At 49.1% G+C, this 222,359-nt stretch overlaps 1 protein-coding gene across 1 annotated transcript; it reads left to right on the top strand.

Annotated features, from left to right (window-relative positions):
• The first annotated feature begins 42,743 nt into the window (after positions 1-42,743).
• CDH10 (cadherin 10) lies at positions 42,744-149,455 on the top strand. The gene is given in 14 exon segments (XM_068160979.1): positions 42,744-42,842; positions 43,320-43,440; positions 93,330-93,702; positions 112,260-112,554; positions 119,957-120,076; positions 122,470-122,637; positions 130,298-130,485; positions 133,525-133,778; positions 137,798-137,843; positions 137,845-137,935; positions 139,881-140,002; positions 144,923-145,031; positions 145,789-146,040; positions 147,200-149,455. Coding segments are annotated over 12 exon segments (2,370 nt in total). The 5' UTR covers positions 42,744-42,842; positions 43,320-43,440; positions 93,330-93,471; the 3' UTR covers positions 147,694-149,455.
• Positions 149,456-222,359: the final 72,904 nt, after the last annotated feature.

The raw sequence follows: 222,359 nt of genomic DNA, 5'->3' as shown, positions 1-222,359 counted from the left end.
TTGGTCTAATTTCACCTCCAACTTTTTGCTTCCAATCTGTTTTGAACTGTTCTTGCAACAGTTTGTGTTCTGGCTTGTGTAGTTGATAACTGGGAGTTTGAATGCTTTGGTAAGATCTCACCTGGAGTATTGCATCCACCTCTGGAGCCCTCAACACAGGAAGGACCTGGAGCTGATGGAGAGGGTCCAGAGGAGGAACATGAAAATGCTCAGGGGGTTGGAGCAGCTCTGCTATGAGGAGAGGCTAAGGGAGCTGGGGGTGTTCAGTCTGGAGAAGAGAAGGATCCAGAGAGACCTAAGAGCAACTTTCTGTACCTGAAGGGGACCTACAAGAAGGATGGAGAGAGTGTTTGCAAAGGCCTGCAGTGACAGTATGAGGGGCAATGGCTTCACATTAGAGAAGGCAGATTTAGATTGGATGTGAGGAACAAGTTCTGCACCAGGAGGGTGGTGGAACACTGGAACAGGTTGCCCAGGGAGGTGGTTGGGGCTCCATCCCTGGAGATATTCAAGGTGAGGCTGGAGAGGGCTCTGGGCAATCTGCTCCAGTTGAGGATGTCCCTGCTAAGTGCAGAGGGGTTTGGACTGGATTAGCTTTGGAGGTCCCTTCCAACTCAGCCCATTCTCTGATTCTCTGACTTTACCTAGTGCTTTTATAAACTTCATTAATACAGAGGGAACAAAACCAAATCTGATTCCACTTCTTGATTTGAGAGGTCACATGAGGATACTCATGCCAATGCTTGAGGTCTATTTATTTAGCACTAACAATGCTCTGTAGATTTGCAATTATTGCAAGGCATCTTTTGGAGGTTACTGAGCATGAATGTTTCTGTATATTAAAGGAACAATAGGTAGATGCATTACTCACTGGAGAATATTTTATGCAATTCTGCAAGAGAACTCTCTTTTATCTCTTTCCCACTCATTTAGTGTAACATATATGTATTTATGTTACAGCTGAAAAAAATAATCAGCTGAATCACTCATTTTTTAACCTGAGATTCCTGCCTTTCAAATTATGGAAAGAAAAAACTTTTACTATTATGCTGCGAATCACAGAGTCATAGAGTCATTGAATCATAGAGTCATAGAGCCATAGAGTCACAGAGTCATAGAGTCACAGAGCCATAGAATCACAGGGTCACAGAATCACAGAATCACAAAATCATAGAGTCACAGAGTCACAGAGTCACAGAATCAGAGTCAGATTCATAGAATCACAGAGTCATAGAGGCACAGAATCACAGTCATAGAATCACAGAGTCGCAGAAATCATAGTCACAGTCAGAGAATAATAGTCGCAGAGTCATAGAATCACAGTCATAGAATCACAGTCACAGAGTCATAGAATCACAGTCACAGAGTCATAGAATCACAGTCACAGAGTCACAGTCAGAATCAGTCACAGAATCACAGTCACAGAATCACAGAGTCATAGAATCACAGTCACAGAGTCACAGTCATAGAATCACAGAGTCACAGAGTCATAGAATCACAGAATCAGAATCACAGAATCATAGAATGATCTGGGTTGAAAGGAACCTCCAAAGGTCATCCAGTCCAACCCCCTCTGCAGTCAGCAGGAACATCCTCAACTAGATCAGGTTGTCCAGGGGCCTGTCCAGCCTCAACTTGAATATCTTCAGGGATGGTGCAGAACTTGGTCCTAACATCCAATCTAAATCTGCTCTTCTCTAGTTTGAAGCCATTGCTCCTCATCCTATCTCTGATGACATTTGTAAACACTCTCTCCATCTTTATTGCAGGTCCCCTTCAGGTACTGGAAAGTTGCTCTCAGGTTTCCCAGGAGCCTTCTCTTCTCCAGGCTGAACAACCTCCCTGGGCTACCAATCCAGTGTTCAACCACCCTCATAATAAAGAACTTGTGAAGTTATTTTGGCTTAGCAACCAAATAATGATGGTGTGTCCACATCATGACATATAGAGCAGATTTACTGTTAAATTGTTTTATTGTGTATTTGCTGTGTGCTGTAGTGCTCCTCATTCCCTCCCACATCCAAAACCCTCAGTTTAGTACAGACTAGTAGCATGCTGCATGTTGACAATGTAGGTAAGTTAAACTCATATTAGCTAACTCTCCTGATCCTCTATGTCTAAACTTAACAGGCTACATAACATGGAATCATAGAATGGTTAGGATTGGAAAGGATCTTAAAGTTCATCCAGTTCTAATCCACTGCCATAGGCAGGGATCCCTCCCACCAGCCCTGGTTTGCTCAAGGTCTCATCCAACCTGGCCTTGCACACCTCCAGGGATGAGGTTTCCACAACCTCCCTGGGCAACTTGTTCCAGTGACTCCCCACCCTCATTGGAAAGATTTCCTTCTTAATCTCCAGTGCAGTCCAGGTGTTTAAGACCAGGCTGGACGAGGCTCTGGCCAGCCTGATCTAGTGTGGGGTGTCCCCTGCTCATGGCAGGGGGGTTGGAACTAGATGATCCTTGTGGTCCCTTCCAACCCTGACTGATACTATGATACTATGATATTAAATCCACCCTGTCCCAGCTTCAATCCATCCACCCTTGTCCTATCACTGCAAACCCTTGTAAACAGTCATGGAATCATAGAACTGTCAAGGTTGGAAGGGACCTCAAGGCTCATCCACTTCCAATCCCCCTGCCATGGGCAGGGACCCCTCACCCTACAGCAGGTTGTTCAGAGTGAGCATTGACAGGAAATCCTCCAGACACAGCCCAAGAAGATAACATAACAGCTTGTAAATATCCTTCCACGTTTACCTTGTTGGGGTTTTGTTTCTCTTATTATTACAAATGTTGCAAACCCTCCACCCCCTTTGAATATGAAATATGTGCTGTAGCTAAAACTAAATTGCTTGCACTCACAAATAGTTTTCCAGACCAAATAATAAATCTTCATAATAAGAGTGAAAAGTAAAAATGAATAAATATTAATGCAGAGTCGTTCCTGATGTTGAAAAAACAACAACAAAACATATTATAAGAAAGAAATAAAAAGCCTTTTTTCCACCCCCCCTGGCATGAGCAGCTGCCATCTTCCCTTTCCTAGCCATGAGCAGCCACAAGTGTGTCAGGACAGCTCAGAAGCTCAGAGACACATCCAGGAGATGTCTAGGAGAGCTCTACTAGCTGTTGGTTCTTCCTTTCAGCTGCAGCACCATACTGTCACTGCCAAGCTATGAGTAAGCACAGAATCAACCAGGTTGGAAAAGACCTTCAAGAACATTGAGTCCAACCTATTAACTAACACCTAACACTTCCTGACAACTAAACCATGGTCCAAGTGCCACATCCAAGTCTTTCTTGAACCCCTCCAGGGATGGTGACTCCACCACCTCCCTGGGCAGCACATTCACAGAATCACAGAATCACCAAGGTTGGAAGAGACCTCAAAGATCATCAAGTCCAACCTGTCACCACAGACCTCATGACTAAACCATGGCACCAAGTGCCACGTCCAATCCCCTCTTGAACACCTCCAGGGGTGGGGACTCCACCACCTCCCTGGGCAGCACATTCCAATAGTGAACAACTCTCTCACTCCTTCTGGAAAGAATTTCTTTCTAACACCCAGCCTAAACCTCCCCTGGCACAGCTTGAGACTGTGTCCACTTGTTCTGGTGCTGGGTGCCTGGGAGAAGAGACCAAACCCCAGCTGACTACAACCTCCCTTCAGGGAGTTGGAGAGAGCAAGAAGGTCTCCCCTGAGCCTCCTCTTCTCCAGGCTAAGCAACCCCAGATCCCTCAGCCTCTCCTCACAGGGCTGTGCTCCAGACCCCTCCCCAGCTTTCTTGCCCTTCTCTGGACACCTTCCAGCATCTCAACATCTTTCCTAACCTGAAGGAGCCCAGAACTGGACACAGGACTCAAGGTATGGCCTAACCAGTGCTGAATAGAGGGCAGAATGACTTCCCTGCTCCTGCTGGCCACACTGTTCCTGATGCAGGCCAGGATGCCTTTGGCCTTCTTGGCCACCTGGGCACACTGCTGGCTCATGTTCAGCCTACTATCAACCAGTATCCCCAAGTCCCTTTCTGCCTGGCTGCTCTCAGCCACTCTGCCCCCAGCCTGTAGCACTGCATGGGGTTGCTGTGGCCAAAGTGCAGCACCTGGCACTTGGACTTATCAAACAGGCATTCCTCATCTCTTACAGGGGAAAAAGCAGCAGGGCAGGTTGTAACTGCTCTCCAGGGTGTCATTTGAACTGTGCAGGGCTAAACTGCATCTTATTAATCAGGCTGATAGTTTTTTTCCTCCTTATCAGAACGCATTCATCTCCCACAGAGCACTTCAGCCTCGAGACCACCGGATTTACGTGTTCTCTGCTATGCTAACACCAGATATTGTTTAAGCTGCACAGTTAGAAACTCAGGAGCCAAGGAAATTCTTCTGGCACTCAATTCAGCTAAGCACCAAGTGCCTTTTATTTGCCAAAGGAGCTGTAGGATGCAGAGGGAGCAAGACAAGATGGTGATGACACATGAATGCGGCCCTCAAGAATTGGTCCCTTCCTCCTTTTCCGCTGCAGACGAAGCACTGCAGACACTCAGTTAAGAGGAAATAAAACCCAAACAATTAGAAGATACTTTTTATGGAGGGCCTGAAGGAGCAGTGCTGAAGAAGGAGATCATTCAAATTTCATATCTCCTTCCTCCTCAGTGCTTTATCTGTCCACTGAGAGATGCAGGAATAGCTGCAGCGCTTAAAAAGGGTTCCAAGGTTTGGCAGCCTGTGAGAAGCTGAACGGAATGGGGTTGGTGTGTGGGCATCTAGCATCTCCAGGCTTTGTTTGGCACGCTGTGATAGTCTCTTGGTGTGGAAATGGAAGGGTTTGGTTATTGACTCAGCTTTCAGCTTTGCCTATTTGAATGACTGCCTTGCAACACAGAAGGATTTAGGACGGTAAAGACCACACCTGGCAAACATTTTTAAGTGCATAGAGCATACAGACATGGAAGTTGAGAGGAAATATCTGAACCAAGCAGGTATAATGCAGTATTATAGATATAATAGAGTAAAATATAATATAATATCAAGTTTTATTTAATTTTTATTTAATTTTTTTATTTCTCTGTATTTTATTTCTTTTCTCTTTCTTTTTTTTCCCTTTTCTCTTCTTTTCTCTTTTCTTTTTACCTTTCCTTCCCCACCTTCAATTCCCTTCCCTTCCCCAATCTTCTCTTCCCCCAACCTTCCCTTCCCTTCTCTTTCCTTTCCCAATTTTCCCTTCCCTTCTCTTTCCTTTCCCAATTTTCCCTTCCCTTCCCTTCCCTTCCCTTCCCTTCCCTTCCCTTCCCTTCCCTTCCCTTCCCTTCCCTTCCCTTCCCTTCCCTTCCCTTCCCTTCCCTTCCCTTCCCTTCCCTTCCCTTCCCTTCCCTTCCCTCCCCTTCCCTTCCCTTCCCTCCCCTTCCCTCCCCTTCCCTCCCCTTCCCTCCCCTTCCCTCCCCTTCCCTCCCCTTCCCTCCCCTTCCCTCCCCTTCCCTTCCCTTCCCTTCCCTTCCCTTCCCTTCCCTTCCCTTCCCTTCCCTTCCCTTCCCTTCCCTTCCCTTCCCTTCCCTTCCCTTCCCTTCCCTTCCCTTCCCTTCCCTTCCCTTCCCTTCCCTTCCCTTCCCTTCCCTTCCCTTCCCTTCCCTTCCCTTCCCTTCCCTTCCCATCCCATCCCATCCCCACAGGCTTTTGTAAACAATCTCTCTCCATCCTTCTTGTAGCCTTGCTCACTGCAGAGGGGGTTGAAGTAGATGACCTTTGGAGGTCCCTTCCAACCCAGACCATTCTGTGTGACTGGTCACTGAGAGTCAGCACTCAATACTTACAGAAGTTCCTAGCCAAAGTAGGTAGAAGCATAGGAATTGTTTCCATGTGCCTTGCCTCTTTCTGAAAAGTATTAATACACAGTGGTCTGTGACCCTTACAGGAAAGAAGTTCCACCTCAACGCCAAGGGGGGACTTCTTTACTGTAAGGGTGACTGTCATGGTCCGGAGACATTAAATGCCTCGGTCCGGAGACACAGTTCTTTTAAATATTCCCGTGTTGTGAAATTAGAGGCACAAACGAGGCCAAAGTATCAACAGCTAGACTATTTATTACATAAATAAAGTGGACATAAGAAGGGGAGAGGGAGAAAAGAGAGAGGGAGAGAGAGAAGAGAGAGAGGAGAGAGAGAGAAGAGGAAAGGAATTATATTACCACACCCCTCATCCTCCCCAAGACAGTTAAAGTCCGTGGAGGAAAGGTGCTGCAGGAGATGTTGGGTTTGTAGAGAAATGGTGGTGAGGCTTTTGCTGGAGAACAGCTGTGGTCCTCTGGGGAGATGTTGGGTTGATACAGGAACGGTGCTGAGGCTCCTCTGGGCAGCCTGGGTCTGTAGAGAAAGGGTGCTGAGGCTTGGTCCTCCGGGCAGCTTCTTTTCTCCGGAGCAGCATTGTCCCGGCTTTCTCTTCTCAGCGGCCTGGCCCGTCTCTTGTGTTTTCCTTCATCTCTGTTTTTCTCCCCGTTTTTTCTCCTCTGTTTCTCTCTACCAACCAGTAGTTGCTCCAGTCTTTTTATACAGTTTTTAGTCCTTAGGTATGTATTCAAATATTGTCCCTCAGGAATTCCAGTGGCAGGAAATAATCCTTAGGTTCTGTGTATTGCTGTGTGTTTGGGCAAGATCCTGGCTGGAGGGGGGGGAATCTCCGTCTACCCAGTCTCCATCCAGACAAGGCTCAGGAAACAGGTGGAGATTATCTTGCCCTAAAGGTGTGATGGCTGGGTCCTTGGGTCCATTGTTGTAGTCCTGTGTTATCGCGATGCAATCACAAGCTGATTTGCATCCAAGATTGGTGGACAGGATTCTTTCCACCTTCTTTCCAGTGGCTCTGCTATCACTTTATCTTTGTTGACTCACATAGAAAGAGACAAACTTATTAGACTCTCACAGTGACAGAGCCCTGGAGCAGGCTGCCCAGAGAGGTTGTGGAGTCTCCCTCTATTGGGGACTTTCAAGGCCCATCTGGATGTGTTCCTGTGTGACCTGAGCTGGATTGTATGCTCCTGCTCTGGCAGGGGAGGTTGGACTCCATGCTCTCTCTGGGTCCCTTCCAACCCCTAACATCTTGTGATTAATAATTTCAGAGATTCCCTAATAAAAACTGACATTTCTTTAATTAAAGGACCTCGAGGTGACTAAAACCCCAATCTGTTTTGCATGGGAGGTCATCACCATAGTGCTGGGAAAACAGCTGCAGCTCCAAACCACTTTTACCTTCACCTCCTGAAGTGTGGAGAAAGAGGCAAGGCTACTGAGAATTGAACTTTCTGGGCTGTTAAGAAGGAAACATGGCCTGAAATCAAGAGCAACCTAATCAGATAGGACAGAAAGATGACAAGAGAGAATTGCGAGTATCTGTGAGGTGAGCCAAGAGGAAAATGGGGTTGGTTGCTTTTGGAGCTGGGGAAACTTAAAATAGACAAAGACACAGAAGTGTGAAACATTTTTGCTTTCACTGGATGAGATGAGGAAGGTTTTGTGAGTTAAAAGAAAAGGGAAGGGAAAAGGAGTAATAAGAAAGAAATAATGAGGGAAATATTGAGAGAGAATGGAGTCAGCAGTGGTTTAGAGGATGGAAAGCATTTTAAGAAGGAGAAGGAAGTTCATTTCTTCATGCTGGCAGCAGAAATCTGAGTTAGAAATAAAGATATTTAATCTCTTGGTGGAGGGGCTGAGGGCTGATAAGGCTTTGGAAGACAGAAAATAGACTTTGCAGCTCTCCACAAGTAAAACGGCACCAGAATAATTCATGGCCGTTAGAACCTGCTGTCCATAAGTTCCCTCAGTGTTCAAGTAATTCCCTTTCACAGGATGACAGGATGTTGGGGATGGAAGGGACCCCTGGAGATCTTTCAGTCCAACCCCCTTGCCAGAGCAGGAGCATAGAATCCAGCACAGGGCACACAGGAACACATCCAGATGGGCCTTGAAAGTCCCCAGTAGAGGGAGACTCCACAACCTCTCTCAGGAGCCTGTTCCAGTAACATGAAATTCCTTCTTGTGTTGAGGTGGAACCTCCTGTGCTGGAGTTTCCAACCATTGCCCTTTCTCCTATCACAGGGCGTAAGTGAGGAGAGCCTGTCTCCTCCCTCTTGACCCCCATCCCTCAGATATTGATAGACATTGATCAGATCCCCTCTCAGTCTTCTCCAGACTGAACACCCCCAGGGCTCTCAGCCTCTCCTCACCAGGCAGTGCTGCAGTCCCTTCAGCATCCTTGGAGCCCTCCCTTGGACTCTTTCCGGCAGATCCCTGTCCCTCCTGAGCTGGGCAGCCCAGAGCTGGATGCAATATTCCAGGTGAGGTCTGAGCAGGGCAGAGCAGAGGGGAAGGAGAACCTCCCTGGCTCTGCTTCCCACACTCCTCTGCAAGCCCCCCAGAACCCCCTTGGCCTTCTTGGCCCCCAGGGCACATTGCTGTCCCATGCAGACCTTGCTGCCCCCCAGCACTCCCAGCTCCTTCTCCACATACTTTCAAATGTTTGACCTCTGAACTTCTCCTTTCAAAACTACCATTCAGAAATGTCTTTGGGCAGCAAGACCAATATTGGCAATGTCACTGTGACATTCGATGAAGTGAAATCTCACCTGGCTTATCCTCAGGAAATTTTGGGGCTCTCATTCCCAGAGCCTGATTAATTCCTATCTTGCTAATTTGATTACCTTTGCAAATTCCACAGCATTTGAATTGTGAGTGGTGTTTCATGAGCTAAATACTGTGGAGATCATCAAATCTGTATAGTTTAGTCTCCTTGTTTTCCATATGTTTCTCTGTGGGCTGGCTCTTCCCTCCCTTCAAAAGTGGGAGATACATTGTGAAGTAAAAGCTGATTTCTATTGGGCATTGGAGGCTAAACAAAATAGAATCATAGAATTGTCAGGGTTGGAAGGTACCTCAAGGATGAGACAGTTCCAACCCCCTGCCATGGGCAGGGACACCTCACACCACAGCAGGTTGCTCACAGCCACATCCAGCCTGGCTGCAAACACCTCCAGGCAGGAGGCTTCCACCACCTCCCTGGGCAGCCTGTGCCAGGCTCTCACCACCCTCATGGGCAACAACTTCTTCCTAACAGCCAATCTCTATCTACCCACTTCTAGCTTTGCTCCATTTCCCACTGGTCCTATCCCTCCCAGACAACCTATAAGGTCCTTCCCAGCTTTCTTGGAACCCTCTTCAGATCCTGGAAGGCCACATGAAGGTCTTCTGGGAGCCTTCTCCTCTCCAGCCTGCACAACCCCAACTCCCTCAGTCTGTCCTCACAGCAGAGCAGCTCCAGCCCTCTGCTCCCCCTCCTGGCCCTTCTCTGGACACCTTCCAGCACCTCCAGATCCTTCCTGGAACAGAGGCTCTAGAACTGGACCCAGAGCTGCAGCTGTGGTCTCAGCAGAGTGGAGCAGAGGGGCAGAATCCCCTCCCTGGCCCTGCTGGCCACACTTCTCTTGCTGCAGCCCAGGCTCTGCTTGGCTCTCTGGGCTGCAAGTGCTCACTGCTGGCTCCTGCTGAGCTTCTCATAGATCTTCCAGAAGTCAATCTTAGTTTGGAAAGAAGTGCTTAAACAGAACATTTGCATGGAAAGGGCTTTGTCAGTGGGGACGCTATATCTGAAGCCATAGGATGAATTAACAGCCATGACCACCACCACCAATTTTTGGCTTTACTACTACTACTACTACTATTGTTGTTGTTGTTGTTGTTGTTGTTGTTGTTATTATTATTATTATTATTATTATTATTATTATTATTATTATTATTATCATCATTATCATTAAGAAGTCTAGCTTTCCATGGCTAGCTGCTCCTGAAGCTCACTAAGACTTTGCAACCTGCATATTGCAGCACCACAGCTATTACAATCCACACAGCTCCCACACAGGAGGTCCAGCTGCACATTTTGTTTGCCTGATGGCAATTCGCAGTCCACCTTTGTGCTGTGCAGGAATTCAAAGCTGTAATCCATCTGTATAATTCAGGCTGCTCTTACCAACAAATTTCACTGGTGATTATTGGAGGAGGGAGGTTATTACTTCAAAAGGCAGCTTGTGGTTTGAAAGCAGTGTCACTTGCAGCTGCTGTTGGGAAGAGAGCATTAAACCATTTTACCTGCCTTATTTCTTCTTTTTACTGACTGCTGAAGGTTTCATTTGGTTCAAAGTGTGGCTGGATAAGCACTGCTAACAGTGAGAGTTTCCTGCAGGGCATGGCTAACCTAGACAAAGAAGGTGATAGACTCCAGCTCTTCTTCTGGAAATTCACTTAGTTGCACAGCCCAAAGAACCCAAAATAGGTGGGGGTTAGTCTCTTCTCCCAGGCAAGCAGCATCAGAACAAGAGGACACAGCCTCAAGCTGTGCCAGGGGACGTTTAGGCTGGAGGTGAGGAGAAAGTTGTTCCCAGAAAGAGTAATTGGCCATTGGAATGTGCTGCCCAGGCAGGTGGTAGAGTCACCATCCCTGAAGGTGTTCAAGAAAGGCTTGGATGTGGCCCTTGGAGCCATGGTTTAGTTGTTAGGTATTAGGCCATAGTTTGGATTTGATGATCTCTGAGGTCTTTTCCAACCTGGTTGATTCTGTGATTCTATCCTCAAACTGATGGTATCAGCAAGTTGCAAAGGTATGGATTTGCTCGGTGGACTGTTCAGTGGATAAGGAACTGGCTGGCTGGCTTCATCCAGAGGGTGGTGCCCAATGGCTTGAAGTGCAGAGGGAGAGGTGGTGCCCAGGTGAACCTCATGAGGTTCAACAGGAACAAGTGCAGGGTCCTGCACCTGGGCTGGAACAATCCTCAGTATCAATACAGGCTGGGGGAGGAGGGGATAGAAAGCAGCCTACTACTGGCAGCTTTGCTTCCTTCCTTCTTCTCCTTTCAAACTGGAAACACTTGGGCTTCTCAGAGCCACGCTACTTTGCTCCAAGTAAGGAGAAAAGGAAAATATCTCAGCATGGGAAGCTGATACCAACCAAACCTAAGCTCCTCAGTTGTCAGGGAGTAAATAGACCTACTGGGAAATGATATTTTCACTTCTTGTCCTGCTTTGACTCTTGGCCTTGTTAGGCTTTCTGTTAGTCTCAGCCAGCTATCTAAGTAGCTGGATGTCACCTCCATTTTTATCCCAATCTGGCAACAAGAGACTCAAAGAAAAAGACTTAGCAACCCAGGGTTGATGGACAGCTCCTTCAAAGGGGTTTCTCAACGTTAACTGTGCTGCTCTGCATTGAAGGTGGTGCAGCAGTTTTCTGCCTAACTCAGGGCTTGGGAACAATGTGAAGCAGTGCTGAGGCTTTTGAGGCACTCCAAAATCCTTCTCTTGTTTGTAGATGCAAAAAAAAAACCCCAATAAACCCACACACTGAAGGAGCAGCAGGAAATAGATGTGAGAGATCGTACATCAGTAAGTTTATTTTGGTGGAAGATAATGAAAGAATAATAAATGCACTACTGGTCTCAAGATCAGTGACATTTCAAGAAACCCAAAAGCATAGCAGCCCTGCAGGAGAGAGCTTGAGCTTCTTCTTCCTAGTTTGTTTTCCTCATACATTTGAGGTTCCTCATGAACTTTTGACTCCATTTTCTTCAGCTCATCTTTTGATTTTTCCACAGCAGCTTAAGTTCACTGCCAATGTTTCCCATTACAAGAGACTGAACTTAGAAGTGCACTTCTAACAGGGACCTACTTGAGAGAGTCCAGGGAAGGGCTACAAGGATGCTGAAGGGACTGGAACACTGCCTGATGAGAAATGGCTGAGAGCCCTGGGGCTGTTCAGTCTGGAGAGGAGAAGGCTGAGAGGGATCTGATCAATGGCTATCAGTAGCTGAGGGCTGGGGTTCAGGAAGGAAGGGACAGGGACAGGCTCTGATCAGCTGCACCCTGGGATAGGACAAGAGGCAATGGATGGAAAGTGCAGCCCAGGAGGTTCCAGCTCAGTAGGAGGAGGAACTTCTGCCCTGGGAGGCTCCCAGAATCCTGGAGCAGGCTGCCCAGAGAGGTTGTGGAGTCTCCTTGTGTGGAGCCTTTGCAGCCCTGTCTGGATGTGTTCTGTGTGCCCTGTGCTGGGTTCTCTGCTCCTACTCTGGCAGGGGGTTGGCACTGGAAGATCTCCAGAAGTCCCTTTCAACCCTTAACATCCTGTGATCATATTTTCCCGTGGTAGATCTTTAACTGGGGGTATGACATTCAGAGACATCTTAAGACTATGACCAAAATGAACAACAAGTCATAGAATCAGCCAGGTTGGAAAAGACCTCAGAGATCATCAAGTCCAACCTATGACCTAATACCTAACACCTCCTGACAACTAAACCATGGCTCCAAGGGTCAAATCCAAGTCTTTTTTGAACATCTTTTTTGAGCCAGCAGTGTGCCCAGGTGGCCAAGAAAGCCAAGGGCATCCTGGTCTGCATCAGGAATACTGTGGCCAGCAGGAGCAGGGAAGTCATTCTGCCCTGTGCTCAGCACTGCTTAGGCCACACCTTGAGTCCTGTGTCCAGTTCTGGGCTCCTCAATTTAAGAAGGACATTGAGAGACTTGAAGGTGTCCAGAGAAGGGGAAGGAGGCTGGGGAGGGGTCTGGAGCACAGCCCTGTGAGGAGAGGCTGAGGGAGTAGTTGTAGAGAGCAATAAGGTGTCTTCTGGGCAGCCAAATCATTGATTATTTATCTATTGATTTATTTCACTGTATATCTACCCTAATAATGCCTCCTGTCAAAGGGGGGTTGCAAATGCATTTGATTTTCCAGACAAAGTGCCCTGTTTCTTTCTGGAGTGAGTGTTCTTTGAAATGAGGAGCCCAAATTGACAAATGATGCAGGTGCTGCCTCCCTGCTTCCCCTCTGCTCTAACAGCATTAAGGCTTTTCCTAACTAATGGCTCAGGCTCCTGAAGCAGACTGAGATAAATATTCAAGATGTCTGGATTTGCTAATGCTCCTTAAGTAAAGCTGTGCAGCTGTCAAGGGGGGGGATAGAGTCCTTCCTTTTGGTCATCCATTCTGTTTGAAACTTAACCCCAGAGCTGAATAAAAAGGAGGGGAAAACAACCCAACCAAACAAAAAGCTAAGATGTTCAAGGGCTAAGGATGATAGATGAGTAGTGGGAGAAGTTGCTATCAGAAAGTCAATAAACTTAAAACCTTCTGGAGGCTGCACTGCCACAAAGAGGAGAAAATAGATTCTCTTGATGAGGCTCAAGCACACAGGAACAACCCTCCCAAAGTAATTGAAATCTATTTTTCTTGTTCTAAAAATAGATATTTTTGGTGCTCAGAAAGGGATTGGAGGTGGCACTTGGAGCCATGGTTTAGTCAGTCAGGAGGTGTTGGGTGACAGGTTGGACTTGATGATCTCTGAGGTCTTAGGAACTGGCTGGAGGGCCTAGCCCAGAGAGTGGTGGCAAATGGTGCCACAGCCAGGGACCAGTGGTGTCCCCCAGGGATCACTGCTGGACCCCATCTTCTTTAATATCTTCATTGATGATCTAGAGGAGGGGGTTGAGTCATTCATCAGCAAATTTGCAGGTGACGCCAAGTTAGGAGCAGATGTTGGCCAGTTAGAGGGCAGAAGGGCTCTGCAGAGGGACCTCAACCGACTGGACATCTGGGCAGAGTCCAATGGGATGACATTCAACAAGTCCAAGAGCCGAGTGCTGCACTTCGGCTACGGTAACCCCATGCAGAGCTACAGGCTGGGGTCGGAGTGGCTGAGAGCTGCCAAACAGAGAGGGACCTGGGGGTGCTGATTGACAGTTGCCTGAACATGAACCATCAGTGTGCCCAGGTGGCCAAGAGGGCCAATGGCATCCAGCCTGCATAAGGAATAGCGTGGCCAGCAGGAGCAGGGAGGTCATTGTGCCCCTGTGCTCAGCACTGGTTAGGCCACACCTTGAGTCCTGTGCCCAGTTCTGGGAACCACAGTTTAAGAAGGACATCAAAACACTTGAGCGTGTCCAGAGAAGGGCAACAAGGCTGGGGAGAGGCCTTGAACACAGGCCTTATGAGGAGAGGCTGAGGGAGCTGGGGTTGCTTAGCCTGGAGAAGAGGAGGCTCAGGGGAGACCTCATTGCTCTCTACAACTACCTGAAGGGAGGTTGTAGCCAGGTGGGGGTTGGTCTCTTCTCCCAGGCAACCAGCACCAGAACAAGAGGACACAGTCTAGAGCTGTGCCAGGGGAGGATTAGGCTGGAGGTGAGGAAGAAATTCTTCCCAGCAAGAGAGATTGGCCATTGGGATGTGCTGCCCAGAGAGGTGGTGGAGTCCCCACCCCTGGAGGTGTTCAAGAGGGGATTGGACGTGGCACTTGGTGCCATGGTCTAGTCATGAGGTCTGTGGTGACAGGTTGGACTTGATGATCTTTGAGGTCTCTTCCAACCTTAGTGATACTGTGATACTGTGATTGATTCTGTGATTTTTTCTTTACAGAAATGCTTTCCTGAGCTGGTGGAAGTTGGTAGGAGGCTAATTTCCAGTGCACTTCTTTCTTCTTATTCTCCTTCCTCTTGGTTGACTTTTTAAGCTAAATTATCCTAAAGATTTGGTGTGCACTCACCCTTCATTACAGACAAGGAAATGCTCGTTCAGGAGAGATGATCCAAATGTCAGAACCCCAGGAGATCTTTCAGACTGAATCTCTTGTGGCTCAACCAGAGGTACATGCTCCAGGGGCCATTGGCTGCTGGGTGCCTCACTCTCCCCTGCAGCTTTGATGCATGGGATAAGATTCCTTGTTTCCTGGGATAAGAATGATTCAGTATTCACCACCTTGAGCATCTCCCCTAGGAAGAGAGACTGAGATCTCTGGGGCTGTTTAGACTTGAGAAGGTTGAGAGGGGATCTGATCAATGTCTATCAATAGCTGAGGGGTGGGGGCAAGTGGAGGGGGCCAAGCTCTTTTCAGTGGTGCACAGCAATAAGACAAGGACCAATGGATACAAACTTGAACAGAGAAGGTTTCAGCTCAACGTGAGGAGAAACTTCTTTACAGTGATGATGACAGAGCCCTGGAGCAGGCTGCCCAGGGAGGTTGTGGCATCTCCTCTGGAGTCTTTCCAACCCCAACTGGATGCGTTCCTGTGCAGACTCCCCTGGGTGATGCTGCTTGGGCAAGGGGGGTTGGACTGGATGATTTCTGGAGGTCTCTTCTATCTTCTTATATACTGTGATCATTTTTTGGGATAAACCCAGTGTATCTTTAATCCGTACAGGTCTGTGTTTGTGTTCATAGAATCATAGACTGGTCCAGGCTGGAAGGGACCTCCAAAGCTCACCCAGTCCAACCCCCCCTGCACTCAGCAGCGACATCCTCAGCTAGATCAGGTTGCCCAGAGCCCTGTCCAGCCTCACCTTGAATATATCCACAGATGCAGCCACAAACACCTCCCTGGGCAACCTGTTCCAGTGTTCTACCACCCTCATAGTAAGGAACTTCTTCCTGATATCCATCTAGATCTGCTCTTTTCAAGTTTGAAGCCATTGCCTCTTGTCCAGTCACCCTAGCCCTTTGTAAAGAGTCTCTCTCCATCCTTCTTGTAGCTCCCTTCGGTTACTGGACAGCTGCTATTAGGTCTCCCTGGAGCCTTCTCTTCTCCAGGCTGAGCGCCCCCAGCTCCCTCAGCCTGTCCTCACAGCAGAGATGCTCCAACTCCTGAGCATTTTCATGTTTCCACTCTGGCCCCTCTCCATCAGGTCCATCCTATATTGAGGGCCCCAGACCTGTACACAGTACTCCAGGGATGGTCTCAAAAGAGCAGAGCAAAGTGGCAAAATCACCTCTCTGGATGTGCTGGCAACACATCTTTTAATGCAACCCAGGATGTGATTGGCCTTCTGTGCTGCAAGCTCACACTGCCTGCTCAATGTCCATGTGTTAATGAGTTGGATGCTAGGAAAAGTCTCTTCACAGAAAGGGTTCTTAGGCACTGAAACAGGATGCTCAGGGAGGTAATGGAATCACCATGCCTAGAGGGATTTAGATGACCCAAGGATGTGGTGCTGAGGGATGTGGCTCAGTGGTAGTGACGGGACTGTGAGCTCTAGGTGAACAGTTGGACTTAGTGATCTCAAAGCTCTCTTCCAGCCTCCATAGCTCTCTCATCCCCTGACATGCATTTCATAGAGCTTCTCCTGCCTCCATTCCAAAACCTGCTGGCATTAACAAGGAGGTTTGGTTAGATGCACAATAAGAGAACAGTTCTCTACATGAAACTTCATCTGTGCATGTAGAAAACTATCACACTGTGTGCACAGAGTGGTTTTGGTTTGTTTCTAATGTATCATGAGAGCTGGAGCACCTCTCCTATCAGGACAGACTGAGAGAGTTAGGGCTGTTGAGTCCAGAGAAGAGAAGGCTCTGAGGAAACTTAATGGTGGCCTTCCAGGATCTGAAGGGGACTACAAGAAAGCTGGGGAGGGACTTTTGAGGGTGTCAGGGAGGGATAGGACTGGGGGGAAATGAAGCAAAACTAGAAATGGGGAGACTGAATGTTAGGAAGTTGTTGCCCATGAGGGTGGTGAGAGCCTGGCACAGGTTGCCCAGGGAGGTGGTGGAAGCCTCACCCCTGGAGGTGTTTGCAGCCAGGCTGGATGTGGCTGTGAGCAACCTGCTGTGGTGTGAGGTGTCCCTGCCTGATCCTTGAGGTCCTTTCCCACCCTGACAATTCTGTGATTGTATGAACTGAAACCTTCATAAGGGCTCAAGCAAATATTGTGTTTTCTTCTCTCCCTTGGCAAAACAAGACACTGCACCAAACAGGATGAGTACACATGTACCTAAATGAAAAGAGGAGAGAGAAACCTTGAAAAAAATATGACAAATCTCCTCTGAACAGTTTGAGACAAATAGTTAGATGCAGCTAGCTGTGTGTTGTGTGATTAAAAACCAAACTAGAGCTTCATTGGAAACTTTAGTTAATCTTTGGGGTGGGTTGAATTCCCTCCCCCTGCCCCAACATCAATTTTGCCAGACAAACTCAGCTGGAAGCAAATGGAAGCTGTATTTACAGATAAAATTACACTCTCCAATGCAATATGTACAAAATACAAAGGATTTACAATATTTTACAGATATTTACAATTAAACAAGATGAGAACCTCCCCCCCCAGTCAAGACCAGGGAAGCTGTCCCTCTGCCCCCCACCCCCTGTCCCAAAGGGTGAAAGGAGCAGAGAAAAAGTAGCAGTTAGACTTCACCAAAACAATGCAGCCAAGGCCAAGCAGAAGCAAAATAATCTCCCTTCAGAGCAGGCAATGAACACAGAAGAGAAGCCCCCCACAATGTTTTGATGCAGCCAATCTTGTAACAGCTATTGCTCCAGGCTGGGCAGAGTCCAAGGGCGGGAGATTGAACACATCCAAGTGCCAGGTTCCACACATTGGCCACAACAACCCCAGGCAGAGCTACAGGTTGAGGGAAGAGTGGCTGGAGAGTGGCCAGGCAGTAAAGAACCTGGGGGTAGTGGTGGACAGCAGCTGAAGATGAGCCTGCAGTGTGCCCAGGTGGCCAAGAAGGCCAATGGCATCCTGGCCTTCATCAGGAACAGTGTGGCCAGCAGGAGCAGGGAGGTCATTCTGCCCTGTGCTCAGCATTGGTTAGGCCACACCTTGAGTCCTGTGTCCAGTTCAAGGCTCCTCAGGTTAGGAAAGATGTTGAGATGCTGGAAGGTGTCCAGAGAAGGGCAACAAAGTTGGGGAGGGGTCTGGAGCACAGCCCTGTGAGAAGAGGCTGAGGGAGCTGGGGTTGCTTAGCCTGGAGAAGAGGAGGCTCAGGGGAGACCTTCTTGCTCTCTCCAACTCCCTGAAGGGAGGTTGTAGCCAGGTGGGGGTTGGGCTCTTCTCCCAGGCAACCTGTGACCGAACAAGAGGACACAGTCTCAAGCTGTGCCAGGGGACATTTAGGCTGAAGGTGAGGAAGAAATTCTTCCCAGCAGGAGAGATTGGCCATTGGAATGTGCTGCCCAGAGAGGTGGTGGAGTCCCCATCCCTGGAGGTGTTCAAGAAGAGCCTGGATGAGGCACTTGGTGCCATGGTTGAGTTGATTAGATGGTGCTGAGTTGGACTCAATCTCAAAGGTCTTTTCCAACCTGATTAATTCTGTTCAGTGAAATTGTCACTAAAATCACTACTGGGTATAAAAAGGAAAACCAAAGCTAATTCTAAACATTCTTCTACATTTCTGCTTGAAATCTGCAAGAAAACTTTAGAGGCATGGCCTAAACCAGTTAACAATTCTATGAAATGAAACCTGTGAGGGCTTGAGCTAACGTTGTGTTGTGTTCTGCAAAGTGACAAAATACTACACTGCACCAAACAGGAGGAGTGAATCTATAACTAAATTACTTGAAATGAGGAGAGAGAAACCTTGGGGGGAAAAAAAAGTTATGACAAATCTCCTCTGCACAGTTTAAGGCAAATTGTTGCATGCAGCTGGCTGTGTTTTGGGTGGTTAAAAGCCAAAACAGAGCTTATTTGGAAACTTTATTTTGCCTTCCACCTTGTCACTCACCTGAAAGGTTTACTTTAATCCTAATTATGTCTTTTTGATGTTCACAGTCTCACAGGATGTTAAGGGTTGGAAGGGACCTCTGAAGAGCTTCCAGTCCAACCCCCCTGCCAGAGCAGGAGCACAGAACCCAGCACAGGTCACACAGGAACACATCCAGACAGGGCTGCAAAGGCTCCAGACAAGGAGACTCCACAATCTCTCTGGGCAGCCTGCTCCAGGCCTCTGGGAGCCTCTTAGTAAAGAGGTTGAAATGAAGGTGAGAGTGCCCTTATCAAATAATCCAGCATCACAGAATGGAAAGGGCTGGCAAAGACCTCTGGAGATCGAATCCAACCACGCTGCCAAGGCAGGGTCACCTAGAGAACATCCCATAGGAACACATCCAGGTGGGTTTTGAATGTCTCCAGAGATGGAGACTCCACAGAAAGCATAATTGGCCACTGGAATGTGCTGCCCAGGGAGGTGTTGGAGTCACCATCCCTAGAGGTATTCAAGACAGGCTTGGATGTGGCACTTGGAGCCATGGCTTAGTTGTCAGGAGATGTTAGGTAATAGGTTAGGCTTGATCAGGTTAGGCTGAGGTCTTTTCCAGCCTGGTTGATTCTATGACTTCCCAAAGCAGCTCTTGCTCCCCTACCTTCATCTTCCCACTGTAGCTCTTGCTCCACTCCCTCCCACCCCCTTCATCTTCTCAAAGGAGTCTCTAGTCCCTTTCTCCCCTGCCTCAACAGCTCTTGCTCCACCACCCCCATTCCTGCAGCCATCCTAGAGCAGGGGACAAGACCCTCAACCAGCCAAGACACCACCCAGAGGAGCCTAGCCCCAGTGAGGAGGCCCACCAAGCACCCAGGAAGGAGATTGGAGTAGTCAGCAACATTGGCCCTAACAGCCGGGGGGCCAGCAGGCCCCCCAGCCTTTGTTATCACCACCACCAACACCCAGTGTGCACCATGGGCACTCACCAGGGATGAGAGGAGGATCCTCAGCCCAGATGGGCTCAGTTTAGGGCTGCTGCCTCTCCTGAGTGGGATTAAATAGGGGAGTGGGTGGGGAGGGCAAAGTGACCACAGCTGGGGTGGGAGGAGACTGCAACAGAGCCTAGGTGCTCTGGGTTTTCACAGTATCACAGTATCACTTAGGTTGGAAAGGACCTCGGGGATCATCGAGTCCAACCTATCAACACAGACCCCATGACTAGACCATGGCACCAAGTGCCACGTCCAATCTCCTCTTGAACGCCTCCAGGGTCGATGACTCCACCACCTCCCTGGGCAACCCGTTCCAATGCCGAATGACTCGCTCGGTGAAGAACTTCCTCCTCACCTCGAGTCTGAACCTCCCCTGGCGCAGCTTGAGACTGTGTCCCCTTGTTCTGGTGCTGGTTGCCTGGGAGAAGAGGCCAACCCCTTCCTGGCTACAACCACCTCTCAGGTAGTTGTAGAGGGCAATAAGGTCACCCCTGAGCCTCCTCTTCTCCAGGCTAAACAATCCCAGCTCCCTCAGCCTCTCCTCATAGGGCTTGTGCTCAAGGCCTCTCCCCAGCCTTGTTGCCCTTCTCTGGACACGTTCAAGTGTTTTGATGTCCTTCTTAAACTGAGGGGCCCAGGAGGGGAAACAGGGGGAAATGGGGCAGGTGAGGGACTTTAAAGTATCAGGCAATGACAGGACCAGGGGGAATGGAAAATAAACTAGAAATGGGGAGATTCAGATTGGATGTTAGGAAGAAATTTGTTCCCATGAGGGTGAACTTCTTGTCTACCAGGACTCTGAGGTCCTTCTCTACAGGGCTGCTCTCCAGCAGATCACCTCCCAATCTCTACTGCTGCAGTTTGTTCTTCCTTCCCAGGTGCAGGACTCTGCACTTATCCTTCTTGAACCTCATTAGGTTCTTCTCTGCCCAGCTCTCAGTCTGTCCAAGCCCTGCTGAATGGCTGCACAGCCTTCAGGTGTCTCAGCCAAGCCTCCCAGGGGTGGAATGTGTAACTAGAGGGTCTGGTTCTGACAGTGGCTGTAGTTAAAAGCAGAGGTTACTAGAATTTCATAGAATCATAGAACCAACCAAGACCTCAGAGATCATCAAGTCTAACCCATGACCTAATCCCTAACACCTCCTGACAACCAAACCATGGCTCCAAGTGTCACATCCAATTATTTTTGCACACCTCCAGGGACAAGGAGTCCACCACCTCCCTGGGCAGCACATTCCAATGGCCAATCTCACTTGATGGGAAGAACTTTCTCCTTACTCCAGCCTAAGCTTCCCCTGGCACAGCTTGGGACTGTGTCCTCTTGTTCTGGTGCTGGGTGCCTGGGTGAAGAGACCACTTCTGGCATTGTGAGGAGCAACTGAGGGAGCTGGGGATGGATACTTTGGAAAAGAGGAGGCTGAGAGGAGGCCTCATTGCTCTCTACAACTACCTGCAAGGAGGCTGTGAAGAGGTTGCTGCTGGTCTCTGCTCACAGGCCATCGGTGACAGAACAAGAGGGAATGGCCTCAAGCTGCCACTGGGGAGGTTTGGACTGGACAGTAAGAAGAATTTTTTCCCCATGCAGAGTGGTCAGGGCTTGGAATGTGCTGCCCAGGGAGGTGGTGGAGTCCCCAAGCCTGGCCGTGTTGCTTGGGGCTGTGGTTTAGGGCTGAGCCTTACAGAGTAGGCTTCTGGGTTGGACTTGGTGATCCTGAGGCTCTGTTCATACCTGAAAGTGTCCTATATGGTTTAGGGGTGAGCCTTGCAGAGTAGGGTTCTGGGTTGGCCTTGGGGATGCTGAGGCTCTGCTCCAAGCTGAATGTTTCAGTGATTGTGTGAATGTTTTGTGGCAAGCAATTAGGGATTTGTGGAAACCTGTGGCTGGTAACAGAAGTTGAATTGGTTAAAAACCCAGACTCACCCAATTAGAGGGGCAAAAAAAAACAACCAACCAGACAGACTATCATGCATGTTTTGAGATGAAATTAGCCAGCATTGCATGAGTTTCAGTGGACAAGAACCTAACTGTCAGCTGAGGAATCCAATGATTAATTATGCAGAAGAGAGGCAAGGAAACTGGAAGCTTTTGTGTGAGCAATGTGCAAATTGAAGATGAAATCCATTCCTTTTGGTAATTAATATCTCTGTCCTAGTGATGAACACAGCCCAGTGTGGATATTGGCCAAAACTCACTCAGGATGTTAATGATGGAGGTGGAGCAGAGCTGATTATCTCTACAGCTTGCCATGTGTAATTGCTGTTAGGCTGACCAGCCTTGAAAGCTGACAAGCTGGTGTAAAACAGCTACAAAAGGAACTTCCTTTTCTCATCAGCTTCTTACAACTCCTATTTTGCTTCTCCCTGTAGCAAACTCGTTATTAGTGGGTGATGTTCCAGGCATCACCTTTCAGCATTCACAGCTTAGTGATAAATTCTACTTTTCCCCTACTTATTTTATCTTTTTTTATAGAATCACAGAGCTGTCAGGGTTGGAAGGGACCTCAAAGATCATTCAAGTTCCAACCCCCCTGCCATGGGCAGGGGCACCTCACACCACAGCAGGTTGCTCACAGCCACATCCAGCCTGGCTGCAAACACCTCCAGGCAGGAGGCTTCCACCACCTCCCTGGACAACCCATGTCAGGCTCTCACCACCCTCATGGGGAACAACTTCTTCCTAACATCCAGTCTCAATCTACTCACTTCTAGTTTTGCTCCATTCCCCCTAGTCATATCATTTAGGATGTGTTGGGGCTGGGGAGGGTTTTTTTGTGAGTGTCTCATGTTTTTCTTCATCTGGCTTGCTCCCTGCTAATGCCAATCCCTGTGAGGAAGGTTCATTGAAACAATAACATCTTCTCAAGTGTGCTGCTTTGCATGTTGGAAGCTTGACTCAGAGCAGAAAGAGCATAAAACCAAATCAAGTTCTTTCTTTATTTCACTTCTGCCATCCTAACTTTAAGATCTATCTCCTGATAAATAAGAAGGTAGCACCAGAGTAGCACTTCTCATTATCTGTTAGAGCTGCAAAGTGAGTCAGTGTGCAATCCTGCTAATTGCATATGAACACTTCAATGAATAAGGAGCTTAAAATATCCCTAAATGTCTCTGAATCCAAATGCTGCAGAGCTGCAATGTTATATACACTTTGAAATGGGTTTGCTGGGTGCACTGTTCAGTGGAGAAGGAATTGGCTGGATGGTTACAACCAGAGAATGGTGAGCAATGGCTCGGAGAGCAGTGGCAGTGGTGTCCCTCAGGGGTCCATACTGGGACCTGTGCTCATTAATATTTGTGTTAATGACACAGTGATATTGGATGCACCAGCAGCAAGTGTGCAGATGACACCAAGCTGTGTGGTGCTGTCCATACACCAGAGGGACAGGATGGCATCCAGAGGGACCTGGGCAAGCTGGCGAGGTGGTGCCCAGGTGAATCTCATGAGGTTCAACAACAGCAAGTGCAGGGTCCTGAACCTGGGCCACAGCAATCCTCACTATCAGTACAGACTGGGGGATGAGGTGGTAGAAAGCAGCCCTGAGGAAAAGGACTTGGGGGTGCTGGTGGATGAGAAGCTGGACAGAAGCAGGCAGTGTGAGCTTGCAGCACAGAAGGCAATAGAATAGAATAGAATAAACCAGGTTGGAAGAGACCTTCAAGATCATCACGTCCAACCTATCACCCAACACCACCTAATCAACTAACCCATGTAACCAAGCACCCTGTCAAGTCTCCTCCTGAACACCTCCAGTGATGGCGACTCCACCACCTCCCCGGGCAGCCCATTCCAATGGGCAATCACTCTCTCTGTGTAAAACTTCCTCCTGATCTCCAGCCTGAACTTCCCCTGGCACAGCCTGAGACTGTGTCCTCTTGTTCTGGTACTGGCTGCCTGGGAGAAGAGACCAACCTCTGCCTGTTTACAACCCCCCTTCAGGTAGTTGTAGAGAGCAATAAGGTCACCCCTGAGTCTCCTCCTCTCCAGGCTAAGCAGCCCCAGCTCCCTCAGCCTCTCCTCACAGGGCTGTGTTCCAAACCCCTCACCAACTTCGTTGCCCTTCTCTGGACTCGTTCCAGCAAGTCAACCTCCTTCCTAAACTGAGGAGCCCAGAATTGGACACAGTACTTGAGGTGTGGCCTAACCAGTGCAGTGTACAGGGGCAGAATGACCTCCCTGCTCCTGCTGGCCACGCTGTTCTTAATGCAGGCCAGGATGCCATTGGCCCTCCTGGCCACCTGGGCACACTGCAGGCTCATGTTCATCCTACCATCAACCAGCACCCCCAGGTCCCTTTCTGCCTGGCTGCTCTCCAGCCACTCTGACCCCAGCCTGTAGTTCTGCATGGGGTTGTTGTGGCCGATGTGCAGAACTCGGCACTTGGATGCGTTAAATCTCATGCCGTTGGACTCTGCCCATCTGTCCAGCCTGTCGAGGTCTCTCTGCAAAGCCTCTCTACCCTCCAGCAGATCAAGTCCTGTCCCCAGCTTGCTGTCATCAGCAAATTTACTGATGATAGACTCAATGCCCTCATCCAGGTCATCAATAAAGATGTTAAAGAGTATGGGGCCCAGCACTGGTCCCTGGGGGACTCCACTACTGACTGGCCGCCAGCTGGATGTGGCACCATTCACCACCACTCTCTGGGCTCGGCCATCCAGCCAGTTCCTAACCCAGCTCAGAGAGCTGCTGTCCAAGCCAGGGGCTGACAGCTTGGCCAGGAGTTTGCTATGGGGGGCGGTGTCAAAGGCCTTGCTGAAGTCCAGGTAGACTGCATCCACAGGCCTCCCCATGTCCACCAGGCGGGTCACCTGATCATAGAAGGAGATCAGGTTGGTCAGGCAGGACCTGCCCTTCCTAAATCCATGCTGGCTGAGCCTGATCCCTTGGCCATCCTGTAAGTGCTGTGTGATTGCACTCAGGATGACCTGTTCCATGATCTTGCCTGGCACTAAGGTCAGGCTGACAGGCCTATAATTCCCTGGCTCATCCAACCAGCCCTTCTTGTGGATGGGCACCACATTGGCATCTTCCAGTCCTCTGGGACATCTCCAGTGAGCCAGGACTGCTGGAAAATGATGGAGAGCGGCTTGGCCAGCTCCTCTGCCAGCTCTCTCAGCACCCTAGTGTGACCGGTTGACGCTGTCCCCTTAAGAAAGGGAATATGGTGGACGGAAGTTGATAAACTAAAAGAAGGATCTAAACTAATTTCATTGGTAAAGTGGGAGGAAGCACCTTCTGAACTGGGAGTGCAGGAGGGTATACTGGGCATTCCAGCACTTTATCTTTAGTCTTGCTTCCGCTTCTCCTTCGGGCAGCAGCTTGCAGCTCCTGGGCTTTCGGCCAAGGCTTTGGCCTTGAAAACTGATAAAGGCCTGTATTAACTGCTTTCCAATTAACACAAAACTGCTTCTAACCTTTTTTCTCTTTCTCTCTCTCTCCTCTAACCTGCTCTGGGGAAAAGGGGGAGAGCAGGGGAGAGCGGAGGTGGGGAACCCCTCAGCAGAGGGGGGAACTCTCATTTCTGTGCTACTTTGTTGTATATCTTTGTATATATTGCACATATTGTAAATTTGTATATATTCCCCTGCATATCCTACATTGCTTTGTAAATATACAGCTCCACTGCTTTGCTAATTCAGCTGTGAGGTTTTTTTTTTCCTTTCCCTTCAATTTTCTTTCCCTTTACTTTACAGGGGGTAGGGAGGAGGCTTTTGGGCCTTACCCTTCCAACCCTACGACACCTAGGATGGATCCCATCTGGTCCCATGGACTTGTGGTGATCCAGGCGGCTGAGCAGATCACCAACTACCCCATTTTGGAACAGTGGAAAACTATGCTGCTCCCTGGTTCCTTCTGCCAGCTCTGGAGGCCAGCTGTCTGGAAGACATTCTGTCCTGCTAGTAAAAATTGAGGCAAAGAAGGTGTTAAGTATCTCTGCCTTTTCCTCATCCTTTGTTACAATGTTCCCCTCCATATCCACCAAGGAGTGGAGGTTGTCTCTGCCCTTCCTCTTGCTATTAATGTATTTATAGAAGGACTTTTTGTTGTCCTTCACAGCAGAGGCCAGACTAAGCTCCAAATGTGCTTTTGCCTCCCTAATTTTCTTCCTGCAAGACCTAGCAACATCCTTAAACATTCTGTGGGTTGCCTCCCCTCTCTTCCAAAGGTGATACACCCTCTTTTTTTCCCTTAGTTCCATTAAAAGTTCTTTAACCATCCAGGCTGGCCGTCTGCCCCGGCAGCTCATCTTCCGGCACATTGGCACAGCCTGTCCCTGAGCCTTCAACAATTCTTCCTTGAAGTAGGACCAGCTCTCCTGGACCCCTTTGTTTTTAAGGGCTTTATCCCAAGGAACCCTCTGAATTAGTTCCTTGAGTAGCCTGAAGTCTGCCCTCCGGAAGTCCAGAGTGGAGGTCTTCTTGCCGCCCCTCTTGGCTTGACCAAATAATGAGAATTCAATTATCTCGTGGTCACTGGACCCCAAACACCCTCCAACCACCACATCATCCACCAACCCTTCCCTGTTGGTGAAGAGGAGGTCAAGCATAGCCTTGCCCCTGGTAGGCTCACGCAGCACCTGGGATAAGAAGCTGTCCTCCATGCATTCTAAGAACCTCCTAGATTGCCACTTCTCTGCTATGTTAAGATCCCAGCAGATATCAGGCAAGTTGAAGTCGCCCATGAGAACAAGGTCAGGCAATCTTGAGACAGCCTTAAGCTGCCTATAGAATGACTCATCAACATCCTCCTCCTGGTTGGGTGGTCTATAACAGGCTCCAACCAGGATGTCAGCCCTGTTGGCCTTCCCTCTAATTCTTACCCACAGGCACTCAACCTGATCGTCCCTGATCTCCAGCTCAATGGCATCTAGTGCCTTCCCGATGTAAAGGGCCACCCCTTCACCCCTTCTCCCTTGCCTGTCTCTCCTGAAGAGCCTGTAGCCATCAATTGCAGCTCTCCAGTCATGTGCTGCATCCAAAGTAGCATTGCCAGCAGAGCGAGAGAGGGGATTCTGACACTGCTCTGCTCTGGTGAGACCTCACCTGGAGTGCTGTGTGCAGGTCTGGAGCCCTCAGTATAGGAAGGACATGGAGGTGGTGGAGAGGCTCCAGAGGAGAGCCATGAAAATGATCAGGGGGTCGGAGCATCTTTGCTATGAGGAGAGGCTGAGGGAGCTGGAGGTGTTCAGCCTGGAGAACAGAAGGCTCCAGGGAGACCTCAGAGCAGCCTGCCAGTACCTGAAGAGGGCTACAAGAAGGATGGAGAGAGAGAGACTGTTTGCAAAATCCTACAGGACAAAAGGCAATGGCTTCAAACTAGAGCAGAGCAGATTGAGATTGGATGTGAGGAACAGGTTATGCTTTACTGTCTGTTTCTCTCTACAAATGCAATTCTGGTATTATTTAGGGTGAAAGAAAAAATCATCTGCTTAATTTGATTTTGTTTTCTGCAAAAGCAGAGCGGCTTGGAAGTGTGAGCAATTGAGCTGAAGCTGTTTAGCTGAGAGAACTGGACTTGTTCAGCCTGGAGAGGAGAAGGCTTAGGATAGACATTACTGATAGGTTGGACTCTATGATCCCAAAGGTCTCTTCCAACCTGGTTTATTTTCCTCTCCCTCTCCCTCTCCCTCTCCCTCTCACTCTCCCTCTTCCTCTCCTCTCCCTCTTACCGTGAACAGGTTGTCCAGGGAGGTGGTGGAAGCCTCACCCCTGGAGGTTTTGAAGGCCAGGCTGGATGTGGCTGTGAGCAACCTGCTGTGGTGTGAGGTGTCCCTGCCCATGGCAGGGGGCTTGGAACTGTCTCATCCTTGAGGTACCTTCCAACCCTGACCATTCTGTGATTCAATCATTGCTGAGGCTGGATGGAGAATAGGAGGAAGTGGTGCTCCTGTTAGAGCAGGAGCTGCAGCTGGTGTGAATGTTCCTGAATGGAAAGGAGTGGGGATAGTGTTTTTGGAACAGTAACATTTTTGACTGGGTAGTGCTCAGTTAAATTTACCTCGGTTTTTTTTTCTTTCTTCCTTTCTTAATGCATGTGATGTGAAATATTTTGCTCTTCCTGTCTTCATGAACAGCCTTTTGTTCTTAGTCCTATCTATGTGCTCCTCCACAGCACTTAGGCTGTCATGGCAGCTTCTGATTCTCTATTACCACCACATCTCTCTACTCTTTGACACTTTTCCTTCTCTCTTGGGTGTTGGTGGGTTGGTGTAGGATAGGATAGGATAGGATAGGATAGGATAGGATAGGATAGGATAGGATAGGATAGGATAGGATAGGATAGGATAGGATAGGATAGGATAGGATAGGATAGGATGGGATGGGATGGGACGGGACGGGACGGGACGGAACGGAACAGAATAGAATAGAATAGAATAGAATAGAATAGAATAGAATAGAATAGAATAGAATAGAATAGAATAGAATAAGCCAGGTTGGATGAGACCTTCTAGATCAAGTCCAACCTATCATCCAACACCACCTAATCAACTAAACCATGCAACCAAGCACCCCATCAAGTCTCCTCCTAAACACCTCCAGTGATGGTGACTCCACCACCTCCCCAGGCAGCACATTCCAATGGGCAATCACTCTCTCTGTGAAGAATTTCTTCCTAACATCCAGTCTGAACCTCCCCTGATGCAGCTTGAGACTGTGTCCTCTTGTTCTGGTTGTCTGGGAGAAGAGATCAAGCCCCACCTGGCTACAACCTCCCTTCAGGTAGCTGTAGAGAGCAAGAAGATTGTGGTTGAGGCACTTGGAGCCATGGTTTAGTTAGTCATGAGGTGTTGAATGATAGGTTGGACTTGATGATCTCTGAGGACTTTTCTAGCCTTATTGATTCTATGATTCTATAATTCAAAGGTTGTCAGAGATGTCTGGAAGTCATTTTGTTCAACCCACCCCTGTGAAGCAGGGCCATCTAGAGCCAATTGTCCAGAACCATGTCTAGAGAGCTTTTAAATGTCTCCAAGGATGGATGCTTCATCCCTGAGATATCACAGAATCAACCAGGTTGGAAAAGACCTCAGAGATCCTCAAGTCCAACCTATTACTCACTAGATAGTGGCCTCCAACTAGACTCTATTCCAAAGTTCCTACTACATTCCTTTAATGAATAGATAAGAACAAAATTGCAATACTGATGTGCACACACTCATTGGGCCAGTGGGATCCTGGGGGGCATAAGAAAAGTGTGACCAGCAAGGCTGGGGAGGTTCTCCTCTAGTCTGCCCTGCTGAGACCACAGCTGCAATCCTGTGTCCAGTTTGGGGCTCCCCAGTTGAAGAGAGACAGAGACCTGCTGGAGAGACTCCAAGGCAGAGCCAGGAGGATGATCTGGGGACTTGAGCATCTCCCACTTGAAGAGAGACTGAGAGCCCTGGGGTTGTTGAGTCTGGAGAGGAGAAGGCTGAGAGGGATTTGATCAATGTCTATCAATAGCTGAGGGCTGTGGGGCAAGGGGAGGGAGCCAAGCTCTTTTTGGTGGTGTGCAGTGATAAGAGAAGGACCACCAGGTTCAAGCTTGACCATTGAAGATTTCAGCTCAACATGAGGAGAAACTTCTTTAGAGTGAGGCTGCTGGAGGCCTGGAGCAGGCTGCCCAGAGAGGTTGTGGATTTTCCTTCTCTGTTGGCTTTCCAGCCCCACCTGGATGCATTCCTGTGCAGATTGCCCTGGGTGATGCTGCTCTGGCAGGGGGGCTGGACTGGCTGATCTCTGGAGGCCCCTTCCAACCTTTAACTTTCTGTGATTGCAAAAGCACACTCCCAAGGTTTCAGATTCAAGCTTGCAGACCTTTAGAAAATGCTAAATTCATTTGCTTCTCCTGCAGCTAACATCTTGCAGTGCATAAGAACCCTGGCATTTTGCTCACTGACTGTATTGAGGACATATTTTGTTAGGGATACGTTTTCTCTAGGACACATTTTCTCATTAACAGAAAATTCTGACCCAGGGTCGTTTATGGCTTTGTTAGAGGCACACAAATCCTGCTTTGGAAAACTTCCCTGAAGATTTCTGTGGTGCTTTACATTATGGTGGCTCAGAACAAGAGGACACAGCCTCAAGCAGCGCCAGGGGAGGTTTAGGCTGGAGGTGAGGAAGAAATTCTTCCCAGCAAGAGAGATTGACCATTGGAATGTGCTGCCCAGGGAGGTGGTGGAGTCACCATCCCTGGAGGTGTTTAAAAAGAGCCCGGATGAGGCACCTGGTGCCATGGTTGAGTTGATTAGATGGTGTTGGGTGATAGGTTGGACTTGATGATCTCAAAGGTCTCTTGAACCTGCTTAATTCTGTATTCTGAATGTTTTCCAGACATTAGTTTTTCCTCTCAGCAAGTGTCTAATGTGGGGTCATGATATTTACCCTTGCCCCCCAAAAAAACAGAGGCATAGAGAGACAGCATGGTCAGGAGTAGAAGCTTGTCTTAGTGGCAAGAAACAGAGCACCAGATTGTTTTTTTTCACCATTTTTTTTCTGTCTCTTATTATAGCACAGTGTGTGCTGAAGCCCTGAGTGCTCAGCACCTCTAAAGCAGCCCCCAGCTCTTCAGTCAGAAACTTAGATCTAATAGGACATAATAGAACTAATAGGACGTAACAGGAAAACACCCATGAAAGGCATCCAGCTCAAGTGACATCCTCAGCTTAGTACAGGCACAGGTGACAGAGGAATAGAGAGGCTCTAGTTCAAAGCTGAAGGCTTTCATTGTGAAAAGTTCTATTTTCCCCTCGGTTCAGTTTCATTCATTGCAAATTTTCTGCCTTCTGCATCACCCAAGACATTTTTATCCACACAACTGCTGCTGGGCTGTGACTTACCCACAGACCACTTCATTTGGAGCAATGGATAAAGCACACAAGTCCTGCTTTGTAAAAACTTCCTTTGAGACTTCTGCAATGCTTTACATGGTGATGGCCTGAAAGTTTTGCAGACATTAGCTCTTCCTCTCAGCAAGTGTCTAATGTGGGGTCATGATATTTACCTTTGCCCCCAAAAGAAAGAGAGTTAGAGGCATAGAGAGACAGCATGGTCAGGAGTAGAAGCTTGACTTAGTGCAAGACACTTCTCTTCTCCAGGCTAAGCAACCCCAGCTCCCTCAGCCTCTCTTCATAGGGCTTGTGCTCCAAACCCCTCCCCAGCTTTGTTGCCCTTCTCTGGACACCTTCCAGCAACTCAACATCTTTCTTAAACTGTGGGGCCCAGAACTGGACACAAGCTGTGCTAGGGGAAGTTTAGGCTGGATGTGAGGAGAAAGTTCTTCCCAGAAAGAGTGGTTGGCCATTGGAGTGTGCTGCCCAGGGAGGTGGTGGAGTCACCATCCCTGGAGGTGTTTAAAAAAGGCTTGGATGTGGCACTTGGAGCCATGGTTTAGTTGTCAGGAGGTGTTAGGTATTAGGTGAGAGGTTGGACTTGATGATCTCTGAGGTCTTTTCCAACCTGGCTGATTCTGTGACACAGAGCACCAGACTTGGGTTTTTACCATATTTTTCTGTCTCTTATTATAGCACAGTGTGTGCTGAAGCCCTGAGTGCTCAGCACCTCTAAAGCAGCCCCCAGCTCTTCAGTCAGAAACTTAGATCTAATAGGACATAATAGAACTAATAGGACATAACAGGAAAACACCCATGAAAGGCATCCAGCTCAAGTGACATCCTCAGCTTCGTACAGGCACAGGTGACAGAGGAATAGAGAGGCTCTAGTTCAAAGCTGAAGGCTTTCATTGTGAAAAGTTTCATTTTCCCCTCAGTTCAGTTTCACTCATTACAAATTTTCTGCCTTCTGCACAATCAGAGACAATTTTAGCTACACAATTGCTGCTGGGCTGTGACTTACCCACAGACCACTTCATGGAGAAGAGGAGGCTCAGGGGAGACCTTCTTGCTCTCTCCAACTCCCTGAAGGGAGGTTGTAGCCAGGTGGAGGTTGGTCTCTTCTCCCAGGCAACCAGCACCAGAACAAGAGGACACAGTCTCCAGCTGTGCCAGGGGAAGTTTAGCCTCAAGGTGAGGAGAAAGTTCTTCCCAGCAGGAGAGATTGGCCTTTGGGATGTGCTGCCCAGGGAGGTGGTGGAGTCACCATCCCTGAAGGTGTTCAAGAAAGGCTTGGATGTGGCACTTGGAGCCATGGTTTAGTTGTCAGGAAGTGTTAGGTATTAGTTAATAGGTTGGACTCAATGTTCTTGAAGGTCTTTTCCAACCTGGTTGATTCTATGGTTCTATGATTTTAAGCAATGGACAAGGAGAATGTTGGGAGCCTGTGGAGGGAGGTGGAAAGGAATTCTAAGACATGGAATAAATTGACTTTGCATATATGCACTACATGTATATTTGGTTTACTTTGGGTTATACATAGATGAACAACTCTGGCCTTGCTTGATTTTGAAGCATTGGGGCTTGGCTGTTAGGGTTGTTGTGGGCAGTTTCACAGAGATGAAATAAAACCCAAGGAGAAATCAGATCAGCTGGCTCTGTGCAGCTCATTGCTAGGTCTCAAGGCTTCATAAACACCATATTCATAGTTTCAATCAATGGTTTAGGTTGGAAGAGACCTTGAAGATCATCTAATTCCAACCCCCCTGCAAAGCAGGGACACCTCCCATCAGCCCAGGTTGCTCAAGGTCTCATCCTACCTGGCCTTGAACACTTCCAGGGAGGAGATATTCAATCATGTTTGATATGGATTCATACTAACATGATAGAGGGGAAGGGACCTTAAATATTGCAGAATCATTGAATGGTTTGGGTTGGAAGGGACCTTCAAGATCATCCAGTTCCAACCCCATGGGCAGGGACACCTCCCACCAGCCCAGGCTGCTCAAGGTCTCATCCAGCCTGGCCTTGAACACCTCCAGGGAGGAAGCATCCATGACCACCCTGAGCAACCTGTTCCAGTGTCTCCCTGTAATGGGTTGGGGCAGACCCCCTCCCCACCACGCGCAGAAATAATGACTCAAACAAACGGATTGCAAAGGTGATGGAAAGTTTAAATAGAACAGTGAGTGCGTGCAGGAAAAAAAAAAAAAAACTAAAAATACAGTGACGAGAGAGAGAGACCCAAAAACAGACCCAGAGAAATCCCATCCCCACCTGGGGGTGCACCCAAACCCCCAGGGCTCCTCCTTCCCCCCCCCCCCCACTGCTAGGCTAGTCTCAGCTGGCCAGATCTGAGACTGCCCATCCCCCCGTGGCCTTGGGCCTAACCAGGCCCATGGCCGGGAGATCTCCACCCCAATTACCCAGTGGCAAGGAGGAAGGAAAGAGGAAGTGCCAGACCCCGCCGCGAAACTTATAGTGGTGCAAGGGATCATGGTAGGAAATAACCTAATTTCCTGTGTCCACCCACTGGGCTGGACTTCTGGACACAGGAAGCACCCCTGTAGCAGAGGACACCCAGCCCAAACTACGACACTCCCCACCCTCACTATAAATGACTTCTTCCTCATCTCCAGTCTAAATCTCCCCTCTTCCAGCTTCAATTCATTCTCTCTCACCCTGTCGCTAGAAGCCATTGTGAAAAGTCCCTTCCCAGCATTCCTGAGCCCCACTTCAGGGGCTGGATCATTCTTTATCACTGTTTCATGAGCCCATGAAGCAACTGATGTGCTCTCCTGCTCCATGTGGTCCAACAGTGAGTGGGGAGAATTCCAGTAGCTTTGACCTTTGCTGACAGTGATACTTAGGAAAATGGGCTCTCATTTCAGAGACCTTTTGCTTTATTTCCCCCCCTTTCTCATCCTTCTTACACCTCATCATCTTCCTACAAGCACAACAGTTGGCTTCTGGGATCTCTGCCAAGTTTGTAACTAGAAATGAAAAGCAAGGAAAGCATCTCCACTGCAGTCCAAGGATGTATCATGCTAGACTTATCATTTCAGGGCATGAAGCTGCCTGGCTTGAAGAGATGGCCCAAAAGAAACTCCACAATCCCTGATAAGGTTTGTATTCAGCAGGAGCAGGGAGGGGATTGTGCCCTGGCACTCAGCTCTGGGGAGGCCACACCTCGAGGGCTGTGTTTAGCTTTGGACACCTGCAGTAGTTTTAGTTTTCAACCCACCACAGCACCTCACCACAAGAGAGCTGTGGAGGTGCTGGAGCCAGGGCAGAGGAGGGCAAGGAAGATGGGAAGGGCCTCGAGAAGAAATCTGATGGAGAGAGGCTGAAGAAGCTGGGGATGGTTAGTGGGAAAGAGAGGAGGCTGAGGGGAGACCTCTTGGCTGTCTACAGCTCCCTGCAAGGAGGTTGTGGAGAGGCTGCTTCTGGTCTCTTCTCACAGGAAATTAGTGACAGAACAAGAGGCAATGGCCTCAAGCTGCCACTGGGGAGGTTTAGACTAGATATTAGGAATAATTTTGTCAGGGAAGGAGTGGTCAGGGGTTGGAATGTGCTGCCCAGGGAGGTGGTGGAGTGCCCAAGCCTGGCTGTGTTGGAAGGTGGTTTGGCTGTGGTGCTTGGGGCTGTGGTTTAGGGTTGAGCCTTGCAGAGCAGGGTTCTGGGTTGGCCTTGGTGATGCTGAAGCTCTGCTCCAACCTGAATATTTCTGTGATTCTGTGATCTCTTTCTGACTTTGTATTTTTCCACACCCCTGCTTTCCTCAATCAGACTTTATAAATGTACCTCTTCACCCCTACCCTGCCACTGTTTCTTCCTTATTGCCTTTTTATCAGATATAGGGCTTTATCTATCTTTTTCCTTTGCTAACCAAGAAGAATGCATCCTCCACCCCCCACTCCTTCTGCTGTCACCACTCTTTCTTTGTTTTAATGCTCCTTGACCTAATCTGTCCCCCTTGGTAAGCATCCCTAACTCAAAGGCCAGCTGTACCCTGTGGAGTTTTGCCTTCTGCCTTCAAAGCACGGAGGTTGCTTTAGTCCTGTGAGAAAATTCCAGCTGCATGATTTTCCTCTCCTTCTTTGAAATCTCACTCTCACTGGGGCTGAAATGGTTTGGGCTGTTTTGTTTGGGGGGTTGGTGTTTTTATGGTGTGTTTTAGTTTTAATCATTTCTTGCCTGAGGCAGACCAGCAGCCTAGAAAATTTAATCCCAAATAATTTGTTTGGTAAATTTATGAGCAACTGTTAAAGGGATTGGCCTAATGGGGAAGTATTAGGCAGTGTTAAAAATAGGTTATGATGCCATCTCCTTTTAAAGTTACTGTCATGTGTGTGAATAAGGATATGGTTGAATAACTGGTTTGCCTTAGATACCCATATGCTGCCAGTACACTTAAGTGATGATTTTTAAGTAGGTTTCAGTCTGGAGAAGAGAAGACTGAGAGGGGATCTGATCAATGCCTATCAATATCTGAGGGCTGAGGGGAAGGAAGGAAGGGACAGGGAAAGGCTCTGCCCGTTTGCACCCTGGGATAGGACAAGGGGCAATGGATGGAAACTCCAGCACAGGAACATGAGGAAGAGCTTCTTTAATGTAAGGGTCACAGAGCACTCCCCAGAGAGGCTGTGGAAGCTCCTTCTGACCTGTGCTAGATTCTATGCTCCTGCTCTGGCAGAGAGTTGAACTGGAAGATCTCTGGAGGTCCCTTCCAACCCCTGACATCCTGTGATCTGTGATGACAGAAATATTAATCCAGGTTGGAAAAGACTCTCAGCACCACCAAGTCTCTATTATATTTCAAAAGTCCTGGCAGTCTGGTGAAGTCCCCACAGACTGGAAAAGGGGAAACATTGCCCCCATCTTCAAAAAGGGCAAGAAGGAGGAACCAGGGAACTACAGGCCAGTCAGTCTCACCTCTGTGCCTGGAAAGATCATGGAACAGATCCTCCTGGAGTCACTACTTGCTCAAAAGAATAGTGAAGAGGTGATTGGGAACAGTCAGCATGGCTTTGCCAAGGGCAAATCCTGCCTGACCAACCTGGTGGCCTTCTATGAGCAGGTGACAAAATTAATAGATGAGGGGTGAGCAACTGATGTCATTTACCTGGACCTGAGCAAAGCCTTCGACACTGTCCCACACCACATCCTGGTCTCCAAACTGGTGACACATGGGTTTGATTGGTGGACCACTAGATGGATAAGGAACTGGCTTGATGGCCGCACCCAAAGAGTGGCTGTCAATGGCTCCATGTCCCAGTGGAGGCCAGTGACAAGTGGAGTCCCTCAGGGATCAGTCCTGGGACCTGTCTTATTCAACATCTTTGTGGGGGACATGGACAGTGGCATTGAGTGCACCCTCAGCAAGTTTGCTGATGACACCAAGCTGTGTGGTGCAGCAGACATGCTGGAGGGAAGGGAGGCCATCCAGAGGGACCTTGACAGGCTGGAGAGGTGGGCACAAGCCAACCTCATGAAGTTCAATAAGAGCAAGTGCAGGGTCCTGCATCTGGGTCAAGGCAATCCCAGGCACAAATACAGGCTGGGCAGTGACTGGCTGGAGGGTAGCCCTGAGGAGAGAGACTTGGGGGTGCTGGTGGACAAAAAGCTCAACATGAGCTCTCAGTGTGCACTTGCAGCCCGCAAAGCCAATCAGATCCTGGGCTGCATCAGGAGAAGTGTGGCTAGCAGGTCAAGGGAGGTGATCCTCCCCCTCTACTCAGCCCTGGTGAGACCCCACCTGGAGTACTGTGTCCAGTTCTGGAGCCCCTATTACAAGAGGGATGTGGAGGTGCTGGAACGTGTCCAGAGAAGGGCCACGAGGATGATCAGAGGGCTGGAGCACCTCTCCTATGAGGACAGACTGAAGGAGTTGGGGCTGTTCAGTCTGCAGAAGAGAAGGCTCCGAGGAGACCTAATTGTCGCCTTCCAGTATCTGAAGGGGGCCTACAGGAAGGCTGGGGAAGGACTTCTCAGGATCTCAGGTAGTGATAGGACTAGGGGGAATGGAATGAAGCTGGAGGTGGGGAGATTCAGGCTAGATGTGAGGAGGAGGTTCTTCACCATGAGAGTGGTGAAACCCTGGAATGGGTTGTCCAGGGAGGTGGTCGAGGCCCCGTCCCCGGTGGTGTTTAAGAGCAGGCTGGATGAGGCTCTGTCCAGCCTGATCTAGTGTGGGGTGTCCCTGCCCATGGCAGGGGTGTTGGAACTAGATGATCCTTGTGGTCCCTTCCAACCCTGAATGAAACTATGAAACTATGAAACTAAGTCCAACTGATAACCCCACTCTACAAGGTTCACCCCTAAACCACATCCCCAAGCACCATGTCCAAATGACCTTTAAAGTCATTTTAAAACATACAGAATACAGAATTAACCAGGTTGGAAAAGACCTTTGAGATCATTGAGTCCAACCTATCACCCAGCACCATGTAATCAACTCAGCCATGGCACCAAGTGCCTCATCCAGGCTCTTCCAGTGATGGTGACTCCACCATCTCCCTGGGCAGCACATTCCATTGCCTGTGACCACTGTGATCAGACCAACAGAAAAAGGAGTCAGTGACCAATGTGGCTTTTCTGGAGTCAAACCTTAACTCCCACAGTTAGGCCAAGTCTCAGTGACTCACAGTCACTCTGCCTGAATAAAATCATCTATCTCTAGGAAAAGGTTGGTTCATTCCAGCTGAAAAAGAACCCAATAAAAAATAAACTAAACTACTCAGTAAATAAAAGGGAGCAAGCCCATACTCAGCCACTCTGAAGCTCTTGTGCCTGAATGGGGAGGTGGTGGAGTCACCATCATTGGAGGTGTTCAGGAGAAGACTTGATGGGGTGCTTGGTGCCATGGGTTAGTTGATTAGATGGTGTTGCGTGATAGGTTGGACTTGATGATCTTGAAGGTCTCTTCCAACCTATTCTATTCCATTCCATTCCATTCTATTCTATTCTATTCTATTCTATTCTATTCTATTCTATTCCATTCCATTCCATTCCATTCCATTCCATTCCATTCCACTCCACTCCACTCCATTCCATTCCATTCCACCAGATTCAATCATCCCTTTTACCTCAGAATTTGGCTTAGCTCTGTGTGTGCAGGAGGAGAAGAATCTTTTGGGTGTCTACACAAAGCTTGATTCATTTCCCACTTCGTGGCTGCAACTTAAATGACAGAAGACAAACTGCTGAAGGGAATTGAAGCTTTTCACTTAATTTTCAACCCTCAATATTTTGTTCATCATCCAACCCCCCCCCCAAAAAAAAAAAAACAAAAAACACACACAAAAAAAAAGCAGTCCAGATTTAAAGAGCTCAGTCCCAGACAGATACCAACATTTCCACATAGTTTGTGTCTCCTTTCATTGCAATTTAATGTCTCTGTAGTAGCAAATTGAGACTGCAACTTCTATTTTAAGCCAATATTTGGCTTTCTACTGTAGGGTCCAAGCCTAGATCTGATATTTCAGGAGGCAGGATACACAGCCAGCAAAGGAAACTTCACCTTCAGCTCAATGTGAGAGGATTTACCCAGAATAAAGAGATTTTATGCTTCCAATTTGTGCACGAATATGTGGGTCAGCTTGGAGGACAGTGCAGATGTCCCTGTATTGACAGCTCCATGCAGCTCCCTGGGAACTGTGAATGTGTCTCTGCACAGTGTTGCATCGAATGGTGGCAGAGATTGGGAAGCCTGAGTTCAGTGCTGCAGTCTCCTCCTTTCCTGCATAAGAATCATAGAATTGTCAGGGTTGGCAGGGAGCTCAAGGCTCAGCCAGTCCCCAACCCCCCTGCCATGGGCAGGGACACCTCACACCACAGCAGGTTGCTCACAGCCACATCCAGCCTGGCTGCAAACACCTCCAGGCAGGAGGCTTCCACCACCTCCCTGGGCAACCTGCGCCAGGCTCTCACCACCCTCATGGGGAATAACTTCTTCCTCACAGCCAATCTCAAGCTACCCATGTCTAGTTTTTCTCCACTCCCCCTGGTCCTATCTGTGACACCCTAAAATGTCCCTCCCCCGCTTTCTTGTAGCCCCTTTCAGATCCTGGAAGGCCACAATTAGGTCTCCTGGGAGCCTTCTCTTCTCCAGGCTGAACAACCCCAACTCTCTCAGCCTGTCTCCATAGGAGGATGAAGGGCTTTGGAAACCTGGAGCACATGGACACATGGCAATTCTAATCTGTGTATTGCTGTAACAATAGGAAAGGAAGAAGGAAATCAATGGAAATCATACTTTTGGCTTTTTTTTTACAGGTATGTTACTCATGTGCACAAACACGGTCAAAGTCCCATCCCTGGAGGTTTTGAAGGCCAGGCTGGATGTGGCTGTGAGCATCCTGCTGCAGTGTGAGGTGTCCCTGCCCATGGCAGGGGGGTTGGGACTGGCTGATCCTTGAGCTCCCTTCCAGCCCTGACAGTTCTGTGATTCTGTGAACTTCATTGTTTATCCTTGAAAAATTAAACATCTGTCATGCTAGATAATTCTTTTCAAGCCCAAACCATTTCCTGTGTGGTGATAGAAAGAGATTTCACACCCTGGCCCTCACTTCTCCCCCTGGCATTTTGCTGCTCTGCCTCTTTCTATCTCCAGATGATGTTTTGTGTGCTAGTAGAGCAGGTTACTGAAATGCTGGTTGTGCTTAGGTGGTTGGCTATTTTCCTACTAATGCTTATAGATCTGGGGGAAGGAGAGCAGTTGGTTACTTTAGGAAGTGGCACCAGGCACGATAAGGATCTTGCTTCTCTTTTTCTATTGCCCTTTAGACTGAGAGGAGATGAAAACAAAGCCAAGAAGGGAGGTTGTAAACAGGTGGGGGTTGGTCTCTTCTCCCAGGCAAGAAGCACCATAACACAAGGGGGGACAGTCTCAAGCTGCACCAGGGGAGTTTAGGCTGGATGTTAGGAAGAAATTCTTCCCAGCAAGAGAGATTGGCCATTGGGATGTGCTGCCCAGGGAGGTGGTGGAGTCACCATCCCTGGAGGTGTTTAGGAAGAGCCTGGATGAGGCACTTGGTGCCATGGTTGAGTTGATTAGATGGTGTCGGGTGATAGACTGGACTCCATGATCTCTGAGGTCTTTTCCATCCTGGTTAATTCAATTCAATTCAATTCAATTCAATTCAATTCAATTCAATTCAATTCAATTCAATTCAATTCAATTCAATCCAATCCAATCCAATCCAATGCTATGCTATGCTATGCTATGCTATTCTATCCACCAAGTGGTTAGCACTGAGCAGCCTAACAACAGGGGGGTTGTGGAGTCTCCTTTCCTTCACATATCCAAAACCCGCCTGGATGCATTCCTGTGAGGACTACCCTGGGTGATGCTGCTTTGGCAGTGGGTTGGAGTGGATGATTTGGGGAAGTTCCTTCCACTCTCTAATGCTCTGTTTGATTTCTGTGATCTCTTTTCTCCTGCCTTAGATTTTTTCCAATCAAAAAATACTATTCATTGTTACTTTCTTCTTCACTACCAACCAAAACAGGTTTTTTTAGCTCCTGTTTTAAGAGAATTTGGTGCATTTTTCTTTAATTTTCTTTTCTTTTTCCATCCTTAGTTTTCTTTATTTTTTCTTAAGTTTCTTTATTTCCTTATTTTTTTTCTATTTTTTTTCTTTTCTTTGTTTATTAACTTTTTTCTTATTTTTCCTTTTTTCTGTATTTTTTTCTTTAATTTTCCTTTTTCCTATAATTTTTTCTTTAATTTTCTTCTTTTTTTTTTTCTTTTCCTTCATTTTCTTTTTTTTTATTTTCTTTTCTTTTTCTTTCCTTTTCTTTTTCTTTCATTTTCTTTTCTTTTTATTTCATTTTCTTTTCTTTATCTTTCTTTTTTTTTTCTTTTCCTTCATTTTCTTTTCTTTCATTTCTTTTCTTTTTCTTTCATTTTCTTTTTCTTTCATTTTCTTTTTCTTTCATTTTCTTTTCTTTTTCTTTCATTTTCTTTTCTTTATCTTTCTTTTTTTTTTCTTTTCCTTCATTTTCTTTTCTTTCATTTTCTTTTCTTTTTCTTTCATTTTCTTTTTCTTTCATTTTCTTTTCTTTTTCTTTCATTTTCTTTTCTTTATCTTTCTTTTTTTTTTTCTTTCCTTTTCTTTTTCTTTCCTTTTCCTTTCTTTTTCTTTCATTTTCTTTCCTTTTTCTTTCATTTTCTTTTCTTTATCTTTCTTTATCTTTTCTTTTCTTTCATTTTCTTTCCTTTTTCTTCCATTTTCTTGCCTTTTTCTTTCATTTTCTTTCATTTTTCTTTCATTTTTCTTTCATTTTCTTTTATTTATCTTTCTTTTCCTTTTCTTTTTCTTTCGTTTTCTTTTTATTTCTATTTCTTTTCTTTTTCATTCTTTTTCTTTTTCTGTCATTTTCTTTCATTTTCTTTTTCTTTCATTTTCTTTTCTTTTTTTTTTCCCCATGAAGATTTTTTTTGCAACCAAAGAAAGCCCCCTGTGACACTTTTCAGATAGAGCAATAGTGACATCCATTGGCTTAATCCTCTTTGACTGTTAGCTAAATCTCTCCCTTCTAACTAACGTCCACGGCACCCCCCGACAGTAGCCACAGAGAAAGGATTGGACTTGCTCTGATCCAAGGAGGATTGTGCTAAGTCCAATTTACTGCATTAGAAACGTGAAACCCGCTCAGATTAACTTGCTGAGGAGTGCAAGAAAACCAAACCTGAAGTCGAAGTGCAGTGGCTGAAAGTAACATTTCAAACGCCATCTCCAGCATTAAGAGGGAGGGGGAGGAGGAAAAATAGAGCTCAGTGGGGGATTAGGAGTGATGGGGTTTTAATATGCATCTATTCACCCAGCTAAAATAGATAAATAGGGCGAAAAAAACATACATATGAATATGTAAACACAAACCCAAATGATTTTTAACAGATAGATATGGATTTATAACATATAAAAATAGATATAAATAATATGTTTAAGTAGCAATAAATGGGGGTTAGAATAGATATTAAGATCTAGAAAAATAGACTAGATCTTAAGCTATAGAAAAATAAGTGCTGCCAAATAGAAGTGGTTTAATTATATATATATATATATAAAATGTATAAACAAATAGAATAGAATAGAATGGAATAAAATAGGATAGGATAGGATAGGATAGGATAGGATAGGATAGGATAGGATAGGATAGGATAGGACAGGACAGGACAGACCAGGTTGGAAGAAATGGTTTTTAACAGGAATAAATGGGTTTGTAATATATATAAAAATATGTATAAATAAATTATTTTATATATATATAATGGTTTAATAATATATATATAAAAATAAGTGCTGTCTAATATATATAAAAATGAGTTTATGATATATAAAAATATATAAATAAATGTGGGGGTTAATATAAATGGTTTGAAAATATGTCAAATGTATCCAAAGAAATGACTTTTAATGTGTCTGAATGGTTTGATAACAGATTAAAATAGATATAAATGAATGCTTTATGAATCTATATAGAAATGGGTTTTGTGATCTAGATAAAAATCCATCAATAAATGCTGCTTAATATATATAAATGGGGTTATAATAGATATAAAATAAATAAAGAAATGTTTTTTTGATCTATGTAAAAATGGGGTTATAATATAATATATAAATATATATATAAATATATATATAATATATAGATAAATTTATATACTGTTTAATATACATAAATGGGTTTATTATATATATAAACATATATGAATGCTTTTTAATCTATATTAAAATGGGTTTACAATGTATATAAAATATATTAATAAATGCTTTTTAATCTATGAAATTATGTTCTAATATATCCAATTATATAGTTGCTTATAGTATATATATATTTAATATATATATAAATAAATGCTGCTTTACAAATATATATCTGTATTTAATATAGATCTCAAATACCTGAAAATATGAAATTATATGGACCTGTCGTGGCTTATGTTACTAGAGCTGGTGGAGTATGATTGAAAAACATTTCTTGTCTAATGGCAGAAGCAGTTCAGCAAGGAAAAAGAGTTGCTCCCAGTGGTTTCATCTGAGTCCTCTGAGGTTGCCATTGAACTCAATTGTATTAAAAAATAATAATGTGTATATATATATATATATATAAAATCAAATTATGGCAATTAAGGTTAGTAGTGGTACCAAAAATTAAAGTGATTCTATTTAATCAAGAATAATACACCCCCTCCCCCCCCAAAATAATGAAATGATACCCAAAGTGGTGATGCTTTCGGTGTTCTAACGCCAAGCTAAGCAGAGCAGGCTGATTACCTTCGACTTCAAAACCCAGAGAACCATTCTGGCAGCGCTGGGAGGGCGAGAGGCTTTTTTAAAAAGGAATTAGAGAGAGAGAGAGAGAGAGAGAGAGAGAGAGAGAGAGAGAGAGAGAAAGAGAGAGAGAGAGAGGGAGAGAGAGAAAGGGAAGGGAAGCTGTGGCTTTGCTGTACCCTCCCACCGCATTCACTTGCAAATCATCGCTGTGCGCTTGGCAAATCCTGCGCTTCCCCACTCTCCAAGCCTTCCCAGGGTAAGTGTTGCTCTCTCCCCGAGTGTGTGTGTGCGTGGTGTGTGTGTGTCCGTGCATGTTGCGTGTGCGTGGCGGTGATGATGATGGTTTGTGCCTTTGATAAGGTTTTTCACTCCCCTCTTTTTTTTTCGGTTTTTTTTTTCCCTTTTTTTTCCCCCCTATTTTTTTTCCCTTTTTTCCCCCCATTTCTCCCCCCCTTTTTCTTTTATCCTCCCTCCTTTTTTTTCTATCCCCCCTCCTTTTTTTTTTTTCAATCAGGAGCTCTGAATGAAAGCCAGTCAGAGTGAGAGCTCCCCCCCCCCCCCCCGCCTCCCTTTAGCTTTACTTCCCAGCTGTCCAGAGTGAAGTGATGCTGGGAGGGGAGGAAAAAAAAAAAGAAGCCTGAGTTAGATCCAAGTAAGGATCAGTCTTAGGAAATAACAGCAGGAAAAAAAAAAAAAAAACAACCAACAACCAACCCAACAACCTAAAACACAGGAAAAAGAAGAAGAAAACCAGCACCACCAGCACCAAAAAAAAAAAAAAGGACTCTACCAGCTCGTGTCACAGTTTGCTCTGGGTGGACTCTAATTCCCATTCTCAGAAGCAGGATAAAAAGGTAGGAGCCTTTCTCTGGTTTTTATTCCCTCTTAAGCTCTTTGTAGTTGTCGCCGTTGTGATGACAGCGCGGACAGAGCGGTGCTTAGGGCATGGAATCGTTCACCTGGAGACAACTTTATGTGTCTATAGATTTATATATATTTCTCTAAAGATGCTTCGAGAGGGATGAGACGAGGGATGGAAAGGCAACAACAAAACACCCCCAAACTGCCGCCGTGTTTTCTCTCCTCAGAGTAAACCAACAGCATCTTTGCTGCCAGCGTTTCGCGATGCCATGATTTTCGCCCCCCCCCCCCCCCCCCCCCCCCGGGAGCAGGCTGCCCTTTTTAGCAGCTCTCCCTGTCTTCTAATCAGCTTTTTCTTTGAAGAGAACAACACTCATTAAAGTGGGATAACCAAACCAACACGCGACACATTGTTTCACAGCGCGACTGCTATGAAGGTTGCATGAAACGCGGCACATATGTGCCCCCTCCACACACGCACACACGCACACGCACACACACTTTCTGTGCACCGCTGCGAGTCTGCTACAGCTTTCGCTGCCTGTTTGCGCTGCCCTGAATTGAACGGCAGAGTAATTATCGATGCTCGGACTAAATGTTTCCCGGAGAAGGCAAAGAAATATCCCTGTGGGAAAGGGGGGTAGCAAGGGTGGGTACAGGCAGGGTCGCTGATAGCTGAGCAGGGCTATTTACACGTAGATGGGGGGTGGGAATATTGCCAGGTCTGACATTTCAGGGGAAAGGGGGAGGAGGGGAAAAAGGTGGAGGGAAGAAAAATTTCGCCTGCACCTGTGCGAGCATTTATTGCCGCTGCTGCTGCAATAAAATCCATATTTGATGTGGTGCTAAATGAATGCAGCACGATGCAAAGCCGAAACCCGCGTCCCCAACAGCCCAACTATTGATGGGGGCATCGTCACCTGCGCTGGGAAATCTGCGGGTGGTTAACGCTCGGCACGGGGCTACAGCTGTAAAAAAAAACCACCCCGACAACCCCCAAACCAAGCAAAAACCCCCTCAAAACCCAGGAGTCCTTCAGCTGAAGAGAATGCATCCCCACGTGCAATCGGGGGACAAACAGCGAGCAGCCCCTCTTAAGCCTGACCTATCATCTCTGCTGCTTCCACACACAAATGGAGCTGTTGTTGCCTGTAGTCTTCGGCTCTCATTTCGGTAACAGCCTCTGTCCTACCCCAGCCGCCGGGCGCCCCTCGCTTCCTAAAGGTATTTCTGTTTTCTCTTATGGAATTATGCAACTTGTTGTGCATCGATGGATCCTGGTGCACAGCCTGAGAGTGTGAGGGAGCTGATTTGGAGAAAATTGTGTGGCTTTGTTTGGTTTTTCGGTTGTTCCACCCCCCCACCCCCCCCCCCACCCCCCCCCCTTTTCTTTCCCCCTATTTCTTTTAAGCCAGTAGGCTCAAAATCGGTGATATTTCTGGAGGGGGAAAGCAGGGAGTGGGAGGCTGGAAGATAGTTCTGAAGCTCTAAATGCTTTTCCAATATGCCCTCTCCCAGGGAAATTCTGAGTCTGGTGCAAGCATTTACTGAGCTTTTGATGTATTACATTTTTTTCTGCCAGTTACTCAAACTTCTCTATTCATTTATTGCTACTTCTTCTTATTATATTAATGCAAGAGATGTCTGTGCTACTTTAGAGGAGGAGATGAAAGATTGAACTTAGGGGAGTGGGAAAGGCAAGCTATCCATCTCCCTCTGTCTATCTCCCAATCCATCCATCCCTCCATCCCTCCTATCCACCCATCCATCCATCCATCCATCCATCCATCCATGCCTCTCTCTCCCCTATCCATCCCTCTATCTCTCCATCCATCCATTCATCCATCCCTCTCTCTCTCCATCCATCCCTCTCTCTCACTCCATCCATCCCTCTCTCACTCCATCCATCCCTCTCTCTCACTCCATCCATCCTTCCCTCTCTCTCCATCCATCCCTCTCTCTCCATCCATCCCTCTCTCTCACTCCATCCATCCCTCTCTCTCTCTCTCCATCCATGCCTCTCTCTGTCCATCCATCCATCCCTCTCTCTCCATCCATCCCTTTCTGTCTCTCCATTCCTCTATCTCTCTCCAGAGTTGACAACCAGCTGTTTGGAGCCAGTATGAGCTTAAATGAAGGGAGGAATACTTCTTGGATTCTAAATGGGTAGTCTGGTTTGTGCCTGAGGGAGCCTTCTCAGGCTTGGCTTTTCCCCTCTGCTGTGTGAAATATCAGGATGAATTAAGAATCCAGAGGTCGTCTCCCTGGAGTTCAGCTCTGTGTCTGTGCTTCCTTTGTGTGGTGTCAAGATGGGGTTTGTATACTTGAACAGGAACTTTGTCATGTCTGAGGAATGTTGATTCCAAGGCAGATCCTCAAACCTGAAACTGGTGATGATTGTATTAGGTTGGACTTGATGATCTCTGAGGTCTTTTCCAACTGGTTGATTCTGTGATTATTTTTCTCTCCTTGCTTTGAGTAACATCAGGAAATACATCCCAGGTGCTAGTTTTGCCACCAGTTCATATTGCTGCTGCTTTCTAACAGTTCAGGGGAGAGAAGGGAGCAAAGCAGATCACAAAGGGGGCTGCATGTAGGGCACTCAGTGTGTTTTAAAGCCTTCTCGCCGGGTTTGCATTAGGGTAAAGAGCGTGGATACATTCAAACTTTGTACTTGCATCTCCTCAATAGACAAAGGATCTGTGAAGAAACTGATGAAATACTGAGCTGTGCTGCCAGCAGACACTGTGGGTACTGTTCTCTGTGCCTAGCTGTCGTGGAAAAATGCATCAAGCCCATGTTACATGTCAAAGCAAATGAGCTCATCATTAATTAGATGTCGAGAGCCATAAGACACACATCTATAGCTGCATGCTGGTGTACATATTTCAGCTGAGCCAGAGCATTTATGTTTCATTTGGAAATGATATCCTCCCTCTGATTCAGGGAAACTAATTTCTTGAGCTCATCATTGTGATTTCCCAAGGAAACAAGGGGATGAGACAGCTCCCTGTCTCCTCTGGCTAATCCTGTGCAGGTTTCTCTGCCTGCTGAGCACATTCGCAGCCAGGCTGTGGGGCAAAGGAGAACAATTTTAGCCTTCCTTCCACCACCAGGTTGCAGCAACGGTGCAGGGGGGTTCAGCTTGAGACTGGAATGTTCTTGAATGGCAACAATGGGGTGAAGTTTGGCTTCCATTTTAAAACCATTTGTTATGGTTTGTGGAGATTACAGAGTCTCCTTCTGTGGAGAATTTCCACTCCCATCTGGATGTGTTCCTGTGTGACCTGTGCTGGACTCTGTGCTCCTGCTCTGGCATGGGGGTTGGAGTGGAAGATCTCCAGAGGTCTCTTCCAACCCCTGATATCCTGTCCCTATGATCCTGCCACTTGAAACCAAGCTCACAAGCAGCAAGCTGTCTCAGCTGGATATCACACTACACCCTTGTTCATACATGAGGAAGGAAAAACATATCTGCTGTGCAGTCAATTCTTTGATATGACGTGACAGGCAGACATGGCAGGAAAATACTGGTTGTTGGGGAAGAACACAAGTGTTTAAGGAACATCTGGGGAGTGCTTCAATGAAGCACAGAAATGTCCTGGGTTTCTGCTGCCTTTCCTGTGGACTTCTTCAATTCGTCATGGCAGGAGGAAAGTCGATGTTCAGAAAGAAACCTTCCATGCTTATGAGCAGCTTGAGCATGCTCAAGTAAAGCATGATAATCGAATCATGGCATCATAGAATGCTCTGGGATGAAAGGAACCTCCGAAGGTCATCTAGTCCAACCCCCCCTGCAGTAAGCAGGGGTATCCTCTACTCAACCAGGCTGCCCTGTTGAGCCTTACTTTGAATATCTCCAGGGATGGGGAACCAACCATCTCCCCAAGCAGCTTGTTCAAGTATTCCACTACCCTCATAGTGAAGAACCTGCTCCTAACATCCAATCTAAACCTGCTCTTCTCTCGTTTGAAGCCATTGCCCCTTGTACTATCTCTACAGTCTCTCTCCATCCTTCTTGTAGCCCCCTTCAAGTCCTGGCAGGCTGCTATTAAGTCTCCCTGGAGGCTCCTCTTCTCCAGCTCCCCAGCTCCCTCAGCCTGTCCTCATAGCAGAAGGGCTTCAACCCCCTGATCTTTTTCATGGCCATCCTCTACCTGCTCCATGAGCTCCACATCTTTCCTCTAGTGAGGGTTCCAGACCTGGATGCAGTATTCCAAGTGATAAGTCACCACCCCTGGAAGTGTTCAAGAGGGGTTGGACGTGGCACTTGGTGCCATGGTCTAGTCATGAGGTCTGTGGTGACAGGTTGGACTCGATGATCCTCGAGGTCTCTTCCAACCTTAGTGATACTGTGAGACTGTGACTTACCAGAGCAAAGTGTCAGGATTGTCTCTCTGGATCTGCTGGCAACACATCTTTTGATGCAGCCCAGGATGTGATTTGCTTTCTGGGCTGCAAGCACACACTGTCTGCGTAAGTCCTGCTTCTTGTTCATCAGCACCTCCAGTCCTTTTCCACAGGGCTGCTTTCTATCACCCTATCCCCCAGTCTGTACTGATAGAGAGGATTGTTCTGGTCCAGGTGCAGAGCCCTGCACTTGCTCATGTTGAACCTCAGGAGGTTCACCTGGGACCACCTCTCCAGCTTGTCCAGGTCCCTCAGTAGTAGTGGGTTTTACTTGCTGCACAAGGCAACATACTTCTCCTTCCCTTTACAACACGCTAACACTAAGAAGACCATAGCCCTAGGATTTCCAAAGCATGATCAAGGGTGGCTTAAGGGCAGAAGGGGAGTTTTAGATTAGATGTTAGGAAGTCCTAAACCATAAGGGTGGTGAGAGCCTGGCACAGGTTGCCCAGGGAGGTGGCGGAAGCCTCCTGCCTGGAGGTGTTTGCAGCCAGGCTGGATGTGGCTGTGAGCAACCTGCTGTGGTGTGAGGTGTCCCTGCCCATGGCAGGGGGTTGGGAGTGGCTGAGCCTTGAGGTCCCTTCCAACCCTGACAATTCTATGACTCTATGCCAGACCATAGCTTTCAGTTGCTTTGAATAGTTAGAACTATTAATGCAAGCTGAAGGTAGAGTTCACTGCATCCCTGGTTGATTGTTCAAGAGACAGACTTCACATCCTCTGCCCTCAAATCAACTGCTGTGAACACTTGCTTTTTGGACAAAAAAACTCCAAACCAAATCCCTCTTCTTCCTTCACTGCAGGAAGAACTTGAAAGGAGCAAACAATGAACAAAAAATGGTATTCTGAATTCTGCCTTCAACTAAACCTTCCACAAATCTCTCTTCAGGCCAGGAGGAACTCCTGTGTTGAATGTTGCTTGCTCTGCCCTCTCTGCTTTTGCATCTCTCTACCTCTAAGTCCTTGGGGTGCCTGTTTCTGTGGGTTAGGAGCTCTACAAGAGAGCAGCAACAAGAAGAGAATCCAGAACACTGGAACAGGTTGCCTGGGGAGGTGGTTGTGGCCCCATCCCTGGAGATAGTCAAGGTGAAGCTCAACAGGGCTCTGGGCAACCAGAGGTCATCTGGTCCAACCCCCTCTGCAGTGAGAAGGATGGAGAGACACAGTTTACAAGGGCCTGTGGGGAGTGGACAAGGGGCAGTGAAATCAAGCTAGAGCAGAGCAGATTGAGATTGGATGTGAGGAACAAGTTCTGCACCATGAAAGTAGTGGGACACTGGAGGTGGCCGGGGCCTCATCCCTGGAGCTATTCAAGGTGAGGCTGGACAGGGCTCTGGGCAACCTGATCTAGGTGAGGATGTCCCTGCTGAGTGCAGAGGGGTTGGACTGGATGAGCTTTGGAGATCCCTTCCCACCCAGACCATTCTGTGATTCTCTGATTCTATATGTCTATGATTCAGTCTCATCTCAGGGGACCTGAGTGTGCTGTAGTCATCAGGCAGTATTATTCCATCCATCAAGAATCAGCTAGACCTGAGCACTGTGGTTTTGTTTTCTTTTTCTTCTTTAATTCTGTTTTCACCTGGTGGGAAGCCAAAGCACCACCCAACCAAAGAGCTATAGACTTTGCATGTTCTGTTCAGTGCCTTATCAGCCTCATTCTCACCATGTGGAGACTCTGCCAAAACAGAATATCTGCCATTGGAAGCTTTCTGCCCCTTTCTGTGTGTCTGCAGTCATCCTGATTATTCAGCATCAGAGCCTTGAGAGTGTGCAGGAGAGGCAAACCAGGGGAATCCTTTGTCTTGCACAGGGATTACATGGCAGCAGCTGCACAGTGCACAAATGGATCTCTTTAATTTAGTGGAGCTTTCTGTTCCTTCATATTTTCTCTCTGTTCCCACTCTTGCTTCTTGCCTCTTTTAACTTCTATCTATTAAAATAAAAGAATTTATCACTTTCTTGGTCAAGAAGTGTGTCCAGGAGGAGGGATAAAGGCCTGGTAGTATCTCAGAGGTACTGCCCAACTTATACTCTGGGGAACGCCTCAACATGCGCTCTCAGAGGGCAGAGTCAAGGCTTCTAGTTGGAAGTGTGTAGTGCTGTGTCTGATTCAACAGGCTTCACCAAGGCCATACAAAGACTTAGGAATCATAGAATACATTGGGTTGGAAGGGACACTCAAAGGTTATCTTATCCAACCCTGCTGAAGTGAGCAGGGACATCTCCAACTAGGTCACAATGCTCAGGGCCCCATCAAGGCTGATCTTGAATCATGGAATCACAGAACTGTCAGGGTTGGAAGGGACTTCAGAAGGAACCTCAGGGATCATCCAGCTCCAACCTCTCTGCCATGGCCAGGGACACCTCACACTACAGCAGGTTGCTCACAGCCACATCCAGCCTGGACTTCAACACCTCCAGGGATGAGGCTTCCACCACCTCCCTGGGCAACCTGTGCCAGGCTCTCACCACCCTCATGGGCAACAACTTCTTCCTCACATTCAATCTCAATCTCCCCACTTCTAGTTTTGCTCCATTGCCCCTGCTCCTATCAATAGCCAACACCCTCAAAAGTCCCTCCCCAGCTTCCTTGTAGCCCCCTTCAGATATTGGAAGGCTCCAATAAGGTCTCCTCAGCACCTTCTCTTCTCCAGAATGTCTCCAGGGACGGAGCCAAGCAGCATGCGCAGGTGGCCTTTGTGCTATTGTCTCCATGTGCCCACAACTCTTCACACAATGGTTGGAGGCTGGGGAGGTATTTGCCCCCCCCCCCAAAAGAAGTGAATTTCAAATCACATTTCAAACAGTGGCAAACCAGATTAAGATTGAGGGAGCTGTTAATGTGATCCCAAAGGAAAACATTAATTGAAACTGGAGGTTTCCAGGGTGCTGTTGCTCAGAAGTCAGAACTGTCTGCTTCTTTCTTCCCAGCAGGAGAGATTGGCCATTGGAATGTGCTGCCCAGGGAGGTGGTGGAGTCCCCATCCCTGGAGGTGGTCAAAACGAGATTGGATGTGGCACTTGGAGCCATGGTTTAGTTGTCAGGAGGTGTTAGGGAATAGGTTGGACTTGATGATCTCTGAGGTCTTTTCCAAGCTGCTTGATGCTGTGATTCTGACTCTCCAAACCATTTTCCTCCTGAGGAGCTGTGCCTCATGTGCTTGGTGATTTTTTTCCCACTGTTGGTATTCCATCACCTGTCACCCCCCAGACTGCATTTGTTGTGTTATCCCAGTGCAGTGCTTTGCATGGCAGCATCAAGAACTTGATGGCATCTCATCACTCAGCCCTTCCAGCTCACAACCCTTAAAGAAAACAAAGGCAGACCTCAGCAGCACTGCAATGCTCAAATATCCAGAGGGTGTAAGACTTTGTTACAGTTTGAAGGGGGAACTTTAGCCCAGATCCTGGCTAAAAAAACTGAGAGTAAAACACATTGGATAGAACAGAAAAATACTGCTATAGATCTCTAATAATGCTATATGTGCTATGAACATAAATCCCTGGCTTGCTAATGGGAATACAGAGCAGAGGCATACACTGTTTGACTCTCTTTTCTTCTCCTGTCACTCCTGCTTGCAACCATCCAGCCTCTCTCTCCTGTGGCCTTGCCAAGGGTATCTCTGTTTTGACTAATGTGGGAGGGAATGGGAAGGAGGGAGGGAGTGGGGGAAGAGGTGAGCAGGTCCCCTGGATCCATCCAGGGGATTTTGAGGAGTTTCTGTGTTGTCAATAAGTTGTCAATATATAAGTATATATTGTCTGTGTCACAGCAACATTCAGGCTGGAGCAGAGCTTCAGCATCACCAAGGCCAACCCAGAACACTACTCTGCAAGGCTCAACCCTGAACCACAGCCCCAAGCACCACAGCCAAACCACCTGCAAACACAGCCAGGCTTGGGCACTCCACCACCTCCCTGGGCAGCACATTCCAAGCCCTGACCACTCTGCAGGGGGAAAAACTCTTCCTGATCTCCAGGCTGAACCTCCCCAGGGGCACCTTGAGGCCATTGCCTCTTGTTCTGTCACTACTGACCTGGGAGCAGAGACCAGCAGCAGCCTCTACACAACCTCCTTACAGGGAGCTGAAGGCAGCCAGGAGGTCTCCCCTCAGTCTCCTCTCTTTCCCACTAACCATCCCCAGCTCCTTCAGTCTCCCTCCATCAGATTTCTTCTCCAGGCCCTTCCCAGCCTCCTTGCCCTCCTCTGCCCTGGCTCCAGCACCTCCACAGCTCTCTTGCCTTGAGGTGCCCCAAACTGGACACAGCACTCGAGGTGTGGGCTGCCCAGAGCTGAGCACCAGGGGCCAATCCCCTCCCTGCTGCTGCTGGAGCATAGTGTCTTTTGTACAGGTCCACTGCATTTTGTATTTCCAGGTTGCAGTTTGCTTGTCAGTAGAGCTTCATTTGCTCCCTCAGCCTGTCCTCATAGCAGAGGTTGCCCCAGCCCTTGGATCATCTTTGTGACCTCCTCTGGACTCTTTCCAGCAACTCTGTGTCCTCCTTCTGCTGGGGACAGCAGAGGTGGAGGCAGTTCTTGAGGTGAGGTCTGGCAATTTTAGTTTTGGGGGTTAGTTCTCCAAATGAGCTGGGGGTGGGGGAGGGTAACTTCAACCCACCTCATACACACTGGTATCTCCCAGTGCCAGTTACAACACTGAGCAAGCCTGCAAGGAGGCTGCTAATTCTTTTTTCCCCTCCCAGGTTAGCATAAAGCCAAAACCTGCCTGCCTGAACTGTTACTGTGTCCCACCACACTTCAGCAGTTCACAGAATATTGACACTTAATGAAAAATATCTTCTTGGGTTTGTTTTTCTGTGGTGGTTTTGGTTCTGTTTTGTTTTGTTTGGGGTTGGGTTTTTTTGCTACCTTGATGGTAAGCAGAAATGAAGGGGAAATAATGCCTGGGGCTAGGAAACTTAGATGATCTGCATTCTGGTGTTGGTTCCTCTGTGTACTACAAATGTAAAGCTGGGAGGGTTGAGGGGTTTCTTTTGTCTGTTTCCACTGGAAGCAAGAGAGGTTTGTATCTACATGGTCTGGAATATGTTTCATATAGAAGAGAATGGAATGGAATGGAATGGAGTGGAGTGGAGTGGAATGGAATGGAATGGAATGGAATGGAATAGAATAGAATAGAATAGAATAGAATAGAATAGAATAGAATAGAATAGAATAGAATAGAATAGAATAGAATAGAATAGAATAGAATAGAATAGAATAGAATAATAGAATAAACCAGGTTGGAAGAGACCTTCAAGATCATCGCATCCAACCTATCATCCAACACCACCTAAACAACTAACCCATGTAACCAAGCACCCTGTCAAGTCTCCTCCTGAACACCTCCAGTGACAGCGACTCCACCACCTCCCCGGGCAGTCCATTCCAATGGGCAATCACTCTCTCCGTGTAAAACTTCCTCCTCACCTCCAGCCTGAACTTCCCCTGGCGCAGCCTGAGACTGTGTCCTCTTGTTCTGGTGCTGGCTGCCTGGGAGAAGAGATCAACCTCTGCCTGTTTACAAGCCCCCTTCAGGTAGTTGTAGAGAGCAAGAAGGTCACCCCTGAGTCTCCTCCTCTCCAGGCTAAGCAGCCCCAGCTCCCTCAGCCTCTCCTCACAGGGCTGTGTTCCAAACCCCTCACCAACTTCCTTGCCCTTCTCTGGACTCGTTCCAGCAAGTCAACCTCCTTCCTAAACTGAGTAGAATGGAATAGAGTGGAATGGAATGGAATGGAATGGAATGGAATGGAATGGAATGGAATGGAATGGAATAGAATAGAATAGAATAGAATAGAATAGAATAGAATAGAATAGAATAGAATAGAATAGAATTAACCAAGTTGGAAGAGACTTTTGAGGTCATCAAGTCCAACCTAGAACCCACCACCATTTAATCAACTTAGCCATGGCACCAAGTGCCTCATCCAGGCTCTTCCTAAACACCTCCAGGGATGGTGGCCCCACCACCTCCCTGGGCAGCACATCCCAATGGTCAATTACTCATCTTATAGATCAGATGAAACACATGGACAAAATCTTTATGAGAGGGAGATAAAGGGATAAAAACCCAGGGTGTAGCAATATCTGAGGGGCACCTACAGCTGAAGGCTGGGAAAGGGCTGTGTAGAAGGGCTTGGAGTGAGAGGGTGAGGGGAAGTGGTATGAAACTGGAGCAGGAGAGATTTAGGTTAGAAATTTAGGGTGTGAGGTAGGCATAGAAGCAGGGGGAATGGAGCAAAACTAGAAAGGGGTAGAATGAGATTGGATGTTAGGAGGACGTTCCTCCCCATGAGGGTGGTGAGAGCCTGGTTGCCCAGGGAGGTGGTGGAAGCCTCCTGCCTGGAGGTGTTTGCAGCCAGGCTGGATGTGGCTGTGAGCAACCTGCTGTAGTGTGAGGTGTCCCTGCCCATGGCAGTGGGGTTGGAACTGGCTGAGCCTTGAGGTCCCTTCCAACCCTGACAATTCTGTGACTCTATGATGATCTTGAAGGTCTTTTCCAACCTGCTTGATTCTGTATTCAGGTTTCATTCTTTGTGAGAGAAATATGTGAGCTTAAATATACCAGCCATGGTGTGAATCTAAATGTTTCCCTTCGGGTCCCATCTGTTCTATGGTATATAAGAAGATTCCCTGAGGGCCTATAGATCCATTTTATCTCTGTGTCTCCAGGAAATCAGCTAAAAAGGAGTTAAGTGTCCTTGATTTCTTCCCATCAGGATGATTCTAAGTAACATTTTCACTACAGAAGTGTGCATCTGCTAATTAGATGGGTAAGATTTTGCCTCTTAAATCATGTGGGCTCTTTGGTTTGCTTAAGGTTGAGGCTACACTCAGAAGGTGACCTGGATTTTGGTAGCAGAGTGCCAGAAATAACTGCAAAGCACAACCAAAGAAACACAAAGGACTACAAAACCCAGAAATGAAAGGGGGGGGGGAAAAAAGGGCAGGATGTGTTTAAAACAAAGCAAAAAGAATACATCACAAGCCATGAGGAACTGAAGCAGGGGAATGGCACTATTTTAGCACTCCTTTTCTTCCCACCTAGAAGCATCCATTTAAATAATGAATTAGACAAAGAAATGGAACCAAATCCTGCTGCAGATGATATTTTTTGTTGTTGTTTTCAGTGCAGATGTCTTCTGATTATTTGCTTTGTCTCATTTTGGTGAGTAGGAAGATCTTTTCCATGCCAAGTAAGCCATGTTTCACTGCAGGGTGAGCTATGGAGAGCTACTAGCCTGGCCTCCTGCCTTTCTGCTAAGAAGCCAAACCTAGATAACCATGTTAACTGACCCTAGGTAGTCAGATCTGTTAGCCCATCTATCACTGAATTCAATTAAACACACAATTATAAACACACACACAAAGGTTAGGCCACACCTTGAGTCCTGTGTCCAGTTCTGGGCTCCTCAGGTTAGGAAAGATGTTGAGATGCTGGAAGGTGTCCAGAGAAGGGCAACAAAGCTGGGGAGGTGTCTGGAGCACAGCCCTGTGAGGAGAGGCTGAAGGGAGGTTGTAGCCAGTTGGGGCTTGGTCTCTTCTCCCAGGCACCCAGCACCAGACTAAGAGGACACAGTCTCAAGCTGCACCAGGGGAGGTTTAGGCTGGAGGTGAGGAAGTTCTTCATAGAAAGAGAGATTGGCCATTGGGATGTGCTGCCCAGGGAGGTGGTGGAGTCACCATCCCTGGAGGTGTTTAGGAAGAGCCTGAATGAGGCACTTGGTGCCATGGTTGAGTTGATTAGATGGTGCTGGTTGATATGTTGGACTTGATGATCTCAAAGGTATTTTCCCACCTGGTGAATTCTATTCTATTCTATTCTATTCTATTCTATTCTATTCTATTCTATTCTATTCTATTCTATTCTACTCTACTCTACTCTACTCTAAAATCAGAATCTATACTTCATCAGTGTCTACAATAAAGAAGACTTTTAGCAGAGACCCAGAGCATTCACTAATTTATTCAGCAGCCTTCAATTAAACCAGAAAGCAAACCTAGTTAACCATGCTAAGTGACCCTGGGCAGTCAGATCTCCTAACCCATCCAGCACTGAGTTACAATTAAATGCACAGTTTTAAACACACACACATACACAATATCAGAATCTATAACCCGTCAGTGCCTCTAATAAAGAAGACTTTTAGCAGCGACCCAGAGCATTCATTAATTTAATCAGCAGCCTTCAATTAAAGCAGTTCATAGATTAAATAGTCATAATGTAGATCTCAAGGCCCAAAATGTGTTACTTGGGCAGACCAAATCATTTTGCAGCTGCATGAAAGCATCTGGTAATTTCTGAGTGAAGCAAGATGTTTCCTGGTGACATGAAATGTCATGGAGGTGTTCAAGGCCAGGTTGAATGAGGCCTTTAGAAGATTGGACTAGTGGAAGGTGTTCCTACCCATGGCAGGGGGGTTGGAACTAGATGAGCTTGAAGGTCCCTTCTTACCCAAACCATTCAATGATTCTGTGAAAGATAAGCTGTTAAGATCTGCTTAAGCACAGAATCAAAGGATTGTCAGGGTTGGAAGGGGCCTCAAGGAACAGCCAGTTCCAACCCCTCTGCCATGGGCAGGGACACCTCACACTGAATCAAGTTGCCCCAAGACACATCCAGCCTGGCCTTCAATACCTCCAGCCATGAGGCTTCCAGCACCTCCCTGGGCAACCTGTGTCAGTCTCTCAACACCCTCATGGGCAACAACTTTTTCCTCACAGCCAAGCTCAATCTACCCCTTTCTAGTCTTATTTTATTCCCCCTTGTAATGGGTTGGGGCAGACCCCCTCCCCACCACGCGCAGAAATGATGACTCAGACAAACGGATTGCAAAAGTGATGGAAAGTTTAAATAGAACAGTGAATGTGTGCAGAGAGCTAGAAACACAGTGACAAGAGGAAACCCCAAAACAGACCCAGAGAGATCCCATCTCCACCTGAGGGTGCACCCAAACCCCCAGGGCTCCTCCTTCCCCCCGCCACTGCTAGGCTAGTCTCAGCTGGCCAGATCTGAGACTGCCCATCCCCCCGTGGCCTTGGGGAAACACCCTTGTAGCAGAAGGCACCCAGCCCAAACTACGACACCCCTGCTCCTATCCCTCCCTGACACCCTCAAAAGTCCCTCCCCAGCATTCTTGGAGCCCCCTGCAGATTCTGGAAGGCCACAAGAAGGTCTCCTCAGAGCCTTCTCCTCTCCACACTGCACAACCCCAACTCTCTCAGTCTGTCCTCACAGCAGAGCAGCTCCAGCCCTCTGCTCCTCCTCATGGCCCTTCTCTGGACACCTTCCAGCACCTCCAGATCCTTCCTGGCACAGAGGCTCCAGAACTGGCCCCAGCACTCCAGCTGTAGTCTCAGCAGAGGGGCAGAATCCCCTCCCTGGCCCTGCTGGCCACACTTCTCTTGCTGCAGCCCAGCCTCTGCTTGGCTTGTCTAAATTTACTCTCCTCTAACGACTCTCCTAATTGTGGCTTGGTTTCCGCTAGCATTTTATTTGGGGTCAGAATAATAGAAGCTGAAAATGTGAGCTAAAAAACAGTGTGCTGCAGTAAACATCTCATTAAAGTTTGGATGAGCATACCTCTTCAAGTGAATTCAGGACTCTCCAAACATGAGCCCCTGGTCCTGTCCCTGCAGGCCTCAGCAAACAGACTCTCTCCACCCTTCTTGCAGCCTCCTTTGGGTACTGGCAGGCTGCTGTTAGCTCTCCCTGGAGCCTTCTCTTTTCTAGATACGTAGTTTGTTAGTTTTGTTTAGAGTGTTTAGTATTTGTTTCTGTTTAGTTTCATTTAGAGTGTTTAGTTTTGTTTACAGCAGCCTTCACAAGGAGAGGAAATAGCTGGAAATATCATTGTGGAAAACAAAAGAAGCAAACAACCTAAATATATATACATATATATAAAGACCAGAAAATGTTACTTTACTCATGGAATAACATCAAATAGCAATTCCTAAGCTTCAAGCATCAATGAAAGCAGTTCACACCATCAGAATACTTTGGCAAGCTGCAAAAAGAACCACTTCCATTTCTTTTGCTTATGTCTGAAAGTGTCCTATATGGTTTAGGATATGGCTTAGGAGTGAGTCTTGCAGAGTAGGGTTCTGGGTTGTACTTGGTGATCCTGAATGTCTTTTCCAACCTGAAAGTGTCCAATATGTTTGAGGGGTGAACCTTGTAGAGTAGGGTTCTGGGTTGGATTTGGTGATCCTGAGGGTCTTTTCCAACCTGAACTTTTCTGTGATCTCCAGGGATGGGACCTCAACCACCTCCCTGGGCAACCTGTTCCAGTGTTCCACCACCCTCATGGTAAAATGGTGGGGAAAAAAAAGAAAGAAAGAAAGAAAGGAGATCAAGTATTTTATAGAGGCTTAAATTAATTTCTATTTAAGTAAACAAAGTTCATCTCAGTGATTCTAATGTGTTATTAAGCACTGAACTCTCCAGGGTAATCCATTAGTGCTTGAAAATATATGTCTTAAAGTGCTTTAAAATGCATGAGCTAAAGTGCTTCAAAACACATGAGCTGAAGTGATGTATGGGGGGGTGGGGGGGGAAAGGAGTTGGAAGGTAGCTTAAAAGGATTCTGTACCATCATAAAGGCTGGCTGGCATAAAGATAATTGTTTCATAGCCCTGATACTGTTGAGGGACTTTTTTTTTTTTCTATTATTTTTAGCTTTAAAGGAAAGAACGAGGAATATGAGCCAGCAGTGTGCCCAGGGGGCCAAGAAGGTCAATGGCATCCTGGCCTGCATCAGGAAGAGTGTGGCCAGCAGGAGCAGAGAGGTCATTATGCCTGGTGCTCAGCACTACTTAGGCCACATCTTGAGTCCTGTGTCCAGTTCTGGGCTCCTCAGGTTAGGAAAGATGTTGAGCTGCTGGAAGGTGTCCAGAGAAGGGCAACAGAGCTGGAGGGGGTCTGGAGCACAGCCCTGTGAGGAGAGGCTGAGGGAGCTGGGGCTGCTTAGGCTGGAGGAGAGGAGGCTCAGGGGAGACCTTCTTGCTCTCTCCAACTCCCTGAAGGGAGGTTGTAGGCAGGTGGCGGTTGGTCTCTTCTCCCAGGCAAGCAGCACCAGAACAAGAGGACACAGTCTCAAGCTGTGCCAGGGGAGGTTTAGGCTGGAGGTGAGGAAGAAATTCTTCCCAGCAGGAGAGATTGGCCATTGGGATGTGCTGCCCAGGGAGGTGGTGGAGTCCCCATCCCTGGAGGTGTTTAGGAAGAGCCTGGATGAGGCACTTGGTGTCATGGTTGAGTTGATTAGATGGTGTTGGGTGATAGTTTGGACTCGATGATCTTTTCCAACCTTGTCTGGTCTATTCTATTCTATTCTATTCTATTCTATTCTATTCTATTCTATTCTATTCTAATGAGTGGAAATGTGCTGGTGTGCTGCTCTGCTTTATGTTCTGGGGTGCTTGGTTTCTTTCTGGCTGAAGGCTGTGTGCACTTCTCTAGCAGTTGTCTTATTGTATATGAGGTTTTATCTAATAGGTAAATTAAATGTACTGCACAAATTAATTGCCTCTCAAATAGTTATCCTCTGAGATTTGTATTTTATCCTCCACAAAGCTTTGGGGTTTTGGTTTGGTTTGAGGAAGTTAGTGCACTCTGACCTGATTCTCTCCTATAATGCTCTTCATTGTCAAGGATGAGGTTTTGCTGTGGGAATAGAAAAGCAGCCTGGGCTGCATCAAAAGCAGCATTGCCAGCAGAGGCAGAGAGGGGTTTCTGGCACTTTGCACTGCTCTGGGGAGACCTCACCTGGAGTATGATGTGCAGCTCTGGAGCCCTCAACATAGGAAGGACATGGACCTGATGGAGCAGGCCACGAAGATGATCAGCGGGGTTGGAGCAGCTCTGCTATGAGGACAGGCTGAGGGAGCTGGGGGTGTTCAGCCTGGGGAGGAGGAGGAGGCTCCGGGGAGACCTAATAGCAGCCTGCCAGGACCTGAAGTGATCTCCAAGAAGCATGCAGAGAGACTGTTTGAAAAGGCCTGCAGGGACAGGACCAGGAGCAATGGCTTCAAAGTAGAGCAGAGCAGATTTAGAATGGATGTGAGGAACAAGTTCTGCACCAGCAGGGTGGAGGAAGTCTGGCACAGGTTGCCCAGGGAGGTGGTGGCAGCCCTATCCCTGGAAGGTTTTAAGGCCAGGCTGGATGTGGCTCTGGGCAACCTGATCTAGTGGAGGGTGTCTCTGCCGATGGGAACTCGACGATCCTCGAGGTCCCTTCCAACCCTGACAATTCCGTGTGACATTTTTGTGCAATTCCCTGAAACGTTTGCCCTTTTTTTTCCAGAGAAGAGCTTTAGGAATGCAGCTATTTTCCATCCTTTGGTGCCATCTTGTGGCTAGAGGAGAAAGAGAGGAAAGCAGCAAGCCGCATCCTCTCTAGCCCCCAGTTTCTATGCCTACCAGCAAGCTTATTTTGCCTTAGTTGGAGCTAGGCAGGTCCGAATGTTTACAGTGACTGTGAAACAGCCATCCACAAAGTTCCCTTAGGTTGCTTCTTTCTTTCTTTCCCCCCCCCCCCCCCCCCCCCCCATCACCCTCCCACTCCTCCACCTCTTGTTTCTTTCTTTCTTTCTGTTTCCACTTGCTTCTTTTTTTCTGTTTCTATTTACTTCTCTTTTTGTTTCCATTTGTCTCTTTTTTTGTGTGTTCATTTGCTTCTCTTTTTGTTTCCATTTGCTTCTTTCTTGTTGTTTCCACTTGCTTCTCTTTCTGTTTCCATTTGCTTCTCTTTCTGTTTCCACTTGTTTCTTTCTTTCTGTTTCCACTTGGTTCTTTCTTTCTGTTTCCATTTGCTTCTCTTTCTGTTTCCATTTCCTTCTTTCTTTTTGTTTCCACTTGCTTCTTTCTTTCTGTTTCCATTTCCTGATTACTTTTTGTTTCCACTTGCTTCTTTCTTTTTGTTTCTGTTTCCTTATTACTTTTGGTTTCCATTTGGTTCTTTAGTTTCCATTTGCTTCTTTCTTTTTGTGTCCACTCACTTCTTTCTGTTTCCCTTTGTTTCTCTTTCTGTTTCCATTTGATTCTCTTTCTGCTTCCACTTGGTTCTTTCTTTCTGTTTCCATTTGATTCCCTTTCTGTTTCCATTTGATTCTCTTTCTGTTTCCATTTGCTTCTCTTTCTGTTTCCATTTCCTTCTTTCTTTTTGTTTCCATTTCCTTCTTTCTTTTTGTTTCCATTTGCTTCTCTTTCTGTTTCCACTTGCTTCTTTCTTTTTGCTTCCATTTGCTTCTTTCTTTTTGTTTCTATTTGCTTCTCTTTCTGTTTCCACTTGCTTCTGTCTTTTTGTTTCCATTTGCTTCTCTTTGTTTCCACTTGCTTCTTTCTTTTTGTTTCCATTTGCTTCTCTCTTTATTTCCACTTGCTTCTTTCTTTCTTTTTGTTTCCACTTGCTTCTCTTTCTGTTTCCATTTGCTTATTTCTTTTTGTGTCCATTTGCTTCTTTCTTTTTGTGTCCATTTGCTTCTTTCTTTCTGGTTCCACTTGCTTCGCTTTCTGCTTCCATTTGCTTCTCTCTCTGTTTCCACTTGCTCCTTTCTCTCTATCTGTTTCCACTTGTTCCTTTCTCTCTCCCTGCTGCCACTTGCTCCTTTCATTTCCTCTTCTCTCCTCCTTTTTGTTTCTTTCCTCATGTTTTGCTCTTTTCCTTCCCCAGTGCATTACTGTAAATATTGATTTGTCAAATCTCAGCCAATTGACTACCATTACCACATAGAAATAGATTTTCAGGCTGTAATGCAGTAGATCTCTGCAGAGTCTTTAAATACCCAGCTGGTTCAAAGGCAATTGTCAATAGATTTAGTTATTGTAGCAGTGCATTAGATCTCTGTAGAATACTTTAATACTTAGCTAGCTCAAGGCAATATTCACTTCAGCATCCAGTGATGTTGCAGAGAAAGCCAAGGTCTGTGCTAGCATCCTTGCTTTTCATTTTACTTTCTGGTTCTGGCTTGGGAAAATTCTTACCAGCCTACATCTGGGGGGGAAAGCAATAACAGCAGAGGATTGCTGTTTATTTTCCTGATATGTTCACTGGGATTCTGCAACAGGCTTGGATTTGGTTCTGTGCTAAATGAATACTGGTTTCACATCTGGTTTGTCTTCCTTTTTGGTTTGGCTTTGGCTTTTGGGCTTTGGGTTTGGCTTTGGGGCTTTGGTTGGCTTTTGGGTTTCAGTTTTGGCTTTTGGGGTTTTGTTTGGCTTTTGGGTTTCAGTTTTGGATTTTGGGTTTTGGTTTGGCTTTTGGGTTTGTTTTGGCTTTGGCTTGGTTTTTGGGTTTCAGTTTTGTCTTTTGGGTTTTGGTTTGGCTTTGGCTTTTGCATTTGGTTTTGGCTTTTGGGCTTCGGTTTGGCTTTTGGGTTTCGGTTTGGCTTTGCATTTTGCATTTGGTTTTGGCTTTGGGGCTTTGGTTTGGCTTTTGGGTTTCAGTTTTGGCTTTTGGCTTGGTTTTTGGGTTTCAGTTTTGGCTTTTGGTTTGGCATTTGGGTTGGGTTTTAGATTTGGGGTTTCATTTGGTTTTGGTGGTTTGGTTTTTGGCTTGGGCTTGGTTTTCAGTTTTGGTTTGCTTGTTGAGTTTTGGGTTTGGGTGTTTTGGTTTGCCTTTGGGTGTTTTGGTTTTGCTTTGGTTTGGGGTGTTTTGGTGTTGGTTTGGATTTGGGTGTTTTGGTTTGGGTTTTGGTTTGGCTTTTGGTTTGGGCTTTGGTTTTGGTTTGGGTTTTGGTGTGTGGTGGTTTTTCTTTTTTTCCGAGTGGTGGATTTTTGGTTTTGTTTTGTTTTTCAGACAGCAATGAGTGTGCCAGCAGTGTGCCCAGGTGACCAAGAAAACCAAAGGCCTCCTGGCTGGGATCAGCAATGCTGTGTCCAGCAGCAGCAGGCAGGGGATTGTCCCCTGGCACTCAGCTCTGGGCAGCCCACACCTCGAGGCTGGTGTCCAGTGCTGGGCAGCTCAAGGCAAGAGAGCTGTGGAGGTGCTGGAGGCAGGGCAGAGGAGGGCAAGGAAGCTGGGAAGGGCCTGAAGGAGATATCTGATGGAGAGAGGCTGAAGGAGCTGGGCATGGTTATTGGGAAAGAGAGGAGGCTGAGGGGAGACCTCCTGGCTGCCTCCAGCTCCCTGCAAGGAGCTTGTGGAGAGGCTGCTGCTGGTCTCTGCTCACAGGTCATTAGTGATAGAACAAGAGGGAGTGGCCTCAAGGCATGACTGAGTAGGTTTAGACTGGGCATTAGGAGAAATTTTCCCCCTGCAGAGTGGTCAGGGCTTGGAATGTGCTGCCCAGGGAGGTGGTGGAGTGCCCAAGGCTGGCTGTGTTGGAAGGTGGTTTGGCTGTGGTGCTTGGGGCTGTGGTTTAGGGCTGAGCCTTGCAGAGCAGGGTTGGACTTGGTGATGCTGAAGCTCTGCTCCAGCCTGAATGTTTCTGTGATTCTGTGTGAATGAGAGGTGCTTGTGTGTCTGCAGAGCAAAAAGCAGAGAGGTAACAGTGATAGGGGAATGGATATTGGTGAGGAAGAGACAGGTAGTTTCTTGGGTTGATTAATATTCATACCTAAAGCTCTTCAGGAAATTAATTGAAGGATTATTTGAACAGAAGACTTTTGCAATCTGGGCAGAAAGTGTTTGTAGATGTTACATTTCTCAATGCACATGAGAACATACTGCACCAGCCTTCAAGCAATGGAGGAAGAGGCCACATGATATTCAGTGATAGGAGAAAGGATGGTTTGGGCAAAGATTTGGGCAGAGATAAGGTTGACATGAGATTAGGAGAATTTGCAGTGGGTTTTGCATGGATAAAAGGGATGCACAAGAAATTTAAGGGATTAGAAAAATAATAATGAATGTAAATAGTTGAGGAAGTGTCTTGGAAAGATGAAGTAATCCAAGGCATCAATGACTCCAATGAAGATAGAGAGAGAAGAGGAAATTTGGTCAATTAAAGGGATTCATCTCACTTGTGGAGCTTCTGGAAGTGAAAAGAAAGCAGAAGTTGTTCCTGAATGCATGATCATAGTCAGGAGTATCACAGGACCACAGCACATTAGAGGTTGGAAGGGACCTCCAAAGATCAGCCAGTCCAAGCCCCCTGCCAGAGCAGCATCACCCAGGGCAGGCTGCACAGGAAGGCATTCAGGTGGGGTTGGAAAGGCTCCAGAGCAGGAGACTCCACAACCTCTCTGGGCAGCCTGCTCCAGGGCTCTGTCATCCTCACTCTAAAGAACTTTCTCCTCATGGTTAGCTGAAACCTTTTGTGTTCAAGTTTGTCTCCATTGTTCCTTGGCTTATTGCTGTGCAACACCCAAAAAAGCTTGACCCCCTCCATTTGCCCCCCACTCCTCTCAGCTATTGATAGACATTGATCAGATCCCTCTCAGCCTTCTCCTCCCCAGACTCAACAGCCGCAGGGCTCTCAGTCTCTCTTCACAGGGGAGATGCTCAAGTCCCCAACTCATCCTCCTGGCTCTGCCTTGGACTCTCTCCAGCAGGTCTGTCTCTCTGCAACTGGGGAGCCCCAAACTGGACACAGGTTTGCAGCTGTGGTCTCAGCAGGACAGAGTAGAAGGGGAGAATAACTTCCCCAGCCCTGCTGACCACACTTTTCTTGCTGCCCCTCAGGATCCCCTTGTCTCTCTTGGCCCCCAGGGCACATTGCTGTACCATGCAGAACTTGCTGCCCACCAGAACTCCAAAGTCTTTCTCCATGGAGCTGCTTTCCTGCAAGGCAGCTCATAACTTGTCCTGGTGCCTGACTATAGTAGACCTTGTAATTCCCTCTGCAGAGACCTTACAGCAGCATTTCAATAGCTGAAATGGGACCTACAGGAAAGCTGGGTAAGGACTGTTAAGAAAGGCTTCTAGTGATAGGATGAGAGGCAATGGTTTGAAGCTGGAACAAGGCAGGTTTAGGTTGGACATCAGGAGAAAGTTCAGCAGAATGGGGCTGGTGAGATGGTGGAACAGGTTGCCTAGGGATGTGGTTGAGGCCCCATCCCTAGAGACTTTGAAGGTCAGCCTTGATGTGGCCTTGAGCAGCCTGATCTAGTTGGAGGTGTCCCTGATGACTGCAGGGGGGTTGGACAAAATGACCTTTGAGGGTCCCTTCTCACCTGCTTGTCTGGAAATCAGGATTCCTGTTTGTACCCTTTCAGAAGATGTTTTTGAAAGCAGTGGAATTGCTTGAATTTCTTCCTCTCAGTTGCCAGATTCCTTCTGTGCCCTCACTGCAAATTTACACCTGGTGAATGGTAGATATTTTTTCCTCCCTTCTTCCAGTCCCAATGTGCTTCATTTGGTTAGAATGTTAGGCAGGCAAGTAGAATACATTATGCATGCTGGAAGCTGTTAGATCCTGTATATAAAGGGGGAGAGAGTGAAAAGTGTCTGTCACAGAGCTGGAGGTGATCAAAAGGAAGAAGTGATTTTTAAAGCTGTTCCTGGGGTTGGTCCCTCAGCTAAGATTGATTGCTGATCTCTGGGACTTGTATATTTAGTGTCTTCTCCTGACTGCCAGCATTATTTATGTCTGCTGTGGCTACCTGCTAGTCTAAGCAACATGCACCTTAGCTGTGCCAGTGAGAGAAGGAAATTCATCCTGCTGCACAACTGCAGTAATACATAACTGACACCTTGCAGGGCCTGAATGCCAAGAGAAACTCTAAGCAAGACAGAAAGGTCACAAAAATACAAGATCCCAACAATCCCAGCAGGGACAGGGAGGGGATTCTCCCCCTCTGCTCCACTCTGCTGCAATGTGAACCTGGAGCACTGTGTCCAGTTGTGGAGCCTCTATTCCTGGAAGGATCTGGAGGTGCTGGAAGGTGTCCAGAGAAGAGCCACGAGGATGAGCAGAGGGCTGGAGCTGCTCTACTGTGAGGACAGACTGAGGGAGCTGAGGATGTTCAATCTGGAGAAGAGAAGGCTCTGAGGAGATTTTCTTGTGGCCTTCCAGTATCTGAAGGGGGCTCCAAGAAAGCTGGGGAGGGACTCTTGAGGGTGTCAGGGAGGGATAGGAGCAGGGGGAATGGAGCAAAACTAGAAATGGGTAGATTGAGATTGGCTGTGAGGAAGAAGTTGTTGCCCATGAGGGTGGTGAGAGCCTGGCACAGGCTGCCCAGGGAGGTGGTGGAAGCCTCCTGCCTGGAGGTGTTTGCAGCCAGGCTGGATGTGGCTGTGAGCAACCTGCTGTAGTGTGAGGTGTCCCTGCCCATGGCAGGGGCTTGGGACTGGCTGAGCCTTGAGGTCCCTTCCAACCCTGACAGTTCTATGATTCTATGAAGCACACTGCACCAGCCTTCAAATAATCAAGGTAGAGGCCACATGTAAGAGAAGAATGGTAGTCAGTGACAGAAGAAAGAATGTTTTGGCCAAGGACTGGAGCAGGAAGAAGACCTCAGCATTTGGCAAACCTGTTGAGGTTGTGCTCAATTTCCATTTCTGCTGACAGGATTTGATCAGACATCGAGATGTTAGCAAACTGTAATTGTCTCCAATGCTGTGCAAATATGCAAACATTCACTCAGCCAACTCAGTCAGAGCTCTGTCTGCTTCTGGGACTTCAATTTCCTAGCAGAGAACAGCAAGGAAATGGTTCTAAATCTCTGGGATTCATTGGATGTTAACCATCAGACTTTGCTGCCTTTGGCTCAGATTCTGCTTAGCACAACTGTGGTCAGGACTTACACATTTATCAGGCATTATATTAGTTTCCAGATTTTAATCTTGTGTGGAAAGAGAATTAATTTCTTTTTCACTGTTTTCCCCTTTTTTCCCATTTTTTTTTCATTTTCCCTTTTCCCCTTTTTCTCCTTTTTTCCTTATTTCCTTTTTACCCTTTTCCCTTTTCACCTTTTCCTCTTTTTATCTTTTTTCCTTTTCTTCTTTTTCCTTTTCTCTTCTTTTTCTTTTTTTCCCTTTTCCCCCTTTTCTCTTTTTATCTTTTTTCCTTATTTCCTTTTTCCCTTGTCCCCTTTTTATCTTTTTTCATTTTACCGTTTTCCCCCTTTTTCCCTTTTCTCCTTTTTCCTTTTTTTCCTTTTTTCCTTTTCCCCTTTTTCCCTTTTTATTTTTTTTTTCCTTACTTCCTTTTTTCCCTTTTCCCCTTTTTCCCTTTTATTCCTCTTCCCTTTTTCCCCTTTTCCCCTTTTCCCCTTTTCCCCTTTTTCCCTTTTTGCCCTTTTCCCCTTTTTCCATTTTTGCCCTTTTCCCCTTTTTCCATTTTTATCTTTTTTCCTTATTCCCTTTCCCCCTTTCCCCCCTTTCCCCTCTTTCCCTTTTTATCTTTTTTCCTTATTTCCTTTTCCCCTTTTTCCCTTTTCCCCTTTTTCATTTTTTCCCTTTCCCCCTTTTCCCTTTTCCCCTTTTCCCCTTTTTTCCCTTTCCTGTTTTTCCTTTTTTTTTTTCTTTTGTTTTCCCATTTTTCCTCATTTTTTCTTTTTTTCCTTTCCTCTTACTATTCTTTTTGTCATTTCCTGTTTTCTTTTCTTTTTTCTTTCCTTTTTTTCCTTTTTTTCTTCTCCCCAGAAGGTACTGAGTTAGATTTTTTTTATTATTATTATTATTTTCATAGGGTTTTAATGATGTCTAGTCAATATTTCACAGAATCACAGAATGGGCTGGGTTGGAAAGGACCTCCAAAGCTCATCCAGCCCGACCCCTGCTGCACTCAGTAGGGACATCCTCAACTAGGTCAGGTTGCCCAGAGCCCTGTCCAGCCTCACCTTGAATAAGCTCCAGGGATGGAGCCTCAACCACCTCCCTGGGCAACCTGCTGCAGTGTTCCACCACCCTCATGGTGCAGAACCTTTTCCTAACATCCAATCTCAATCTGCTCTGCTCTAGTTTGATGTCATTTTCCCTCATTCTGTCCCTGCAGGCCTTTGCAAACAGTCTCTCTCCATCCTTCTTCTAGATCCCTCCAGGTCCTGGCAGGCTGCTCTGAGGTCTCCCTGGAGCCTTCTCTTCTCCAGGCTGAACACCCCCAGCTCCCTCACCCTGTCCTCATAGCAGAGGTGCTCCAAGTCCCTGATCATTTTCCTGGCACTTCTATAGAGCAACTCCGGCAGGTCCATGTCTGGCTTGTGTTGAGGGCTCCAGAGCTGGACACAGCACTCCAGGTGAGCTCTTCCCAGAGCAGAGGGGGAGGATCCCTCTTTTCATCTCTGGCAATGCTGCTTTGGGTGCAGCCCAGGCTGCCCTTGGCCTTCTGTGCTGCAGTCTCACACTGCCTGTTCCTGCCCAGCTTCTCATCCACCAGCATCTCCAAGTCCTTTTCCTCAGAGCTGCTTTCTATCCCCTCCTCCCCCAGCCTGTACTGATAGTGATGATTATTCTGGCCCGGTTGTCAAACCCTGTGCTTTCTCTTGTTCAAGCTCATGACGTTCACCTGGACACCACCTCTCCAGCCTGCCCTGGTCCCTCTGGATGCCATCCTTTTCCTCTGGCCTCAGGCAGTTGATTTAATGATAGGACCAGGGGGAATGGGAAAAAAAAACCAAACAAACAAACAACTAGAAATGGGGAGATTGAGATTGGCTGTTAGGAAGAAATTCTTCCCCATGAGGGTGGTGAGAGCCTGGCACAGGTTGCCCAGGGAGGTGGTGGAAGCCTCATCCCTGGAGGTGTCTGCAGCCAGGCTGGATGTGGCTGTGAGCAACCTGCTGTGGTGTGAGGTGTCCCTGCCCATGGCAGGGGCTTGGGACTGGCTGAGCCTTGAGCTCCCTTCCAACCCTGACAATTCTGTGATTCTAATTGTGCTAAAGACCAAGATGAACATTCTGTTTCAGCAATGAAATGCAGGAGACAGTTGGAATGGATGAATTATGCATAGAGTGCATGCGATCAGAGCTTGTCCTGGAAGGGAAATGCAAAATGAGGACCTGCTCTGAGCTGATCATTCTTATTACCTGGGAAGCTCTTAATTGCCCTGGTGCCTCAAGGTGCATTAAGCAGCAATGTTCATGTCCAAAGCAATACCTAGAATTAAGGATTTAATAAAACATCATCATGCTGCCTCACAAAGAAGGAGGCTTCACTTTTGTGAGCCCACTGCTGCCATATATTTCACAGTCATTAAATCCTCGACACAAAGCCTTACACCATAACACTGCAAGGGGAAATCAAGTTGCAAACTTTCATTTCACTCTGAACATTGTAATGCTTGTTGTGTTATTCCTTCATCTGTTTCCTCTTCAGAAACTTCCTGAAATGAAAAGCAATGCTTCATTCTAATGTTGCTTAACTCTGTCTCAGAATTTGATCACAACAAACTGGCTGCAAACACCTCCAGGGATGAGGCTTCCACCACCTCCCTGGGCAACCTGTGCCAGGCTCTCACCACCCTCATGGGGAAGAATTTCTTCCTGACATCCAATCTCAATCTACAAACTTCTAGTTTTCACAGTATCACAGTGTCACCAAGGTTGGAAGAGGCCTCTTGTTCCATTCCCCCTGGTCCTATCCCTCTCTGACAGCCTGAGAAGTCCCTCCCCAGCTTTCTTGTAGCCCCCTTCAGATACTGGAAGGCCACAATTAGGCTGCACTTTCTGTGTCATGATGCATGCCAGGTCACATCAGGGACAAGTGTGATTCCAAAGGGCTGGAATATCAAAAGGGATTGAACCTGGTGAGGGAGAAAGCAACATGGCTACAGTTTGCATCCTGCTTTTCCTCTTTCAGACAGCACTTTTTCTGCATCCCTGGAATCATTCCATCATGCCTTTCCTTGAAGACACAGCTGGTGTGTAAGCATTATCCATTGTGTATTCAGGCCCTTGGGCTGTGTTTCCTCTTTCCAGTGATGTTTTAAAAGGTACTGCTGGGAAACCCAGCAGTCTGCAAGTGACAGCTCTGCAGCAGCAAATGTAGGCTGAGCTAACACCAAACAAAATCTGAGGAGACATTTAGTGTTTCAAATCACCCTCAGTGCCTGGAGGGCTGTGGAAGGCAGCCTGCAAATCATGGAATCACAGAATTGTCAGTGTGGGAAGGGACCACAAGGATCACCCACTTCCAACCCCCCTGCCATGGGCAGGGGCACCTCACACTAGATCAGCCTGGCCAGAGCCTCATCCAGCCTGGCCTTAAACACCTCCAGGGACAGGGCCCCAACCACCTCCCTGGACAACCCATTCCAGGGCTTCACCACTCTCATGGGGAAGAACTTCCTCCCCACCTCCAGCTTCATTCCATTCCCCCTACTCCTATCACTACCTGAGATCCTGAGCAGTCCCTCCCCAGTCTTCCTGTAGCCCCCTTCAGATACTGGAAGGCCACAATGAGGTCACCTCAGAGCCTTCCCTTCTCCAGACTGAACAGCCCCAACTCCTTCAGTCTGTCCTCACAGGAGAGGTGCTCCAGCCCTCTGCTCATCCTCGTGGCCCTTCTCTGGACACCTTCCAGCACCTCCAGATCCCTCTTGCAATAGGGGCCCCAGAGCTGGAGGCAGTACTCCAGGTGGGGTCTCAGCAGAGCTGAGCAGAGGGGGAGAATCACCTCGCTTGCCCTGCTGGCCATACTTCTCCTGATGCAGCCCAGGATCTGATTGGCTTTGTGGGCTGCAAGTGCACACTGAGAGCTCCTGTTGAGCTTCTCCTCCCCCAGCACACCCAAGTCTCTCTCTTCAGGACTGCTTTCCAGCCAGTCTCTGCCCAGCCTGGATATAGAATAGAATAGAACAGAATAGAATAGAATAGACCATACCATTTGTGCCTGGGATGGTCTCCACCCAGCTGCAGGACCCTGCCCTTGGTCTTGTTGAAGCTCATGAGGTTGGCTTATTTCAGAAACCAGGGTTTGGATAATTCAGCTTGGCTCAGAACAATTGAGTTCTACTTTTGTTCCAGGTTAACAGACCTGTTTAATTTTCAGATAGGTGCATTTTCATTGAACAAAGTAGGGACTGGATAATAAGAATCGTAGAATCAACCAAGGTTGGAAAAGACCTCAGACGTCATCAAGTCCAACCTATTACCTAATCCCTAACACCTTCTGACAACTAAACCATGGCTCCAAGTGCCACATCCAAGCGTTTCTTCAACACCTCCAGGGATGGTGACCCCACCACCTCCCTGGGCAGTACATCCCAATGGCCAATCTCTCTTGCTGGGAAGAACTTTCTCCTCACCTCCAGGCTAAACCTCCCCTGGCACAGCTTGAGACTGTGTCCTCTTGTTCTGCTGCTGCTTGCCTGGGAGAAGAGACCAACCCCCACCTACAGGGAGGCTACAACCTCCCTTCAGGGAGTTGGAGAGAGCAAGAAGGTCTCCCCTGAGCCTCCTCTTCTCCAGGCTAAGCAACCCCAGCTCCCTCAGCCTCTCCTCACAGGGCTGTGCTCCAGACCCCTCCCCAGCTTTGTTGCCCTTCTCTGGACACCTTCCAGCAGCTCAACATCTTTCCTAACCTGAGGAGCCCAGAACTGGACACAGGATTCCAGGTGTGGCCTAACCAGTCCTGGGCACAGGGCAGATGCTGTTGTTAAACCATGTTCAGTGATCTCTTTGCCACACTCACATCAACATGGTTGACATTTACTGAGGTTTTATTTTCCTTTGTCCAAAAGGGATGATAATTATTCAATCATCTAAAGCATTTTGAGTGGAATTAGAGTGGAAAATATATTTGTAACTAAGAGAAAGCCTAATTATGCTGCAACTGCTTCAGCCAGTGCCTGTTGTATTCCAGCAGACCATTCATTAAGGGCAGTGCTTTGAACTAAACTGTGATTTGCAAGGAACAGTGTATGGCCCTTGAGCATGCCTGGCTGGCATGCTGAGGTGGTTTGATTTTGTCAATACAGGAGCATGCTGCTGCTGATTTGCACATAGGAGTCACCAAAATAAAGACCATAAACCACCCAAGAAAAGTCCCAGAACTTAACATAACTGAGTTGCCTTTCACAGTCTCAAGCTGTGCCAGGGGAGGTTTAGGCCACAGGTGAGGAAGAAATTCTTCCCAGCAAGAGAGATTGGCCACTGGAATGTGCTGCCCAGGGAGGTGGTGGAGTCCCCATCCCTGGAGGTGTTTAGGAAGAGCCTGGCTGAGGCACTTGGTGCCATGGTTGAGTTGATGGTGTTGGGTGATAGGTTGGACTCCATGATCTCTGAGGTCTCTTCCAACCTGGTTAATTCCATTCCATTCCATTCCATTCCATTCCATTCCATTCCATTCCATTCCATTCCATTCCATTCCATTCCATTCCATTCCATTCCATTCCATTCCATTCCATAACTGGTTGCTGCTGGTCTCTTCTCACAAGTGATTAGTGACAGAACAAGAGGCAGTGGGAAGAATCTTTCCCCATGCAGAGTGGTCAGGGCTTGGAATGTGCTGCCCGGGGGGTAGTGGAGTCCCCAAGCCTGGCTGTGTTTGAAGGTGGTTTGGCTGTGGTGCTTGGGGCTGTGGTTTAGGGCTGAGCCTTGCAGAGCAGGGTTCTGGGTTGGCCTTGGTGATGCTGAAGCTCTGCTCCAGCCTGAATGTTTCTGTGATTCTGTGCTCTGGTTGAGGCCTGGTTGTGTGGCTTAGCTGGGGGAAGAGAGGGAGGACTAAGACAGGGCTGATTCTGAGGGTGTTTAACTATCCTTTTGGACATATAGAAACAACCAGGTTGGAAAAGACCTCAGACATCATCAAGTCCTACCTATTACCTAATACCTAACACCTCCTGACAACTCAACCATGGCTCCAAGTGCCACATCCAAGCCTTTCTTGAATACCTCCAGGGACTCCATCACCTCCCTGGGCAGCTCATTCCAGTGGCCTCTTTCTGTGAAGAACTTTATCCTCACCTTTTGTACCTCCATTGCTGTGTGAGTGTGGTCATTTGCTCCTTTTTTGGGGTAGGTTCATTCTGTCCTCAGCCCACAGCTGTTTTCAGCTCCAACCAAGAACATTTTGCAATCCAAGAGTGGTAAGGAGAGTGCAGTACAAGTGGTTCTGTGATCTTCTGCAGTGCTTCCCTCTGCAAGTAGTTTGAAGGAATGTCTTGATGGAAATATCCAGGTCATCTGGGCCTGGTTAGCCTGAGATATTACCTTTGTTTGAGAGAGTTTTCTGTGAGGATTAGACAAAAGTAAAGACTGAATGTCTGGAAGGCAGTTAAGCACCACACAGCTGCTCCCTCACTCTCTTTTCAGTGGGATAAGGGAGAGAAAGTGAAGGATCAAAGTGGGAAAACTCACCCACAAAAAAGAGCTTAATTGAGAAATCAAAAGCTGCACTCAAAAGCTGAGTAAAATAAGGACTTCATTCACACTTCATGCTGGCAGGCAACTGCTCAGCTGTTTCCAGGGCAGCAGGGCTCCTTCGCGTTAGCAGTTCCTTTGGAAGACAAATGCCATGACTTCAAATGTCCCAATTCCTCCTCCTCCTTTCCCCAGATCCTATTGCTGAGCACTGCTGAGCCCTGGGGAGGCCACACCTGGAGTATTAAGGCCAGTCCTGGGCTCTCCAGTTCAAGAATACAGGATACAGAATTAAGCAGGCTGGAAAAGACCTTCGAGATCACCAAGTCCAACCTCTCACCCAACACCATCTGATCAACTCAACCATGGCACCAAGTGCCTCAGCCAGGCTCTTCCTAAACACCTCCAGGGATGGGGACGCCAACACCTCCCTGGGCAGCACATCCCAATGGCCAATCTCTCTTGCTGGGAAGAACTTTCTCCTCACCTCCAGCCTGAACCTCCCCTGGCTTCCAGCACCTCCCTGGGCAACCTGTGCCAGGCTCTCACCACTCTCATGGGAAACAACTTCTTCCTAACAGACACTCTATCTACCCACTTCTAGTTTTGCTCCATTCCCACTCCTCCTATCCCTCCCTGACAGCCTCAAAAGTCCCTCCCCAGCTTTCTTGGAGCCCCCTCCAGATACTGGAAGGCCACCAGAAGGTCTCCTGTTAGCCTTCTCCACTCCAGACTGCACAACCCCAACTCCCTCAGTCTGTCCTCACAGCAGAGCAGCTCCAGCCCTCTGCTCCTCCTCATGGCCCTGCTCTGGACACCTTCCAGCACCTCCAGACCCTCCCTGGCACAGAGGCTCCAGCACTGGCCCCAGAGCTGCAGCTGTGGTCTCAGCAGAGTGGATCAGAGGGGCAGAATCCCCTCCCTGGCCCTGCTGGCCACACTTCTCTTGCTGCAGCCCAGGCTCTGCTTGGCTCTCTGGGCTGCAAGTGCTCACTGCTGGCTCCTGTGGAGTTTATCCTCCCCCAGCACTCCCAGGTCCTTTTCTTCAGGGCTGCTCTCCAGCCAGTCACTGCCCAGCCTCTATCAGTGCTTGGGGTTGCCCTGAGCCAGCTGCAGGACCTTGCCCTTGGTCTTGTTGAACCTCCTGAGGTTGTCCTGGGCTCAGCTCTGCAGCCTGTCCAGGTCCCTCTGGATGGATCCCTTCCCTCCAGCCTGTGTCTGCTGCACCACACAGCTTGGTGTCATCAGCAAACCTGCTGAGGGTGCACTCAGTGCCTCTGTTCATGGTACCAACAAAGATGGTGACCAAGACTGCTCCCAGTACTGATCCCTGAGGGACTCCACTTATCCCTGGCCTCCACTCAGCCATGGAGCCATTGACTGCCACTCAATGGATACAGACCTCAGACCAGTTCTGTACCCACTGAATGTTCCATCCATGGAAGCCATCCTGCACCAGCCTGGGGGCCAGGATGTGGTGTGGGGCAGCATTGAAGGCTTTGCTCAGCTCCAGGTATATTTGAAATGGGAAGGTGTTTGCCTTTTAATACAGCAGAGCTATGGAATTCTTGTTGTCCTGAGAATAAGACCTTTGCTCAAGGCAGACTTCTCAGGGAATTGGTGGTATTTACATCATGTTTTTTTCCCCCTCAGGAGGCTAGGACTGGGTGGAAGTCTGTTTATCACTGAGCAGAGACTTTGTTTGAGCACGCTGTTGACTCTTGGAGCTAGAGATTATTTCTCTGCACTCTCCTTGTGGTTGCTTATTTGTGATCTTTACAAGAGAGATTTCTTTTCACTTCTTTGTTTTTTTTTTTATTTGGTCTAGACCTCTGCTAAGTTCAGACAAAACTATTCTGTAGAGGAAAATGTGCACAGAATTGCCTGAGATAGCATCACTCAGTCTGAAGTGAGATTTAAATGCTGTACATAATACAGTACAAGGTGGAAGAAGAAACCCCTGTGAAAAACACATTTTGTGCCGGAAAACAAGAATGCTTTGTACTAGAATCAGAGTGGTTTGGGTTGAAAGGGGCCTCCAAAGGCCATTTAGCTCATCCCCCTCTGTAGTCATCAAGGACATCCTCAACTAGATCAGGTTGCCCAGAGCTCTGTCCATCCTCACCTTGCATATCTCCAGGGATGGAGCCTCAGCCACCTCCCTGGGCAACCTGTTTCAACCACCTCCCTGGGCAACCTGTGCCAGTCTTCCACCACCCTCCTGGTGCAGAACTTGTTCCTCATGTCCAATCTCAATCTCCTCTGCTCTAGTTTGAAGTCATTGTCCCTCATCCTGTCACTGCAGGCCTTTGCAAACAGTCTCTCTCCATCCTTCCTGTAGCCCACTTCAGGTCCTGGCAGGCTGCTATTCGGTCTCCCCAGAGCCTTCTCTTCTCCAGACTGATCACCCCCAGCTCCCTCAGCCTGTCTTTGTAGCAGAGCTGCTCCAACCCCCTGATCTGTTCTGTGGTCCTCCTCTGGACCCTCTCCATCAGCTCCAGGTCCTTCCTGCAATGAGGGCTCCAGAGCTGGACACAGTACTCCAGGTGAGGTCTTACCAGAGTGGTGTGAAGAGGCAGAATCACCTCTACATTCTGTAAGCTTCAAAGGCATCATGAGAATGTCTTTCCACTTCGGAAAACAATGCTGTTGTTCAATTAAATCTCTTTATTTCCTGTGCACTTTGTGATGATACATTCTCTAATTCTGAAGAGAAACAGAGTCCAGAGGCTAGGTAGTAGTTGACAGACACAAAAAATTCCAGCAAGATAATTGTCCTGTGTTTCTCTGAAGAATTTCTTCCCAGCAAGAGATATTGGCCATTGGGATGTGCTGCCCAGGGAGGTGGTGGGGTCACCATCCCTGGAGGTGTTCAGGAAGAGCCTGGATGAGGCACTTGGTGCCATGGTTGAGCTGATCAGATGGTGCTGGGTGATAGGTTGGACTCAATGATCCAAAGGTCTCTTTCAACCTGGTTAATTCTGTATTCTGTAAGTAAAGGACAGGAAAATTTAACAGCTCAGCTGGAGCTATTTATTCTCCAGGCACTCTGAACCATGCTTAGGCCTTCAGGATGCATCTACTCATGCACTAATTACAGAGGCCTTTCTATATTTGCCTTCTACTTCACATCTTTTAGAGGGAAGGACTGCTCAAGCCCACACAACTGCACTCAATAATTCATCTGGCACACAGCTTTCTGGATGAAGCACTCAGTGCCATGGTTGAGTTGATCAGATGGTGCTGGGTGATAGGTTGGACTTGATGACCTCAAAGGTCTTTTCCAACCTGGTTAATTCTGTATTTGGGGAAGTAAAGCAGATGAGATTTTGGTCACCTGTATTATTCCAGGGAGTTCAGCAATCTCTGTCTGAGGAACAATCACAGGATGTCAGGGGCTGGAAGGGACTTCCAAAGATCATTGAGTCCAACCCCCCTGCCAGAGCAGGAGCATAGAATCCAGCACAGGTCACACAGGAACACATCCAGATGGGTCTTGACAGTCTCCAGAGAAGGAGACTCCACAACCTCTCTGGGCAGCCTGCTTCAGGCCTCTGGCAGCCTCCCAGGGCAGAAGTTCCTCCTCCTGCTGAGGTGGAACCTCCTGGGCTGCAGTTTCCATCCATTGCTCCTTGTCCTATCCCAGGGTGCAGCTGAGCGGAGCCTGGCCCTGTCCCTTCCTTCCTGACCCCCAGCCCTCAGATATTGATAGACATTAATCAGTTACCTCACATTCTTCTCCTCTCCAGACTAAACAGCCTCAGGGATCCAGCCTGGCCTTTAAAACCTCCAGGGATGAAGCTTCCACCACCTCCCTGGGCACCCTGTGCCAGGCTCTCACCACCCTCATGGGGAGCAACTTCTTCCTAACAGCCAATCTGAATCTACCCAGTTCTAATTTGGTTCCACTGAGATATTCAAGGTGAGCCTGGACAGGGCTCTGGACAACCTGATCCAGTTGAGGTTGTCCCTGCTAGCTGCAGAGGGGGTTGGGCTGGATGACCTTTAGATATCCCTTGCATCCCAAAGCACTGCATGATTCTTGGTCTGCACATCCTCCCTCATAGAATACACAGATAACTTGTTTGAAAGAGTTGGACAGGAGATGCTGCTTGTTGCTCCATTCCCTAGCTGCTCAGCAGTGCACTCTCCATTGTGTCACTGCTCCATGACTGGAGTTACACAGCCAGAAGAACTGCAGTGCATTTATAGCTCTTCAGAGCACAGTTCTAGCCTACAGGTAGGAACTTTGGGTTTTTTTTTCCCCTTCTTGTCTACCACACACCTCCCTTCCCCTCTCCTCATCACTGCACAGATGATTAATATGATTAATAGGAAGTCCATTACTACTCATAAACTTGATGGCTTCACTTAACTAACAGAAAGTCCATGAGTATTCATGAACTTGATGACCTTTACCAAATAGGCTTGAAACAGGGCACATAAAAGCAGGATACAGAAGAGAAGCATCCACTTGCAGCCCAGAGAGCAAATCACATCCTGGCCTGCAGTGAGAGAAGCATAACCAGCAGGGCCAGGGAGGGGATTCTGCCCCTCAACTCTGCTCTGCTGAGACCACAGCTGCAGCTCTGGGGCCAGTTCTGGAGCCTCTGTTGCAGGAAAGATCTGGAGGTGCTGGAAGGTGTCCAGAGAAGGGCCATGAGGAGGAGCAGAGGGCTGGAGCTGCTCTGCTGTGAGGACAGACTGAGTGAGTTGGGGTTGTGCAGGCTGGAGAGGAGAAGGCTCCCAGGAGACATTCTTGTGGCCTTCCAGGATCTGAAGGGGGTACCAAGAATGCTGGGGAGGGACTTTTGAGGGTGTCAGGGAGGAATAGGAGCCGGGGGAATGAAGCAAAACTAGAAATGGATAGATTGAGATCGGGTGTCAGGAAGAAGTTGTTTCCCATGAGAGTGGTGAGAGCCTGGCACAGGCTGCCCAGGGAGGTGGTGGAAGCCTCCTGCCTGGAGGTGTTTGCAGCCAGGCTGGATGTGGCTGTGAGCAACCTGCTGTGGTGTGAGGTGTCCCTGCTCCGGGCAGGGGGGCTGGAACAGGGTGATCTTTGAGGTCCCCTTCAATCCTAACAATCCTAAGATTCTATGATTCTACATATGTGCAAACAGAGTTTCCATTTTGATTTGCAATCCAGTGTGGAGCATTTTTGTTTCACTCCTGGGGAAGGGGTAAAATAGCTTTTTTCCTGGGCAGGTTGTGGCTCAAAACTTGGACAAGTTCTCCCTGCAGGGACAGCCTTTTGCTTTCTGCAACCCCAACCAAGTACAGAACATTTAGCTGTGACCTTGTTCTCCATAGGTTCAAGCATGAACAAGAGGCTTTGTGCGTGCCAGCCCCCAGCAGGAACTCTACCTCTCAAGCACTCTGACTGCTAGAAGCAGACACTGTCTGCACGTATTTGCTGCTCTCTGCAGAAGGTGCAGCTTACTTAAAAGAGAAGCAGCTGAAAAGTAAAATGCTGGTGGAATTTTACATCACCCAGAAGCACTGAGAGTTTTTCCTTACCTCCATCTCCATCAGCAGTTTATCAGACACATTTGTGGTCCCCTATCTGAAGGGAGATCATAGTATCATAGTATCAGCCAGGGTTGGAAGGGACCACAAGGATCATCTAGTTCCAACCCCCCTGCCATGGGCAGGGACACCCCACACTAGATCAGCCTGGCCAGAGCCTCATCCAGCCTGGGCTTAAACACCTCCAGGGATGGGGCCTCAACCATCTCCCTGAACAACCCATTCCAGGGATGTGCTACCTAAGAGCAGATGTCTGTTTTCACAGCTAGCCAAGCCACAACCTTTTCATGACTGAGATAGGCAGAACAAAAAGAAGATTTTTCATGGAATCACAGAACTGTCAGGGTTGGAAGGGACCTAAAGGCTCAGCCAGTCCCAACCCCCTGCCTTGGGCAGGGACACCTCACACCACAACAGGTTGCTCACAGCCACATCCAGCCTGGCTGCAAACACCTCCAGGCAGGAGGCTTCCACCACCTCCCTGGGCAGCCTGTGCCAGGCTCTCACCACCCTCATGGGGAACAACTTCTTCCTCACAGCCAATCTCAATCTACCCCTTTCTAGTTTTGCTCCATTCCCCCTGCTCCTATCCCTCCCTGACACCCTCAAAAGTCCCTCCCCAGCTTTCTTGGAGCTCCCTTCAGATACTGGAGGCCATAAGAAGGTCTTCCTAAGAGCCTTTCTCCTCTCCAGACTGCACAGCTCCAACTCCCTCAGTCTGTCCTCACAGCAGAGCAGCTCCAGCCCTCTGCTCCTCCTCCTGGCCCTTCTCTGGACACCTTCCAGCACCTCTCGATCCTTCCTGGCACAGAGGCTCCAGAACTGGTTCCAGAGCTGCAGCTGTGGTCTCAGCAGAGTGGAGCAGATGGGGAGAATCACTCCCTCATCCTGTTGGCTATGCTTCTCTTGCTGCAGCCCAGGATGTGATTTGCTTTCTGGGCTTTCCTTGTTCTCACCTTACACAGCAAAGCAAAAGCTGCAGTCTGCTGGACCTGAAGTTATGAGCAGCAGTTAAAAACGTAGGAAGTGGCACTACCATTTCCTTGACTGGTTTGCTATGGTTGGATAAACTGATCATCCTTTCTTCACATTCAGTGAGATGCTTGGATGAACTGATCATCATTTCTTCACCTTTAGTGAGTCAGAGTTACAGAACAGCCTCCACAACTTGTCTGCAAGTTGCTTTAAATATTAACTCATGATGAGAAACCGCTTCAGAACACACCAGATACATGCATGCTGTTTAACAATCTGTAGTCTTTTGCACCTAACATTATCCTCTCTGCAGTGCATTGCAACTAGATGACAGAATCACAGAATGTGAGGGGCTGGAAGGGACCCTGAAAGCTCATCCAGTCCAACCCCTCTGCCAGAGCAGGGTCACCCAGAGCAGATCACACAGAACACATCCAGGTGGGTTCAGAATATCTCCAGAGAGGGAGACTCCACAACCCCCCTGGGCAGCCTGCTCCAGCCCTCTGTCATCCTCAGAGGGAAATAATTCTTCCTCCTGTTTCCATGGCACCTCCCCTGGCTCAGCTTCCACCACTGCCCCTTGGGCTGGCATTGGGCAGTCCCCAGCAGAGCCTGGCTCCAGCCTCTGGGCACTGCCCCTGCACAGCTTTAGCCCCAGCAAGGAGCTCACCTCTCAGGCTCCTCCTCTCCAAGCTCCAGAGCCCTCAGCTCCCTCAGACTCTCCTCCTGAGGAAGATCTTCCACTGCCTGCAGCATCTCTGTGGCTCTGTGGTGGTGGAAGCCTCCTGCCTGGAGGTGTTTGCAGCCAGGCTGGATGTGGCTGTGAGCAACCTGCTGTAGTGTGAGGTGTCCCTGCCCATGGCAGGGGGCCTCGGATTGGCTGAGCCTTGAGCTCCCTTCCAACCCTGACATTTCTATGAAAGAGTTCCAAATGCAGTGCAGTTCTCCCTTCTTGCCATTCAAGAGGTTTTATTTATGTCAAATGCAACAAGAAAGCTTTTCAAACATTGTGCCTTTTTCTTTCCCTCCCCTCATACTTGTTAGACTGAAAGTGCAACCACTGAAAAGTGCACTTGATTGTTGACAAGCTTTCCTAAGAGAAGGATCCTCTCTCACACTTCAGCTGTGACATTTCCCCCCCAACATCAAATTGCCAGAGCAGCTCAGCTGGAAAGCAAATGAAGCTGCATTCACAAGCAAGGCTACAATGTGAGATGTGGTGAATATGTCCAAAGTACACAACATGTACATAGAAATGTCATTTATAAACAACACAAGAACCCCCCTGGGAAAAACCAGGAGGCTACTTGTAGCTTCCCCTGCCCTGCTAGCTCTCTCCTCCCTCATCTAGCCTCCCTGTACATGGGACAAGAGGAAGAGCAGAGAGTGGCTTGTTAGTACTTTATTGATGATCTGGATGAGGGCATTGAGTCCATCAGCAGTAAGTTTGCAGGTGACACCATGCTGAGGGCAGGAGTTGATCTGTTAGAAGGTAAGAGGGCTCTGCAGAGGGACCTTGCCAGGCTGGACAGATGGGCAGAGTCCAAGGGCAGGAGATTGAACACATCCAAGTGCCAGGTTCTGCACATGGCCACAACAACCCCAGGCAGAGCTACAGGCTGGGGTCAGAGTGGCTGAGAGCAGCCAGGCAGAGAGGGACCTGGGGGTACTGGTTGAGAGTAGGCTGAAGATGAGCCTGCAGTGTGCCCAGGTGGCCAAGAAGGCCAATGGCATCCTGGCCTGCAGCAGGAACAGTGTGGCCAGCAGGAGCAGGGAGGTCATTCTGCCCTGTGCTCAGCACTTGTTTTAATTTTGGGGATCCATAAAAGAACCATGCCTTCTGTAAAAAGAGGATTGAGACAATAGCTGCCCACTGGATTCCACTGACTACACCTCTTTGGGCCTGACTAGCCAGCCAGTTTTTCCTCCAGGACAGCCTGCCCTCGCCAAAGCCAGGAGCAGCCAATTTCTCCAGGATTTCAGCACAAAGGCAGCTGTAGATTCGCTGTTCTGGGCTGAAAGCAACTTAAATTCTCTGGCTTGCCAGCCAACATAGCATGCTTTTCCACATCAGTGATGCAAATGATGCAGTCTTAGCCACACAGTTAATAGAATAGAATTTAGTAGAATAAACCATGTTGGAAGAGACCTTCAAGATCATCGTGTCCAACCCATCAACCAATCCAACACCACCTAAATAACTAAATCATGACACCAAGCACCCCATCAAGTCTCCTCCTGGACACCTCCAGTGATGCTGACTCCACCACCTCCCCAGGCAGCCCATTCCAATGGGCAATCACTCCCTCTGTGTAGAACTTCCTCCTCACCTCCAGCCTAAACCTCCCCTGGTGCAGCCTGAGACTGTGTCCTCTTGTTCTGGTGTTGGCTGCCTGGGAGAAGAGACCAACCTCTGCCTGTCTACAACCTCCCTTCATGTAGTTGTAGAGAGCAATAAGGTCACCCCTGAGTCTCCTCCTCTCCAGGCTATGCAACCCCAGCTCCCTCAGCCTCTCTTCATAGGGCTGTGTTCCAAACCCCTCACCAACTTTGTTGCCGTTCTCTCTCCCATTTGGGTAAGGTCTGTCCTCCTCATTTGAGTTAACCCCTCCCCCATCAGGTTTTGGAGCTTTATTTACTCCATAGTTCATCTGATCTGTTCTCCCAGATGGAGTAAATGTAGCTCTTTCCTTGCTCTGCCTTGAATTACTCCAGTGTGCTCCTTCCTAAGTGATTATCTGCTTTGTGCATAGCCCATGGCCATGCTGCCTTCTAAAACACCCAGATTCCATTATTAGCAGGTTATTTTTCTCTTTGATATGAAAGGCAGCCCTCTGCATCATCTACTACAAAGAAAACCACAACCAAACCCAAAACCAATTGCAGCTTTTAATATTTGATTGGATTTCCCTTTCCTTTCCTCTATTAAAACCAAACAAACAAACCCCCAAAAAAACCCAAAAGGTCAGAACAAGATTCCAGACCCACACAATCCACCTCTCACAGCTAAAACCTCCTCCTTTTCTGATGTTTAATGTGCATGAGAGAGAAAGGAGGGAGAGTGACCTGATGGAGAGGGTCCAGAGGAGGGTCATGAAAGTGATCAGGGGATCGGAGCAGCTCTACTATGAGGACAGGCTGAGGGAGCTGGGGGTATTCAGCCTGGAGAGGACAAGGCTCCAGGCAGACCTAATAGCAGCCTGCCAGGACCTGAAGGGAGCTACAAGAAGGCTGCAGAGAGAGACTGTTCCCAAAGGCCTGCAGGGAAAGGATGAGAGGCAATTGCTTAAAACTAGAGCAGAGCAGATTGAGATTGGATGCACCAGGAGGGTGATGGAACACTGGAACAGGTTGCCCAGGGAGGTGGTTGAGGCTCCATCCCTGGAGCTGTTCAAGGTGAGGCTGGAGAGAGCTCTGGGCAACCTGATCTAGTTGAGGATGTCCCTGGAGTACAGAGGGGGTTGGACTGGATGAGCTTTGGAGGTCCCTTCCAACCCAGAGCATTCTGTGATTCTAAGAGAGCAGTGGTGTAGAGGAGGACAAAGCTGCATCCTGATGGGAAGCAGCAACCAGAAAGTTCCAGAATGATTTTACTTCCCTGAAAAGCTGTCGAGTGGGAGGAAAACAGTGACTCATGAGGGCAAGGAAATCCATTTACTTCACCATCATGTTGTAGATTAGAGAGAGGAGCATATGCTGGAGAGATTTTAACACCTGATTTGCTTTCTCTAATTGACTGCATTGCATCTTTGACAGAGGAGGATTCTTCTGGAAATGAAAGGGTTCAGAGCATTCCATCTGGGTGTTGCCAAGAGCTAAAGCCGAGAGATCATTGAAAATCTAGACCTGGGGACTTTAAAATGCTTTCTTTCTGCTCAGAAGGGTTTCCCTGAGCAGGCTGAACTGTAATGAACCATGCTGAATGGTTGGGGAAAAAGCCATGCTCCTGCTGCAGGGCAGGTGGAGTCTCAAATCCCTTCTTGAATGGGAAAAAAACCAACATTAATAGATGAGGGGCAAGCAACTGATGTCGTTTACCTGGACCTGAGCAAAGCCTTCGACACTGTCCTGCACCACATCCTGGTCTCCAAGCTGGTGACACATGGGTTTGATGGGTGGACCGCTAGATGGCTTGATGGCTGCACCCAAAGAGTGGCTGTCAATGGCTCCATGTCCCAGTGGAGGCCAGGGACAAGCGGAGTCCCTCAGGGATCAGTCCTGGGAGCAGCCTTGTTCAACATCTTTGTGGGTGGCATGGGCAGTGGCATTGAGTGCACCCTCAGCAAGTTTGCTGATGGCACCAAGCTGTGTGGTGCAGCAGACACAGGCTGGAGGGAAGGGAGGCCATCCAGAGGGACCTGGACAGGCTGGAGAGGTGGGCACAAGCCAACCTCATGAGGTTCAATAAGACCAAGTGCAGGGTCCTGCATCTGGGTCGAGGCAATCCCAGGCACAAATCCAGGCTGGGCAGGGACTGGCTGGAGATCAGCCCTGAGGAGAGAGCCTTGGGGGTGCTGGGGGAGGAGAAGCTCAACAGGAGCTCTCAGTGTGCACTTGCAGCCCCAAAAGCCAATCAGATCCTGGGCTGCATCAGGAGAAGTGTGGCCAGCAGGGCAAGGGAGGTGATTCTCCCCCTCTGCTCAGCTCTGCTGAGACCCCACCTGGAGTACTGCCTCCAGTTCTGGAGCCCCTATGACAAGAGGGATCTGGAGGTGCTGGTGTCCAGAGAAGGGCCACGAGGAGGAGCAGAGGGCTGGAGCATCTCTCCTGTGAGGACAGACTGAAGGAGTTGGGGCTGTTCAGTCTGGAGAAGAGAAGGCTCTGAGGTGACCTCATTGTGGCCTTCCAGTATCTGAAGGGGGCTACAAGAAGGCTGGGGAGGGACTGCTCAGGATCTCAGGGAGTGATAGGACTAGGGGGAATGGAATGAAGCTGGAGGTGGAGAGATTCAGGCTGGAGGTGAGGAGGAAGTTCTTCCCCATGAGAGTGGTGAAGCCCTGGAATGGGTTGTCCAGGGAGGTGGTTGGGGCCCTGTCCCTGGAGGGGTTTAAGGCCAGGCTGGATGAGGCTCTGGTCAGGCTGATCTAGTGTGGGGTGTCCCTGCCCATGGCAGGGGGGTTGGAACTAGATGATCCTTGTGGTCCCTTCCAACCCTGACTGATAATATGATACTATGATACTATGCTTCTGCTGCAGGGAGGTGGAATCTCAAATCCCTTCTTGAATGGCTGGGGAAAAGCCATGCTGCTGCTCCAGGGCAGGTGGAATCTCAAATCCCTTATCGAATGGCTGGGAAAAAGCCATGCTGCTGCTCCAGGACAGGTGGAATCTCAAATCCCTTCTTGAATGGCTGGGAAAAAGCCATGCTGCTGCTCCAGGGCAGGTGGAATCTCAAATCCCTTCTTGAATGGCTGGGAAAAAGCCATGCTGCTGCTCCAGGGCAGGTGGAATCTCAAATCCCTTCTTGAATGGCTGGGAAAAAGCCATGCTTGTGCTCCAGGACAGGTGGAATCTCAAATCCCTTCTTGAATGGCTGAGAAAAAGCCATGCTGCTGCTCCAGGGCAGGTGGAATCTCAAATCTCTTCTTTGCTACCCAATGCTTTCACCTGCCAGCCAACTCTAAGCCTTATTAGAGCAGCAGCAGAAGCAGAGGAGTGTGCCAACTATCTCCAAAACTCCCCCCAATCTCATCAGGAGTTTATATCTTCAGCTGAGGCTGAAACCTTGCAGCTTCAGAGAGCAGAGGCAGTTCACTAAACCATGAATAATTGGGGCACTGAGAGCCCGTGCCTGCTTAGAGAGCTGTGTGATTTAATAACCTGTTCATTGATGTCTGCACAGTGGCTCCTGAAACTTGTGCTAGTGCCTGTGCCTGCAGCATGGATCGCCCCATTCCTGCTAATTAGATGGCAGCAGGAGGGCTGCATCCTTAGCAGACAGGGAACAACCATTTCTCCTGGAAGGCTGGGCTGGTTTGAGGCTGTGCCTAGGAAACTTTCCACAGATCTTGGAGAGAAAGGGGCAGAATGTAAAGAAATCAGCCTGGGATGGAAAAGGGACAAGAATGATAAGCTCTAAATAATCCCCTTGGGTAGATATCCAACCAAGTTAGTCATTATGAGCTAACTTTTTGTCTTGTTTATTAGCAACCTTGCTCTGGTAGATACTGGCTTCTGGCTTCTGCTGCCTTTTCTTACCTTAGCTGCATTTCTTGGTTGTGGCTAAGTATCACACAATCAGCCAGGTTGGAAGAGACCTCAGAGACCATCAAGTCCAATCTATCACCCAGCCCTATCTAATGAACTAAACCATGGCACTAAGTGCCTCATTCAGGCTCTTCCAAAACACCTCCAGGGATGGTGACTCCACCACCTCCCTGGGCAGCACATCCCAATGGCCAAGCTCTCTTGCTCCAGCCTAAACCTCCCCTGGTACAGCTTGAGACTGTGTCCTCTTGTTCTGGTGCTGGATGCCTGGGAGAAGAGACCAACCCCCACCTGGCTACAACCTCCCTTCAGGGAGTTGCAGACAGCAAGAAGGTCTCCCCTGAGCCTCCTCTTCTCCAGGCTAAGCAACCCCAGCTCCCTCAGCCTCTCCTCACAGGGCTGTGCTCCAGACCCCTCCCCAGCTTTCTTGCCCTTCTCCGGACACCTTCCAGCAACTCAACATCTTTCTTAACCTGAGGAGCCCAGAACTGGACACAGGACTCAAGGTGTGACCTAAGCAGTGCTGAGCACAGGGCAGAATGACTTCCCTGCTCCTGCTGGCCACACTGTTCCTGCTGCAGGCCAGGATGCCTTTGGCCTTCTTGGCCTGCAGCAGACATACCTAAATATCAGCAAGCTGTTTGCTTGTTTTAAAGAACATATATATTTGCCTATGGTTTTTTGTTTGTCTTGTTGGTTTGTTTGAGAGGTTTGGGTAGTTGGTTTTGTTTTGGGGGTGAGTATTTTTGTCTTGCTTTTGTGCATTTCTTTGCTTTCTGGCTGCCATCAGTGCATACATTCCATTATTATTTGATGTAGAAGTGGTGTTAAATTCCTCTTGGGAAATAATGCTTCAGATATTAGGAGCTGTTATTGAATTTCCTTCGTGTTGAATTAGGTCAGCAGAAGGAAAGAAAGCTCAGATGGAATTTGGTGGAGTTACAAAAGTAAGCTAATGCACAGGGGCTTGGGTAAGCAGGGCTGCCTAATGGATGTATGCACCAGCAAGGTCTTTTCATAGATTCACAGAATTGGCAGGGCTGGAAGGGACCTCAAGGCTCAGCCAGTTCCAAACCCCCTGCCATGGGCAGGGACACCTCACACTACAGCAGGTTGCTCACAGCCACATCCAGCCTGGCTGCAAACACCTCCAGGCAGGAGGCTTCCACCACCTCCCTGGGCAACCTGGGACACTTAAGAGAGAATAGAATTAACCATGATGGAAAAAAACCTCAGAGATCATCAAGTCCAACCTGTCACTCAACTCCATCTGATCAACTCAACCATGGCACCAAGTGCTTCATCCAGGCTCTTCCTAAATACCTCCAGGGATGGTGACTCCACCACCTCCCTGGGCAGCACATCCCAGTGGCCAATCTCTCTTGCTGGGAAGAATTTGTTCCTCACCTCCAGCCTAAGCTCCCCTGGTGCAGCTTGAGTCAGGCAATGAACCTTTTTATCAGCAATATGGCACACAGTAAATTATCATAGATCATAGAATCACAGAATCAACCAGGGTGGAAAAGACCTCAGAGATCATCAAGTCCAACCTATTACCTAATACCTAACACCTCCTGACAACTAAACCATGGCTCCAAGTGCCACATCCAGGCCTTTCTTGAACACCTTCAGGGATGGTGACTCCACCACCTCCCTGGGCAGCACATCCCAATGGCCAATCTCTCTTGCTGGGAAGAACTTTTTCCTCCCCTCCAGCCTAAACCTCCGCTGGCACAGCTTGAGACTGTGTCCTCTTGTTCTGGTGCTGGCTGCCTGGGAGAAGAGACCAACCCTCACCTGACTACAACCTCCCTTCAGGGAGTTGGAGAGAGCAAGAAGGTCTCCCCTGAGCCTCCTCATAAAGCAGACTGAGTCCTGAAGTTCCAAGGTGTGGGTGGTTGTTCCTGTTATAACTTACTAACTGGAAGTGTGTAAATGTTTTTGGTGGAGGCTATGAAATCAGCAGGTTTTTGACAATCCAGCAATTATCTCCTTGGTTCAGAAGTAGACAATTGCATTATGAACAGCTCCAGGCAGCTTCATTTGGAGCTAATTGATAAAGAGAGAAATACATAGATCTATAATGCAAGGAGTGATGCAATTAGTGGCCATTAAGAGCTGCTCATTTGAAAGAGCTCATTTGCTGCCTTCAATTACACCTAAAAACCTTCATACAATAAAGTATTGTCTCCTTTTGTTTACTTTTTCCTTAAGGGATAACTTAGACCTGATAGTTATTCATTCAGGAGGAAACAATTTGTTGTCTTTTGAGTGAGAGGCTCTTGCAAAGGTGTCTGAAGTGCTTGCTGGGGTGGTGTGCTGCTAGCCAGTGAGATCTGGACAGGCTAGAGAGCAGGACAAAGGTGAACCTCATGAAGTAGAGGACAAAGAGCAAAAGATAACCTTGTAGTTGAGGACAAGTGTAGAGCCCTGAACCTGGGGAGAAATGACACCAGGCAGCAATACAGATTAGAGGACACCCTGCTGGAAAGCACAGAATTGCACAGAATCAACCAGGTTGGAAGAGAACTCCAAGATCATCAAGTCCAGCCAATCACCCAACCCTAACTAGTCAACTAGACCATGGCACAAAGGAACAGTTTGGCCAGCCGGAGCAGGGAAGTCATTCTGCCCTGTGCTCAGCACTGCTTAGGCCAAACCTTGAGTCCTGTGTCCAGTTCTGGGCTCCTCAGATTAGGAAAGATGTTGAGATGCTGGAAGGTGTCCAGAGAAGGGCAACAAAGCTGGGGAGGGGTCTGGAGCACAGCCCTGTGAGGAGAGGCTGAGGGAGCTGGGGTTGCTTAGTCTGCAGAAGAGGAGGCTCAGGGGAGACCTTCTTGCTCTCTCCAACTCCCTGAAGGAAGGTTGTAGGCAGGTGGGGGTTGGTCTCTTCTCCCAGGCACCCAACACCAGAACAAGAGGACACAGTCTCCAGCTGTGCCAGGGGAGGTTTAGGCTGGGTGTAAGGAAGCAGTTCTTCCCAGCAAGAGAGATTGGCCATTGCGATGTGCTGCCCAGGCAGGTGGTGGAGTCACCATCCCTGGAGGTGTTCAAGAGGGGGTTGGATGTGGCACTTGTAGCTATAGTTTAGTTCTCCAGAGGTGTTGGGTATTAGGTAATAGGTTGGACTTGATGATCTCTGAGGTCTTTTCCAGCCTGCTTGATTCTCTGATTCCAATAATATCCTGAATAATAAATTTTAAGTTTTAAATTCCCATTGCTTTTTGAAAAGCAAAGTGTCAAAGGATCTGAGAATGAAACTTAGTCATAGAATCATAGAATGGTCTGGGCTGGAAGGGACCTCCAAAGCTCATCCAGTCCAACGTCCCTGCACTCAGAAGGGACATCCAAAGCTAGATCAGGTTGCCCAGGGTCTCACTGAGCTTCACCTTGAATATCTCCAGGGAAGGAGCCGCAGCCACCTCCCTGGATAACTTGTTCCAGTTTTCCATTTCCCTGATAGTTAAGAACTTGTTCCTAACACCCAATCTAAATCTGCTCTTCTCCAGCTTAAAGCCATTGTCCTCTATCCTTTCCCTGCAAGCCTTTGCATACAGTCTCTCTCCATCCTTCTTGTAGCCCCCTTCAGCTACTGGAAGTCTTCCTCTTTGATTCATTAGGCCTTTGCCTCAACATAACAGAAATGTGAGTTGTGATTAATAACTCCCTAGCTTGAGAACTATGTAGCATCACAGAGTTATAGAATGGTCTGGGTTGGAAGGGACCCCCAAAGGTCATCCAGTCCAACCCACTCCGACTACTGTGCACAGTACTCAGGAGGAGGCCTCACCAGTGCCATGTGGAGGGGCAGGATCCCATCCCTAGTCCTGCTGGTCACACTATTCCTGACAGAAGCCAAGATGCCATCAGCCTTCTCTTTCAATATCATTTTCCATATGATGCTTTCACAGGCTCACAGGATGTTAGGGGTTGGAAGGGACCTCTGGAGATCTTCCAGTGCCAGCCCCCTGACAGAGCAGGAGCACAGAACCCAGCACAGGGCACACAGGAACACATCCAGACAGGGCTGCAAAGGCTCCAGACAAGGAGACTCCACAACCTCTCTGGGCAGCCTGCTCCAGGGCTTTGGGAGCCTCACAGGGCAGAAGTTCCTCCTCATGCTCAGGAAGAACCTCCTGTGCTGCAGTTCCCATCCATCGCCTATTGTCCTATCCCAGGGTGCAGCTGAGCAGAGCCTGCCCCTGTCCCTTCCTTCCTGACCCCCAGCCCTCAGCTATTGATAGACATTGAACAGATTCATTCTCAATCTTCTCCTCTCCAGACTGAACACCCCCAGGGCTCTCATCCTCTCCTCCCCAGGCAGTGCTGCAGTCCCTTCAGCATCCTTGTAGCCCTCCCTTGGATTCTCTCCAGCAGATCCCTGTCCCTCCTGAACTGAGGAGCCCAGAGCTGGATGCAAAATCCTACATGTGGCCTCACCACAGCAGAGTAAAGGGGGAGGAGAACCTCCTTTGATCTAGTGAGAGATATGGGCTAAAAAGTGACTTTTCTGCATCATTCAATTCAATTTTCCTACCTAATATCTGCTATCTACCGAAAACTAGCCAGAAGCTCCAACTGTCCTGCAGCTGAGCCCCCTTTCCATTGCCTTCTCTTGCAGTATTGTTTTCCATAAGGAGACTTCACTTCAGGGCTTGCCAAAATCAGTCTGCCAGGGTGCTTGCAGAGCAGGCCCTCAGTTCTTTAAACACTTCCTACACTTTATGGCTAAATTTGCATCACTCCATGCTGCAAGACCACCTCAAGAACTTTGTGTGCTTGCAAGGTTTGCTTCCTTGTCATGTTGCATTTCTTCTGATGCATGTGATGCTCTCTGCTGCCATTTGGAGCACGCTGGAGAGCTGCTGCTTTTACCATTTCCTCCTCATTTCTGACACTACTTTCTGTAGGCTTTTCAGCTCTCTTGATAGTAGGATTAATAAAACACTGGGATCCTTGTAAATCAATCCAGGTGGAAAACATGTGAGGCAAAGGCAGCAATATTTAATGTGGAAGCTGCAGCAGTGTGAATCCCCTAGTCTATAGGAGAGAACACTCTCAGAAGTTTCTAAATTGAAAGGTTTTCATGGGCAAAGAGTTGAGGATCTCAGGCTGCTCTTGCTCTTTGGTTTTGACAGCAGCTACCTAACATATCAGTTATCTGTATATAGAGATAGAGAAAATATTTAAATAGATGCAAATAATATATATATCTCAATACAGTCTTTATTGATGATCTAGATGAGGGGATGGAGTCCCTCATCTGTAAGTGTGAAGATGACAGCAGGCTGGGGGCAGGAGTTGATCTGTTAGAGGGTAGGAGAGCTCTGCAGAGGGACCTTGCCAGGCTGGGCAGATGGGCAGAGACCAGCAGGACAGCACTGAACAAGTCCAAGTGTTGGGTGCTGCACTTTGGTCACAACAACCCCAGGCAGTGCCACAGGCTGGGGTCAGAGTGGCTGGAGAGCAGCCAGGCAGAGAGGGACCTGGGGGTACTGGTTGACAGCAGCTGAACATGAGGCAGCAGTGTGCCCAGGAGGCCAAGAAGGCCAAATACATCCTGGCCTGCAGCAGGAACAGTGTGGCCAGAAGGAGCAGGGAGGTCATTGTGCCTTGTGCTCAGCATTGCTTAGGCCACATCTTGAGTCCTGTGTCCAGTTCTGGGCCCACTTGAATGTGTCCAGAGAAGGGCAAGAAAGCTGGGGAGGGGTCTGGAGCACAGCCCTGTGAGGAGAGGCTGAGGGAGCTGGGGTTGCTTAGCCTGGAGAAGAGGAGGCTCAGGGGAGACCTTCTTGCTCTCTACAACTCCCTGAAGGGAGGTTGTAGCCATGTGGGGGTTGGTCTCTTCTCCCAGGCACCCAGCAGCAGAACAAGAGGACACAGTCTCAAGTTGTGCCAGGGGAGTTTAGGCTGGAGGTGAGGAAAAAGTTCTTCCCAGACAGAGAGATTTGCCATTGGGATGTGCTGCCCAGGGAGGTGGTGGAGTCTCCATCCCTGGAGGTGTTCAAGACAGGCTTGGATGTGGCACTTGTAGCTATAGTTTAGTTCTCCAGAGGTGTTGAATATTAGGTGACAGGTTGGACTTGATGATCTCTGAGGTCTTTTCCAACCTGTTTGATTCTATGATAGAAATATATAAAGAAATATCTTCACATAAGCATAGTAATTTGTATATAATCATATCCCCAGCATCCTCCCCACCTGGCTAACCTTTACATGCCTAACCAGATGGATTTCTATTCACAGATTGCTTCAGGTCAAAAGGGACCCTCAAAGGTCATCTTGTCCAACCCCCTCTGCAGATAGCAGAGACACCTCCAGCTAGATTGGTTGGCTCATGGATTCACAGGTTACACTGGACTGGAAGGGACCCTCAAAGGTCATCTTGTCTAATCCCCTCTGCAGATAGCAGAGACACCTCCAGCTAGATTGGGCGGCTCATGGATTCACAGGTTACACTGGACTGGAAGGGACCCTCAAAGGTCATCTTGTCCAACATCCCTGCAGTCAGCAGGCACACCTCCAAATAGGTCAGGCTGCCCAGGCCCATTCTGATCTTGAATGCCTCTAGGGATGGGGCCAGAACCAAATCCCTGGGCAACCTGTGCCAGTATTTTCCCACTCATCCTTGTGTCCAATCTAACCCTACCCCGGTCCAATTTCAAACCATTACCCCAAGTCCTATCACTCCCTGCCCTTCTAAACAGTTCTTCCCCAGCCTTCCTGCAGGTCCCCTTCAGATATTAACATGCAGTTAAAAGCTCTCCTTGGAGTCTTCTTCAGGGCAAAGAGCCTCAACTCTCCCAGCCTGTTTTCATAGGAGAGGTTATCAGGCCCTCTGGTCATTGCTGTGCTCTTTCTGTGGACCTTCTGCAGCAGATCTATCTCCCTCTTGTGTTGGGGGTGCTATAACTGGACACAATACATGCCTCAATGTTTTGTATCTTCAGGGTACAGAATCAGAGAATCACAGAATGCTCTGGGTTGGAAGGGAGCTCCAAAGCTCATCCAGCCCAACCCCTCTGCACTCAGCAGAGACATCCTCAACTAGGTCAGGTTGCCCAGAGCCCTGTCCAGCCTCACCTTGAAGATCTTCAGGGATGGAGCCTCAACCACCTCCCTGGGCAACCTGTTCCAGTGTTCCATTTCCCTTATGAACCTGAACCTTTTCCTAACATCCAGTCTCAATCTGCTCTGCTCTAGTTTGAATCCATTGTCCCTCATCCTGTCCCTGCAGGCCTTTGTAAACAGTCTCTCTCCATCCTTCTTGTAGATCCCTTCAGGTCCTGGCAGGCTGCTATTAGGTCTCCCTGGAGCCTTCTCTTCTCCAGGCTGAACACCCCCAGCTCCCTCAGCCTCTCCTCATGGCAAAGCTGCTCCAACCCCCTGATCATTTTCACGGTCCTCCTCTGGACCTTCTCCATCAGCTCCAGGTCCTTCCTATGTTGAGGGCTCCAGAGCTGGCCACAGCACTGCAGGTGATGTCTCTGGGGCCTCAGCCACCAGAAGCAGGGATGTTGGACACTAGGGGGTGAGTGCAAGTCAACTAACAGCGTCTCTTCTCTGCTTGCTTTCAGGATTTGGCTATTATGCACAGAGATGAGTTGCTGGAAGCTGCTGTGCTGCATCAGCAACTAGAGGCATAAAGAGCAAGTCGGGAAAAACAAAGCTGTAAGCTCCACCACCGACCAGCTTGGAGAGGATCAGCAGTGGAGAACTATGACAATACAGCAAGTCCTGTTACTCCTGCTGCTCTGGATGTGGCTGCCACAGCCTTGCCATACAGAAATGCTGTTCAGAAGGACTCCTGATCTCAGACCCAAGAGCTCTGGGGGACGCTTAGCAGGGAGTGATGGGAAGACAATTCACCGGCAGAAGCGAGGCTGGATGTGGAACCAGTTCTTCCTGTTAGAGGAATACACAGGATCTGACTATCAGTATGTGGGCAAGGTAAGGTTCTAATGAGGGGCTTTGTACTGTCACCAACCTGACTCACAGGATCACAGGGTGTAAAGCGATGGAAGGGGTCTCCAAAGTTCATTGAGTCCAACCCCCCTGCCAGATCAGGAGCATAGAATCCAGCACAGGTCACACAGGAATTCACCCAGGTGGGTCTTGAAAGGTTCCAGAGAAGACTCCACAACATCTCTGGGCAGCCTGCTCCAGTGTTCTGTGACCCCCACAGTGAAGAAGTTCTTCCTCATGTTGAAGTGGAACCTCCTGGGCTGCAGTTTCCATCCATTGCTCCTTGTCCTATCCCAGGGTGCAGCTGAGCAGACCCTGTCCCTGTTCCCTCCCTCTTGACCCCCTACCCACAGCTATTGATAGGCATTGATCAGATCCCTCTCAGCCTTCTCTACAGACTAAACAGTCCCAGGGCTCTCAGCCTCTCCTCATCAGGCAGAGCTTCAATCTCTTCAGCATCCTTGTAGCCCTCCCTTGGACTCTCTCCTGCAGATCCCTGTCCCTCCTGGACTGGGGAGCACAGAGCTGGATACAATAATCCAGGTGAGGACTCCCCAGGGCAGAGTAGAGGGGCAGGAGAACCTCCCTGGATCTGCTGTAGACACTTTTCCTAATGCCCCCCCAAGACCCCCTTGGCCTTCTTGGCCCCCAGGGCACATTGCTGTCCCATGCAGACCTTGCTGCCCACCAGCACTCCCAGCTCCTTCTCCCCAGGGCTACACTTCAGCAGATCACTTCCCAGCCTGTCCTGATGTAGTTTATTCTTCTTTTCCATGTGCAGGACTTTGCACTGCTCCTTCTTGAACCTCCTCAGCTCCCTCTCTGCCCAGCTCTTAGTCTGTCCAAGTCTCACTGAATGGCTGCCCAGCCTTCAGCTGTCTCAGCCAAGCCTCCCATCCAGTTCCAACCCCTCTGTCATTGGCAGGGACACCTCCCACTAGACTAGGTTTCCCCAAGCCTCATCCAAACTACCTTTTATCATGAAAAAAAAGAAAAAGATATTCCAAAAAGGAAATAACTGCTAAGCACATTTGTGCATTATTTTTATCTGGAAGGTGTCCAGAGAAGGGCCAGGAGGAGGAGCAGAGGGCTGGAGCTGCTCTGCTGTGAGGACAGACTGAGGGAGTTGGGGCTGTGCAGTCTGGAGAGGAGAAGGTTCCCAGGAGACCTCATTGTGGCCTTCCAGTATCTGAAGGGGGCTCCAAGAAAGCTGGGGAGGGACTTTTGAGGGTGTCAGGGAGGGACTTCTGAGGGTGTCAGGGAGGGATAGGAGCAGGGGGAATGGAGCAAATCAAGGAGATTGGATGTTAGAAAGAAGTTGTTCCCCAGGAGGGTGGTGAGAGACTGGCACAGGTTGCCCAGGGAGGTGGTGGAAGCCTCCTGCCTGGAGGTGTTTGCAGCCAGGCTGGAGGTGGCTGTGAGCAACCTGCTGTAGTGTGAGGTGTCCCTGCCCATGGCAGGGGGTTGGGACTGGCTGAGCCTTGAGGTCCCTTCCAACTCTGACAGTTCTGTGATTCTATATTCAAAGCCTTACCTCAGGAAGTAAAAAGCAAAACCCAACTAGATTCCAGTCCCTTAGAGTAGACTTGTTCACTCAAGGAATTAAACAACCATAATAGAAAAGGGAGCTGCAGAAATGTTTGACCATCCCCTCCTTTGAAATGATAAGTGTAGAAGCAGCCCACAGCTCCAACAGCAATTCAAAGGCTGAGGCTTCAGGGGCTTTGGTGGGGTTTCTTTTATTTTTCCCTCCTCTCTTAATTTCTGATTTGTCAAATCAGATGCAGATGACCTTTAAAATCTCCTGTAGACACAGAGAGCAAGGAAGAGCCAGGGGTAAGGCTGAGGAATTTTTTGTGTCCTTGTAAAAAGAGGGGGAAAATATCTAATAATACCCATGAGGGAGAGCTCTAAGAAGTTTAAAGTGGCTGTTTACCCTTTGAAAATGTCTTCCTGATGGGTGATTTTTCTCTTGTTTGTAAGAGTGAGGTTTTTGTCTTTGATGATAATTATGAAATGAGATGAAATACAATGGCTGAAATGGCAAATTCTTGCAGAGCCTTCAGTTTTGGGTCACTCTGTAGCTGATGTATCTCAAGAAGCTGGCAGGCAGAGAGCAGGGCCAGAGGAGGGCCACAAAAATGCTCAGGGGGTTGGAGCACCTCTGCTACAGGCACAGGCTGAGGAAGCAGGGGGTGCTCACCCCGGAGAGGAGAAGTCTCCAGGGAGAACAAATAGCAGCCTTCCAGTACCTGAAGGAGGCTACAAGGATGGAGAGAGACTGTTTGCAAAGGCCTGCACGGACAGGAGGAGGAGCAATGGCCTCAAACTAGAGCAGAGCAGATTTATAAGGGATGTTAGGAACAAGTTCTGCACCATGAGGGTGGAGGAACACTGGAAGAGTTTGCCCAGGGAGGTGGTTGAGGCCTCATCCCTGGAGATCATGGAATCATAGAATCAATAAGGTTGGAAAAGACCTCAGAGATCATCAAGCCTAACCTGTCACCCAACACCTCATGGCTAACTAAACCATGGCTCCAAGTTCCACATCCAATACCCTCTTGAAGACATCCAGGGATGGTGACTCCACCACCACCCTGGGCAGCACATTCCAATGGCTAACAACTCTGTGAAAAACTTTCTCCTATCCTCAAGCCCAAATTCCATAGAATCACAGAACTGTCAGGGTAGGAAGGGAACTCAAGGCTCAGCCAGTCCCAACCCCCTGCCATGGGCAGGGACACCTCACACCACAGCAGGTTGCTCACAGCCACATCCAGCCTGGCTGCAAACACCTCCAGGCAGGAGGCTTCCACCACCTCCCTGGGCAACCTGTGCCAGGCTCTCACCACCCTCATGGGCAACAACTTCTTTCTAACATCCAATCTCAATCTACTCACTTGTAGTTCTGCTCCATTCCCCCTGCTCCTATCCCTCCCTCACACCCTATAAAGTCCATCCCCAGATTTCTTGGAGCCCCCTGCAGATCCTGGAAGGCCACGAGAAGGTCTCCTGGGAGCCTTCTCCTCTCCAGAATGAACAACCCCAACTCCCTCAGTCTGTCCTCACAGCAGAGCAGCTCCAGCCCTCTGCTCATCCTCCTGGCCCTTCTCTGGACACCTTCCAGCACCTCCAGATCCTTCCTGGCACAGAGGCTCCAGAGCTGGCCCCAGAGCTGCAGCTGTGGTCTCAGCAGAGTGGAGCAGAGGGGCAGAATCACCTCCCTTGACCTGCTGGCCACACTTCTCTTGCTGCAGCCCAGGCTTCTCAAGAGAGAAATTGTTATGACTGTCCCACATCTCTACAGATGAAGTGCAATTTATTCTACGCATTGCTATATTGTAGCAAGTCTGCCAGGCTGGGCAGGGACTGGCTGGAAAGCAGCCCTGAAGAAAAGGACCTGGGGGTGCTGGGGGAGGAGAACCTCAAGAGGAGCCAGCAGTGAGCACTTGCAGCCCAGACAGCCAAGCTGAGATTCTACTCAGCTCTTGGGAGACCCCACCTGGAGTACTGCCTCCAGTTCTGGAGCCCCTATGACAAGAGGGATCTGGAGGTGCTTGAAGGTGTCTAAAGAATGACCAGGAGGATGAGCAGAGGGATGGAGCTGCTCTGCTATGAAGACAGACTGAAGGAGTTGGGGCTGTTCAGTCTGGAGAAGAAAAGGCTCCCAGGTGACCTCATTGTGGCCTTCCAGTATCTGAAGGGGGCTACAGGAAGGCTGTGGAGGGACTGCTCAGGATCTCAGGTAGTGATAGGACTAGGGGGAATGGAATGAAGCTGGAGGTGGAGAGATTCAGGCTGGAGGTGAGGAGGAAGTTCTTCCCCATGAGAGTGGTGAAGCCCTGGAATGGGTTGTCCAGGGAGGTGGTTGGGGCCCTGTCCCTGGAGGTGTTTAAGGCCAGGCTGGATGAGGCTCTGGCCAGGCTGATCTAGTGTGGGGTGTCCCTGCCCATGGCATGGGGGTTGGAACTAGATGATCCTTGTGGTCCCTTCCCACCCTGACTGATACTATGATACTATGGTACTATGAGCCCAACTTCCAACAGGAACTTTCACATATCCTTTCTCTGAGGTGTGGCATTTGATGGAAAACAGGCAGGACTTGCAGTTTCTGCACCTCCCTGCTTGTGATTGCTGATTCCACTCCAGTTGTGCTCCTTAGGAGGCAGAAATATTGGAGAAATACTATTTTGGAAGCCAGGTAATCATTAGCAGCTATTACTACCTTGGCAATCATGGCTCTAAATTAGACAGCTTAGGACTAAATGATCACTGAGGTTGGAAATTTTGACAGGGAGGGGAAAAAAAGGGTAAATAAATATGTGGCTGCTGCAAATGTGTGAGGAGAAGTGAACAGGGAGGGGGAAAAAACAAAGCAGAGAGGTTTATAGAAATGTTATGGTTTAAAGGGTAGGGATTTAAAATAATTGGATGAAATAATCCATCCTGAGGAATCAACAGAAAAGATAAAGGGTAGCGTAGGGTAGGGTAGGGTAGGATAGGATAGGATGGGATGGGATGGGATGGGATGGGATAGAATAGAATAGAATAGAATAGAATAGAATAGAATAGAATAGAGCAGAGCAGAGCAGAGCAGGCTGGAAGAGACCTCTGAGATCATCAAATCCAACCTGTCATCCAACACCATCTAATCAACTCAACCATGGCACCAAACAACCCATCCAGTCTCCTCCTAAACACCTCTAGTGATGGTGACTCCACCACCTCCCTGGGCAGCACATCCCAATGGCCAATCTCTCTTGCTGGGAAGAATTTCTTCACATCCAGCCTAAAATCCCCCTGGTACACCTTGAGACTGTGTCCTCTTGTTCTGGTGCTGGCTGCCTGGGAGAAGAGACCAACCCCCACCTGGCTACAACCTCCCTTCAGGGAGTTGGAGAGAGCAAGAAGGTCTCCCCTGAGCCTCCTCTTCTCCAGGCTAAGCAACCCCAGCTCCCTCAGCCTCTCCTCACAGGGCTGTGCTCCAGACCCCTCCCCAGCTTTGTTACCCTTCTCTGGACCCCTTCAAGTCTCTCAATGTCCTTCCTAAACTGAGGAGCCCAGAACTGGACACAGGACTCAAGGTTTGGCCTAAGCAGTGCTGAGCACAGGGCAGAATGACTTCCCTGCTCCTGCTGGCCACACTGTTCATGATGCAGGCCAGGATGCCATTGACATTCCTGGCTGCCTGGGCACACTGCTGCCTCATGTTCAGCTGCTGTCAACCTGTGCCTTTCTGCCTGGCTGCTCTCAGCCACCCTGTCCCCAGCCTGTAGCACTGCATGAAGCTGTTATGACCAATGTGCAGGGCTTGTGCTCGAGACCTCTCCCCAGCCTCATTGTCAGACCTCAGCCCCGCCTCATTGTGAGACCTCTCCCCAGCCATGTTACAGTGATTTCAGCTGCAAACAAAGGCAATCCTGTCTAATGTGTTTTGAAATGGCCTGCAGCTGTAGGCAGAACAAAGCACCCCTGCTCTCAATGTTGCTGTGCATCTTTTTCCCCAGTAAATGAAATGCTTTTTATGCAGAAGGCAGTTGTAAATTAGGATATCTGCAAACTAATGCTGCCTTAATGGTTCTTTTGTTCATAACTTGGCTGCTTTAAGAAAACATAGCTGAGATGTAACAACAAAAAGCAACCCACACCCAATTCTTGTTAAGAACATCACAACACCCAGTATGGCTTCTTAATTACCTCTTTGTTCTCATTAATGCAGAGAGCATTAAGAGTTGGTGGTGACTTTTCCTTTTAACTTCCCCCCACCATCCAAAAGTAAACAATCCTGTGGTGGATGCACCCTCCCTGGAGGTATTCATTGCCAGGGATGGAGAAGGCCTTGACCCCCCTGCTTTAGAGGAAGGTGTCCCTGCCCATGGCAAGGGTGCTGGGACTTGACCTCTAAGGTCTCTCTCACTCCAAACCATTCTCTGACTCTCTTGCCTGTTTTTTGTTGTCCCCTGCTGTACAGACTGTGTTTATGACACTAAAATTAGAAAGCAAACTTTCATACTGGCTCCTGCAAAAGCTCTTTGGTGTATAAAATTCAATTAGTCCCTAGCTCATGTCAGCTCAGTGCCTCTGTGTGTCCTCTGGAGTGGAAGCTGCCACAGCCTAATGAAGCCGAAACTTTCTTGCTCGAGCTGTCTGAGCATCAGCTAAAGATCTTGGCTTGAGGAGGGAGTTTGGATGTTGGCACATGGATTCAGTGCATCTGTGTGAGGATTTTCTCCTCCTTGTATCGTAGAATCATAGAATCAATAAGGTTGGAAGAGACCTCAAAGATCATCAAGTCCAACCTGTCACCCAAGACCCCATGACCCCTAAACCATGGCACCAAACGCCACGTCCAATCCCCTCTTGACCACCTCCAGGGCCGGTGACTCCATGGGCCATAAAACAAGAATCTGCCTTCCTCTCCTGAAATCTGAGGGGATTTTGTCAATGGCAGGACCATGAACCTCCTCCAGGCTGTGAATTCTCCCTTTGAAGGAAGGAGGGAGCTAACTGAGAGAAGAAACTGGAGGGCTCCAAGGATGCTGAAGGGACTAAAACTTTGCCTGGTGAGGAGAGGCTGAGAGCACTGGGGGTGGCTAGTGTTGAGAGAAAAAAAAGGATAGGATAGGATAGGATAGGATAGGATTAGAACAGAACAGAACAGGACAGGACAGGACAGGATAGAATAGAATAGAATAGAATAGAATAGAATAGAATAGAATAGAATAGAATAGAATAGAATAGAATAGAATAGAATAGAATAGAATAGAATTAAGCAGGTTGGAAAAGACCTTTGAGATCATCAAGTCCAACCTATCACCCTACACCACCTAATCAACTCAACCATGGCACCAAGTGCCTCAGCCAGGCTCTTCCTAAACACTTCCAGTGATGGTGACTCCACCACCTCCCTGGGCAGCATATTCCAATGGCCAATCTCTCTGTCTGGGAAGAACTTTTTCCTTACATCCAGCCTAAACCTCCCCTGGCACAGCTTGAGACTGTGTCCTCTTGTTCTGGTGCTGGATGCCTGACTGGGAGAAGAGACCAACCCCCACCTGGCTACAACCTCCCCTCAGGGAGTTGGAGAGAGCAAGAAGGTCTCCCTTGAGCCTCCTCTTCTCCAGGCTAAGCAACACCAGCTCCCTCAGCCTCTCCTCCCAGGGCTGTGCTCCAGACCCCTCCCCAGCTTTCTTACCCTTCTTTTGACATATTCCAGAGAATACTGAGGAGAAGGCTGAGAGGGATCTGATCAGTGTCTATCAAGAGCTGAGGGCTGGGGGGCAGGAAGGAAGGGACAGGGCCAGGCTCTGCTCAGCTGCACCCTGGGATAGGACAAGAGGCAATGGATGGAAAGTGCAGCCCAGGAGGTTGCAGCTCAGCAGGAGGAGGAACTTCTGCCCTGGGAGGCTGCCAGAGGCCTGGAGCAGGCTGCCCAGAGAGGTTGTGGAGTCTCCTTGTCTGGAGCCTTTGCAGCCCTGTCTGGATGTGTCCTGTGTGCCCTGTGCTGGGTTCTCTGCTCCTGCTCTGGCAGGGGGCTTGGACTGGACAGTCTCCAAAGTTCCCTTTCCAACCCCTAATATCCTGTGATCTTGTTATTACTTATTAATAGGTATGTGGAGTGCTGGGGTTGTAGCTATTTTTGCTTAGGCAAAATCCTCATCTATTTTTGCCCAGCCTACAGGACAGTAAGGGCTTGAGCATCACTGAAGAGCTTTAGGTCTTCCTTTTGTCCATTAATACATTATAACTAACATAACCCCTCCCCACAAATGGCCCTGCTCTGGCACAGGGTTTGGACCTGAAGATCTCCAGAGGTCCCTTCCAACCCCTAACAGCCTGCACCAGCTCCAATCATGGGGAAAAGATGCAAGCCTAGGGCTGAAAAAAAGCCTTTGCTGTAGGATTAGCTTATGGAAATTGAGACTCTTGCAGATGATATCACTTGGGGGTGAAGATTGCAGGGAGCTGGAAAAAGAGTATTTCTGATCCTGTGGCAGTCATTGCTTCACCAGGGATGTGTGAAGGAACCATAAGCATATTACTCATTCCCCTTTGCCTCTTATCAGTTTAAAACCTTCCACCTTGAGTCCTCTGTCCAGTTCTGGGATACTCAATATAAGAAGGATTTTGAGCTGCTGGAAGGTGTCCAGAGAAGGGCAACAAAGCTGGGGAGGGCTCTGGAGCACAGCCCTGTGAGGAGAGGCTGAGGGAGCTGGGGTGGCTTAGCCTGGAGAAGAGGAGGCTAAGGGGAGACCTTCTTGCTCTCTCCAACTCCCTGAAGGGAGGTTGTAGCCAGGTGGGGGTTGGTCTCTTCTCCCAGGCAAGCGAGGCTGCACCAGGGGAGGTTTAGGCTGGAGGTGAGGAGAAAGTTCTTCACAGAGAGAGTTGTTAGCTGTTGGAATGTGCTGCCCAGGGAGGTGGTGGAGTCACCATCCCTGGAGGTGTTCAAGAGGGAATTGGATGTCACACTTGGAGCGATGGTTTAGCAGTCATGAGGTGTTGGGTGACAGGCTGAAATTGAAGATCTTTGAGGTCTTTTCCAACCTTTTTGATTCTATGATAACATTTGGAGGAACAAACGAAAGTCTGGAGCAGCAAGGACTGGCTGCAATCTTTCTCAATAGAAACAGAAATACTAATAATGATTATTGTCTTTCATTTGGATAATGAATCAGTTTGAAGCAACCTCATTTAATCTGAAAGTGCACTGCAAAGCAGAGCTTTTATTTTTTCTGCTCTGCTGAGACCACAGCTGGAGCTCTGGGGCCAGTTCTGGAGCCTCTCTAGCAGGAAGGCTCTGGAGGTGCTGGAAGGTGTCCAGAGAAGGGCCAGGAGGAGGAGCAGAGGGCTGGAGCTGCTCTGCTGTGAGGACAGACTGAGAGAGTTGGGGTTGTGCAGTGTGGAGAAGAGAAGGCTCCCAGGAGACCTAATTGTGGCCTTCCAGTATGTGAAGGGGGCTCCAAAAAAGCTGGGGAGGGACTTTTGAGGGTGTGAGGGAGGGATAGGAGCAGGGGGAATGGAGCAAAACTAGAGATTGGCTGTTAGGAAGAAGTTGTTGCCCATGAAGGTGGTGAGAGCCTGGCACATGCTGCCCAGGGAGGTGGTGGAAGCCTCCTGCCTGGAGGTGTTTGCAGCCAGGCTGGATGTGGCTGTGAGCAACCTGCTGTGGTGTGAGGTGTCCCTGCCCATGGCAGGGGGTTGGGACTGGCTGAGCCTTGAGCTCCCTTCCAAGCCTAATGATTCCATGATTCTATGTTTGTTGCTTCTCCTCAGCCAGCAAAAGGATTTGAGAGCAGTCCTCATCTTGCTTTCCTTGCTCTGCCTTCCTTTTAGGTTGCTCCTCCTTTATCTTCCCATTTTCTTTTTGAAGTGTGTCTCTTCCCTTTCCACCTTGTCTCCTCTGTGAAGCAATGCACAACAGCACAGGACTGGGGAGGTGGCAATGCAGCTGAGTGAGAAAATTAAATGCCTGCCATGTCTCATTAAAACTCCCTGCTTATTCTTGCATCACTGGAGAGAGCTGCTTTAAATCTTACCTTAAGGATAAAGTGAAACAAGTTAATCTCTTTGGTGAGCCAACCTGGCTCAAAGCCATGATAATCAATCTGGCAACTAAGAGAGAACACTGCACAGGACATGAGCTAAAATAGAAACCCCACCACAGCTATTTAGGGTAGGTGCAGCCTGATGTTGAACAACTGCAGCATTCAATAATTCAGTTTATGAGCCTTAAAATAATGTCTCCAGAGTGGGAATCTGATATCAATGATCCTCTGCTGGTTTCAGGTCCAATCTGCCCACTCTGGGGGGAAATTGCAGACAGGCTGGACAGATGGGCAGAGCCCAAAGGCAGGAGATTGAACACATCCCAGTGTCAGGTTCTGCACATTGGCTACAACAACCCCAGGCAGTGCTACAGGCTGGGGTCAGAGTGGCTGAGAGCAGCCAGGCAGAGAGGGACCTGGGTGTGCTGGTTGAGAGTAGGCTGAGCATGAGGCAGCAGTGTGCCCAGGCAGCCAGGGGGGGCAATGGCATCCTGGCCTGCATGAGGAACAGTGTGGCCAGCAGGAGCAGGGAGGTCATTCTGCCCCTGTACACTGCACTGGTTAGGCCACACCTCGAGTACTGTGTCCAGTTCTGGGCTCCTCAGTTTAGGAAGGAGGTTGACTTGCTGGAACGAGTCCAGAGAAGAGCAACAAAGTTGGTGAGGGGTTTGGAACACAGCCCTGTGAGGAGAGGCTGAGGGAGCTGGGGTTGCTTAGCCTGGAGAAGAGGAGACTCGGGGTGACCTTATCACTCTCTACAACTACCTGAAGGGAGGTTGTAGACAGGCAGAGGTTGGTCTCTTCTCCCAGGCAGCCAGCACCTGAACAAGAGGACACAGTCTCAAGCTGCACCATGGGAGGTTTAGGCTGGAGGTGAGGAGGAAGTTCTACACAGAGAGAGTGATTGGCCATTGGAATGGGCTGCCTGGGGAGGTGGTGGAGTCACCATCATTGGAGGTGTTCAGGAGGAGACTTGATGGGGTGCTTGGTGCCATGGGTTAGTTGATTAGGTGGTGTTGGATGATAGGTTGGACACGATGATCTTGAAGGTTTCTTCCAACCTGGTCTATTCCATTCCATTCCATTCCATTCCATTCCATTCCATTCCATTCCATTCCATTCCATTCCATTCCATTCCATTCCATTCCATTCCATTCCATCCCACCCCATCCCATCCCATCACATTCTGGTCATTATTTCTCTACAAAGTAGCCAGCTCAGGGGCCAATGTTATTCTTTTGATCTGCTAATAAGCATGGAGACAAAAGGAACTGTTTTGCATGCCAGGTGCAGAAAGTGCTGGAGTTTACTACCAAGGCTTTTGAAACAAGCAGGAGGAGGATTTGTCAAGGATGTGGTGCATTGGTATGCAAACACTACTCCCAGCAAGCATCCCTGAGATTTATCAGTCTCTGTCACTCATTTATTTTTAACCTGCTAGAATTCTCTCCTGCTTTGTTCAATTCAGACCATTACATGAAGGCATAAGTGAATTCCTGTGTGCTAGCACTTATTAAGTCGTGTCACTGTGAGCCCAGGGATGCAGCACTACTGTCTCTAGTTCTTGGATCTTCAATGTAAGAAGGATATTGAGAGGCTTGAAGGTGTCCAGAGAAGGGCAATGAGGCTGGGGAGGGGTCTGGAGCACAGCCCTGTGAGGAGAGGCTGAGGAAGCTGGGGCTGCTTAGCCTACAGAAGAGGAGGCTCAGGGGAGACCTAATAGCAGCCTGCCGGTACCTGAAGGGGGTTGTAAGAAGGATGGAGAGAGACTGTTTGCAAAGGCCTGCAGGGACAGGATGAGGGACAATGGCTTCACACTAGAGCAGAGCAGATTTAGATTGGATGCTGGGAACTGGCTTTTTGCTATGAGGGTGGTGGAACACTGGAACAGGTTGCTCAAGGAAGTGTTTGAGGTCCCATCTCGGGAGATATTCCAGGTGAGGCTGGAGAGGGCTCTGGGCAACCTGATCTAGTTAAGGATGTCCCTGCTTGCTGCAGGGAGGTTGGACTGAATGACCTTTGGAGGTCCCTTCTGGCCTGGACCATTCTTTGCTGCTATTCTATGAATATTGCATTGGAATGTTGTCAAATATATTGTGGAATAAAGTAGGAATGGGGAGACCTTCTTGTTCTCTACAACTCCCTGAAGGGAGGTTGTAGCCAGGTGGGGGTTGGGCTCTTCTGCCAGGCAAGCAGCAGCAGAACAAGAGGACACAGTCTCAAGCTGTGTCAGGGGAGGTTTAGCCTAGAGGTAAGGAGAAAGTTCTTCCCAGCAAGAGAGATTGGCCATTGGGATGTGCTGCCTGGGGAGGTGGTGGAGTCCCCATCATTGGAGAGGTGCAACAAGGATTAGATGTTGAACATGGAGCCATGGTTTAGTTGTCAGGAGGTGTTAGGTATTGGGTGGCAGGTTGGACTTGAAGATCTTTGAGGTCTTTTCCAACCTTATTGATTCAGTGATGATTCTATGATTATGCAAACACCAAATGAAGTAGGAAGGCAAAAATGTGTTTCAAGAGGCACTATTGGAATCATTTTTTCCTTTGGTACAGATCACAAAAAGCTGAAAGTCCTACTGGAAACTCTGCTGTGGGGCACAGAATATTAAACTGAGACCAAAAAATGACCCCAGCTTGAGCTGGCTGGATGCCTGCTGTAAGAACTCAAAGGCTGGTTGGTAAATAAAGTCACGTCCTTGTCCTCAGGTGTCTGAATACCAATCACTGAGACTTCAGGGAGGGCTCTCTAAATCTGAAATTCAAATAGAAAGAGGTGTGACAAATCCTAAAGTCTTTATCTGGCATGGCCATAAATCAGTTCAAATGCCAGGAGTTTGCATGAGGAATGGGTCTGGCTCACCTAATCTGCTCTGTTTTGCACAGGAGCATCTCATTGCCTTTTTTGGGGGGTGAAGAAAGGATTAACACTTTGTGTGCTGTGAGGGAAAAGTTCATGACCTTTATATTAGATTAAGAAATGTCAGAGTAGAGTGCAGTTCCTGTGGGAGAGGAGAAGGGGATGTGTTAGAAGCCACAGCCATGGAGGATGGGCAGGGACACCTCACACTACAGCAGGTTGCTCACAGCCACATCCAGCCTGGCTGCAAACATCTCCAGGCAGGAGGCTTCCACCACCTCCCTGGGCAGCCTGTGCCAGGCTCTCACCACCCTCATGGGCAACAACTTCTTCCTCACAGCCAATCTCAATCTACCCATTTCTAGTTTTACTGCATTCCTCCTACTCCTATCACTCCTTGACACCCTCAAAAGTCCCTCCCCAGCTTACTTGGAGCCCCCTTCAGATCCTGGAAGGCCACAATTAGGTCTCCTCAGAGCCTTCTCCTCTCCATGCTGCACAACCCCGACTCCCTCAGTCTGTCCTCACAGCAGAGCAGCTCCAGCCCTCTGCTCCTCCTCCTGGCCCTTCTCTGGACACCTTCCAGCACCTCCAGATGCTGCCTGGCACAGAGGCTCCAGAACTGGCCCCAGAGCTGCAGCTGTGGTCTCAGCAGAGTGGAGCAGAGGGGCAGAATCCCCTCCCTGGCCCTGCTGGCCACACTTCTCTTGCTGCAGCCCAGGCTCTGCTTGGCTCTCTGGGCTGCAAGTGCTCACTGCTGGCTCCTGTGGAGCTTCTCATAATACCAGTGGCAGATACAAAACCAAAACCACATCTTCACAGCTGCTCCTTGGGTGCAGTTAAAAGTGCTAAATGAAACAGATGTCTGCTGGTTTCCCAGCTTGGCTGGCAGCAATCACAGATGTCCATTAGCCAAAACCAACCAACCAATAACAAAAGAACAACTGTAGGAAAGACTTTTGAGTATAAAGTGGCAGAGTTTTTGATTCCATCCTATTTTATTTTTAATGCTAAAGTAAAATGGTAAAACTTTGCAGTGCTGGTTGAAAGGAGGCCCTGCAGAAGCATCTTGGCAGTCTTGAGGAGCAGGCCAGTGCAAACCACTGCATGAGGTTCAACAAGTCCCAGTGCAAGGTCTTGCCTCTGGATCAGACCAACCCCAAGCACCAATCCAGTCTGGGTGCAGCATGGGTGGAAAGTAGCCCTGAAGAACAAACCTTGGGGCTGTTGGTTGCTGAGAAAATCCTCATGAGTGGCCTGGTGCAGCCCTCAGGCAGCTGTGTGCTGGGCTGCAGCCAGAGGAGTGTGGGCAGAAGGCAAAACAGGAGATTCTGCCCTTTGGCTCTGCTCTGCTGAGACCACACCTCAAATAATGCCTCTGGTTCTGGTGTCCCCAGCAGAAGAAGGAGACAGAGCTGCTGGAGTGAGCCCAGAGGAGGGCCATGAGCATGATCCAGGGCCTGGAGCAGCTCTGCTATGAGGACAGGCTGAGGGAGCTGGGGGTGTTCAGCCTGGAGAAGACTCTGGGGGGACCTTAGAACTGCCTCTCAATACTTGAAGGGATCCTTGAGGATTATGCAGGGGCACTCTTCATGAGGGTGTCTAGAGGCAGGACAGGGGAGAGTGGTTTTAAACTGAGGGAGAGAAACTGGATCTTAGGAAGAATTCTTCAGTACAGGGGTGGTGAGAATCTAGAAAAGGTGGCAGGGGGGTTGGAAGGAGAGGATCTTCAAGGTCCTTTCTTACCCAAACCATTGCAAGAATCTATGAATTCCACATAAAAGCTGAAGAGAGAGATGATCACAGAATCAAGCAGGTTGGAAAAGACCTCAGAGATCATCAAGTCCAACCTATTCCCTAATACCTAACACCTCCTGACAGCTACACCATGGCTCCAAGTGCCACATCCAAGCCTTTCTTAAACACCTCCAGGGACGCCTGCCTGGGCAGCACATCCCAATGGCCAATCTCTCTTGCTGGGAAGAACTTTCTCCTCACCCCCAGCCTAAACCTCCCCTGGCACAGCTTGAGACTGTGTCCTCTTGTTCTGCTGCTGCTTGCCTGGGAGAAGAGACCAACCCCCACCTGGCTACAACTTCCCTTCAGGGAGTTGTAGAGAGCAAGAAGGTCTCCCCTGAGCCTCCTCTTCTCCAGGCTAAGCAATCCCAGCTCCCTCAGCCTCTCCTCACAGTGCTTGTGCTCAAGGCCTCTCACCAGCCTTGTTGCCCTTCTCTGGACACCTTCCAGCATCTCAACATCTTTCCTAACCTGAGGAGCCCAGAACTGAACACAGGTCTCAAGGTGTGGCCTGAACAGTACTGAGCACAGGGCAGAATGGCTTCCTTGCTCCTGCTGGCCACACTCTTCCTAATTCTCTTGTTCTGGGGCTGGTTGCCTGGGAGAAGAGACCAAGCCCCACCTGGCTACAACCTCCCTTCAGGTTGGAAGCATACCTCAAAACCCAAGGATTCAACAGCTGTGCTGTCCTCAACAGAGCAACACAACTGTAGCTATTTATTATTCTCTGTTGTGGATGTGCTGAATCCAGTCAGAGGTACAGGTCATTAAGAGATGAAGCTGAGCTCCATATTAGTGACATAATGGATATTAAATCATTGCTGAATACTTAATAGATTGAGTTTCTTTCCTTGAGGCTATTTACATTAGCTGGTGGAGAGCAAAATGCTAATGGGCTTCAGCTGAAAAAGGGAAGAAATAGAAATAATATCAAAGGAAATCCGGCAAAATCCAGGGTGACATGGAACCAGTTGTTCCATTCCCCTTAATTGTCATGTATTCTGTCATCTCCTTTAGCTGCTTAAGGAATTTACAACCAGCACAGCAGGTGGTGAATTTTAAATGGGAGCTCTTCAAGGAAAGGAAAGGTCAATATTAACATAAATATCTTCTTTAAGGATTGGGAGGCAGAGGTTTCTCAAACAGAGAGCAGGTGCTGCTGCAGAGCTAAAAAGTTGCCCCAGCAGCCAAGTGAAAGGGTTCGTGGAGATGAAGTTAGGCAACAAATCATAGTTTCATAGAATCATAGCATCAGTCAGGGCTGGAAGGGACCACAAGGATCATCCAGTTCCAACCCCCCTGCCATGGGCAGGGACACCCCACACTAGATCAGCCTGGCCAGAGCCTCATCCAGCCTGGCCTTAAACCCCTCCAGGGACAGGGCCCCAACCACCTCCCTGGACAACCCATTCCAGGGCTTCACCACTCTCATGGGGAAGAACTTCCTCCTCACCTCCAGCCTGAATCTCCCCACCTCCAGCTTCATTCCATTCCCCCTAGTCCTATCACTGCTTGAGATCCTGAGCAGTCCCTCCCCAGCCTTCTTGTAGCCTCCTTCAGATACTGGAAGGCCACAATGGGGTCACCTGGGAGCCTTCTCTTCTCCAGACTGCACAACCCCAACTCCCTCAGTCTGTCCTCACAGCAGAGCAGCTCCAGCCCTCTGCTCCTCCTCCTGGCCCTTCTCTGGACACCTTCCAGCACCTCCAGATCCTTCTTGCAATAGGGGCTCCAGAACTGGAGGCAGTAGTCCAGGTGGGGTCTCACCAGAGGTGAGTAGAGGGGGAGAATCAGTATGACACCAGGGAAGCTGTGGAGGTTTCATGCTTGCAAGTGTTGAAAGCCAAGGGGGATGGGACCCTGAGAATATCCAGTCGGCTACAAGAGGTAGCTGGCTCAGGGCAATCCCAAGCACTGATACAGGCTGGGCAGGGACTGGCTGGAGAGCAGCCCTCAAGAAAAGGACCTGGAGGTGCTGGGGGAGGAGAAGCTCAGCAGGAGCCAGCAGTGAGCACTTGCAGCCTAGAGAGCCAAGCAGAGGCTGGGCTGCAGCAAGGGAAGTGTGGCCAGCAGGGCCAGGGAGGGGATTCTGCCCCTCTGCTCCACTCTGCTGAGACCACAGCTGCAGCTCTGGGGCCAGTTCTGGAGCCTCTGTGCCAGGAAGGATCTGGAGGTGCTGGAAGGTGTCCAGAGCAGGGCCACAAGGAGGAGCAGAGGGCTGGAGCTGCTCTGCTGTGAGGACAGAGTGAGGGAGTTGGGTTGTGCAGGCTGGAGAGGAGAAGGCTCCCAGGAGACCTAATTGTGGTCTTCCAGGATCTGAAGGGAACTCCAAGAAAGCTGGGGAGGGACTTTATAGGTTGTCACGGAGGAATAGGACTTGGGGGGGGGGGGGTGTGGATCAAAAATAGCATTGGAGAGATTGAGATTGGATGTGAGGAAGAAGTTGTTGCCCATGAGGGTGGTGAGAGCCTGGCACAGGCTGCCCAGGGAGGTGATGGAAGCCTCCTGCCTGGAGGTGTTTGCACCCAGGCTGGCTGTGGCTGTGAACAACCTGCTGTGGTGTGAGGTGTCCCTGCCCATGGCAGGGGGTTGGGACTGGCTGAGCCTTGAGTTCCCTTCCAACCCTGACAATTCTGTGATTTCTGATGTGTTAGTGCAAGCTACCAGAAAATAAGGGCACATAGATTTCATTAGGAGTTCTCATTGCAGCAGCTTACAGTACTAGGTGAGGGGCAATGGCTTTAAGCTGGAGAAGGGAGATTTGCACTGGAGATTAGGAAGAATATCTTTACAATGAGGATGGTGAGGCAGTGCAAGAGGTTGCCCAGGGAGGTGGTCGATGCTTCCTTCCTGGAGGTGTTCAGGGCCAGGGTTGGACAGGGCCAAGCCCAGAGAGTGGTGGTGAATGGTGCCACATCCAGCTGGCAGCCAGTCACTAGTGGTGTGCCCCAAGGATCAGTGCTGGGCCCTGTGCTCTTTAACATCTTTATTGATGATCTGGAGGAGGGCATTGAGTCCATCATCAGTAAATTTGCTGATGACACCAAGCTGGGGGCAAGAGTTGATCTGCTGGAGGGTAGAGAGGCTCTGCAGAGAGACCTCGACAGGCTGGACAGATGGGCAGAGGCCAAGGGCAGGAGATTGAACACATCCAAGTGCCAGGTTCTGCACATTGGCCACAACAACCCCAGGCAGTGCTACAGGCTGGGGTCAGAGTGGCTGAGAGCAGCCAGGCAGAGAGGGACCTGGGGGTGCTGGTTGATGGTAGGCTGAACATGAGCCTGCAGTGTGCCCAGGCAGCCAAGAGGGCCAATGGCATCCTGGCCTGCATCAAGAACAGTGTGGCCAGCAGGAGCAGGGAGGTCATTCTGCCCCTGTACACTGCACTGGTTAGGCCACACCTCGAGTCCTGTGTCCAGTTCTGGGCCCCTCAGTTTAGGAAGGAGGTTGACTTGCTGGAACGAGGCCAGAGAAGAGCAACAAAGTTGGTGAGGGATTTGGAACACAAGCCCTATGAGGAGAGGCTGAGGGAGCTGGGGCTGCTTAGCCTGGAGAAGAGGAGACTCAGGGGTGACCTTATCACTCTCTACAACTACCTGAAGGGAGGTTGTAGACAGGCTGATGATGGTCTCTTCTCCCAGGCACTCAGTACTAGAACAAGAGGACACAGTCTCAGGCTGCACCAGGGGAGGTTCAGGTTGGATGTTAGGAAGAAGTTCTATACAGAAAGAGTGATTGCCCATTGGAATGGGCTGCCCAAGGAGGTGGTGGAGTCGCCGTCATTGAAGGTGTTCAGAAGGAGACTTGATGGGGTGCTTGGTGCCATGGGTTAGCTGTTTGGGTGGGTTGGATTGGTTGATGGGTTGGACACGATGATCTTGAAGGTCTCTTCCAACCTGGTTTGGTTTATTCTAATAAAGGTTTATTCTAATTATTCTAACTTGATTTATGGGAAGGTGTCCCTGCCCATGGCAGGTGGGTTGGAACTAGATGATCTTTAAGGTCCCTTCTAACCCAAACCACTCTATGACTCTATGAAAAACTAAACCAAAAACCCCAAACAAACAAAACCAAACCCAAAGCAATCACAATCCAAAACCCTAAACAGCCAAGGGGTATTTTATTACTTCTAAGTAATCTTTTCCTTCCTCCCTTCCTTCCTCCTTTCATCTCTCCCTCCCTTCCTTCTTTCCTCTCTCCCTCCCTTCCTTCATACCTCCCTTCCTTCCTTCCTTCATCCCTCCCTTCCTCCCTTCCTTCCTCCCTCCCTCCCTTCCTTCCTCCCTCTCTCCCTTCCTTCCTCCCTCTCTCCCTTCCTCTCTCCTCCTCCTTTTTCCCTCTCAGCTCCACTCTGACCAGGACAAGGGGGATGGCTCACTGAAGTACATCTTGTCAGGCGATGGGGCTGGCACTCTGTTCATAATCGATGAGAAGACAGGGGACATCCACGCCACCCGCAGGATCGACAGGGAGGAGAAAGCCTTTTACACCCTGCGTGCCCAGGCCATTAACAGGAGAACTCTGAGACCCGTGGAACCCGAGTCCGAGTTTGTCATCAAGATCCACGACATCAACGACAACGAGCCAACCTTCCCAGAGAAGATTTACACTGCCAGTGTTCCTGAAATGTCAGTAGTGGGTGAGTGCTTCCTGCCAGGGCTGCTGCCTCGTACCTGGTGAGCCATTGCCCCAGCCTCTGCAAGCTCACTCGGGTTTGGAACGCTGCTCTCCTGGCTGAACTGCTTTTCATTGTGATTCATGGATTGAAAGAGTGGAATTGCATCCACACATGGGGTGGTGCTGTTGTTCATTGCTCCTCTCCTCTCCTCTCCTCTCCTCTCCTCTCCTCTCCTCTCCTCTCCTCTCCTCTCCTCTCCTCTCCTCTCCTCTCCTCTCCTCTCCTCTCCTCTCCTCGAGTCTCCTCTCCTCTCCTCTCCTCTCCTCGAGTCTCCTCGAGTCTCCTCGAGTCTCCTCTCCTCTCCTCGAGTCTCCTCTCCTCTCCTCTCCTCTCCTCTCCTCGAGTCTCCTCTCCTCTCCTCGAGTCTCCTCTCCTCTCCTCTCCTCTCCAAACCTCTCCAAACCTCTCCTCTCCTCTCCAAACCTCTCCTCTCCTCTCCAAACCTCTCCTCTCCTCTCCTCTCCTCTCCAAACCTCTCCTCTCCAAACCTCTCCTCTCCAAACCTCTCCTCTCCTCTCCAAACCTCTCCTCTCCAAACCTCTCCTCTCCAAACCTCTCCTCTCCTCTCCAAACCTCTCCTCTCCAAACCTCTCCTCTCCCCTCCCCTCCCAACCTATCCAAACCTCTCCTCTCTGAACCTCTCCTCTCTTCTGGCATCAGATCTATTTCTGCTTAGGATATTCAAGTTATTAATCCACAGTGCTTTAGAGTATAAATATTTGTGGCAGTTTTGGCTGTGTGCCTTTAAGAAATGCCACAGAATTAAGACCTCCAGGAGCTAGAGTGTCCTGGAGGTGTACCAGGAGCTGGGGTTGCTTAGCCTGGAGAAGAGGAGGCTCAGGGGAGACCTTCTTGCTCTCTCCAACTCCCTGAAGGGAGGTTGTAGTCAGCTGGGGGTTGGTCTCTTCTCCCAGGCAACCAGCAGCAGAACAAGAGGACACAGCTTCAAGCTGTGCCAGGGGAGGTTTAGGTGTGATCTTGGAAAGAAGTTCTTCCCAGCAAGAGTAATTGGCCTTTGGAATGTGCTGCCCAGGGAGGTGCTGGGGTCGATGTCCCTGGAGGTGTCTAAGGCAAGTCTGGATGAGGCACTTAGTGCCACTGTCTAGTTGATTGGTTAGGGTTGGGTGATCGGTTGGACTTGATGATCTCTGAGGTCTCTTCCACCCTGGTTGATCAGCTCATTAAAAGAAGCCTTTGGAAAGCTGAGTGAATTTTGCCTTCCCCTCTCCCTGGAGGTCACCGGAGGAGATAAGCGCAAAATGGAACTGCTGTCTGCACTGTCACTCTGCTCTGTGGCTAAGGAGAGCTCTGTGTTTACTCCTGTGCTGGTGATGCACTGCCTGAAGCCAGACAAGCTCTTTATTCTCTTTTCTTTCAGTTGTGTTTTATTTTCAGTGCATGGACAAATCCTCTCCTATGTTCAGTTCCTCCCTTACCTCACTCATGAATGGCAGCATCATAAATTTTAAACAGCTGTCTGAGATCATCTCTCTTCCCTTTGCAGTGCAGTTTCCCTTCCCCTCCTAACTACAAAGTTGCAGCCTGCACAATGGCAGCTGAACTGATTCACACACAAGAGTATCTGGGAATAGAAGCAACACCTCTTTTGCTAGTATTCCTATTTTAATCACTACCACAGCCTGAACTACCTCCAGCAGTGGTTTAAGGTATTATTGATATGTTTGCAGGTCTGGAGTCCCTGTTATAAGAAGGCTCTGGAGGTGCTGGAAGGTGTCCAGAGCAGGGCCATGAGGAGGAGCAGAGGGCTGGAGCTGCTCTGCTGTGAGGACAGACTGAGGGAGTTGGGGTTGTGCAGGCTGGAGAGGAGAAGGCTCCCAGAAGACCTTCTTGTGGTCTTCCAGGATCTGAAGGGGGCTCCAAAAAAGCTGGGGAGGGACTTTTGAGGGTGTCAGGGAGGGATAGGAGCAGGGGGAATGGAGCAAAAGTAGCAATGGGTAGATTGAGATTGGCTGTTAGGAAGAAGTTGTTGCCCATGAGGGTGGTGAGAGCCTGGCACAGTTTGCCCTGGGAGGTGGTGGAAGCCTCCTGCCTGGAGGTGTTTGCAGCCAGGCTGGATGTGGCTGTGAGCAACCTGCTGTGGTGTGAGGTGTCCCTGCCCATGGCAGGGGGTTGGGACTGGCTGAGCCTTGAAGTCCCTTCCAACCCTGACAATTCTATCATTCCATGATTCTATTTTCCTGGGCTTCAGATAAAAATGTTAGAAGAGCGAGAAAATTCACAATTACTGACAGAGAATGGCCTCAGCAATGCTCTGCAGCAAGGTGTGGAAGCAAAATTATAGCAATGTTTTATTCCTAGTATTTTCAGTTTGCTTTGAATTTATGATTGAATATTTCTTTTTCCATGTCCCAAGCATATTTTAGCATAAAGGTAAAGAAATATCTACAGTGAGCAATTGGCACCTGAAAAAGAACTGGAAATATCCACTGGTCACAAGGGCCTGCCCTGCTGAAAAGCATCTCCTATGGAGAATGATCTTGGAGTGCTGGGGGCAGCAAGTCCTGCATGGGACAGCAATGTGCCCTGGGGGCCAATAGAGCCAAGATGATCCTGGGGGGCAGCAGGAAAAGTGTGGCCAGCAGGGCTGGGGAGGTTCTGCTGCCCCTCTGCTCTGCCCTGCTCAGACCACAGCTGCAATCCTGTGTCCAGTTTGGGGCTCCCCAGTTGAAGAGAGACAGAGACCTGCTGGAGAGAGTCCAAGGCAGAGCCAGGAGGATGAGTTGGGGACTTGAGCATCTCCCCTGTGAAGAGAGACTGAGAGCCCTGGGGCTGTTGAGTCTGGAGAGGAGAAGGCTGAGAGGGATCTGATCAATGTCTATCAATAGCTGAGGGCTGGGGGGCAAGTGGGGGAGGTGGTTGGGGCGCCATCCCTGGAAGTGTTTAAGGCCAGGCTGGATGAGGCTCTGGGCAGCCTGATCTAGTGTGGGGTGTCCCTGCCCATGGCAGGGGGGTTGGAACTGGATGATCCTTGTGGTCCCTTCCAACCCTGACTGATACTAAGTGCAGGGGACCAAGCTCTTTTGGGTGGTGCACAGTAATGAGACAAGGACCAAAGGTTACAAACTTGAACAGAGAAGGTTTCAGCTCAACATGACGAGAAACTTCTTCCCAGTGAAGGTGAGAGAGCCTTGGAGCAGGCTGCCCAGAGAGGTTGTGGAGTTTTCTTCTCTGGAGCCTTTCCAAGCCCACCTGGATGCCTTTCTGTGCAGCTTACCCTGGGTGATGCTGCTTTTGGCAGGGCCTTGGACTGGCTGATCTCTGCAGCTCCCTTCCAATCTCTCATGCTCTATGATTCTAATGTGTTCATGTCCAGGTTACTATTTTCAAAGCTACAGAAGAAACCCCAGGACCTTTTTGGTGATCTTCTCCCTCTCCCCAGCCCTTTCCTCTTCCTCTCCCTTCCTCTGCTGTGTTGCACAGATGATTTCAGGGCAGAACATGTGTCATTGTTTCCTGCCTTTTTGTGGATTGTTTTTTGTTCCTTTTCTGCTAGAAAGAGCAGAAAATGTCTATTAATCTGGCTGGTTATTTGTATGGATAATTTACTACAGAAGGTACTTGCTCTGGGTAAATATCACACAGCTCGGCTGGGAGTAAGGGAAGGGGAACATAAATTTCAGCTTCAGCTTTGAAATGGATATTCTGTGGATTCTTTCTCCTAGTTAATTACCTCAGTGATTCTTACCTGATACCTCTACATCATTGTGAGGTTGAAGCCATCACTGTTGGCATAGTGTTTGAAGAGGCTTGCAAGGGGGGGAAAAAGGGCCATACGTATGAATTGTTATCACTGTAGCAGGCTCAAACATTGTTAATTTAAAGTGATGTGAAAATCTGCCCCCTTAGAGCTGCACTAACCTGACAGATTAGAGTTCATTTCTGGGCCTAGCTCATGACCACCTCCTTCCTCCTTATACTAGAACAAAATATTCAAGCATGCAAGGAGAAAATTGGAGAACAGAATCATAGAATTAACCAGGTTGGAAATGAGCTCAGAGATCATCAAGTCCAACCTGTGACCTAATATCTAACAACTCCTGACAACTAAACCATGGCTCCAAGTGCCACATCCAAGACTTTCTTGAACACCTCCAGGGATGGGGACTCCACCACCTCCCTAGGCAGCACATTCCAATGGCCAATCTCTCTTGCTGGGAAGAATTTCTTCCTCACCTCCAGGCTGAACCTCTCCTGGCACAGCTTGAGACTGTGTCCTCTTGTTCTGGTGCTGCTTGCCTGGGAGAAGAGACCAACCCCCACCTGGCTAAGGTGCCCTGCTGCCCAGGGAGGTGGTGGAGTCACCATCCCTGGAGGTGTTTAGGAAGAGCCTGGCTGAGGCACTTGGTGCCATGGTTCAGTTGATTAGACTGTGTTGGGTGAAGGGTTGGACTCGATGATCTCTGAGGTCCTTTCCAACTTGGTTAATTCTGTATTCATGATTCTGTGAATCTATGACTACAAAAAAACTCACTCTTCCCACAGAGACCTTAAAGGGAGCAGGATCAAATCTGCAGGTTATAGAAGAAGTCTCTGAGAGACTTTCTTTGGTCTCACAGTGTCACAGTATCACTAAGGTTGGAAGAGACCTGAAAGATCATCGAGTCCAACCTGTCACCACAGACCTCATGACTAGACCATGGCTCCAAGTGCCACGTCCAATTCCCCCTTGAACATCTCCAGGGATGGTGACTCCAGCACCTCCCTGGGCAGCACATTCCAATGACAAACGACTCTCCCGGTGAAGAACTTGCTCCTCACCTCCAGCCTAAACCTCCCCTGGCACAGTTTGAGACTGTGTCCTCTTGTTCTGGTGCTGTTTGCCTGGGAGAAGAGACCAACCCCTTCCTGGCTACAACTACCCTTCAGGTAGTTGTAGAGGGCAATGCAGCCATGCTCATTGCAGCAAGGGAGAAGGATGGCTGCTAAGATCTCTCCTGTTTCATCTCTATGTGTATTAAAATAGCATCAATTCCTATTCTATTTGTGCACTGTGGCCCTCATCTGATGCAGCTATAACTATCACTCACATACAATTACACTGCAAATGGAGCTGGTTTTCATTTCTTTTAAAGCTACTACACCTGTGCTTCACTTCACACCCCTCACCCTCCCCAAAATGATCTGATTTTGGATGCTTCTTTAAAATGAAGTGAAAGCCTCATGCAATTGGCCCATTAATAAGTACTGCTGATAGGAACACACAGAGGGAAGGTGCAAATTAGAAACAAGAAATAACTGGACTAGGGAATGCAGACCCAGTGTCACCTTGCAGGGGTTGCTAAAGAGATTTTTTTCCCCCCCTGGAAAATACACTGTGTTGTTGTGACAGATTCCTTCATCGTGACTGTTCTCTGGTTCTCTGGGTAGGAAATGGAGGATTTGTGAATTTTAGGGTCAGAGAATTGTCAGGGGTGGAAGGGACCTCAAGGCTCAGCTAGTCCCAAACCCCTTGCACGGGGCAGGGACACCTCACACCACAGCAGGTTGCTCACAGCCACATCCAGCCTGGCTGCAAACACCTCCAGGCAGGAGGCTTCCACCACCTCCCTGGGCAACCTGTGCCAGGTTCTCACCACCCTCATGGGGAAGTATGAGGCAGCAATGGTCACTGGCAGCCCTGCAGCCAGCTGTGTGCTGGGCTGCATCCAAAGCAAGGACAGCAGCAGGACAAGGAAAGGATTCTGCCCCTCTGCTCTGCTCTGCCCTGCTGAGACCCTGCCTGCTGCATCCAGGTTTGGTGCACTCAGCATAAGAGGGGCATGGAGCTGCTGGAGCAGGTTTAGAAGAGGCCATGAAATTGCTGAGAGGGCTAGAGACCCTCCCCTGTGGCGATAGGCTGAGAGAGTTGGGGCTGCTCAGCCTGGAGAAGAGAAGGCTCCAGGGACATCTTACAGCAGACTTCCAGTACCTGAAGTGGGCTTGCAAGAAAGCTGGGGAGGGATTTCCTATAGGAGCTTGAAGTGATAGGATGAGGGGCAAGGGCTCTGAGCTGCAAGACAGAAGATTTAGACTTTAGATTACTCGCTGGAGATGTTCAAGGCCAGGTTGGATGAGGCCTTGATCAGCTTGGGTTAGTGGGAGGTGTCCCTGCCCATGGCAGCATGGTTGGAACTAGATGATCTTTAAGGTCCCTTCCTATCTAAACCATTCTAGGAAGCTGTGAATAAGAGAGGGATGAATGTTTTAGGACACCTCTAACACCCTTAGATCTTCTGTTTTAAACAAGTTCAGCTTTTCAGTTTCAATCCTCATCTAGATGACCACCAAAGCAATCACTGGTACAGGGGAAAGGATTTGTGATTTCACCTTATTTTATGTTGCCCTTGAGTAACAATTTTTCTTTTAATCCCTTATTAATTTTGTTTCATGTCTGAGGCTTTGCTCTGCTTAATCCATGATCCATCCTGGTGCAATATCAGGAATTTGCCTCTTGTGCCTGTTGTGACCAGTGCCAGGCACCAGTGGTGTGCCCCAGGGATCAGTGCTAGGCCCCAGCCTGTTCAATATCTTTATTGATGATCTGGAGGAGGGCATTCAGTCCATCAGCAGTAAGTTTGCAGATGACAGCAAGCTGGGGGCAGGAGTTGATCTGTCAGAGGGTAGGAGAGCTCTGCAGAGGGACCTTGCCAGGCTGGGCAGATGGGCAGAGGCCAAGGGCAAGAGATTGAACACATCTAAGTGCCAGGTTCTGCACATTGGCCGCAGCAACCCCAGGCAGTGCTACAGGCTGGGGTCAGAGTGGTTGGAGAGCAACCAGGCAGAAAGGGATCTGAAGGTACTGGTTGATGGTAGGCTGAACATGAGCCAGCAGTGTGTCCAGGTGGCCAAGAGGACCAATAGCATCCTGGCCTGCATCAGGATCATTGTGGCCAGCAGGAGCAGGGAAGTCATTGTGCCCTGTGCTCAGCACTGGTTAGGCCACACCTTGAGTCCTGTGTCCAGTTCTGGGCTTCTCAGTTTAGGAAAGAGGTTCAGCTGCTTGGCCATTGAAGCCCCCAGGCCCCTTTCTGCCAGCAGCTTTCCAGCCACACTATGCCAAGCCTGGAGCCTTGCTTGGGGTTCTTGTTGAAGCTCATTCCCTTAATGTTTGCCATGGATCCAATCCATCCAAACCTCTCTGTAGAGTCTCTCTACCCTGGAGCAGATCAACACCAGATTTATGTCATGTGAGATCCTGAAATAGGGAAGAATGTACCCAAGGTTGACTATAAGGGATAAATGTATTTGAGAAGGTCAGTCCACCTCATTTGACATTTGCTTTGGGGTCTGCTTGAATGGGAGCTGATGTTCTTGAGCCTCCTTCTAGTACCACGTCAAACTAAGTTGACTTTGGATGTTTCAGGTACTTCTGTGGTGCAAGTTACAGCTACTGATGCTGATGACCCTTCCTATGGGAACAGTGCTAGAATCATTTACAGCATCCTTCAAGGACAGCCTTACTTCTCTGTGGAACCAGAAACAGGTGAGGAAAGACATCATTCTTCTCCATGCATTATGAATTTTGAGCTTCTTCTTTCCTTTCTCATTATCTGATTTGATTGGTAATAAATTAAAGCAACTTTTCCCCAAGTTCAGTCTGCTTTGCCCAATTGGTAGTAAATTAAACCAACTTTCCCCCTAGTTGAGTCTGTTTTGACCAATGGAAGCCAACTTTTCCCCAGGTTGAGGCTGTTTAGCCCCAACTGATAGTAAATTAAACCATCTCTTTCCCAAGTTCAGTCTGTTTCACCCAATTGGTAGTAAATTAAACCAACTTTTCCCCAAGCTGAGTCTGTTTTGCTCAATGGTAGTAAATTAAGCCAACTTTTCCCTTAGTTGAGTCTATTTTGACCAATGGTAATAAATTAAACCAACTTTCCCCCAGGTTGAGTCTGGTTTGCCCAATGGTAGTAAATGAAACCAACTTTCCCCAAGATCACTCTGTTTTACCCAGTTGGTAGCAAATTAAACCAACTTTTCCCCCAAGTTCAGTCTGTATTGCCCAATTGGTAGTAGTTAAACCAACTTTCCCCCAAGTTGAGTTTCTTTTGCCCAGTTGGTAGTAAATTAAACCAACTTTCCCCCAGGTTGAGTCTGTTTTGCCCAATTGGTAGTAAATTAAACCAACCCATTCCCAAGTTGAGTCTTTTTTGCCCAGTTGGTAGTAAATTAAATCAACTTTTCCCCTTGTTGAGTCTATTTTGGCCAATGGTAGTAAATTAAACCAACTTTCCCCCAAGTTCAGTCTGTTTTGCCCAGTTGGCAGTAAATGAAACCAACTTTTCCCCAAGTTGAGTTTGTTTTGCCCAATGGTAGTAAATTAAACCAACTTTCCCCCAAGCTGAGTCTATTTTGCCCCTACTGATAATTGCTGAGTGAGCTCTCCCTGTCCTTGCCCTGGCCAGCAAGACCTCTGATATAGTTTCTGTATCAGAAGTTTCTATATAGTTTCTATGTCCAACTGAGGAGGGAAGTGGCTTTGGTGGGCACCTGGAGTGAAGCCAGACCCAACTTACCACAGCTGGCAAGGGAGCTGGGATGTGGAACTAAGGTTTATGCTACCAACAGGCAACTCACACTGAAGACTATTTAGAAAGTTTATGAGCATGAATTTCTACTTGACAGCATTAAATTCATAGCATCAGAGAGGTGTCAGGGTTGGAAGGGACCTCAAGGCTCAGCCAGTCCCAATCGCCCTGCCATGGGCAGGGACACCTCACACTACAGCAGGTTGCTCACAGCCACATCCAACCTGGCTGCAAACACCTCCAGGCAGGAGGATTCCGCCACCTCCCTGGGCAACCTGTGCCAGGCTCTCACCACCCTCATGGGCAACAACTTCTTCCTCACAGCCAATCTCAATCTACCCATTGCTATTTTTGATCTACCCCCCCAGTGCTATCACTAGTTTTGCTCCATTCCCCCTGCTCCTATCCCTCCCTGACAGCCTCAAAAGTCCCTCCCCAGCTTTTTTTGGAGCCCCCTTCAGATACTGGAAGGCCACAAGAAGGTCTCCTCTGAGACTTCTCTTCTCCAGCCTGCACAGCCCCAACTCCCTCACTCTGTCCTCACAGCAGAGCAGCTCCAGCCCTCTGCTCCTCCTCCTGGCCCTTCTCTGGACACCTTTCAGCACCTCCAGATGCTGCCTGGCACAGAGGCTCCAGAACTGGCCTCAGAGCTGCAGCTGTGGTCTCAGCAGAGTGGAGCAGAGGGGCAGAATCCCCTCCCTGGCCCTGCTGGCCACACTTCTCTTGCTGCAGCCCAGGCTCTGCTTGGCTCTCTGGGCTGCAAGTGCTCACTGCTGGCTCCTGTGGAGCTTCTCCATCCCCAGCGCCCCCAGGTCCTTTTCTTGAGGGCTGCTCTCCAGCCAGTCCCTGCCCAGCCTGTATTGGTCCTTGGGATTTCCCTGACCCAGCTGCAGGACCTTACCCTTGGTCTTGTTGAACCTCATGAGGTTGCCATAGGCTCAGCTATGCAGCCTGTCCAGGTCCTTCTGGATGGATCCCTTCCCTCCAGCCTGTCCAGGTCCCTCTGGATGGATCCCTTCCCTCCAGCCTGTGTCTGCTGCACCACACAGCTTGGTGTCATCAGCGAACCTGCTGAGGCTGCACTCGGTGCCCCTGTCCATGGTACCAACAAAGGAGTTGAACAAGACTGCTCCGAGTTTCATTAATATTTTAGAAACCCATTTCACAGGCTAGTAAAAAAAACTAAACAAATCTAAACAAGACAAACCAAAACAAGACAAAACAAAACAAGACAAAACAAGAGAAGAAAAGATGCAGCAAACTGCAGGACACTGAAAATAGCCTGTTAATAATCTTGGTGCTGTTGTTCTCTTTCTTTCCCCCCTCCCACCCCCTTTCTTTCTTTCAGGCGTCATCAGGACTGCTCTGCCAAACATGAATAGAGAAAACAGGGAGCAGTATCAAGTGGTCATCCAGGCAAAGGACATGGGAGGCCAGATGGGTGGATTATCAGGGACCACCACTGTGAACATCACATTAACTGATGTCAACGACAATCCACCGCGATTCCCCCAGAGTAAGCTGCATTTAATAGTTGCCTTGTACTGCAAGAGCTCCAAGCTCAGGAGTCCAGCAATTACCAGCTGGTTTAATTTAGAGTAAATCTAGATTATGAGGCACACATGAACAAAAGGCTTAGGCACTGATTTATTCCCTGTTATTAAAGCAGAATATTAAATGCCAGAGCATTTGTTGGGTAGGGGAAGAGTTACAGGCTCAGAACAGATCTGCAGCAAGCCCTGGAGGTCTTTGCCAGGTCTGTGGGAGGCGGGGTGGGAGGTGGACTCAGCAGAGCATTAGAAGAATGATGTTTGTTTTTCCCTGACCTGCTCCTTAAAGCCTCCATCCTCCCCCCCTGGAAAACAAAACATGTGGCAGTTCTGGAGAGGCAGAAAGGTTGGGGTTGTAGTCTCTACTTACAGGTGTAATCGTGGAGAATGTGCAGAGGAAATTACATGAAGGGAATCAAGGAGATTTGGGCTCTGCCAGTTGCAGTGCTGCAAAACCTAACAGAGGATTTCCAAAGAGCAAAAAATGAAGAGCATTTGGAATGGAATGGAATGGAATGGAATGGAATGGAATAGAATAGAATAGAATAGAATAGAATAGAATAGAATAGAATAGAATAGAATAGAATAGAATAGAATAGAATAGAGGAGGCTCAGGGGAGACCTTCTTGCTCTCTCCAACTCCCTGAAGGGAGGTTGTAGCCAGGTGGGGGTTGGTCTCTTCCCCCAGGCAAGCAGCACCAAAACAAGAGGACACAGTCTCAAGCTGTGCCAGGGGAGGTTTAGGCTGGAGGTGAGGAGAAAGTTCTTCCCAGCAAGAGAGATTGGCCACTGGGATGTGCTGCCCAGGGAGGTGGTGGAGTGCCCATCCCTGTCTGTGGAGGTGTTCAAGCAAGGCTTGGATGTGGCACTTGGAGCCATGATTTAGTTGTCAGGAGGTGTGAGGTATTAGGTGAGAGGTTGGACTTGATAATCTCTGAGGTATCTTCCAACCTGGTTGATTCTGTGATTCTTTTTCTCCTTTTGATGTCAGTGTGAATCAGAAGTGACCTTTGCTTTAAAGGAACTTTTCTGTTTTATTCTGGTGGGTTGAGGATTTGTGTTGTTGTTGTTGTTATTTCCTTTCTTCTCTCTCCTTCCTGTCAGTAGATGAAAGTGTGTGGTTACCTGAAAATGAAACCTCTTCTACAGCTGTCTGACTTTACTGGATAGATACAAATAAAAATAGCTACTAACTCTGCTAACATCTTAAAAAAACCCAAACCCAAACCTGGATGTTTAATCTCAAAATGCAAATAGGCTTTAGAATGATTCTCATTTAATAGAATCATAGAATATAAAGTCATAGACTCATAGAATCATAGAACATAGAAGCATAGAAGCATAGAATCACAGAATGGGCTGGGTTGGAAGGGAGCTCCAAAGCTCATCCAGTCCAACCCCTCTGCACTCAGCAGGGACATCCTCCACTAGATCAGGTTGCCCAGAGCCCTGTCCAGCCTCACCTTGAAGATCTCCAGGGATGGAGCCTCAACCACCTCCCTGGGCAACCTATTCCAGTGTTCCACCACCCTCATGGAAAGAACTTGTTCCTCACATCCCATCTAAATCTGCTCTGCTCTCATTCCAAACCATTCCAAACCATTTCAAATCATTTCAAACCATAGCCCCTTGTCCTGTCACTGCAGACCTTTGTATCAGGCCCGCTGAAGCCTTCTTGCAGCCCCCTTCAGGTCCTGGCAGGTTGCTGTAAGGCCTCCCCTAACAGAGATCAATGAGACTGCTGGAATTGCTCCTCGTTAAGTTAAAACATTGTTATTCTGTGCCATCAATAAAAAACAGATGTGCATTGGAATTGAATAGAATGGAATTGCATGGAATGGAATGGAATGGAATAGAAATAGGATAGGATAGGATAGGATAGGATAGGATAGGATAGGATAGGATAGGATAGGATAGGATAGGATAGGATAGGATAGGATGGAATGGAATGGAATGGAATAGAATGGAATAGAATAGAATAGAATAGAATAGAATAGAATAGAATAGAATAGAATAGAATAGAATAGAATAGAATAGAATAGAATAGAATAGAATAGAATAGAATAGAATAGAATAGAATAGAACAGAACAGAACCAGGTTGGAAGAGACCTTTGAGATCATCGAGTCCAACCTATCACTCCTCTCCTCTCCTCTCCTCTCCTCTCCTCTCCTCTCCTCTCCTCTCCTCTCCTCTCCTCTCCTCTCCTCTCCTCTCCTCTCCTCTCCTCTCCTCTCCTCTCCTCTCCTCTCCTCTCCTCTCCTCTCCTCTCCTCTCCTCTCCTCTCCTCTCCTCTCCTCTCCTTGAGTCTCCTCTCCTTGAGTCTCCTCTCCTTGAGTCTCCTCTCCTTGAGTCTCCTCTCCTTGAGTCTCCTCTCCTCTCCTCTCCTTGAGTCTCCTCTCCTCTCCTTGAGTCTCCTCTCCTCTCCTTGAGTCTCCTTTCCTCTCCTCTCCTCTCCTCTCCTCTCCTCTCCTCTCCTCTCCTCTCCTCTCCTCTCCTCTCCTCTCCTCTCCTCTCCTCTCCTCTCCTCTCCTCTCCTCTCCTCTCCTCTCCTCTCCTCTCCTCTCCTCTCCTCTCCTCTCCTCTCCTCTCCTCTCCTCTCCTCTCCTCTCCTCTCCTCTCCTCTCCCCTCCCCTCCCCTCCCCTCCCCTCCCCTCCCCTCCCCTTCCCTCCCGTCCCCTCCCCTCCCCTCCCCTCCCCTCCCCTCCCCTTCCCTTCCCTTCCCTTCCCTTCCCTTCCCTTCCCTTCCCTTCCCTTCCCTTCCCTTCCCTTCCCTTCCCTTCCCTTCCCTTCCCTTCCCTTCCCTTCCCTTCCCTTCCCTTCCCTTCCCTTCCCTTCCCTTCCCTTCCCTTCCCTTCCCTTCCCTTCTCAATAGAGAGATTAGGCATAAAATTACCTTTCAGCTGATAGGTTTCAAGTTAAGAAAGATGTTGAGTTGCTTGAATGTGTCCAGAGAAGGGCAGTGAGGCTGGGGAGGAGTCTGGAGCACAGCCCTGTGAGGAGAGGCTGAGGGAGCTGGGGTTGCTCAGCCTGGAGAAGAGGAGGCTCAGGGGAGACCTTCTTGCCCTCTACAACTCCCTTAAGGTATAGAGGTGTTGTCAGGTGGGGGTTGGTCTCTTCTTCCAGGCACCCAGCACCAGAACAAGAGGACACAGTTTCAAGCTGTGCCAGGGGAGGTTTAGGCTTGATCTTAGAAAGAATTTCTTCCCAGAATGGGAATGGAAATGGGGGTGGTAGAATCAGCATCCCTGGAGGTGTGTAAGAACAGCCTGGATGAGGCACTTAGTGCCATGGTTTAGTTGATTAGATGGTGTTGGGTGATCGGTTGGACTCGATGATCTCGGAGGTCTCTTCCAGCCTGGCAGATTCTGTGATTCTATGATTTCCACACTCTGTTTCCACTACCTTGTTAGCTATTCAGGAGGTGAGCTCTTCCCACTTCACAGCCTGAATTAATGAGCTGGCTACTGCAGTGGAAGCCAAAGCAGCAGCCGCAAGGCATAGCTTGGGGCTGTAGTTTTAAACACTCTAGGGAAAAGTAATAATAATGTGGAGAATAGTTGGCACATTGTAAAACTAATTACATAAATATTAATAGGGGGAAAAAACGTGGTTTTTCACCAGTGTCTCATGTAGCCCTGAATAAATACTAAATAGGAGCAGAGGTTAGTTTTAATTCATCTTTTTAACCATTAGGAGATTACAGAGATATTATAAACTGCCACAGCCAAGCACAGAGATTCCATGGTAGGGAAAGGGAATGAAAATGTCCTTGATACATCACCTGATTGAAACAGCAGAAACCAACTGAGCAAGAATTAATGGACAGAAGCAGAATGCAGAGTGTGTACAGCCATTAAAAACATTAATTGTGCTGGTGTCTGTCAGCTTCCTGTCAAAAGCTACCTAAAAAAAAACCCCAAACAATTATGGAGAAATTAATTTTCAACACATTTCATTCAATGCTTAATTAATCTTAATCACCTCCCTCAAAGGAGGGGATTCTCCCCCTCTACTTCTCTCTGCTGAGACCACAGCTGGAGCTCTGGGGCCAGTTCTGGAGCCTCTGTGCCAGGAAGGATCTGGAGGTGCTGGAAGGTGTCCAGAGAAGGGCCACGAGGAGGAGCAGAGGGCTGGAGCTGCTCTGCTGTGAGGACAGACTGAGAGAGTTGGAGTTGTGCAGGCTGGAGAGGAGAAGGCTCTGAGGAGACCTAATTGTGGCCTTCCAAGATCTGAAGAGGGCTCCAAGAAAGCTGGGGAGGGACTTTTGAGGGTGTGAGGGAGGGATAGGAGCAGGGGGAATGGAGCAAAACTGGAAATGGGTAGATTGAGATTGGCTGTGAGGAAGAAGTTGCTGCCCATGAGGGTGATGAGAGCCTGGCACAGGTTGCCCAGGGAGGTGGTGGAAGCCTCCTGCCTGGAGATGTTTGCAGCCAGGCTGGATGTGGCTGTGAGCAACCTGCTGTGGTGTGAGGTGTCCCTGCCCATGGCGGGGGTTGGGACTGGAGAGGGGTGGGACTGGATGAGCCTTGAGGTCCCTTCCAACCCTGACAGTCTTGTGATTCTATGATTAATTGCAAACTCTATGTGAATGTGTTTTGGTTTTCTTTTTGATTATTATCATTATTATTATTATTATTATTATTATTATTATTATTAATTTCCTTATTTCTTTATGTGGCAAACTTTTCCTTCAATATTTAATTGCAAATAACATCTGAATGTGTGTGCGGGGGGTTGTTTGTTTGATTACATTTCTTTTACTCTAATTATTTTTTCCTATTTATTTTTAGTTTGGGCAAACTTTTCGTTCAATATTTAATTTCAAATGATTTCTGAATGTGGCATTTTTGTTTGATCATAGTTTTTTTACTATTATTTTTTTTCCTGATTGATTGATTTCACAAACTATAACATGATGGAACTTAAAAATATTACTTATAGAATCATCAAATCACAGTATCAGTCAGGGTTGGAAGTGACCACAAGGATCATCCAGTTCCAACCCCCCTGCAGGGGGTGGGGCAGGGACACCCCACACTAGATCAGGCTGGCCAGAGCCTCATCCAGCCTGGGCTTATATTTTTTCACTATTGTTAGTTTTTCTGATGTTTAGGTTTGGCAAACACATTCAGAAGAGTTTTGAATGTCTCCAGAGAAGGAGACTCCACAACATCTCTGGGCAGCCTGCTCCAGGGCTCTCTCACTCTTGAAGTACAAAAGCTTTTCCTTATGTTCCCATGGAGCCTCCTCTGCTGCAGCTTTCACCCATTGTCCCTTGTGCTGTACTTGGACATCCCTGAGCAGAGCCTGGTTCCAGCCCTCCACATCTTTATCCCCAGCAATGAGGGTCCCCATCAGGCTCTTTTCTCCAAGCTCCAAGCCCCAGCTCCCTCAGCCTGTCCTCAGCAGGGAGATGTTCCACTGCCTTCAGCATCATTCTGGCTCTGTGCTGGACTCTTTCAAGCAGTTCGCTGAGGTCCTTCTTGAACTGAGGGGACCTGAACTTTAGGGACTTCTTTCTACTTCTTCCCTGCAAAGAGGAATGTTCATGCTGCCTGTTGGGCAAACCTGCTCACCCTTTTCCTGCTGTGCCTGCTGGCCTTTACCTCGTCCCCTTGGGGGTTAGTTTTGGCTGAAATGTTTGTGTTTTTTTTTTCCCAACTCACTTGATTTACCTTTAAGTGAAGCAGCAAATCTTGGGACAACTTAACTGAGGCCTGAGAAGAAAATGTGTTTTTTTTTCAGTGCAGCTTTGATGCCTTAACTTTCATCTTTGGAATGACAGCTGGATCTGAATTGATTATCAACTCCTCCTTTTTCCTGAGCATTCTTCCTAGTGCTTTATGTGCCCCACATGCATTTTTTTTCCCTGCCATATGTTCTGACAGATGGGATCAAAGATCTCAACCTTTCTTTACAGTTTTCACAGAGAGGCTGGGACATAAAGTACTGAAATATATGGTGAGATATTTACTTCACTTTATTACAGTGTGGCTGAGGGCTGACAATTTTCTTCCTATGTTTCTGTACCAGCTGTATGACACAGAAAGACAAGTGAAAAAGGGATAGAGCTGAGCCAGGGAATGTAGAAAGCACCAAACTGCAAAGTTCATAGGCCAGGCTTGAGTCCAGAGAAGGGCCACCAGGATGAGCAGAGGGCTGGAGCTGCTCTGCTCTGAGGACAGATTGAGGGAGTTGGGGTTGTGCAGGCTGGAGAGGAGAAGACTCCCAGGAGACCTAATTGTGGCCTTCCAGGATCTGAAGGGGGCTACAAGAAAGCTGGGGAGAATTGTCAGGGTTGGAAGGGACCTCAAGGTTCACCCACTCCCAACCCCCTGCCATGGGCAGGGACACCTCACACCACAGCAGGTTGCTCACAGCCACATCCAGCCTGGCTGCAAACACCTCCAGGCAGGAGGCTTCCACCACCTCCCTGGGCAGCCTGTGCCAGGCTCTCACCACCCTCATGGGGAAAAGCTTCTTCCTAATATCCAATCTCAATCTACCCATTTCTAGTTTTGCTCCATTCCCCCTGCTCCTATCCCTCCCTGACACCCGCGAAAGTCCCTCCCCAGCTTTCTTGGAGCCCCCTGCAGATACTGGAAGGCCACAATTAAGTCTCCTCAGAGACTTCCCTTCTCCAGCCTGCACAACCCCAACTCCCTCAATCTGTCCTCACAGCAGAGCAGCTCCAGCCCTCTGCTCCTCCTCGTGGCACACATTATCTGTGAAATAGAGGGAGAAAACTGGTTGTCACGTTCAGTAACCATCAGCTGATTTGACAAGGTGGAATAAAAGACTTTCTGAGAGTAGAGGATGAGGAAAAGTGCAAGAGAAGAATCTGGAAGAGCAAAACTAATGTGAACAGAGATTTAGAAAGAAGTGTGCCCAGGAGGCCAGGAAGGCCAAGGGCATCCTGGCCTGCATCAGGAACAGTGTGGCCAGCAGGAGCAGGGAGGTCATTCTGCCCTGTGCTCAGCACTGCTTAGGCCACACCTTGAGTCCTGTGTCCAGTTCTGGGCCCCTCAATTTAAGAAGGACATTGAGACACTTGATACTGGCCACACTTCTCTTGCTGCAGCCTAGGCTCTGCTTGGCTCTCTGGGCTGCAAGTGCTCACTGCTGGCTCCTCTTGAGCTTCTCCTCCACCAGCACCCCCAAGGTCTTTTCTCCAGGGCTGCTCTCCAGCCAGTCCCTGCCCAGCCTCTATCAGTGATTGGGATTGCCCTGATCCTGCTGCAGAACCTTGCCCTTGGTCTTGTTGAACCTCCTGAGGTTGCCATAGGCTCAGCTCTGCAGCCTGTCCAGCTCCCTCTGGATGGATCCTTCCCTCCAGCCTGTGTCTGCTGCACCACCCAGCTTGGTGTCATCAGCAAACCTGCTGAGGCTGCACTCAGTGCCCCTGTCCATGGCACCAACAAAGATGTTGAACGAGACTGCTCCCAGTTTCATTAATATTTTAGAAATCCATTTCACAAGCTAGTACAATCCCTTCCCTCCAGCCTGTGTCTACTGCACCACACATCTTGGTGTCATCAGCAAACTTGTGATCAGCTGTTGTGTGCCACCATGGTGCTTGGATGGGTTCTGTGACTGATGAGCTTCTCTTTCTTGTCTCTGGCAGGCACTGTCCACCTCCGGGTTCCCGAGTCCTCCCCAGTGGGGACAGCGATTGGCAGCGTCAAAGCCACAGATGCAGACACTGGGGAAAATGCAGAAGTGGAGTACAGGATTGTGGATGGAGATGGGACAGATATGTTTGATATCCTGACACAGAAGGACACCCAGGAAGGCATCATCACTGTGAGGAAGGTAGCCACACAACAGCTTTCACTGAGTGGTGTTTGGTGTCCCTGCTGTGTCACAAATGCTCCTGGGAGAATAAAAAAGGCAGGAGCACTTCAGGGTAGCTGGCTCACTGGAGAGGTCCCAGAGGACTGGAAGCTGCCAACGTGGTGCCCATCCACAAGAAGGGCCGGTTGGATGAGCCAGGGAATTATAGGCCTGTCAGCCTGACCTCAGTGCCAGGCAAGATCATGGAACAGGTCATCCTGAGTGCAATCACACAGCACTTACAGGATGGCCAAGGGATCAGGCCTAGCCAGCATGGATGTAGGAAGGGCAGGTCCTGCCTGACCAACCTGATCTCCTTCTATGATCAGGTGACCCACCTGGTGGATGTGGGGCAGGCTGTGGATGGAGTTTGCCTGGAGTGCAGCAAGGCCTTTGACACTGTCCCCCATAGCAAACTCCTGGCCAAGCTGTCAGTCCCTGGCTGGGACAGCAGCACTCTGAGCTGGGTTAGGAACTGGCTGGAGGCTAAGCCCAGAGAGTGGTGGTGAATGGTGCCACAGCCAGCTGACAGCCAGGCACCAGTGGTGTGCCCCAGGGATCAATGCTGGCCCCCAGCCTGTTCAATATCTTTATTGATGATCTGGATGAGGGCATTGAGTCCATCAGCAGTAAGGTTGCAGATGACAGCAAGCTGGGGGCAGGAGTTGATCTGCTGGAGGGTAGAGAGGCTCTGCAGAGAAACCTCGACAGGCTGGGCAGAAGGGCAGAGTCCAAGGGCAGGAGATTGAACACATCCAAGTGCCAGATCCTGCACATTGGCCACAGCAACCCCAGGCAGTGCTACAGGCTGGGGTCAGAGTGGCTGGAGAGCAGCCAGGCAGAGAGGGACCTGGGGATACTGGGTGAGAGTAGGCTGAAGATGAGGCAGCAGTGTGCCCACGTGGCCAAGAAGGCCAAGGCATCCTGGCCTGCATCAGGATCATTGTGGCCAGCAGCAGGGAAGTCATTCTGCCCTGTGCTCAGACTGCTTAGGACAAACCTTGAGTCCTGTGTCCAGTTCTGGGCGTCTCAGTTTAAGAAGGACATTGAATTGCTGGAAGGTGTCCAGAGAAGGGCAAGAAAGCTGGGGAGGGGTCTGGAGCACAGCCCTGTGAGGAGAGGCTGTGGAAGCCGGGGGGGTTTAGCCTGGAGAATTCACAAGGTGGTCTTGCTTGTAAATGCAGCTATAATTTGCTTCCAGCTTAGCTGGTCTGGCAAATTAAATATTGGAGGGGGAATTTCAACCTACCACAGATGGCATTTTGGTGGAATGCTCTAACTGCTGGACAGCCTCCAGCTGGAGGGCATCATTTAGAGCCTGGATGAGGCACTTGGTGCCATGGTTGAGTTGATAAGATGGTGTTGGGTGATACGTTGGGCTCGGTGAGCTCTGAGGTCTTTTCTGAGGAGTGTGTCCATCAGGGCTAGGGAGGTTCTCCCTCCTCCTCCACTCCCCCTTGATGAGATTACATCTCAAATGCTGTGTCCAGTTCTGGGTTCACCAGTTCAAGTGAGACAGGGATCTGCTGCAGAGAGTCCAACAGAGGGTTGTGAGGATGATTTGGGAACTTGAGCATCTCCCTTGTGAAGAGAGACTGAGAACTCTGGGGCTGTTTAGTCTGGAGAAGAGAAGGCTGAGAGGGATCTGATCAATATCTATCAATAGCTGAGAGCTGGGGGTCAGGATGAAGGTGCCAGGCTCTTTTCAGCAGAGCCCAGTGATAGGACAAGGACCAAGGAGTACAAGCTAGATCTCAGGAGCTTCCTCCTCAACATGAGCACCTGTGAAGGTGTTGGAGCCCTGGAGCAGGCTGCCCACAGAGGCTGTGGAGTCTCCTTCTCTGGAGGCTTTCCAGCCCTCTTATCTTCTTTGTGGCCCTCCTGTGGACCTGCTCCAGCAGTTCCATGTCCCTCTTCTGTTGGGGGCACCAGAACTGGGTGTTTTCAATGAATTTTGAGGGAAGTGGAGATGCTGATTCCTTCACTGGACTGCATCTCTGTGCTCTTCAACAGAAAGCTTCAATGTCTGGGCTGTCACTCTGGCATCTTGCCTGGAGATTAATTTGTATTTAAAAGCAGACAGCCCTTTAAAACAAATCACTTAGCCATTCTGATGAATGAAAGCCACCAGTTTGTTATCTCCTTGAGATGTGGGGGGTGGGGGGGTGAGGGAATTAATGAAGCCTTCCTCGTGTCAAAAAAGTAAGTTCTCAGCTTGCTCATTTCCTCAGTGCCATTAATTAGCTCACACTTTTCAGCAGAAAAAAATGCTGAAGGAATAGTGGTTCTCTCCCATCCAAAAATCCCTTCTAATTATAGCCTTGAACCTTTCCTCCTTCCATTTGAAACAAGAGCTGCTGACAAAAATGGCAACTCTATTAAGAAAGAAAGAAGAAAATCAATCTCTGATGTTAGATTCAGCAAATTAAATGAAAAGGAACAAGATGAAGCTCTTACTGTTTCTCAAGAGAACCGTGACACACACACACACACACAGACACACACACCCCTTAAAAGAAAGCTAACTGTTCCTGAATGGTAAGGCCAGACACATTTGGAATCATAGAATTGTCAGGGCTGGAAGGGACCTCAAGGCTCAGCCAGTCCCAACCCCCCTGCCATAGCCAGGGACACCTCACACTACAGCAGGTTGCTCACAGCCACATCCAGCCTGGCTGCAAACACCTCCAGGCAGGAGGCTTCCACCACCTCCCTGGGCAACCTGTGCCAGGCTCTCACCACCCTCATGGGCAACAACTTCCTCCTAACAGCCAATCTGGCAGGGAAGTTGGAGTAGATGGAGCCCATTCCAATCAAAGCCATTCCAATCAAAGGTCATTTTTGAGAAGGGAAAACAATCCCTGTGCTGTGGAAAAACTTAGCTGTGTTGAGGTTCCTCCAACCCAAGGGCAGATCTGGCAAGGCTCAAGTCCTCTTCACTTTCCATTGTGTATGTAGGCCATCATCTGCCACTGTCTAATATAAATTAATCAACTTGGTCATCACCTTCATTTCCAGCCACTGGACTATGAGACCAGAAGACTTTATACCCTGAAAGTGGAAGCTGAGAACACCCACGTGGATCCACGCTTCTATTACCTGGGGCCTTTCAAAGACACCACCATTGTGAAAATCTCTGTAGAAGATGTGGATGAACCTCCAGTCTTCAGCAGGTCCTCTTACCTCTTTGAGGTGCATGAAGATATTGAGCTGGGGACGATCATAGGAACAGTAATGGCTCGGGATCCCGACTCGTCCTCAAGCCCAATCAGGTGAGAGTTCAGTCTCTGTACACACAGCAGTTGCTAAAGGGACTAAGGAGAAGGTAGGTGAATTTTCATGTAGGTGCACAGGAAGAACAGAGCAGGATGGAATGGAATGGAATGGAATGGAATGGAATGGAATGGAATGGAATGGAATGGAATGGAATGGAATAGAATAGAATAGAATAGAATAGAATAGAATAGAATAGAATAGAATAGAATAGAATAGAATAGAATAGAATAGAATAGAATAGGAGTAGAAAAGAAAAGAGAACAGAAAAGAATAGAGAATAGAGAATAGAGAATAGAGAATAGAGAATAGAGAATAGAGAATAGAGAATAGAGAATAGAGAATAGAGAATAAAATTAACCAGGTTGGAAAAGACCTTTGAGATCATCAAGTCCAACCTATCACCCTACACCATCTGAACAACTCAACCATGGCATCAAGAACCCCATCCTGTCTCTTCCTAAACACCTCCAGGGATGGGGACTCCACCACCTCCCTGGGCAGCACATTCCCATGGCAAATCTCTCTTGCTGGGAATAATTTCTTCCTCACCTCCAGCCTAAACCTCCCCTGGCACAGCTTGAGACTATGTCCTCTTGTTCTGGTAGTAGTTGCTTGATGCTTTTCTTTCTGTCATTCATTAGTGGCCTAGGTGCCTGCAGGTACCTCAGGGGCCACATCTGGAATCTTGTGTCCAGTTCTGGGCCCCGCAGCTCAAGAAGGAGCTCAGGGAAGTGCTGGAGAGAGTCCAGCACAGAGGCACAGAGATGCTGCAGGCAGTGGAAGATCTTCCTCAGGAGGAGAGCCTGAGGGAGCTGAGGGCTCTGGAGCTTGCAGAGGAGGAGCCTGAGAGGTGAGCTCCTTGCTGGGGCTAAAGCTGTGCAGGGGCAGTGCCCAGAGGCTGGAGCCAGGCTCTGCTGGGGGCTGCCCAATGCCAGCCCAAGGGGCAGTGGTGGAAGCTGAGGCAGAGGAAGTGCCATGGGAAACAGGAGGAAAAATATTTTCCCTGTGAGGATGAAATAAGCATGTAACAGGCTGCCCAGGGGGGTTGTGGAGTCTCCTTCTCTGGAGATATTAAAAACCTGCCTGGATGTGTTGCTGTGTGAGCTGCTCTAGGTGACCCTACTGTGGCAGGGGCTTTGGACTGGCTGAGCTTTGGAGGTCCCTCCCAACCCCAAATGTTCTGTGACTCTGTGAGTATTTAAGTGGTGGAAGCCTCATCCCTGGAGGTGTTTGTAGCCAGGCTGGATGTGGCTGTGAGCAACCTGCTGTAGTGTGAGGTGTCCCTGCCCATGGCAGGAGGGTTGGGACTGGCTGACCCTTGAGCTCCCTTCCAACCCTGAACAATTCTGTGATTCTGTGATTACAGTCAGTAAAAAACAGATGTCTGATGAACTCCTTTAAATTGCTCATAAAAGTTCATAGAAGCATGAACATGTTTTTCCCACAAGGGTACTATCAGCTTCCTTCTGTTTTTGTTGCCTCACTTCCAGCAGGTAGTTCAATAAATGTCTGACTTCTAGATTTAATTCCACATCAAAGGTTCATCCCCTACCTTTGAAGGCAATGTTCCATATTAGCAAACATGAAGAGCAAGGGAAATCTTCAGATTCTGGTTTGACATTCTGCCACACTGGGCAGGAACTAAGTTTTGCCTGCAGAAGTTCTGCAGCTGTAGTGACACAGAAGATCCTTCCACACCAGGATATTCATAGGATCATAGAATTGTCCGGGTAGGAAGGGAGCTCAAGGGTCAGCCAGTCCCAACCCCCTGCCATGGGCAGGGACACCTCACACCACAGCAGGTTGCTCACAGCCACCTCCAGCCTGGCTGCAAACACCTCCAGGCAGGAGGCTTCCACCACCTCCCTGGGCAACCTGTGCCAGGCTCTCACCACCCTGATGGGGAACAACTTCTTCCTAACATCCAAAGTCAATCTACACATTTTAAAAGTTATTTTCCATTCTCCCTGCTCCTATCACTCCCTCACACCCTACAAATTCCCTCCCCAGCTTTCTTGGAGCCCCCTGCAGGTACTGGAAGGCCACAATTAGGTCTCCTGGGAGCCTGCACAACCCCAACTCCCTCAGTCTGTCCTCGCAGCAGAGCAGCTCCAGCCCTCTGCTCCTCCTCCTGGCCCTTCTCTGGACACCTTCCAGCACCTCCAGATCCTTCCTGGCACAGAGGCTCCAGAACTGGCCCCAGAGCTGCAGCTGTGGTCTCAGCAGAGTGGAGCAGAGGGGCAGAATCCCCTCCCTGGCCCTGCTGCACTTCTCTTGCTGCAGCCCAGGATGAGATTTACTCTCTGGTCTGCAAGTATCACAGTATGACCAAGGTTGGAAGAGACCTCAACGATCATCAAGTCCAACTTGTCACCACAGACAACAGTGCAACTATTCATCAACTTTCTCCATGCAAACCTATTTTTAGTGTGATTTTTATTATATAGTTTGTTTTTTTAACTTGCTGTCTGGTAAATTAATATCCCCTGAAGTGCAGGAGCTGAGCTTGTAGCAATGCTTTTGAAAGGCTCCTAAATTGTCTGTCAGTCTCAGGCTGAAGGAGCAGTGCATCAAAGACAATTTTCCCTTCAGCACAGAATCCGTCCTTTAATTATTATATTGAAATCCTGACTTCTATTTTTGTTATATATTTTTAATTTCATTTTATTTTCTGGTTCTCCTCCATGTCTAGAAAAGCTCAAAGCTCAGATCATCACAAATGGCAGCATTCAGCTAGGTTTATGAAATTCTCAGCCTTTATTCCTCCCTCTGTGAAGCTAACCTGGAGAGTTTTCTAAATGTTTCCAGAATCTCTTCTCAAAACCAGCCTTTGGAATGCAACACATAGAACCCAAAGCTCTGTTGGCTTGTTAAAGGGATGCTTGCTTCCTTGTGCTGGAAGGTGTCCAGAGAAGGGCCAGGAGGAGGAGCAGAGGGCTGGAGCTGCTCTGCTGTGAGGACAGACTGAGGGAGTTGGGGTTGTGCAGGCTGGAGAAGAGAAGGCTCCCAGGAGACCTAATTGTGGCCTTCCAGGATCTGAAGGGGACTGCAAGAAAGCTGGGGAGGGACATTTTGGGTTGTCAGGTAATGATAGGAGCAGGGATAATGGATCTGAGCTAGAGGAGGGCAAATTTAGATTAGATGTTAAGAAGAAGTTGTTGCCCATGAGGGTGGTGAGAGACTGGCACAGGCTGCCCAGGGAGGTGGTGGAAGCCTCCTGCCTGGAGGTGTTTGCAGCCAGGCTGAAGGTGGCTGTGAGCAACCTGCTGTAGTGTGAGGTGTCCCTGCCCATGGCAGAGGGGTTGGGACTGGCTGAGTCTTGAGGTCCCTTCCAACCCTAAGAATTCTGTGATTCTAATGTTTTTGTCATTAAGTTTGAATCTATTAAATTTTGCTTGGTGTAGTATCAGAAGTTCAAAAGCGTCAGGGGAGAGCTTCTTGCTCTCTCCAACTCCCTGAAGGGAGGTTGTAGCCAGGTTGGGATATGGTCTCTTCTCCCAGGCACCCAGCACCAGAACAAGAGGACACAGTCTCAAGCTGTGCCAGGGGAAGTTTAGGCTGGAGTTGAGGAAAAAATTCTTCCCTGCAAGAGAGATTGGCCATTGGAATGTGCTGCCCAGGGAGGTGGTGAAGTCACCATTCCTGGAGGTGTTTTAAAAGAGCCTGGATGAGGCACTTAGTGCCATGGTTGAGTTGATTAGATGGTTTTGGGTGACAGATTTAAGAGCAGGCTGGATGTGGCTCTGGCCAGCCTGATCTAGTGTGGGGTGCCCCTACCCATGGCAGGGGGGTTGGAACAAGATGATCCTTGCGGTCCCTTCCAACCCTGACTGATACTATGATACTAGGCTGGACTTGATGATCTGTGAGGTCTTTTCCAGCCTGGTGAGTTCTGTATTCTGTGTTACTCCATTGCAGGGGGGTTGGAACTGGATGTTCCTTGAGCTCCCTTCCAACTCTGACAATTCTGTCTTCCTGGCAATGACGTATTTTTCCCTTTCTTAATCACTTCCAGGTTTTCTCTGGATCGTCACACTGACCTTGACAGGATATTTAACATCCCATGCTGGCAATGGCTCCATCTACACCTCAAAGCCCCTGGACCGTGAGGTATCGCAGTGGCACAACCTGAGCGTCATAGCAGCTGAGATCAGTAAGCCAATTTGCTCTCTTTTCCCTTTCAGTTTCCCTTAGCCTTGCAAATCTCCAGCTGTGACTTCATGAGGAGAAAGCATTAAAAAAAACTCACCCCAAGCACCTCCCTTCCTTCCCCCCCTCCCTGTATCCCTCTCTTTAGATATTCTGGGAAAGCAAATTGGGGGTTGTCAACAGCAGCTGTCTCCTCGCTGCTGCTTCTCCTCACCTGCTTCCACAACTGACCTTCAATCTCCAACTCCAGTTGCTCAAATAAATAGCAATAGTGGGACATTTGTGTGTTCTTCCTTTTTTGGTAGCAGTGTCATGATTTTGCTGTTTAAGTAGCAGAGATCAGGGTAGTACTCCACAGTTTTATCACAGAATCAACTAGGTTGGAAAAGACCTCAGCAATCATCGAGTCCAAGCTATCACCTAATACCTAACACCTCCTGATAACTACACCATGGCTCCAAGGGTCACATCCAATCCTCCAGGGATGGTGACTCCACCACCTCCCTGGGCAGCACATTCTAATGGCCAGTCTCTCTGTCTGGGAACAATTTCTTCCGCACCTCCAGCCTAAACCTCCCCTGGCACAGCTTGAGACTGTGTCCTCTTGTTCTGGTGCTGGGCGCCTGGGAGAAAAGACCAACCCCCACCTGGCTGCAACCTCCCTTCAGGGAGTTGTAGACAGCAATAATGTCAAAAATACTGCTGATGAGCAGTGAAAGATGGCTGGGAAGAGCTATGCTGCAGAGAACTAACTGGAACATTGTGTCCAGCCAATTAAGCATTCTTAGCCTGCATGTCCTCATTTCTGCAGCCCAGGCTAACAGGCTGGTTGCAGTGAGGACCACCTCTAGCTGAAATTTGTAAAAAGGGAAGAAAAAAGTTGTTTTGCTCTTGCATTGCCATAGAATCATAGAATGATAGAATCATAGAGTCATGGAATCATGGAATTGTGGAGTCATGGAAAATTAGAGTCATAGAATCATAGAGTCATAGAGTTATAGAGTCATAGAATCATAGAGTCACAGAGTTATAGAGTCATAGAGTCATAGAATAGAATAGAATAAACCAGGTTGGAAGAGATCTTCAAGATCATCGTGTCCAATCCATCAACCAATCCAACCCACCTAAACAATTAAACAATGGCACCAAGCACCCCATCAAGTCTCCATAGTCATAGAATCATAGAATCATAGATTCATAGAGTCATAGATTCATAGAGTTATAGAGTCATAGATTTACACAATCATAGAATCATAGAGTCACAGATTTATAGAATCATAGAATCATAGAGTCACAGAGTCATAGAGTCACAGAGACACAGAGTCATAGAGTCATAGCGTCATAGAGCCACAGAGTCAGAGAATCATAGAGCCATACAGTTATAGAATCATAGAGTCATAGAGTCATAGAATCATGGAGTCATGGAATCATAATGTCATTGAGTCATAGAATCATGGAATCATGGAGTCATAGGGTCGTAGAATCACAGAGTCACAGCATCATAGAATAATATACTCATAGTCAAAGAATCACGGAGTCATAGAATCAGTGTCATAAAATCATAGAGAAATGGAGTCATGGAGTCAGGTAGTGATAGCACCAGGGGGAATGTTTCCAAGCTAGAGGAGGGGAGAGTTAAACTAGACATTAGGAAGAAGTTCTTCCCCATGAGAGTGGTGAGAGCCTGGCACAGGTTGCCCAGGGAGGTGGTGGCAGCCTCCTGCCTGGAGGTGTTTGCAGCCAGGCTGGATGTGGCTGTGAGCAACCTGCTGTAGTGTGAGGTGTCCCCTGCCCATGGCAGGGCTGTTGGGACTAGATGAGCCTCGAGATCGCTTCCAACCCTGACAATTATGTGATTCTGTGCTGTCTGTTCCTCATCTGACTGGAAAGAAGCCATAAAACATTTAGTAGGACACTAACCCCGTTTCAACCCTCTTTTCTCCTGTCAGACAACCCCAAAGACACCACTCGTGTGCCTGTCTACGTGAGGATTTTGGATGTTAATGACAACGCTCCCCAGTTTGCCGTCTTCTACGATACCTTTGTCTGTGAAAATGCAAGAGCTGGACAGGTATGGCTTGGAGTAAAGACTCCCCACCATCCACCTTTGCTGCAGCATTCAGCTGCAGATTGATCTTGCTTGGGGAAAAAATGGTGTTGAAAGAGAAGTACTGAAGTGCTGAAAAAGCAAACAAAGTAGGGTCTCTGTGTGAGGATGAGAGTAGAACCTGACTTTACTGCAGCATCAGCGGTGTGTGTGAATTGCTTTTCTCTAGCCAGCCCCTGCACTGCTGTTAAATTGTCACTAGGGATGCCCAAAAGAAACAAATAAAATTGCTGTTATCTTCACAAAGGAAGAGGTTAGAGCTAAAAGCTTGGATTTGTATTTTCAGCGATGCTCAAACAGCGAAAGTCAGCTGTAGTTCAGTCCATGCTGATGGGTGCTCCAATTCCAGGCATCTAAATCTGTCTGTGAATTCCTTTTCCTCCTTCTCCTTTCTCCTTCTCCTCCTCCTTCTCCTCCTCCTTCTCCTTCTCCTTCTCCTTCTCCTTCTCCTTCTCCTTCTCCTTCTCCTTCTCCTTCTCCTTCTCCTTCTCCTTCTCCTTCTCCTTCTCCTTCTCCTTCTCCTTCTCCTTCTCCTTCTCCTTCTCCTTCTCCTTCCCCTTCTCCTTCTCCTCCTCCTCCTCCTTTTCCTTTTCCTCCTCCTCCTCCTCTTCCTCTTCCTCTACTTTCTTTTTTATTCTCTCTTGTATATTTTTTCTTTTTATATTTTCTTTTACTTTTTTCTTTTTCTTTTTTTGTCTTTATAATTTTCTTTTATCATTTTCTTTTTCTCTTTTCTTTTTCCTTTTCTTGTTCTTTTTTCTTTTATCTTTTTTTTTGTTTTATCTTTTTATCTTTTTCTCTCTTTTTATTTTCTCTTCTTCATTTCTTTTTAATTTTCTTTTTCTTTTCTTCTTTTTTCTTTTCCTTCTTCTTTTTTCTCTTTTCCTTTTTTTCTTTACTTTGTCTTTGCCAATTTCTTCTTCTTTTTCTAATTCTCTTTTATTTTCTTTCCTTTCCTGACTGAGTCACCATCACTGGAGGTGTGCCAGACAGGCTTGGATGTGGCACTTGGAGCCATGGTTTAGTTGTCAGGAGGTGTTAGGGAATAGGTTGGACTTGATGATCTTTGAGGTCTTTTCCAACCTTATTGATTCTATGATCCTATGTTAAGGAGCACTTGTTAAGGAGCATATGTTAAGGACCTGTGTTAAGGAGCACAGCCCTGTGAGGAGAGGCTGAGGGAGCTGGGGTTGCTTAGCCTGGAGAAGAGGAGGCTCAGGGGAGACCTTCTTGCTCTCTACAACTCCCTGAAGGGAGATTGTAGCCAGGTGGGAGTTGGTCTCTTCTCCCAGGCACCCAGCACCAGAACAAGAGGACACAGTCTCAAGCTGCACCAGGGGAGGTTTAGGCTGGAGGTGCGGAAAAAATTGTCCCCAGACAGAGAGATTGGCCATTGGGATGTGCTGCCCAGGGAGGGTGGTGGAGTCACCATCACTGGGGGTGTTTAGGAGGAGACTTGATGGGGTTCTTGGTGCCATGGTTGAGTTGATTAGATGGTGTTAGATAATCGGTTGGACATCATGATCTCTGAGGTCTCTTCCAACCTGGTTCGGTTGTCTTCTCTTTTCTCTTCTCTTCTCTTCTCTTCTCTTCTCTTCTCTTCTCTTCTCTTCTCTTCTCTTCTCTTCTCTTCTCTTCTCTTCTCTTCTCTTCTCTTCTCTTCTCTTCTCTTCTCTTCTCTTCTCTTCCTCCTTCTCTTCTCTTCTCTTCTCTTCTCTTCTCTTCTCTTCTCTTCTCTTCTCTTCTCTTCTCTTCTCTTCTCTTTTCTCTTCTCTTCTCTTCTCTATTCTTCATCTTCTCTACTCAAGCTTAACCTACTTCTGGATTTTAAACTGAAAATCCAACTGAATAAATATGAAGTGAAAAATATAGCTAAATAAAGACAAGATGAAAATAAAGTGGAAATCCAGCTGAACACTCCTGAATACATGGACACACACAATAAAAATCAGCTCTAGGTACAGCATTTAATTCAATGGTGTAGAACAAAACTCCCACTCTGAGGCAAAGCAAGAAATAAATCAAGCCCACTGCATTTTGTTCAGGAAATGACATTTCTGCATCACTTAGGTATAAAAAAACCTCAGTCAAAAAAATAGCCACCCATTCATTTAGCTGACAGCCAAAGTGATGTTGACAAAGGGCTTGCTCTTACTTCACCCCAAAAGACCCCAAGTCTTTTTCTGTAGGCATTGCAGCAAGCACTCAAGGAATTCAACTGACCTAATTTGGTTTACTCTGAGAATTGAGGCACCAAATTCTCATCCAGCTCTGAGCGGCTGCAGCTGTGAAGAGTGCTACAAGAGAAGAGCTGGAAGCCTGTCCCCTATACATTCTATTTAATGCCACTGGTGTTCTTCACCTCAGGAATATTGATTGTTGCAGCTCTCTCTACTAACAAACAGAAAACTCTTGGGTGGGAAACAGAATGAGCCTCTTTCCTTTTTAGTTTTGGAAAGAGTTTTATTTTCAAATTGAATTTGAAATGTGGCCTTCCCTCTCAGAAAAATCTGTTTGATAAAACAACCTCTGAATTCCTGTCTTAGATGATCTCTGAATTTCTGGTTTAGTTATTCTCTCAATTTCTGTCTCAAGTGTTCTCTGAATTCCTGTCTTAGCTGATATCTGAATTTCTGTCTTAGCTGTTCTCTGAATTCCTGTCTTAGATCTCTGACTTCCTGTCTTAGGTCTCTGAATCCCTGTCTCAAGTGTTCTCTGAATTTCTGTCTTAGATGTCTGAAGTCCTCTCTTAGATCTCTCAAGTTCTATCTTAGCTGTTCTGTAGCTCCTGTCCCAGATCTCTTAATTTCTGTCTTAGATCTCTGAATTCCTGTCTTGGCTGTTCTCTAATTCCTGTCCTAGATCTCTAAAGCTGTTTCAGATGTCTGAATTCCTGTCTTAGCTAGTCTCTACATTTCTGTCTTAGCTGATCTCTGAATTTCTGTCTTAGCTGTTCTTTAATTCCTGTCCTAGATCTCTTATTTTCTGTCTTAGCTGTTCTCTAATTCATGCCCTAGATCTCTAAATCTCTGCTCTAGACGTCTGAATTGCCGTCTTAGCTATTCTCTACATTTCTGTCTTAGCTGATCTCTGAATTTCTCTCTTATATGTCTGAATTCCTCTCTTAAATCTCTGAATTTCTATCTTAGCTGTTGTGTAGCTCCTGTCCTAGATCTCTTAATTTCTGTCTTAGATCTCTGAACTCCTGTTTCAGCTGTTCTCTGAATTCTTGTCATAGCTGATCTCTGAATTCCTGTCTTAGCTGATCTCCAATTCCTGTCCTAAATCTCTAAATTTCTGTCTAGATGGCTGAATTTCTGCCTTAGGTGTTCTCTGAATCCCTGTCTTAGATGATCTCTGAATTTCTGGGTTAGGTATTCTCTCACTTCTGTCCTAAGTGTTCTCTGCATTCCTGTCTTAGATCTCTCAATTTCTTTTTTTAGGCATTCTCTGAATTCCTGTCTTAGCTGTTCTCTGAATTTGTGTCTTAGATGATCTCTAGTTCCTCTCCTACTCTCTGAATTTCTGTCTTAGATGTCTGAATTCCTCTCTTAAATCTCTGAAGTTCTATCTTAGCTGTTCTGTAGCTCCTGTCCTACATCTCTTAATTTCTGTCTTAGGTCTCTGAATTCCTGTCTTAGGTGTTCTCTGAATTCTTGTCTTAGACGATCTCTAAACTTGTGGTTTAGGTATTCTCTCAATTTCTGTCTAAAGTCTTCTCTGAATTCCTGTCTTTGAGTTCTCAATTTCTGTTTTCGGCATTCTCTGAATTTCTGTCTTAGGTATTCTCTGCCTTATATGTCTGAATTCCTCTTTTAGGTGTTCTCTGAATTCCTGTCTTAGCTGATCTCTGATTCCTGTCCTAGACCTCTCAATCTCTGTCTTAGATGTCTGAATTCCTGTCTTAGCTATTCTCTGCATTTCTGTCTTAGCTGATCTCTGAAGTTCTGTCTTAGCTGTTCTGTAATTCCTGTCCTAGATCTCTAAATCTCTGTCTTAGATGTCTGATTTCCTGTCCTACCTGTTCTCTGTATTCCTGTTTCAGATGATCTCTGAATTTCTGCCTTAAGTATTCCCTTAATTCTTGTCTTAGATCTCTGAATGTCAGTCTTGAGTGTTGTCTGAATTCCTGCCTTAAAGCTCTGAATTTCTGTCTTAGTTCTCTCTATTCCAGTCTTAGATGATCTCTGAATTCCTGTCTTAAGCCTTCTCTAAATTCCTGTCTATGTATTGGTTTAGATCAGAGATGAAGGTTTGAACTGAGTTAGGCTTCAGATAAAACTAGTTTTGACATGTTTGGGCTTTCATGTATTTATAGAAAGTTATAAATGTGAATTGTAAGAAGAAGAGGGAGGAGGACTAAGGCAAAAAGTGGTCATTTGGGGATGCTGGGAAGTGTATGCCTGCATTTAGCACCACATGAAACATGTGAATGATCTTGTCAGAGAAGCTTGCATGACACATTTTGTTAACTTAGGCTACCAATTGAGTCTCAAGTCAATATGTGCATAGATTGAAGAGGAAGCACCCTTAACACTTCTAATTTTCTAGACAATTGTATTAAAAACTGTATTACACAACTGCAGCAGAAACCAAGGTGCATTTGGGGTTTGTTGTTGTCTCAAGCTGAGGCAGGGGAAGTTTAGGCTCGAGGTGAGGAGAAAGTTCTTCACAGGGAGAGTCATTCGCCATTGGGATGTGCTGCCCAGGGAGGTGGTGGAGTCCCCATCCCTGGAGGTGTTCAAGGGGGGATTGGACGTGGCACTTGGTGCCATGGTCTAGTAGTCATGAGGTCTTGGGTGACAGGTTGGACTTGGTAATCTTTGAGGTCTTTTCCAACCTTGTTGATTCTATGATTCTGTTTGATTTTTTTTCCCCTTGCAGCTTATTCAAACCATCAGTGCAGTAGACAAAGACGACCCTCTTGGTGGACAGAAGTTCTTCTTCAGTTTAGCTGCTGTTAACCCAAACTTCACTGTTCAGGATAATGAAGGTAAAGGTTAAACCTGGTGTAGGGAAGGAGCTTAATTTTGCTGGCTGGCTTGGTTTAAGGAGCAAGACAGGCTCCTTAATTCTTCTCAAAGGAGTTAAAGAGGACTGGAGAGGAATTGGACAAGTTTAAATGGAAATACTGCTCCTACTCACATAGCACAGTGAAAAGCATATAAAAGACAATGAAATTCGTGGACCATGCCTCTCCAAAACCTCCTTAAGCCAAAGCTTCCACAAACCTCCCTCCAACCAGGCCAAACAAAGGGCAACAAAGCTGGGGAGGGTTCTGGAGCACAGCCCTGTGAGGAGAGGCTGAGGGACCTGGAGTGGCTTAGCCTGGAGAAGAGGAGGCTCAGGGGAGACCTTCTTGCTCTCTACAGCTATCTGAAGGGAGGTTGTAGCCAGCTGGGGGTTGGTCTCTTCTCCCAGGCATCCAGCACCAGAACAAGAGGACACAGTCTCAAGCTGTGCCAGGGGAAATTTAGGCTGGATGTTAGGAAGAAGATCTTCCCAGCAAGAGAGGTTGGCCATGGGAATGTGCTGCCCAGGGAGGTGGTGGAGTCACCATGCCTGGAGGTGTTTAAAAAGAGCCTGGATGAGGCACTTGGTGCCATGGTTGAGTTGATCAGATGGTGTTGGGTGATAGGTTGGACTTGATGATGTCTGAGGTCTTTTCCAGCCTGCTGAATTCTGTATTCTGCACTATAAATGCTGCACCTAGTGCCATGCTCTGAATCACTGCCTTTCCATCCACCCAGATAACACTGCCAGGATCTTGACGAGGAGGAATGGCTTCAGTCGACACGAAATAAGCACTTACCTCCTGCCAGTGGTGATCTCAGACAACGACTACCCCATCCAGAGCAGCACTGGCACCTTGACCATCCGAGTGTGCGCCTGCGACAGCCGCGGCAACATGCAGTCCTGCAGTGCTGAGGCCTTGCTCCTCCCTGCTGGCCTCAGCACGGGGGCACTGGTGGCCATCCTCCTCTGCATCATTATCCTGCTAGGTAAGACAAAGAAACAGCAGACAACACCAAGCTGGGGGCAGGAGTTGATCTGTTGCAGGGTAGGAGAGCTCTGCAGAGGGACCTTGCCAGGCTGGGCAGATGGGCAGAGGCTAAGGGCAGGAGATTGAACACATCTAAGTGCCAGGTTCTGCACATTGGCCACAACAACCCCAGGCAGTGCTACAGGCTGGGGACAGAGTGGCTGAGAGCAGCCAGGCAGAGAGGGACCTGAGGGTACTGGTTCACAGTAGGCTGAACATGAGGCAGCAATGTGCCCAGGTGCCAATGGCATCCTGGCCTGCATCAGGAACAGTGTGGCCAGCAGGAGCAGGAAGATCATTCTGCCCTGTGCTCAGCACTGCTGAGGCCACACCTTGAGTCTTGCGTCCAGTTCTGGGCTCCTCAGTTCAGGAAGGATGTTGAGCTGCTGGAAGGTGTCCAGAGAAGGGCAAGAAAGCTGGGGAGGGGTCTGGAGCACAGCCCTGTGAGAAGAGGCTGAGGGAGCTGGGGTTGCTTAGCCTGGAGAAGAGGAGGCTCAGGGGAGACCTTCTTGCTCTCTCCAACTCCCTGAAGGGAGGTTGTAGCCATGTGGGGGTTGGTCTCTTCTCTCAGGCAAACAGGACCAGAACAAGAGGACACAGTCTCAATCTGTGCCAGGGGAGGTTTAGGCTGGAGGTGAGGAGAAATTTCTGCCCAGCAAGAGAGCTTGGCCATTGGAATGTGCTGCCCAGGGAGGTGGTGGAGTCCCTGTCTCTGGAGGTGTTTAAGAAAGACTTGGATATGGCACTTGGAGCCGTGGTTTAGTTAGTCATGTGGTGTTGGGTGACAGGTTGGATTTGATGATCTCAAAGGTCTAGAGCAGCTAGGGGTTAGTGTCCTACTAAATGTTTTCTGGTTTCTTCCAAATCATATGAGGGACAGCCATCACAGAATTGCCAGGGCTGGAAGGGACCCCAAGGCTCATCCAGTCCCAACCCCCTGCCATGGGCAGGGACCCCTCACACTAGATCAACTTACTCAGAGCCACTTGATGGGTTGGACATGATGACCTTGAAGGTCTCTTCCAACCTGGTTTATTCTATTCTATTCTTGATGGATTTGCTGCTAAGAAATTGCTGTAGCAGAGCTCTTTATCCCTTCTCTGTTTCTTCTCTTCAAGTCATCGTGGTGCTGTTTGCTGCTCTGAAGAGGCAACGCAAGAAGGAGCCTTTGATCCTCTCCAAGGAGGATATCAGGGACAACATCGTGAGCTACAATGACGAGGGTGGCGGCGAGGAGGACACCCAAGCCTTCGACATCGGCACGCTGCGGAACCCCGCGGCCATGGAGGACAAGAAGCTGCGGCGAGACATCCTCCCCGAGACCTTGTTTGTCCCACGGAGGACTCCTTCAGCCCCCGACAACACGGACGTCCGGGATTTCATTAACCAAAGGCTCAAGGAGCACGACACCGACCCCTCCGCACCGCCCTACGACTCCCTGGCCACCTACGCCTACGAAGGCAACGACTCCATCGCCGAGTCCTTGAGCTCCTTGGAGTCGGGCACCACCGAAGGAGACCAGAACTATGACTACCTGCGCGAGTGGGGGCCCCGCTTTAACAAGCTGGCCGAGATGTACGGCGGAGGAGAGAGCGACAAGGACGCCTCTTAACCTGCAGGAGTGACTTCTGCTCCCAGACGCCTTCTGCACTCCACACTATTTAACATTCAGGAGGATTGTTTTGGGTTTGGTTTTTCCCCCTCCCTGCCACTCAGCACAAAGGTTTCCTTCTTCACTTCAACTTGTCTGTGGCTGTTGTTTGTTCTTTCGAGTAGAAGGCCACCTTGGGAATCTATCCAGCAGTTTATCGAGTCACTTTCCAAGAGCCAAAAAAAACCCAACTGTGGGAATTCAGTGTTGTCTGTTTAGTTTTTGCTACAGGAAGGAAAGAGATGGTAACTTGACCTTCAGAAATTGGAACAGGGTGAGAATCCCTTCAGCCCACCTCACCTCCAAGCCGCTTCTGTTAGGTACAGAGAACCACAGAATTGTTAAGGGTTGGAAGGGACCTCGAGACTCAGCCAGTTCCAACCCCCCTGCCGTGGGCAGGGATGCCTCACACCACAGCAGGTTGCTCACAGCCACATCCAGCCTGGCCTTAAAAGCCTCCAGGCAGGAGGCTTCCACCACCTCCCTGGGCAACCTGTGCCAGTCTCTCACCACCCTCCTGGGGAAGAACTTCTTCTTAACCTCCAATCTGAACCTACCCATCAGTATGATTTTGTTTTCCCCATTCCCATCCTTGCAAGCACAGCTTTTGAAGCTGGCAAACAAGACAAAACTCCATCCCTAATCAATAAATAAATGAATAACCACACTCCAAGATGTCCTGTGCTGTCCATGGAAACGAAAGCCAAACTGTACCCATGGTGTTAATAAGTGTAACTTGCAGCTGGTTTCAGACAGAGAAACAGAAAAGTACAACAACAAAAAGGAAGAAAAACAAACAGACAAAAACAAACCCCAAGAATCAAGTGGTTGCAACTCCATTTCATCAGATTCTATCTGCCAATGTTTTATATTTATATTTTTGTATTTATTTTTAAGAAATAAAGCAGGTTTTACAACTATCCTGACTCCTGCCTGCCTCTTCTGCCAGTCAATTCCAGGCTTGGATCAGAGGAATGGAGAATCAGAGAATCAACCAGAGAGTCAATCAGAGAATCAATCAGAGAATCAGAGAATGGCTCAATCAGAGAATCAGAGTATAAGAATAGAATAGGATGGAATGGAATGGAATGGAATGGAATGGAATGGAATGGAATGGAATGGAATGGAATGGAATGGAGTAGAGTAGAATAGAATAGAATAGAATAGAATAGAATAGAATAGAATAGAATAGAATAGAATAGAATAGAATAGGAATGGAATAGAACAGGAATGGAATAGAATGGAATAGGAATGGAATAGAATAGGAATAGGATAGGATAGGATAGAATAGAGTAGAATAGAATAGAATAGAATAGAATAGAATAGAATAGAATAGAATAGAATAGAATAAAATAGAATAGAATAGAATAGAATAGAATAGAATAGAATAGAATAGAATAGAATAGAATAGAGCAGACCAGACCCTGGAGCAGCACAGAAGTCACCCAACAGCAGTCTGTTCACAGTGAGATAAATGCTCAAGCTAAACCAATTCCACCTCTCCACAGCAGTGAGATCTATTAGATCAAAACCCAGGATGCAGAGAGGAAACATAAAGGGAGGGTAGCAAATAGGAGGAGGCAGTGAGATCTGTTAGGTCAAAACCCAGGATGCAGAGAGGAAACATAAAGGGAAGGCAGCAAATAGGAGGAGGCCCTGTGAACATAATCTCCTTTTCCTTTCCGAACCGAATGTTGACTTCTTTCTTCCCTCTCCACTTCTCCACAGGCTTCTCCAAACTCTGCCTGAGTGTGGTTGAGTTGGCTGAAAAGTCACTTTCCACAGCTGTGGAGATCTAAAATATAGTGAGAAGCACACAGTCAGCCAGGTGGAGTTAATACTTTGTTGCTTCATTGCTTTGTTCCTTTTGCTTTCTCTTCCTCAAAGGTATTTTTGCTTTCCCTTTTTAGAGGAATATGAACTCAAAATGACAGCTTTTAAACTAACATTATTGGGGGCTTTTTTTGTTTTGTTTTCCTCTTTCTTATTGCCAACCAAAATCTTCAAACCAAGCATTCAGCTTTGGAGGAGAACTTCCTTGTCTGGAGGTTGAGGTCAACCTCAGCAAGCAATGAAAAACAACACCACCAACAAAAGTCTTTGACAATAAAGAAGTCCAAGCATTCTGCCTTTCATTTGTGTTCCTTTTGAGCTACAAAGCAGAGATCAGGCAGAGTTTGGACATATATTTAGCAAAACCAGCAGAGAACAGTTCCATTGATGTTTGCAAAGCAATATTAATGATTGGGCATTAGAAGGAAAACAGTTTCTGAACTCCTTTCACTCATATGGAGAGCATCCAGGCAGAGAGGGACCTGGGTGTAGTGAGAGACAGCAGCTGAACATGAGGCAGCAGTGTGCCCAAGTGGCCAAGAAGGCCAATGGCATCCTGGCCTGCATCAGGAACAGTGTGGCCGGCAGGAGCAAGGAAGTCATTCTGCCCTGTGCTCAGCACTGGTTGGGCCTAACCTTGAGTCCTGTGTCCAGCTCTGGGCTCCTCAGGTTAGGAAAGATGTTGAGATGCTGGAAGGTGTCCAGAGAAGGGCAACAAAGCTGGGGAGGGGTCTGGAGCACAGCCCTGGGAGGAGAGGCTGAGGGAGCTGGGGTTGCTTAGCCTGGAGAAGAGGAGGCTCAGGGGAGACCTTCTTGCTGTCTAGAGAGAGGAGACTCGAGGAGAGGAGACTCAAGGAGAGGAGAGGAGAGGAGACTCAAGGAGAGGAGAGGAGACTCAAGGAGAGGAGAGGAGACTCGAGGAGAGGAGACTCAAGGAGAGGAGAGGAGACTCGAGGAGAGGAGAGGAGACTCGAGGAGAGGAGACTCGAGGAGAGGAGACTCGAGGAGAGGAGACTCGAGGAGAGGAGAGGAGACTCGAGGAGAGGAGACTCGAGGAGAGGAGACTCGAGGAGAGGAGAGGAGACTCGAGGAGAGGAGACTCGAGGAGAGGAGACTCGAGGAGAGGAGACTCGGGGAGAGGAGACTCGAGGAGAGGAGAGGAGAGGAGACTCGAGGAGAGGAGAGGAGAGGAGACTCGAGGAGAGGAGAGGAGAGGAGAGGAGAGGAGACTCGAGGAGAGGAGAGGAGAGGAGAGGAGAGGAGAGGAGACTCGAGGAGAGGAGAGGAGAGGAGAGGAGAGGAGAGGAGAGGAGAGGAGAGGAGAGGAGAGGAGAGGAGAGGAGAGGAGAGGAGAGGCAAAACACTAGCTTTTAATTGATGAGCAAGCCTATAAATATGACAGTCCCAACACAAATGGAAAAGGTCTTCACATTTTTCTCCTATTGCAGGCACATTTGCTTTACAGTTAAGGTCTTAATCTCTCCTCTTTCCCATTCTGCCCTCCCTACCCCAGCCAGCAGAGAAGGAGCAGGCTCCCAGAATTGATTAGGCTGCCACGTGTTCCTGGGGTAGCTCCAGGTGACTTTCCACACACTGTTGGGATACAGATGTCTTGAGGCAGTTCTGCACCAGTTCTGTCACAGCAAGATAAATGTAACACCACTCCCCCTAGGGCCTGCACGTATTCCATGGTACCTGCATGATTAATATCAGTTGATTAGCCAGCATAAAGCATTCCAGTAAAATGTGAGAGAGAAAAAAGTAGGCTAAAGCTTGTCCCTTCCTTGGGATCATCTCAGCATCTCGTTAAAAACAGATTCATATATTATCTTCTTCCTGCAACTGTCCATTCCCAGAGTCCCTGCTGAAAGAACCCCCCCAAAACCACTTGATAGGACTAGCAAATGTCAGAATGCTGGTGGACAGGAGTGGGAAGAGTGCAGATTCCTTGGAATTATGGCAAAAATCAGTATTCCAGATCAAAAGCTACCATGCCCTGACTCAGTCTCCCCAGCACTATCAGGTAGCTATCAAGCAGGTTTGCTGATGACACCAAGCTGTGTGGTGCAGCAGACACAGGCTGGAGGGAAGGATCCATCCAGAGGGACCTGGACAGGCTGCAGAGCTGAGCCCAGGACAACCTCAGGAGGTTCAACAAGACCAAGGGCAAGGTCCTGCAGCTGGCTCAGGGCAATCCCAAGCACCAATATAGGCTGGCCATGGACTGGCTGAGAGCAGCTCTGAAGAAAAGGCCTTGGGGGTGCTGGGGGAGGAGAAGCTCAGCAGGAGCCATCAGTGAGCACTTGCAGCCCAGAGAGCCAAGCAGAGCCTGGGCTGCAGCAAGAGAAGTGTGGCCAGCAGGGCCAGGGAGGGGATTCTGCCCCTCTGCTCCACTCTGCTGAGACCACAGCTGGAGCTCTGGGGCCAGTTCTGGAGCCTCTGTGCCAGGAATGATCTGGAGGTGCTGAAAGGTGTCCAGAGAAGGGCCATGAGGAGGAGCAGAGGGCTGAAGCTGCTCTGCTGTGAGGACAGACTGAGGGAGTTGGGGCTGTGCAGGCTGGAGAGGAGAAGGCTCCCAGGAGACCTAATTGTGGCCTTCCAGGATCCGCAGGGGGCTCCAAGAGAGCTGGGGAGGGACTTTTGAGGGTGTCAGGGAGGGATAGGAGCAGGGGAAATGGAGCAAAACTAGAAGTGGGTAGATTCAGCTTGGATGTTAGGAAGAAGTTTTTCCCCATGAGGGTGGTGAGACCCCCTTCAGATACTGGGTTTCTGGGATATCAATGTGCAGATGAAGTAAAAGATGATGCCCCCAATACTGTAACAGGTTGCTAAATTGAATAGAAAATAGAGTAGAATAGAACAGAATAAACCAGGTTGGAAGAGACCTTCAAGATCATCGTGTCCAACCCATCATCCAACACCACCTAATCAACTAACAGACTTGCTCACTTGCCAGAGAGCAACAGCAACAACAAAGCTTTCAAAATTAGAGCTGTTGGGCCAAAGAACATCATGCCCTAGACTGCATTTTACATGGAATCATAGAATCAATAAGGTTGGAATAGACCTCAAAGATCATCAAGGCCAAGCTGTTACCCAGCAGCTCATGACTAACTGAACTATGGCACCAAGTGCCACGTCCAATGGAGTTTGAAAACCTGTCATGCTTTCATTATCAGTGAGCTGTTCAATAGAGCAAACAATGAGGTGACAACCTCCATGGAGGTGTGCAAGAAAGGCTTGGATGTGGCACTTGGAGCCATGGTTTAGCTGTCAGGAGGTGATAGGTCTCAGGTCATAGGTTGGACTTGATGATCTCTGAGGTCTTTTCCAACCTGGTTGATGCTGGGGTTCTGTGAGTGAGGCAGGTGCAGCAAGCTGCACATCCCTGGAGACAAATAAATAAATATATATATAATTTAAAGTCTTTTATTGTCTCCACTGAGCAGTGCAAGGAGCTTCATTTTGCTTTTCTTTCCAATCAGGCTCAAATTTGCCTGGCAAAATTGAATTGAAATAGAAGACTACAGCTCATTGATACTTCAATCCAAAGCAGGGCTAGGGTGGCAGGAGAAAATCACCTCCTAGTTAGAGGGAATAGAAATTAGATTAAAATGGCAGAGAAATAAGCCAATCACAGAATCACAGAGTGTTAGAGGTGGAAGGCACCTCCAAAGCTCATCCAGACCAACCCCCCTGCCAGAGCAGGGGCACCCAGAGCAGCTCACACAGGAACACAGCCAGGTGGCGTTGGAATAGCTCCAGAGAGGGAGACTCCACAACCCCCCTGGGCAGCCTGCTCCAGGCCTCTGGCACCTTCACAGGGTAAAAATCCTCCCTCCTGTTCCCATGGCACTTCCTCTGCCTCAGCTTCCACCACTGCCCCTTGGGCTGGCATTGGGCAGCCCCTAGTAGAGCCTGGCTCCAGCCTCTGGGCACTGCCCCTGCACAGCTTTAGCCCCAACAAGGAGCTCACCTCTCAGGCTCCTCCTCTGCAAGCTCCAGAGCCCTCTGCTCCCTTAGGCTCTGCTCCTGAGGAAGATCTTCCACTGCCTGCAGCATCTCTGTGGCTCTGTGCTGGACTCTCTCCAGCACTTCCCCGAGCTCCTTTTTGAACTGAGGGATGCAGAACTGGACACAAGATTCCAGATGTGGCCTCACCAGGGAGAATAGAGGGAGAGCAGAACCTCTCTGGACCTACTAACCACAGCCCTTCTAATCCCGCCCCCAGCTGCCCTTGGCCTTCTTGGCCACCAGAGCACATTGCTGCACACAGACTATGCCTTAAACCCCACATGGATATTGACCCTTCTACCAAATCCCTCCTACCAAATACCAATGTTTCAACACAAACAATAAAATGAGTGTGGATAACCAAGACAAATCATCTCTCTCTGTCACCACCTTGAAGGAGATAATGGATTTATAACAACAAAGATTATTTTTTCCCTGCAAACAACCTGAAAGTAAATGAAAATGTCTTTATTGGCTTTTCCCACAGGGCCCCTGAGACACACTTCTGACTCATTGAATAGGTCTGCATGAAGCACTTAAGATGGGCATAGACAATGGTAGTGTTCTGAAACCCAAAGAGCTTTCTGAACCCCATTTAAAATGGCTATTATATATAAAAAGAAAGAGAGCATTAATCAGAATTGTCCCTCAAGGCTCTAGAAGCTTCCCAGTCCATCAGATCAAACAGTGTGAAACCATGTGAAGCCAGGCTTTGAACAGGCTGGGGACAGAGTGGCTGAGAGCAGCCAGGCACAAAGGAACATGGGGGTACTGGTTGATAGTAGGCTGAACATGAGCCAGCAGTGTGCCCAGGTGGCCAAGAAGGCCAGTGGCATCCTGGCCTGCATCAGGAACAGTGTGACCAGCAGGAGCAGGGAATTCATTCTGCCCTGTGCTCAGCACTGGTTAGGCCACACCTTGAGTCCTGTGTCCAGTCCTGGGCTCCTCAGTTTAGGAAAGATGTTGAGTTGCTGGAAGGTGTCCAGAGAAGGGCAACAGAGCTAGGGAGGGGTCTGGATCACAGCCCTGTGAGGAGAGGCTGAGGGAGCTGGGGTTGCTTAGCCTGGAGAGGAGGAGGCTCAGGGGAGACCTTCTTGCTCTCTCCAACTCCCTGAAGGGAGGTTGTGGCCAGGTGGGAGTTGGTCTCTTCTCCCAGGCAAGCAGCAGCAGAACAAGAGGACACAGTCTCAAGCTGTGCCAGGGGAGGTTTAGGCTGGAGGTGAGGAGAAAGTTCTTCCCAGAAAGAGTAATTGTCCATTGGGATGTGCTGCCCAGGGAAGTGGTGGGGACCCCATCCCTAGAGGTGTCCAAGACAGGTTTGGATGTGACACTTGGAGCCATGGTTTAGTTGTCAGGAGGTGTTAGGTATTAGGTCATAGGTTGTAGTTGATGATCTCTGAGGTCTTTTCCAACCTGGTTGATTCTATGTTTCTCTGATTCTCTTTCTGTGCAGTGCCCCTAGGAAAATGCTTCATCACTCCATTTCCCTACCAGCTTTCTTCCTGCAATGTTCATCATACTCCAAGCTCAACCCCTGGAACGTTCTCCTTTCTGGGCTTGATATTAGTTTGGGTTGATATGAGCAGGCCACAGAGCTGAATCTCATTGCCACAACTCATTGCATTGAGGGCTTTGCCAGTCCCTTCCTTTCTGCTGTAACAGACTTTATTCCTGACAGAGCTTGCAAGTGATTCAATTGAATAACCAGAATCTCACAAGAATTTGTAAGAGGTTTAACATGAAGAATAGGAATTCATTCCTGTTGCAGTGTTCCTCAGCCAGCCCTGGGAATTGTTTGGTTTCTGGTGTCAGAGTGGAGGTTCACACGCTGCATCTCAGCAATGAAGGGCATTTGCTGTCACCTAGAGAGAGCATCAGGGCAGGAAAGAAATCACTGCTGCACTCTTCCTGTTTCCTCTTGTAAAAGAGGTGCTCCACAAGACATGTCAAAGCCTAACAAATCTTCCTCACAGGATGTTAGGGGTAGGAAGTGATCTCCAAAGTGGTTGGATTTGATTAGAATCACAGAATTGTCAGGGTTGGAAGGGACCTCACCCTCACAACTTAGAATTGCTGGAGAAGAAAATGCAGCCAGCTGTGACTGGCAGAACACAAAGGCAAAACTCCATTGTCATAGAATCATAGAATCAATTGTCAGGGTTGGAAGGGAGCTCAAGGCTCAGCCAGTCCCAACCCCCCTGCCATGGGCAGGGACACCTCACACTACAGCAGGTTGCTCACAGCCACATCCAGCCTGGCTGCAAACACCTCCAGGCAGGAGGCTTCCACCACCTCCCTGGGCAGCCTGTGCCAGGCTCTCACCACCCTCATGGGCAACAACTTCTTCTTAACAGCCAATCTGATTCTCCTGGGATGTTCCACTGCCTGCTTCCTCAGTCTCTCATTCTTAAAAGTGTTGCAGAGGATAACAAGGTTCATGGAACTGGAGCAGAGAAGGCAGGATTGGACTTCTGTGGAACTTGTAAATCAAAGAGAAAAGAGAGTGCCTAGAGTGTGGCACAGGTTGCCCAGGGAGGTGGTGGAAGCCTCATCCCTGGAGGTTTTGAAGGGCCAGGCTGGATGTGGCTGTGAGCAACCTGCTGTAGTGTGAGGTGTCCCTGCCCATGGCAGGGGGTTGGGACTGGCTGAGCCTTGAGGTCCCTTCCTACCCTGGCAGTTCTATGACTCTACACAGCAGAAAACGCAGCCTGGCAAATGCTAAGCAGGAAATATTTCTGCAGCAGTTCCACCACTCAGAGCCCCACAGCCAAATGAAAGCCCAGAAGTGTTTTGTCTCCTGCTGCAAATGCAGACAAACCCAAGAAATTATCATTTCAGAGGCTCTGGAAGAATGACTCAGCTGCCCTGAGCAGTGTTTTGTTTCAGGGTCTGAAGGTGTTCACTCAGAGACTGAGGCAGCCAATCCTTTGCGCTGTGCTGTGTTGTCTATTTTCCATCATTCAATTTGCATCAGTTTTATTTCTTTTCTTTTTGGTTTTTTCCTCTCTTTTGAGGGGAGGTTGATGGATTTATCAGAACAACTAAGCTTAATTACCAAGAGTGGATCACAAGTGAGGGAACTTTTCACCTGGCAGCTTCAGCTCAGCCAGATGGAACAAGGCACTAATATAATTTGGGGAGGGGGGCTTCCTAGACAGGTCTCTGAAACTGAAGCAACAAGAACAACTGCAGGAATAGGTTGCCTGGGGAGGTGGCTGGGGCCCCATCCCTGGACATATTCAAGGTGAGGCTGGACAGGGCTCTGGGCAACCTGATCTAGTGGAGGATGTCCCTGCTGAGTGCAGGAAGGTTGGACTGGATGAATTGTCAGGGTTGGAAGGGATCTCAAGGATCATCCACTTCCAACCCCCCCTGCCATGGGCAGGGACACCTCACACTACAGCAGGGGACTGCTTGAGACAGTCCAGCACAGAGCCACAAAGATGCTGAAGAGAGAGGAGCATCTTCCTTATGAGGAGAGCCTGAGGGAGCTGAGGGCTCTGTGGCTTGGAGAGAAGGAGCCTGAGAGGTGAGCTCCTTGCAGCTGCTAAAGCTGTGCAGGGTGCCTGACATGAGGAACCCTGATTTCCAAGCACTCAGTAGCCTTCTTCTCAATCATCATCATCACCACCATCATCATCATCATCATCTTTTGTTTATTAAAGTTAGGTACTCAACAGTTGCCTTTCCAAAGCCTTTTCAACAACCAAACTGGTGACACATGGGTTTGATGGGTGACCACGAGATGGATAAGGAACTGGCTTGATGGTCGCACCCAAAGAGTGGCTGTCAATGGCTCCATGTCCCAGTGGAGGCCAGTGACAAGCGAAGTCCCTCAGGGATCAGTCCTGGGACCAAGCTTGTTCAACATCTTTGTGGGTGACATGGACAGTGGCATTGAGTGCACCCTCAGCAAGTTTGCTGATGACACCAAGCTGTGTGGTGCAGCAGACAGCTGGAGGGAAGGGATCCATCCAGAGGGACCTTGGCAGGCTGGAGAGGTGGGCACAAGCCAACCTCATGAGGTTCAACAAGACCAAGGGCAAGGTCCTGCAGCTGGCTGAGGGCAACCCCAAGGACCAACACAGGCTGGGCAGGGACTGTCTGAGAGCAGCCCTGAAGAAAATTACCTGGGGGTGCTGGGGGAGGAGAAGCTCCACAGGAGCCGGCAGTGAGCACTTGCAGCCCAGAGAGCCAAGCAGAGCCTGGGCTGCAAGCAAGAGAAGTGTGGCCAGCAGGGCCAGGGAGGGGATTCTGCTCCTCTGCTCCACTCTGCTGAGACCACAGCTGGAGCTCTGGGGCCAGTTCTGGAGCCTCTGTTCCAGGAAGAATCTGGAGGTGCTGGAAGGCTGGGGAGGGACTGCACAGGATCTCAGGTAGTGACAGGACTAGGGGGAATGAAATGAAGCTGGAGGTGGGGAGATTCAGGCTGGAGGTGAGGAGGAAGTTCCTTCACCATGAGAGTGGGTGAAGCCCTGAAATGGGTTGTCCAGGGAGGTGGTTGGGGCACCATTCCCTGGAGGTGTTTAAGGCCAGGCTGGATGAGGCTCTGGCCAGGCTGATGTAGTGTGGGGTGTCCCTGCCCATGGCAGGGGGGGTTGGAACTAAATGATCCTTGTGGTCCCTTCCAACCCTGACAGATACTATGATAACTAACATTGAATCTGCAGAGCTAGAGAGGTTCAACTCTCTTCTCCAGCTGTGGTTAACTTGAGCCTTTCTGTGTGAACTGCTTCAAAACAAAACCAACAACAACAACAACAAGCCACCCCCAAAAACCTCAGAAGGAAACTACAGCTTAAATTATCAATATGGCTTTCACTCACTCTGTCAGCTGTGGAGCCATTCTCTTTAATAAGTTGTCTAAAGCACCTTGCAGGCTGCCTGATTCCCCTTTGATGTTGCACCAAGAGAGGGAGATGAAAGCCTGGCTCGAATCTATCACTGCTGACACCTCTGTGACTTTGCCCCATCAATCCTGCCTGATGGGGAGCTGCCAGAACAAAGTCAACCCAAATGATGGAATTGTCACTCCACCCAAGCCAAGCTGCCAAGGCAGCTGCTGGAGCATCGTGTTGTGAAGTTGATGTCCTTCCATAGGCTGTGCTCATAGCTCTGGGCCTTTGATTTGTACTTCTCCTGAGATGCTGAAATGCGCTCAGGACCAAATCATTTTGAAGTGATCCTCCTCTAGCCTGTGTGATACCCTGAGACCTTCAACATACTGAGTAACCTCAGTTGCTAAAGTGTGTTACAGTATCATTAAGGTTGGAAGAGATCTGTTGGATCATCGAGTCCAACCTGACTCTTCTCAATCCTTCCTTCCCAGGTGCTTTAAACACCAACACCACAGGCTGGGAGGTGATCTGCTGGAGGGCAGCCCTGTGGAGCCCTGGTGGGGCAGCAGTTTTGTAGCCTAGGAACCATAGAATCACAGAAATAACCAGGTTGGAAAAGACCCTCAGAGATCATCAAGTCCAACCTATGGCTTAATACCTAACACCCTCCTGACAACCAAACCATGGCTCCAAGTGCCACATCCAAGCCTTTCTTAAACACCTCCAGGGATGGGGGACTCCACCACCTCCCTGGGCAGCACATCCCAAGGGCCAATCTCTCTTGATGGGAAGAACTTACTCCTCACCCCCAGCCTAAACCTCCCGTGGCACAGCTTGAGACTGTGTCCTCTTGTTCTGGTGCTGGCTGCCTGGGAGAAGAGACCAACCCCCACCTGGCTACAACCTCTCTTCAGGGAGTTGGAGAGAGCAAGAAGGTCTCCCCTGAGCCTCCTCTTCTCCAGGCTAAGCAACCCCAGCTCCCTCAGCCTCTCCTCACACCTGAGCCTCCTCTTCTCCAGGCTAAGCAACCCCAGCTCCCTCAGCCTCTCCTCACAGGGCTGTGCTCCAGACCCTTCCCAGCTTTCTTGCCCTTCTCTGGACACCTTCCAGCAACTTTACCTTGTTTCCATGAAGCAAGCTACCTATCAGAGCTGCCAATATAAAGGGAAGGGGAGAAAAAGTACCCACAAGCTTCTGGGGTCAGGGCAAGGTAAGGGTTGGTCTCTTATCCCAGGCAAACTGTGACAGGAAGAGAGGGCACAGTCTCAAGCTGCACCAGAGGAGGTTTAGGCTGGAGGTGAGGAAAAAAATTCTTCCCAGCAAGAGAGATTGGCCCTTGGGATGTGCTGCCCAGGGAGGTGGTGGACTCCTCATCCCTGGAGGTGTATAGGAAGAGCCTGGATGAGGCACTTGGTGCCATGGTTGAGTTGCTTAGATGGTGTTGGGTGATTGGTTGGACTTGATGATCTCTGAGGTGTTTTCCAACCTGGTTAATTCTATATTCTGTCTATTCTGTATTCTGTCAAATGAGCAATCAAATGATCAGAGTCTCTCTTCACTGGAAAGCTTCAGTGGAAGGCTAAGTGCTGCCTCCTGCTCATGACTTCTCTCCAAAGCTGAACTGAGGTCCTTGCTATTCTCTGGCAGCTGAAGTCTCCCTCTTCCTGCCTTCTATTTTTAAGAAGTGTTTAAGAGATGAAGAGAAAATGTGCAGCAGGAGCAGAGCCACATCAGGAAGCATCCTCCTCAGCTGCTGCTCAAGAGAAAAAACACCACACAACACATTTGAAAGGCCTTCTAATAGAATGCTGCTTGCCCCCATAACACTTGTCAGTGGCTGTGCTTCAGACGCAAATTTCTTCATGCCTCTGAATTGCATTAATTTGGAGAAGTAGTGAAGAACTGAGGGAGCTGGGGGTGTTTAGCCTGGAGAAGAGGAGGCTCAGGGGAGACCTTCTTGCCCTCTACAGCTACCTGAAGGGAGGTTGTAGACAGGTGGGGGCTGGTCTCTTCTCCCAGGCATCCAGCAGCAGAACAAGAGGACACAGTCTCAAGCTGCACCAGGGAAGGTTTAGGCTGGAGGTGAGGAGAAAGTTCTTCCTAGAAAGAGAGATTGGCCATGGGGATGTGCTGCCCAGGGAGGTGGTGGAGTCACCATCCCTGGAGGTATTTAGGAGGAGACTGGATGGGGTGCTTGGTGCCATGGTTGAGTTGATTAGATGGTGAGGGAAGGGAAGGGAAGGGGAGGGAAGGGAAGGGAAGGGAAGGGAAGGGAAGGGAAGGGAAGGGAAGGGAAGGGAAGGGAAGGGAAGGGAAGGGAAGGGAAGGGAAGGGAAGGGAAGGGAAGGGGAAGGGAAGGGAAGGGAAGGGAAGGGAAGGGAAGGGAAGGGAAGGGAAGGGAAGGGAAGGGAAGGGAAGGGGAGGGGAGGGGAGGGGAGGGGAGGGGAGGGGAGGGGAGGGGAGGGGGAGGGGAGGGGAGGGGAGGGGAGGGGAGGGGAGGGGAGGGGAGGGAAGGGGAAGGAAGGGGAGGGAAGGGAAGGGAAGGGAAGGGAAGGGAAGGGAAGGGAAGGGAAGGGAAGGGAAGGGAAGGGAAGGGAAGGGAAGGGAAGGGAAGGGAAGGGAAGGGAAGGGAAGGGAAGGGAAGGGAAGGGAAGGGAAGGGAAGGGAAGGGAAGGGAAGGGAAGGGAAGGGAAGGGAAGGGAAGGGAAGGGAAGGGAAGGGAAGGGAAGGGAAGGGAAGGGAAGGGAAGGGAAGGGAAGGGAAGGGAAGGGAAGGGAGGCTCCAGGGAGATGTTAGAGCAGCCTTCTGATGCCTGAAAGGGGACCTACAAGAAATCCAGGGAGGGAGTTTTTACAAGGGCTTGTAGTGATGAGAGGGAATTGATTGAACTTTGACAAGGGGAGATTTAGACTGGAGAATAGGAATTCTTTCCAGTGAGGATACAATACAATCCATAGTTAACCAGGTTGGAAAAGGTCTTGGAGATCATCCAGTCCAACCTACCACCCAGCACCATCTAATCAACTCAACCATGGCACCAAGCACCTCATCCAGGCTCCTTTTAAACACCTCCAGTGATGGTGACTCCACCACCTCCCTGGGCAGCACATTCCAATGGCCAATCTCTCTGTCTGGGAAGAATCTCTTCCTAACATCCAACTTAAACTTCCCCTGGTGCAGCTGGAGGCTGTGTCCTCTTGTTCTGGTGCTGGCTGCCTGGGAGAAGAGACCAACAGTTTGATGTCCATCTTGTGCTGGGGGCACCAGAACCAGATGCATTACTGCAGGTGAGGTCTCATGAGAGCAGGGCAGAAGGGCAGAATCACTTCCCTGTAGTCTGTAGTCACTTCCCTGTATCCCTGCAGTCTGCATTCTGAAATTACTCTGCTGCCAACCACCCCCCCACCCCAAAGGAACTCAATGAATCAGGTGGTGCAAAGCTCTGCACCCAGCAGGTAAAGCCTGAAACTGCCTTGACAACCACATTTCATTAATGGTTTGTGTTTAGTGGGCAGCTCATGGGTTGAGGCATTCAGGTGCAATGGACTAGAAGCATCCTCAGAGCTGGGAAGTTTATTAGTTTGATTATCATGCCAAAGATGATGAGCACATGCAGAGCTGGAAAACAAGGTGGGGGATGGGGGGTGGGGGAAAACAGGGTTCCAGTCCATTGGTTGTGCCCCTTACTAGAAGGACATCTCAGCACTGCTAACAGCAGCTCTCCTCCCAGGGAGTAAATTGTGAATGTCTTTGGTTGCAGATCATAATGAGCAGATCTCTTCTGACAGTGTCAAAGCATGAACTTTGGGATGAGACAACATAAAACTTAGGCTAAAAGCACTCCTGCTCCTTCAAGATTCTTTCACAACCTACCTGAAAAATCAGTGGTAGAATGGGATGGCAAAATCCCAGTCAGCCTGGTGGTAGAGGCTGGGGACTGAGCTGCTGGAGAGCAGTGAAGGGGGAAAGGACCTGGGGGTCCTGGTGGATGGGAGGCTGACCCTAGGCCAGCAATGTGCTCTGGTGGCCAAGGAGGCCAGTGCCAGCCTGGGCTGGATTAGAAGGGCTGTGGTTAGTAGGTTGTGGGAGGTTTTCCTCCCCCTCTACTTTGCCCTGCTCAGACCACAGCTGCAATCCTGTGTCCAGTTTGGGGCTCCCCAGGTCAAGAGAGACAGAGAGCTGCTGGAGAGAGTCCAAGGCAGAGCCAGGAGGATGAGTAGGGGACTTGAGCATCTCCCCTGTGAAGAGAGACTGAGAGCCCTGGGGCTGTTGAGTCTGGGGAGGAGGAGGCTGAGAGGGATCTGATCAATGTCTATCAATAGCTGAGGGCTGGGGGGCAAGGGGAGGGGGCCAAGCTCTTTTTGATGCTTTGCAATAAGGAAACAATGACCAATGGATACAAACTTGAACATAGAATATTTCACCTCACCATGAGGAGAAACTTCTTTGGTGTGAGGCTGCTGGAGCCCTGGAGCAGGCTGCTCAGAGAGGTTGTGGAGTTTTATTCTCTGGAGCCTTTCCAAGCCCACCTGGATGCCTTCCTGTGTGCCCTGCCCTGGGTGATGCTGCTTTTGGCAGGGGCCTTGGACTGGATGATCTCTGGAGGTCCCTTCCAACCTCTAATGCACTGTGAGACTGTGATATGCAAAGAGCCAAGGAGCAGAAAGCTTTCCAACAGGTTGCAAGGAGGTAGCTGAGTATTAGCATACAGATTCCATTTCCTCAGCTCATTCCTGCAGCATCTGTCAAAACTTCCACATTTGGAAGCATTCATCTGGGCAGAGCTATGGAGCTACGGAATTGCCTCAGCAGGCTGCCAGAGAGGTTGTGGGGTCTCCTGCTCTGGAGCCTTTCCAACCCCACCTGGATGCATTCCTGTGCAGCCTGCCCTGGGTGATGCTGCTCTGGCAGGGGGCCTGGACTGGATGATCTCTGGAGGTCCTTTCCAACCTCTAAAGTACTGTGACATGCAAGTGATGTCACAGCAGAGAATTGATTTTGGTGGGCAGATGGAGTCAAGAAGTTGTTAAGTAAGAAGTCTCCTGGATTAGAATTTGTCCACCTGTGATAGGCAACAAAATGATAACACCAGGAAAGCATTTTTGTGAGGCACTGAGGCACTGTTAGCACAAAAGCAGGTCAAAGCATCACCCCTTGGCAGCACAGGAGGAAAGAATTGCAAATCAGGTGCTGTTCAAATGTTCAGATCACCCCATGGCCTCAGGTTTGAAGGAGGGTTCACTGTGAGGGTGACAAAGCCCTGGAGCAGGCTGCCCAGAGAGGTGGTGGAGTCTCCTGCTCTGGAGACATTGAACACCCACCTGGATGTGTTCCTGTGAGATCTGCCCTGAGTGATCCTGCCTTGACAGGGTGGTTGGACTGGATGAGCTTTCAAGGTCCCTTCCAACCCCTAGCATTCTGTGAATCTCTGTGTCTCTCTCCAGCCTCTCAGACACTGATCAGGGTTCATTGTATTTATTTTAGTATCATAGTATCAGTCAGGGCTGGAAGGGACCACAAGGATCATCCAGTTCCAACCCCCCTGCCATGGGCAGGGACACCCCACACTAGATCAGCCTGGACAGAGCCTCATCCAGCCTGGCCTTAAACACCTCCAGGGACAGGGCCCCAACCACCTCCCTGGACAACCCATTCCAGGGCTTCACCACTCTCATGGCAAATAGAACTTCCTCCTCACCTCCAGCCTGAATCTCCCAACCTCCAGCTTCATTCCATTCCCCCTAGTCCTATCACTCCCTGAGATCCTGAGCAGTCCCTCCCCAGCCTTCTTGTAGCCCCCTTCAGATACTGGAAGGCCACAATGAGGTCACCTGGGAGCCTTCTCTTCTCCAGATTGAACAGCCCCAACTCCCTCAGTCTACCCTCGCAGGAGAGGTGCTCCAGCCCTCTGCTCATCCTCATGGCCCTTCTCTGGACACCTTCCAGCACCTCCAGATCCCTCTTGTCATAGGGGCTCCAGAACTGGAGGCAGTACTCCAGGTGGGGTCTCCCCAGAGCTGAGTAGAGGGGGAGAATCACCTCCCTTGCCCTGCTGGCCACACTTCTCCTGATGCAGCCCAGGATCTGATTGGCTTTGTGGGCTGCAAGTGCACACTGAGAGCCCCTGTTGAGCTTCTCCTCCCCCAGCACCCCCAAGTCTCTCTCCTCAGGGCTGCTTTCCAGCCAGTCCCTGCCCAGCCTGGATTTGTGCCTGGGATTGCCTCGAGCCAGCTGTAGGACCCTGCCCTTGGTGCCCACCTCTCCAGCCTGTCAAGGTCCCTCTGGTCCCATCTTATCTATTTTAGGCATCATTTGAGTGCATCCCTTTCCCAAGCAGTGTTTAGTAAATCAACACAGCCCAGAGGATGCTGTGTGTGATCTTTTCAACCAAGAGCAAGCCCAGGACACAATCCTGGCAGGGCTTTCTGCTTGCCTGTTTGAAGGTTTCTTGGCGTGTACCTGGGCATCCTAAACAAAACCTTTTGCCTTCCCCTCGGGGTCAGGAAAGAATTCTGACAGGAAAGAGAGATCAGAGCAGTGCTTGCAGAGACAGGGAGACTGCACATGCTTCACAGCACTAAACAAGTGACACAACTCTGCTCCTTTCTGCTCTGTTTTCTTAGGTTAGTGGGTGGTTGTGTAAGGCAAAGGACCTCCACTGGTCCTGTGCTAGTGGAAAGATTATACAAGCAGTCTTTAAGAGACAACTCCCACTTGACAAGATGACAGCTGTGGTGCTGTGTACACAGGGGTAATAGAATCATTGTTAGGGGTGGAAAGGACCTCAAGGATCAGCCAGTCCCAACCCCCCTGCCAAGGGCAGGGACACCTCACACTTTGAATGAGGAGCTCAGCAACATGGGCTAAGATTTGTGTACAGGGAGATCATAGAATGGTCTGGGTTGGAAATGACCTCCAAACCTCTGCCACATTCTAGGCACTCTCTTTTCTCTTTGATTTGCAAAGGGCCACAGAAGTCCAATCCTGCCTTCTCTGTTCCAGTTCAATGAACCTTGTTATCCTGTGCAACACTTTCAAGAAGGAGTGATTGAGGAAGCAGGCAGTGGAACAGCCCAGGAGAATCAGATTGGATATCAGGAAGAAGTTGTTGCCCATGAGGGTGGTGGGAGCCTGGCACAGGCTGCCCAGGGAGGTGGTGGAAGCCTCCTGCCTGGAGGTGTTTGCAGCCAGGCTGGATGTGGCTGTGAGCAACCTGCTGTGGTGTGAGGTGTCCCTGCCCATTGCAGGGGGGTTGGGACTGGCTGAGCCTTGAGGTCCCTTCCAAGCCTCATAATTCTATGATTCTAATCAAATCTAAGAGGCAGGGAGGCATACAGCTCCCCAGCTCTCTCAGTCTGTCCTTACAGGAGAGGTGCTCCAGCCCTCTGCTCATCCTCTAGGCCATTCTCTGGACACATTGCAGCACAGGGTAGGTGACACAGGGATGTGTCCAAGCCGAACAAATCTTGTGCATCACTCACATCAGCAAAAGAAACCTTGTGTAGTGCTGCTGCTTCATTGTACCTGATGATTCAGACATGAAACAAATCCTTCTTGAGTTTTTCCTTCTCACTGAGAAGTGATGGTTGCAGTATCTGCAGTGAGAGCACAAGCCAGCACAGACCATCCAAGGAGGGAACCTGTAGAATCATAGAATCATAATCATAGAATTATAGAACCATAGAAACATAGAATGGTCTCTGTTGGAAAGGACCTCCAGAGCTCATCCAGTCCAACCCCCCCTGCAACATCCTCCACTAGATCAGGTTGCCCAGAGCCCTGTCCAGCCTCACCTTGAATATCTCACCAGGGGTAGGGCCTCAACCACCTCCCTGGGCAACCTGTTCCAGTGTTCCACTGCCATTTTTGTTCTCTTTTTTAATCTCACAGCAAATCCCAGGCTCACAGGATGTTAAGGGCTGGAAGGGACCTCCAAAGATCACAGTATCACAGTATCACCAAGGTTGGAAGAGACCTCAAATATCATCGAGTCCAAAGATCATCCAGTGCCAGCCCCCTGCCAGAGCAGGAGCACAGAACCCAGCACAGGGCACACAGAACACATCCAGACAGGGCTGCAAAGGCTCCACACAAGGAGACTCCACAACCTCTCTGGGCAGCCTGCTCCAGGCCTCTGGCAGCCTCCCAGGGCAGAAGTTCCTCCTCCTGCTGAGCTGCAACCTCCTGGGCTGCACTTTCCATCCATTGCCTCTTGTCCTATCCCAGGCTGCAGCTGAACAGATCCTGGCCCTGTCCCTTCCTTCCGGACCCCCAGCCCTCAGCTATTGATAGACATTGATCAGATCCCTCTCAGCCTTCTCCTCTCCAGACTAAACAGCCCCAGAATCATTTCTTCTCTTCCTCTGGAGACACTGGATGGAGGCAGACAGGATTTCAGAGCTTGCCTTTCCAGGCTGAAGGATAAGTGCACCTCTCTTTTTTCCTTCATATTTTTTTGTTTTATAGATGCTACAAATTCAGATTGGTTTGCAGCTGATATCTGGGGCCCACAAACATGCATTTTGGTACATGCAGCAGCTCCTGCTCATCTTCCAAACAATTAATGGAGAATCTCTTAGCCCTGGCCATTAAATGAATTACTCAGCCTGACAGGCAATTCCATAGCTCCATAGCTCTGCCCAGATGAATGCTTCCAAATGTGGAAGTTTTGACAGATGCTGCAGGAATGAGCTGAGGAAATGGAATCTGTATGCTAATACTCAGCTACCTCCTTGCAACCTGTTGGAAAGCTTTCTGCTCCTTGGCTCTTTGCATATCACAGTCTCACAGTGCATTAGAGGTTGGAAGGGACCTCCAGAGATCATCCAGTCCAAGCCCCCTGCCAAAAGCAGCATCACCCAGGGCAGGGCACACAGGAAGGCATCCAGGTGGGGTTTGAGAGTCTCCAGAGCAGGAGACTCCACAACCTCTCTGAGTAGCCTGCTCCAGGGCTCTGTCACCCTCACTCTAAAGAAGTTTCTCCTCATGGTGAGGTGAAATCTTCTGTGTTCAAATTTGCCTCCATTGGTCCTTGGCTTATTGCTGTGCACCACCCAAAAGAGCTTGGCCCCCTCCCCTTGCCCCCCAGCCCTCAGCTATTGATAGACATTGATCAGATCCCTCTCAGCCTTCTCCTCTCTAGACTAAACAGGCCCAGGGCTCTCAGTCTCTCCTCACAGGGAAGATGCTCAAGTCCCCAACTCATCCTCCTGGCTCTCCCTTGGGCTCTCTCCAGCAGGTCTGTCTCTCTTCAACTGGGGAGCCCCAAACTGGACACAGGATTGCAGCTGTGGTCTCAGCAGGGCATAGTAGAGGGGGAGGAAAACCTGCCCAGCCCTGCTGGCCACACTTTTCTTGCTCCCTCCCAGGACCCCATTGTCTCTCTTGGCCCCCAGAGCACATTGCTGTCCCATGGAGAGCTTGCTGCCCACCAGCACTCCAAGGTCTTTCCCTGTGGAACTGCTTTTATATCACACTGCTTTCATTGTCTTGGAGCTTGTTTGAGCCCAGAGAAGAGGCTGAGGGGAGCCCTCACTGCTCTCTACAACTCCTTGTGCGATTTTAATGCCCTGTGGTGCTGAACACTGTAGGCTGATGCAACAAAATGCTGAAAATTTGCCAGAGAAAGGAGAGCTAAGTGTCAACTATCAGTGCCCTGCCATCAGAAGATGGTAGGAAAGCTGCATGCAGGCTGTGAGGCTTCTTGTAAGGTACTCAAACGTATTTATATGACACAATTTCCTGTGTTGTTTTGGGGCCCTCAATCCAGGAAGGACAACAAAGCTGATCTGAAGTTTGAGGCTAATTTGAAAGGGAAGCAAGCCTTACAGAGTGTACAAAAGGCTGGTTTCTTGTTGCTGAACCATTGTACCTTTCATATGTGCTTGTGTTCTCTTTTATTGGTGTAATTCTCTGTGTTAAACACGCAAAGACAAACCAAGGAACCTGATCCCAACTCTCCCTCTTAGAATCACAGAATGCTCTGGGTTGGAAGTGACTCCAGAGCTCATCCAGTCCAATCCCTCTGCACTCAGCAGGGACATCCCCAACTAGATCAGTTTGCCCAGAGCCCTCTCCAGCCTCACCTGGAATATCTCCAGAGGATGGAGGCACATCCACCTCCCTGGGCAACCTGCTGCAGTGTTCCAGCAGCCTCCTGGTGCAGAACTTGTTCCTCACATCCAATCTCAATCTGCTCTGCTCTAGTTTGAAGTCGCTGTCCCTGGTCCTGTCCCTGCAGGCCTTTGCAAACAGTCTCTCTCCATCCTTCTTGTAGCCCTCTTCAGGTACTGGAAGGCTGCTATTAGGTCTCCCTGGAGCCTTCTCTTCTCCATTCTGAACACCCCCAGCTCCCTCAGCCTGCCCTTGTAGCAGAGCTGCTCCAACACCCTGATCTTTTGTGTGGTCCTCCTCTGGACCCTCTCCATCAGCTCTATGTCCTTCCTCATTGAGGGCTCCAGAGATGGATGCAGTACTCCAGGTGAGGTCTCAGCAGAGCAGAGCAAAGGGTCAGAATGTCCCCTCTGGCTCTGCTGGCAATGCTGCTTTGGATGCAGCCCAGGCTGCCCTTGGCCTTCTGTGCTGCAAGCTCACACTGCCTGCTCCTGTCCCAGTTTGCTAATGTGCTCCTTTTCCTCAGGAATGTTTTCCTGTTATTGATCTTCTCTCATGCTTCTCACCCTAGTTTTTTATTACATTTTTTTGGCTCATTTTTTGTGCAGGTTACCCAAATGTGATGTTACATAAAGGGATCTCTGCTTCATCTGCTCTGCAAATCACTAACCAGAGTGGGTTTTGTTCCCCACAGAGGTGTCTGCACTCATTCCCCTCTCAAAGATCCTACATTCAAGGATTCTGTCTGGATACCCAAAGCAAAAGAGGCTCCTTCCAACAGCTGAGATCCAAAGCATTTCTCCTCTTCTTGCCTTTCCTTTCTTCCATTGAATAGCAGAATGTGAGGGCAAACACTTCCTGTCATCTGGGAGGGAAAGAGAGTTTCCCTGAGCAATCAGCTGAAGAAGCAGAGCCCAACACAAAGAGCAGCCCTAACTCAGCCCAGCTTCAAAACAAAATGTGAAGCCTGCCTCCTTCAACTGAGATGCAGCTCCTCATCTCCCTACTTCCACTGTCACTGTGTGGAATATTCTTCTTGGCTTGAAAGTGGTTTTGTCTTTCAGTCCCTCATTTTGAAGAACAGATAGAGAATGATGAAGTCAGGGCAAGAGAGGGAAAGATGAAATCAGAGTCACCATCCCTGGAGGTGTTCAAGAGGGGATTGGATGTGGTACTTGGTGCCATGGTTTAGTCATGAGGTTTGTGGTGACAGGTTGGACTCAATGATCCTTGAGGTCTCTTCCAACCTTGATGATTCTGTGAGAAAGAAAGATTAAATCAGGCCAAGAGAGAGAATGATGAAATTAAGACAAGAGAGAAAATTATGAAATCAGGATGGGAGAAATGATGAAATCAGGACAAGAGAGAGAATGTTGAAACCATGCCAAGAGAAAGATGAAATCAGGAAAAGAGAGAGAAAGAGGAAACCAGGTCAAGAGTGAGAATGTTGAAACCATGCCAAAAGAAAGATGAAATCAGGAGAAGATGGAGAGTGATGAAATCAGGAAAAGAGAGAGAAAGAGGAAATCAGGCCAAGAGAATGATGAAATCAGGACAAAAGAGAGAATGATGGAATCAGGATGAGGGAAAGATAAAATCAGGACAACATAGGGAAAGACGGAATTAGGACAAGAGAGAGAAAGAGGAAATCAGGACAAGAGAGAGAAGGATGAAATCATGACAAGAGAGAAGGATGAAATCAGAACAAGAGAGAGAATGATGAAATCAGAGCAAGAGAGAGAGGATGAAACTAAGACAAGAGAGAGAAAGATGAAATCAGGACAAGAGAGAGAAGGATGAAATCAGGCCAAGAGAGAGAAAGATTAAATCAGGACAAGAGAGAAGGATGAAATCAGAACAAGAGAGAGAATGACGAAATCAGAGCAAGAGAGAGAGGATGAAACTAAGACAAGAGAGAGAAAGAGGAAATCAGGACAAGAGAGAGAAGGATGAAATCAGGGCAAGAGAGAGAAAGATGAAATCAGGACAAGAGAGAGAAGGATGAAATCAGCACAAGAGAGAGAAAGAGGAAATCAGGACAAGAGAGAGAAGGATGAAATCAGGACAAGAGAGAGAAAGAGGAAATCAGGACAAGAGAGAGAAGGATGAAATCAGCACAAGAGAGAGAAAGAGGAAATCGGGACACGAGAGAGAAGGATGAAATCAGGGCAAGAGAGAGAAAGAGGAAATCAGGACAAGAGAGAGAAGGATGAAATCAGGACAAGAGAGGGAAGGATGAAATCAGGACAAGAGAGAGAAAGAGGAAATCGGGACACGAGAGAGAAGGATGAAATTAAGGCAAGAGAGAGATGGATGAAATCAGGACAAGAGAGAGAAAGATTAAATCAGGACAAGAGAGATGGATGAAATCAGGACAAGAGAGAGAAGGATGAAATCAGGCCAAGAGAAAGATGAAATCAGGCCAAGAGAAAGATGAAATCAGTCCAAGATAGGGAAAGATGAAATAGGGAATGATGACATCTGAGCTACTCTGATAACAATAAAAATATTGAAAACTTTCAATTAAAAAAAGAGAAAATCAGGGAGGAAACAGAGACAAAAGAATAATTGAGTGGCCTTGTGGAACCTTCCTGAAATGCAGGAGGTCAGCTGCATATTCAGTGTATAAACTAGCCCAGTGCACAAACCAACTGCTCCAGGGGAAAGCTGCGTCCATAAATCACTGACAGGGTTTGCAGACATCCACAGCACCAAGAGATTTCTCATCTGCAAAGACAGAGCCTAGCAGATATTCCTCAGCATTGCCAGACTGCATCCCAGACACAGCTTCCTGATCAAATTGATGGAACAAAATGCTTTGTCTTCCAGGAGATCAGAACCCTCTGTGGGATGGAGATGACAGAAGAGTTGACAAGAGGGGAGAAGCTGCAGGAAAATTCAGATTAATTATGTGACTTCATTTCAGAGAGTGCATTCCACAGCCTCTTCAAACTGTTTGAGTTCCTCCCACAACTATCATCAGATTTGAAACCAGTCCAGCTGAAATGAGGGCATGAGGTGGTGCTACAATTATGGCCGTGTGGTCACAGGCTCACAGGATGTTAAGGGGTTGGAAGGGATCTACAAAGATCATCAAGTCCGAACCCCCTTCCAGAGCAGGAGCAGAGAACCCAGCACAGGGCACACAGAACACATCCAGACAGGGTTGCAAAGGCTCCAGACAAGGAGACTCCACAACCTCTCTGGGCAGCCTGCTCCAGGCCTCTGGCAGCCTCCCAGGGCAGAAGTTCCTCCTCCTGCTGAGCTGCAACCTCCTGGGCTGCACTTTCCATCCACTGCCTCTTGTCCTATCCCAGGGTGAAGCTGAGCAGAGCCTGCCCCTGGCCCTTCCTTCCTGCCCCCCAGCCCTCAGCTCTTGATAGACATTGATCAGATCCCTCTCAGCCTTCTCCTCTCCAGACTGAACACCCCCAGGGCTCTCAGCCTCTCCTCCCCAGGCAGTCTCCACTCCCTTCCTCATCCTTGGAGCCCTCACCTGGACTCTTTTCAGCAGATCCCTGTCCCTCCTGAACTGGGGAGCCCAGCACTGGATGAAGTACAGTTCAGCTTCCACCGTTGCCCCTTGGGCTGGCATTGGGCAGCCCCCAGCAGAGCCTGGCTCCAGCCTCTGGGCACTGCCCCTGCACAGCTTTAGTCCCAGAAAGGAGCTCACCTCTCAGGCTCCTCCTCTCCAAGCTCCAGAGCTCTCAGCTCCCTCAGGCTCTCCTCCTGAGGAAGATCTTCCACTGCCTGCAGCATCTCTGTGTCTCTCTGCTGGACTCTCTCCAACAGTTTCCTGAGGTTCTTCTTGAGCTGAGGTGCCCAGAACTGGACAGAAGATTCCAGATGCAGCCTCATAGAGGGGGAGGAGAACCTCTCTGACCTACTGACCACAGCCCTTCTAATCCCCCCCAGGCTGCCCTTGGCCTTCTTGGCCACCAGAGCACATTGCTGGCTCACAGTCAACCTCCCATCCAACAGGACCCCCCAGGTCCTTTTCCTCTTCCCTGCTCTGCAGCAGTTCAGTCCCTACCCTATAGAATCAGGATGACTTGGAGTCTTTCAGGCAGTTCCCTGTACATCAGCTTGAATAAAAGGTAAGAGAAGATTAGATCATTCTCCCATCAGGTGCAGACCCAGAGCAGAGTTGGTGTGCAAAATGAAGTGATCTTTATCACAGTGCAAACAGCACAGGTCCCCCTGTGGAACAAAAAAAGGGTGGCTGGAAACTGAATTAGTAAGTCTCAGCTGATGCAAGAGGAAAATTGAATCAAAAAGTCTCAGTTGATGGAAGCTGAGAATTGGATGAAAATGTATCAACTGATGGAAGCTGAAACCAGCAGAGGGCAACTTCTGTCTTCTGCAAATAAAACCAAGGAGATGTCTGGCCAAGGTGAGTCCTCAAAAATGCATTTCATGATATGGAATGGAATGGAATGGAATGGAATGGAATGGAATGGAATGGAATGGAATGGAATGGAATGGAATGGAATGGGATAGGATATAGGATAGGATAGGATAGGATAGGATAGGATAGGATAGGATAGGATAGGATAGGATAGGATAGGATAGGATAGGATAGGATAGGATCGAGCAGGTTGCGAAAGACCTTCAAGTGCTCCACCTGGAGCACTGTGTCCCGTTCCGGAGCCTCTGTGCCAGGAAGGATCTGGAGGTGCTGGAAGGTGTCCAGAGCAGGGCCACGAGGAGGAGCAGAGGGCTGGAGCTGCTCTGCTGTGAGGACAGACTGAAGGAGTTGCGGTTCTTCAGGATGGAAAACAGAAGGCTCTGAGGAGACCTAATTGTGGCCTTCCAGTATGTGAAGGGGGCTCCAAGAAAACTGGGGAGGGACATGAGGGTGTCAGGGAGTGAGAGGACTGGGGGTGGGGGGTGGAACAAACCTATAAATGGATAGATTCAGTCTCAATCTGTGCCAGGGAAAATTTAGGCTGGAGGTGAGGAGAAAGTTTTTCACTGAGAGAGTCTTTAGCCATTGGAATGTGCTGCCCAGGGAGGTGGTGGAGTCCCCTGGAGGGCATTGGATGTGGCACTTGGTGCCATGGTTTAGTCATGAGATCTGTGGTGACAGGCTGGATTGATGATCTTTAAGGTTTCTTCCAACCTTGGTGATTCTGTGATTCATGTCAGGAAGAAGTTGTTGCCCATGAGGGTGGTGAGAGACTGGCACAGGCTGCCCAGGGAGGTGGTGGAAGCCTCCTGCCTGGAGGTGTTTGCAGCCAGGCTGGATGTGGCTGTGAGCAACCTGCTGTAGTGTGAGGTGTCCCTGCCCATAGCAGGCGATGTTGGACCTGGCTGAGCCTCGAGGTCCCTTCCAGCCCTGACAATTCTGTGGCTCTATGATTTCCAGGCCTTTCTTTAGAAAGTGTAAGCTGTGGAAAACTATTTCTGCATCTAAGGTGCTGCTAGCAGACATCAAACACCCAGAAGTTCATGCTTGTAGAGCTCAAGAAGTGTTGGAGACACAGAATACTCTCCCAGTGAAATCATGGTTTTGTGCTTTACTTTGCATAGGTGGGTTAGGGGGGAGGAAACAATGCTCCTAAATTGTACTTCTTTGTTCTGCTTCTCATTTGAATCCCATTTATTCTTATGAAGCCCTTCCAAAACTCACTCTAATCCATCATGAGCAGCAGCCAGCCCTGGGTGTACATTATTCCAGAGAGCTTGTGAGTCTCTATATGTCAGGAGAATGTATTTTCTGTTCTTGCATAATTAAACACCTTACCTCTTTGGTTGGGAGAGAGCAGTGTCAGAATGGGAAGGCAAGAAGGAGAAGAGCCTCCTTCTGAAAGCCAGCAAGCTCCTAATTGACAAAGGAGGATGGTGGAAAGCTAATCAGAATCTTAAACACTTAATATATTCAAGTTTGGGCAGTTGAATATTTTATTTGACTGAATCCAAACTGGATTCTTACTTTCCACTGCCCCCCCCCCCCCCCAGATATCTTGGGATTAACTCCTGGCAGGACAGCTTAGAGCCTTGTCCATATATCATCAAAGACTTCACAACACAAAGCCCAAAGCATCAGTTGAATACTTATTTATAGGAGCCATTTATATTTATATTTTATAGGAGCCATTTATATTGCCATCACCTGCACAATGAGGAGCAGTCCTGAATAGTCCAACCTGGAATGCCTCCTTTATTTTGTCACCTTATCAATGAAATTATCTGGAGGTGCTGGAAGGTGTCCAGAGAAGGGCCAGGAGGAGGAGCAGAGGGATGGAGCTGCTCTGCTGTGAGGACAGACTGAGGGAGTTGGGGTTGTGCAGGCTGGAGAGGAGAAGGCTCCAAGGAGACCTAATTGTTGCCTTCCAGGATCTGCAGGGGGCTCCAAGAAAGCTGGGGAGGGACTTTTGAGGGTGTCAGGGAGGGACACGACTGGGGGGAATGGAGCAAAAGTAGCAATGGGTAGATTGAGATTGGTTGTTAGGAAGAAGTTGTTGCCCATGAGGGTGGTGGGAGCCTGGCACAGGCTGCCCAGGGAGGTGGTGGAAGCCTCCTGCCTGGAGGTGTTTGCAGCCAGGCTGGATGTGGCTGTGAGCAACCTGCTGTGGTGTGAGGTGTCCCTGCGCATGGCAGGGGGCTTGGGACTGGCTGAGCCTTGAGGTCCCTTCCAGCCCTGACAATTTCATGGCTTTGTGAAATGCCATCTGAACATCTTATCAGAACTAATTGCAACACAGATCTCATGAGCTGTGAGATCAGCTGCAAGCCTCAAGCAGTGCAATTCTGCTCAGGGAACCTTTATCTCTTCTTTTTGTTGCTGTTGTTTCAAATCATCAAGATTACCTGGTATCAGTCAGGAGCACTGTCAATTGTTGAATAGCAATCACAGAATCACAGAGAGTTAGGGGTTGAGAGGAGCCTTAAAAGGTCATCCAGTCCAACCTCTCTGCCTCCTCACAGGGCTGTGCTCCAGACCCCTCCCCAGCCTCAATGCCCTTCTCTGGACATGTTCAAGTGTCTCAATGTCCTTCTTAAACTGAGGAGCCCAGAACTGGACACAGTCATAGGCTGGCCTGGATGATCTCAGAGGTCTGTTCCAGCCTCAATGATTCTGTGAGTCTGGAATCATCTCAAAAGACAGAAGTTTAGTTGCTTAGATGGTGCTGGGTGATAGGTTGGACTTGATGATCTCTAAGGTCTTTCCCAACCTGGTTAATTCTATTCTATCATTTACTTTCCCTTCCTTTCCCCTTCCTCCCTTCCTCCCTCCCTCCCTTCCTTCCTTCCTTCCTTCCTTCCTTCCTTCCTTCCTTCCTTCCTTCCTTCCTTCCTTCCTTCCTTCCTTCCTTCCTTCCTTCCTTCCTTCCCTACCCTACCCTACCCTAATGCCCCAAGCAGGACAACCCAGGCCATTTCCAAAGCCTTGTGCTGTCCCCATCCAACAGGACCATTTCAGCAGGAGCCGGATTCCATCATTTACTCATTATGTGTATTTTTTCTCTCCCCTCCCACCCTCCCTACTTCACTCCAAGGGGGTGATGAAATTTGCTCATCAATTTATTCTACTTGATTTTCCATGATTTGAACCTTTAGGACAAACTCTCCAGCATATAATGAGAACCCTCAGGAATATGCTCATTTTTAATTGCTGGAGTCTTATCACTGAAAAAAAAAACACCAACCAAGAGCAGAGCAAATCTTGCAAAGGTTTCCTCTCTCAGCTTACTCAAATCCCTCTTTCTGGACTGGCATTGGACACTCCCAGGCAATTGCAGATTTACTTCTCTTTCAATTAGGGTTTTCTGGTCACAGAAATCACAGGAGGTTGGAAGGAGCCCTCAAAGGTTTAAATTTAGAGAAGAATGGAATGGAATGGAATGGAATGGAATGGAATGGAATGGAATGGAATGGAATGGAATGGAATGGACCAGGTTGGAAAAGACCTGAGATCATCAAGTCCAACCTAGCACCCAGCACCATCTAATCAACTCAACCATGGCACCAAGTGCCTCATCCAGGCTCTTCCTAAACACCTCCAGGGATGGAGACTCCACCACCTCCCTGGGCAGCACATCCCAATGGCCAGCCTCTCTTGATGGGAAGAATTTCTTCCTCACCTCCAGCCTAAACCTCCCCTGGCACAGATTGAGACTGTGTCCTCTTGTTCCAGTCCTGTTTGCTTGGGAGAAGAGCCCAATCCCCACCTGGCTACAACCTCCCTTCAGGGAGTTGGAGAGAGCAAGAAGGTCTCCCCTGAGCCTCCTCTTCTCCAGGCTAAGCAACCCCAGCTCCCTCAGCCTCTCCTCACAGGGCTGTGCTCCAGACCCCTCCCCAGCTTTGTTGCCCTTCTCTGGACACCTTCCAGCATCTCAATATCTTAGACTGGATGTTAGGAAGAAATTCTTCCCAGGAAGAGAGATTGGCCATTGGGATGTGCTGCCCAGGGAGGTGGTGGAGTCCCCATCCCTGGAGGTGTTTAGGAAGAGCCTGGATGAGGTACTTGGTGCCATGGTTGAGTTGATTAGATAGTGTTGGGTGATAGGTTGGACTCCATGATCTCTGAGGTCTTTTCCAACCTGGTTAATTCTATTCTATTCTATTCTATTCTATTCTATTCTATTCTATTCTATTCTATTCTATTCTATTCTATTCTATTCTATTCTATTCTATTCTATCCTGTCCTATCCTATCCTATCTTATTCTCTTCAAATTTGGGACTGGACCTATAGATTGACAAAACAGAAAGGAATAAAGGACTAAGATCATAGAGCAGACTAGTGAAAGCATGGTGCATAGACTGCTCTGAGAAAGGAAATTGTCTCAAAGCAGCTGGAAGCCCTGAACAGAGCTGAAAACTACTCTGCAAATCTCTGAGACTGTCTCTGAGCTGTGAACAACTAAAAGCTTTAGAACCAACAAGGAGCAAGACTGGAAGAAGACAAATATTTACAGTACCTCTGAAGGGGGGGAAGGAGAAAAGGACAGAAGAGAAGTTTTTACAAGACACCTAAGCAAATGAAATTCCATGGAAATGAGTGGAATAGCAACATTTGGTAGCTTGGGAGGAAAGAGGTGCAGTGCATTTGAAGTGTGGGAAGGGTTTACGATCTTAGCTTAATGAGAGAGATATTTTAGATGAAGAACAAAATCAAAGGGCAGTGGGGGAGCAGAATTTATTATGAAATCTCTTTCAGTTTATCAATATCTTTGTTAACCCAGTCTGGGATGCCTCCTTTGTCTTGTCACCTTATCAAGGAAAGGCCCTGGAGGTGCTGGAAGGTGTCCAGAGAAGGGCCACAAGGATGAGCAGAGGGTTGGAGCTGCTCTGCTGTGAGGACAGACTGAAGGAGTTGGGGTTGTGCAGGCTGGAGAGGAGAAGGCTCTGAGGAGACCTAATTGTGGCTTTCCAGGATCTGAAGGGGGCTCCAAGAAAGCTGGGAAGGGGCTTTTGAGGGTGTCAGGGAGGGATAGGAGCAGGGGGAATGGAGCAAAACTAGAAAGGGGTAGATTGAGATTGGATGTGAGGAAGAAGTTGTTGGCCGTGAGGGTGGTGAGAGCCTGGCAGAGGCTGCCCAGGGAGGTGGTGGAAGCCTCCTGCCTGGAGGTGTTTGCAGCCAGGCTGGATGTGGCTGTGAGCAACCTGCTGTGGTGTGAGGTGTCCCTGCCCATGGCAGGGGGTTGGGACTGGCTGAGCCTTGAGGTTCCTTCCAACCCTGACAATTCTCTGATGCTATGATATACCTAAAAAGAAGTCAACTTGGCTGCTGTGACATTGGATGATAAAAAACCACGTTGTTTGGTCTTAATTTTTAATCTCCTCTGTATGTCCTGGTGGCAGAGAACTAACTGAGACTGCTGTAACACATCAGGTTCCATTAGTGTAGAGTTTAGTGGAGAGGTGTATTTGCTCACCTCTCACATGGAAACGTGATGCAAAGGCTTTGTAATCGTGGCAGCCTCGGGAGCAGGGTTGCATCAACAGCTGACAAAGGGAGCCTCAACAATGCACAACTCAACAACAGCTGAACGGGAGAGGAGTTGTTCCTGACAGTAGACATTCTAAAACAAATGCAGGAGCACCATCTTCTGGGACAAATGAGGCATCTGCAGCTCCCTGATGTGAAAGCAGAGCTTGGAGCATCATGGAATCACAGAATGCTCTGGGTGGCAAGTGACCTCCAAAGCTCATCCAGACCAACACCCTCTGCACTCAGCAGGGACATCCTCAACTAGATCAGGTTGCCCAGAGCCGTCTCCAGCCTCATCTGAATGTCTCCATGGATGGGGCCTCAACCACCTCCCTGGGCAACCTGTTCCAGTGTTTCACTACCATTTTTGTTCTCTTTTTTAACCTGACAACAAACCACAGGCTCACAGGATGCTAGGGGTTGGACGAGAACTCCAGAGATCAACAGCTCCAAAGCCCCTGCCAGAGGAGGAGCACAGAACCCAGCACAGGGCACACAGAACACATCCAGACAGGGCTGCAAAGGCTCCCGGCAAGGAGACTCCACAACCTCTCTGGGCAGCCTGCTCCAGGCCTCTGGGAGCCTCCCAGGGCAGAAGTTCCTCCTCCTGCTGAGCTGCAACCTCCTGGGCTGCACTTTCCAACCACTGTTCCTTGTCCTATCCCAGGGTGCAGCTAAGCAGAGCACCAGAATGAAGTTATTCCAGGTGGGCCAGGAAATAGTGGTTGTGAAATGAAAGGTTGGCTTTTTCTCACCCAGAATGTGACATTCATCCTTTTCTTGCTTCCTGCATGCTTAATGACCTGGACTCTTTAGAAGTGATGGGAAATCTTCAGGTCCTGTATGCATAAACAGTCTTCTGCTGACCTCTAATGGAGAAGATAAATCTGAAACTGCTTGGAGTCAATGTAATGTTTAAAGCTCTACAGAAAAAGAGCACAGAGCAATAACACTGACACGATACTTCCATCCTGGTGAAAACACTGGTGTGCATGGAATCATGGAATTGTTAGGGTTGGAAGGAACCTCAAGGAGCATCCAATTCCAGCCCACTTGCCATGGGCAGGGACACCTCACACCACAGCAGGTTGCTCACAGCCACATCCAGCCTGGCTGCAAACACCTCCAGGCAGGAGGCTTCCACCACCTCCCTGGGCAACCTGTGCCAGGCTCTCACCACCCTCATGGGGAACAACTTCTTCCTGACAGCCAGTCTCAGTCTACACATTTCTAGCTTGGATCCATTCCTCCTGTATCTATCCCTCCCTGACACCCTCAAAAGTCCCTCCCCAGCTTTCTTGTAGCCCACTTCAGATCCTGGAAGGCCACAATTAGTTCTCCTCAGAGTTTTCTCCTCTCCAGAATGAACAACCCCAACTCCCTCAGTCTGTCCCCAGAGCAGAGCAGCTCCAGCCCAATGCAGTGGTGCAAAGGCAGGGGCTGGTGCCTGTCCAGATGAGAGCAACTCTGAGGGAATGGTCCTGGAGACCTGGGCAGGCACAAGCTAGGCAGAGCTAGCAGTGTGCCTTGGCTGCAGAGATGGCCAGCAGCACTCTGGAAGGTACTTACATGAACACAACCGGGTCAGAGAGGAGGGTCATAGAATCACAGAACCACAGACACACTCAGGCTGGAGCAGAGCCTCAGGATCCCCAAGGCCAACCCAGAACCCTACTCTGCAAGGCTCAGCCCTAAACCACAGCCCCAAGCACCACAGCCAAACCACCTGCAAACACAGCCAGCCTTGGGCACTCCACCACCTCCCTGGGCAGCACATTCCAAGCCCTGACCACTCTGCAGGGGGAAAAACTCTTCCTGCTCTCCAGGCTGAACCTCCCCAGGGGCAGCTTGAGGCCATTGCCTCTTGTTCTGTCACTCCTGACCTGGGAGCAGAGACCAGCAGCAACCTCTCCACAAGCTCCTTGCAGGGAGCTGGAGGCAGCCAGGAGGTCTCCCCTCAGCCTCCTCTCTTTCCCACTAACCATCCCCAGCTCCTTCAGCCTCTCTCCAGCAGATTTCTTCTCCAGGCCCTTCCCAGCTTCCTTGCCCTCCCCTGCCCTGGCTCCAGCACCTCCACAGCTCTCTTGCCTTGAGCTGCCCAGCACTGGACACCAGCCTCGAGGTGTGGGCTGCCCAGAGCTGAGTGCCAGGGGGACAATCCCCTGCCTGCTGCTGCTGGACACAGCATTGCTGATCCCAGCCAGGAGGCCTTTGGCTCTCTTGGCCCCCTGGGCACACTGTTGGCTCCTCTTCAGCTGCTTGGCCGTTAGACCCCCAGGTTCATGTCTGCCAGCAGCTTTCCAGCAACACTGCCCCAAGCCTGGAGCCCTGCTGGGGGCTGTTGTGCCCCAAGGGCAGGACCTGGCATTCAATATAGTTGAAGCTCATCCAATTAACATAGCTCATGGATCCAAACTACCCAAGTCCCTCTGCAGAACCCGTCTACCAGGTTTAAAAGCAAGGACATATATTTTTTTTAATCCAAAACAGGTTTAATGTTTGCAAAACACATCAATTCCTGAGCTGTGATATTTCTGTATCACTTTCTTCACATCCTCCCTCTCTACTTTGCTCTGGTGAGACCCCACATGGAGTTCTGGGGCCAGTTCTGGAGCTTCTGTTCCAGGAAGGATCTGGAGATGCTGGAAGGCATCCAGAGAAGGGCCAGGAGGAGGAGCAGAGGGCTGGAGCTGCTCTGCTGTGAGGACAGACTGAGGGAGTTGGGGTTGTTCATTCTGGAGAGGAGAAAACTCTGAGGAGAACTAATTGTGGCCTTCCAGTATCTGAAGTGGGCTACAAGAAAGCTGGGGAGGGACTTTTGAGGGTGTCAGGGAGGGATAGATACAGGAGGAATGGATCCAAGCTAGAAATGTGTAGACTGAGACTGGCTGTCAGGAAGAAGTTGTTCCCCATGAGGGTGGTGAGAGCCTGGCACAGGTTGCCCAGGGAGGTGGTGGAAGCCTCCTGCCTGGAGGTGTTTGCAGCCAGGCTGGATGTGGCTGTGAGCAACCTGCTGTGGTGTGAGGTGTCCCTGCCCATGGCAAGTGGGCTGGAATTGGATGCTCCTTGAGGTTCCTTCCAACCCTAACAATTCCATGATTCCATGCACACCAGTGTTTTCACCAGGATGGAAGTATCGTGTCAGTGTTATTGCTCTGTGCTCTTTTTCTGTAGAGCTTTAAACATTACATTGACTCCAAGCAGTTTCAGATTTATCTTCTCCATTAGAGGTCAGCAGAAGACTGTTTATGCATACAGGACCTGAAGATTTCCCATCACTTCTAAAGAGTCCAGGTCATTAAGCATGCAGGAAGCAAGAAAAGGATGAATGTCACATTCTGGGTGAGAAAAAGCCAACCTTTCATTTCACAACCACTATTTCCTAGCCCACCTGGAATAACTTCATTCTGGTGCTCTGCTTAGCTGCACCCTGGGATAGGACAAGGAGCAGTGGTTGGAAAGTGCAGCCCAGGAGGTTGCAGCTCAGCAGGAGGAGGAACTTCTGCCCTGGGAGGCTGCCAGAGGCCTGGAGCAGGCTGCCCAGAGAGGTTGTGGAGTCTCCTTGTCTGGAGCCTTTGCAGCCCTGTCTGGATGTGTTCTGTGTGCCCTGTGCTGGGTTCTGTGCTCCTCCTCTGGCAGGGGCTTTGGAGCTGTTGATCTCTGGAGTTCTCTTCCAACCCCTAGCATCCTGTGAGCCTGTGGTTTGCTGTCAGGTTAAAAAAGAGAACAAAAATGGTAGTGAAACACTGGAACAGGTTGCCCAGGGAGGTGGTTGAGGCCCCATCCATGGAGATATTCAAGGTGAGGCTGGAGACGGCTCTGGGCAACCTGATCTAGTTGAGGATGTACCCTGTTGACTGCAGAGAGGTTGGTCTGGATGAGGTTTGGAGCTCCATTCCAAGCCAAGCCATGCTATGATTCTATGGTTAGACAGGACTCCCTGCCTATTGGTATTTTGGGACACAAGAAGTTGTTTGGTATGTGCTGCCACCATCTTTTTCCCATTTCTTCTCCATGACCTTTCAGTGCAGTGAGAAACAAACAAACAACACCAACCAACCAAACCTGGATGGTTTGGAGAAGAGTAAACTGCACACTACCAGCCCAAACATTTCTGAGTTGATTTGGAATGCTAGTAAGTTATGAAAAGCAACAGTAGTGCATGCTTGTCATGCTTGTGAAAGCTTTGTTATAGCCTCAACTTAAAAGGTAAGAGTAAAAACAAAGCTTTATTGTAGCCACAACAACCCCAGGCAGTGATACAGGCTGGGTTCAGAGTGGCTGGAGAGTGGCCAGGCAGAGAGGGACCTGGGGGTATTGGTCGATGGTAGACTGAACATGAGCCTGCAGTGTGCCCAGGCAGCCAGGAGGGCCAATGGCATCCTGGCCTGCATCAGGAACAGTGTGGCCAGCAGGAGCAGGGAAGTCATTCTGCCCCTGTGCTCAGCACTGCTTAGGCCACACCTTGAGTCCTGTGTCCAGTTCTGGGCCCCTCAGTTTAGGAAGGAGGTTGACTTGCTGGAGCGTGTCCAGAGAAGGGCAACCAAGTTGGTGAGGGGCTTGGAACACAGCCCTGTGAGGAGAGGCTGAGGGAGCTGGGGTTGCTTAGCCTGGAGAAGAGGAGACTCAGGGGAGACCTTATTGCTCTCTACAACTACCTGAAGGGAGGTTGTAGACAGGTGGGGGTTGGTCTCTTCTCCCAGGCACCCAGCAGCAGAACAAGAGGACACAGTCTCAGGCTGCACCAGGGGAGGTTTAGGCTGGAGGTGAGGAGGAAGTTTTACACAGAGAGAGTGATTGCCCATTGGAATGGGCTGCCCGGGGAGGTGGTGGAGTCACCATCACTGGAGGTGTTCAGGAGGAGACTTGACGGGTTGCTTGGTGCCATGGGTTAGTTGTTCAGGTGGTGTTGGATGATAGGTTGGACTCGATGATCTTGAAGGTCTATTCCATTCCATTCCATTCCATTCCATTCAATTCCATTCCAGCCTCAACTTAAAAATAAGAGTAAAAAAAGCTTTATTATATACTCAAATTAAAAATAAGAGTCAAAAAGGCTTTATTACAGCCTCAACTTACAAATAAGAGTCAAAGAACATTTATTGCAGCCTCAGCTGAAAAATGCTAGCAAAAATAACACATCTTCAACACCTCTAAAAATGTGACATGGATTGGGTAGGACACAGCACTGCCTGCAAGTAATTACAGACAAAAAAAAAGAGAGAAGAGCAAGGCAAAGGATCAGCACTGTGCATCTTAACCTGGGTTCCACCACTCTTTCTGCCTCCTTCTCTCCAGCTCCATCCACCCCCCTGTCAGAAAGAAACAAGATAAAAATAATGCAAATATGCCCTCTTTTCTTAGGTGGAAGATGCATCAGCATGGCAGAAGATTTACTTTCTCCAGTAATCCACTGAATGTTGCTCACTAATTACATTACTAAGTGCACCATCATCATATTTCTGTCCCACTGGCAGCAGAATAAGTTGCAAACAAGCCTGGCTGGCTGGCAGAATTATTTTCCTAGTTATGGCAGGCTTGCTAGAGCCTAAAATAATAATATTTGACCTTTTCTCCCATTCTGGACCTGCCCTGGGTGTTAAAACATGACACCAGCATCATGAATCAAATTCAGGGGCCTCACACGGGCAGAGCTCCCAAGGACTCTGCAGTGCATTTTCAATGTCAGTGCTCCAAGGGCTGATTCCATCCCCTGGACACTGGGGTTTCAATGGGACATGTTATTGTAAGCCCATACTATCCACCCCCATGAAAAAGCAACCGGACAGGTGAAAGAAGAGAGTCATCGAATCAAAGATTTCCATAGGATCATAGAATCAACCAGGCTGGAAAAGACCTCAGAGATAGAATAAAATAAGCCAGGTTAGAAGAGACCTTCAAGATCATCAAGTCCAACCTATCATCCAACACCATCTGATCAACTAAACCATGCAACCAAGCACCCTGTCAAGTCTCCTTCTGAACACCTCCAGTGATGCTGACTCCACCACCTCCCCAGGCAGCCCATTCCAATGGACAATCACTCTCTCTGTGTAAAACTTCCTCCTCATCTCCAGCCTAAACTTCCCCTGGCATAGCCTGAGACTGTGTCCTCTTGTTCTGGTGCTGAGTGCCTGGAAGAAGAGACCAACCTCTGCCTGTCTACAACCTCCCTTCAGGTAGTTGTAGAGAGCGATAAGGTCACCCCTGAGTCTCCTCCTCTCCAGGCTAAGCATCCCCAGCTCCCTCAGCCTCTCCTCACAGGGCTGTGCTCCAAGCCCCTCAGCAACTTGGTTGCCCTTCTCTGGACACGCTCCAAGTCCAACCTATCACCTAATACCTAACACCTCCTGACAGGTAAACCATGGCTCCAAGTGCCACATCCAAGCCTTTCTTGAACACCTCCAGGCATGGGGACTCCACCACCTCCCTGGGCAGCACATCCCAAGGGCCAATCTCTCTTGCTGGGAAGAATTTCTTCCTCACCTCCAGCCTAAACCTCCCCTGGCACAGCTTGAGACTGTGTCCTCTTGTTCTGGTGCTGGCTGCCTGGGAGAAGAGACCAACCCCCACCTGGCTACAACCTCCCTTCAGGGAGTTGGAGAGAGCAAGAAGGTCTCCCCTGAGCCTCCTCTTCTCCAGGCTAAGCAACCCCAGCTCCCTCAGCCTCTCCCCATAGGGCTGTGCTCCAGGCTAAGGTTTTGCACCTTCAAGAGGGGAGTGCAGTCTCTGCTCCCAGAGCTTGTAAAAAATCACATATTTCTTTCCCAATATTCTGCCTCTAATAATTCTCTGTTACTTGGGAGAGCTTTCTTGGTGACATTGTTGGGTTTGTAACCTTAAGATCTGCTGCATTTTGGACGTTGTAGTGAAAGCCCCATCTCTGGTGAAGGACTTTTTAGGATGTCAGGGAGGGATAGGACCGGGGGAATGGATCCAAGCTGGAGGAGAAGAGGTTTATATTAGACATTAGGAAGAAGTTGTTTCCCCATGATGGTGGTGAGAGCCTGGCACAGCTTGCCCAGGGAGGTGGTGGAAGCCTCCTGCCTGGAGGTGTTTGCAGCCAGGCTGGATGTGGCTATGAGCAACCTGCTGTAGTGTGAGGTGTCCCTGCCCCTGGCAGGGGGTTTGGAACTGGCTGATCTTTTATGTCCTTTCCAAGCCAAACCATTCTATGATTGTATGATCTTTAAGGACCCTTCCAACCCAACCCATCCTCTGAATTTATGAGTACAATCTATTTTGCTTTGTAAACATGACTCCCCACCTTTAAACACTTTAAGGTGCTCACCAAGAAGGACATCTGAATGTGTTCCTTCATCACCTCCACAGTGTAATATCAAATTTATAGACCTTGAAGGATGCAATGCTTCACCACTGCTCTGGTAACTAACTGCCTGAAGGGCAGGCAGAACATTTTGCCTCAGCTGTCCTTCACTCTCGCTCACAAAAATCCATAGGTTGATGCCTGTCATGGCTGAAAATCCTTGGTTTGCTGCCTCCCTGCAAGAGGACTGTTCTGCAAATGTCACACCAAAACCACCCTGCAAGCACAGCGAATGATTTGCTGCTGCTAAATCATAGAGTTAGAATGGTCAGGGTTGGAAGGGACGTCAAGGCTCAGCCAGTCCCAACCCCCTGCCATGGGCAGGGACACCTCACACCACAGCAGGTTGCTCACAGCCACAGCCAGCCTGGCTGCAAACACCTCCAGGCAGGAGGCTTCCACCACCTCCCAGGGCAGCCTGTGCCAGGCTCTCACCACCCTCATGGGGAACAACTTCTTCCTCACAGCCAATCTCAATCTCCCCATTGCTAGTTTTGCTCCATTCCCCCTGCACCTATCCCTCCCTGACACCACCAAAAGTCCCTCCCCAGCTTTCTTGGAGCCCCCTTCAGATACTGGAAGGCCACAGTCAGGTCTCCTGGGAGCCTTCTCCTCTCCAGCCTGCACAACCCAACTCCCTTGGCCTGTCCTCACAGCAGAGCAGCTCCATCCCTCTGCTCCTCCTCATGGCCCTTCTCTGGACACCTTCCAGCACCTCCAGATTCTTCCTGTCCTAGGGGCTCCAGAACTGGACCGAGGACTCCAGGTGGGGTCTCAGCAGATGAATATCACAGGAAGAAATACCCAATTCTTTGTACTCAGCTTGTGGAGAGTTTCCCCCTGCTTCCCCCCCCCACCCAGTACATCATTCTACAGCATGATTCTAATACCCTGTGGTGCTGAACATTGTATAATAAAATGTTGAAAATTTGCCAGAGAAAGGAGAACTAAGTGACTCTGTGATCTTTCAGTGTCCTGCCATGGTAAGACGGTGAGAAATCTGCATGCAGGCTGAAAGGCTTTTTGGAAGCTGCTCAAATGTATTTGTATGACATCAGTTTGTGTTTAAATCCTCCCATTTCTAGGGTGTTTCAGGCACCCCATTCCAAGAACTTTGAGGAGCAGGGAAGTCATTGTGGCCTGTACTCTACATTGGTAAGGCCACACCTTGAGTCCTGTGTCCAGTTCTGGGCTCCTCAGTTTAAGAAGGACATTGAGACACTTGAAGGTGTCCAGAGAAGGGCAAGAAAGCTGGGGAGGGGTCTGGAGCACAGCCCTGTGAGGAGAGGCTGAGGGAGCTGGGGTTGCTTAGCCTGGAGAAGAGGAGGCTCAGGGGAGACCTTATTGCCCTCTATAACTCCCTGAAGGGAGGTTGTAGGCAGGTGGGGGTTGGTCTCTTCTCCCAGGCAAGCAGCACCAGAACAAGAGGACACAGTCTCAAGCTGTGCCAGGGGAGGTTTAGGCTGGAGGTGAGAAGAAAGTTCTTCACTGAGAGAGTTGTTAGCCATTGGGATGTGCTGCCCAGGGAGGTGGTGGAGTCACCATCCCTGGAGGTATTCAAGAAGGGATTGGATGTGGCACTTGGTGCCATGGTCTAGTCATGAGGTCTGTGGTGACAGGTTGGACTTGGTGATCATTGAGGTCTCTTCCAATCTTGGTGATTCTGGGTGATTCTATGCTTGATTTTTTCTCCTTGCAGCTTATTCAAACCATCAGTACAGCAGACAAAGACGAGCTCTTGGTGGACAGAAGTTTTTCTTCAGTTTAGCTGCTGTGATACTGTGAAAATATTTACACATCCCCAGGAAGGTTATTTGGGTGCAGATGTGACATTTGGAGATGTGGGGCTGCAGTGCAAACTAAATCAATCAGAAGTCATTTATCACTTAGCAGTGAAACTTCGTGTTTATCTCTCTTCTCATTTCAAGAGGGCTTGTGCCTCCAATTATTGCCTTTGAGCCTCACCTTCTGACTTTTTTTCCAGGCAATTAGCTTCTTTATTCTTCCTTTTTTGTTGTTTCTTGCTTAGATATGACCTACCTAGGGGTCTGCTCTTCTGGAACAAATACTTATTAAAATGAAATGAATAACCCAGTTGCAGTCACTGACATAGCCTAGAAGCTTTAAAAGTGGATTATCACAGTCTCACAGTATCACTAAGGTTGGAAGAGACCTCGAGGATCATCGAGTCCAACCTGTCACCACAGACCTCATGATTAGACCATGGCACCAAGTGCCACGTCCAATCCCTTCTTGAACACCTCCAGTGATGGTGACTTCACAACCTCCCTGGGCAGCACATCCCAATGGCCAATGACTCTCTCAGTGAAGAACTTTCTCCTCACCTCGAGTCTAAACCTCCCCTGGTGCAGCCTGAGACTGTGTCCTCTTGTTCTGCTGCTGGGTGCCTGGGAGAAGAGACCAACCCCCACCTGTCTACAACCTCCCTTCAGGGAGTTGGAGAGAGCAATGAGGTCTCCCCTGAGCCTCCTCTTCTCCAGGCTAAACAATCCCAGCTCCCTCAGCCTCTCCTCACAGTGCTTGTGCTCAAGGCCTCTCCCAAGCCTTGTTGCCCTTCTACAGAATTTGGCACCCTTGCTATATATCTAGCATTACTTTTATAGCCTTTTCTCTACTGGGTCTCTTCTCCCACTCTGCTCCACTCTGCTGAGATCACAGCTGGAGCTCTGGGGCCAGTTCTGGAGCCTCTGTGCCAGGAAGGATCTGGAGGTGCTGGAAGGTGCCCAGAGAAGGGCCATGAGGATGAACAGAGGGCTGGAGCTGCTCTCCTATGAGGACAGAGTGAGGCAGTTGGGGTTGTGCAGTGTAGAGAGGAGAAGGCTCTGAGGAGACCTAATTGCGGCCTTCCAGGTACTGAAGGGGGTTACAAGAAAGCTGTGGAGGGACTTTTGAGGGTGTCAGGGAGTGATAGGAGCAGGATGGATGGAGCAAAACTAGAAGTGTGTAGATTCAGACTGGATGTCTAAACCTACTGTCCCTCTTAGAATGAAAATACATGATTATCAATAATCCCAAATCCTCAAACTCTTCCTGGTTAAATATTAAGGTTTGCTTTGGTTTTACACAACTATCAATAATCCCAAACCCTTTGCTTCTTCCTGGTTAAATACTCTGTTTTGCTTTGGTTTTACACAATTATTAATGACTCCAGACCCTTTGTCTCTTCATGGTTGAGTGTTCTGTGTTTTGCTCTTTAAATGCAGCCCTCTGCTAAGAGTCCCCCAAACCATTACAGTCATTAGAAACCTCCTCAAGCCATTTATCTGCCTTTATTTCATCCTTCTCTCAACCACTCCAGGGTGCCCATTATTGTCTGCCATCAGTATGCATGCAAAAGCCAGCCTAGGTGAGCTGTGTTAATATTATGCTTCAGCAGCACACCCTGGAGTGTCTTATTGCTTCGGTGATGGAAAGGTCAAACATTAGGAGCTTGCTATCATGTTTCACAGAACGTTCTACATTCTCAGCCTCTGTCAGCTCATCCTTTCGGGAAAAGTCGATGCAAGAAGGGTGGAAAAAAACACCCAAAGCATAGCAAACATGCTTCAATTAAGCCAGGATTTGTTAAAGTGCTGGAATGCAGCAGAGCCTTGCAGGTCTCTTTGGGCAGTGAGTGAGGTTGCTGAGAGTAAACAGCGAGGCTGTAAAGAGAGTTGGCAGAATTCATGTCTCAGTGGCAAAAACCTTCCTGGATTGTAAGAAGTCAAAAGAAAATGAAAGGAGTGAATCTTAGAGGGGCTGAGATCTTTACTGCAGAATCACAGGCTCAGGCAGGTTGGAAAAGGCCCTTGGGAGCATAGAATCAGAGAACTGTTAGGGTTGGAAGGGACCTCAAGGCTCATCCAGTCCCAACCCCCCTGCCATGGGCAGGGACACCTCACACTACAGCAGGTTGCTCACAGCCACATCCAGCCTGGCTGCAAACACCTCCAGGCAGGAGGTTTCCACCACCTCCCTGGGCAACCTGTGCCAGGCTCTCACCACCCTCATGGGCAACAACTTCCTCCTCACAGCCAATCTCAATCTACACATTTAGAGTTTTCGTTCCATTCCTCCTACTCCTATCCCTCCCTGGCACCCTCAAAAGTCCCTCCCCAGCTTTCTTGGAGCCCCCTTCAGATCCTGGAAGGCCACAAGAAGGACTCCTGGGAGCCTTCTCTTCTGCAGACTGAGCAACCCCAACTCCCTCAGTCTGTGCTCACAGCAGAGCAGCTCCAGCCCTCTGCTCCTCCTTCTGGCCCTTCTCTGGACACCTTCCAGCCCCTCCAGATCCTTCCTGGCACAGAGGCTCCAGAGCTGGCTCCAGAGCTGCAGCTGTGGTCTCAGCAGAGTGGAGCAGAGTGGCAGAATCCCCTCCCTGGCCCTGCTGGCCACACTTCTCTTGCTGCAGCCCAGGCTCTGCTTGGCTTTCTGGGCTGCAAGTGCTCACTGCTGGCTCTTTGCTTTGCACAACTGCTTGAAAAGAGGCTGCAGTGAGGTGGGGATTGGGCTCTTCTTCCTACTCTCGGGTGACAGAAGGAGAGGAAATGGCCTGAAATTACTCCAGGGGAGGGTTAGGTTGGAGATGAGGAAAAATATCTTTGCTGCAAGAGTGGTCAGGGGTTGGGAGAGGCTGCCCAGGGAGGTGGTGAAGCCTCTCTGCCTGGAGGTCATCAAGAAACCTGTGGACATGACCCTTGGGGACATGGTTTGCTGGCCATGGTGGGGTTGGGTCAACACATGGACTGAATGATCTTAGAGGTCTTTTCCACTCAGAACAATTCTGACTCCCTCTTAATGTCTTATCATCAACCCTTCCCTACTAAGATCTCTTCCTTCCTTCTCTTCCTACCAGAAAACACTTTAAAAGTGGTTTGAATATTTGATTTGGATGAGGTTCAAGACCAAAATGATAAAATCTGCCTTCCATAAATACTTTGTGCTGCTCAGTTGCCCTGAGGATGCTTTTAGGGGAAAAAAAGGTTCTTTATATTAAGGCATGAAGTCATTATTTAAGTTAATGTCTTAAAAGTGTTAAGAGTAATAAACAATGGCCTGGATCTGTACCCCTCATGATGTAGATTCCAACTGACTGCCTTTGAAAGCCTTTTGGGATAAAAGAGATCTGCTTAGGCAGGAAACCACTTGATCTCCAGCACTAAACTGCAGATGGCTTTGGTAGGAAATCAAGAGAGCTGAATGCCTCTTCCATCCCTGCATCACAGTAATTCCTCTCAACATTATCTGTGAAATAGAGGGAGAAAACTGGTTGTCACATTCAGTAACCATCAGCTGATTTGATAAGGAGGAATAAAAGACTTTCTGACAGTAGAGGATGAGGAAAAGTGCAAGAGAAGAATCTGGAAGAGCAAAACTAATGTTAACAGAGATTTAATGTGCCCAGGTGGCCAAGAAGGCCAAGGGCATCCTGGCCTGCATCAGGAACAGTGTGGCCAGCAGGAGCAGGGAGGTCATTCTGCCCTGTGCTCAGCACTGCTTAGGCCACACCTTGAGTCCTGTGTCCAGTTCTGGGCTCCTCAATTTAAGAAGGACATTGAGACACTTGATACTGGCCACACTTCTCTTGCTGCAGCCCAGGCTCTGCTTGGCTCTCTGGGCTGAAAGTGCTCACTGCTGTCTTCTCTTGAGCTTGTCCTCCCCCAGCACCCCCAAGGCCTTTTCTTCAGGGCTGCTCTCCAGCCAGTCCCTGCCCAGCCTTTATCAGTGCCTGGCATTGCCCTGAGCCAGCTGCAGGACCTTGCCCTTGGTCTTGTTGAACCTCCTGAGGTTGCCATGGGCTCAGCTCTGCAGCCTGTCCAGGTCCCTCTGGATGGATCCCTTCCCTCCAGCCTGTGTCTGCTGCTACAAGAAGGCTGGGGAAGGACTTCTCAGGATGTGACATAGTAATAGGACTAGGAGGAATGGAATGAAGCTGGAGGTGGGGAGATTCAGGCTGGAGGTGAGGAGGAAGTTCTTCCCCATGAGAGTGGTGAAGCCCTGGAATGGGTTGCCCAGGGAGGTGGTTGGGGCCCTGTCCCTGGAGGGGTTTAAGCCCAGGCTGGATGAGGCTCTGTCCAGGCTGATCTAGTGTGGGGTGTCCCTGCCCATGGCAGGGGGTTGGAACTAGCTGACCCTTGTGGTCCCTTCCAACCCTGACTGATACTATGATATGATACAATGGTTTAAAATATTTGTTTCCACTCCATGCATTATGCTTAGGCACTGAACAACGGGGGGAAAAAGAGTATTTAACTAAGGAAGCTTTCAGTTCCAGACCTGATTTGAACTTGAAGCCCAACACAGCTAGAGAAGATTTGTGTGCTCCCTATGCGGTCACGCGTTCCCCCTCTCATCATCTGCCTGTCTCTTCTGATCAATGTTTCAGTCCATTTGTTGTCCTCCATCACACATCACCCTGTGAAGCACTCGGAAAACCTCCTCTGTGCAGTGTGAGTTAAGCAAGAGCCTGCGTGACCCAAATAGAATCAGAGAGTCGCTGGAAGAGACCTCTGAGGTCACGGAGTCTGACCAGCAGGGTGAGCCCAGCCTTGAGTGGTTGGGGTTGTGTACAGCTAAGTGCATCCTGCTGCAACATCCTTCCTGGTAATCAGCCAAAGAAGGACATTTCTGCAGGTCCCTTCAAAATCTCTTTCAGGACGTTTCTGCAGATCTCTTTAAAAATCTCTCTTAGGGAGTTAATGAAAATGCAATCAGAGTCCTACAGGGTAAAAAGGATATCAACGATTCTACTTAGGCTTTCACATGAAATGCTAAAAAACATAGAGTCATGGAATTGTCAGGGTTGGAAGGCACCTCAAGGCTCAGCCAGTTCCAGCCCCCTGCCATGGGCAGGGACACCTCACACTACAGCAGGTTGCTCACAGCCACATCCAGCCTGGCTGCAAACACCTCCAGGCAGGAGGCTTCCACCACCTCCCTGAGCAACCTGTGCCAGGCTCTCACCACCCTCATGGGGAACAACTTCTTCCTAACATCCAATCTCAATCTACCCATTTCTAGTTTTGTTCCATTCCCCCTGCCCCTATCCCTCCCTGACACCCTCAAAAGTCCCTCCCCATCTTTCTTGGAGCCCCCTTCAGATCCTGGAAGGCCACAATTAGGTCTCCTCAGAGCCTTCACTTCTCTAGACTGAACAGCCCCAACTCCCTCAGTCTGTCCTCATAGGAGTGCAGCTCCAGCCCTCAGTTCATCATCTAACAAAGTCCATTAAAGCACAGGGAAGATGGAACTGGATGATCTTTAAAGTCCTTTCCAACTCAAGCCATTCCATGATACTCAGAAAACTAGGACAGAGAGTTTATTTTCTTCCAGCAACTGAAGACATTCCCCCTCCAGAGGTGGAAGGACATTAAGAAACCTTCCAACCTCTCATCTACAGAGGGGCTACCTTTAATTATTCTCTTCCAGAACAGCTTTGGCTACTTTGCTGTTATCCACAGTCATGGTATTGCGATTCAAGCTTAGCACACCTCCTTGATTCCATTATCCACATCAAAGGAAGAGGAAGCAAATGTTACATTTGCATAGGGGACGGGGGGGGTTCGGAGAGGAGCCTGCTGCCTCTTGCCACTAAATGGATTATTTCCATTTGAAGATGCAAATGCTTCTTTTGGGGAGGATGAAGCTGAAAATTCACTTCCCATTCAAGGAAAAGTAGGTTAAATAACAGCCATTCTTCTGCATTTTCAGCGAGGACCTAACGTCCCTGGCTCACACAATGTGCCTAATGCACACTGAGTAGAGAAGAAAAGGAACTCAGGGAATAAAGTGGTATAAAAGATAGATATAGGGGTGTGTGTGTATATATATATATATATTTCTCTAAATGTTTTAGGGTTTCCCTTGGGTTTTTTTGGGTGGTGTCTGTTTGGTTTGATTCAGTTATGGATGGGCAACAAGCTGCAGGGCTGGCAACAACAGGCAGAGAGCCTGCATGATCACACGAGCCTCACAAGCCTCATGAGAATAAATCCTACGAGGAGCAACTGAGGGAGCTGGGGATGGTTGGGATGGGATGGAATGGGATGGGATGGAATGGAATGGAATGGAATGGAATGGAATGGAATGGAATGGAATAGACCAGGTTGGAAGAGACCTTCAAGGTCATCAAGTCCAAACTATCAACCAATCCAACCCACCTAAACAACTAACCCATGGCACTAAGCACCCCATCAAGTCTCCTCCTGAACACCTCCAATAATGGTGACTCCACCACCTCCCCGGGCAGCCCATAGGTTGCTGAAGAGGAGGCTGAGGGGAGACCTCATTGCTCTCTACAGCTCCCTGAAAGGCACTGGTGCTGGTCTCTCCTATCCCTCCCTGACACCCTCAGAAGTCCCTCCCCAGCTTTCTTGGAGCCCCCTGCAGATCCTGGAAGGCCACAATTAGGTCTCCTTAGAGCCTTCTGCTCTCCACACTGAACAAGCCCAAGTCCCTCAGTCTGCCTCCATAGCAGAGCAGCTCCAGCCCTCTGCTCATCCTTGTGGCCCTTCTCTGGACACCCTCCAGCACATCCAGATCCTTCCTGGCACAGAGAATCACAGTGCTCCAGGTGGGGTCTCAGAAGAGCGGAGTAGAGGGGCAGAATCACTTGGTGCCATGGTTGAGTTGATCAGATGGTGTTGGGTGATAGGTTGGACTTGATGATCTCCAAGGTCTTTTCCAACCTGGTTAATTCTATTCTATTCTATTCTATTCTATTCTATTCTATTCTATTCTATTCTATTCTATTCTCTTCCCTTCCCTTCCATTCCACTCCACTCCACTCCACTCCACTCCACTCCACTCCACTCCACTCCACTCCACTCCACTCCTGTTCTATTCCATTCTACTTCTGTTCTGTTCTGTTCTGTTCTGCTTTGGGTGCCCCTGCTCTGCCAGGGGGTTGGACTGGATGAGCTTTGGAGGTCCTTCCCAGCCCCTAACAATCTGTGATTCTATGACACACATGTTAAAGCTGGTGCCAAAGGAAGGCTGGGGGTACCTGAAGGACAAGAGCTTTGAGAGAATAACACATTTTAGAATTCAATCTCAAATCTACAAGGATTTTCTGTTTTGCCTCTATGAAAACATAGCTGCTGGATATAGATCTCTGGTGCCAATTCAAGGTTGAATACAGAACAGCTGCATCAAAGGGAACAAGTCCCAACAGGTACAGCTTCTTAGCAGATTGTAGAGGCAATTAGCTATCAAAGGCATGAGAGTGATGCCTGATTATACAAACCCTTTGGTTTTCCCTTCTACCAGGAGAGAAATTCAGTCACTGGAGTTCAGTGGAGTTGAAATGAGGAACACCCCTATGAGAGGCTGAGTAGCATAGTGAATGAGCAGCATCACAGGCATGACTGTGTCAAGTCCTGGTGCTCTCAGCGTGAAATGGACATAGAAGTGTTGCAGGGGGTTCACAGAAGTCCACAAAGGTGATCAGAGGGCTGGAGCACCTCCCCTATGGGGACAGGCTGAGAGAGTTGAGGCTGTTCAGCCTGGAAAAGAGAAGGCTCCAAGGAGACCTTAGAGTGACCTTCCTGGACATGAAGGGGCTGCAACAAAAGCCACAAAGGAGTTTTTATAAGGGCTTGAAGAGGTAGGATGAGGAGGAATAGTTTGAAGCATGAGGAGGGCAGATTTAGACCGGAGATTAGGAAGGGATCCTTTCCAGTGAGGGTGGTGAGACACTGGAACAGGTTGCCCAAGGAGCTTGTGGATGTGCCCTGTCTGGAGATATTCAAGGCCAGGTTGGATGAGGCCTTGAGCAACCTGGGCTGGTGGAAGGTGTCCCTGCTCAGGGGAGTTGGACTGGATGATCTGTGCCCTTCCAACCCCTAACCCCATTCTGTGTTTCCTGGTTGCTGTTATGAAGTCCAATCTCTGTTTCTCACCACGTGGTCAACGTAATTATATCATTCCTTTATCCCCTCTGATCCTGTTTAGTTGGGTTTGGCTTTGGTTGTCTTTGGATTTGGTGTTTATTGTATTTGAACACATGGAATATTTGCTGGCTCTTGCTGGAGTGCAGAGGAGGGCAAGGAAGCTGGGGAAGGGGCTGGGAAATGTCTTAGGAGGAGCAACTGAGGGAGCTGGGGATGGTTAGTTTGGAGAAGAGGAAGCTGAGGGGAGACTTCATTGCTCTCTACAGCTCCCTGCAAGGAGGTTGTGGAGAGGCTGCTGCTGGTCTCTGCTCACAGGTCATTAGTGACAGAGCAAGAGGCAATGGCCTCAAGCTATAATTGAGCAGGAAGCTGTAACTGAGTAGGTTTAGACTGGAGAGTAGGAAGAGTTTTTTCCCTTCCAGAGTGGTCAGGGATTGGAATGTGCTGCCCAGGGAGGTGGTGGAGGCAGCTAAACAGCCCCAGCTCTCACCCTTTCCTCACATGAGAGATTTCCCAGTCCCCTCAGCATCTCAGTGGCCCAGTGTTGGCCTCTCTCTCTGTGGATCCTGAGCTGGATGATGTATAGGAGCACATTAACAAGGTGTTCCTTTCTTTCTGGCAACAAGAGCAAAAAAGGTTTTCAATCTCCACAACCCATTACTGCTCCCCCAGCTTTGGCACTGGACCCAGCTGCTGCTGCTGCTACAAAGTGCAGAAGGTTGGGGCAAAGCTCCACACTTCTGTTTTACAGCTCTCAGCCTAATTAACTGCTTGTACTTTGGTGCTGCATCTCCTTGATTCCCAGGCAAGGCCAACACGCAGGGAATGAAGTGAATTGCTGGGGTTTTATTTTATCTGTGCCAGGCACAGTCACAAAGGGGCTGAAAAGCAAAGCAGGTGTGTAACACTCTCCTGTAACACAGCAAACATGACAGAAGCAAGGCAATATATTCATCCTCTTGATATTAAATATGCAGAGTGTGCTCTCGTTCTTCTGACAAGCAAATCTCACTGCAGCTACAGAGCATGGCACATAAGTGGGGAAAAAAAACAAACCAAAGCAAAACACAGGCTACTGAAATTCATCTAGTGGGGAGAGCAAGGGAAGGTCTGACATAGAGCCACAGAGTCATAGAATCATAGAGTCATAGAGTCACAGACTCATAGTCATAGAATCAGGGTTATAGAATCAAAGAATCATAGGATCACAAAATACTCTGGGTTGGAAGGGAGCTCCAAAGCTCATCCAGTCCAATCCCCTCTGCACTCAGCAGGGACATCCTCAACCAGATCAGGTTGCCCACAGCCCTGTCCACCCTCACCTTCAATATCTCCAGGGATGGAGTCCCAGCCACCTCCCTGGGCAACCTGTTCCAGTGTTCCACCACCCTCCTGGTGCAGAACTTGTTCCTCACATCCAATCTCAATCTGCTCTGCTCTAGTTTGAAGCCATTGCCTCTAGTAAAGTCCCTGCAGACCTTTGTGAACAGTCCCATCCAAGCCTTCTTGTAGCCCCCTGCAGGTCCTCAAGGGACCTCAAGGCTCATCCAGTCCCAACCCCCCTGCCATGGGCAGGGACACCTCACACTACAGCAGGTTGCTCACAGCCACATCCAGCCTGGCTGCAAACACCTCCAGGCAGGAGGCTTCCACCTCCTCCCTGGGCAACCTGTGCCAGGCTCTCACCACCCTCATGGGCAACAACTTCTTCCTAACAGCCAATCTCAATCTACCCACTTCCAGTTTTGCTCCATTCCCCCTGGTCCCATCCCTCCCTGACAGCCTAAAGAGTCCCTCCCCAGCTTTCTTGGAGCCCCCTTCAGATGCTGGAAGGCCACAATTAGGTCTCCTGGGAGCCTTCTCTTCTCCAAACTGAACACCCCCAGCTCCCTCAGCCTGTCCTCATAGCAGAGGTTCTCTAGCCCACCCCACTCCTCTTCATGGCCCTCCTCTGGACCCTCTCCCTCAGGTCCACGTCTATCCTGTGTTGAGGGGCTCCAGACCTCAAAAGCTGTTGGTATTTTTCACCTTGCCTTCACTCAGGGATGAAAGTGACCTTTAAAATCAATTCTCATTCTGATGGGGGCAAAAGGACAGCAAGACCTAAAACACCCTGGGCTGTTGGGGTCTTTTCTTTTGGGGTCTAGACTTTCAGCGACAGCTGGCTAACTGGAAGCAGCTTATCATTTTCATGTCCTCTATCATGGCTCTTCTAATCACTTTGAAGAGTACAGAAGCATAACCTTTATTTTGATCAAGTTAATTTAAAATGAAAGCATGAGACAGTGAGCAGAAAGCTCTGATGGCACAGAAAACTGGGGGATTGAAAGGATCTCTTTTAGCCCTGCAGGAAATCTGAGTTATTGAGATGCTAATTTGGGGGTGGGTGAGAAGGGCAGAGCTGAATGGAACCTGTTAAAGATTCCAAATCATTAAGAGCTTTCTTCCCCTCCAAAAAAGTTTCTAATTCTACAGCCTGGATTGTGTGCAGGAGAGGAAGGGAGGAAACTACTCTCTCTGTATCCACAAAGTAAGACAAACAAGCAGTGAAAATTGTCAGGTGCTTTTGTATCCTGGGCTGCAGCCAGAGAAGTGTGGCCAGCAGGGCCAGGAAGGGGATTCTGCCCCTCTGCTCCACTCTGCTGAGACCACAGCTGCAGCTCTGGGGCCAGTTCTGGAGCCTCTATGCCAGGAAGGATCTGGAGGGGCTGGAAGGTGTTCAGATCAGGGCCAGGAGAAGGAGCAGAGGGCTGGAGCTGCTCTGCTGTGAGGACAGACTGAGGGAGTTGGGGTTGTGCAGTCTGGAAAGGAGAAGGCTTCAGGGAGACCCTAACAGCAGCCTGCCAATAACTGAAGGAGGCTACAAAACAAGATGGAGAGAGACTGTCAAGGCCTTCAGGGACAGGAGGAGAGGCAAATGCTTCAAACTAGAGAAGAGTAGATTTAGATTGAAGATGTTCTTCATTATGAGGGTGGTGGAACACTGTAAGAGGCTGCCCAGGGATGGGGTTGAGGCTCCATCCCTGGAGATATTCAAGGTGAAGCTGGACAGGTCTCTGGGCGACCTGATCTAGTGGAGGATGTCCCTGCTGAGTGCAGAGGGGATTGGACTGGATGAGCTTTGGAGGTCGCTTCCAGCCCAGAGCATACTGTGATCCTATAATTTTTTAATTCTATGATTCTTTGACTCCATGATTCTTTGATTCTGAGACTCTATGACTCTATGATTCTAAGATTCTGTGATACTAAGATTCTATGACAGCATTGGGCATTCAGTGTGAGAGAAGGCTCTGTGAATAAAGAATATGTTTTCCTTCAGTTCTCACAGGGTACCAAGTCTCAGGGGTGTCCCTGCTTGGACTCTGTAGTGAAATATCTCAAGTAGACCCCAAGACTGTGACCTATTCAGGGTGAACCTACTCTGGCAGGGGGGCTGGAGTACATGCCTTCCAGTGTCTAACATTTTGTGGTTTAGGATAGGATAGGATAGGATAGGATAGGATAGGATAGGATAGAATAGAATAGAATAGAATAGAATAGAATAGAATAGAATAGAATAGAATAGAATAGAATAGAATAGAATTAACCAGGTTGGAAAAGACCTCAGAGATCACTGAGTCCAACCTATCACCCAGCACCATCCAATCAACTCAACCATGGCACCAAGTGCCTCATCCAGGCTCTTCTTCAACACCTCCAGGGATGGTGACTCCACCACCTCCCTGGGCAGCACATTCCCATGGCCAATCTCTCTTGATGGGAAGAATTCCTTCCTAACATCCAGCCTGGGATGGATCCTAACCTCCCCTGGCACAGCCTGAGACTGTGTCCTCTTGTTCTGGTGTTGGGTGCCTGGGAGAAGAGACCAACCCCCACCTGGCTACAACCTCCCTTCAGGGAGTTGGAGAGAGCAAGAAGGTCTCCCCTGAGCCTCCTCTTCTCCAGGCTAAGCAACCCCAACTCCCTCAGCCTCTCTTCACTGGGCTGTGCTCCAGACGCCTCCACAGCTTTGTTGCCCTTCTCTGGACACCTTCCAGCAGCTCAACCTCTTTCCTGCTTCCATTTGGGGAATGAGAAAGTAATAATTATTTTTAATGTTCACATTTCTTATTAATTAGGAACAAGAATATATTACTTATCAAGGACAAGAATTATCTTCACATTCCCTAATGATTACAACAACAACAACAAGAAAACAAAGCAAACAACCCCAAAACCCCTCAAGAAAAACCCCCAAACCCCCAAACAAAGCAAGCAACAACAGCAACACAAAATAACAGCAATCAACACAGCACTAAATACAAATACAAGGGAGTAGAAATTACTTTTCTCTACACAGACTTCCTCTCTACAGTGGAAAGTTTACCATGGAAACACTGGAACGATCACCAAGGCTCCAGCAGCCACTAGGTGTCAACAGAGCCTAGCAATCTGCCACCCTGTTTGAATGAGATGCAAGGAAATAGCTTTGCAGTGATCTTCCTTAACTGCATTTGTATTGATCACAGGCTCACAGGATGTCAGGGGTTGGAAGGGAGCCCCACAGAGCACTGAGTCCAACTCTTGCTGCTGGAGCAGGAGCACAGAACCCAGCACAGGGCACACAGAACACATCCAGACAGGGCTGCAAAGGCTCCAGACAAGGACACTCCACAACCTCTCTGGGCAGCCTGCTCCAGGCCTCTGGCAGCCTCCCAGGGCAGAAGTTCCTCCTCCTGCTGAGCTGCAACCTCCTGGGCTGCACTTTCCATCCATTGCCTCTTGGCCTATCCCAGGGTGCAGCTGAGCAGAGCCTGTCCCTGTCCCTTCCTTCCTGACCCCCAGCCCTCAGCTCTTGATAGACATTGATCAGATCCCTCTCAGCCTTCTCCTCTCCACACTGAACACCCCCAGGGCTCTCAGCCTCTCCTCCCCAGGCAGTCGCCAGTCCCTTCAGCATCCTTGTAGCCCTGCCTTGGACTCTCTCCAGCAGATGCCTGTCCCTCCTGAGCTGGGCAGCCCAGAGCTGGATGCAATATTCCAGGTGAGGTCTGAGCAGGGCAGAGCAGAGGGGAAGGAGAACCTCCCTGGCTCTGCTGCCCACACTCTGCTGAATGCAGCCCAGGACCCCATTGGTCTTCCTGGCCCCCAGGGCACATTGCTGTCCCATGCAGAGCTTGCTGCCCCCCAGCACTCCCAGCTCCTTCTCCCCAGAGCTGCACTCCAGCAGATCCCCTCCCAGCCTGTGCTGCTGCAGGTTATTCTCCCTCCCCAGCTGCAGGACTCTGCACTGCTCCTTCTTGAAGCTCCTTAGCTTCCCCTCTGCCCAGCTCTCAGCCTGTCCAAGTCTCTCTTAAGCAAATGTATTCTGCTTGGCTCCATTCAAAATCCAACCCACTCCAGCCCCAGAGCCAATCAAGGGAAAGCAGTGGGAGAGCAGCAATCATCCACCATGCACACACAAACCACTCCAAGTGCAAACATCCACATGCTGTAAACATCATTTTTTGAGGGATCAGCTGAACTGCCAGCAGGTGTCCAAACAAGCTGCTCTTCCTTGCCTGGGATGAGAAATGAAGCAGACTAAGTGCTTACATCTGACTGGGAAAAGGCCAGGAGAAATTCTCCTTCCTCCTCTTACTTCAAGATCTGTGAGATTTGATGCAACAAAAGCCACTGAGCAGTGGCAGCTTTGCCATGACCTACATAGCCTATGCAAATGGGACACTCACCCTCCCTGCTTTCCTTCAGGAGCACTTTTCTTCTTCATGATAATGCATAAAGGCAAGGGGAGAGTCTTGCACCTGGGAAAGAACAGCCCCACAGAGCAGGAGAGGTTGGGGACAGAGCTGTTGGAGAGCAGTGAAGGAGAGAAGGACCTGGGGGGTCCTGGTGGATGGAAGGTTGGCCATGAGCCAGCAATGTGCTCTGGTGGCCAAGAAGGCCAAGGGCAGCCTGGGGAGGATTAGAAGGGCTGTGGTCACAGAGGTTCTCATCTCCCTCTGCTCTGCCCTGCTGAGGCCACAGCTGGAATCTTGTGTCCAGTTCTGGGCCCCTCAGCTCAAGAAGGAGCTCAGGGAAGTGCTGGAGAGAGTCCAGCACAGAGCCACAGAGATGCTGCAGGCAGTGGAAGAGCTTCCTCAGGAGGAGAGCCTGAGGGAGCTGAGGGCTCTGGAGCTTGGAGAGGAGGAGCCTGAGAGGTGAGCTCCTTGTTGGGGCTAAAGCTGTGCAGGGGCAGTGCCCAGAGGCTGGAGCCAGGCTCTGCTGGGGGCTGCCCAATGCCAGCCCAAGGGGCAGTGGTGGAAGCTGAGCCAGGGGAAGTGCCATGGGAACAGGAGGAAGAATTATTTCCCTGTGAGGATGCCAGAGGCCTGGAGCAGGCTGCCCAGGGGGGCTGTGGAGTCTCCCTCTCTGGAGCTATTCCAACCCCACCTGGATGTGTTCTGTGTGAGCTGCTCTAGGTGATGCTGCTCTGTCAGGGGGGCTGGATTGAATGAGCTTTGGAGGTCCCTTCCATCCCCTAAGATAGTTTCATAGTTTCATAGTTTCATTCAGGGTTGGAAGGGACCACAAGGATCATCTAGTTCCAACCCCCCTGCCATGGGCAGGGACACCCCACACTAGATCAGGCTGGACAGAGCCTCATCCAGCCTGCTCTGGGTCTCTCTGCTCTGCTCTCTCTCTGCTCTGCTCTCTGCTCTGGGTCTCTCTGACCCTGTGTCTTACTGGGATACCCTGAGAGACAGAGATGAATCTTGTTTGTACTTTTGTGATGATCAGGGAAGGTGGAAAGAGGAGAACCAGATGAGAAGGAAAAATAAACCCCCAAACCTCAGCACTCCTTCATTGTGACAGGAAAGGAGAGGCTCAAACCTCCTCTGCCAAGCCCTGGAAAATTAATGACCCTTCTTGACGTTGAAGTTTAGTGCCCTAAATATCAAGATGAGCACAGAGCCTGGTGACAGCCTCTCTTTCTCTCTCCCTCACAGTTGCACAAGCTTCACTTAGATCAAACCACTCCAGGTCTAGCTGAGGTCAACAGCTACCCAAACTATTTATCACCCAAAAGAAGGAGGCCACAAACAGCCACCTGGCAGATGTCCCACTTGGAATGGCCCTTCCAGGGCAGAATCCTTTCTGGTTTTTAAAGCATTCACATTCTGAGCCAGATTTTGTCTTCCCTTAAGAGACCAAGCTGCCAGTGCTCAATTTATAGCATTTCTAGACCTACTTTGGATTGTGAGATTCCTTGAACTGTAGAAGCATAGAATGGTCTGGCCTGGAAGGGAGCTCCAAAGCTCATCCAGTCCAACCCCCTCTGCACTCAGCAGGGACATCCTCCAATCCTCTGGTTGCCCAGAGCCCTGTCCAGCCTCACCTTGAATATCTCCAGCCTCAACCACCTCCCTGGGCAACCTGTTCCAATGTTCCTCCACCCTTAGGGTGCAGAAACTTGTTCCTCACATCCAATCTCAATCTGCTCTGCTCTAGTTTGAAGCCACTGTCTCTCATCCTGTCCCTGCAGGCCCCAAGGACCACCTAGCTCCAACCCCCTGCCATGGGCAGGGACACCTCACACCACAGCAGGTTGCTCACAGTCACATCCAGCCTGGCTGCAAACACCTCCAGGCAGGAGGCTTCCACCACCTCCCTGGGCAACCTGTGCCAGGCTCTCACCACCCTCATGGGCAACAACTTCTTCCTAGCATCCAATCTGAATCTGCTCTCCTCTGGACTGAGATCTATTGCAGCACTTGTAGAATCAGCACTATCACTCTGGTGGTCACCCAAGCACTCACACCACAGCTGGTGCAAAGGAAATCTGCTCTTTGCAAGGACATTTATCCCTTTAATATACATCTCACAGAAGCAGAGGGCGGCCCTCAGCAGGTCCCCCCAATTTGTGTTCTGCTCCTGTGCCAGAAGAAGAATCTTAATCTTGGGAAATGGAAGGACACAGAGGTTAATGTTGTGGACTGTGCTTCAGAGGCAGCTGCACACCCAGAAAAGAAGGCAGCTCTCCTTGGCTTGGGCTTCAGGCTCTTTGCTAAGTCTTCCACAGCAAGAGGGTTGGTCAGAGCCTTGGCAAGCACAGCAAGTAAGATCCATTGGTATAGAAACATAGACAGAGTCCTAGGAGTCATAGAATCACACAATGGTTTGGGTTGAAAGGGACCTCCAGAGCTCATCCAGTCCAACCCCTCTGCACTCAGCAGGGACATCCCCAACTAGATCAGGTTGCCCAGAGCCCTGTCCAGCCTCACCTTCAATATCTCCAGGGATGGAGGCTCAACCCCATCCCCGGGCAAGCTGTTCCAGTCTTCCACCACCCTCATGGTGCAGAACCTCTTCCTAACATCCAATCTAAGTCTGCTCTGCTCTAGTTTGAAGCTACTGTACCTCATCCTGTCCCTGCAGGCCCCAGGGACCACCTAGCTCCAACCCCCCTGCCATGGGCAGGGACACCTCACACTACAGCAGGTTGCTCACAGCCACATCCAGCCTGGTTGCAAACACCTCCAGGCAGGAGGCTTCCACCACCTCCCTGGGCAACCTGTGCCAGGCTCTCACCACCCTCATCGGGAACAACTTCTTCCTAACAGCCAATCTGAATCTGCTCAATTTAGGAAGGACATTGAGAGACTTGAAGGTGTTCAGAAAAGGGCAACAAAGCTGGGCAGGGGTCCGGAGCACATCCCTGTGAGGAGAGGCTGAGGGAGCTGGGGTTGCTTAGCCTGGAGAAGAGGAGGCTCAGGGGAGACCTTCTTGCTCTCTCCAACTCCCTGAAGAGAGGTTGTAGCCAGGTGGGGGTTGGGCTCTTCTCCCAGGCACCCAGCACCAGAACAAGAGGACACAGTCTCAGGCTGTGCCAGGGAAGGTTTGGGCTGGATGCTAGGAAGAAATTCTTCCCAACAAGAGAGATTGGCCCTTGGGATGTGCTGCCCAGGGAGGTGGTGGAGTCCACATCACTGGAGGTGCTCAAGAAAGGCTTGGATGTGGCACTTGGAGCCATGGTTGAGTTGTCAGGAGGTGTTAGGTATTAGGTAATAGGTTGGACTTGCTGATCTCTGAGGTCTTTTCCACCCTGGTTGATTCTATGATTCTATGATCTATGATAATTTACTGTGTGCCATATTGCTGATAAAAAGGTTCATTGCCTGATGAAACTAATTGCTCCAGATTAGGCAGTGCTGTAGAGCCCCTGGAGCCATGGAGCAGTTTGACAGGACTATAAAATCAGACTTTTACTGTATCAATAAAATCATCCTTTGTCCTGAGTGCTTCCTGCTTTGAGTGGCATTCCCACATGCATGCATGAAACTGCTAATGCCTATGCAGAGAATAGAAGCTGCTTTGCCAGCCTTGGGCATTCAGAAGTGATGTACAGCAAGTGTAGGACCACGCTCCCAGAGCCTGCTGATTCAGAGACAGCACATGAAATGAGAGCCTCGATTTACAGAGCTCATCCTATGCCATCTATTCTTGTGGGTAGGGGAAAGAATTTGTAATCAGCTCTTTTTTAACCCCTCCTGAGTCTAACCACACACACACACACACGCACACACACACACACACAAAGGGTGATGTGATTTGTGACTCTTTCAAGATGCAAAATAATGGGGGGGGAGAGAGAGGTCTATCAGCATCATTCAAGGCATTTTCTGTAGACAGATGTGCATTGAACACATCCAAGTGCCAGGTTCTGCACACTGACCACAGCAACCCCAGGTAGTGCTAGAGGCTAGGGTCAGAGTGGCTGAGAGCAGCCAGGCGGAGAGGAACCTGGGGGTAATGGTGGACAGTACATGAGCCAGCAGCGTGCCCAGGCCAGGCATCCTGGCTGGCAGGTGTGGCCAGCAGGAGCAGGGAAGTCATTCTGCCCTGTGCTCAGCACTGGTTAGGCCACACCTTGAGTCTCGTGTCCAGTTCTGGGCTCCTCAGTTCAGGAAGGATGTTGAGATGCTGGAAGGTGTCCAGAGAAGGGCAAGAAATCTGGGGAGGAGTCTGGAGCAGAGCCCTGTGAGGAGAGGCTGAGGGAGCTGGGGTTGCTTAGCCTGGAGAAGAGGAGGCTCAGGGGAGACCTTCTTGCTCTCTCCAACTCCCTGAAGGGAGGTTGTAGGCAGCTGGGGGTTGGTCTCTTCTCCCAGGCAACCAGCACCAGAACAAGAGGACACAGTCTCAAGCTGTGCCAGGGGAGGTTTAGGCTGGAGGTGAGGAAGAAATCCTTCCCATCAAGAGAGATTGGCCATTGGGATGTGCTGCCCAGGGAGGTGGTGGAGTCACCATCCCTGGAGGTGTCCAAGCAACCTGTGGAGAGGGCACTTTGGGACACGGTTTAATGGGCATGGTGGTGTGAGGTTGGTGGTTGGACTTGATCAGCTTTGAGACCTTTTGCAAATAAAAGAGGTCTATAACTGTGTGATTCTGTGAAGAAGAACAGGAAAGTGTTCAATTCAAGCTGCCCATTTTGACAGTTCTAAAGCACACTATGACACACTGCAAGCACAATGGACTCTACATCTGCTCCCTAATACTGAATAGATGTAAGAAAGTTCCTATCATAGCTTGGCAGGAAAGGATTCAACCATTCAAAATTACAGCAAATCATCCTTGGTTTATATCAGATTTCTTCTAAAGGCACAAACCATCCACCATCTGAAATGAGTCTGGAAGGACATCCCCGAGGGTGAGCAGAGGGCTGGAGCTGCTCTGCTGTGAGGACAGACTGAGGGAGTTGGGGTTGTGCAGTGTGGAGAGGAGAAGGCTCCCAGAAGACCTAATTGTGGCCTTCCAGCATCTGCAGGAGGCTCCAAGAAAGCTGGGGAGTGACTTTGAGAGTGGCAGGAAGGGATAGGAGCAGGAGGAATGGAGAAAAAAACAGAACTGTGTAGATTAAGATTGGATGTTAGGAAGAAGTTGTTGCCCATGAGGGTGGTGAGAGCCTGGCACAGTCTGCCCAGGGAGGTGGTGGAAGCCTCATCCCTGGAGGTGTTTGCAGCCAGACTGGATGTGGCTGTGAGCAACCTGTTGGTGTCCCTGCCCATGGTAGGGGGATTGGGATTGGCTGATCCTTGAGGTCCCTTCCAACCCTGACAATTCTACCATGCGGTGAATTTAAGGTCGTTAGCATTCACTATGAGCTCTTGTTTCTTCCCAGCCACCACTAGATGGGGACAACTGGCCTATACTGCTACTGGTGTCATGTCTGGGTCAGTTCACCTCCTTATGCATGAAGTCATCATGGGTTTGGATTTCTTGTTAGTTTGGATGATTGTTTTTTTGGTTGTTTGGTGTTTTTTGGTTGCTTGGTTGGTTTTTTTTGGGGGGAGGTGGTTTGGTTTGGTTGGCTTGGTTCGATTTGCTTGGGTTGGTTTGGTTTCATTGGTTTGATTGAGTTGGGTTGGTTGGTTTGTTTTTGGTTGGTTGGTTGGTTGGTTTGGTTGGTTGGTTTGCTTTACTTTGGTTGGTTTGGTTTTGTTTGGATGATTTGGTTGGTTTGGATAGTTTTGTTTGTTTTGGTTGGGTTGATTGGTTTAGTTGGGTTGGTTGGGCTTGGTTGGTTTGGTTTGTTTTGGTTAGGTTGGTTAGTTTTATTGGTTTGGTTGGGTTGGGTTGGTTTGGTTAGTTTTGTTTGTTTTGGTTAGTTGGCTTGGCTTCGCTAGGCTGGGTTGATTGGTTCAGTTGGCTTGGTTGGGCTTGGTTGGTTTGGTTTGCTTGGTTTGTTTGGTTAGGTTGGTTGGTTTCATTGGTTTGGTTGGGTTGAGTTGGTTGGTTGGTATGGTTAGTTTTGTTTGTTTTGGTTGGTTGGCTTGGCTTGGTTTGGTTGGGTTGATTGGTTTAGTTGGTTTGGTTTGGTTGGCTTGGTTGGTTTGGTTTGTTTTGGTTAGGTTGGTTGGTTTCATTGGTTGGGTTGGGTGGTTGGTCTGGTTAGTTTTGTTTGGTTTTGTTGGTTGGCTTGGTTGGGTTGGTTGGTTTAGTTGGTTTGGTTGGTTAGGCTTAGTTAGGTTGGTTGATTGATTTGGTTGCTTTCATTGGTTTGGTTTGGTTGGTTTTGTTTGTTTGTTTTAGTTAGTTTGGTTTGGTTGGTTGGTTTGGTTTGGCTTGGTTGGTAGGTTTGGTTGGTTTTGTTTGTTTGTTTTGGTTGCTTGGTTTAGTTTGGTTTGGTTTGGTTTGGTTGCTTGGTTTTATTTTTTTGTTTTGATTGGTTGGTTTAGTTTGGTTTGGTTTTTTTTCCCTGAGGCCAATAAAATACTGTTGGGGTTTTTTTGTTCTCCTCCCCCCTGCTCTCATTTCTGATGCTCACTTTAGGCCTGGCCAGCTTAGAAGTATCTATGACAACTGTGAAATCGCCATCAAAGCAGTCAAGGGAGTGAAATGCAAACGATTTGAGAGGCATAACATTTCCTTTCCCAGCTACCTTTTAAGCACCCTGCTCTGCCTGCTTCTGGCATCTTCAGTTGCCACTGCATGTTTTGAAGACCGCTGGGTGGTACATGTCCAGGAGAGCTGCTTGCTCAAAAGGCAGTGGCTGTGCTGTGGCATATGGGGAAAGGCTTTGCAAGGCAGGAAAATCTGGGGGTAGGGAAACATGAGCAGCTCTGAAATGTTGTGTCAATCACAAGGTGAGTAACTGCAGCTCTGCCTGATTAAAAATTAAGAAGCACAAAGCTGAGGTAGAGGCAAACTATTAATCAGGGAATCTCAAAATCATGAGGAATGCAAATGGGTTGAGTTTAGCTGATCCCAGGGGAGCTGCATTGATTTGTTCTCCTTGAGGAAGTGTCTCCAAGTAAAAGGCTCAGAGGGCTGGGGAAGACAATTCACTGAGTAGATCCTATAGTGGTCTTCCAGTGCCTGAAGAGAGAATAGAGTAGAGTAGAGTAGAGTAGAGTAGAGTAGAGTAGAGTAGAGTAGAGTAGAGTAGAGTAGAGTAGGATAGGATAGGATAGGATAGGATAGGATAGGACAGGACAGGACAGGACAGGACGGAGTGGAGTGGAGTGGAGTGGAGTGGAATAGAATAGAATAGAATAGAATAGAATAGAATAGAATAGAATAGAATAGAATAGAATAGAATAGAATAGAATAGACCAGACCAGACCAGTTTGGAAGAGACCTTGGAGATCATCAAGTCACCCAACACCATCTAATCAACTCAACCATGGCACCAAGTGCCTACAAGAAAGCCCAGAAGTAACTTTTTCACAAGGGCTTGTAGTGACAGAATGTAAAGGTTGAAGCTTGAGGAGGGCAGGTTTGGACTGAAGGTTAGGAAGAAATCTTTCCAGTGAGGGTGGGGAGACACTGGAGCAGGTTGTCCAGGGAGGTTGTGAAGGCCGCCTGCCTGGAGGTGTTCAAGGACAGGCTGAACAGAGCCCTGGGCAGCCTGGACTAGCAGAAGGTCTTGAATGTGTCTAGGAAAGGGGCATCCACAACCTCCCTGAGCAACCTGTTCCAGTATCTCAGCACCCTCACTGCCAAGAATTTCTTCCTAATCTCCAATCTAAATCTGCCCTGCTCAAGCTTCAATCCATTCCTCCTCATCCAATCACTCCAAGTCCTTTACTACAATACTCCAAGTATTGCAATAGAGAACTCAACCAATTCCAATTTGATCAATGCAGGACACAGGGTTTACAAACATGCAGGAAGTAAACAGAGTCAGAGAATCATTGAGGTTGGAACAAATCACCAAGTCCAGCCTCTGACCTAATACAATCACATTGACTAAGTGCCACATCCAGTCTCTCCTTAAACACCTTCAGGGAGGACAACTCCACCACCTCCCTGGGCAGCACATTCCAGTCTCTGATTCCCCTTTCCATCAGGAAGTGCTTCCTAACATCCAATCTAAAGCTCCCCTGGCACACCTTCAGGCCATGTCCTCTCCTCTTGTCACAAGTTCACTGGGAGAAGAACCTGACCCCCACCTTACTTCCCTTCAGGTCTAACAAGGGAAACAAACCCTAAGAAACAGCTAACACAGAGAATTTCTTCCACAAATAAGAAGGGCAGCACAGGCAGCCAACAGAGAAAGGAGGATGTGGGATATCTGATCATGCAGATATAAGCAGTTCCATTCACAGTGGCTGTTGGAAGGCAATTTTCCTGCTCACTGGCTGTCCAAAACCAGCAAGAGCATTGTAGGAGCTCATGAGCACAGAGTCACAGGATCACAGGTCACAGGATGTTAGAGGATGGAAGGCACCTATGAAGATCATTGAGTCCATTCCCCCTGCCAGAGCAGGAGCAGAGAACCCAGCACAGGGCACACAGAACACATCCAGACAGGGCTGCAAAGGCTCCACACAAGGAGACTCCACAACCTCTCTGGGCAGCCTGCTCCAGGCCTCTGGCAACCTCCCAGGGCAGAAGTTCCTCCTCCTGCTGAGCTGCAACCTCCTGGGCTGCACTTTCCATCCATTGCCTCTTGGCCTATCCAAGGGTGCAGCTGAGCAGAGCCTGGCCCTGGCCCTTCCTTCCTGACCCCCAGCCCTCAGCTATTGAGAGACATTGATCAGATCCCTCTCAGCCTTCTCCTCTCCAGACTGAACACCCCCAGGGCTCTCAGCCTCTCCTCCCCAGGCAGTTTCCAGTCCCTTTCTCATCCCTGTAGCCCTGCCTTGGACTCTCTCCAGCAGATGCCTGTCCCTCCTGAGCTGGGCAGCCCAGAGCTGGATGCAATATTCCAGGTGAGGTCTGAGCAGGGCAGAGCAGAGGGGGAGGAGAACCTCCCTGACTCTGCTGCTACACTCAGGATAAACTACGCTCAGTAGTTTATCCTGGCCAAGAGAAGTTTGATTGCTGTAGTAAATTCTTCTATTATCAGCTGCATTCTGCAGCAAAGATCACTGCTTTGAAGGTGCAGGAACATTGCTATTATTCCAGCAGGAGTGTTTCTGGAGGAGGAGATGATAGCTGCTCCACTTATTAACAGTCTAAGGTAGCTCTAAAGCAGGCTCACGTGGGAAGCACAAGCAGAACAGCAACCTCGGCCTCCAGGAAGATCAAAATGATGCTTAGAGGCAATGGAAACAAGACCTCAGAGAGACTATTCCCTGGAATGATGCTTGGGGAGTGAAAAATACCCTCACAACTTAGAAATGCTGGAGAGGAAAATGCAGTCAGCTGTGACTGCAGAACACAAAGGGAAAATTCCACTGTCATAGAATCAGAGAATCGATTGTAAGGGTTGGAAGGGACCTCAAGGCTCAGCCAGTCCCAACCCCCTGCCATGGGCAGGGACACCTCACACTACAGCAGGTTGCTCACAGCCACATCCAGCCTGGCTGCAAACACCTCCAGGCAGGAGGCTTCCACCACCTCCCTGGGCAGCCTGTGCCAGGCTCTCACCACCCTCATGGGCACCAACTTCCGCTTAACATCCAATCTGAATCTCCCCTCTGTGGTGAAGGCACATTATGCCCCGATACTGAATCTTGTCCCAGCATGTGGGCAAGTTCCCCCTCCCTCTAGGAGGGAGACAAAAGCCAAGGCATTAGCCAGGCTTGCACGCACCCAGCGCATGCAGCGCTTGTGCTGACACCAAGTATGGGCATAATTCTAGCTTCAAGCTTTCTATAGGCTGAAGCCAGTTGCTTATGAGAGTGCCCATTGGTCAAGCCCAGCCTCGAGGAATCTATAAGTATCACCCCAGTTGGTGAACACGTTGCCCCCTCATTTACTTTGTCTCTGTGCTTGCTCGAGACAGTAAGTCTCGAGCTGCAGCCTTTGCCGTTGAGCTTGTTGTTGTTAGCTTCTGTTATACATGCACGCATACTGGAAGCCTCTGCATTGTTGAAGAAGCCCAGAGGGAGGACCTTCGCTGAGCCTGAGGAGCTCAGCATTGCTACAACCAGTCGTGCCGATCGGAAGAGCCCATCGTGCCACCGGAGGACTGGACCAACCCCCGCGGGTAAGATCTGCCCAGCTGCCGGGGAGAAGGGACTTGATCAATACCGAGTGCCGCTCTCTCAGAGCCGCCGAGTGCCGCTCTGAGCCCTGTGAATTCCAGGGAAAACCAGAGCATTGTTCGTGCTTGTATTGCACCGGACCCGGGACCACTACGAGAGTCCTGTTGCTCCTTTAACCTCATTAAAGAGAATCCGCCGCTTAACGCAGCCGCATTCTCCCCCTGAGGCTGTTTGCATCAGCCCCGAGAACCGCCGTGGTTGGGCCGACCCCCGTAGCTTCGCTTGCTTCCGTCGTTCGAGCCCACCTACCGGCCACCGTCGTCCCGCCCTGCCGTGCGAGCCGACTTCTGAGGGCCGATCCCACGGACCGACCCCGACCAGGACCGATCCCTGTTATCTGAAGGGAATTGAATATTGTCCACGTGCTTTCCACCCACTAGCACTCAGTTCAAAGTATCCGCGTCTAGCAGAGTAAGCGCTGACGCATAGAAAGATTGTAATATTGCTGTGTATAGCCAGAAGCCGCCCGCGTCCCGCCAAGTCTCCATCTAGTGGCCAAGCGGCAGAACTGCACCCTTCGTTATATAAATATAGAAAGGGTTTATAGATAGTTCAATTACGTTATAATCATAACACTAAGCCAGTTGTGGAATGTATTTCACGAACGTGCACTAGAACATGTATATAAGTTGGTGATTCATCGGTTACTAATAGTTTGATAATTAATAAAATAATATTTTTCATAATTCATATTTCATATTCATAAATTTAATAACCTCTTCACCACACCCTCCTCTAGTTTTTCCTGGTCCTGTCACTCCCTGATACCCTAAACCGTCCCTCCCAAGCTTTCTTGGAGCCCACTTCAGATACTGGAAGGCCACAAGAAGGTCCTCAGAGCCTTCTCCTCTCCACACTGCACAATCCCAACTCCCTCAGTCTGTCCTCACAGCAGAGCAGCTCCAGCCCTCTGCTCCTCCTCCTGGCCCTGCTCTGGACACCTTCCAGCACCTCCAGAGCCTTCCTAGCACAGAGGCTCCAGAACTGGCCCCAGAGCTGCAGCTGTGGTCTCAGCAGAGTGGAGCAGAGGGGCAGAATCCCACCCCCGGCCCTGCTGGCCACACTTCTCTTGCTGCAGCCCAGGCTCTGCTTGGCTCTCTGGGCTGCAGGTGCACAACTCCCTTCCAGCCTCTAATGTTGTGTGAAGCTGTGACACAGTCCAGCAAAGGTTGGAGTCAATGTGAATTTCTAGTCCTCAGGCCTGGGAGAGCTGTGCTTCTCCAGGATCACCAGGTTGCTTCTCCCTTGCCCAACACAAACTCTTCCCCTCCTTTTATGCATTCCTGACGATGCAGCTGCCCAGCCCTCTCGACCCTTGGGCTGGCAGGTGGTTGGCAGCAGCTCTGGGAGGCAGGCACACACCTGCCAGCCCAAGCTGCTCAGGAGGGCCTGGGAATTGCAGGGTTTTATCATTCAAAACCTGAATGATGAAATGCTTACCACTGAATGGCACATTTGTCTTTCTTAAGCAGCCACCATCTGAATCCCCCACATCAGATTATCACCACTCAGGAGCTCTTAACCATATGCCACTGCCCCAGAGTATTATTCCTTCATTACCATTACAAGCAGTAGCAATTGGCAAAGAGGCAGCAAAGTTCTGATTCGATCCTGGTGAGCAATTTGGTTCAGGTTTTTAGGGGCAGGCTGGAGAGGATGCCCAGGCAGCAAACAAAACCCACCCCAAAGAAAGAGACTTGCTGAAGGGTCTGCTGCTCTGCAAAACATCCAGAGAAGGCAAGATTCATTTCTTGGAGTGCAGTTGGTTTTCCAAAGCCTGGCACAGCAGCTGAAGGAGTCAAAAGGTGAAGTAGCACAGCTCATCTTGGCTCATTACTGGGGTCTCATCTCAGTAGGTCAAGTCCCCATTCAGAGAATCACAGAATCAATCAGGTTGGAAAAGACCTCAGAGATCATCAAGTCCAACCTAGCACCCAACACCTCCTGACTACTAAAGCATGGCTCCAAGTGCCACATCCAAGCCCCTCCTGAACACCTCCAGGGATGGTGACTCCACCACCTCCCTGGGCAGCACATCCCAATGGCCAATCTCTCTTGATGGGAAGAACTTTCTCCTCACCACCACTCTGAACTTCCTCTGGCACAGCTTGAGACTGTGTCCTCTTGTTCTGGTGCTGGTTGCCTGGGAGAAGAGACCAAGCCCCACCTGGCTACAACCTCCCTTCAGGGAGTTGGAGAGAGCAAGAAGGTCTCCCCTGAGCAAAACAATAGCTCTGGGACATGTTTCATCAGAATAGAATAGAATAGAATAGAATAGAATAGAATAGAATAGAATAGAATAGAATAGAATAGAATAGAATAGAATAGAATAGAATAGAATAGAATAGAATAGACCAGGTTGGAAGAGACCTTCAAGATCATCGAGTCCAACCTATCACCCAACACCACCTAATCAACTAACCCATGTAACCAAGCACCCTGTCAAGTCTCCTTCTGAACACCTCCAGTGATGGTGACTCCACCACCTCCCCGGGCAGTCCATTCCAATGGGCAATCACTCTCTCTGTGTAAAACTTCCTCCTGACATCCAGCCTAAACCTCCCCTGGTGCAGCCTGAGACTGTGTCCTCTTGTTCTGGTGATGGCTGCCTGGGAGAAGAGACCAACCTCTGCCTGTTTACAACCCCCCTTCAGGTAGTTGTAGAGAGCAATAACGTCACCCCTGAGTCTCCTCCTCTCCAGGCTAAGCAGCCCCAGCAGATGTCATTCACTTCTTTACTCCATGATGTTCAGAACAGGACAACGAGGATGAGCAGAGAGCTGGAGATCCTGTCCTATGAGGACAGACTGAGAGAGTTGGGGCTCCTCAGTCTGGAGAGGAGAAGGCTCTGAGGAGACCTAATTGTGGCCTTCCAGGATCTGAAGGGGGCTAGAAGAAAGCTGGGGAGGGACTTTTGAGGGTGTCAGGGAGGGATAGGAGCAGGGGGAATGGAGCAAAACTAGAAATGGGGACATTCAGCTTGGATGTTATGAAGAAGTTGTTCCCCATGAGGGGGGTGAGAGCTTGGCACAGGCTGCCCAGGGAGGTGGTGGAAGCCTCATGCCTGGAGGTTTTGAAGGCCAGGCTGGATGTGGCTGTGAGCAACCTGCTGTGGTGTGAGGTGTCCCTGCCCATGGCAGGGGATTGGAACTGGCTGAGCCATGAGGTCCCTTCCATCTCCGACGATTCTGTGACCAGATGATCCTTGGGAAAGTTTGGACTAGATGATCTTTAGGCTGTAGGCAACCTGACCAAGTGGAGGATGGCCTGCTCACTGCAGGGGTGTTGCACTAGCTGAACTTTGGGGATCTCTTCCAATCCAGACCATTCTTGCTCAGTCCAATCTAATCCTTCCAGCCTGGCACTGTGTAATTCTGTGAATAAACTACATCTGACCTTGAGGAAACATTCTGAGGGAGTCATCCAAGCATAAACCCATCCCATGAGAGCTCCACATGTCCTGAAGCAAGAGAATGTATCAGATATAAACAAATGCATTGTTTACTGCTTCCAGCAATGGAAGAAGAGCACATGAGGGGAAAGCAAGGGGGGGTGGGGGGAGGGAAAGGAGCAAAACTTCAGAGAAACTAATTTCTATTTCTATTTCAATTGCAGCAGCCTCTCACTGCAATTATTCACTCTGATCTTTGGCTACTGGAGGTTCAGATTGAGGACTGTGGGTAAAGATGAAGGCCAGTGAAGGAAGGGGGAGGGGAAAAGCAGAAGGAGAAGAAAAGCAAAGGAGCAATTTCAGGGTAAAAATTAAAACCATTCCCTTACAGAGATAAACCTCCTGCTGCAAACCACCTTCACTTGATTAGGGTTTGTACATCAAGCTGAGAATCTAAAGCTTTGACATCTCCATCATAAGATGGCAGCATCTCGGGGCTTGGAAGAGACCTCTGGAGAGCTTCCAGTGCCAACCCCCTGCCAGAGCAGGAGCAGAGAACCCAGCACAGGGCACACAGAACACATCCAGACAGGGCTGCAAAGGCTCCACACAAGGACACTCCACAACCTCTCTGGGCAGCCTGCTCCAGGCCTCTGGCAGCCTCCCAGGGCAGAAGTTCCTCCTCCTGCTGAGCTGCAACCTCCTGGGCTGCACTTTCCATCCATTGCCTCTTGTCCTATCCCAGGGTGCAGCTGAGCAGAGCCTGTCCCCTCCCTCCTGACCCCCAGCCCTCAGCTATTGAGAGACATTGATCAGATCACTCTCAGCCTTCTCCTCTCCAGACTGAACACCCCCAGGGCTCTCAGCCTCTCCTCCCCAGGCAGTCTCCAGTCCCTTCCTCATCCTTGGAGCCTCCCTTGGACTCTCTCCAGCAGATCCCTGTCCCTCCTGAGCTGGGCAGCCCAGAGCTGGATGCAATATACCAGGTGAGGTCTCAGCAGGGCAGAGCAGAGGGGGAGGAGAATCTCCCTGGCTCTGCTGCCCACACTCCTCTGAATGCCCCCAGGACCCCCTTGGCCTTCTTGGCCCCCAGGGCACATTGCTGTGCCCTGCAGACCTTGCTGCCCCCCAGCACTCCCAGCGCCTACTCCTTGGGGCTGCTCTCCAGCAGATCCCCTCCCAGCCTGTGCTGCTGCAGGTTATTCTTCCTGCCCAGCTGCAGGACTCTGCTCTGATCCTTCTTGAACCTCATTTGGTTCCTCTCTGCCCAGCTCTCAGCCTGTCCAAGTCTCACTAAATGGCTGCACAGCCTTCAGCTGCCTCAGCCAAGCCTCCCAGTTTGCTCTTGTCAGCAAACTCGAGGAGCAGATTCTGTCTGTTCCCTCGGCAATGTCAGTGACAAAGATGTTCAGCAGGAGTGGACCCAGCACTGATCCCTGGGGGACTCTACTAGTTACAGGTCCCCAGCTGGACCTGGCACCACTGGCCATCACTCTTTGGAATCTACTTTGTAGCCAATTCCTAATCTCACTCTCTGCTCTGTTATCCCAGCCCTCCTGAGCTTGCTCACAGGATTACTCTGTTGCACTGACCAAAGAACTACTCCTCAGCTGAGGTAATTGGTAGGGACTTACCAGATCTCTGCTCCCAGTCCCACTGATGCCAAGTGCCCCAGCAGTTGAAGTATTTGCTAACACAGGAATTGATCTACTAATTAGAAGCATCCTTCATGAGCACACAAGCAGCTGTTAACAGTTTCATCACAGCAGACTGGAGCTGGTTGATTGCATTAGACCACATCCAGCTGAATAATAGAAGAGAATACAGAATCAACCAGGTTGGAAAAGACCTCAGAGATCATCAAGTCCAACCTAGCACCCAGCACCATCTGATCAAATCAACCATGGCACCAAGTGCCTCATCCAGGGATGGTGACTCCACCACCTCCCTGGGCAGCACATCCCAATGGCCAATCTCTCTTGCTGGGAAGAATTTCTTCCTAGCATCCAGCCTAAATCTCCCCTGGCACAGCTTGAGACTGTGTCCTCTTGTTCTGGTGCTGACTGCCTGGGAGAAGAGACCAACCCCCACCTGGCTAGCTAGCCAGAGCTAGCCAGAGTGCTAGCTAGGCCACTCTCCATCATTTTCTGCCAGTCCTGGCTCACAGGTGAGGTCCCAGATGACTGGAAACTGGCCAATGTGGTCCCCATCCACAAGAAGGGTCGGATGGAGGAACCTGGAAACTCCAGGCCAGTCAGCCTGACCTCAGTGCCAGGGAAAGTGATGGAACAGATTATCCTGGCGGCAATAACTGCGCACCTGAAGGATGGCCAAGGGCTCAGGTCCAGCCAACATGGATTCAGGAAGGGCAGGTCCTGCCTCTCCAACCTGATCTCTTTCTATGATCAGGTGGACATGGGGAGGCCTGTGGATGTGGTCTACCTGGACTTCAGCAAGGCCTTTGACACCATCCCCCACAGCAAACTGCTGGCTAAGCTGTCAGCCTGTGGATTGGACCACTACACTCTGTGCTGGGTTAGGAGCTGGCTGGAGGGCCGGGCCCAGAGAGTGGTGGTGAACGGTGCCACATCCAGCTGGAGGCCAGTCACCAGTGGTGTCCCCCAGGGATCAGTGCTGGGCCCCGTCCTCTTCAACATCTTCATCGATGATCTGGATGAAGGGGTAGAGTCAGTCATCAGCAAGTTTGCAGATGACACAAAGTTAGGAGCAGATGTTAGTCAGTTAGAGGGCAGAAAGGCTCTGCAGAGGGACCTCGACCGACTGGACAGATGGGCAGAGTCCAATGGGATGGCTTTCAACAAGTCCAAGTGCCGAGTGCTGCACTTTGGCTACAGCAATCCCATGCAGAGCTACAGGCTGGGGTCAGAGTGGCTGGAGAGCTCCCAAACAGAGAGGGACCTGGGGGTGCTGATTGACAGCCACCTGAATATGAGCCAGCAGTGTGCTCAGGTGGCCAAGAGGGCCAATGGCATCCTGGCCTGCATTAGGAATAGTGTGGCCAGCAGGAGCAGGGAGGTCATAGTGCCCCTGTACTCTGCTCTGGTTAGGCCGCACCTTGAGTACTGTGTCCAGTTCTGGGCCCCTCAGTTTAAGAAGGACATTGAGACACTTGAACGTGTCCAGAGAAGGGCAACAAGGCTGGGGAGAGGCCTTGAACACAAGCCCTATGAGGAGAGGCTGAGGGAGCTGGGATTGTTTAGCCTGGAGAAGAGGAGGCTCAGGGGAGACCTCATTGCCCTCTACAACTACCTGAAGGGTGGTTGTAGCCAGGAGGGGGTTGGCCTCTTCTCCCAGGCAACCAGCACCAGAACAAGGGGACACAGTCTCAAGCTGTGCCAGGGGAGGTTTAGACTCGAGGTGAGGAGGAAGTTCTTCACCGAGCGAGTCATTCATCATTGGAACGGGTTGCCCAGGGAGGTGGTTGAGTCATCGACCCTGGAGGCATTCAAGAGGAGATTGGACGTGGCACTTGGTGCCATGGTCTAGGCATGGGGTCTGTGTTGATAGGTTGGACTCGATGATCCTCGAGGTCCTTTCCAACCTAAGTGATACTGTGATACTGTGGCTACAACCTCCCTGCAGGGAGTTGGAGAGAGCAAGAAGGTCTCCCCTGAGCCTCCTCTTCTGCATGGTTAAAGGTTACAGGGTCTTCAGGAGGGATAGGCAGGGCAAGGGAGGAGGGGTGATGACACTGCTTGTAAAGGAGTCCAGTTCTGGAGCCCCTGTTACAAGAGGGATCTGGAGGTGCTGGAAGGTGTCCAGAGAAGGGCCAGGAGGATGAGCAGAGGGCTGGAGCTGCTCTGCTGTGAGGACAGACTGAAGGAGTTGGGGCTGTTCAGTCTGGAGAAGAGAAGGCTCCCAAGTGACCTCATTGTGGCCTTCCAGGATCTGAAGGGGGCTACAGGAAGGCTGGGGAGGGACTGCTCAGGCTGTCAGGGAGTGATAGGACTAGGGGGAATGGAATGAAGCTGGAGGTGGGGAGATTCAGGCTGGAGGTGAGGAGGAAGTTCTTCCCCATGAGAGTGGTGAAACCCTGGAATGGTTTGTCCAGGGAGGTGTTTGGGGTGCCATCCCTGGAGGTGTTTAAGCCCAGGCTGGATGAGGCTCTGTCCAGGCTGATCTAGTGTGGGTTGTCCCTGCCCATGGCAGAGGGATTGGAACTAGATGATCCTTGTGGTCCCTTCCTACCCTGACTGATACTATGATACTATGACAATAACATGATTGAGAGGCTCTGGAAGAGGATGAAGGGGAAAGCCAATACAGCTGATGTTGCTGGGGGAGTCTACTAGGACGTGCCCAGCCAGGTTGGCAACGTGGATGAATTATCCTACTAGGAATTAAAGGTTCAACTGCCTTTGTCCTTATGGGTGATGGTAGCTGTCCAGCCATCCAGCAGGAACATCACACAGCAGACACAAACAGGTCCAGGAAACTTCTCCAGCACATTGAAGTTAATTCCTTGGTGCAGGAACTAAGGGAACCAAGTAGGAAAGCTGCTTCTCCTTCCAAAAAGAGAGGCATTTGTGGGCAAAATGGTGACTGTGGACAAGGGTCTCTGGGGAGAGTCCAGCAGAGGGCTACCAGGATGCATTTTCATCTGGAGAAGAGAAGGCTGAGAGGGATCTGATCAATGTCTATCAATAGCTGAGGGCTGGGGATCAGGAAGGAAGGGACAGGGACAGGCTCTGCTCAGCTGCACCCTGGGATAGGACAAGAGGCAATGGATGGAAAGTGCAGCCCAGGAGGTTCCAGCTCAGCAGAAGGAACTTCTGCCCTGGGAGGCTCCCAGAGGCCTGGAGCAGGCTGCCCAGAAAGGTTGTGGAGCCTCTGGAGACATTCAAGTCCCATCTGGATGTGTTCCTGTGTGACCTGTGCTGGATTCTATGCTCCTGCTCTGGCAGGGAGGGAGGTTTGGTCTTGAAGCTCTCCAGAGCTCCTTTCCAGCCCCTGGCATCCTGTGATCAAATGAAGGTTTGTTTATTTCTTTTCCTCTAAAAATTACCCCCAAAGAACCCAACAACCAAGAGCTGCAGCCTGGAGTGTTGGCTGGCTTGCAATGTCAGTAGGAACCAGAGTCAATTAATTTGCAGCCTGTCACTGCTCAGCAGAATGCAATTGTGCTATGGCTGGTACCAAAGGGGAAAATTCAAGCAGACAGGAGAAAAGAACACAAATCAGCCCTGCTGGCAGCTGAAGAGCTGAAAGAGGAAGCAGCACACAGCTCACTGCTGCTGGCTGGGGAAGGGAAGGATGGGTTTATTTTTAGGGGATTTGTAAACACTTGGAAGAGAAAAGGAAAAAGAGGTTCTGCAGACTGCTGATGGGAATTGATTCAAAAGGGATCCCCAGGCCGTGCAACACTGCAGCTACTCCCCTGGAGTGCACAGCACCACCAGGAAGGCACTCAGGGAGACAACACAGCTGAAGAGGAGGAGGGAAATGCTGACAGCAGACAGGCTGGAAGGAAAGGAGGCCAACCAGAGGGACCTGGACGGGCTGCAGGAAGCATATTGGTGAAGAGGCTCTGCTGGAAAGGCTTTGGCAGTCCCCAGCACAGCTCTTGACATGGAGAGTGGCTCTGAGTGCACCCTCAGCAGGTTTGTGATGAGACCAAGCTGGGTGGTGCAGCAGACACAGGCTGGAGGGAAGAATCCATCCAGAAGGACCTGGACAGGCTGCAGAGCTGAGCCCAGGACAACCTCAGGAGGTTCAACAAGACCAAGGGCAAGGTCCTGCAGCTGGCTCAGGGCAATCCCAAGCACCAATATAGGCTGGGCAGGGGCTGGCTGGAGAGCAGCCCTGAAGAAAAGGACCTGGGGGTGATGGGGGAGGAGAAGCTCAGCAGGAGCCAGCAGTGAGCACTTGCAGCCCAGAGAGCCAAGCAGAGCCTGGGCTGCAGCAAGAGAAGTGTGGCCAGCAGGGCCAGGGAGGGGATTCTGCCCCTCTGCTCCACTCTGCTGAGACCACAGCTGCAGCTCTGGGGCCAGGTCTGGAGCCTCTGTGCCAGGAAGGCACAGAGTGTCAGGTAATGACAGGACTAGAGGAAATGGATCTAAACTAGAGGAGGGGAGATACAGACTAGACATTAGGAAGAAGTTGTTTTCCATGAGGGTGGTGAGAGCTTGGCACAGGCTGCCCAGGGAGGTGGTGGAAGCCTCCTGCCTGGAGGTGTTTGCAGCCAGGCTGGATGTGTCTGTGAGCAACCTGCTGTAGTGTGAGGTGTCCCTGCCCATGGCAGGGGGTTGGGACTGGCTGAGCCTTGAGGTCCCTTCCAGCCCTGAGGATTCTGTGGTTCTGTGATTCTGGGTGTGGAACACTTTCTTCTTTTTATTATCTCAGAAGCATCAAAGATAATTTAGTGCAATGCAGAGAGTTTATTGCCCATAAAAAGATGTTAGATGTAGAAGTGCAGAGAGCCAAACATTTCCAGGCTATAAGCTGCCTCTAATTTTACAGAGAGCTGTCTCTAATTTTACACTGAGCTAACTCTAACTCTGTTATGACTGGAAGGAAAAGGAATACTAAATATATATATAATACACACAGAGATATATCTATAGAATTATATCAGGGCTGCTGAGACTACATCCAGCACTGATATTTGCATCAGTCTCCAGAGGAATCTTAGAATGGTCTGGGTTGGATGGGACTTCCAAAGGTCATCTAGTCCAACCCCCTCTGCAGTAAGCAAAAGGCACAGAGCCACAGAGCTGGCAGGGCTGGAGGGGACCTCAAGGCTCAGCCAGCTCCAACCCCCCTGCCATGGGCAGGGACACCTCACACCACAGCAGGTTGCTCACAGCCACATCCAGCCTGGCTGCAAACACCTCCAGGCATGAGGCTTCCACCACCTCCCTGGGCAACCTGTGCCAGGCTCTCACCACCCTCATGGGGAACAACTTCTTCCTCACAGCCAATCTGAATCCACCCATGTCTAGTTTTCCTCCATTCCCCTTGCTCCTATCCCTACCCAAAACTCTAACAAGTCCCTCCCCAGCTTTCTTGAAGCCCCCTTCAGATCCTGGAAGGCCACATGAAGGTCTCCTCAGAGCTTTCTCTTCTCCAGACTGCACAACCCCAACTCCTTCCAACTCCCTCTCAGATGAGATTTCAAAGCTCCTCTTGCCGATCCTTTTGTTGCTAAAAGCTCCATGTCATCACTTTGGGAAGCTCCAAAGCTCTGCTTCCCTCTGCAGGCTCCCTCTAATTCCACTGATTTGCATGTGTATGGATTGCCTTCTGCTTTTCTTCAGTTCCATCGAACCACTCACTGCTGTTCTCAGAAGCCTGGCTAAGGTTGCAGTCA

The sequence above is a fragment of the Melanerpes formicivorus genome, unplaced genomic scaffold (genome assembly GCF_026170545.1).
Source record: "Melanerpes formicivorus ecotype bairdi unplaced genomic scaffold, bMelFor1.0.p_v2 SCAF_55, whole genome shotgun sequence".
In the NCBI taxonomy this organism is placed as follows: domain Eukaryota; kingdom Metazoa; phylum Chordata; class Aves; order Piciformes; family Picidae; genus Melanerpes; species Melanerpes formicivorus.
The sequence above is the reverse complement of the archived record's forward strand: the minus strand, read 5'-3'. Positions and strand labels throughout refer to the sequence as shown.